The sequence below is a fragment of the Camelus ferus genome, chromosome 16 (genome assembly GCF_009834535.1).
Source record: "Camelus ferus isolate YT-003-E chromosome 16, BCGSAC_Cfer_1.0, whole genome shotgun sequence".
NCBI classification, from domain to species: domain Eukaryota; kingdom Metazoa; phylum Chordata; class Mammalia; order Artiodactyla; family Camelidae; genus Camelus; species Camelus ferus.
The window spans coordinates 20,263,381-20,508,098 of NC_045711.1; the positions used below are offsets into that span (position 1 = coordinate 20,263,381).

A 244,718-nucleotide genomic window follows, 5' to 3' on the forward strand; every position below is an offset into this window, starting at 1 on the left:
GCAGGAGGGAGCCAGGCGAGGGGATCTGTCGGCCCCGGACTGCTGCAGGAAGTGGGGCGCAAGGAGAGAATGGGGCTGGCCGGTCTGGCCGTGGGTCGGGAGGGCTCCGGAGTGCGCTGGCCCCAGCCCCGCCCCTCGAACGCGCTCGACCCACCCAGCCCTGTCGCCCGAGGTTGTGGCCCCGCCCCTACGGCAGTGTGGCCCCGCCCCCGCCCCGAGAGAGCTCTCGCCCCGTGGCCGGCTGGTCCCCCGAAGCCCGGCCCCGCCCCCCGGTCAGCACGGTCACGCCCCTCCAGGTTGCTAAGGGAAGTGACGTCACAGCGCGATGGCGGCGGCTCCTTCAGGCAGCTGAAGGGGGTTTTAGGCCCGGGAGATCCGAGTCCATCCGCGGCAGGGAGAGGGCGAGCGGGGTTGGCGGGGGCCGGAGCAGGGGCAGCGGCGCTCGGACTGTCCCATCCGCCCCGTATTGAGGCGCTGGGAGCGGTGGGGCGGAGGGAAAGCGATGGTGAAAGCGGGGCCGTGAGGGGGGCGGAGCCGGGAGCCGGACCCGCAGTAGCGGCAGCAGCGGCGCCGCCTCCCCGAGCTCAGACCCAGGAAGCGGCCAGGAGGGCAGGAGCGATCCGGTCCCGCCGCCGCCATGGAGCTCAGAGTCGGGAACAGGTACCGGCTGGGCCGGAAGATCGGCAGCGGCTCCTTCGGAGACATCTATCTTGGTGAGGAGCCCCTCCCTTGGGGCTCGGGCTGGCGTCTGCCTGGCCCCGGGTCCGCTCCGGCGACCCCGCCCCCGGCGGCCAGACCCCGCCCCGGGACCCCCTGCGGACCCCGGACCCCGCCCCGGGGACCCGCTCCCGGCGGCGCTTGTGAGCCGGACCCCCTCTCCACCGGGCTCCCCAGGCAGGAACTTGCGGCCTTTTCTTGGGTCCGACCCTCGCCTCCGAGGGGTCCTGCCCCACCGTGCGCCCAGGACCTCCGGGGAGGGGCCGGGACCGGGCGCGCCCAGTGTCCCCGCAGGCAGACAAAGGCTGTCGGCGGGCTTGCGGCCCCCGCGTCCTGCGCGCGCGGTGGGCACGGGGGAGGCCCGGCGCCGGCCGAGGCTCCTGGTGCCCCCGCGGTAGTGCGGCGCCGGCCGAGCGGCCCCTCCGGCCCGGGCGGGGCGGCCGGTCGAAGGCCGGTTGAGTACATGTTGCGCATCCAAGTTCCGTACGCTGCGCCCGGCGTACAGCAGAGTGACATTCAGGTGACTCCGGGCAAAGTCAGCGTTAAGGTGTCGTCAAAATCAGAGGCCAGTCAAGTGGCAAAGCTCTACTCGTGAGCTCGTCCTTTTGCTGGGAAAATTGTCAAGGTAGAGTGGACGATACGGGGTTAGAATGTTCTGGATTGTGTCAGTTCGCCGTGAAAGAATGCGCAGAGATACATAGGTGGTAAGAGGTTGGCTTGAACCTTCACGTTGGAAGTTGAAAAATAATTTATCGGCGTTTTTCAGAGGAGTTGTGTTTAAGTTGCTCCTTCCCACGCCGTTGGGGATGTCCAGCCTGGCACACGCTGTGTGTGCAGAGGGACTGTCCTTGCGCAGGTTTGGGGGTAAACATGCTCTGTGGCTGCGCAGCCCGCTCCGCAGTGTTCCTCTCTGGCTGGTGTGCTTGTCAGGGAGGGTCGGGCATAGCTTTGTGTGTCGGTAACGCTTCTGTTATGCCTTTCAGAGGGTCCCCAGTGCGTGTGCTCACCGCCCCATCCGTGCCTCTTGTCGCCTGGAGAGGACGCATGACCTCTGGGCTGACGGTCTGCGAGGAGCCCACGCTAGGGCAGTTCAGGACGGCTTTTGGTGCCCTACCCCGGGGTGCCCGTGTCACGCTGCTCTGTGCTTCACCGTCCTGCTGAGTAAAGTGTGCTTGAGAGACTCTTGGGTTTTGCTACTTAAATATTTATGTCCAGTAATCGGGGGCTGCCTTCTCAGCAGTGTTTTGGGAGGTGAATGCAAACTGTTTGCCTTATTTATAGAACAATGGATTTTGGCAAAAGTTTTAATCCAGGATCTAGCGGCTGTACTGGAAGACCAGTCCATTTAGCCACCCTTACACGGGCATCAAAAAGTCAGTGTTTTGCAACTTTTTGTTCTCTGGTCTGAGGCCTTGCCAGCAGCCCTCTGCTTTCTAAAGCTGGTTTCAGTCACGTTGGGGAGCGTTGTCACCAAGTCGCTCATAGAAGTGTTGGGAGCTTTGTGGGAGACCCTGAGGGCTTACTCACAGCTGTGCCTCTGGGTGCACCAGGAGCGCTTGATACAGATCAGGCTGACCGGTCCCAGAGGGGTCTGTCCTCGGTCTCCTGCATGCTTATTCTAGGAGAGGTGGACTGTGGCTCTCCCGCCCTTGTTTTGAGCACGCACACGGCCCGCTCATTGGAGCATACTGGGAGTTGCTTGTGTGGGGTTGGGCACAACTGATTTTTTTTTTTCCATCAGCATTGGCCCTTGGCAGTCCCTTCAGGTTCTGTGCTACCCTACTGAGGAAATGTGAAGTGATCTTCTTTAGATTAAGGTGTGACTGGAATGGTGGGGCAGAGGAAACTCACCCTACACTGTAGTTAAAGGCCAAGGAGGGCAGATCCAAAGACTGGATGGACTGAGTCCTCTGTACCACAGTTTTTTTCTGTTTGTTAGCCAACTAATTAATCATTAGTGGGTCCTAGTCTTAAAAATTGGCATGTCCTCTGTATTCTGGTGCGACAATTAAAATCGTTCCTACTACTGTCACTTTGCTGAAGGTCACAATGCTCTTGACTCTTCCAGGTAGGTTCACCTAGTTTTAAGCCTGGGGTTTGGGGTCTTGGATTTCCTCCTGGGACTTTTTCATGCTTTCAGCTGTTTGAAGCTGGGAGGAGGAAGAAGCTGTCCTTCAGGTTGCTGAGTGCTTTGTGGACCAAGAAGACCCAGTGCCGGCCCCCCTTTCCGGCTGCTTGCTGTGCTGACATGGGCAGGCAGCACTGTGCCCTGCTGGGTATTCCAGTCCTTACCAGACAGTGTGAGCCCCTGTTCCCCTGGAGCTCTGTTCTTGTCCTTATTTGTCTCCTGGGGACGGTGGCAGGGTCCTCGGACCCCCTTCCTTTGTCATAGACGGAGTGGAGGTTTTCTCCTGCCAGCTGTTGGCATTTCTACTCGATCCTGTCACTTCATTGGTTTGTCAGAGGATGGCCTCGCCTGTCCACCTGTTACCCCGGTGGACTGTGGGGTCTGACTTCATAATGTACACAAATGCCTTTTGGGAGCGAAAGCTTAGTAACCTCTTCATGTTTGATTTTCATGTTTCTCCCACTACTGACTTTCATTTCTCTTTGGTGCACCTAGCTGAGTGTCTGGCACACAGTAGGGGCTCCAAAATGGGGGCTGGCCAGCCAGGAGAGGAGGGCAGTTTTCCCAGTTGTCTGCCTGTGTGTGTTAGGGTGGGGGCCCAAGCGTTTCCAGTGAGAAGTTGTGGTACCGTGTCTGCTGCCTTGTCAGTGGTTGCCCTGCGAGAGTGACCTTTGCCCTGCCACAGAGGCCTTGCCCCATCTCTTCGATAAGTTGGTCATCAGTTACCTTTCTGTCCCAGGACAGGGTCAAGCGTGGGGTTAAGTTCACTTAGTTTATCATCTGCCTTTGCTCAACCTGAGGGACATGATGTTGTTTTCCAAGGACCACAGACTCACCTCTTCCCCTGGTGAGGGGACTCCTGGCTGGCTGGCTCTGCAGCTGCACGGCAGAGCTGAGGTGTTTGGGAGACAGAACACCTCACTGTAAGCAGGCGCTGAGTAAACGTGCCGTGCCGCTGATTTTGACTTTCCCTGAACCTGGAACCCAGAGCTCAGTGGCATATTTTAGATTCTAGTTCCCCATGTGGAAGTACTTCTTGTAGTCGCCTGTGTGCCTGACCAGGTTTGTCATTTCCAATCTGTTGCAGACCAGCACCTCTGTAAAATAAGACTGAAGGTTGCAGCAAAGTTACGTTGCTGTCCGAGCTCCTCGGAGCTTCCGCGCTGTCCTGCATCTGTCCCCTTGTGGGCTGGGGGCAGTTTAGACTGGACTTGGAGCAGCACTGCCAATGGAGCGCAGTCAGCCGAGGGAGGTGGGATGGGACTGCAGGGCTTGACTGGGGGACCACAGCTTTGCTCAGTGGTCGCTGTTTGCCTCCCATGGACTGCACACGACTTGAAGGTGTGCCGCTTCTCCTAGTGGGTGACGACCTCTCAGGGGAGGTGGCCCGGAGTATGTGCTGTGCACAGGTCTGTTTGGCAGAGAACCCCTGTCCAGCCTCTCCTCTTCGAGTCAGCAGACTCGGCGACCTTCCCATCTGTGGTCCTGTAGAGGGCTGGCTCTATTGTTGGTGGCTCCTGGGGGAGGATGGAATTCATTCTGTGTTCCAGAGTTGCCTGTGGTCATTTGTCCCCAAGCCCCAGGATTGCAGGGTGACTGTCAGACATCAGCTTTACGAGGCACAGTGCACTTGAGCTGGAAGTGTTCTCAGCCTTCTTGTTCAGTGGGAGCTAGCTGGGTGGGCAGCTTGTGCAGGCCCCGGCTCTCTTGTCATTGAGGACGTGCCTCCTGGCGAGGGTGACAGTGCTCCCCACAGTCTTCGCTGCTCCTGCTTTGGGGTGCGGGGAGTTGCTGACGTAACTAGTGAGATGAGTCATCAGTTCCTCCTGGGCTGGTGAGTTCAGTTCAGAGTTCCAGGTCCTGCAGGAACTCTGAGTTCAGTTTTCATTTGCACAATACATTTTACGATGAAGTCATTTTTGTTGTAATTAGATAGATTGTCTCAACTTCAGGCCAGAAGGAGGAAGGAAGTGTATGCATTACCTGTCTTTCTTCTGAGTGCCCAGGAGTCTTTTGTGGAATGGAAAATGAAATTTTTAAATCTAGAATGGTCACTGGGAGTGATCAAATGGCGGTAATACCCATGGAACCCCCAGCACTGATGACCGGTTTCGGATCCAGGCTCGCTGGAAGCGGCTGCCTCTCAGGCTAGTCTGAGCGACCAGAGGAGGACGTTTCTCTCTTGTTCCTGAGCATTGCCTGAACGTGTGAACCCCAGCGGGCAGCTCTCCTGCAGGCCGCTGCTGTTCTGATGCTTGCCAGCCTTCTTCTGCCTTTCCTCTGGGAATCTCAGAGTGCTTTGTCACCACTGACCCATTCATCCCCACAACTCCCTCATGAAACAAACGGCAGGTCTCCCCACCAAGCTCAGATAGAGGCTGGGTTGCCGAGGACTGGCCGGGTTGCTTTGCCCAGTAGGGTGAGTCTCCCTGGGAAGGCAGTGTCTCAGGTTCCATCTGGGCTGTTGGAGCCATTGTTAACTCCTTCTCAAGTAATCGTGCTACTGGGAAGGATTACTGTGCTTATACTCAGAGGGAGCGAAGGTTTTGTAGTACAGCTGGGGCAGCTTGGCACACGGGAGTGTTCATGTGTGGAGCCTGGAGGGCGGTTGTCACACTTGCAGGTCCTTACTGGAGTAAGAAGAGAATGGCATTTTGAGATAAAAACTAATCTTAATCATGGGCTGGCAATCGGGAGGTATGAGTGCGTGGATTGCTGGTTTTAGCACAAAACTAGCAAAAGGTGAGTGAAAAGTGCACGTTGCATAGGTGTGGGTAAGGCTTTGAAAACAGAGCCTAGCCCTGGTCCAGTGATGTCCTTGTCCTCAGGAAGGGAGAGGTGTGCTGGGCCTCCCTGGGCCTGGCCTGGCCCGTGATGGGTGAGTGATAGCTCCTGCCACGTTGTGGGAAACAAGCCGCCTTGAGAGGCACCTGGCCTGTTCAGAGCTGCACACAGCTCAGTACCGGGGCCGCACGGACGGGGATGGACTGAGGCTAGGTCGGTGTGCATCAGAAACCCAGCCTTCCCGCTAGAGAAAGGCTCACATGCCCAAAGGCCTGTCGAGGCAGCGTGGAGAAATGGGGCGTGCGGAATATGTTGCTCTGGGGCTCTCCAGGGTCTGGCCTTGGATGGGTGAATCCAGGGCTGACCAACAGGCTGGAGAGGTTGGTTCAGACCAGAAAAGGTGAGAGTCCTCCAGAGAGAACCACAGGGCCTGTCTCTGGGTCCCCCGTGGTCAGAGTAGGGACACGCGGAAGTGTGCGGTAGAATGCCGAATAAGACTTTTCTGTACATACAAAATGTTCCTGTTGTAAAAAGTGACACTGACACCATCTTACGGTAGAGAGTAGAGTATGCCCATCCTTTGGTCTTTCTTGGAAGTTTCGGGTAGCCCTGGCTGTTTCTCCAGTGTGTTGCAGCCTTGGGTTGAGGGGAGGCACCAGATGATTAATGTTGGTGATTTTCTTTGTTTCCCAAGGTACGGACATTGCTGCAGGAGAAGAAGTTGCCATCAAGCTTGAGTGTGTCAAAACCAAACACCCTCAGCTCCACATCGAGAGCAAAATCTACAAGATGATGCAGGGAGGAGGTATGGTTTTTACCTGTTAAGAAAGAAAACCAAGGAGATGTGTTTGATGCTGGAGAACGCAGATACTGTGAATCAAAGTCTGGTTTATCTGGGAAGTGGAGGGGAATATTCACACCCGTGACCCCAGCGGGTGGCTTCCTTCAAGTACTATCCTGGAGGCCTACAGAGGGCCTCTGTCGACAAAGAGAAATGTCAGTTTATGCTTTTGCTTAAATGTTCCCTTAGCTTCATGGTACGTAACCATGTCTTTGAACGCAGGCTAGTGTGAGCGCCGACCTGGACACACTGCTGATCTTCCCGGGCCACCTCAGTCACGCCCACTGCTTTGGGATGGTCGCTGCAGACTCTCCTGAGTGAGACAGGGGCTTGAACTCAGCGGCCTCTGTGACCCCTCCCAGCTCAAGTCCTGTCCTGATTCTGGGACGCCTCCCCTTGGGCCTTAGGGTACCTGATACCAGAGAGTACCCATTCCCATGTCAGAGTCTGACTCTTGGAATTCTCCAGACACTGACATTGTTTGGCTAATGGAGCAGGAGGGGGTTTTATTGGGGGCCTCAGAGTCCTGAAGACACAGCAGTGTTCTGAAGGGTGTGCCCATGCCGCTCCCCAGGGAGCTCAGGAGGCCCAGGCCTGGCCCGCAGGGTCTTGAGCTGTCCCTGGGGACAGGGCTTCGTGTGTGAAGCCTGGCTGTGCTGTTTCCTCTCTGGGAGCTGTTTGAATCAGAACCCCCCCGGGGTACTTTCATAGTTTGGAGGGGGGCTCTCAGCACTTTGCGAAAGGAAAGCTTGTCTTCAGAGCCCGTGTTGGCCCTTTCGTCAGGTGGAAAGGGAGGGCTGGTGATGTGAGTCCTTGACATCCTTCCTTCACGAAGCCGTTTGACCTGTCCTGCTACCAGAAACCAACATTCTCAGCTTACACAGCACAAGGTGTCTCTTTAGGAGCAGATGCACCTCAAAGCAACACACACAGTCCTGTGAGACTGTTGCCTAGGGGTTGTCTGGTTCCTCCTGTCTTGGGTATCTCTTGTGTTCTCGAACGGCACACAGGAAGGACGCTCCTTGGCCCCTCGTGTGCCCAGGGCGGGGTGTGTCAGTGTGATGGCCCTCCAACAGCCGTCGACAGGCTTCTCAGGCACTGGGGACGGCCTGCACAGCTTTTAAGATGAGTAGAAACAGGTGACCTGGATGTGGCCTGGATGCTGGGGAGGAGCTTGGTGCCGGGCTGAACAAACATTCTGGCCGAGAAGCCGCATGTGCTCTGAGGGGCAGCACGTGTGAGAACTCAGAAGCTGGGCATCCGAGGAAGGAGAAGAGTCGGCTGATGCCTAGAGGGGCTGGCTGAGCAGACTAAGACTGAACAGAGCAGAGTTTACTAAGTTGGAACAGGGCTTCTCCTCCTTGGAAGCATTGCTGTTGGACATGGAAGCTGTCTTCTGCACGAAGGATGGGGGTGGGGCAGCATCCTCTGGGTCAGCAGCACCCCTCCCCCCAGTTGGGATGATCAGAAATGTCCCCAGACACTGTGAATGCCCCAGGGTACGCCGTCACTTCCTGTTTGGAACCCCTGCTTCAGGACGTAAAGAATCACTTGCTCTCCGGGCCTTCCCACGTGCCTCCTCTAGGATCCTGGAAACCCACTGGGACTCTGGAAATAGATCTTCTCCAGTCTGGCCCTTCCCCACACATACTGGGTTTTACTCCTGTTTCATATGCGCGCGTGGTGGGTACTATCAAGATGTAAAGTTGTCTGTTTTAGAAAACAGATTCTGTCCAGAAAAGCAGAGCGCACCATCCTGGTAGGCAGTGTTCCGTGAACTCGTCCTGTGGCGGCAGAGGGGTGAGGGTCTGCTCTGCCTAGAAACCTCCCTGCTCACTTGGGTGCGTCTCTCTCTGCAGACTTACTCCTTCTGTGCTGAGTTCTGGGCTTCCCTGCAGGTGGTTGTTGCTGATGGCATGTAGGAGAAAGCTCAGAGCCCAGAGCTGCCTCTGGTGGTGGCCCTGCAGTGCTGAGCTAGAGAGGGCTGCTGCGCTCGGTCCCTCAAGCCACCTGGGGAGGGGTCGGCATTAGGAAAAAATCACGCTTTGGTTGGGGGATGAAATGGGTACGGGGGTTCGATTGTACGGTGATATTTGGCAACCAGACTTACTGTGGTGATAACTTTTTGGCGTACACCAAGATTGAATTGTGTTGTACACTTGAAACTAACACGTTATGTATGAGTTTTACCTCAGTAGAAAGAAAGTCACACGCTAGTGTCAGGTATCGTTAAAAGCACGTTTACGCAGGCTGGCGTGTTCTCTGCCACACAGTTGTGTGCAGCAAGCATCATCAGCCTCACGTTACGAGTGAGGAAACTGCAGCTGTGTGACTTCCACAGGACACAGGTTGGAACTTGAGCCTTGTGGCTCCCAAGCCACTCCTGCAGGCAGCTGTCTGCTCCTGGGAAGGAGGGTAGCTGCCCTCCATGGTGGTCAGTGTCCAAGAATATGCCCCACATCTGGCTGGTGTGGTGGGTGAAAACCTGAAATAGCCGAAATCATTGTAAATTAGTATGTTGGTGAAGGACTTGGGTGGACACCGAGTTTTTATCCAAACCGAGTGGACCGTCAGCCCTAGAGGCTGCCTGCTCTTTGCAATCCTGATACCCTCCCAAAAATCTTCAGACCATGTCCTCCTCCAGGAAGCTCCTAGTGGAGACAGTTTAGTTCACAGCTGCTGCCTGTCAAGGCCCACAGTGGATGTGGGAGGGGAGAGGAGGCCTTTGTGTGAGAGAACCCCGGCCAGGGTTGGGGAGGCTCTGGGCCGCCGGTGCAGCGGAAGCAGCCACTCCCCCTGATCTCGCCGTGTCTCAGCCGCCTGGGCAGACAGCCCTCACCTGTGTTACGCAGCAGTGCATGGCTCCAGAGAATGTACGTAGCTCGTGGGTGTCAGGAATCTGGAGTGGACCCCAGAGCCCCCAGCTGCATGAGGGAGGAAGCAGGACGCCCCTGGGCCCCCTGCAGCCCACAGCCTGCCCCTCAGCCCTTGCCTAGTTTGTCTTTAAATTTTTGTTCCTTTATCAGCCTGTAAGAACTTTGTTTTTAAAAATCTGATGATGTTGCCCAGAAACATTTGGCAGTTGTATTTACAGTTGTGTTCAGGTTGAGTTGCCGAACACTTCAGGAAAAATTGTATTGGTGTTAACCCCGAGTCCCCGTATTTGTGCTGAAATGCCCCCCAAGTTAAATGGAAGGCACTTACTGGCACTGTCCCTCATTTCTCACCCCCAAGTGTGTGTTTTGGACCCTATGAGGGAAAAGTATCAAGTGTGCAGAGCTACACGTCACAGTCCAAGTGACACATTTCCCATCCTAAGGGTGCATGGGTGGGGCAGCTGCGTGTCCCTGGCAGGACTGGGTACAGGGCGGCCTCTGCTGGCTGTTTTCCAGCCCTGGCAGCCTCGGTGTCCTGCACCAGCCCTGGGGCAGCACTCTGGCAGCAGGTGCATTTTCACATTCCTGACCTCGCTGCAGCAGGTGTCCAAGGCCACCGAGCAGCAGTCTGTGGACAGGCTGTGGGAACACTCTTAGAGTGGCTTTATAGCTGATTGCTTCCTGGGCCCTCCCCACTTAGTTTGCAGACAGTCTGCTTAGGGTGAAGCGGGCTACGCAGCATCCTCCTCTTCCAGCTGGAGAACTGAGCACGAGCACCTTGTCCACGGATGACGTGTCGGTGGTGCCAGGTGGACCATCAGAGCGGATGGGCAGTGAGGCCCGTGTCTTCTCAGCTCACACACTCTTGAGTACCCGTGATACAGTCTTGCTGGGTGTGTGCTGCGACTGTCCTCTTTGACCCACTGTGCTCCTGAGGTTCTTTCGTGTTGACAGCGGTAGTTCTGTGGCTTTCTTGCTGTTTGTAGACTCTTCTGTCTCCGTGAGCAGCCCTCCTGGTGCTGAGCCGTGGCTGCCTTCCAGTGTTCTGCTCTTAAGAGTGGTGCCTTAACGACTCCCTAGTCCCTGTCTCCTGGTGCACAGTCTGGGAGGGGGGCTGGGTTTCGTGGCCAGGGCAGTGCTTGGCCTGCGGGGTCCGCAGGGACACGTCCTGAGGTGGTTTCGCGCGGTGACGCCCCCACCTGCACGATGTCAGGGCCCCTGTCGGACCCACGTTGTCTTTAGCCTCGTTACTGTTCTCTTCAGTGTGACCCAGGGTGTCCCAGCTAGCACAGAAGAGGGACTTAAAGATAAGAATGGAGAAGGAAGAAATAAAACTGTTACTTGCACACAATCTAACTTTCTGCATAGGTTAGAGCATTGAGCCCTGTAGTTTAAGATCAAAATGTAAAATCAGTTCATTTCATTTCGCCAACAACCAGCAGTTGTAGGTGACAGGGAACAGGGAGGGGGCGGGTCAGCGTGTCAGTGGCGAGCGGAAGTGCTGGCCCAGCTGCCGAGTCTCCGCCCTCCAGGCCTGGGGCTGAGTCTCCTTTGGTCCAGGAGCAAGGGGAGGGGTCCAGGAGAGGGCAGACCCCTCCCTCCTTGTAAAGTCTAGATGCCAAACACAGCTCTAGCGTCGAGCGATGAACATAGAGTTACATTTGTCTGCCTCCTGTTAAACAGTCTTGTGGCCACTTTGACCTAAATTTCTTGTACCTGCACAGACTTTCCTGAGTGACCTGGAGAGACAGTAAGTAACCTTTCTCTTTGGTCTCCTGACCCCACTTCCTGCATGGAAGCCGCCCTGCCTCTCTCTATCCAGGGGTGAGAGGTGAATGTAGGTTTGGCCCGTCCAGATGCAGCCATGTGCTTGTCATCAGTCGGGGTGGTCTTGCCTCCAGAGGTTGGGAGCGGGGCGCAGAGTGTTCCCACTTCTTCGGCACTTTCGCACAAATCACTGAAGGGCTGTGGAGACACCCCACATGCTAAGTGTGCAGGTGTGTGCGCCTTTCGGGGGGGTAGAGGAGGGATTGGGGGAGGAGTCGCATTTTTAGGACAGAGTATCTGGTCTGAAATAGGAGAAGGGAACACAGAAGGAAGGATGGCTCAAGGCCCCCCGTTGACAGGGCCTCCCCCAAGTCTGCGTTTCACATCCTTTGCCTGGTGCAGGACCTTGTGTCTGGCTGTTTTTCTTCAATACAATATGAAGTTTATAAACAACAAAACTCCAGAAGAACATGGGGGAAGACCAATGAGGCTACCTAGTGGCTCATGAAGTCCCCTCCAGCCCCCACAGACTAACGAGAGGGGCAGCAGCTGGGTGGCAGAACCTGGCATCAGACACTCACACCCCCGCCCGCGCTTCCACACGTCCACCCCGTCCCGACACTGACCGCTGCTGCTGCGGGCAGGACGCTGGCGCCAGGCACTGTGGAGAAGCCCTCGCTGAGGTCTCAGGAAGCCTCAAGGGTGGAGGGTTTTGGTCCTTGCTGCATACGGCCACCCAGCAGCTCGGGGTGGGCAGAGGTACCCTTCAAACTGTTTTTTCCCAACACACAGGACCCTGATGAAGGACCGGGGAGGGGCAGCAAGATTGGCAGTTGGGACCCGGGATCCCTCATCACAGACAACCCTGCCCCGGCCTCGGCTTCCTCGCGGCGTCTTCATTCGGCCCCGGCCTTCCTGACCTGTCCATGCTGCCCTCCCTGTCCAGGCCGATTCCCAGTCTTCCAGTCAGAGCAGATCAAGTCACGGGGCCGCATGGTTCAGACCTATCTCCCGTGGAACTCTGAAGATGGAGGGGGTTCGAGAGGACACTGGGGCAGAGAAGCCAGGTCTCATCGGCAAAAGTGAGGTGGTTCATCAGGTTCTGGCCTCCAAAAAATTGTTCTCGGTGGCAAGGCATCAAAAGGTACGCATGCTGTGCAGTCCGGGGCCCCTGCCGCCTCCCCCGAGAGCACTCCTGCCTGAACGTGCACCGGAGACCGAAGTCCTCAGAACGTTGGCATCGAGGGAAGAGTTAACACACAGGACGGGTGATGCACACACAGTTACTGCAGTTGGCATCCTGAGAAAGCGGGACCCCAGGGAGCAGCAAGCAAGTGCTGCTGGCCCAGAGCGGGTGAGCAGGAGCCCCTCCTCTGAACCCCTTGCCCAGCGGCCCCCTGCACCCTGCCCCACCACCCTGCCTTGGCACTGGGTCCGGAGGAGGCCAGTGTGGAAACCCTGCTCAGCACTGAGGGCCCCTCCCGGAGAGCAAGTGGCCTGTGCTCCTATCTCGCACTTAATCTCCTCGCTCCGACACAAGAAGTAATTGTCACTGCATATCCTTTAGAGAGAAGCCATCTCTCAGTGCCGTTTTGAAAAGCTATAAATTTGGGGTGAAGACTCCAGTAAATACACTGGCTCTGGGGGGACGCCCCTGACAGCCTCAGGCACCTGCGCAGAGCCCCTCCCCGCCCCCTGCCAAGGGTGATGCCTGAGACCCAAGGCCAGGCCCTTACCCACCTTTCCCTTGTTTCCCCACTGTGCTCCTCTAACCCTTATAAGCACAGAAGACTGCCCCACTCACTGTGGCTCCATTCTGGACCTCGTAGAGCTGCACTCTCCTCTTCCTGGAAGTAGATTGGCGTTGCCTGTAAGCTGGGGCCACCATGTGGCTGGTGTGCTGTGGCGGGGGCAGCAGCTTGATTCCTTGGCGCACTGGCCTAGACCTCCCCATATCCTCCCCAGCCTGTCTCCCCCCGTCTTCCTCCTGCCCCTCGGTACCTCTCACTCCTGACACACAACACCCACCAGGGCGCTAGACGAGTGAGTCCAGACCCTTGGCAGACTTTGAAAGGTCAGCTCCACTGCCTCGCCCTCCAAACTCTGGAAGCCTTGTGTGTGCAGCTGACTAGGGGGCTCAAAAGACATTGACTTGGAGGTCAAGTGTGACCCCAGCGTGCTCTTCGTGGACAGGAAGCTAAACCCCAAGTGCATGGTGACCCACTTCCAGGTGCTGGCCCTGCACAGCAGCTGTGGCTCCTCTGCCCCTTGGGAGAGGAGCCACAGGAGCTGTGGCTCCTTGCCCCTAACCTGCAAACAGCTGTTAGGACACAGAGCCCATGGTCACTGGCCCCTAGACCTTGGACAGGTGGTTACTGGCCCCAGTGAAGTCCAGAGACCAAAGTATGGTTCTTAAAATACTCTTTACAGTAGTGTAAAACGGAACAGGGATAAATCATAAGCCAGGTGTGACCAGTGTGCAGAAGAATTTCAAAAGGTCATTGGATAAAAGAAAATTTTTTCAATTTAAAAAGGAAAAAAAATTAAACTTTATTGGAGTGGGAAGGGACAGACTGGGATTTCAAAATGCAGAAAAGGTAAACAAGATTGTACTGTGTAGCACAGGGAAATATATACAGGATCTTGTGACTCACAGCGAAAGAGAATGTGACAATGAATGTATCTATGTTCATGTATAACTGAAAAATTGTGCTCTACACTGGAATTTGACACAACATTGTAGAATGACTATAACAATAAAAAAAAGTTAAATAAAAAACTTTGTTGGAGGATGCTGATGAGGACTTGAACTAGTGGAGACGTTCTTTTCATGCAGAGAAAGACTCAGCAAGATGTCATCTCCCAGAGCTGCTCTGAGTCCAGTGAGATTCCAGTTGCAGCCTAGCAGGGCTCTTCTCCCCGGGAGACGGGGTGACCAAGACGGGAACACCACACTCACAGAAAGTGCCTGGAGCCAGTGACAACCCAGCACCCGGATTGGGGCTTCTAGAATCACTCCCTCCCCAGAGGAGCTGAGGTCCCAGGGTGGGGCAGGAAGAGAGGGCGAATCTGGAGCAGGTCGTGGCTGAAAGGAAAGAGGTGCTCAGAAACCGAGGGGCACGAGTCCAGAGGACACGGGAGCGAGCTTGAAGCGGCATCTGTTGGCCAGCCTTGGGACAGTTAGAGCCACAGAATGAGGAACGGATGTTGACACGAGGAGGGAAGGAGGACTCCTGAGTCCAGAGTCTCACACGTGTGCTCATGCACAGTGAAGCTCCGCAGAAGTGCAGACGGAACCGTTGGAAAGTCCCACTTTGCAGCCTCGGTTCTGGTGTTGATGGGCTTAGGCGGAGGTCAGAGATGGATGCAGACACAACTTCAGGTTGAATTCCCAATTGAGAACCATTCTACAAAACTGACCTGAACTCTTCAGAATGTCTGTGGTGAAAGGTGGAAAAACTGTTCTAGACTAAGCATGGGGACTACACGGCAGTGCTTGGTCCTAGATGGGATGCTGGGTAGGGGGCCACTGTGAGGGACGTCATTGGGACACGCAGGTGAGGAGGTGTGAGTGTGGGCTGTGTCAGTGTTCGGAGTGTCACGTGTGGTTGACTACGGTGCTGTGCCCCCCACTTGGGGACATGCAGATGGTGGTGTCACCATCGGTGGGAGGGGTCTTTTGAACACGGTGCCGAGGACACTGGGAGTCCTGCCTCACCTCACCCAAAACCCACTTCCAGCTGCAGCAGGAGATTTCACTGTGAAGAGCAAGACAAGAGCACCTTGATTTTTTAAATCGCCATCATTGAGGTGTAACAGACTTCATCTATTTTGACCGCGTCATTTGAGAAGTTTTGCGGTGTGTGTGCCTTCGGGAAACCACTGCCATAATCAAGATGGTGTGCATACCCTTCACCCTCCAGGTTTTTGGGTCCCTTTGTGGTTCCTCTGCCCCCGCCCTCTGTCCCCAGGTCACGTTTCTCGGCTTCTGTCACCCTAAGTTAGTTTGCATTTCCTAGAGTTCCCTGTACGAGTAGTAATACTGTGTGTATTTTTGAGATTTCACTTGTGCATTGGTGGTTACTCCTTTTCGTTGCTGAGAGGTATTCCCCTGTGTGTCTGTCTCTGTCTTGCACCTGTTCGTGGGCAGCTGGGTTGGCTGCAGCTTTCAGATTTTCTGGACGGGTTGTAGCTCAGCAGTAGCTGAGTACTTGCCTGCAGGTACTCCGGACAAAGCTGCTGCGAGCTCTTGTGCAGGTGTCTGTGTGGCTGCTCGTCCCCTCCTCCTGGGGGAGTGTGTAGGAATGGAGTCCAAAGTGGGCTCCTGTTTTCCCTCTCAGAAGCTGCTACACCGCACTGGGTCCTGCCGCGCTGTAAGCGGCAGGCGAGTCTCTGACCTGTCCGCTTCACCCAGGTTACTGAGGGTATTGGCATGAAGATGTTCATCACGCTTCCTGCTAGCTTTGTAATGTTTCTAGAACCTAGTGAGGTCACCTCTCACTCTTGGTGTTGGTGATTTGTGCCTTCTGTTTTCTCTTGATCAGTCTGTTGAGAGATTGATCAATAATTTTCTCAGAGAACCAGCTTTGGTGTCAGTTACTTTCTCTGTTGTATCTCTGTTCTCTGTTTCGTTGGTTTCTGCTGTGATCTTTTATTTCCTTTCTGTTGGCTTAGGGTTTAATTAGCTATCTTCTTACGGAGGAAGCTGAGATCGTTGGTCTGTCTTTTCCAGGAGAGGTGCTTCGTGGCTGTAAATTTCCCTCCTGGAGCAGCATTCATAAGTCCTGATATGTTTTCATCTCCATGTAGTTCAGATGCTCATCCCTTTTTGACTTGATCCTTCATCCATGGGTTATTTTGAGGTGTATTTTTTAGCTTCCATATCCTCGGGAATTTTCCAGAGAGCTCTTACTCACTTCTTCAGAGAATATGTGTTGCGTAACTTGAACCCTTCTGACGACTTTACTGAGGCTTGTTTTATGTCCAGAGTGAGGTGTGTCTGGATAAATGCCCCGTGTGCACTTGAGAAGGAGGTGGGTTCTGCTACTGCGAGGACCTCGTGAAGTCTGCCGCTAGGTTGTGGCTTGTCTGTCTCCTTGCAATTCTGCTTCGTGAATGTTGAAGCTCTGTTGTCAGCTGCGTAAGTGCTTAGAATTGTTGCGTTCTCTTGATGGATGGACGCCGGCTTCAGTGAGGTGGCGGTGACCTCCCCGGAAGCTCTCCGCGCCAGCCACGGCGCCAGGAGCCCACGCGGCAGCCCTCTGCCCCTCGCCTGCTGCTGGTGTGCGGACTCACTGTGCAGCTGTGACCTGCTGTGTCTGAAGCGCATCACTGCAGGCGGCGCGCAAGCTGGTGCTTGCTCTTCTGTCTCGTCCGCAGAGGTTTTCCTTGTTTGGGTCATTTAGACTGTTCACACGCCACTAGCGTGACTAATGGCAAGATTAGGTTTGCTGTTAGTCTTTGTCTCATTTGGTCTTTGTTTCATTTTCCCTCCTTTTTTGCCTTATTTTGGATTAATCAAGGTTTTTTTACATTTCTTAATCATTTTTCTTCTGATGAGCCCGTGTTGAATTGTTGAACTCGCTCCGTGTTGTTGTTTTGTGGCCGAGGTAGGGTTTACCATGTGCATCGCTGACGGGTCAGTCACGTCCTCCAGTGGCAGGAGGCCACCTCCTGCGGAGCGGAGCCTGAGCTGGCACGCATCCGCCCTTGCGACGCTGCCTCGTGTTATTTTTGTTTAATCTGTCATATCTTGTAAATTTATATAGTTTTTTTAAATACGTGTGCTTAGGTTGTTATTTCCGGTGCTTTTCATTGGTCTTTGTAGCCCTGACTTCACGTGGCAGCGTCCACCTCCTGCCTGAAGGATGTCCATGTGTCACGGTGTAGGTGTGCTGGCAATTGAGTCCTCAGCTTCTTACATCTGAAAATGTCTTCATTATGTCTCTGCGGAGGTGTTTTGGGGCAGATTGCCAGGTCTTTTCTCAGGCGTTAGAGGGGCTCCTCTGCTGTGTGCGAATGTGTCTTCTTTTTCTCTGGCTGCTTCCAGGATGATCTGTCCATCACTAGTTGTGAGCGCTTTGACCGTCAGGTGCATTAGTGTCCTGTTCTTCACGGTCCTCGCGTCTGGGGCTTGTCGAGCTCCCCAGCTCTGCAGGGTTGTTGCTTTCCGCAGCGCTTCCTTTCAGGGGCCTGCCCTCTCCTCCCCTCTCCCAGGGCTGCAGTTACACAGACGGCAGGTGCCTTGACGCTGTCCCACAGACGCTGTCCCACAGCCACTGGGCTCTTGTTGCTTTCCCAGCAGTTCCGTCGTGCGCCGTCACCCAGCACCGTGTCCTCTTAGATGTCGTGGTCTTCATCTCTAGAAGTCAGGTCGGGTCTTCTCTGTCTCTCTCGTGCGTGCCTTTGTTGAACTGTTTCTGACATGGAATTTGTGTTCGTAATTATTTTATTGCCCTTCTGTGCTGATTCTGACATCGGAGTTAGTGTCAACTGTCTGCGGGGTGGGTCCTGTTTCTGCCTCTTTGCTGGCTGGTCGTCTCTAGCTGCCGGCTTCACGTCCTTGTGTGCTGGGTACCTTACCCTCCTCCCAGTCTGCCTCAGCTTAGTTACGAGATGGAGCTGAGTTACTTTCATCACTTTCGTTTTTGTTTTTCTGCTCATGTGCTCGGGTAGGACAGGGGCATGTCCTGCCTGAGGGATCCGTGTCATTCATTGCCTCATGCTGAGTGCCTAGAAGCCTGTGTCTTTTCGTATGTTGTCGCTTGTTCACGCTTCCTGGTTGTTGTGGGCGTGAGGGGGGTGGGGTCCCCCTTGCGCCACCTTGGCTGGAAGTAGAAGTATTTTTAAGAAGTAACATCTCTTCCTGATTCTGAGCTCAGGGTCTCACGTAGGGTGCCAGAAACGTTACTCATAAAGAGAGAGGTTGGTGCGTTTATCTCTGCTAACATTTAGTACCTCTTTTCATCAAAAGACTGCAGCAAAAGAAAGTAAGAAAACAGGCCGTTAACTAAGAAAAGATACTTGCCTCAGGTAAAAACAAAGATACTTAGTGTCCAGAATTTATAAAAGAACTGTTATAAATAGGAAAAAGACACCCTCATAGAAAAAATTGACAAAAGACATGCATAGGCATTTCAGAGAAGAGGAAGCATGCTCTGCCAATGAATAATAAAAAAATTCCAGGTAGTTCGTTGAGACACCATTTTATAGCCACTCACTCGATTGATGAAACTTAAGAACTCTGGAAAGACTCTTACGTGAGTAGGAACTAACTCATTCGTTTCTGGTGGGGTTGTAAAGCGGTTATCCTGCGGTGGCTGGTGCAGTCAGGTAGTTCGTATCCTGTGTTTGTCATACGTGGGACTAGATTCGAATGAGAATTTCACGTGTAAGGATTTTCACTAGTGGACGTGCATAAGAATATGCTTAGCACACTGTTTTATGATAGGAAAAGCAACCCTGAACAGTCAGATGACAGAAGGAAGGTGAAATGTGCTCTGTCCTCCAAGCGAAGTGATAGACGGCGCGCTTGCTGTTAGGAGTGCAGCCGGGGTGCAGTGCTGTGCGGGGCAGGGCGCAGTGTGAGAGGAGGGAGGGGAGGGAGGCGCGCACGGTGCGGGTCACTTGTGGGTGTCCTTGGTCTGTGTGCAGTGGTGGGCTGCGGCCTGATGTTACATCACGCCTTATAAACTAAGGATTTGTTAAATTTGTTCTCCTGTGATAATGTAAAACGTACTCTTAAAATACTTAACTGGAGAAATGAAAGGAGGTTGCCTTATTGATACCAAAACTTATGAAACTAGACTAAAAATATTTAGCATCTTGTAGTGTCAGAAAGTAAGGCAGTGCTCATAACAAACAAAGCCTGCGGCAGTCAGGAGTTCAGGGCCACAGGAGCCACTGAGGAGCACCCAGCAGCCAAGGCGGGGCGCTTTGAGCAGCAGAGTAGGGGGCGGAGCACCAGGGCGCGGGGCGGAGCACACAGACGCTCGCTCACTCGTGGGTCGTACTGGTGGGAAAAGTGCTGAGTAGGTAGGGGAGAGAAATCTGCGTGCAAGACCCCCCACCCCCGAGGGAACGGGATGGGGTGAGAGAAGGGGAGCCCTGCGGTGCAGATGCCTGGCGGCAGCCCCAGCCACAGGCAAAGGCGCCTCCACACCCACAGCCAGGACCCTGAGCGCACGCGCGGGCAGGCGCTTCCCTGCGCAGTGTCCCTGCCCCGAGCCCACAGCCCAGACTGATGATGGGGAGAGCAGCAGACCCCCTGCAGAGGGGCGGTCTGCAGGGCCCTGCCTGGCACCCTGCACAGCCTGGTCAGCTGGGAGGGGCCAGAGGAGACGGGAGGACTGTGTCTCCTGGGGGACCCTGGGGTGGGGGCGGGGAGGGGTCAGTTGGGAGTTTGGGACGTGCAGATACAAATTGCTGTATATAAGACAGATAAAGGACAAGGACCTGCTGTGTTGCACAGGGAGCTGTACTCAGTGTCTCGTAATGACGTGTCATGGAAAAGGATACATGTGCGCATGTGTGACCAAATCACTGTGCCGTACACTAGGAACTGGCACAGCGTTGTGGATTAGCTGTGCTTCAGTGTAATAAAAGAGGGGGAAGAAACGTGAATAGGCTGTGATTAGTGACTGGTCAGTATTGGTTCACACGCTGACACACGCACTGTGACACACGCCTGCGCTGTTGTAGGATGACCGTCGAGGGGGAAGCTGGGTGTTGGGGGGATATCTGCCGCTTCTCCGGAGCCCCTGTCCCCCCCTCTCTGCCTGTGCAGTTGGCACCATGTTCTTTCCCTGTGTCACTTCCGACTGCTCCTGCCTAACCCTGGTCAGTGTCTGTTGTGCAGCGGTCACAGCGTATGGGCAGGTGGGCCAGGTTCCCCCCCACCCCGGGTGGAGAGGCGGGCTGACACGTGGCTCTCTTACAGTGGGCATCCCCACCATCCGGTGGTGCGGGGCGGAGGGGGACTACAACGTCATGGTGATGGAGCTGCTGGGGCCCAGCCTAGAGGACCTCTTCAACTTTTGCTCCAGGAAATTCAGCCTCAAAACTGTCCTGCTTCTTGCTGACCAAATGGTAAGAGCTCACTTCTGTCCAGAGCAGGGCAGCTTGGGCGCTCAGCCTGGTGGGGTGCCAGGGCTGCTCTCTCTGCCTCAGTGCCTCTTGTGCAGCGGGAGAGAACGGAAGCTCCTTAATGGGCCCTGGGTTCCCTGGGGACCTGGCCCCGAAAGGACAGCGTCACATAAGGTTATGGGCTGTTCACTTCCCTGAGAGCCGGTGTGGGGCTGGAGGTGGTCAGCTCAGTCCCCTGTCTGAACCGAGGGTGCGGGAGTGCTGGGCTGCTTCCCCATGGCTGCCGCTGCTCTGGGGTGACCTCTCGCCGTGCTTCCCCTCTAGATTAGTCGTATTGAGTACATTCACTCGAAGAACTTCATCCACCGGGACGTGAAGCCGGACAACTTCCTCATGGGGCTGGGCAAGAAGGGCAACCTGGTGTACATCATCGACTTCGGACTGGCCAAGAAGTACCGGGACGCCCGCACCCACCAGCACATCCCCTACCGCGAGAACAAGAACCTCACCGGGACGGCACGCTACGCCTCCATCAACACGCACCTCGGCATCGGTGAGCTCCCCCAGCGGCCTGGGCGCCTGTTCCCAGCTTGGGGAAAGCCAGCCCCGCTGAGGCCCCAATCTGGAGCCTGTAATCACCCTCTGTGGCAAAGACTGGCTCCCAGGCCCTGAGACCTTGCATTGTGGGCTGCGGGGCTTCCTGGCAGGCGGCTGTGACGCCGTCGCCATCTCAGTGTGAGGCGCCTCCCGGGACGTCATGGGGACTCGTTCGGAAACAAGAGTTGAGGTGTTCTTCCCTGGGGCTTTGAGTTCCTGTCCCCAGGGAGCATCTGTGGGGCCCGCGCTGCCCTGACCACTGCCCTCTCTTCCCAGAGCAATCTCGGAGGGACGACCTGGAGTCGCTGGGCTATGTGCTCATGTACTTCAACCTGGGCTCGCTGCCCTGGCAGGGACTGAAGGCGGCCACCAAGCGGCAGAAGTACGAGAGGATCAGCGAGAAGAAGATGTCCACGCCCATCGAGGTGCTGTGCAAAGGCTACCCCTGTGAGTGTCCAGCGCGGGCGGGGGGCCCTCCGAGGCTCGGAGGGTCCTGTGTGGTGGCGGGGAGCGTGGAGAGCAGGCAGGTGTCTGCTCTGTACCCGGCTGCATCCCTCTGCCCTAGGGCTCCCTGCCTCCCCGGGCCGCAGCTTGGAGTTTTCCTTTTGCTCTCGTGGGCCCACCCGCCGCATAAGGGCCCCGTGGTGTTGGGTTCTCTCACCCCCGTCCTTCCCGCCCCTCCCTGGGGTTTTAGGCTCCGTCCTTTGCGCCTGCCTGTGGTGTTGGGGGGAAGGGGTCCTGCTGGCGACGCCACGCCGGCTCGTAGCCGGCACCGCCAGCTACCTCCAGGTGTCCCGGTGCCCGCAGCTGAGTTTGCCACGTACCTGAACTTCTGCCGCTCCCTGCGCTTCGACGACAAGCCCGACTACTCCTACCTGCGCCAGCTCTTCCGCAACCTCTTCCACCGGCAGGGCTTCTCTTACGACTACGTGTTCGACTGGAACATGCTCAAGTTCGTAAGTGTGCGGCGGGCCCAGCGACTTCTCTGTGGATGGGGCTCCCCGGCCCGTCCGGGGCGCTCCGAGCGGGGCTGAGGCTTGGGGACTGGGGCTCCCAGGGCACGGGCTGAGTCTGCAGTGCAGGTCTGCCTAGAGCCTGGGCTCCTACCCTGACACTGAGGTCACTTGATCCACATCACGACGAGGCGTTGGGGCTGTTCTGGCCTGCGCGTTCCTTGCGCAAGGGTGTGTGTGTGCCGTGAGGTAGGGTATAGACCCGTGCTGGGGCCTGGCCTCCGAGGGGGCAGGCGGCTGGGGAGGCCTGTGTGTTATGCGTGCGTTTGGTCCTGGGATGAGCTTCATGTGATTTCCTTGGTTTCTCAGGTGTGAGCTTGTGAGCACAGATACGCTTGCTTGGGGCTGAGGGTGTGGAGAGGGCAGAGCTTGGACCTTAATCTGTTTCCCTTCTAGAATAGGCCGTCTGTTCCTGGGTCCATTGTATGAATTTAATTAATCTTTGGGCACCACTGCTGGAATTCCAGGGTTTGGGGGAATTTACTTTACCTCTTTGATTAAAAATTTGTTCTACTTAGTTATGAGCTTAAGACGGAAAGTGGCACCTTTCCAGGGTGACAAGTGTGATGGAGGAACAGAACCTCCTCTTCAGAGGATGCAGAGCAGGAGGCCGTACCCGTGGCCTCGCCCGTGCAGGGGTGCTTGTAAAGGGACCCGGTGGCAGGGGTGGCTGCTGCCTCCGGAGCAAGGGCCACCTGCCCTGGACCTGGCCTGTGCCCTCTGGTAGGGTGGCCGACCCCTGGAGAAGGGTGCCACAGGTCGCCTGGAGTCTGAACATCAGAGTGGGCCTTCTGCCGGAGCCACTTGAAGTTCTCTGTTCTGATATCGTCATCCCTCTTAGGGGCTCGGCAGACCTCTCGTGTGAAGGGCCAGACAGTAGATAATTTCAGCTTTCCCATCTGCACGGCATTGCAACCGCCTGACTGGTAACCAGAGCACTGCGGGGCGGTCGGGGATAAGTTGGGGTGGCCATGCCGAGAAAACTTTATTTACAGAAACAGACGGGCTGCCTTTGGCCCACGAGGGCTCAGTTTACACCCTTGCCTTAAAGTGCTGGTAACCTTTACGAGGACAGTTAATCTTCGCGTCACCATTTAAAATCAGGTGCCTCCGAGCTTGTGGTTCGATGTAGAACAAGCTGTTGCAGGAGCAAACCTGGCTGAGGCGGTGCTCGCCACACCGCCTTCCTGGGACAGGCCCGGCTGCCAGCCCCTCGACTCGCGTGTGCGCCGATGTGACTCTCGCGCAGGCCGGGGCTCTGCATTCCGCTGGACCCCTCAGCCCACCGAGTGCTGCCGCCCCCGCCTGCCTCACAGGCTTCCCGACTTGTGCTGTTCGGCCACCTCTGACCTAGATGGGTGCCCATTCCTGTGGTGCTCAGGAAGAGGGCCCACGGGTGCTGTTGGTGTGTGGGTTTTTGCTGTGTTGGGACGAGGGCCGAGACACCTGTTCTGCTCCTTGCAGGGGTGCGGGACCGGCCTGGGGCTGTCCAGCGGAGGAGCGTTGGACTTGTGCGTGGCTCCAGATGGCTTCGTGTCTTGTCCCCAATGCCCTGGTGTTTTCTTGGCTCAATTCGCAGCCAGAGGCCTGGGGTGGTTTTTCAGCAAACCCAGTTCAGTTAAGGTCTTTGCCTCTTTCCTTCTCAGGGAGCCAGCCGGGCAGCTGACGATGCCGAGCGGGAACGCCGGGACCGAGAGGAACGCTTGAGACACTCCCGAAATCCAGCCACCCGCGGCCTCCCCTCCACGGCCTCTGGCCGGCTGAGGGGGACACAGGAAGTGGCTCCTCCCACACCCCTCACCCCTACCTCACACACTGGTGAGTGGTCTTGGGGCTGCTGGATGTGCCGCAGCCTCCCGCTCTGAGGCAACAGCTTCTGTTCTGTGTGTTGGTTGCTCTGGCCCCTCCAGTGTGACCTTGCGGGGAGCCGGCTCTGGGAGTGGGGACTGGGGACCGGGTGGGCCTCGTGGGCCAAGCTGTGTGCATTCCTGTTCTGGCTGATTCTTGTTCCCGAGGTTAGAGGGGCCCGGGAACAGCCTGGGACGGCGCCTTTGGGAACATCTGTTTCCTCGTTGGTCTCCTGAAGGGCTGAGTTCCTTGCAAGCCCTGTTGCTGTTCACGTTCTCCTGGTGACGAAAGGAGAGCCCCCGACGAACCCCTCCCTCCTCACGGGCCTGTCGTGACCCTCCTCGGGCCCGAGGCTGGCGTCGCTAGTGCCGACCCAGTACTGGGCTGCAGCAGCATGTCCTGTGCCCCGTGCCGAGGCTGCAGGCGTCCTTGCTCGACCACAGTTCCCAGTGGAGAGCCCATGCTGGAGTGTGGGGGGGCCTTCCGAGGCCTCACTTCTGCCTCTGTCTTCCTCTCTGCCAGCGAACACCTCTCCTCGGCCCGTGTCCGGCATGGAAAGAGAGCGGAAAGTGAGTATGCGGCTGCACCGCGGCGCCCCGGTCAACATCTCCTCGTCCGACCTCACAGGCCGGCAAGATACCTCCCGCATGTCCACCTCACAGGTGCGCGCCCCGCAGGCCCCATGCTGCGGGCCTCTGACTTCTCCGCGTTGTCTGGTCTCCTGGCTCCAGGCCGGGGTGGGTGAGGGATTCAGAGGCTTTCCTGCTTCCCTTCCTTCCCTTCCTCCCCTTCCTCCCCTTCCTCCCCATCTCTGAGCATTTGAACCGACGGGGGGAAAGGTGCCCCCTCGGTGCTGTTCGGCCCTATTTGAGTATCTCAGTGATTGGCTGTGCGGGGTCAGGGCTCACCCCCCAACTGTGCTGGGACATGTAATGGGGACTTCTCTCTTCTGCTGCCCTCCGTGGGGCCCTGGCCGCAGGCCAGTCTGGGAGGCTCGGCCGTCTTCCCTGCTGGGTGGGGAGCGCCCGCCTGCTCGTGCCGTCAGTCACCGGCACGCCCGCCTGGAGACTCTGTCCTGGTCCTTGCCAGCCGGGCCTGCCCCCAGCACAGCGCCCATCGGGGGTGGGGGCGGCGTGCTGCTGGCAGTCACTGCGTGCTGTGGTCGGCAGGGGCCTTTTAGAGCCTGGCACCTGGCTGCGTGTCGCAGGGCAGGAGCTCCCGTCTCCTCTCTGACGGCGAGCACGCTCCGAGGCCCGCGAGGTGCGGCCCGGGCCCCAGAACCACCTCCGCTCGCCGCGTCTTCTCTTCTGCCGCTGTTACTGGGCTGCACTCACCACACACCTTTCTTGACAGAGCAGTTCTTCCTTTCTGTACTGATACTTCTCCTCCAGCAGCTTTTGGGGTCCCTTCCTGTGGGTGGTGGGGTCGGGTGACCCTGTGGTATCTGCTGGACAGGGCAGGGTCTCAGGAAGGCCCTGGGCTGTGTGCTGGGCGAGCCCTCCTCAGGTTCACTGTGACACTCGGGTTCATGTGGTACCCGGCCCCCCAGCGCTTGTGGGGCACTGGGTGTAGCTTGTGGGTGAATTTGGTGGGTTGAGCGTGCAGGTTAGGAGGGCGGGGGCTGCAAGCACTACCAGGACCGCAGTCCTTTGGCGTCCAGTCTAGCTGGGCTTCAGGCAGAGGAACGAGGCGTGCCCGGGCTGGGGGGGGGGCGTGCTCCCAACCACTTTCCCTTGACCAGGAGCAGTAAGAGTTTTACCACTTTTTTTTTTTAATATATTTTTTATTTAGGGGGGGTGGTAACTGGGTTTTTATTTATTTATCTGTAATGGAGGTACTGAGGATTGAACCCAGGACCTCGTGCATGCTGGGTACCACTGAGCTACATACTCTACCACTGAGCTACACCTTCTCCTCTTGGACACTTCTGATTTCCTGGTGATTCTACTGGAAATGGGTGATTTTTACAGGGTAGCTGTCTCTCACAGAGACTGAAGATACAGGTAGTCTGATCACCTGGGATCTGGCCAGGCAATGCGGTTGGACCTCTCTTGGCCCCTGGCCCCACCCTCCCTCCCTCACCACGGGGCACAGAGAAGGCTTCACATTGCTTCCCACGAGCCCTGGGGTCCCCGAGCCCTGTGTGCTGCTGGCTCTGTGGCCCCAGAATGCCTGGGCCAGCAGAGACTGAGGAAGGTGCAGGCCCTTTTTTAAACATGGGAGAATGTCTTTTGCTTTGAGGACCGTTGAGGGAAAGGAAAGAGAGGGTGCTGAGGGTGCTGGGTTGTCGAGGGTCTGGGTGCAGCCTCAGCCCCCGCCCCAGGCGTCGACCAAACACAGCCCCGAGGTCCCACCTCGCAGACATGTCTGCTCGCTCGTGTGCGCGCTCCCTCCTTCTCCCCTTTCACGTGGGCCTGAGTGGTAGGGATGGGTCTCCGAAGAGATATGATTTGGTGGTGTAGCCCTGCAGAAGCACCTTCGCTTTTTCCCCTGGTCACCCCCGGCAGTTTCTCAGGGTCTTCATGCTGAGGACACAGCCCCTGAGGGTGTGTCCCTGGTGCCCTCCTGATTCTCCCCTTTGGGTTCTCCTGGTCACCCTTGAGTGCTCTTCTGAAAGACTGTGAAAGGCTCCCCGTCCACCAAGGCTCCAGCTTTTACAATTCTCTGGCCTCTCACCACCGCCCCCTAAGAAAGTGGGGGGACAGGGGGAGCACGGACGCACTGGTCGAGCCGCAGCCCTGCACGTGCACATCCTTAGTCACACGGCCGCCCGGTGGGGGCGCTTCCCACCCACTTTCTGTACGGCCCCCGCGCCCCAAGGAGGAGGTGGTGTGTCCTGTGCGGGGCTCCCAGTCCGAGGCCACAGCTCACCCTCAGTAGGACTGTGCATAGCCTCTTGCCACCCCTCAACCCGTGCCCTGTCTCCTGGCTGCTCCTCCTCGCCCCCACGTGCTTCTCACGGGACCACGGTCCCATGTTCCCAGCTCCTGGCTGGGAGTCTGACCTCTCCAGCCAGAAAATTGGGGAGACTAAAGGGCTCCTGGTGGGTGAACCTGTTTGTGACGTTTTTCTCTTTGTGAGAAAGTGCTCATTGGTCCAGCACTGTCGGTGGGACGTAGTACTGGTCCCTGGTGTTCTTTCAGACCGACTGACTTTAATCCGTGACCCCCCAGTGCAGTCTGTGCCGCGTCCTCTCCTTGCGTCTGTGAGGAACTGTGTCCAGTCTGTGTGTCATGGGAGGTGCTGTCCTCTTCACCTGCCCAGCACAGGCCTCTGGGAGCTGCGGCTGGAGGGGCTGCCGCGGGGCATCTGGTTCTCTTACTGCCCAAGGGGTCGGCAGGGTCTGTCCTGGCCCCTCGTCAGCATCACTGACAGACCCACCCTCGAGGAGCGGCCGTGTGTCCGGGGGCCGTTCTCGAGGGGCGAGCCTGAGCTCCTGCGTGGTCCTGGGGTCCCCCTAGCAGCCCGGCCTGTGTTTGCAGACTTGGTTGAGGTGAGGCAAGGAAGCACCTTCAGATGCAGGAGGGTCTCACGTTCTGGTCCAGCCTGGGGAACCCTTACCAACAGCTGTCTTTTCCCCCCACCTCAGAATAGCATTCCTTTCGAGCACCACGGCAAGTAGCTGCACGTCTCCCGTCGGAAGGCAGCGCTGGGTGAGTGTGCGCCTGGCGGGGTTCAGTAGGTGGCAGGCATCGGGCGGGGTGGGAGCCGACGGCCCCTCGCCCTCCGGGGGCTTGCGGGGTTGGGCTTGCATGCCAGGCGCTGCAGGTCAAGCAAGGGCCTCTGCCCAGGTCTTCTCATGCGGATTCTAGTCTGGGGTGGCCCCAGAATCCTGCTCGCTGTCCGCTGGTCTTTGTGCCCCACAGTGGTCTGGAGTTGGGAGCCCAGGCTCGGCCCAGTGGCCCCAGAACGCTCGTGGCCGTGCGGGTGTGTCGTGCCGGGCTCCGCCGTGTGGGCCGCGCTCAGTGGGGCTCCGCTGCGTGGGGCCCTCTGGGTGGTCTCTGCTGTCCTGGCTTTGTCATCTCTCTTCTTTCAGCATCGATCTCTGTCTTCCTTGTTTGCTTTTCTTTTTGAACTCGGTCTCTGCCCAGCATCTCGTCCACGTTCTCTTCTGTATTAACCCATCAGCCACGGCCGCCTGCTCCCTGCCGTCGCTGCGTGGCTGGCTGTCCGAGCCGGGCCCCCTCCTGGCGGCTCCTCCCAGCTGGGGGCTCGCAGCTTCTGTCGGTCGTGACGTGACTGCACTCTTGCAGCTTCTTGATGGGGGCTCGTGTTCACGTCTCGTCCCAGGTGGAGTGCCAGTGCCCACCACGCGGGGCCCGGTCTCTGATTTCAGAACAGCAGGTTACTTGGCAGGAAGGGGGCTGGGGGCAAGCATCTCTTCCCCGCTTGGACTCTGGTCTGACCGATCGTGAGCTGGCAGCCCTGTGGCCTCCAGCCTCCTTGCCTGCATGGCTCTTCTTCCTTCCCTGTCTTCTCTCGCCTTTCCTGCTGCACGTGTCCTGGCCTCAGAGGGACCTTCCGGAGTGGCTAGGGGCGCGCGTGTAGCGAGTGGGGCTAGGTGGCATCTGTGTCCCCTCCCTCCCAGGGCGCTGTCCTTGGTGTTTTGTGTCCGAGCCTGCCTGGCTCCGTTCCCCTGGCCTCACGCTGACCTCCTGTGCTTTGGCTCCGACAGATTCCCGGTCGGGTGGCTTCCAGTGGTCTTCAGTCTGTCGTGCACCGATGAGAACTCTCCTTTTGCGGTGAGGGCAGACGATGCATGGCTGATCTCCTCTGTTACTAGTGACACGCCCCCCCGGTCTAGAACCGGAACGTTACCACCGGGAGCTCCAGGCCACCCACCCGGCAACGCCCATGGGGAACCAAACACACACCCAACCAGACAGAATCCAAGCGCTGCCATCGCTGGGGGCTGTACCAGGCCCCCGGGAACACGGTGATAGCGGGGCTGGGACGAGAAGCTGAGTGAGGCGGCTGCGGAGAGTCAGACTCCCGCCCAGGAGTCTTTCAGTCCCTCCGGTGCAGCCGGGCCCTGCCGAGTCTACTGTACCCACCGACCTTCTACTTGGTTAAGACAGTTTTGTATCATTTTGCTAAAAATTATTGGCTTAAATCTGTGTAAAGAAATCTGTCTTTTTATCGTTTCTTTCATGTCTGTTTTTGCGGTCTTAAAAAAGATGCTGACTTTAAAGAATTGTGAAGCCGACGCTGGCGTGGAGTTCGCGTAGAGGAGTGAGGCAGGGAGTGGAGCACGTGGGCTCCGGGGTCCGCGTCTCGTGGTGTTGTGTTGTGTGGTCCGCCGCGGAGAGGGGTTTTCTCATCAGAAACTGTCACGTGTACACACGTGTGTAAGTGACGTGTGTGTCTGTGCGTGTCGTGTGCTGTTTCGTGACCTCACTCACTTGGTCTTGGCCATCACTCCCCCTTCCCCACTGGGAACTGAGACGCCTGCTCGCCGCGGAAGCGCCGAGATCCTCACGGTTGGTCATGAGAGCGGCCAGACAGCGCGGCTGCCCCGGGTGCAGCGGGTGCTTCCAGACAGCGCTGCCCATGGGCTGATCTTCCCGGACGCAGCGAGGAGCCCTGAAGACTGCGCTGTGTTGCCAACCCTCGGGAGCGGATGCGGACTGAGAGACGCTGGCCCCTCCTCGGGCTATGTGTGGTGGTTTTGGCCGTGGCTGCCTCGATGCCTTTGAACCTGGAAAGTCTTCTGAACAGACAGTGTTGCCGGTGCAGGCTGGCCCTTCATCTGTGCTAACATCTGTGTGCTCAAAACCAGGGGCCGGGGCGTCTGCTGGATGCTGGCTTTGCCCAGAGTGGCTGGCTGGCCCAAGGGAATCCTCTCTGAAGTGCCAAGAAGCAGGTGACCCTGACGACCTGATTGTCCGGGAGGGTGAGGGGGTCACACACTTCTGTGACCTGTGCTGGGACGAGGTGAACCCCATGGAGGTCAAGAAGGGGGCAGGGCTGAGTCTTCCCAGAGGGACCCTCTGAACAGCTCTCCTGAGACGCCCCCTGGTCTTGCAGAGGTGGTGGCAGCCAGTAGACAGGAGATGAGGTGCAGCCTGTGTGTCCTGAGGCTCCTTCCTGCTGCTTCCTGTCACTCTGCTGCAGCGTGTGCTACTTGGCACCAGGGCATTCGTGGGAAGCTAGGGACCTGAAAGGTGCCCCATCTGCGTTTTCCCTTCCTGCCCCCAAAGTCACAGCCCCGGGATGCTGGCGGGCCCTGACTGCTGTGTTGACATGTAGAATGCAGCTGTTCGCTTCTCTCTGAGTCCTGGGCTGGCTGTGCTGTGAGTGATCAGGTGTAGGCGTTTGGCCAGGTGGGGCTGTGTTTCTGGGCATGCAGGCGGAACTTGGGTGAGTCAGAGCAAGCTGGGGGCTTTTACACTGTGGCCCAGTGCCTTCTGCAGAGGGGACCTTCCCTCCTGGGGAGGTGTTAGCATCCAGGTTGCTGCCTGAAATTGCCAGATGGCGTTTGGGATGTGGGCTCCAACCCTGAGCCCTCAGTAGTGCGGTTGTGGACATGTGAACAGCTGGTGCCCACAAGCCCCATGTTTGATTCCCCACCTGACCTGCAGGAAGCGGAGTGAGAACTGTCTGTATCAACCTGTGTGTCCGTGGCCAGTCTCGGGCCTGCGCGTTTGTGCGCCCACTGTACTTGTGTACCTAACCACCGTGTAAATAATAAATTCATGACGGTTTCTGCCTTTCTTCTCCGCCCCTGCCACGTGGTCTTTATTTCGTCAGCTTGAGTTTTGACGGGTGTAGATTAACTGTGAAAACTAATTTTCTGAGTTGGCGTTCGTGTCTGCCCTCTTGAAGCCCCTTGGTGAGGTTGGTCAGCTGTTTGGGAGCAGGTGGGTGAGACGGGGACGTGGTAGAGCTGATGCCACGCAGCCCGCGCACAGGCCCCACCTTCACAAAGGGCCGGCCCCAGGTCCCCGAGGTTTTCCAGGGAGTGAACAGCGCAGCGGCCGGCACATGGTTCCCATGGGGCGGCTCCCGAGTGAGCCCGTGCTGGGACCCAGGGACTCAGGTCTGGCAGGCACCGTCCCTTCCCCACAGGCAGCGTCCGTCCACCTGTTGAGCTCACGGCCGCTACTTTCCGCTGCTTTCCTCTCCCCCGGAGTTGTTGAAGCCCGAGACACCGCCTCCCTGAGAGCCCCGGATGCCCCGAAGGCGGTTGGGCCCGCGTCCTCCTGAGGTGTGGCCCTGGGCTGTGGGTGTGTCCATCCCTCTTGCCGGGGACCTCAGTCACAGATGTGCTTCTGTGTGCTGACCAAGCACTTCTGCTCCACACCCACTCATCCCTGGAGCTGAACACACTGGCCGTGTGCGTGCCAGTGGGTGTGCTCCTGCCCTGGAGACCCGGGGGCAGGCGTACCCCCACCCCCGTGCTGACTTGCTCTTGGTCCCTCCCAGGCCAGTGTAGCCGTGCCAGGTGGTCCCTGAGGTTTGGCCTCGTCACCCCAGCCTGCTGACACCTGGACCCAGCTCAGACGACCTGTCCTGCTCCCTGGCCCCCTCGTCACCTCAGTCTCCTGACACGGAGAGCCCAGCCCTGTGACCCACATTGCGGGCTCTGGGTCCCGGCCTCCCACCCTCCCCCAGGCCCTGTCCCACTGAGAGGGGTGCCTGGAGCTCCTCCTGGAAAACCCTGCATTGGAGGACTGGCCCCAACCTGTCCTGCCCGCCTCCCTCTGCTGGGAGCTCTGGAAGCAGCCCCCCCTCGGCGCCACTGCCTGTAGGGGTGTTTAGGGTTACAGGGGCACGTCACCTGGGAACCTCAAGGTTCTGGATGCTGTCTCCCAGACCGTTGTTGGCAGAGCCCTTGGGCAGCCACGGAGGGCAGGGTCAGCTCTCCTGCCAGGCTCTCCCAGTGCAGGGCCCTTCCATGTGTGTGTGGCAAGTGCCCCAGGCCTGGCCAGGGTGGCGGTAGCAGCCCAGGGTGCCTGGCTCATATGTACCCCCCACCTCTGATTTAAGGTGGTATGTGTGTGCCGTCCAGGGAGGGGCAGGGGCCTAGGGCCCGTGGGAGTGGGCTCGACCCGGGCGTCTGCATCACTGGGGGGAGGGGTCTTCTTTGGCGGAACGTCTAAGGGCAGGGGCGGCCCCGTCCATGGCCCCCGGTCCCCCTTGCCCAGAGCACTGACCACTCTTCCACTCCTCTTGGGGCCCGGGGCCTGCGGCCGCCCGTTTCCTCAGCACAAGGAGTTTTCTTTCTCTGCCTTGGGCGCAGCTGGAAACACCCAGAATCAGGAAACTAGGCAGATAAGACTGTCTGGTCGCCCTCCCAGGCCCCACAGATCAGCTTCCAGCCTGGGGGGGCCCTGGACACTTAAACCAGGGGGACGCATGGGGCAGCTTGGGGTGAGAATGAGGGGCACCCCAGTGTGGGCTCCTCGGGCTCAGTCACCACCTACAGCTGGGGCCAGGGTACCCAGGGAAACCAACGGCCAGCAGCAGCCAGGCCAAGCTCATCACCTCGAGAGAAGGGGACGGGGGTGATGAGTGGAGGGCCGCTGGGGAGGTGGCACAGGCAGGCCGTCCACTTGCCTTCTCCCTGCTCCCCCCAGTTCAGGTAGGGGTCACAGAGACCATAGGTGGGGTTGTCCCTTTGAGACCTGACAAGCGGGGGTGCTCACGGCTCGGCTGTGCTCCGGCTGCCAGGGGCCCAGCCTGGCCCACCTTACATGGGGCGAGGTCAGCAGGTGCGGGGCTGCCACTCGACCCCTGTGACTTCCAGCACCACCCACAGCCCAAGCCCTGGCCTTGGAGACAGAGGGACAGAAAGGGTGTGAAGGGGGCAGCGGGCAGGTGCCTGGTACCCAAGAGCTCACGGGGCAGCAGCCCTGCAGGGCGACCTCTCCGTGGTGGGCTCGAGACGTGAGCTCTCGCTTGCTTTTTGTTGCAGAGGAGCAGGGACGTGGCGTCTCTCCGGCTGCACGCGGCCCGCCAGGGCGCCCGCTGCCGTCCCCAGCGCCCTCGACGCACCACCTACTGAGGGCGCTCCAGCGGCCCCGACCGGTCCCCCAGCCACGCAGGCCGCCAATGGCCAGAGGGCAGGTGGGTGTGGGTACCCTGGGCGCGGCTGAGCGGGGCTGGGTGGGGAGGATGGGGCAGACGGCGGCCCCGGGCGCTGACCACGTGGGCGACCGTCAGCTAACCGAGGGACGGATACGTGGAAGGCAGGAAGATGGTTTTCTTCAGACACACACGCCAGGGAGCAGAAATCACACCTATGTCTCAGCTGAAGTGCACACACCCCTGCAGTGTGGCCTCCCCGCCAGCCGCCGGGGCCCCATGTGACCACTCTGAGCTGACCGGGGACCGCAGGGCCGGGGCCAGGACCAGCCGGGCTTACAAAGCTGCACGGCTGAGAAGGACCAGAACCACTCTGTAAAAATAGCCAGGCTGTTTGTTGAGAAAGTGGGATTTGGGGTGGGTGGCCAGACCGCTCGCTGCCCCTCCAGAACTGCAGCTCCTGGAAGACATTCCTCCCGGGGCAGCTCCTCCCACACGCAGGCTTTTCTGGCTTCCAGACGTGAAGGAGGGAGCTTTGTCCTCTAGGCACTCGGAGTCGGGTGGGCTGGGGCACACAGTGGAGGCCCGGGCAGGAAGGGGCCACAGGAACACAGGGAGGGCCCGTCAGGGGAGCACCCACTCTGCAGCGGCCCCACCCTCTGATTAAAGCCGTGTTGTCTCTGAAGCACGGGTTTCTAGGTCCTTGAGCCCAGTGGTGGGCATCGGGCGCCTCTGGGGTCAGCAGGCGGGGCCCTGGGGCAGATGGCTTGTAACCTCGCGGCTTGGCTTCACCACAGATCCACCTCGGAATGACACGTTCCCACCCCACCACCTCCCCCGAAAAACACTGATCAGGCGATGATCCGCTGCCCGGGCAGCCGGCACCGAGCCGACGGCCCCACCCCAGCTAGTCCTGTTTGTGAAATAAATACGAGCGTTGACGGTCTCTGTCCGATTCCCTGAACCCCTGCCGGCCTCCGGCTCAGACGCTCGTCTCCGGGGTGTGAACCACCTCCCCGTTCTTCTCAGGCTCCGTCTTCAGGAAGTGCTCCACCTCCCGAGAGTCCACCCTCACATCCTCGGGGGGCTTGTGGCGCTCCTCCTCCGTGGCCACCTCGGGCCTCTTCCCAATGCAGAAGAAGTTGCCCAGCACCAGCACGAGGGAGGAGGTCAGCACCTCGGCCCCCGCCAGCACAAACACGTACTGGTAGACGTGCGTCGCGTCCAGGAGCTTGCCTGCAAAGGGGGCGGGGTCAGCCCGGGCTGGAGCCTCCCACCAACCCCCTACCCCTAGTGCGCCACCAGAGCAGGCTGGGCCCTCAGGCGGCTGCCCCCACCGCCAACCCCGTTCCCCAGGCAGCACATACCCAGAGGCTGAACCAGAGTGGCTCTGACCAGGGTTTGGGTGGAGCCTCATGCGAGGCCCTGCTGCCCATCACCATGGCAGCCTCCCCACCAGTGGCCCCCACAGGAGGACCCCAGGACAGTGACGATTCAGGTGTCTCCCCACCCTTGCCCCAGACCCCTCCAGGAGAGAGGAGCCAGAGGTCCAGGGTCAGGTAGAAGGTAGGGGTCTGACAGGGCTGGGTAGAGAGACCCAAACTCAGTGACCAAGCCTGGTGGGGCTGTGGCCATGCTGGTCCCACAGTCCATGCCATCTTAATCCCACACCAGTATTTTATCAGCCATCAAAAAAATAAAAGCCCACCGTAGCAAAAACTGGCCCAGGCCTCAGCTCTGAACATCCCCGGTGTGTGGGGACAGCCAAAAAGGAGGGCCAGGACTCCACCCTGGAGCCATTACCTGTCCCCACGACTCAGGCCTGCACCTGCCTTGGGCCCAGGCACCCCCTCCCACGGTGGACGAAGCAGGTCCTGGGATGTAGGCGAGGCCATGTTCCCTCCTGATACCTGCTGGCGGTGTGCAGAGCTACGAGGTGGCCTGGCCAGACCAGGCAGGGGTCCGGGGGTTCCTCCAGCTGAGGGCCCTCGCATGGCACCTCCCCTCCTCAGGAAGAGAACTGCCCCAAGGGCCCAGCCTGGCCCCGGGAAGGGGAGGCAGCTGGCTCCCCACCCTGCCGCCAGCACTCACCTCCCGACGGGGGCCCGATGAGCACAGCTATGGCCTCCAGCAGCAGCACGAGGCCGATGGCGCTGGAGAACTTCTGGGTGCCCACGATGGCCATGAGCACCTCGAACTGCAGGGCCCCCACCATGCCGTAGGAGATGCCGAAGAAGATGCAGAAGACCACCAGGCCGCCATAGTCTCTCGCCGTGGAGCCCGTGAGGTCGGTGAAGCCGTTGAAGAACATGGCAAAGCTGAAGAGGTAGACAGAGTAGGGCCGCACCTTCTTGAGCCCTGCGATGAAGCCAGCGGTGGGCCGGGCAAAGATGTCGATGAAGCCCAGCACGGTGAGCAGGAAGGCCGCCTGGGTGTCGGGCACGCCCAGGTCCTTGGCGTAGCTCACTACGAACACTGGTGGCACGAAGAGCCCCAGCACCATGATGGAGGCAGCCAGCGCGTAGACGACGAAGCCGCGGTCCCTGAAGACACTCAGGTCCAGCAGCCGCCGGGGGGCCCGCGGGGGTGCGGGCCCCGCAGCCGGCCGGGGCGCCTCCAGCGGCCGCATGAGTGCAGCGCACACACAGCAGTTGAGCAGTAGGCCGCCCAGGATAAGGAAGCCACCCCGCCAGCCGTAGTGGTCCTGTAGCAGCTGCCCCAGCGGGGACAGGGCGCACAGGAACACGGGGCTGCCCGCCGCCGCCAGCCCGTTGGCCATGGGGCGCCGCCGGCTGAAGTAGCGGTTGAGCATGATGAGCGACGGCTGGAAGTTTAGCGCCAGACCCAAGCCTGGGGGGCGGCGGACGGTGGGCAGTGAGCACGTGCCCTTTCCCTCCCGGCCCCCGCTCTTCCCAGCACAGGCCCGGCCTGACCCGCCCCGCCCCGCGGAGAGAGACGGGGACAGAGGACAGGCTGGCGCCGGTGCGGACACCCCACGGCCGCCCCCCCTCCCCCAGCTCCCATCCTTCCGAGCCATCGTCGCCACCTGGCCACCACTGAGCAGCAGAGGCGCCACGGCCCACCCTGCTCCTGCCGGCCCCACTCACCTGTGATGACGCCAGTGGTGAGGTAGAGCTGGATGATGCTTCCGCAGAAGGACGCGGCCACCATGCCCAGGGATGCCAAGAGGCCGCCTGCGAGCATGACAGGCCGGCAGCCAAAGCGATTCACACACACGCTGCACAGTGGGCCTGGGGGAGTGGCAGCGACTGAGGAGCAGACCGAGGCTCTCCCCGGCACCCCCGCCCCCAGCTCAGCAGACACTCCAGGAGCACCGGGCGCCCAGAGTGGGAATCACACTCGCACGTCTCCTGAGCAAAGCACGGTTCATAAGGAGAGCTCCTTGCTAGAGGCGTCTGCTTAGTCTGTGCAGACAGCAAGAACCTGCAGAGCACAGGGCCTGGAGCCCCTGTCCTCTAGGACCGAGTACAGCTGGACACACACAGCCCGTTGGACAGGGCCGCACACAGCCTCGGCATGTGTTCGGTCTGCCCAGTGGGGACCACAGCACTCTCAGTGGCTTCTCTCCAGGCACCCCTGGAGACCTGGGATGTACCGGCCAACCCCCGACCACAGGGCCTCTTTGCCCAAGGGAGGCTCTCTGAACTGAACTTAGGGGACCCCCAGAGGTGACCACCTGGCCGCCGCAGCCCTCACCTGTCCCGTACAACATGGCCAGCAAGATGGAGGAGATCCAGGCCGAGTCGCTGTAGCCGATCCCAAACTCACGCATGAGTTCCTTGAAGAAGACGCTGACCGCCTTGGGGAAGGCGTAGGAGAAGCCCGTGATGACGAAACAGCCCCAGAGGACGGCCCAGCCCCAGCCCCCGTCGGGGGCCTTGATGCCTGTCGGGCCCTCGTCGACCACGGCCCCTCCCATGGCCAGGAGGGCAAGTTCCGCGTCCCTGAGAAAGAGGAAGCCAGGCTGTCAGGACCAGCCAGCCCAGCATTGCAGGGACAGAGGTGCACCTGAAGGCCGGCCACCCCTCCCTTCAGGCCTCCGCCCCCAGCAGGAGCTCAGCCCTGAGCCAGGCCAGCTGCCCCTGCCTCTGGGCCTCACCTGTGCTGGGCACTGGGCACAGGGCAGGAGGGTCTGGGGTGACCAGCAACTGCGGCCCCTCCTCCCTCCTCCCTCCTCTGCTCAGGCCTGGCCTGCTCCCATGCAGCTGGCTGTAAAGGGCAGTGGCTTTTTTGGGCTCAGCCAGGGCTCAGATTACCTCCTGAGGAGCACAGACCCCAGCAGAGAAGCCAGCTTGCTCCCGCCTCCAGCCTGACCTGGTGTCCCACCACGGCCAGCACCTCGCAGCTCCTCAGGCAATGAAGCTGCCCTGGTGGGGACCTGGGGCCGATCTAGGCTGGTGTCCCCAGAGTCCTCTATCTAGATGGTGGCCAGCCTTGCTCCTCCACCCCAGGGAGGACAGGGCTTCCCATCCTGCCCACTCTGATCACACGGCACCACAGTGAGCATCTGAAGAGGCTTACGCAGGCTATGCCTGTGGGGATGGAGTGGGGGCTGCCAGCGGGGAGGAGCAGGTGGGGAGCGGGGATGGAGGCCCCCCGCCCAGCGTGCAGGCCCTGACTGTTCCCACCGTTGTTACCCACCCAGCTCCTTTGGGAGCGGCCCAGCCTCCCCTCCGTGCAGTTCAGGGACCTGCAGGGCCAGCCCAGGTAGAAGGCACCTGCAGGAGTATAACTCCTCTGACAAGAAAGCCAGCCACTGGAGCGAAGCACTCCAGCCCCCAGGCTGCAGAGAGGAAGAGGGAGCTGGCCGCACCCACTGCCAGCCCATGGCCCCCACCCCATCGCCGAGGCCCAGGGCCGACTTCCCTCTTAAACCCCAGGGACTCAGCTCGTTTGAGGCACAGTAACTTGAAATGCTATGGCCATGTTTCCATCTAGAGACCACTCAACCCTCTCTGATCATAGCTCTAGAAATCCCCAATGTCAGAGATCAGCCTGGTGGCCTGGTCCCCCACCTCACCTGACAGAAGCTGTCCGGAGGAGAGACTCCTCGCTGCAGGCGCTAGGAGGGGAGAGCTGCCCCGAGGCCCGCGCCTTCTTGGACCCAGCGGCTCGCGGCCCACTGAAGCTCTGTCTTTTCCCACTGCTGGCAGTGGCCTACAAACGAGCTCTCCGAAACGCGGGTCTGCCGATCCTGTGGTGTGAGTGTCCACCTGCACGGACGCCGGAGAACTCTGAGCTGGGGCGAGTGGCGACGACAGCCCCCTTCCTACCAGCCCGCCCACCCGGGTTTCATAATCGGTCCTGGCTCCACCCCCGCCCCTTTTCCTTGGATCCGTCTTGACCTGGCACAGCCCCCTGGGTGGCCACTTCTGCATCAGAGGCACACACAGAACCTGGGACAGGAGTCTGCAGTGAGGACAAGGGCCTCTGTGCCTGGCTAGTCTGAGCAGAGTTTCAGTGTGGAGGGCAAAAGAATGTGGAGAGTAACACACCACATCACCCCCCCCTCCAGCCTGCCCCCAGCATCCCGGCCACAGGTGCTACGCTCTCTGGGGTCCTGATTCAGTGGCCTCTGGGGATCCGGGCTCTGACTTGGCAGGCGTGTTGGGGAGGGTGTTTTTAAGGGCTTTCTAGGGGGCTCCGAGCAGTGACTGCTGTCCATGACACCATTTGGTGGCCAGGACCCCCAGGAGCCAGCTGGCTATCAGAGTGCTGGCACGGCAGACCCAGCCCCCCGGAGCAGAACCGCAGCCCTGCCCCCACCCCAGGCTGGGCCAGAGGTCCACCTTCAGAGCCTGTACTGGTTCCCAGCTGGACTAGGGCTGCAGGGCCACTCTCGGGAAAACCAAGAGAAGCCGTTGCTTCTCCCGGCACCCAGGCCCCAGTGCTTTCCAAGCACTTTGCCCCGGTGCTCGGACGGTTCCTGGACTTCAGTGAGCAGAATGGAGGGTGCGTCTGGGGCCAAGGGCTGGGCAGCTGTTTGGGAACACGGCTGGAAGGTGCACAGGGATGCCCCAGCCAAGGGAGCCCCGCTGCCTGCAGCTGTGTGTGCGGACACGGGACCTGGCACAGCCCTGGGTGGCCACTTCTGCACCGGAGGTGCACAGAACCTGGAACAGGAGTCTGCAGTGAGGACAGGGTTCCTCTGCACCCGGACAGCCTGAGCCCAGCTTCAGCGTGGCCCACCCCAGGCGCTCCTCCAGGGCCCAGCCTCTTGACTGCGCAGCCACGTGCCCGAGCCTGGGACGGGACACGTGGGCAAGTGTCAGCCGCAGCCAGGCTCACCAGGTGGGGGCACCGAGGCAGGCGCAGCAGGGTGACTTAATAAAAAAGTAAGTATAACTTGGGAACAGGAACACACTGTGACGCAGCAACACCACTTAAGGTGAGTCAAGCGGCCACGCGGACGCCACGGGGGGAGTGTGTGGGCCAGGCAGCTGCAGCCCAACTCCGACACCCCGAGAACAGATGAGGCCTGAGGCCCGCCCAGAGACCTCCCTGGCTGCAGCAGCCGTGCCTGGTGCCCCAGCCTTTGAGGCCCATTCTCTGCCCGCCAGGTCCCCAGGCTCCTCAGGAGAACTAGCATCTGGGAGGGCGCCCAGGCCCAGAGATCAGGAGGGTCCAGCGTGTCCACGGTCCTGTGTGGGCCCAGTAGCTGCCACGTGAGGCTCCTGCAGGGAGGGGGCCACCTTCTGTGCCTGAACCAAGGCCCAGCGGGGTCATCCCTCCCACCAGCTCCTGAAGGCCCCAGAGGATCTTCACACACTGCTGTCTGCCAGCTAATTCCCCAGCCCGGGTGCCAGGCACACTGAAATGCGCCCACCCTGGTTCCTGGCACCAGCCGGTCCTCAGAGTGAGGTTTCTCAGCCAGTAGAGGGAGGGGTTGGGCAAGCAAGGAAGAGAGGATGGAGGGTGGAGTGCAGGGCGGGCGGGCACGGGCCTGGGTTTGGGGCAAAGGGATTCCGCCCAGCAGGGGGAGTTGGGAAGGGACTGGGATTCACCAGAGCAAAGTGGCCTCATCAGCCCAGCCCACCCCGCAGAGGAGGCCGGCTCAGACACAGGCTGCCCAACAGTCAGATGGTTGCAGGAAAACCCAGGGTGGGAGGAGCAGCCGCCCGCGGGCTGGTTGGGGACTCAGTGCGATGCAGAGGGAGGTGGCACCAGCACATCTGTGGGCACATGCCGGCCGGCTGTTCTTTCAGTGACATTTACTCTCCCAGGGAAGCACGCAAACCACGTCCCCAGCCCAGAAATAACCCGCCCTCTGGGCCTCAGAAAGCTGATCTTGAAGGTGGGGTGCGCGTGCCCGCTTCTGGGTCAGGTAAGGCTCCAGGGGCTGCCCCCCCCACCCCAGTCCTGGCAGCCGAAAGCCGAGCAGAGGAAGGCCTGAGGAGGAGCGTGCACCAGGTCCCTCCCAAATCAGGGTCTCCTACCAGCTGCTCCCTCAGGCCCCTTGGGGTGAGCACCCAAGCTGGGGTCAGGCTCCAGCTTCTCCTGCATCACCCGTCTCCCCAGTGCCCCCTTCTCTGCCTGCACTCACGCGGTTTCAAATGCCATCTCGGTGCCCACAGTGTCCGGCCTCACCCCCACCCCCCATCTCCACCCAGAGGGCTAGTGCAAACCTCCTACCATGCTCCCAACCTGACCTCTCCCACCCCCACCTCAGAGCCGTGACCTCTACGTCCTGTTGGCCTCACCACCTCCCAAGAAGTCCCCCCACCAGCCACTCTGATGCAGCCACAGGCCCACTGCTGCCCTGGCGCACCCTGGCATGCACCCTGTTAGGCCTCTGTACTAGCAGTCCCCTCACCCACCCTGGGTCCAGGGTCTGTGGCCTGGCAGTCCCCAGAGCAGGCCATGAATGCGTGGAGTCTAGTGTGGGAGCCCCCAGCCCTAGTCCCTGCGGCCTGTCCCCAGGGCGTAGTCAGTGTGCCTTCTGGGGCGGCTGGCCAGTTACCTCACTGACTTCGAGTCCTCGGAGACCAGCTCCTGGGCGGGTGGGGCAGGAAAGGGGCAGTCACGGTCCTTCCTGACTCTCCTCGCACCAGGAGGCCCGGGAGGCACACCTGAGCACTAGGGAAACAGCCCAGGTGGCTAGCACCTGGCTCCTCAGGGCCTAAGGCCCCTGAAGCCCATGGGGGTGGCTGACGGGCAAGGGGGTGCTGCACCCACAGGAGGGAGGAGGAGGGCTACCCTTCTTCCTTCCCCCACTACCCCGTTGTGCAAGCAGGTAGCCAGCAGATCTCAGAAAGCATCTCTGGTCAGAGTGCCTGTCCCCTTCAAAGGAGGGGACAGGACTCCAGATGCTCACCTCAGCCCTGCCCAGACCTGTGTTTGGAGCTGTGACTGGAGGGAGGTGCCTGGGGCTTTTTCTGGGGAGGTGGGAGGGGTGCAGTGGGTGAGGGTCTGCCCCAAGCCTGATCAGGCCTGCTAAGTCCGGCCTGAGCCCTCCACCCCACCTCCACTGACCACGCAGCTCTCTAGTGCATGCCCAGTGCCCCCGAGAGCTCTCAGGTGGGCTGCGTCTTCCTGCAGGGGCTGGTGGGGTGGAAACAGTGGCCTCATTCACCAAAGTGGACACTGCGCCCCAGGCCTGCCCCTCGCTCTGAATCCTCGCTCTGAGGCATTCGCTCTGCACCACCGTCACCACGTTATGACCAAGAGGAGGCTACTGGAGGATGGCTCTGGGGCGTCTCTGTGCTAACCGAGTCCGAGCTCCTCCTCTAGAAAGTTCAGAGAGCAGTGAGGAGGGGCAGGAGGGGGCCCAAGCCACCTCCTCCAGGCCTGGACGCTGCCCATCCACGTAGCCACCTTGTCCCATTCCTCAACTCCCTGCAGCCCCCACCCCCAAGGCCTGTGACCTAAGACCAAGGCCCAGAGGTGGTCTCTGTGTCAGCAAGCCCCGCCAGCCCCGCCAAATCCGGGCCCCCAGCTCCCGACGCCACCAACGGGGCCTCAAGGGCAAGTGGGCGGAGGTGGCTGGGGAGGCAGGAAGGCCGGGTAGGGAACGTGGAGGGACCTTGGGCTCCACCCTCTACCCCCGCCTCCGCGCTGGAGAGAGTAGGAAGGCCGCTCCTTCCCGCTCCAGCTTCCGGATGGGCAGGTGGGGGTCGGGCCGACCCCGCCCGGCGGAGGGGAAGGGAGGATGCTCCGCGGGCCCCGCCCCGGCCCTGCTCCTCTGCCTGCAGTGCGCGGGACGTGGGGGACGTGACCGCGCCAAGGGAGGAGCCGCCGCCGTATTGCCTGGAGTAGGCGCCCTCTTCGTCGGCTACCGTATTGACCGGAGCGCACATTCCACGCTCGGGGCCGCCGGGGTCAGCAAGACCCGGAGCCGCGCTGGGCATCCCCGCTCGCCGAAGGGGACCCCGCGGCTCCCCCATGACCGGGCCCGCTTCATTTTCCCTCCGTTGGGGCCGGGCCAGGTGGCCGCGCCTCGGGGCTCCAAACACTGACTGAGAACTCTAGGTCTCGGGGACCCGCTTCCCTGCCTGGCCCATTTCATAGGTGGAGACTGAGGTCGGAAGGTCTGCACTGGCCAACGCAAAGCCCTGGGGAGCCCCAGGCCCTGTCTGATCCTGCCCCGCCCTTACCTCCGGGCCCAGTACTGGGCGCATGGAGGCCTGATCAGGAGGCCCCTGCTATGACTTGATGGCTAGACACAGCCCTCTTCTCCACTGGCCACTTCTAGAAGGGCCAGCCAGGGCCCCCAGGGTCACTCTATGAGGCTCCTCACCTCTAAGGAGCAGCACTGGGCCCCTTCAAGCCCACCAGGTCACCGTGAGGACTGCCTTGGAGCAAGTCAGCCTTGTCAGAGGGACATCACCAGCCAGTGTGTGGGACCCCACAGGCCGCCCTCCACACACACTCCCTGGCCAGTGTCCTGGAGAGCATGACTCTCCTCCCACCCTGCCCCGTAGCTGCCTTCCAAACTGAGGTATCCAGCTGGAATGGGTGAGAGCCAGGTTGCCTCCTGGGTAAGGCCCTGCCCAAGGTCACACAGGGTTGTTTCAGAGCCTGCCTTAGGACCAGGCCTCAGTGTCCACCCCAGGCTCTGCCTTCACCACAGACTGCTGGGCAGGAAGGCTCCACACCCTCCTGGGCACTGCCACGCATGCCCTCAGGGCCTCTTAGGGGCAGACTTCCCACCGTGGGAGCAACTCTTCAATTGCTGGGCCCACGGGGGCCCAGTTCACCCTCCAGGACACTCTTGCATCTGCCCCTGTCCTCCTAGCACCTACCTGACCCCCAAAGACCCGTGGGCCTTCAGAATGAGGCAAAGGCCCCTAAACCCACCCGCCACTCACCCCTGCTCTTGGCTTTGGAGAAGCGCCTGTGGCCTGGGTTGCCTGAGGCAGTGGGTCCAGCTGTCATCTGCTGTCCCTCAGACCACTCAGCCTGGCCACAGTCATCGCAGAATCATTCGGGCAGCCCAGGCCCCTCTGGATGTGCAGCTCAGTGCGTCTGGACAGAGAAGCACTCTGTTCATCCCTCACCCAGACTCCAGGCACCCCCCCGCAAGTGGCCAAGACCCCGACTGCCTCCCTTCCACTCCCATGCCTGCCGACCTCAGGCCTGGTGCAGCACCCAGCTAGGTGAGCTGTCAGCCCACTTTTCAGGTGAGTAAACCAAGGCCCCTGAGGCCCCCAACTCGTTTGCCCAGGGCTATGGGCCTGGGATGGAAGTAAGGCGAGCTCGGGGAGTCCAGTCTGATCCCGGGGAGGGGACTCCCCGCCTCCCTGTCTGGACCGGAAGCCGTTGCCCGAGGGCGTGTGTGGATTAATGTTTAGGACAACGGTGAGAACCGGGAGGAGGTGAGGGAGAGGACCGCCGTTGGGCACCACCACCTCGGCGCCGCTGGGCCCGGAGCGCACGTGCTCCTCGCTCCTTCGGTAAGGGGGCTTGGCCCGGGCGTTAGCCCCACCAAATATAGCCGGCGCGCCCCCACCGCTAGCCGCAGGACCAAGCTATTTATACCCGGGACCCGGCTTGGCCTCCGGCGGAGCTACCTGCTGGCCAGAGCCCAGCCCCCGAGGGTCATCCGACGGAGAGGCCCCCGGGCGAGGCGGGGAAGTCGAGGTCGTGCGGCCCGGACCGGCCCGGTCCGGCCCGGATCCGAGGGCATGAAGGGGTGCGGCTAGCTTCCCAGGCCCCTTACCGGGGGCCGCCGGGGGTCGGGGGGGCTCGTCTGTGCCCGGAGCGCCCCCAGCCCAGGATGGGAAGAGGCGAGGAGCAAAAGCGCGGACCCGGGGGCCGTCCCCACGCCGGGAGCACACCCAGCGCCCCGGCGGCTCGCAGGTCCCAGCCCCCGGCCCGCCGAGCATCCGGGCCGCGCCTACCTGCCGCCGCTGCGCCGCCGCCGGCCTCTGCCCTCCTCGCTGCCGGGCGCCGAGCCGGGGGCGACTCAGGGCTCCGGTCGCTCGCGAGTCACGTCCCCCTGTGCACGTCACCGCTGCCTGGCGCCGCCCCTGTCCGCCCCGCCCGGACCCCGCCGGAGTGGCGCCCCAGCGCTCCCCGACGGCGCGGACCCCGGCGGGAGCTGTGCCTTCTCGCCCTGCCAGCCCAGCGCCCCCGCGCCCTCAGACCCGCCCCCGACCTCGCCAGCCCCTGATGCTGCGCTGGGAGCCTGGGCGCGCGGCCCCTCCAGCCCCTCCATCTCCCACTCTTTGCGCGCTCGCCTCCCTCTGCCCCGGATTGATAGGAGCGCAACCGGGTCCCGCGTCCTCCGGGACAGTGACTCCCTCGCCTCCCACGCCCGGGCAGAGCCCTCCGACAGGTGGGGGTGCGCACACAGCCGCACCCCACGCCGTGGAAGTGTCCGCGGACCCTGCGGGGTTTCCGCCTCCCTCCTCAGCTCTGGGGTCAGCAGGCCTCTCTCGCCCCCTAGGATCAGCGCCCCCATCCGAAACCTTGGCTTCCTCCAGGGCGCGGGCGGCGGCGGCTTCTCCCAGGTAGGAGAGCAGCGCCTGCCCCCCACCCCCCGCGCTGCCTGGGTGATCTTGGGCAAGACCGTCATCGTCTCTGACTTCCGTTTCCCTCTGTGGCTCCGCACTCTTTAGAGCCAGATACAGTCGCTGCCCTTCCCCTCACGCTCCCAGAACCTGGCTGGCCCAGCTGCGCCCCAAGGCTGCTCCCCACACCCACAGCCCCAGACCCTCACCTAAGGGAACATTGATCAGGGCTAGTACCAGCCGGGCACAGTGCTTCAAACATTGTGCTTTTTCTCATCTGCAACATGGAAAGAACTGAGGTTTGGGGAGGTGCTGTGGAGTGTGGCCATAGGTGGCCTGGGCCTAGGACACCACTTGGTAGCAGCCATGGAGCTACAGGACCGCTTCCCACGTCACCAACTTTGAAATGACACCCAAGTCTCCTGGGACTACAGGAGGCCAGGCATTGGTGACTCGAGGCTTTATCACAAAGACCCCAGCTCATCCAGGATGGGGTGACAGAGTGAGCGTCCCCGGGGGGTTACTGCCTCCAGGAGTCTGTGGGGCAGCCCACCCCCTTGGCACAGTAAAGAGAGGTGGGCAGGGTGGCAGAGCTGGCCTCCTGGCCCAGAGTTCACCATCTGACCAGCCCTTCTGGGACACCAAGTCCACTGAGGCCTCCTGTTCGTTCTTTCAGATGCTGGGAGACGCCAGCCACCCCCAGGCACTGACAGAGGCTGGGTGGGGTCTGGCCCCTGCCCCTGCCTGGAGCCCAACCATCCTCACCCCAAACTCTAAAAATGTCGCCACACTAGCACACACACGTGAGGAAGTGAGAGATGCAGCCCGAGCCGCCAGCAGCAGCTCAGTGGAGGGCTCCAGGGTGAAGCCCACGGAGTTGCCTGGACCCTGGGTATCGGAAGGGACCCTTGGGAAGGAAGATTCAGCCCAGCTTCAGATGGTACCCCAACTGCCTGCACCAGTGGCACTCACTGGCTTCCCAGAGGTGGGGGTGTGCTAGCACGGGAGGGCATCTGAGGGGGAGCAGGGCGGAGCTGCAGGAGGGCACCCCTCACCTGCGGTGGTGCTCAGGGCCTCTGGGGGCGGCGCCTAGCCTCCCCGGCCTCAGATCATTTACATGTACACCCTGCCCTGAGCAGGTCCTTCCTGCCACCACCTAGCCATCTGCGGGAGGCTTGGGAGCTGGCATCCCTCACCCCAGAGATGCAAGTTTCCCTGTGAGTAGGAGCTGTGCCACCCTGGGCCTCTGACCCACCACTCCTGCCCCAACCCCACCCCAAAATGAAAGGGCTCAGAGCAGCCCACCAGGAGAGGCAGACGTGGGGTGGCTGTCTTCCTGCGCCTCCTGGTGTCCTTCAGACCAGGGCTGGGTCTTCTCTGAGCTTAGCGATCTAAGGGGATGCCTGGGGTCCACCACTGTCCCCCAAGAAGGGGAGGAGTCCTGAAGGAGGGCTGGGGGTTAGCCAGGCACACTGTGGTCCTGCAGGAGCCCAGAGGAGGGAGAGGACAGCCCCTCAGGCATAGCCTTCTGTGGGTGTGGGTCCCACCCGGAACTGAAGTGGGGGCTCCCCGCTCCCAGGGACACAGAGAGCAGACTGATCAGGCATCGTCTTTCCAGCCACCCCCACTCCCAGTAGGCTGTTCCAGTACTTTGCCGGGGTGTGGAGAAAGACCAGAGCAGAGTGGCAGAGTGAAGCCTGCAGTGTAACCGACCTGCTGATAGAGGAAGTCTCCCACCCCAGGGCTCCCCTGGACCAGGGCTCTGCAGGGGAGGGCCAGGATGCCTCCATGCCCTGAGGCCTTCCAGAGGGGCTCTGAGCCCCCAGCCCCCAACTCCCCCAGGAGCTTCAGTCCACTTTCCAGGACCAGGAGCCCAGAGCATAGCGGGAAGGAGTGGGTGCAATTCCTCGGAGCAGGGGAGGGGCGAGGAAGACCAGGGGCACCCACCCTGGATCTGATTCCGATGCCTGGTCCCCCATGGTGGCCCTGGGCCAGTCCCCAACCCGGGCTGCCCTTTTCTGAAAGGGAAGAGGATGGGTGGCCCAGGGAGGTGTAGCCATCCCAGGGGAGGTGGGACCAGACACTCTCCCTTGTGACCCAACCTGCTCCTGGCCCCACCCTCCCCCGAGGCCCACCGCACCCCTGCCAGGTGCCCCCACCTGTCCCGTCCTCCCCTCCATCTCCTGAACTCCTATTCCTCCAGTTGTTCCAAGCCACAGCTGTAGGTCGCACCAGGCCCTGGAACGTGCTCCCCGTCCCCAACCAGCACAGCTCCTGGGGAGGGGCCTGGGCTCCGCCCTTCCCAAGAGGAGAGGATGGGTGTGGAGCCAGGATGTCCACCTGTCCCGCCACCTGTCCACATCCGATCTCCATTTTCCACCCAGATGGAGGATGGGAGCCAGGCTCCTCCTGAAAATGTTCTTGGAAACCTGGAGAGACTTCTGAGGGTCTTGGCAGCAGCCCCCCCAGGGCGGTCGGGGGACAGGTCTTCTGCTCCTACTCAGGACCAGATCTCGGGCGCCAGGGGACCTCCGGGGGCCTGATGGAGCCAGGCAGAGGCCCCACCCATGAGACTTGGACACCGCCCCACTGGAGTCCAGGCCCCAGCCAGGGTATCCATCCTGCCGTAAGCTGCCCGTGCCACCCAGCCAGGGCTGCCACCACCCCAGGCTCAGAATCGGGGTCCGCACAGGCCAGGTCGCTTGAAGAAAGTCAAGTCAGGATGGAGATTCTGGCCCTGCCAGGGCTGCTTGCCCTGGGGTCCTGGCTCCTGCCCCTGCCCTCCTTAGTGACCTGGAGGCGGGACTGTCACAGCCATACCTGGGGCCACACCACAGACTCAGGGTGGGGAGGCTGTCTTTCCGGATGACTGAGGCCAGCGGGACACAGGCCCCTCCCCCAACTAGGCCACTCTCCCTCCCCTCCCCCTCCCCCTCAGCTTTTCCTTTTCCTCGAATCAGCTCAGGCTCCAGAAAAATAAACACAGTAACCACTCGACTGGCCCAGGCTGTGAGCAGAGGCAGAAGCAGGCTGCAGAGCCCAGACCCCTGCCCGGCCCAGCTGGACTCACCGGCCCTCGACCCCCAGGGCTGGTGCTGGGCACGGGGGTGAGGGTGTGGGTGGGGCTGGGGTGTCTGTGTGTGAGGTCGGGGTGTTGGTGGGGGTTGGGGTGACTTGGGGGGAGTGTGAGCTGGGGCCTGGCTTGGGCCCTGGGGGGCGATCTCTCTGATGGCCAGTCGTTTTTCCCCTAGGGACCCTGGCTGGCCGCGGCTCCTCAGGCCAAGGCTGGTCACAAGAGGGCCTGGCCCAGCTGTCCACGCCTCCTGACCCTGCAGCTGCCCTGGAGGGAGGGGCCCACCTGGGAGCTTAGGAGCCCCGGCCCAGCATGGGGGACTGGGGCCGGCAGGGGGCAGCCCCCCTGGGTGCCGAGCAACCTCACCCGTGGCTCTGAGAGACAGAACTGAGCAGGGTCGCTACTGCCGCCGGAACGTTCAGAGCCCGAGGTCAGTGGGGCCGGCTGGGCAGATGTGCAAATGGCCAAGGTGGGTGAAGGAGCCCAGTAGAGAGGGAGATGTGCAGGCTGCCCTGCCCCACCCTGAGATCTCTAGCCTCTGTCTCCTGTCTGTGAAGTGGGCGCTGACGCCCTCCTGACCGCCCTGGGGAGGGTTGGAAAGCTCACCTGTTAGGGGCGTCCCCCTCCCACCCCATCATCCTGCCAGATGGGTCAGGCCCAGGCTGGGGCTCCCATGTGGACGCACCCACCCACCCCTCCTGCACCCATATCCATCTGCCCAGCTTCAGCCCGAAGCCGCCCTTCACCCCACCCACCCCTGTCCTCAGCTGAGCGCTGCTTGGATGGGTAGGGAGGGTGTTGAGGGTGGGGCACCTGCAGGACCAGTGAGGAACATCTTAGGACACAGGCTCTGAGGATAGGCAGCCTCGCCCTGGGGCACTACCCCCCCCCCCCACCGTGATGCCCTCGGGAGCTCTTTGCCTCCCTACCCGCCTCAGGTGAGGAAATGGGCCTGGGGGGGAGGGGAAGGGGGCAGGCAAGACTCAAGCTGAGATGTGGGGAGGCACAGGGCAAGGTGGGCAGAGGCAGGATGTGGGGCGCAGGGAGGAGCCGCTGGCCTGGCCAAGTGTGGACTGCACTGCTGGGGGAGGTGGAGACCTGGGTGCAGGCCCACCAGGCCGAGAGGCTCCTGAGACTCTCCTGTCTGATCTCCTCCAGGCCTCCGTGCCTTTGCACGTGCTGTGCCCTGTTCCCAGGAGAGGCCAGGGAGCCCGTGTGAGGATCCCAGGCGTGGTGCCCAGTGCTTAGCCCTGACTTCCCTCCTGCAGGCCTCTGTCAAAACCCTGGTGTTGGAATATCCTGCCCCTCCCCATCTGTGGGTGTGGAGCCTCGGCTCTGGGAGAGGCCCCAACATAAGATAAGGTGCCTGGTGTTGGGTCCCCCCTCAGCCCCAGGACAAAAGCTGCATGTGTTCTCTATTGCTGCATAAGAAATCACCCCCAAAACCTAGCAGCGTAAAAAACAAGCATTTATTATTTGCTGAGGTCTGAGCATCAGGCGTCTGGGGGTGGCTGAGCTGGGCAGTCGGGGTCCTGGGAGAACCTGCTTCTAGGACGGCTCCCTCCCTTGGCTGTGGGTGGGGGCCTCAGTTCCACTGCTCAGAGGCCTCTCGGTCGGCCTGCTGAGTGCCCTCGCACTCGGCAGCTGGCCTCCCCAGAGTGACGGACCAAGACAGCCAGGGAGCCTTCGCAGACCCGGTCCCAGAAGTCCAGCTTCATCAGGCCGGTGGCTTCCTACTGGTTAAAGGCACTCTGTCCAACCCACACGCAAGAAGTAGGGAATTTGGCTCCACCTTTGGAAGGAAGATGAAAAGATTTGGAGGCCCCTGAGGCTGCAGACCCTAGACCCTGGAAGGAAGGAAGGAAGGGGACGGGGCTGGCCGGCTGGAGGCAGACCAGAATTGATGTCAGGGCCACAACCACCCACCCCCCTGGTGGGCCAGTGGGCCCGCGTGGGCCGGGGTGGGGGCGGCCACTCCTCCCTCCCCACCCCCAGCCCGCAAGTCTCCAGGCGGTGCCCTTTCCAGGTGTGTCTCAGTGGGTGAGTGGACTCGATGCTGTGGCCTGAGGGCTGTGCAGGCACCCCCAGCCCCGCAGGCCAGCTGCTCAGCCCTGGTGTTGAACTGTAGGATGCAGCCACAGGGCTGACCCTTCACCCCTTCTCCTGGCCTGTCCTGCGGTCCCTTCACTGGGCCCTGGGGCTTCAGATGTGACAGTTCTGCTAACTTCGGCCACTGAGATCAGCCGGAAGGATGGAGGATGCTGTGGTCCCCCTCGGTTTACCCAGCCAGTCATGCTTCTGAAGGAGTGGAAAGCACTGCGCAGAGTCGAGTCAAAGTAGCTCACATTTTTGCTTTTAGAAATACACACAGGACTCTGGAGAGACAGAGGCACACACCCCAGGAGGGATCGGGGAGGGCTATATTCACTTTCCCCCTTACGCTTTTCTAGAATTTCCCAGTTTCCTGCAGGGAATATCTATTTGTTGACTCGTTTCTTCCCCTAGTTGAGATGATATTCACGTAACATACAAGAAACACATAAAGTATACAACTCAGTTGCATTCAGCATACTCACAACGTTGTGCAAACACCAGCTCTCCAATTGCGAAAACTTTTCATCACCTACGAAACCAGCCCGTGCTCACTGAGTCATCACTCCCCATTTCCCGTGCCCCTCCCTCCGGGAACCGCTAACCTGTACCACGGCGATGGAGCTGCCCATCCCCGGTACACCCCACAAGGGGAGCCACAGCGGACGTGGCCTTGTGTCTGGCTGCTTTCACTCAGCCAGCGTTTCCGAGGTTCACCCCCCACTGTGGTCCATATCCCGTCACCCTGCTTTATGACCAAGTAACGTCTGACCTGTGGTCGCCTGCTCTTCTGCCTTGGACATTTGGGTCCTCTCACCTCTTGGAGGCTGTGGGTCGTGCTGCTGTCTGGGAACACTTCCTGTGCAGTTTCTGTGGGGACAGACATCTTCATTTCTCTTGGGTTTACACCTGGGAGTGGAATTGCTGGGTCACGTGATAATTCTGTATGTGGAATTTTTTGAGGAACCGCCAAACTTCTGTTTTCCAGTGGCACCATGTTCTCCCTTCCCACCAGCAATGTGTGAGCGGTCCTGTTCCTCCACACCCTTGCCAACACTTGTTGGTTTCCATTTTTCGAAACTCGAAGCCATCCAGTAGGTGCGAGGTGGTATCTTTCTGTGGTTCCGGTTTGTGTGTCCCTTCCTTTTTTAAAATTTTCTGTTATTTATTTATTTATTTATTTTGGAGGGGAGATACTTTTTTATTATTTTTTCTACTTATTTATTTTTAATGGAGGTGCTGGGGTTTGAACCCAAGACCTTGTGCACGTTAGGCAAGCACTCTCCCATGAGCTGTACCCTCCCCGCTGCATTTCCCTTCAGGCTGAGGACAATGAGCATCTTCTCATGAGCTGATTGGCCATTTGTACATCTTCTTCGGGAGAATGTGCATTCAAGTCCCATACCATTTTTTAAATGGGACTGTCTGTTTTGCTTGAGTTTTTAGAACTCTTTATATATTCTGGACCCTTGTCAGATACACGCTCCTCCTGTTGTGTGAGCTATCTTTTCACTCTCTTACACTGTCCTTTAATGCAGGGAAGTTTCCTCTTCGCTTCTTGGTTGCTGTGCTTTTGGTATTGCATCTAATACTCCATTGCCGTGAAGGTCTAGCCCTGTGTCTGCCTCTAAGAACTTCTGGCTTTGGCTCTTTGTGTTGGTGGCTGAGTTTTGAGTCGGTTTCTGTGCACGTGTGAGAGGGAACCAGGCTTCGCTCTTTGCACGTGGGGGTCCTGTTGTCAGAGAGCATCACCTGCTGGGCTGTTACTTCCATAATTACAAAAACGAGTGAAAAATAAGCCTGCTCTGGAGTTTAAACTGGAGTAGACACTGCTGGGAAGGGGCCTCCCTTTGGGTCCAGAGGCTGCCCTGAGGCTCTCTTCTTCCTATTCCTGGGGGGCAGCAGAGCCCCGCCCCAGCCCCTTGTCCCCGGCAGCACACTCGCCTCTGTGGGCAGATCACTGGCCAGGGCCTCATGGTGGGTGTGGAGCGGGGGGCAGGCTTGCCTGGGTGCCGGTGCAGGAGCAGCCTCCCCAGCACAAAGGGCATGGGATGTCTGGAGCCTGGGCTGCAGTGAAGGCCACTGGCTCTGTGGGGCTGGCCCTGCCATCAGAGGGACTCCTCTCTCCCAAGGAGCGGGCTGGTCAGGTGGGCTGGTGGGTGGGAGGCACCACCCTCCCCTCTCAGCTCAGCCTTTTGGCCTGGAGGCCGGATAGGGCTGGTCCCTAGGGTTTGGGCTTTCCCTGCCCCCACCTGCTGCCCCAGGCCCTTTGGCTCCAGTTCCCCCTCATCCTTTCCCTCTCTCTTGCTCCAGTTCACCTGTGCTTGGACGCACAGGCGGCCTCCTCAGACTGGTGCCTGGAACAGAGCTGGCGACTGCACGACCTCTGCTGGCAGTGGCCTGTTCCCCTGGCGGCCTGAGGGTAGCCGAACTGCACCTGCACCTGCACCTGCACCCGCTGTCGGGTGAGGCGCAGCACCCCATCACAGTCGGGGACCACGGAGGAGGCTGGCTGAACCGATGCTGCCCAGGTGCCTGCTCGCTGCCCCATGCTCCTGTCCAGGCCTCTGGCCCCAATGCCCAAATGCAGTGGCCATTTCTCAGCCCCGGGCCTCCAGGACCCCTCTTCTCCTCTCCATCCGTTCTATCTGGGGAGTGGCCTCATCCACTCTCAGGGCCCTTAAGACCATCCTCATGTGGGTGACCCCAAGACACCTTGCAGCTCAGGCTCCCTGAGGATCCCTCAACGCCCTGGGCCCAAGCAGAACTCTCAACTGCGGGCCTCCCTCCGGGTCCTCTCTTTTCCTCGCTCCACATCCAGGCCCCAGCAACTCCTGCAGTTCGTCATGCCCTGGGTGGTGGACCCCCAAGCCTGGGAGAGCCTTTGCCCACCTGGGTGCCTGGAACAGTGCCTGGAACAGAGCAGGCACTACGTGAATGCAAGTGAGGGAGAAATGATGGGGAAAACAGCACCTCCGCGCACTGTCCAGCCTCCTCTCCGCCCCCGTGGCCCGTCCCCAGAGGGGGCCTCCCAAACCAGCCCCGGTACGGGTCTCTGCCAGTCCTCCTCGGCCACTGCACAGGTCTCACCCGCTCGGGCGGGCTGCCTGATGCCCAGGTAACTTAGTCCTACCCACATACTCTGCACCTGACTTTGCTTCAGCTGCCTCTCCTGACCTTACACCCCCGGGTCTCTGCGTACCTGTGAGGGGTGACCCAGGTGGGGCCCACCTTGTTACCTGATTTTGCTCTCCAGGGACCAAGCTCGGCTCACTTGGGCCACCCCCCCGGGAGGCCCCCGTAGTCACAGCTCCCCACCAACCCTCCCCGCAGTCTCAACTTGGAGCATCCCGGCCCAGGGGACAGAGGTCATAACCCAGCCCTGCCTGGCACAGGGTGCCCCGGAAAGCCCTCCTGAGGTGGAGGATGGGTGTCTCTGACCACCTTGCCCGTGGCCTTCGCTAGGCCAGATGGACGGCTGGAGGCTGCAGCCAGGCCTTGGCAAGGGGCCAGTGAAGGGGCCGAGGGAGTGGGGCGGGCTGTGAGCCCAGCTCTGAGCTTCCCTGCAGCCCACAGGGAGGGAGGGCGAGGCTTGCCCAACCTTCCTGCCCCGACCACAGGCCTCCTCCTCCCAGTGACTCAGCACAGTGAGCTCCCCGGTGCTCGGGGGAGCTCAGGGAGGGATGGGGGATACCGCCCATGGCCTGCTGACAGCCTGGAGCCAGTCCCTGGCCCCTGCGGTGACACCAGCTCGCGGGTGGTCTCCAGGGCGGGCGGGCCCTGTCCCTGCTCTGCTTGGCCACTTGAGCATCTGGCTTCCCACGCCTTGGTCTCCTCGCTTTCATCCCAGAGGGTGGACCGTACGACTGTGGGGGTTACAGTGCGAGCTCCCCAGAAGTCCCGCAGCCCCCGGGACCCCTCACAGGGTGCAGTGTGCAGCAAAGTGAGGTGGACGCCAGCCTCCTGCTCAAGTCGGCTGTGAGGGCCAGTTGGCCGGGCGAGGCGCACCGTGTCTTGGTGCCCCTGCCCCCCTGGGTAGCTCAACACCAGCCTCTCAGGGAGCACCCATCTGTGTCCTGCCTGCACCCATCGCCCTGCCTCCGCCCCCAGGCCTTGACTGCTGGGAAATGGCCACAATGGGCCCCTGGTTCTCTTGTCCCCTCCAGGAGCCCTGTCCTTCCCACCAGAGTCCCTTCCTGGTTGCCGCCTGCTGCCTGGTTCACAGGGCACCCCTTGTTCTGGAGTGGCAGGGACCATCCAGCTGGCTGTCCATGGCCTGGAACACACGGTGAGGGATGGAAAGACATCTCCCACTGAAGCCCCTCATCAGGTCCCCGTTTCCTCAGGACCCCCCCCCCCCCAGCGTATGTGCCCATCCCCTTCTGGAGGTCCAGAGGCCCAGGCAGAGGGTGGCAGCCAGCCTCTCCTGCCCCTGGGCCTGTGAGCAAGTGGACAGGTCACTGCAGCCCCACACAGACGTCTTCCTGATCCGGGGGCAGCGACTTGCTCAGGACCACGCAGGTCAGCGCTCAGGCTGGCCCCACCTAGATCCCTGTGCTTTGGGGACCTCATGCGAGGCCTGCATAGTTAAGGGGCCGAGCTCCAAAGCCCGAGTGACGAGACTGCAGACCTTAGGGGGCCGTTGTGGTCCACCAGGAGTGCCGAGGCCCCTCCCAGGATGGTGAGCCCCTGTCTTGGCAGGGCCCACCGCTGGCTTCCATCATTCTGTGGGCTGTGTGAGGTGCAGGAGCAGAAGCCTTAGCTGGGGCTCAGGGGAGGGGATCAGAAATTCCGGGGCTGTTGGGCCACTGGAGTGGAAGAGCTCATCCTGCCACGGGGATCAAGGCTGCGCCACGCCTGAGCCACCGCAGGGTTAATGCCAGGGTCAGGGTCAGGGGTAGGGGTGGGTTAGGGTTAGTGTGGGGTCAGGGTCAAGGCTGAGGGAACTGCAGGGGCAGGGTTAGAGGCCATGGGTGGTGAGGGGCGGGGCTCATACCCCTTGTGAGGAGTTGTCTCCCTTTCAAGGGGCGTATTCTCTTGGCCCTTTTGGCTTACACAGACACCCCAGAGCCCCTTCATGGGTGTGAACCAGCACCCCCGTTGTTCACACGTTGTTTCTGACCCTCAAATCTGCAGGAAATGGTGGGTGCCAGCCCTACTTCATGGAGAAGCAGGGTCCCAGGAAGCTGTATCAAGGCAGGAGCAGAGCTGGGATTTGAACCTGGACTGTCAAGCAGGCCATCCTGGTCTGGAGGCAGTGAGGGTGCCCAAGGCCTGTGGGATGTAGGTTAAAGGTCATGGGGACCCCCGTGGCTTCTCCAGGCAGGCAGGGCTGTTTTCACTGCACTGGTAGGATCACATCTTCCATGAGGCTTGAATTATTGATCTGCCTGGTGTTTAATAACCCCTGGACCTCTTGCCAAGAGCTCCCTCCTAGAGCAGTCTTTCTTACGGTTAACTGAGTTGAGTTTGCACACTACGGGCAGGGCCAGCTAGGGGACAGGCCCTGAGCAGCCAGAATGCCATCAGGGTGGAGAAAACACAGAAGAGAGGAGGGGCGGGACCAAAGACTGTGCCCACCACTGCCTGGAGCCACAGCAGTGCCACCGGCCAGCAGGGTGGGCATGGGTATCTCCACTTGTTGGGATAACTGGGTCCTCTTCAGCCTCAGTGGACCCTCAGATGTTGGGGAAGGGTGTTCCTAAGCCCGGGATGGGGGTCTTGGCATAAAGGTTTGCCTTTGGCCTCTGTGAGGTGGTTTTGCTTCTTTATTTCAGCTTAAAATTGAACACACAAACACCAGAGCACACAGGTTGTGAGCGCACACAAACTGATGAATTTTCACCAAGCAAGCACACCAGGCAACAGTGCCCAGAACGAAAGACCACTCCAGCGTCCTGAGCCCCCAACTCCCCGCAGAGCCTCAGTGCCTGCCTGGCCCTCTGCACCAGTGGAGTCGCCCGGCGCCCCCGTCGTGTCCGCTTCTTCACTGCTGGAGGAGCCACGCGTGACGCAGCATCACTGGCGGCCTCCCGCTTTTGCCCCGCGTCACCTGCGCTCCAGCCCCACGGGCAGCCCGGGCCCCTCCCCTCCTGGGTACAGTCCAGCCCCCGCTCCGTGCAGCCCCCACCCCGTCCGGTCGGAGTCGCCATCACCTTCGGGGCTACGAGACCGGCGGCATCACAGAGCCCGGCTGGGCGAGGGCCCCACCGGCTCCTCCGCACCTGCGCGCGGGCGGAGTGGGAGGGGCCCGGAACCCGGCTCCTCGGGGCTCGTGTTTCCGGCCGACGGGACGCGAGCGCTGCACGGAGCGCGCCCGGACGGCGACCGACGGACTGAGGTCACCATGGCAACGCGGCGGGCCCGGAGGCCGCTCGGGGCGGGCGTTCCGGGTGAGGCGCGGGCGCGGGGGGCGCCGCGGGGCGCGCAGCGCGGGGGGCGCGGCTTGTCACGGGCGTAGTCGCTTTCCTCGGAAAAATCCGAGGCGTCGGAGTCCCGCCAGACGCCGCCGCTCCCGCGGGGACCCGGCCGGGCCGACCCCGCGGGGCTGCGGGGCGCGAGCGGTGTCCGGCCCGCGAGCCCGCCCGAGCCGCGGCTGTTCCCTGCTCGTCTGTTCCCCGCAGCGCCCGCCTCGCCGGCGGGGTGGGGGCCGGAGACGTTCGCGGCGCCGCGCCCTGTCCGAGGGCTCTACGGCCCTCCCAGCGCCGGATGAGGTGGGCGCTGCAGAGCTGCGTTTGCCCAGGCTCCGCGCCGGTGAGGACGGGTTCAAACCCAGGCAGTCCGGTCCAGGGCGATTTTTTTCTTTTAATTAATCGAGACATAAAAAAAGTTGCGAAAGGGGTACGAAGATTTCCTCTGTCCCTTTTGCCGGGATTCCCCCAGATGGTAACCTCTTACGTTACCATGGTTCATTTAGCAAACTGAGGGAATTAACACTCATACAAAACCATGATCTAATACACAGGATTTATTCAGACTCAGCAGTTATCTTACGGATGACTTTACCCTTCTGCAGGGTCCAGTCCAGGACCATCCTTGTTTTCTTATTCTTTAATCTGGAGCAGTTCCTCAGTCGTTCCTTGACTTTTATGAGTCAGTTGTTATGTAGAAGGCTCCTCAGTTTGGGTTTATCTGATGTTCCCTTAGGATTACTTCCAAGTTATGCACTTCTGGTAAGAAAAACCTCACCAGTGAAATTGTGTTTTCTTCTACGCATCTCATTAGGAGACACCTGATGCCAATTTGATGCCGATTTTGGTCGTGTGCTTTAGGTGATGTCTACAAGGTGTCTCCATCACAAATTCCCCATTTTCCTTTCATAAATAATATCTCATGGGGAGATGCTTTGGAACCATGCAAACAACCTTGTTTCTAACCACACTGCCACTAATTTTAGCATCCAGAAGGGAGCATTTTCTGAAACAGTTATGAATGTTGTATTTGCCAAATGAGTTTTTTTTCCATTTCCATTATTTCTTCTGCTTTTATTAGTTGGAATTCTACTGTAAGGAAGAACCTTCCTTTTTTTTCTACTTAATTATTTATGTTGGTACAGACATTTTGATTTTATTTTTATTTCATAGGTTATAATCCATTTCTGTCATCTATTTTGTTGCTCTTTTGCCCAGATTTGGCCATGAGGAGTCCATTTAAGTTGGCTTCTGTGTCCTTTTAGCCTGTCCCCAACATTTTTGGAGCACTTCCTTATTTCCAGATGCATCCTGTGCTTTCCTTGACCTACCCCTGGACTCAGTTATTTCTCTAAGGAGTGTTGGTTCCTTTTAGTTTAGAAGGTTATTTAAGAAATCATAATCTGGGGGAGGTATGTCATTGCTTTTTGTGTTTCTCAGTGGGCAGAGGTAGGGAACATATTTGAATATACCACATAATCCATGCCTATTTCTATACTCATGTATCTGTGTGCATCTTAAAAACTGAGTTTATATTCATACTTCCAGTTCCCATCCATCACCACAGGTTCATTCCACATTACTTTTCCTCTCTCAGTCTGGCTCCTGTTGTCCTCAGTTTGCACAGTCCTCAATTTACTCATCTGCTCAGGCCTAGACTACGTGTAGTGTCAGTATGGCCAGCCCATAGTTCTGTGAAAACCGAATTTATTCACCAGAGCACAATACTTGCCTGCGGTTGTTTTTGTTTCTGCTTTTAGAATATAGAGTCAAAGACTGTTTCACAAAGCTGCTTTAGTGCACTGCGTCTGTTACTCATTTGCAATAAATTTAGTTTCACTTGTTCTGATTATATTTCAGCTTGAGCCCTTGGTTTTGAGTTGTTGTATGTGAAACATTTATGTGGTTCTAAAAGTGAGCAGAGTAACAGCTCTTAACTACAAAATTATTTAACTTCTCTTCCATTTTATCTCTCATTTATTCACTTTATGGGGATCAGGGGGCAGGAGAATTCAGCGGCTGTAAATTCAAAGGAAAAAGAGCACCATGTTCCCCTCATTGTAGTGGTGTCCCTCCCCCCGCAGGTTCCAGGGATGGGATCAGGGTCTGTCTGCTGCTCACCTCTTGTTTCAGGTTCTCCAAGTGGTCGTGGGTGCTATGTGGCAGTCAGTGTAGGACAGGGAAAGGCTTGGGGTCCCAGGCCCGTAACACTCATCCCCCGGAGCCCCTCAAGATGACCTGTACTGAGCGTCGCTCACACGGTCCGTGCTGGGATTCAGACGGTGCCTGCAGTGGGCCCCCTGTTCTGGGTGTGGAGATGAGCCACCTCTGGGCTTCCCTTCTGGGCCCACAACACTGGTTTGTGAATTACGCATACTAAATACATTCACAGAGCAACAACTAGACAGCAGTCCTGCTGAAGTAGATTTGGATCCTCTGCACGGGATTGGCGGCTGAGCGGGGCGCCCAGCGCACCTGGGGCCGCGGTCCGTCAGAGGAAGGTGCAAAGGAAACCCCTGCTCTGGAGGCCTCTGCGCAGCCAGTGTGCCCAAGCGTCTGGGGACTGACTTTTAGCCTTTACAAACGTCCTTCTGTGTAAATTTTGGAGTTTGTAACAGCTTTTGTTTCTTTTAGGTCATACAGCACTTTTCTAAGCCCTTAGCAAGCATTAGTCTAAAATAGTTGCTCCGCGTTCTTGGTCGGCTGGACACAAGGGTGATTATTTCCACTGTCTCATCTGCAGTAGAGGAGCGGAGCCTTCCTCTCGGACTCTAGCGTGTGGCGCTTCGATGATCAGGTCGTCTCGGCGAGGGGTGAGGCTGGCCCGGACAGAGGCGTCCTCTCAGCCTCTTCCTGAGGCCCCACCGGGACGTGATCTGTGAGTAGGTTCACGCAGGGTCTCTCACTACCCAGGAGTGCGACTTCTGAGCCTCCTTCTCACCACTCCCTTTGATCTGAGAAGGCTGGGCCAGCCCGGGTGGGTTCCCGGAGCGAGTGCCCCGGGTGCCCCACGCTCCACTGTGTCGTGTGCGGGGGCGCGTTCAAACTCACTGATGATGGAGGCTGTCAGTCTGGGGCCTCTGCTGCTGTGTCTGTTTGCAGACAAGGAGTTGTTTCCATCTTCCCAAGACCCAGGGATTTCCAAGTGCCTTTCAGACCTGACACATGAACATCTGCCTTAGATTTAAAAAGGAAAAAAAAAAAAGGTTAGAAAACTCAGATTTTACAGGTGAGAAAGTCAGAGTGTTGGCATGGCGTAGCTCAGTCCTGATCCATCCCCGGCTGACCCCGGAACACTGAACGACATGGGCAAAGCTGGTTGACAGTGCTCTGCCTCCTGGAGATTTCCATGGTTTCCCCAAAAGTTCTGTGTGGTCCCTCCTGAAAACTGGGTGCTTGCTGGGGACTTCTGCTGGATGTCAGATTGGATCCAGATTTTGAATCTGTGACATTTAATAAAGGCCAGTTAGTCTCAGCATTGGGGCTTTTAGGGTTTGTGAGATTTTTATGGAAGCAGGGCAGGCTGTCTGTCTGGAAGGACAGGAGCCTGAGCCCTGGGCACATAGCCTTTGTGTGTCAGGGTACAGTGGGGCGGACGTGGTAGAAGCTGGTTTCTCTCTTCGTGGGGGGAGCTGGAGGTCCAGAGGGAGCTGTGGGGGGCGTGGGGGCTCTGTACACTTCGCCAAACAGGTTGGGGTTTATGTTGAAAGGGGCCACAAGCCCCAGGCACAGCACCCTCGGGGCGGCTGTGGGACCGGTGCATTTAAGGGGCGTGCTGGGGGCAGGGCGCCCGGCGGGGACAGGGTGCTGACGGATGGTCCTCGGAGACAGGGGCCTGCTGGCCCCACAGACACAGACGCGGGCACTCCCTCTGTAAAGACTGCAGTGGTGGTTCACAGGCACCCCATCAGAGATCACAGTAGCATCGGCATCACGGAAGGCTGTGTATCTGCCTGAATCCTGCCTTTGCTGTGAGTGTGCACCACCCCGTGGGGCCTGTGTGGGCGTCGGCTCCTGCCGACAAGATGGTGCAGGACCCCAGAACGCACTCATGCAGCGCCACTGCAGTTGGCCGGGTTTGTGTGTGGCTGGGGCTTGGGGGCCAGCCATCAGACGTCCTGTTATCCTGGGTGAGCCTCCAGCCGTGGAGGCCCAGTCGCCTCGTTATTCCACACCGGCCTTGCCCTGAGCTTGGTGGCAGCCTGACCTGCTGGAACCCTGGTTTCCCAGTGGTCCTGGGCGCCCTGCCGCCAGCGCGGGGCCAAGGGCTGAGCAGGATGTGAGCCTCCAAAGGCCTAGCAGAGCGCATCACAGACCCCTTCCCTGTGGGTGGGGCCTCCCTGACCCGGGCCCCAGCAGCCCTGGGCCCCAGCCGCTCTGGTCACATGGGAGCTGCCTCCTCGGCGCCCTCTGCATCCCAGCAGGGGTGCCGGCCTGTCGGTGCAGGGGAGACAGCACCTGGCGCGCAGTGAAGTGCTGAGTAAACACTTGTTAAGTGAATGAATGAATGGGTTTAAGGAAGTTTGCTGTGCCCGGGGGAATTTACATGGCCCTGTTTTTCTGGCCGCAGTGACGTCACACTAGATGAAGTGGCAGCAGATGTCTGCTGTGTCCTTCACTGTGCTGGGGCGGGGGGGGCAGGACTGAGTGAGGTGACTGCAGGGCATCCCCGGGGAGTCCCCTTAGCTGTCTTTTTGGGGGAAATGCCACGCAACTGACTGAACTTGAAGCCGATAACCCTAATTTTTACTGAATTCAAAACTTGTTAAAGTAAATGTCCTTAGTTTTCCTGTAATTCATCGATACATCCATTCACACACCTGAAGAGCGAGGTGTCATAGATCAAGAGTGACTGAAGCCGAAGGGCTGCCGGCCAGAGCGCGTGGGTATTTTGGAGCCAGAGAAACCACAGTCGGGGCAGCTGAGGTGGCCGGCGCTCTGTCGGGGAGCCTCCCGGGGCTGAGTGGTGGGCTCTGAAGGCGGTGCGTATGGAAGCCAAGGCCGAGGCTTCGGTGGGGGGAGGGGAGGGGAAGGAGGGGCCGGGGTGGCGGGCAGAGAAGCCCGCCTGCCTCGCCTGCTCCTCTGCTGGAGCCCTGGAGCTCACGCTGTGTTGGCCTGTGGTAGTTTCTCCGTTTAGCTGCTTAGTGCTGAGCAGCTCCTGTGTCCTGGAGCTCGAGGACGTGCTGGGAGGAAGGAGACTCAAGCAGTAAGCCACCCCCCGGGAACTGGAGTCCGGTGGTGGCTGCTCGGTTCGGGAAGGAAGGTTAGGGGGAGTTCCTGGAGGGACCCTCGAGGTGGTCTAGTGACAGAAGGGGCCTGCATGCCGGTTGGGAGGAGCATTCCAGGCGGGGGCGGCTGGGTCGCAGACGGACAGCGTGGCGGCCCAGGCCCAGGTGTTGCAGTGGACAGAGGGGCAGGAAGCCCGGGGTGGGGGAAGGGTTTTTTTTTGAAGATCCCTTTGTTGGCCATAGAAGGGCAAGGGCGGAGCAGAGGGGCCAGCTGAGGCCCCCAGATGGCCCCTTCCCATCACCAGTTGCAAGTCCAGGTTGTCGCCTGTCTCTGCCCAAGTGCTGTAAATCAAGGCCCCCCCCCACACACACCAACTCTCCTCCGTTCAGAGCCGCTGGCGCAGCTCCCAGCATTCAGGAGAGCGCTTTCCCTGCTGGATCACTAGGTTATTTCCCGTGGATATGACCCAGAGCCACCAGAGGGAGGAGCAACGCAGGCCCCGTGCTCGCCAGCCCGCAGCCCGGGCCTCTGCAGACCTGGGAGTTCAGGGGTCTCTGGACGCTTCTGAAGCCTTGCAGAATGGTTAGTCAAACCCATCCAGCTGCCTTCACTAATCAGGGTCGTGTGAGACTGGCCTGCCCCCAGGCTGCAGGCCACCTAAACCGTACGGGGTTTGCCTGGCTGGTTCCCAGGGGCTTGGAGGCACCTGCATCTGCTTCCAGCCGAGCCAGTTAACATTGGGTGGGCCATGGACCCTCCCACTGGGCTCCAAGGAGGGGGATTGGCTGCTTGGTGACCTTTTCACATTGGAGGGTCTGAGACACCACCCTCAAAACATGCAGAAGCCTGGACAAGTCTGCGCAGAGCGGTTACCACGCCTTTTCCCAGTTACCTTTCCTCGCGCCCCCGTCTCGGACGCCCTGCTTCTTTAGTCCTGATCCTACAAATACCCGAGCCCCTTGCCTCCAGGGAGGTGGGACTTGAGATCCATTCTCCTTGCTTGGCTGCAGACCTCCGGGGCTCAGCAGTTTGGCTTGCTGTGCGGGAGCAGAACGAACCTGTTAGGTAACACTTGGTGGTAAGTCAGAGAGACCTGCTGCCCGAGGCTCGCTGGCCCCTTGCCGGAGCAGGGGGCCTATGGATGGTCTGAACAGCTGGCTGGTCCGTTTGTTCCAGGGACCGTCCCCCACATTTCCCCAGCCGGGTGCCGCCAACCTTTGGCCCTTAGTTTCATTTTGCAGCAAAGAAATGGGTCTTGGGGTTTGGGAGATATCTTAGGTGAGTGATCTTGTTAAAGAAATGCCCCTCTGCTAGATTGGCAGTCCTGTCCAGATCGTGGGTTGGAGGCCCACCTGGCAGGATCTGGGCAGTCCTGACCAGATCACACAGGCGTGGTTGATTAAACTGTCGGCTATCGGTGATTGATTCAGCCTCCAGCTCCTCCCCTCCCCCTGAAAGGTGGGCAGTGGGGTTGAAGGTTCCAACCCTCTAACCACGTGGTTGGGTCCCCTGGCAATAGCCCCTATCCTGGGTCATCCAGGATCTTTCCAGAACCACCACATTAACAGAAACTCGGGTGTGGTTGGAAGAGGTTTGTTACCAGTACGAGGAGACACCCTTTCACCGGGAGTCATTTCAAAGCCAGAGATAACTACAGAAGCCCCGTAGCTGCTGCCACTGAGGAAGGTTTCAGGAGCTTCGGGCTGGCAGCCGTGGCTGAAGGGCAGTGTGGCATCTCCCACTGTCACAGCACACGGGGCCCTGCGGGCTCCCCCCACCCTCTCAGCCTCGGTGCCCGTGGCCCCTCCTCCGGGACGTTCGCCCCCTCTCCGGTGCAGTCGCCCCAGACGGACTGGGCTGCAAGTGCGTGCCCCCCGCCCGAGCAGGCCTGCGGCCCGGGGACACAGAGAAGAGCTGTGGGCAGGTGCTTGTGCCGGGTGAGCTCGGGGTGGGCCCCTGAGGACTGGGGCTGCAGGGACCAGCCTCGAGACGCAAGAGCCCTGTCACGGGTGCTGACGGCGGCTTCCCCTGCACGGGGCCCTCTGCCCTCCCGCTGCTTTCGCACAAGGACCCTGTGGCCTGCCAGCCCCACGTGCTAACTGGCTGGCCCTGCGCGGAGAGAGCCTGTCAGGCCCTGCCCTGCACAGCTCGTTGCCCTTAAAGCAAAGCTACACGAGGAGTTCATGTGGCTCTAAGTGCAGTGGCTTCGCCCGAGGAGCCGCCTGCCGGTTTCCTTGCGGAGGGTGCATGCCCTGCGGCAGCTCGGTTTCCGGGCGCCCCACGCCCCAGCGGGCCCTCCGCCCTAGGCGCCTCGAAGGCCCAGTCCTGCTGCTGGTCAGGGCCCGCCTTCTCATCGTCCTCTCTGCGTGCTGAGCACTGCTGTGCTGCACTCAGAGGCGACGAGTGTCAAAAGCTTGTTTCGTGTTTCCAGTGCGTACGTAACACACGCCTTCTCCCGGAAAACATACGCTGTTGTTTAGTCCTGACGGAATATTTTGAGATTCTCCGAATTCTAGCCCAGACCTTTCTGACAATTTCTCCTTTACTTGTTGTTGTTGTGGTGGTTGTTACCAAGATCTTAACAGTAATAGTTTTGGTTACACAGATAACCTTCTGGTGGGGTGTGCGCGTGTTTTCCCCTTTCTCCAGGGCTTTGTGTGCTCTGCTGTTGGTGAGCACCTTAGGCAGGGCCTGGTGTTCAAGCTCGTACACTGAGCAAGGACTTGGTTGTCTGTGGACAAGGGTGCTGGTGGCAGCAGCTCCGAGTAGAGGACTGACTTGAGGTCCCACAAAGAGTTCAGTCACCATAAATCTGATGCCATCAAAGCGTTGTGTAAAATGAAGAAATTGTCTGTTTGTTACGTCCACTGGGCTCTAGAAAGCAATGTTTCATTGTAGAGCTGTTGTTGGTATTTGTCGTCAGTGATCTCAGGAGTGAAATGGTCTTCATGTCTCTAAAGAGTAGTGTTCTTCCTGATTTAGAGAGTGTTTGCAGGCTTAAGCATTCCAGAGTTAGTGTTTAAAAGGAAGAAAAGAAAAACCCCTCAGGCTGTCCTGTTCCGTCTGCATTTGTCTGTGGACATTTGCTTTGCATTGACCAAGGGGGACCAGTATGGATGCTGCTAGTGTCCGCTCAGGAGGGGGCTGCGTGGAACCTCTACAATGTGCAGGGCGTCTTCAGAGGCCCTGACATCTTGCTCCTGTTAGAGATCTCGGTCGGCCCGGAGGGCTTCCGTGACTGCTGACCCTGTGAGTTGAGAGGACCTGGTACAGGGTGTGTGTCTCTTCTTGAAAAAGACCTACTTAAAATTAATCAGACATTTTAGATCCTTTGGGGACAAAGATACACAAAAGCCACTGCCAGACGCCGGCCTCAGACCCCACGCGGCCCTCCGGGAACGCGTTCAGAGCAGGTATTGTTCACACGCCACCCTCTGCCTGGAGATGCCAGCCTGAACACCCTCTGGGCTGTTGCGTCGCAGGCGGGGCCTGACCCATGGCCTGGGCCCATCGCAAAGGTCAGGCCTGGGAGAACCCCCCAAGTGGTCTTACGCTTCCAAATCCACTCCTCCTCTGCCAGGTGACAGAATGGGGCCTGTCATGGGGGTGCCCTGCTGGGGAGCAACCATCAGCAGCCCCGCCCCTGGGGACCAGCCTCGGCAGATGCAGGGGAACAGGTCTTGAGACACTTGTTGAGAATTTGATAAAGTTTTATGCTGTTGAATCTAACTTAAATTAGAGTTGTGTGTTATATATCTCTGTGTTTTTAGTTTCGTTTTTCCTAGGACGTTATTGTGTTTTACGAAAGTATCCATCCACGATGGTCAGGAGCAAAGGCGCCTGCTCCTGGGGGTGAGCCTCCCAGGGCAGCTCCGGGGGTGAGCGAGGGGCGGGACAGGGCAGCGGCCTTGGGTGTTATTTGCAAAATGGAGAGATCTTTGGGAAACCATTTGAAAGAGCCTAGCTCTCGTTGTTGAGCAAACACCGTCTCCTGTCTTTCCTTCCTCTCTTCCCTCTGTGATCCTGTACTGACTGCCCTGTTCCCTCTGCCTTTGGGTCTGGGCCTGGTGTGCCCCTGGCCTGCTGGGCCCTCGGGTGCTGCCTGTGACTCTCCAGAACTCAGGCTGTGACCAGACGGCTGGTACCCCGCCCAGAGCACCCTCCTGCTTCCGTGACAGTGGTCACCTAGATGGGGACCTGTAGTGGGCATCGTGGGAAGATAGCCTCCCTCCCGGTGAACCTGATGCCTGTCTTCTCTTTGCTGTAGCTGCCGAAATGCGACCCCCGCCCTCGGAACAGGCCCTGGACGCCCTACTGGCTCACAAGGAGGAGGAGTGGAGGGCGCTGCAGGCCCACCGCTCCCAGATGCAGGAGGCGGCCCTGCAGGACGCGCAGAGCCGGCTGGAGGAGGCGCAGGGGAGGCTGCAGCGCCTGCAGGAGGACTTTGTCTACAACCTGCAGGTGCTGGACGAGCGGGACCGGGAGCTGGAGCGCTACGATGCTGCCTTCGCCCAGGCCCGCGGGCTGGAGGAGGCCAGGCAGGCTGAGGCGAGCCAGCTCAAGATCGAGGTAGCCAAGCTGAGACGGGCACTCGCCAGCGAGGCCCAGCGGCTCAGGGACCTGCAGCAGCAGTACCAGCGGAAGCTGCAGGAGCACCACCTGGAGCTGGAGCGGACCCACAGGTGAGTCGGGCGCCGCTCCCCGGCCTGCGCACCGCCCCAGCTTGTGGCCCGAAGGCCGGCGAGCCCACACCTGGGTGTCTCTCTGGGTCCTGGTGCAACTGAAGTTCGTGGAGATGGATTTAAGTATTTGTATTTTCCCATAAATTTCAGATCTATATCATTTTCACAAAACATGTATGAGTTTATTACTTTAATGATGTGAATATGTATTAAATTTGAAAGTGAGTGAGCTGACTTGAGGCTCTGCTCAGGGTAAGAAAGAAGACAGGCCTCACCTACGGGATCTGCTGCTGCCTTCCCCTGACTTCAGGACGCGTGTTCCTGGTACCATGTTCCCGAGTGGGGCCACCTTTGCTGCAAGCCCCTGACCTGTAACAACGCAGGGTCCCTGCAGTGGACACTCCTGTCCCAGGAGCCATGGTCCTCAGGGAGGCTCGAGATGCTCCTGGCTCCCCTGCAGGCTCCTGGTCCCTGTGGGAAGTGTCATTTATCTAAGTGGTGTGGCTTGGCCCTCCACCAGGCTCCAGGAAAGCGCTCGAGTCCAACCCAGGTCAGCCGGTCCTGAGTGGAGCGGGGCCGGTTCCCAGCTGCTGGGGTCCGGGCCATCCCGCCCACATTGTCCAGGCACGTGGGGCGCATGGGGAGGATCAGAGGCAGGTGTGGTTGATGCTGTGACCTGTACAGCCGCGTCGCCATCCATGGGGACTGCTTTCTCCCTCTTGGCCGTTGGAGCGGTTTCAGTGTTCTTCAGGTGCTTTACATTATTCCGAGAAGTGCCTCCTGGAGTATTTTACTCATTCTATTCCAGCAAATTTGGGGCATTTTCAAGCATTATTTCTTCACATGAGTTTCTATCTCCAGGCTCTGTTTTGTGCTGTTTCGGGGTCCCAGTGACGGCGATGTGAATGCTTGCTCTTTTGTTGCCCCTCAGATCCCTGAGGCGCTGTTCATTTTTTCTCAGCCTGTGTCTTCCTGTGGTTCAAGTCGGGTGACTTCTGCTGCCCTGTCTTCAGGCTCCATGACTCTCCCCTCCGCTGTTTCCTCTGCCGCTGAGCCCGCCCAGCGTGTGCTCTGTTTTGGTTTTGTACTTCTCAGCTCTCACATTTCCATTTGATTCTTTGTTATATTTTCTCTTGGCTCAGAGTCCTGTTTCCCATGTGTCTCATGTGTGTGAAATTGCTTGCTGAAGCGCTTCTCTGGTGGCTGCCCTCAAGCCCTGTGAGGATCCCAGCATCTGTGTCATCGTCACTGGCAGCGGCTGATGGTCTGTTCTCATTCACGTGGAGACTTTCCTGGTCCTTGTCCGCCCGGTGACTTTGATTGTATCCTAGGCACTTTGGGAATCCTGTTGTGAGACTCCGGATCCTGTGTCATGTTCTCGTTTGCAGGAGTCACCCGTCACCTCATGTCTGCAGCGATGGCCTGGCAACTGTGTAGTCTGGAGAATGTTGAGTGTGACTCTTCTTAATGCTGCGTTTTCCACGTAGTGACAAGAATGGTGAGATGGACCAGCAGCGGGAGCTGTACGAAAACCTCAAGTGGAAGCTGGAGCGGAAGCTCCAGGAGCTCGACGGCGAACTTGCTCTGCAGCGGCAGGTAGGGTGCGGGGCCTTGTCCCTTCTCAGGTGCCCGCCCGCTGGCCCTGAAACCAGAGTTGTGCCAGGTGAAGGTGGGCACCTGTGGTGTCCTGGGATCACAGCAGATTTCCGCTTGGTGCTGACCTGTAGGGAAATGCGATGGGGTGTCGGAATCTTCCTCAGTGGTGACCCCCTCCAGGGTTCCTTTCCTCCCTTACTTGTTTTAGAAAGAAGTATTATGAAGCTACAGTTATTTACTGTAGCAAAGAGCTGGGAACTCAAATTGCAATCACTCTATTTCTTTCAACAAAATAATAAATAATCATAAGTTTAAATATAGATCTGTCAACTGATGGTGACACTTAAACCTGTCACCAGAATTTCTCCTTGGTGTCATTGAAACTCAGCCTGCGCCTCCAAGGGACTGCGCCATGCTGGCTTTGGTGAAGGGCGTCCCTCACATCACGGCTGACGTCCACGTCTGGCAGAGCTGTGTGTTTGCAGGGGATGGGCCCCTGGCCCCCCCTCCTGCAGGGCTGCCCGAGCGCTCGCCACAGCAGGGGCCGGTGCGCGTGGACTCTGCCTGCACGGAGCTCCTCGGGCACGTGTGAGTGTATCTGCTCAGCACGACACACTCAGGTTGGATCCACGTCTGACAGGCGGGGCTGAGGTCCAGGGATGTTAAGTGACCTGCCCAAGGTGCCCCGGGAGAAGCCGCAGAACCGTAACTTGACTCCAAGACATCTCTGGCGGGTGAACTCTCGGGCCCCAGGGCAACCGCTCACGTCTTATTTTTAGACTTGTGTCTGTGATGCTGGAGAGGGAGCTGGTCTGGGGCTGGCCCCCACTTCTTCCTGGAGCGATGCTGGGTTGGCCGCCGAACTCGGAGCTTGCCCCCATCTCCCCGTGGGGACCTGCCTGTGCTGGCGTTGCTCCAGGCCCCAGGGTCGGCAGTTCTCGAGGACAGACCTGTGCCAGTGGTTTCGGTGGCCAGGACAGGGCAGCATCCCAAGAGGGTCGGCTCCAGTGGGGGCGGAAAGGCACCTGAGGGCCCCCAGGTCCCTCCAGCCGCGCTCACGCATGCTGATACCTGCCAGCCACGGCCCTGGCCTTCCGGCCCCTCTGGAAGCTCCAGTCCGCTGCCCGAGCCACCTCTGTTGCTCAGAGCGTCCTTCTGTGCTCTTGAAATTCCCTGCAGGGGACTTTCTCTTGGAGTTCTCAGGGACCAAAGAACTTTGTGTGTTAGGGGCTAACTTGGAAACAGCTGGAGGTCACTGGGGCCTGAGCTGGGCAACCAAGAAAGAGCAGCTGGGACCGTCCGAGGCATGAGGAGGCTTCCTCAGGTGACGCTAGAGCCCCTTCCAAAGAAGGGGTGTCAGGAAGGCTGTGGGCAGTGGGGTCCGTCCCAGGCGGCAGGGCGGGCAGGGCCCTTGGAGGCACCGGGCCCCTGGGGCAGTGGGGGGGAGGGTCGCCGGGCTGGGTCTCAGGGTGTCTCCCCAGCCTGTCCACCCATGAGGGCCCCGCAGGCGTGGGCGTTTACCAGCCGTGCGCCTGGAAGGAAGGAGCCTGGACGTCCGTCCCTCCGGCCGTGGGCTCTGTGCAGGGCCGTGCAGCTTGTCTAGTGCGGTTCCGGGACAGCCGGGCCTTGCCGGGCTCGGGGTGCCGCGCGCCGTCCGCTCCGCGGCAGCCCTCACGCCTTCAAAAAAGAAACACAAGACAACAGGAACTGAGTTAGTCTGTGTGGTGTTGATGGTGTCTGCTGGTTGTGGACGGTGGACTTGAGGAAGGGTCTTCACTGTCGGTCAGCAGTCACAGGACCAGAAGCCACTGGAGGAGAAGCAGAATGGTTCACTGACTCACTCACTCATTTGACAAGCAGTTTCTGTCAGGCGCCCTCCTGGGCCGTGGCATTAGGGCTGCCCTGGGAGCGCACTGGCCTTTGGGACTGCATGGACGCCTGAACCACAGTCTGGCTGGAGCTCACCTCCCCTGCGTAACCGTGAGGAGGGGCGCCCTGTGGAGAGGCCTTGTGAGCCCGAGTCTGCGGGTGGCGAGGGTGTGCAGAGGGCGGCAGGTGCCCGCGCATCCAGGGTGTCTCTGGGCCAGGGCTCCGGTTCAAGGGGCTGACGTGGGGTGGTGTAGGCCTCCCAGCCCTTGGGAGGATGGCCTTTGCTCCAAGTGAGGTGAGGATGCCTTGGAGGCTCATGAGGTTTTGAAAGGTCACCTGCTGTTGGACTGGGGACAGACCATGCAGCCAGGGAAGCAGGGGACGGCGAGGGGGCTGCTGCAGCCCCAGTGGGAGGCAGGGGCTTGACCACTGGCCTGGCCAGGCCAGCGGACACACTGGTCTCTCAGGCGGTGTGAGCGGCGGGCTCGAGGACACCCCGGGGGGCCAGCTTGCCATGTGTGGAGCTGGGCCATGGGGGGAGGGTGGGGGGACGCCTGGGGAGCTGCTGGGGAGGTGGCTCCTGGGCTCCCGCGGGTGTGTTGGGAGATCGGGTCACAGGGTGCGTCCCCACAGGGTGAGTGGAGACAGGGGCTATCGAGCTGAGCCCCGCACGCGAGGACAGGAAGGTTTAGGGGCGTTGCACAGGGCGGGGGTTGCTGGGGGGAGGGGAGACCGGAGCTGCGTGTCCCCAGGTAGGGAGGGGCGGAGTGGGCCTGGACGCCGCAGGGCGAAGCGCGGTCGGGCTTTCGTTGCCGAGGGCTCCCTGCCCCCTGGCGGCCACCACCTATAGACCCTGGAGCGGAAACCAAACGCTTGCTTGTTTTGTAAAGTGTGGGGGGAGTGAATCTCCACGATTTTCACTGTCTGACCCCCGTAAGGGTTACTCGTATGGCCCCTCACACTTCACCCTGCTTCTCGGAGGATAAGGAATGTGCAATGTATGTGTTCAGTTGTCCTTGAGCACAGAATCTCTGCAGCCCCTTCGACCCTTGGAGACGGGGAGAGAGCCCGCCGCGTGTGTCCCAGGAGGAGGCGGGCGCGCTCCGCTGGGCCTCGCCTCCCCCAGACCCCGCCTTCTGGTGACTGAGTCTGTCCAGTCCCCTTTGAAGCAGGGGCCCCAGTACTTGGGCAGAAATCTCGAATCCTGCTGATGTGCTGTGCTTTCCGCGCGCTGGGCGGGGCCCTGGGTTGTCTCTGAGCCTGTCCCCACCAGCCCCTCTATGGATGGCTTCCCGCACTGGCCACTGCCTCGCAGGCAGGTGTGGCTGTCACCTGTGCCCTGCTGCAGCCACAAGTGCCAGGTCAAGTCGCTGTTTCATTGAGACTCTGTCTTTCACCGTGAGTCCTGCGTCTCCATCCTTCATGTGTGGACCTGGCTGAGGAACAAGCCTACCCAGACCTCCAGTCCCAGGGCCGCGTCAACCACACACGACTCCTGCTCCGGCACCACTGGGAACAGGAACTGGGAGAACCCACAGCAGTGATGGGAGCGAGAGAAAGGCCTCGGCCTGTGGATGCCTGAGCTTCTGCCTCCCCCGGAAGTGGGCGGGGGCTGTGGGCCTGCAGACCCCGAGAGCTTAGGACTCAGGGCGCCAGGGGCTCCCACGTGCAGGACGTGAGGTGGCAGTCTGTGTTTGGGGCAGTGACCCCCACCCCACCCCGCCCCATGTGCGGATGAAGGACTCAGAAGCCGGGAGCCCCTTCCTCAGACAGGAGCTTGGCAGTTTTCCTTCAAGAAATGGAATTACCTTCCCAGGGCAAAGGAAGGCCGCCATGTGGGCCCTGGTGTCTGCAGCGCAGATCTGACATTAGAGGGTCAGCGCCCTCGGGCAGCTCTGAAGAGCCAGCCTTGCTGAGCTGTGATTTACCTGCAGTCTGCACACCCGTTGTAAGTGTCCGTTCGACAAGTGCTCGCCGTGTGACAACCAGGACAGGACTTCCCTGTTGCCCAGGGTCCCCCGTGCCTCTTCGCAGGCAGGGAGCACCCCCCAGCCCGGCCACCGGCCATCTGCTCTCTGCTGCCTGCGGGGAGGTGGGTCTCTCTGAGCCGCGTGTGTGTGTGTGTGTGTGGTGAGCCTCACGGCAGTGCTCTTTCTGGTCCGGCTGCACTCCTCACATCCCCGAGGCTCTTCCCCGAGGCTATTCGTGTCGTGTGGTCCGGAGCTGGTTCCTTCCCGCCAGTGCTGCCGTTCCCCGGTGCACATCCCAGACTCGCGGGTTGCTTCCAGTTTGGGACCTCCCTCTGGGTTGCGACCAGGGGCGGGGTTTCTGGCTGTAAACCACGTGCCCCTTTCTCCACCGGCCGTCTTGGTTCCAGGAGCTGCTGCAGGAGTTTGCGTCAGAAATGCGGAAGCGGGAGCACGAGTTCCGCCTGCAGGCCGACAGCATGAGCAGCGCGGTGCTGGCGCAGGAGCTCAAGGTAGCGGGCGCCCTCGGGCCGTGGTGGCGTCTGCGTCTGCGGGGAGGCGGCCTGCGAGTTAGGGTTCACGCGAAGGCCTGCTCCTTCCTGCGTGGGCCGGGGTCTTTGCATGTGGAGCCGGGGTGACGTGTGGGGGACACACTTGCCACTCTGCCCGCCAGGAGGGCACTGGTGCCACCCGTCTGCAGCCAGTTAGCCCAACCTTGGGAGGGTGCCTCCCCGGGAAAAACCGCCCCTCTGATCCCAGCTGATGCCTGGGACCCTGCAAAGCCTGTCCGTAGCCTGTGTCCTCCCGTGACGCCCCTAATGGGCCTGTGAGGAGGTGCCACTGGTCCTGGAGGAGTGACATGGGAGGGCCTCCTGGTTTCTCAGTTGGTGCTCGGGCTGTGGTGCCAGCTGCCTCTCCTTGAACACGGCTCTAGAGCCCTGCCTGGGCTCCCGTGAGGAACATGTAGGCCTGACCTTTGGCCCTGAGACAGGGCCCGGCCTCAAGGGGAAGGGGGACCTGTGCAGAAGGATGGGGAGTGGCGGTGACACTTGCTGGGCCCTGCTGGCCCCAGCTGGTTACACCTGGCAGCATCCAGCCAGATGTTTGCAAGCTAGACACTCAGCCCTAGTGGTCAGCAAGGGCCCCTCCGCCAGGCCACCTGAATCCCCCCTAGGGGGGCTGCTCCCCCAACCCCGACCCCAGGGCCAGCAGGACCTTGAGGCTGGGGCTGCCCCACAGTGCCCCCTTGAGGCCACTTCGGGGACTACTGACCACCACAGCCTAGGGCGCCCTTTCAGAGGAGGGAGGAGTGGCCGGGCCCCCCATCCGCTCTGGGTCGGCTTCGGTGCCCTGAGCACTGCCCCTCGAGGGCATCACTGCCGACCCAGGAGGGCTGACTTGGCGCTGCGGCCTGTGTTCCCGGGCGACAGAGGCCCAGAGCAGCGGCTGGGGTGTGAGCTGCGTTCTTCCAGCCTCACCTGTAGGTGTGGGCTGGTGTTTGCGTGAACCTTGGACGCCCAGGGGCTTGCACGCCCTGTTATTCTGCGCGGCCACGGGAGTCCGAGTCCGGTCTCACTGCTTTATTGCTGCTTGTTTTTTTTAACTGGAGCACAGTCGCTTACAACGTGTCGGTTTCTGGTGTGCAGCGCAGTGTCCCAGTCGTGCACATACAGACATACCTTCGTCTTCAGGTCTTACTGCTCCTTGAATCACAGCTCTTATTCTCTCAGTCCTGGTGAGACGGTAAAGCTTACTTCTGACGGCTCCGCTTGGACCACTTACGTCTGGCTGAACTCTTTCCCTCTCAAAGGTTAAACTGTTGAACAAAGAGCTCGCGGCCCTGAGAGAGGCCGGCGCGAAGGCCGCGGAGTCCCTGCTGGGAGCTGAGGCGGCCAACTCGGGGCTGGAGGAGCAGCTGCGGCGCAGAGACTGGGCGCTCAGGGACCTGGCCGCTGTGAAGGACGCCCGGTGCGCAGCCCGCCCGGGCTGGGGGCCGTGTGGTGTGGTCTGGACGCTGGCCCGCTTTGCTCCAGGCCGGCTTAGCCGCTCTCGGCTTTCCCCTAACGCTGGACTCTTTTCAGGATAAAAGAGCTGGAGGGTGAACTTCACTCTGTGCAGCTTACCAGGAGAAGAGAAGAGGAGGCGCTGAGGAGGAAGTGAGTCTCTGTGGCGCCCGCTTCGGCCTGGGGAAAACACCCCCGGTTCGCCTCGGCGGCAGGGCCCAGCCTTTCTGCGGAGCCACTGCTGGATCAGGCCTGCTCCCTGGGAGTGTGCCTCCACCTTCCAGCTCAGATGAGCCTGCTTGTGTGTGTGTAGAGGGGGACGCCACCTCCCTGAGGGTCACAGAAGATGCCTTGTGAGTGAATCAGGGAAGCCCCCTGGGCTAAGAGCGTTCAGTGCCAATGTTCTCCTGTGTTGCAGCAGGGCCTCTAGGGCAGGGGTGCACACAGGCGCCTGTCCCCCGTGCACGGTGTGGTCAGCACAGCCGCTTGCAGCCCGTGCAGCATTGTTCACGGAGCCACGGCGGCCAGGGGCCTGCGCCCCTTGGCACGAGGAGGGCGCTTCCGCCCTGTGGTCTGGCGGTTTGCCTGCTGAAAACAACCAGCCGGCAGTCAGGACCCGCCTGGTTCAGAAATGACTCCCTTACCGCCCTCACCTTCATGACCCAACCTTTCTTGAGATTTGGTGAAAAAAGTATATCCTGCCGGAAACTAGCGGGTACAGCACCTGGCGTGTGTGTCCTTTTTTGCTAACAGACGGTGGAAAATACTGAACAAGACGAGGACTGGTTGTAACTGGGATGTAGGGTACGTGGCGTGGCTGGTTGAGCAACGCTGCTGGGACTGGAGAGAAGTCACGTAGGAGTGTCTTCTTCATGGCTTTTTGCTTCTTAGTAAACCAAACAGAGTAAAAGCATAGAAAGCCACGAGCGTTGTCAGTCAGTTGCCAGCAACACCTAGCAGCTTGGTGTGTCATCCAGGTGACCGTCGGCTCTGGTGACAGAGTTCCAATGGGTTTGGCAGCTCCAGCAAGACAGACATGCACCCAGCGGCCTGCGTGGTGGGACGCTCGGAGGCTGGGGGGAGCGGCTGAGAGGAAGGGCCATCTACCCTGTGTTTTGCCCCTGCTGTTGGGGAGGCTGCTGGTGGCATTCCAGCAGAGCACCTGTTTGGGGGTCCGTCTACCGTGGGATGTGCTCCGGGGGCGGGCAGGGCCTGGTGTTTGCGACTGCGCGGTGTCTGTGGAGAGAACGGGCCCGCAGAGTGCGACCGGTGGAGGGTGCGCCCCTGCAGGGGCCTGGTGGTCGGGAGTCCCTAGCCGGGCCTGCTTGCTGCCCCGGGACCACGTGTGTTTCAGGCACGAGGAGCTGGACCGTCTGGCAAGGGAGAAGGACACGGTGCTGGCGGCGGCCAAGGGTGCCCACGTGGAGCAGCTGCAGGTGCTGGAGGCCAAGGTCCTGGAGCTGCAGTCTCACAGCGACAACCTGGAGGTGCAGCTCCGCAGGGCTGAGTGGAGGCAGGAAGACGTCGCCAAGGAGAAGGACGCCGCCATTGACAAGTGAGCCCTGGTGTTTCTGCCACAGGGAAGTGGCCCCTGGGCAGCTGCTTTCCTTAACCATTCCTGTTTTCTTTTCTTTTTCTGAAACTGCGTAGCTGGTATGTGTGGACGTGTTTATTTGTGGTAAAATACACGGAGTGTAAAAGTGGCCATCTTAACCCTTGTCAGGTTCAGTGACAGTTAAGTACATTCACACTGGTGAGCAACCGTCACCCCATTCACCCCAGAACTCTTTTCTTTGTAAAACTAAAACTGTGCCCACTAAACAGTAACTTCCCGTCCCCTCCCCTGGCCCCTGGCACCCGGCACCCTCCTTTCTGTCTCTGAGTTTGACTCCTGTAAGGGCCTCGTGCAAGTGGAGTCCTACACTCTGTCCTTCTGCGACTGGCTTGTTCCACTTGGGGTGGCGTCTTCAAGGTTCAGCCCTGCTGTAGCCAGTTTTTAAGGCTCGATAATATTCCATTGTTTGTATGTAACTACATTGTGTCTCAGTGGCTCATCTGTTGGTGGATTTGGGTTGTTTCCACCTTTGGCTGCCGTGCACAGTGCTGCTGTGCATGTGGGTGTGAGATATCTGTTTAGGCCTCTCTCTGGTTCTTTTGGACGTACACCCAGACGTGGAGCTGCTGGATCACGTGGTGATCCTGTGCTTGACTTTCTCAGGAGCTGCCGGACTGTTTTCCACAGTGGATGTACCATTTTGCCTTTTTTCAGAAGGGTTCCAGTTTCTCCATAAACTAGTTTCTTTTTAAACCCAGTTTTCTTTAGGCATCTAAGTCAGGCCACGATGTGTAAGCAGCCCTGTCCCGCTGCCTGGTGTCCGGGGGGAGGGGCCGACACGCGGGGGCCTTGTGTCGGGGTGGGGGGAGCGACACACGCGACCTCGTGTCTGGGGGGAGGGGCAGACACCCAGGGGCCTCGTGTCTGGGGGGGAGCAACACGCGGGACCTTGTGTCGGGGGGGAGGGGTCGACATGCGGGGCCGCTGTGGCTGAAGCTCTAGTTGAAGCCCATATCTTGGCTGCCATTAGGGATGTGATCCTTAGAGAAGCTGGTTCGCTGAAGACAATTAGGATAGTTAAGTCATTTGTAGAGTCTACTGTGTTTAGCAGCTGGCTTTTCCCTTTTGTTCAGGAAATATTTCTGTCTCTTCTTTGCAGAGAATTCTCTGCCAAGTTGTATTTCTCGTTAAGGGGAAATAGCTCTTACAACTGTGAAACACCAGGAGATTCAGGCTTACCAGGGGTGGCTTCGCCAGACGGCCTGTCTGTTGTTCGACCTGTGAAACGCAGGCAGCAGCGCTGGAGGAGCAGAGGCGACCGAAGCCTGATGGGCGTGTCTCCCAGCCCTTCCTCCTGCTGGGAAGGCTCTGTCTCTGGGCCCCGCTCCTGAGCAGCGGCTCAGAGGCCAGCGTCGGGGTGCACAGACCGTCCTCATGTGGAGGCCTCCATCCCTCTGCCCTCGCCTCGTGGTGTGTCCATCCTTGGGTTCCTTCCTGCCCCTCCACGCGCCCGGTCAAGGGGCTGTGAAGTGCAGCATCGGGGCCAGTCAGGCCAGGGCGCTGGGGCCCTGGGAGGGAGCGTCGGGGTCTGTACCCCACGGGGACGTCGTCGTCAGCAGGCAGCATCGGAGCAGCCCGTGCTGTGAGCCAGCTGTCTCTTTGGGCCCGTTTGTGATGGTTTCCCTGGGCGTTCATTCCTGAGTGGTGAAGAGAGAAGCATGACCCGAGACAGCACTGTGGCAGCCAGGTCACCTGTCACACGGACTGTGGTGGGGCCACACGGCACTGTGACTTCCTGGGACGCACAGCTGAGACAGAGAAAGAAACAGGGGAAATTAACTTCAGTGACACTTTATTTAACCCAGTATGTCCAGAATGTCACGTTAAGTCATCAATGTGAAACGATTGAGGAAAAAGGGTAACTGAACTTGTATAAAGGAATGAGGATTGGGATATTTTGCATTTCTTGGCGCTAAGTTTTGAAGCCGCAGCTCAGTGCAGGCTGGCCTTTGCCGAGGGCATCTCAGCCGGGGCTCCGGCCTCGCCCTGGAGGCTGCTGCAGCTGGGGTGCCTGAGGGCGTCTCCCCCGTGGTGGACCGCTCGCTCCCTGCTGTCGCCTGCCCGTCCCTGCCCGCGTGTGGGTGAGTTCTCAGAGGCTCTGGCAGCTGCGCTGGGCTCTGTCGGCTGGTGGTCCTTTGCCTTCCCGCGGCCCAGTCACCCCCGTGCGGCACTCTGTGGCCTGCCCGTGGGACATGGCTCTGGAGTGGCTGACACCTGAGCACAGCGTCCACCCTGTGGCACGCCGAGTGCGGCTGAGGAGGGAGATGGCCTGGGTGCAGACACAGTGAGCCCCACGAGCTTTGTGTGGTTGGCATCGTGGCTACTCGAGTCAGCACCTTTAGGGTCTCCTCTAGAGTTTTTCTTTTTGAGAGGTTTACCCAGTTTTTGGTGACTCTCCCAGGGAGTATAAGGGTTCCTGCAGAACCTCGTCTTACTACTCAATTTGAAAATGTGTGTTGAACGTCTCTGTACGGCAGCGCTGTGCCCGGCGTGGCGGGGGTGTCGGGGTGAGTCAGGAGGCGCTGCCTCAGGACTGGAGGCTCCGAGAGGCGCGGCCCGCCCTTCCCCGCGCGCCTGGTGCGGGCCCAGCACAGGCTCAGCGTGCCGCGGCGGCGGGCGCCCGGGCCAGTGCGGTGGGCGGGTGGGTGTTTCTTCTTAGGGGATTTCCTAGTCTGAGCAGGAAGCCTCTGCCCCGAGGCGGGGACTCGAGCGTGGCAGCGACACTGGCTGCGCTGCGCACACGTGTGTTGTGGAGGAGGGAGTGGGGGAGAGCCACAGCCACGTTCACGGGGCGCCCCTTCTTTGCCTAGACTTCGGGAAGATGCAGCAGCTCTCAGATCCGGCTGGGACGCCCAGATCGCTCAGCTGTCCGAGGAGATGACCTCCAAAGACCTTCAGGTCCAGTCGCTCCGGGAAGAGGAGATGAAGCTGAAGGCACAGGTGGCCAGATGCCAGCAGGACATCGGAAGGTATCAGGCGGTGGGGGCGGGAGGCCTCTCCCCTGGAGCAGGGTCCTCCGTCTGCACCGCGGCCGTGAGAGCCAGTGTGCCATTCAGTCCAGGTCAGGAATCACCCCTGAGGCCTTTTGTCTGATTGTTGACGCCTCAGTGTCTTTTCCTGCCCGTTGGAACGAACACTTGAGTGAAGAGAATACTCTGCTGTCTTCCTTGAGGATCACCGAAGTACAGCCAGCGTCCTCGCTGACACTGTGCACTTGATGAATGTTGACAAACGGGCGCGCCAGTCGGCAGTCTAACCGCGGCGCCGTCAGGGCGCAGAACCCTTGCGGCGCCGAAGCCCCTCGCGCCCCCGCCAGCCTGCCCTGTCGCTGGGGCCTCCTGATCTGGGCTTCGGCCCGCCTGGGGCCCGGCGCTCGACACGCTCTCGTGTCTGGCTTCTTTCGATGTTTACTTGAATATTTGTGTCAGGTTTTCTGTGTTCCTTTCTTTTTCCCTGTCACCTTTGGTAATTTGTGTCTTTCGATGAGTTTGTCCATTTTACCTGACTGTTGACTTTCTTGGCATAAAATCGCTTATGGTATTTCTTTGTTCTCTTTCTCCGGTGTGTGCGTCTGTAGCAGTGTCCTCTCTCCCTCTTGATGTTGGTGATTTGTGTGTTCTTTTTTTCTCCGTCAGTCTAACTAGAGACCTGCCAGTTTTACACATCTTTCCGAAGAGCCAGTATTTGGTTCCTCTGATTTTTCCCGGTTGCTTCTCTGCCTTCAGTTTCACTGCCACCTGCTCTCACGCTTGGTGTTGTCTTTCGTCTGTTTCCTTTGGTGCTGATCTGATGTCGTTTCGGCAGCTTCTAATGCTGGAATCTCAGATGATTAATTTTGGACCATTCCTCTTTTCTGAGAAATACAGGTATTTCCTTTCAAGCACTGCTTAGCCACATCCCACAAATGTTGATATTACTCAGTTAAAAATGTTTCCTAATTTCCCTGCGACTTCTCTGGTCTGTGGACTTAGACACGTGGTGCTTAACTTCCCATTGTTTTGAGATGCCCAGATGCCACTCTGTTCCTGCCTGGTCTGATTCTGTTGTGACAGCGAACACGCTCTGTGTAGCTTTGGCATGTGTCCTGTCTCAGTGACTGAGGAGGACCTGAAGGATGCGCTCCTGTCAGTTCCAGGGCTGGAGATGGCACGGGGCCGGGCTGGTGTGTTCTCGCCACCCGTGTCCTCCCATGGGCTCATCTGCCTGCTACTTGGGAGGCTGAAGTCTGCACCTCTGGAGGCTGTTTGTGGCTTTCAGTTCTAATGGATGTGACTTTACATGTCGGGAGGTCTTTTAAAAAGCACTTCTGCATTAAGGGTCTCTGTAGCCTCCTGTTGAATGACTGCTCATTGTGAGCAGCAGCACCCCATGCGTGGGACCACGCCTCGTTCCTTGGGGTCCTGGTCTCCCGTGCGCTCGCCAGGGCTGCGTGGTGAGTTTCCCCCTTTCCCTGCCTGCACTTGCTCTGGGGGCCTTGCTTTGTGAGCTCCTGTGACGTTGCTGCCTGTTCACTGGAGCGTTGAGATAGTCTGACGCTGTTCCTGCTACGTCTGGGTTTAAATGTCCAGTGTGCTGTTTGTTTGCTATTTTCCTCAAAGTTTTTGTGTCTTGCTTTTTCTGCCTTTTAAAAAATCAGCTGAGTATTTTTAGGAGTCCATCTTCTTCCCGCCGTTGTCTTCTATAAACCTCTTTATTTGGTGACTGCCCTGAGTGCAGGGCGCACGGCCTAGCTCTAAGTCATGCTGCCTGTTTCCTCACCACTTCTGGCCTTTCTCCCTGTTCCTGTGCTGCCGTACATCTCACACCTGTGTGGAAACTGCATCTGTAGTCACAGGTTACTGTTATTTCCACTTTGATCAAACAACTGTCCTTTAAAATTTTTTAAATAAACAAGAAGGTTCTGCTGTGTCGCACACAGAACTACATTCAATGTCTTATAATAGCCTATGATGAAGAAGAACAGGGAGAAGAATCCGTGTGTGTGTGTGTGTGTGTGTGTGTGTGTGTAAAACTGCACCGCCATGCTGTGTACCAGTAACACTGCAAATCGGCAATACTTCAATTAAAAATCACCTTAAAAATAGGAATAAGAGCCTTGTATTTTCCCCAACATTTATTTCTGTTGTTCTTCATTAAAAAGTTAAAAGGGAAAATCAAGCCCAGGTCTCCATCGGGCGCCCAGCTCTGCAGCCCCGGACGGTTCCGCGGCTGCGTTTGCAGGCTCTCCTGCCCTGTCGGTCTGAAGCCTGCCCCGCGGGCGGGAGCGCCCAGGCTGCTGCTTCCCCTCCAGCCCTGGAGGTGGGTCTGCGTCCTGGCCCTCTGTTTCCCTTTTGCATTTCCCGTTCCCCCATGTGCTGCGGTCCTCCTTCCTCCAGGCCCGCGGGTTTCTCTGTGTCGCTGGTGTGCGGTCAGCCGGCTGCCCGGCGTCTGGGGCAGGGGCGGACGTGCTCATCTGCCCCCCACCCCGGCTCGCGCACCCCGGGCTGCTGGCAGCCGGCTGGGCTGTCTCCCCGAGTCCCCTCTGCCAGGTGGGCGGGGCTTCCGTCTCCTCCTGTGCGGGGGCCTGTGCTCTCCCAGCACGTCTGTCTGCAGTCACTGCTGTACAGAGTCCCTCCGTCCCAGGTCTGTCCCCGCGGCCAGAGGCCACGTCTCGCAAGCGTCCGGGGGTCCAACACGTGACCGCCGGCCCCAGACCTGGTCCTCCTCCTCTCACAGGCACCTGCTGCCCGGCTGCGATTGGCTAACTGGTCAGCTGTACCTGCTGAGCGGAGGCGTCCTTTGAGGCGTGAAGTCTCTGTTAGGGAGGCTCCAGGGCCTTCTCCTCACCAGGCCAGTTTAGCCCTGTTGCTGCCGCGTCGGCCCGGGGTCCCCCCGGGCGCCCTGGTCATCCCCTGCTGACCCCCAGGACCCGCACGCCCAGCCTGTCTCAGCCCCACAGGCCTACAGCACACGTCCGCTGAGTTTCAGAGGGGCCCCAAGCAGATTCGGGAACTCCCTCCTCTGCCTCGGGAAGTCCCAGAGCTGTTTCATCCTCCCAGCTCTAAACCCAGCCGGGCCGCTACGCAGCACTGGGGCCTGCACGCCCCCCACCCCCGTGTGGGACTCATCCCCGGAGGTCTGTCTCTAGGGGCCCCAGGCCTACCCTGCCCGCTGCCTGGTAACTGGAGCCGTTCGGGGTCCTCGTCTGAGTCCTGGATGTCCCCGTGGGAGGCGGGGCTGGTGGCAGGTGCTACTCCAGAGGCTTTCTCTCACCTCACACCCACGGGGGGGCCGCCGCCTGTGATCCCGGTGGGTCTTTGTCTGCTCTGTTACTCTCTGTTGCGCTCAGGTCTCTCCCCCCTCCTGCCCCAGCTTTGAATGCTGGACTCAATTGGGGCCCCCAGGCCTGCGTCCTTCCCTCTCAGCCTGGGGAGGGCGCAGGGCACCCTGGGCGGCGTGGACAAGGCCAGCACTTGGGGTTGGTGAACCCACCGCACATGAGGGCCTGGACCGGAACTGGGAGGGGGCCCTGGAGCCTGGACCTGCCCGGCCGGTCTCCGGACAAGCCCGTGTGTCTGTGACAGAGGTTTTCTCCCTTGCAAAGCCAGCAGTGACCAACGTGATTTGTCTGGGGGAGTAGCTTCTATTAAGTACTTCCTGCTCGTGGGAGTGAGGCCCTGTTTCGGACACTGGCGCGGAGTCCACGAATGGCGTCCCCTCCCTTGGGGCCCCTGCAGCCTCCGCTCTGAGTGGGCCGGCTGAAGCTCTGGTCCTCAGTGGCCTGGGTTCAGAACTCAGGACCTGGCCCTTCCCCACAGTGTGACACATGCTGCTCTACCGTGTCCTCTGGTAACTGCCTCTCCGGAGGGCTCTGTCTAGCTTTGAGCCTTTGTGTTTTAAAATGTCTTTATTTTTGCCTCACTGTGTGAGTCTCATTTCACTGGGTCAGGACACTAGATTCTAAACCCTTTTCCCTCCGGGTTTTAAATCCCCTGAGAGCTGTGTGACTGTTGCCCTGTGACCGAGGGCCACCAGTGGAGCGGCTGCCCTCAGTGCCCGCCCCCTCCCGGCTCTCCGTGGTCGGCGGGGAGGGTCACGGGGCTGCCTCTCTCCCAGGGCTCGGGCTCCCCTGCGAGGCCCATGGCCAGGGTCGGCGGAAGTCCGGTCCATTCCAGGGCTAGGGGGCGAGGTCTCTGTCGCCTTGCTGACCGTCAGCCGCTCGTCCTGGCCACATGGCCCCCACGGCCCAGCCGGCAGGAGAATCTTGTTTCTCCCGCGGAGCCGTTTTCTGCTTGTCCGGGTTCGTTGTCTTTCTCCTCCCCTCCCCTTGCTAGGTGCCCTTCTCTTTCTCAAGCTTGAGCCCCTCTCCCGGCGCTGGGTTTTCCCTGCTCCCCTCGGGACCTGAGCTGCGCGCAGGTGCTCCTCCCATGGGTGCAGCCCTGCCGTCACGCACATGGGGACCTCGGCACACTTGACGGTCAGCGGCTTCCCACCCTTAGGTACAAACAGCAGCTGTTGCTGGCAGCCGAGAGGGAGCGGAGCCTGGAGCGGGACAAGGTGCAGCTGGAGCTGGACTGGCAGCGCCGCTGCGAGGGGCTGGAGCGGGAGCAGTACCAGAGGTCCGAGGACCTGATCCAGGCGCTGACCGCGGCCCGAGACCAGGTCTGTGCCCCTGCCTGGCCCACTGCCCTGTCCCACCTCCTTCCGCGGGAGGGCAGGCTGGGAGCGTCCGTGGCAGCGAGCAGGGGCTGGCCCGGGCCCTCCCAGGTCACCCTCTACCTCTGAAAACACTCAGCCTCACCGAGCAGCTCCATTTGTAACAAGATTACAGGCCACCGGCCAGGGCAGCAGGGAGGGCACCCTGGGCAGGGGCGGCCCCAACGCCCGCTGTGCTCCGCCGGCTCCGAGGGCCGCGTGTCTCCGGGGTGCCTCGCCTGCATGTCTGCTGTGTGCTTCCCAGGAGGGTGGGGACCCTGGCCGGGACCCTGAAGGCTGGCACCGCTCCCTCGTAACCCTCCCGTGCCCCAGATGGACTGAGTCGACCTTTTTCCCAGGAGGCAGCCAAGCTCCAGGAGACAGAGCTGGTGCTGCGTGAGCAGGAGGCAGCACTGAAGGCTGTGACCCGAGAGAGAGACCAGGCAGTGCAGGCGCTGAGGGCACGCAGGTTCCACCCCAAGGAGGAGGCGCAGGTGAGGGCCCCTCTCCTCCGAGCCCCCCCCCCCCAGGAGGAGGGCTCTCTGAACCCGCTCTGGGTGGCAGCCATGGGAGTCGGCCCAAGGAGAGCCAGCGCTGGAGGCAGGTCTCTGCAGGCCCCTTGGGACCCGGCACAGCGAGGGCGAGTCTGCGCCTCAGCCAGTCGGTGACTCTGTGCTCCGTCTGCTTGATGCCTTGAGCCTCTGAAGCCTCAACCCCGAGTACACGTGCTACTTGGGGCCGGCAGTTAACGTGCGTCATAGCGAGAGCTGTCTCCCAGCGCTGTCCCTGACCCCAGGCTGGTTCTGGGCGGGCGGCATCTGCAGGCCGTGGGTTCACAGTGCTCATCTGGTCCCTGCGCCTCTGCAGCCGGGGGCAGGTCCCCGTCCGCGGCTCCCTCGCGCTCCAGGGCAGGAGTCTGTCCTGCGTCTCTTCCAAGGGCTGCTTGCTTGGGCGGGACCCGCGGCGACAGGGTCGCACGGTTCCAGCACCTTCCAGGGCTCATGGTGAGAAATGGCCAGGCTCTCGGCTTGTCCTCTGCTCGTGACGTAGCACGTGGGAGGTTTTCCTTTGTCCTGGTTTTCCAGCAGCGTGGCTGCGATAGACCCTTTGGGGTGATTTTCTTTGTGTCCATCTTGCTTCAGGTTTGTCGCCTTCTTGGACCTAGGTTTTCATCAGGTTTGACACTTTTTTTGCCGATGAGTTTCTGGTGCTTTTCTGTCCCCTCGGTGCCCGGGTCTCGAGGGCTGTGCTGCCCCAGTCCTCCTGGGCTCCTTCACGCTGCTCTGCGGACCCGCCTCCTCCCGCCTTTTCTCCTGTGTTGTCTGGTCTGCTCTCAGTCCCATCCTGTGCAGGGAATTTTCTCACAGATAATGTGTTTTTCATCCCTGAAGATGCTTTTTGGTTCTTTATTTCTGTTTGGTTTGATTTTTTGGTTTTGTTTCTGGGGAGGCGCAGACAATTAGGTTTCTTTATTTTTAGAGGAGGTGCTGGGGATTGAACCCAGGACCTCGTGCCTGCTGAGCACACATTCTCCCACTTGAGCTAGACCCTCCCCCGATTCTTTTTTTTTTTGTCTTCCATTTCTCTTCTTTTTACGTTCATGTTTCTCTTTAAGTCCTTGAGCATATTTACGGGAGCTGCCTTGAAGCCCTCGCCTGTACCGGACGCGTGGCGTGTGTCATAGCACCCTTCCTCTCCCTGGCTGAAGAACACTCCTTTGTGTCACGGTTTACTGATTGTTTGCATGTTGGCGGGCGCCCAAGCGTTCCCACGTTTTGGCTGCTCTGAACACGTGCACAGGCATCGGCTCTCTGAGGTCTGCCCCTGGTCGAGGACCTGCTGGCGCTCTTGGCTCTGTGGACCGTGTGGGGACCGGGGCCGCCTTCTGCAACAGCCGCACCACGTCTCACTTTACCACCCACACCCCGGGCAGCTGCAACCTTTACTGTCTACGGTGCGCAAGGCCACGTTTCCCCCTCCCCCTCGCCCACACCTGGCCGTGTCTTTTTATGATAGCCCCCCTAGTGGATGAATAATGGCTTCTTGACTGAAAAGGAAGGGCCCCCAAAACCCCAATAGAAGTTGTTTTGAAAAGCAGTGGTCTTGTCTTTACAAAACCTAGAATAAAAAGAGTTTTCTCGTACTTCTGTCAACCTGCCCCACGTCGAGGACAGAAGGCGGGCAGGGGCGGAGGGGCGGGAAGACACAGCCGGCCTCAGACGCACGGGGAACCATTGGTCCTTGGTTGTAACTTTGCGCTTTCTTTCTCTTTCCTTTTCTTTCTTTTTCCTCTTGTATTTGACAGATGTTTCCAAGGCATTGTGAAGAAGACACAAGTGCAAGTCTTCCATCTAGTGAGATCCAGCGACTACAGGAGCAGAACAGAAGCTTGCGGAACGCTATTGCACAGATGAGGAAAGAAATGGAAGCTCTAAGTGATCAGGTTCTTCCTTCTGCCCGGTTAGGAGGGGAGACCACAGGAGCAAACCCGCCTGGCCCACAGGCAGCAGCTGACGCCCCCATTCCCGGTGAGCAGAAGGGGGACAGGGAGGGTGAGGGCCAGGCTCCTCGGGGTCGAAAACAGGCTTCGTGTGGTGTTTTGCCAAGAACATCCCCTGTAATAAATTCCTGCAACGTCTGACGGCTGCCTTTCCTCCCAGGGAAGGGGTCTGAAGTCAGGTGTTAATATGCAAGACTTTTTACCGATAAGTGGAAGGAACAGCGATGGGGGTCGGGGGCACCGGGCGGTCCTCAGGGGGCACCCGTGCTGGTCACAGCGGGCCCCCGAGGAGCAGCGAGGGGGCACAGCACCTGCTAGGACTGGCTGCGCTCGGGACACAGCTGCTGTGTCCCGAGGGACTGGGGGGCAGGAGGCGCCCCCTGCTCGTGCTTGGGCCTCCCTGGGGAGCTCGGCCAGCACGACTCTGGACCCTGCGCTCTGTCTGGGGGCAGCAGGGCGGCCTGAGGGGCGGGCGGGGAGGGCGCAGGTTGAGGGTGAAGGGCGAGGGTGTAAACACATGCGCCCTGTGTTTACTGGTTTTTTTGGAAGGTTACATTCTGGCCCTTGAAGCAGAAATGCAGAATCTAAAGCATAAATTCGAAACACTGGAAGCACAACTGGAGGACGTAATAGACCCTTCGAGGACGTCTGTGCCCTGTGCTGGCCTCCAGCCCAGTGTCCCGGCCCCCACAGACCCCACCGGTGAGAGTTCTTGTCTCGACGTGCTGTGCCGCTGCCCCAGGGCCGGCAGCCAGGGCCCGGTCCCCCTAAGCCCCCCGTCCCGACCCCTCGCCCTGTCCCCACGTAAATGGTGGGACCCGTCGCCAAAGGCCTTACTTTACAACAAGCTTGCCGGTCAGTCACTTGCTCCATGGCCAGGCCAGCATCACAGGGCCCGTTCTGGTCTCCTTTCTCCTCGCTCTTTGTTTCCTCCTCCAACAGCCGAAGCCTGGCTCCCAACTCCTTCCGCTTCCAGTTCCTAGGTGCACGCAGCCCCCCCGTGGAGGCCTTTCTGCCACCCAGGGGCCCCACCTTCTGTGCCAGGCCCCCCGAACGCCAATGGCCACGCCAGGCTGCGTGGCCCCCCAGGGTCCCCGGATGCAGCCCGGGGCCCCTCTGTGGTTTGTGGGCTTGACTGTCCAGGAGGGAGAGGCAGGCGGGCGGGGCGTCCAGCTACCTCGTCGTCTTGTCCTAAGTTCTGGAAGCCCCCTCCGCCCCGACGCTGGTGTCTCCTACTTCTCTCTCTGGTGTTACTTCCCCTGGTGGAATCTCCAGCGAGACACTGATCACAGCTGGCTTGCTTCCCGATGTTGAAACGTTCAACATTTCACTGTTAGATTTAATACTAACTTTTTTAAAATCAGTCAGATTAAGGACATCCCTCTCAGCTCCTGTTGTAACACAGACCTCTGCTCTCTCTCACAACTCTGTTGGGCTCTGCTCTGTGTGTTTGGAAGCTTTGCCGTTAGGCGTGTGCTCATTTAGAGCCGTTGCATTTCCAGGGCGAGCCGACCTTCACGTGCGTTTGTGACGCTCTGCTTCCTCCCAGGTCTTCCTCTTGGGCCCGCCCCCCCCCACCCCGCGCTGTTCTGACAGGCGTTTGCCTGTGTGTCATCATCCCCCACTGACCTTTAACCCACCTCCCTCTCACACTCCAAGGGAGTTACTCGAAGGGAGTTTCTCGTAGGCAGCAACTAGTTCGGCCAGTTTTTAAACCCATCTTGCTGACACCTCTAGTGCCACGTTGTAAGCCTATTCTGCCGTTTCCTCTTTGCTTCCTGCCAGGCGCTTGAGTGTCCACTTTAATTCATCTGCGGTTTTGAGTGTGTCTCCCTGGGTGCTTTGCAAACAGTGTCTGCTCCAGAGACCACAGTATACTTACCACAGTCAGCCGGTGTCAGCATGTTGCAGTTTGAGGGGGAGCGTGGGGGCACCACCAGGCAGGCCGCCACGCCCTCATTGCCGCAACTGCCGCGTCTCCGCACGTGGCGAAGTCAGGCAGGGTTTCCATTTTTGCTTTCGACTGTCTAGCATGATTTTAAACCTCAAGAGGAAAAGTGCGGTCCGTTCTCTTACCCGGATCCTTCTCCTCGACTCTTTCCTGATTCCAGGCTGCCAGATGGCCTTCTGTCCGAAGCTCTGTGGTTAGCAGTTCCTTCCAGCAGGGCTGCCGTGACAGACTCCCTTGGTTTTTCGTTCATCCGAGACTTCTTCACCTTCACCCCTGAAGGGTGCAGTCGCTGGTGTGAAATGATGAGTTGACGGTTCTTTGCTCTCAGCACTTAAACTGCACCGTTTTCTTCGGGCGATGGTTCCTTCTGAGAAGCCCGTGCCGTTGGAGTCCTTGTCCCCACAGGTCCAGCGTCACTTAGCTCTGCTGCTCTCGAGAGTTTGCGGTTTCAGAATCGGCTGATGGCGGTCTGGGCATAGGTTCCTTGGCTCATCCGTTTGGACGTTGACTCTGAAGGTGTTTGTCTTTGGCCAGATTTGAGAAGTTCTCAAGCATCACTTCTTCAGGTATTTTTTCAGCTCCTCTCTTTCCTTTCGGGGCTCGAGCGGCGAGAGCGTTGGACCCCGGTGTCTGTCCCGGTGTTCTCTCCGTTCTCAGGCTGGAGAATGTCTGTATCTTCAGGTTCTCCTACTGAGCCCATCCAGGGAGATTTTTACAACATTTCAGGTTTAAAATTTCCATTTTTTCCCTTTGTATCTTGCATTCCTTTGCTGAAACTTCCGTTTTTACCACTTGCCCTAAGGGTGTGTCAGATTGCCTGTTGGGGCAGCTTTAATTCCACAGTCACCTTGCTGCTGTCTCTTCATTCGAGGGGAGGTTTTCCTTGCTGTTGATCCATTGAGGAGCTTGGATTCTGCCGTGGACGTCTTGAGGATCACGTCGTGGGGCCCCGGCCCTCGCTGAGCCTTTTGCAGCTCTGTTTCTTTCCCACCGGCAGCTGCGGGGCTCCCTTTTCCTGGTCTCAGCTTGGTGGTGTCTTTGGCCTGTGCAGGAAGACGGGCCGGGGGGGGGGGGGGACTCCCTGTGGCCCGGCCCCTGAAGCCCGAGCCCCCAGCCTCCCTGCCTGCTTTCCCTCACCATCCGGAACCTCCTCCCGGAGCAGAGCGTGCGGTGTCCGGGGCTCCCGCTGTCCTAGGGGAGGGCGGGTGGGGCACACGAGAGGCTTCAACTGGTCTGCGGTGTGAAAGCAGCCCTGCGTCTCCGGAGTGAGCTCAGCGGGGCCTCCGCCAGCGCTTCGCTGAGAACGAGCGCGTCCACGCTCCCGCGTGAGGCTGGCCTGCGCCTCCCCTGCCTTGCGGTGTCCACGTCGGGGTTCGGAGTCGGGGTTGTTCTGGCCTCGCAGACATGTTGGGAGAGGCCCCTCTTCCTCTGCTTTCTGGAAAAGCTTGTGTTAGACCTAACGCTAATTTTTCCATAACCAGTGGACAGACTTCAATCGTGAAACCAGCTGGGCAGAGAATTCTCCTTGTGGGAAGATTTTAAACTGAGTTCGGGCTTTTTCACAGGTTTAGGGCTGTCTAGATTTTCCTTTCTGTGTCATTCTTTGATGTTATATTTTGCTAGAAAATTGTCTGTTTCATTTAAACTTCCAAAAACTTGGCGTAAAGTTGCTTATGGGAGTGTGTTCTCCGCAGGGCTTCAGAGCCTCCGGGCTCTAGAGCAACAGCCCTTCCGTTTGCTGCGCTGTCTCCGTCCCTGTTTCTTGGCCGGCCTCTCCCGGGTCCTGACTTTTGCAAAGAACCGCCACCAGTCTTGTCCGCCCTGCCGCACACAGCTTCCCGTTTCCACAGCATTTAGTGTCGGCTTTGTCCTGTCCTTCCTTCCACTCTGGTTGTCTTTTTTTCCCCTCATTTTTGACATGAATGTTCAGCTCATTTATCTTCCTTCTTTTCTAAAATAAGCTTCTACGCCTAAATAAATAATAAATAGTTTTGAAAGGATGCTTTAGATGCATTCCTTAAGTTTTAATAGTCATGCTTTTGCGATAATTCAGGTCGAAATTTCTGACGGCCATTGTGATTCCTTCTTTGAGCTGTGGGCCACACAAGCACTGTGACCCCAGCCAGCCAAGTGACTGGCGGTCGTGCAGACTTGCCCCTGCCGGACACCAGCTGGGCAGGCTGGGGTTTCTCTCTGCAGAGTCCCGCTTTCCCAGCGCAGGGAGTACTCTTCACGGGCAGCACCTCTCAGTCTTTGTTGGGACCCCACCATGCCCGCGAGGTCTGGGGGACAGTGGGCCAAGAGGCCACGCCTGCACCCTGGTGACGGGATGCCCAGCTCCGCGGAGGTTGGTGGGGGAGGCCCTGGGCTCGGGGAGATGTGTCTGACTCATCTGCTGTTCCTGCAGGAGGAGCTGCTTTGGGCCATGGTGCATCCACGGGGCTGGCGCTCAGGCGGCTTCGAGACAGGGCACATCTCTTGAACTTCCTGGTGGCGCGACTCAAACAGAAGGTACGGCCACGCTGATGCTCAAGCTGGGGGTCTCCTGACCAGAGAGGGACCTGGCCATGACCTCTCTGTGCCTCAGGGTCCCTCCCAGGAAGGGGTCACGGTAGGGGCAGCCGCTTCCCCTCCTGTGTGTTCCTGGAGGGCACGCGGTGAGGTTAGGGAGCCTGGGGGACACAGGGGCAGTGCCTGTGGTTGAGCACTCGGAGCCCGGTCTCTGCCTGCCCTGGCGGGTCCCTGGGCCCGAGCCATGCGGGAGCCCACGGCATGAGTGCCGAGCGCAGTCCCCGCTGCCGTCTGGAGCCCTCGGTGGACGCTGGCCCTTCTGCTTCCTGTGCAGACGGGCCAGCGGGACAGGCTCCAGCTGGCACCACAGCCCGCGCCTTGCTGCTGCTAATTCACAGTAGTGCTTATTTTAGTGGGGTTCTTTAACTGTGCTAAAACATACACAACAAAGGTCACCATTTTCCCACATACAGTTCAGTGATGGCGAGTATAGTCACTGCTATGTAAGCGTCACCGCTGTGTTCCCAGAGCTTTTCATCACTTGCACAGAAACCCTGTCCACGCTCAACGCTGACGCCCCGCTCCCCCCACCAGCCCCGGCCCCTCTGCTCGTTCTGTCTCTACACCTGCTCCTCCGGGAGCCTCCACGTGGAGTCACGCAGAATCTATCCGCCTGTGACCGGCTCACTTCACCCAGCGAAAAGGTCCTTGAGGCTCATCCACGTGTAGCCCGTGTCACAACCTCGTTCCTCTGGAGAAAGGAGGACACCCCGTGCTGCCATTCCCCCAAACTGCTGGGCCCTGGGGCGCCATGGACGGGCTGCGCAGGTGTCCAGGTGCACACGTGGGTGGAGCTGCCAGGTTGCAGGGTAGTTCTGTCATTAACTTTCTGAGGACCCGCCAAGGGTTTCTGCAGCGCTCCACCCCCAGCTGCGCGTGGGGAGCTTCCAGCGAGTGGTCCTCACCTGCACCGGCCCCTGGGTCCTCCGGACCGCAGCTGTCCCCGCCGGCCCGAGGTGGACCTTGACGCGGTGTGATTTGCATTTTCCTGGTGGAAAATGACGTTGAGCATCTTCTCACGTGCTTATTGGCCATTCATCTGTCGTCTTTGGAGAAACGTCCGTGAATGTCCTCTGCCCACTTCTGACCGGCTTGTCTGTCTTTTTATTGTTCAGTTGCCAGAGTTCTTGGCATGTCCTGGACACAAGGCCCTTGGCACAAGCGCTTTGCAGAATTCCTCTCCTGGTCCCTGGCTCGTCCTCACAGTCTCGATAGAGCCCTTGGAAGCGCAGTTCTCACTGCTGGTGCTGCGGGGTCACACGTCCTGCTGCCTTTGCACCTGTGTTTCCCGTGAGGCAATTTTCACATGTCCTTTTAAGTCCACGAGTACATGAAACACCATCCCGTAGGCCCTGCGTCTTCCGTGACACAGCTCCTGGCTGGTGAAGACCACACTCTGAGCTCTCCATCCCCTGCAGGGAGCAGGCCGCGCGCGGAAGTCAGACGCCCTGTCGTGGCTGAAGCACGTTTGTGCTGCTGTGACGGAGGCGAGTGCGCCCCCTTTCCTGCTTCTGTCTGTGGGGCTGCAGACCTCCGTCACCCACCACACGCGAGGGGAGGGTGGTCTTCAGGTCTGTGGCCTTTCCCAGTTCTGCCCCACCGTCGCCAAACAGGAAGTCAACGGTTAAACGAGAGCTGTGATTTTCTCTTGGTGCCCATGAAGGTTACCTGAGGAAGACGGTCCGCCTAGAAGTGCCGTTAGTTTCTTACTTGCCAGTGTCTGTGTATCAGATGGTCACCTTTTCCAGTGTGTCTGTGACAAAGAATGAGACACTCACCACGAGTCCTGTGTAGGAGTCCCCGGAGCAGGAAGGTCACATTTCTTTCACTGAGAATCGAACGGGCCAGTCGAGGGTGCGGAGAGGTGTGCCCGTCCCCCTGCCTGTCCTTCCCCCCGTCATCGGGAGAGGCGCTGCAGGCAGGGCTGGCCGGGCTCTGGCCGGGCCCCTGCGTCGGGGTCTCCTGGCCGCCCTGCAGCCCCCAGCTCGTGCCCCCGGCCAGGCTTCTCCTGCCCCTTCAGTCTACCTCGGCCTTTTGTCTGCTTGCCAGTTGTCCTCTCCCTTGGGACAGGCTTAGGACTTCGTCTGTCCATGCCTCCCGGGACTGGAGCCCAGGAAGAGGGTTTTGAGGCCTCTGTCCAGACCCATCCGTGCACAAACCCTCCCCGACCAGCCTTGGGGTCCAGTGTGTGGGCGCTGCTGCAGGTGCCCACATCCCCATGTGCCCACTCTGGGGGCGTGAGTGGAGCTGCCTGGGGGCCTGGCCCAGGGGGGCCAGAAGAACAGCGGCTTTGGTGGTGGGGGTGTGGGTCTGCGGGTGGTGGAATTAAGCCAGAGAGGAGACTGGCAGGCCTGTGTTCTTCTGGTTTTCCTGTCCTCCCCAAAGATCTGCTCCAGAGCCGATGTCCTCCTTCCTAACACTGACTCTAAAACGGTCTTTCAGGTGCTGCGGGGGCCCCTGGACAGGGACACCATCCAGCGAGAGCTTCCCCACGAGCTGGACCAGGTGCACCTAGAGGTTTTGCAGCTGCGGAAGCAGGTGGCCAAGCTTGAGAAGCATCTCGGGTCAGCCTGGAAGGAAGGCGGGGGCGCATCCAGCAGGCAGCAGCCGCCTTCCTCAGACACCATGGCCCTTGGGGGAGAGGTAGGTGCCCTCCCGGCTGTGCCCCGCGTCCCGTCGGCCGGCCGGGGTTCTCCCCTGTGGGCGCCCTGCGTCCCAAGCGGGGCTGGTCTTGAGGACAGGTCGGCCGGCGGTGGGCCTGCCCCGCTCTCCCTCCGTCTTCCCCGCCTGGCTCTGCGTCGGGGTGGCTCCTGCACAGACACGCTGCCCTCCAGTCTCAGAAGTCTCTCCATTTAAAGCCAGGCAGGAAGCCTGCACATGTGAAGGGGGCTCTTCTGTTTCCTCTGACACAAGAGTCCTCGACTGTGCACTTCGAGGGCCTGTGAAGCCCTGAGACGGATGCCAGGCTGTGGCTCTCGCTTCCAGAGGCTCCTCGTGGGTGGGCTCCAAGGTCCTCAAGAGCTTCTGCCCGGAGCAGGGGAGGCCCGGCCCCCTGGCGTGGGTGCCCTGGACTCTCCTGTCCTGGGCCTGCACCTAGTGCCAGGGCAGCCTCGTGGCTGGGGTGAGCCAGGGTCCCAAGCCCTGGAGGGAACACCATGGCCGCGCATATACCCGGGCCACCTTCCCGCCCGGCGTGCACCGGGTGGAAACGCTGTGAAGACCGGCATCCAGACCCGCCCCTTGAGACAGACAGCCGCCTGTGGTCACCCGCGTTGCCTGTGTTACCTGGGCTTGCAGACAGTGACCTGCTAATGACCGAAGGTTTCAGGGCAGTAAAGTGACATCTGGAAGATGCTGGGGGTCCTCAGGCAGAAGCAGCTTGGGTCACGTGTGTCCCAGGGGCTCTCGGCCCACAGGCCGGGCTTTGAGGGCGATACTTAGGGACACAGGAGCGCCAGGGCTCCAGGACCTACTGTCAGGGGCTGGGAGGACTTGGATGGGAGAGGCGGCCTACAGCCCTTTCTGGCTCAAGGAACACGAAGGGGCCAGCCGAGCCGTGGTGGGGTGGACTTGTGATGAGTGCCTGCTGCGGGGGGCAGGCAGGCGCTGGGGAGGGGGCACCAAACCCTCTGTACTGTCTCCCAGGACCCCAGACCTCCCTGTCACTCAGGGTAAGTCCAGGGGCGCCGGGCCCGGCTGGGCAGCAGGTGCCAGCAGCGATGCCGCCGCTGCTCCCGGTGCCGCCGGGGCCCTCCCGTAACTCACCGGTCCCGCGGAGGGCCGAGACCGTGCACGTGAGAGGAAGTTAAACCCCAGCTGTTGAATCCCAGGGCAGCAGGGCTGGGAGCTGAAGCAACATGAGGCCGCATTGCTGTCCCAGGGCGGGTGGGAGAGCGAGCTCTGGGGCCTTAGTTTCTGCACGACTACCAGGGTCCCACGCCCCTTCCAGGTCTCACCATCCTGTGATTTTAGTGGGTCTCTCCCGGGTGAGAAACTGGAGGCACAGAAAACCTTCCACCTGGCCCAGACCCACCCCTGCTCCCAGCCATCACAGCCCAGCGGGTGTGGTGCCCGGAGCAGAGGGTGCGGGCTCCGGGCTTCCAGGACCGGGCGAGGCGGTCAGGAGGGCCAGGATGCCCTGTGGGCTGGGGTTGGAGTCTCCAGAGTGAAAGCTGGGGTTAAGATGGAGGTGTTCACACACCCGGCTCTGCCCACTGGGGCCCGAGGGGCTGTCTGCCGGCGGTGAGCACTCCCTGGGCCCGGAGCAGGATCCTGAACTTCTGGCTCTGCTGAGAGTAACCAGGGTACATGGCTGGTCCCACCATGGAGACATGACAAGGAGGCAGGAACCAGCCTGCAGGGGTAGAGGGCTCCCAATGACCTGTTCCAGGCCCATCAGTCCCAGAGCCAGGGTCACAGTGCAGTAAGACAGGGAATCAGTCACGCCGGTGCAAGTGTGCGGACAAGGAAGGAAAGGAGGACAGAAAGCCCTTCCTCACTGACCAAGTCGGCTGCAGATGGGCAGTGGGAAGGCCTCAGTGGATGCTGGACAAGCTGTTTGAGTGGTGGCACCCGCACATTTGTTTTCATGGAGGTGCTGGGGATGGCACCAAGGACCTCGTGCATGCTCAGCACACGCTCTGCCCCAATCTATGCCCACCTCTACCCCCAAATTCTTAGTCGCAAAAGGGAAACAGTGCCTTTCCAGTAGGGTAGCCTGTGGACCCCCCCCCCCAACCGAGGAATCCGCTCCCACTGCCAGTGCAGGACAGACGGACACAGCCTCACTCCAGAGTCTAAGCACAAAGCTTCAGACAGGCCCAGACCCAGGACACACTGAAGCCCACAGACCGTCCTGCTGGGGGACTGAGGGCACCAGGAAGGATGCTTGCTGGACTGCTGGGCAGGTGCCCGTGGGCTGTGCTTTAAAATCACACCACCACGTCCCTGGGAAGCTTCTGGTTTGGGTCACAGGTTACTGTGAAGACGTGCTTGCTTTTGGGTGGCGCACGTGGACGTGCTCAGGTGTAAAGGCACACGACGCCTCCAGCTTACCCTCCAGTGTCTCGGGGAGGAAGGTACGTGGCGGCTCTGCGGGCCTGAGACCCTGCCCCACGAGGCCCGTCCCCCGCCGAGAAAGTCAGGGACCTGCTGACCCCAGGAGCTCCCCACAGCCACAGGAGACCCTGGGGGGCAGGCGGCTGCAGCCTCCTGTTTCTCGGCCCAGTGTCCCTCGGCCTAGTGCCCACTCAGGCCCCGCCCTCCTGCCGGCCGTGCCTGCCGGGTCCCCGGGCCTCCCCCACCACTGGGGGGCAGTATTGGCTGGCAATCCCTCCCGCTGGCTCTGCCTGGAAGCTCGGGACCTGCTGCCTCTCCCCAGGCCTTGGCCTGGCCTCCCGCCTCTCTTCTCCCTGGAGCCCACTCCCTCCCCACCTCCCTCTGGGAACAGAATCGTCATTAGGACCCTTCAGCTTTTCCTCCGCATTGCAGACATTTCCCTCTGGCTGAGATGCGGGACCAGCGCTCAGCGCAGGCGAGGGAGGGAGGGCGGGTGGGTGGACAGGGTGGGACCCCAGACCCTAAACACAGCGGTTCAGAAGCTCCTGGGTGTCTCAGGCCATCATGAGCATCTTGTCCGTGCCGGGGAGCTTCTGGAGTCATCAGAATAGGCTTCATCTTGCCAGGAACTGAGCTGAAGAGAGGTGGATCCCCTGCCTGCAGCCCCCGCCCCCGTGTGGCCATGGTGATCAGAACCTGAGCTGATCAGAACCTGAGCCGTCGAGACCAGGGCTCAGCCCCCAGCCCAGCGCCGTCCTGGACAGTCCCAGCTCCTTGGCTCTGTCCGGGCTGACTCTGGGGTGGGGGCGGGGGCGCCTGCTTTTGAGATTTTCAAATCTCTGGGTGTTCTGAGGTTTGCAGAGTCTCTGTTTTCAGTATTGCCCTTTCTTGACTTAAAATAACACGAGACCCCAACAGCGTGTCCCTGTAGAGGATCAGCCTTTGAGGGTGTCCTGGCCAGTCCCCCAGAGCCAGGCTACACACCTGGAAGCTGGGAGGCATTCCCGGCGGATCAGCTCAGCCACCGGGGCTTGTGCAGCCCCGTATGTGAACCCACACCTCCGAGACCCTGCCGGCCTGCGGCCCAGCTCACGTCCTGTTCCCTGGAGCCCCTGAGCCGGCCGGCCCGGGGCTGCGGGCGGAGGACATTCTCTGAGCCCCCGCCGTGCGGTGTCACCTCCACTGCCCTTCATGCCGCAGTCAGGCACATGGGAAGCAGCGTCATGCTGTCACCTTGGCTCCCAGGCCACCCGAGGGCACGGGCGCCTGCCAGCCCTGGAAGGGACACCAGGAAGCGGGGCCGGGACAGGGCGTGCTGGTCTGTTCCAGGGGCGCAGGAGCCGGTTCCTCGTTAGGCACCAGCTTGCGGGCCGGGTCTGCGTGGTGTGGCTTTTCACAGGTGTCGGAGTGGCCAAGCCTAAGTAGGCCACCTTCTTCCCTCGGGGCCTTGGGCCTTGGACACCAGGCTCTCCTGGGCCCCCGCCCAGACCAGAGGCTGCCGCACAAGGTCTCCTTTTCCCTCTCTCCCCGACACCCCACCCCGTTCCAAAGGCCCCTCACACCTGAGGGTGTGACCTCGCATCTGCGTAGGAGCCACACGGTTGGACCTCAGGTCCAGACTGGGGTAGTGGGGGCACTAGTGGGACATGGGGCCGCACGGTGCTGCCCAGCGAGGGGACTCAGGCCTCCGTGTTGGCCCAGGGCAGCCCCAGGCCTAGAAGCTAAGGCCCCAGGAGACTGCCGCTCCCTCCCTCAGCCTCCTTTGCTTTATCTCTGCACCTTTGTCAGGGTCAGGGTGGTGGGAACCCTGGGCGGGCCTGCAGTTGGGGACAGTGACGGAGACGTGGAGCCAGGAGTCTGGACACACGGGGCCGAGAGAAGGCAGGGCGCTGAGTGAGCGAGGCCAGAAGTTCCCGGGGCGGGAAGAGGAGAGGGAGGCTGGGGTCCCAGCACAGGCCTCCTGCAGGGTCTCTGTCAGCCCCCTTCCACACCAGGAAGGCAGCACACGGGTGGCCGGTGACCACGGGGCCCCGCAAAGGGGTCCGATCACGTGTGTAGCCCCCACGGTCCAAGGGCACCACTGGAGGCCAGGTACGGGTGCCCATTGGCTCCTCGTCTTCGCTGGAGCAGGGCACACAGAGTGACCGAGGGCGACAGGCCTTGGCCTGGGAGACTCCAGGGCCTTCCTCACCCCCGTGAGAGAGAAGGCCCCAGATGCCTGGCGGGTCTCTGTCTCGCTGCTGGAGCGGGAAACACTCGTCCCTTTTGTCTGTCGTGCTGGAGGGGCGTCCCCCGTGGTGCCAGTTCTGGGACAGCAGTCAGGCGGCAGCCCCACCGTCTGCAGCCTCACCTCCGCCACACTCGTGTCCCCTTTTCCAGATGAGGGCTTGTTCGACACTGACTGACGCGGGGGTTTGTTCACAGGGCGGAGACGCAGGACCCGCGGGGACCGAGGACCAGGGGGCGCAGACCCCGAAGGCCGTTTCCCTGCCTCAACTGCAGAGGAAACTCAAGGAGGCAGCCAGGAAAATCCTGCATCTGCGCCAGGAGAAGGAGCAGCTCCTGGAGATGGGGAACCGGCTCCGCGCAGAGCTTGGCCACCTCGCCAGTGAGTCCCACCCGGAGTGCCGCCTGCCCCGCTGGGTTCCCGCACGGTGGATACAGAGCGCCCAGAGGTGCCCTGGGAAGGGGGTGCCCAGCGGAGGTGGGGGCCTGACCCAGACCACCCGAGAGCCGGAGGGGGAGCAGAAGCCGCCCGCAGGAGTGCGGCCAGGCGGGGCCCCGCTCAGAGCCCTGTGAACCCACTCCCCTGGCAGCGTGTGTGAGCGGAACACGGCAGGTCCCTGTGGCGACTGCAGAGGCGGCCTGTCCCCAGGGCGCTCGGGCCGTGCCCTCTGCCCCTGCTGCCTGTGTCCAACAGCCCTTAGGGCTCCATTTCTTTTCTTAATCCCATCGGTTCCCCAGCCGCGTCTAAACTTTGCTGTTCTTTGCCCTTGGCCTCCAAGCCAAGCCCTGCCTCTGCCAGGGTGACCTCCCGGACCCCCGAGGCCCAGACCTTCCTCCTGCTCCCTCTGGCTTTCCTTCCAATGAACTTGTTCCGTGAACTATGTCTAGCGTGCAAGAAGAGGTCCTGGGTTCAATCCCCAGTACCTCCAGTAAATAGACAAATAAACAGGCCTAATCTCCTGCCCCCCCAAATTTAAAAAACAGCTAGACATGGGAAAGTCAAAGATCCACAGATCTGATGTCATTACATTTTAAAACATCTCTAAGGAAGAGCCGTCGAGAACACAGAGAAAGCCAGTAACAGGCTGGGGGAGTGTCTCCCACACACCTGCTGGGAAAAAGGACCAGCGCCCTGGGCGCCGGCGGGAGGCCCGGCAGCACGTCCAGGAGGAGCCCCCAGGACTGCCAGACACGCGGGGCCGGGCGCCTCTGAGGGGTCAGGAGCCCTCACCGCGCGGGGAGGACCAGCTTGGCCCGCCGACCACACTCCGCGCGTGCCAGGCTGCTCACCGCAGCGTGGTGCGTGTGTGCCCGGGGTCCTGGGGGAGGAGCACGGGGAGAAGACAGTGGAGGAGGGCGGGCTTTGCTCTGGGAACCTCTGCTTCGCCTGCAGTTTGTGTCAATGCCCGGCACAGTCTGTTTCCTTCTGGGTCAGCCACCCCTCCCCATGCACCACGAGGCCATAGGTTTCTTAAGCTCCCCGACGAGTGTTTGGACCTGACAGCAGGGGCGTTTGGCAAGACTAGTCTATGCATTTTTTCACAAAGATGGTTTATCTGGTTCGTAAACTGTGTGGCTGCCGTCATTCATTGGGACAGAATGACCTGCTATGACAGAAGTATCTCATCGTCACCGAGCAATATGAAAACCTTAAGACCGTCCAGCCACACCTGCTCTGGCTACCTCTGGTTCCAGCGCCGCCAGGCAGGACCCGCCCTGAGGCTTGTCCTCACTTGTCTGCTGCTGGGAAGGGACCTCATCCCTCGGGGCCCTGGCGGAGCAGACCCAGACCTGCCGCCGCCTGTCCAGCCTTCAGTCCACATCCCCCTCGGACCAGGTCAGGCCCCTGCGCCAGCCACGGGCCTCCCTCTCGGGTCCAGGCCCCCAGATCCACGTTTCCAGACAGGCAGAGGGGGTGGGGGCAGTGTCCGCAGGTGGCCCAGTCCCTGTTTACGTCGCATCCACCTGGCTCTGAGTGCCCCCCACCTCCCAAGTAGAGGCCAGCACACCACCTGCTGTGGGCGAGGCCCAGACCACAGCGTCTCCAGCACAGCCTGTGGGGGTGGGGGCCCAGAGACAGGCAGCGTGGACGGAGGCTCCGATGCCCTCACACCCCTGCCCCCCGCCCCTCCTCCTGCCCCCGGCTCTGCTTTTCCTTCCCCAGACCCAGCACACAGCCGGGAGTCCTTGAGGTGGTGGTTCACAGGGTCTTAACATCTAACAGGCCTCGAAGACTTTAATCTTGGGGGGGGCAGTTTCAGGTTCACAACACAGTTGAGCAGAAGGCGCAGACTGCCCGCACGCCCGTGCCGCACACACACACAGCCTCCCTGTCACAACGTCCGCACTGGCTGGAGCGTCTGTCACAACCGTGAGCTGCTTTGATGCATCGACACCTGGACCCTTGGTCCTGGCGGGGTGGGTCTGGGCTTGGACAGAAGCGTGAAGACAGGGTCCCACGATAGTGTCATACAGAGTGTTTCCACTGCCTGACGCCCTCTGCAGTGCCAGGTGTCCCTCCCCCACCCCGGACGTCCCCTGACCGTCCCACTGTCTCCGTGGTCCGGCCTTTTCCAGAATGTCATAGAGTTGGGCTCACACTGTGTACGAGGCACAGGGCAGCTAACGTGCTTTAAAAGGCCTTTGGTTTTCCTCTGATTATAAAAGCTGTTTTCTCACTGTAAATACTATTTTTTAATTTAATTTTAGAAACTTTTGAGGGGTAGAGAATTAGGTTCGTTTATTTGATTATGTTTAGAGGAGGGACTGGGGAGTGAACCCAGGACCTCGTGCGTGCTAGGCATGCGCTCCACCACTGAGCTGCGCCCTCCCTCTGTAAAAATTTAAATGAAGGCTGAGAAATTGTTCAGCTATACGGGAACACAGGTTCCTGACTGTGCTCGGTCTGTTGGGACGTGCGTGCTCAGGCTCCCACGTGGCTGAGCCGTGCGCACACGCCTGCCGGAGGATGCCACACACGCTCGTGTCCCGCGGCCCCAGTCTGCTCTGCGGGCCCGGGGCTGCTGCGCTCCGAGCCGTCCCCTCTGGGGAGCACCGGCCATCCGCGCAGGGAAAGCGTGTCACAAAAGCTAGATGTTCATTAGGAAATGGTTTCTGCCGACTCCGTGAGCTGGCGTGGTTCATCGCTGTAATTTGTGTTTAAATTTGCGTCTGTGTGTTCTGGCCGCTGGTATCTCAGTACCGTGTCGTTCTCCTGACTTGGTGAAAAAGAACAGGTCAGGGGTCTCTCTTCATTCTTTCTGAGTGGCTAGGGGCCGATGCGCGCTGTCTCTTAGGCACGGTTACACAGGTGGTAAAACACCCCTTCACGTTTCAGTCATTGACTGTAGTCACACATCCGCATCCAGAACCCCACTGTGAACCCTACTGATTCAGAAGCAGTGATTTCCAGACACATTCATGAACTGGTCAGCTGAGGCTCTTCCCACGTTTGCTCCTTGGCGTCAGCGCCCTGCCACGCTGCGCGTCTTCTGAGGGTCCGGGGAGGGAAGGGCCTTCTGTCCGGGGAATGGGTCTTTCCTTCAAGGAGAGTCTGTGGGCAGCGGACTCTCTGTGTCTTCCTAAAACGATTTTATTTTGCCTACTTTCTGCAACGATGGTGTAGCTGGAAAGAGGCCTCTGTGTTGGCCTTTTCTTACAACTTTCTTAAACACAGCACTCCACTGTCTTCGGAGAAGCGGGCGTCAGTCTGAGCCCCTTCCTCGTGGGGGCGGGAGTGGGGGCCCCCCTCCTCTGGCTGCTCTGAGGTTTTCCTCCTGACCCGGTCCCGCTCCTGTCCCGCCGACCCGTGTGCCGTCCCGCATCCACCCGGGGCTGCCCGCCTCCATCTGAGCTGCTCAGGGATCCGTGTGTGAAGACTTGAGACTTGCTGGTTGCCTTTTCCACTCTTTAAAATTCTCAGCCACTGTTTCTTTAAATGCTGCCTCTTCCCACTTCTTATCTCTTCTGCAGCGTGTTAGACAGTGTTTCTTTCTTTCTTTCTTTTTTTAAGATCCCCCCCCATCCATTAAACCATTGCGCTGGGCTCTTTTTTTTTTTATAACTTTCTTTGAGTTATAGTCATTTTACAGCTAGACAGTGTTTCTCAACGTACGCACGGACGTGTGTGGAATTTCTCTGCTTCTGTCCGGGGGCTTCCTCAGAGGCAGCTGCTTGGAGCCGGGGGCGGATTCCTGTGTCTTTATCAGAAGGTTCCGTTTCATCTTTGTTCATTCCTTTCCTTGGGTTTACCTGACTGTTCTTTCCCTGTTTTCTTAAGCATTTATTTTATTCTCTCTTGTTCACTAGCTGCACTTTTTAAGATGGAATTTCCTATCGGAGTGAGTGGCTGCGCCCGGCGGTGTCGAGGGCTGGCGGTATCGGTGTGCTCAGTCGTTAGACGTGCTGCCGTTACAGGCTCAGGCTTTCTGTCTCCCTCACGTTGACTGGGAGTGTTAACCCAGACAGAAAATGGCCAGTCACTTTCCCAGCAAAATGGCTTCACTGGGGAGCAGCAGAGGATTGCAGTTTGGGACGTGCACCCGCGGTGAGCCACATGCAAGGGAGGGAACCTGGGTTTTCTCGCAGGCCCTGGTGCCAGCCTCAGAGCCGAGTGTCGGGGGCTCTCTGCCTTGACGGCTTCTCTACTTGCAGGGCCCTGGCGGGTTCCGGGCAGGGGTCTTGGGGGGACGTCTGAACGTGGACAGAAGGTGCACTGTGGACTTTGCCAACATCAGTTGGAGATTTTGCAGTTGATTCTGGGGACAAAGTGATCAGTGCTTCCAGAATGAGCTCCAGGACTGTTGGGGACGAGCAAATAAAAGAGGCCAGAGGGCCGTTGAATTCACCTGTTTGGCTGTTTTCATGGCGACTGTCAGATTTTAAAACTATGTCCCTGTTTGGAGAGAAAGAGGTCCCGACACGATACTCTCCCAAGAAGCCTCAGCCTCGTAAACGAATGGGGTGGAGGAGCTAAGGGGAAGGGTGTGTCTCTCAGAGGGCCTCAGCGAAGGGAGCAGTTTCAGACCCAGGGCCCCGCTGAGGTTCCCCAGGGACCCCCCAGTGCCTGGGCCACGTCAGCACGTGAGGCAGGGGCTGCTTTACAGCGGGGCGTGGGGGGGGGCGTCGAGCGCTGAGAGAGGCTCTGCTGTCAGCAAGGACAGACAGGTGGGTTCCCAGTCAGCAGAGGGGCTTCTCTGAGCTGATTCAGAGATGGCTGGAGGGGCCCCTGTCGTTCCTCAGAGCCCCTGCCTGGGAGTTGGGAAGAGGTCGGAAAGGCTGTCCGGACGCCTGAAGGCACCCAGAATGCCTGAACTTGTAACAGGCCTTTTCCAGCGTCCTGGCCCTTTGCAAGACAGCAGAACCTAGAAGGTGTTTGGTTTCGTTCAGGGGCCTTTGCGGGAGCTGAAGGTTAAGAATTTAGTGGTCTGTCTTCTAGACGACTTCTTGGGCTCGAGTGGGCTGGTTTGCCAGGTTAACTAAATCTAGAGTGGATGTCGCTTCCCATTCCACCTTTGTCCTTTCTTTTTTAATTTTATTTTTTATTGAAGTGTAGTTGATTTAGTGTTAGTTTAAAGTGTACAGCAAAGCAGTTCAGTTATACATACATTTTTTTTTTCAAATTCTTTTCCATCATAGCTCATTACAAGAAATTAAATACAGTTCCCTGTGCTCTACAGTAGGTCCTTGTTGTTTATCTGTTTTATGTACAGTAGTGTGTCTGTTAATCCCAAACTCCTATTTTATCCCCCTCCCCCACCTTGTCCTTTTATCTAAAAGAGAAAGATCTGGTTCAGCCCATTTGCTAGTGTGGAGTTAAAGGCTGTCTGAGGGGCTTCACCCTCTGAAGGAAAACCAGAACTTTCTTTAAAAACAATCTGAAGTCGATTATAATAGTCAGGAACAGGTTCATCAGATTTTTGTGTGCAGACCTGGATTTTGTTCCCACCAACAGGCTCAGGAAAGGCCACTGTGATTGTGGTGGAGGTTCTCAGCGAGCGTTCTAGCTGCTTGCCAGAAGCCAGCGTTTGTTTTACTAAATCCCCTCTAGGGTGTTTCCATCTGGCTAGTTTCAACCGATATTTGGCTTGCCTCTCACCAAAAGTGGACTAACTGATGTAAACCTGAGAAACCAGATTGGTAGGTTTGAATAACCACATAAATTCTTCAGCAAACCCATCGGGGTCTCCAGTTCCTTTAGGAAACTTTCAGTAAGTCCGGCAGTTCGGCCTTCATCAGGGGCCATAAGTAATCTGGGTTTGTTTGGAGCCTCAGAAGGTTTCACTTCAAAGAGCATGTTCTGATAGTTCTGAGGGTGAAGATGGCCCTGGTGGCGGAGCCCAAGGCAGAGGCAAGGGGGCGGGGGCCAGAGAGATGACACCAGAGCAGTCAGGGGAGACGGGCGGGAGGCTTTGGAGCTGTTTTTGTCTTTCTTTGATTGTTTGCCTCTGTTAATGTAATTGTTATATTTGCAGAGAGACAGTTTTAGATTCCTGGTAATGTTTGGAAGTCTCAAAATAGGTGTCCAATTTAATTCTGATGATTTCAGAGCCATGGCTGTCTTTTTGTTTGTTTGTTTGTTTTAATGGAGGTGCTGGGCATTGAACGCAGGACCTCGTGCATGCTAAGAACACGCTCTGCCACGGAGCTACACCCACCTCCCCCCTACCATGGCTGTCTAATACAGTTTTAAAAGCTTGAGAAGTCCAGAAGTTCACCATGATGGCCTTTGATGTTCTAAATTACTTTGGGCTAAATCAGTCCATTTTGTTAGAAATGTGCATGAAGAGGGACCATGGTTTTTAAACATAAAATCACCTGGGACCCTTGGATGGGGGGTGCCCTCGAAACATCTGTATGACTGGAATCCCGTTTTTCAGAGTTTTTGTTTCTGTTTTTGTTTTCTCTAAAGCAAAGGGGGTAATTATTAAACAGCTTGCAGACCAAATACCAGCTCAGTTCCAGGAGGACCAGCCTGATCCCAAAGGTATCAGGCCAATGGCTGAATGGCCCAGTTCCAAAAGGAACTGGACCAAAGGCCAGCACAGTTCCAGGAGGAGCAGCCTGACTTCAAGTCAGGCTGAGGTGCCAAGTGAGCGCTCACAGACAAAGCAGGGCCTTAATGGAAAGGATGAAGCCTTTAGGCAGATCCCAGAGATCTCCAAAACGCAAAAAGATGAGCTTGGATTCGGGAGCACTCACCCTCAAACTCCAGGGCTGCCGAGAAAAGCCGCGAAGCTCACTGGACTCTGGGTGCCAGGCCTGCTTGCACGCCAGCTTTGGGGGTCGTCGGGGTCTGCTCTGCATCTCTAGGGGACCTCTGTGTAATGTTACCTAAAACAGCTATTTTACCAGCAAAATGGGTTTATTCAGGAGGCTCAAAGAACTTTAATTCGGACATCCAATCACGGCGAACCGCATGCAAGCTGGGTGAAGCAGGAGAGAGGAAGCTCTTTTACAGAGGAGCCGGGGAAGGCGGGAGGGGCTGTCGGAAACAAAGAGCCCGCTGGAGGGAGCCGGGAGTTGGAAGTGCAGTGGCTTTTCGTTGTCTGAGCTGCTCCCAGGCCAGGACAGTGGCCTTCTCCCTTCCACTGGCGGCTGTGAGGTGCTTCCCGTGGGAGGTGCGAGTTGGCCTCCCCGTTGGGATCTGAGCTGACGTGTGGGACACGTGAGGGCTCCCCGTCTGGCCTCCTGACCCCGTTTTAGTGAGGTTTCCCTCGGTTAATTTTCGAAAGGGAGTTTCAGAACTCCTTCAGTTACCTTTAAGCACGCGCCAAGTTCCGCTCTTGACTCTGTGCCATTGAGCAGCCTTATTAAACGTGATTAATAGCATTCTAAGCTTCTGACACCTGTCGACTTGGAACGCCAAGAGCCGTGATCTCTGTGTTGCAGTTTGCACGGCACCTGTCCCCGTCCATGCCTCCGTCCGCTCTGCACCCCGGCGCCGTATCCATTTTCACGCCGCGCCACTTAGAGCAGGCGTGCTCGTGACGGTCGTAGCTCACCGTGGCGCGTGTCACTCAGCGGCCCTTCTGGTGTTTCATCATGCTTAATGTTATTTTTTTAAACCAAGTGTGAAGGGGTGATTTTCAGAAAAAAGTGGAGCACAGCTCTCCAACAGAAACCAAACCAGTCGAATGTTACAGCCAGTTCCCGGGAAGAGTCAAGAGAGCACCCATTTAAATGGAGTAAAGGGACTGAATTGCGAAAGGAGGCAGAACTGGTTTCTCTAAAGAGGGAGGGAAGCCAAGGAAGACTCCGAGGGAGGGACGAGGGATGGGCGCAGGGTGCGGGGAAGGCAAGACCCTCCCAGCTCCGGGGCTGTGCGGGAGGCAGTGCGTTTCCACTGAGGCAGTTTTTTCCCTTTTGATTAAAAAAAAAAAAAACAAACTCAAAGAAAGGTGTTTTTTATCACAAAACGAGGCTGGCCTGACTGTTTCCTTAGGTGCAGCAAGAGGTTACTTCACCACGTTGGCCTTGAGTTCACTTTGCTGGAAGTTTGCGTCAGGGTTTCAGATCAGACTTTTGAAAGCTTCTTAGTCCCAGAAGCCAAGAGCTCGCCATGTTTCATCGGCCGGGTGATGTTGAGCAAATCCCGTTTCCCTGAGGTTTCCGAAATATCCTGAGGTTCCCGGACCTGCTGGGAGATGGCCTTCCTGTCTGTAGGCCTGGTCCCTGGCCGCTCTCCTGGGAGGGCTTTGTGGGCTGCTGACAAGCGGTGGGCCCTGACGACCCAGTCAGTATCATTCTCACAGCCGGCCGTCCAGGTGGGGCCCCGGCTGCAGAATCTGTGTTTCCAGTCCAGCTCTGGTGAGAACACGGACAGGTCTGAGCCTGCACGAGTGGCTCTGTTGCCAGGAGAGCGAGGACACCGCACAGGACTCTGGGGGACTCAGGCAGGGAGACCAAGATGCCACTTAGAAATGTTTCAGTTTAGCGTACAAAGCCAGAGACCGCTAGGTTTTTATGGACTACACACAGCTTAAGAGGTAAGAGGAATGTTTCCTTGTGTGCCTAGAAGGTAGCGCACTGAAGTCACACCCACAGTGTTCCAAACAACCGCTGCGTCTTCCTCATCAGTGCCTTCCGTCCTGGGCGGTTAGTTCTTGTGCCGTCCAGTCTTGGGGCCAAGTCTCAGCAGCCCATCTGCTGCTGCTGCTTTTTTTTTTTTTTTTTTTTAACTTTTTTTTATTGAGTTAGGGTCATTTTACAATGTTGTGTCAAATTCCAGTGTGGAGCACAATTTTTCAGTTGCACATGAACATACATATATTCGTTGTCACATTCTTTTTGCTGTGAGCCACCACAAGATCCTGTATATATTTCCCTGTGCGATACAGTATAATCTTGTTTATCTACTCTACATTTTGAAATCCTAGTCTGTCCCTTCCCACCCTTCTCCCCCTTGGCAACCACAAGTTTGTATTTCTATGTCTGTGAGTCTGTTTCTGTTTTATATTTATGGGGTTTGTTTTTTTTTTTAGATTCCACATATGAGCAATCTCATATGGTATTTTTCTTTCTCTTTCTGGCTTACCTCACTTAGAATGACAATCTCCAGGGACATCCATGTTGCTGCAAATGGCGTTTGTTGTCGGTTTTTATGGCTGAGTGGTATTCCATTGTATAAATATACCACCTCTTCTTTATCCAGTCATCTGTTGATGGACATTTAGGCTGTTTCCACGTCTTGGCTATTGTAAATAGTGCTGCTGTGAACATTGGGGTGCAGGTGTCTTTTTGAAGTAGGGTTCCTTCTGGATATATGCCCAGGAGTGGGATTCTTGGGTCATACGGTAAGTCTATTCCTAGTCTTTTGAGGAATCTCCATACTGTTTTCCACAGTGGCTGCACCAAACTGCATTCCCACCAGCAGTGTAGGAGGGTTCCCTTTTCTCCACAGCCTCTGCAGCATTTGTCATTTGTGCACTTTTGAATGATGGCCATTCTGACTGGTGTGAGGTGATACCTCATTGTAGTTTTGATTTGCATTTCTCTGATAATTAGTGATATGGAGCATTTTTTCATGTGCCTATTGATCATTTGTATGCCTTCCTTGGAGAATTGCTTGTTTAGGTCTTCTGCCCATTTTTGGATTGGGTTGTTTGTTTTTTTCTTATTAAGTCGTATGAGCTCCTTATATATTCTGGAGATCAAGCCTTTGTCGGTTTCATTTGCAAAAATTTTCTCCCATTCTTTCTGTAGGTTGTCGTTTTGTTTTACTTATGGTTCCCTTTGCTGTGCAGAAGCTTGTAAGTTTCATTAGGTCCCATTTGTTTATTCTCGCTTATATTTCTATTGCTTGGGTAGACTGCCCTAGGAGAACATTTCTGAGATGTATGTCAGATAATGTTTTGCCTATAGTTTCTTCTAGGAGATTTATTTTACCTTGTCTTATGTTTAAGTCTTTGATCCACTTTGAGTTTATTTTTGTCTATAGTGTAAGGAAGTGTTCTAGCTTCATTCCATCTGCTTCTTGACCAGAGTTATGGAAATCCTGACTCTGTCCACTGGATGGTCTCAGAATGGCCTCACCAGTCCGCCAGGAGCCGGCCCCAGTGTGCTTCCCCGAGGGCCTGAGACGGGCCTGGCTGAGGACAAGCACACTGGCCCGGCAGCCCGGCTTGCTCTCTTTTCTCTTTTTTCCCGTCTTTTTTTCTTTTTCTTTTTCTCGTTAAAGTAAAACAGAAACTCTTTGTAGATGTTGACTGAATAAAAACACACAACCTAAAGGCTGAGAATTATGTTTTATTTGAGGACAACACTGAGGGCTACAGCCCGGGAGATAGCCTCTCGGATAGCTCTGCGGGACTGTTCCAAGGAGGTAAAGGAGGAGACAGGGTGTATAGGAGTTTTTGCTGGAAAAAAAAAAAAAAGACCCATATAGTTGGACATCTAAAGATTACTGCAAATCACAAAAAAAGCAGACATCTCCAGGTGATGATCTGAGCGCCCTTCTTGGTACGGGAAGTTGGTGAGACTCTGGGCCCACCAAAACCCTTCCTTTGATCTCCTCTTAGCTCTCTGGGGCCAGCATCCTGTTTTCCTCCATCCTGAGTCCCCTCAGGGCCCACAGCTGGGGGCTGCTTCGTGGTTCGGTGGCAGGCAACATTCTTTGTTTCCCGAAATGGGAGGCAACATTTTTTGTCCACGTGGATGACAGGGCTTTAACACGGCCGTGGCTAACTTCCTCCTGATCATTTTCAAAGGGAAAGGTCTGGCGAGGGTTCATAACCAGAGTAACGCAACTGCAAATGGCATTACTCAAACCTGCTGCATCTGGCTGTTTCCGTGTCCTGCAAGACAAAGTTAGTCCTCGAGAGAAGTTCCAGATAAAGTTAATCTACGACGTCTATGCCTGTTTCCAAAGAAGACCATGAGCAGTGTATCTGACTTATAAAAATGGATGAGCGTAATTTTTACAGAGGAAAAATTCGTAAGATAGAACAGAAAATAATCCTGAAACAATGCACTGTGAATACACCAAGAATATCAAGTGGAGAGTCAGGAATCGTGGAGCAGCTGGTCCTGACGGTCGGCATGGCAATGGAGCAACGCGGAGCCCCAGCTGCGAACGCCTGGCCTGGAAGATGCTGGGTTCCCGTGAGCGAAATCAGGCTGTCACCAGGTTCACACTTAGAGCAGTAACTGAGTTTTCAGCTCTAGGCGCTGCACCCGTGTTTTCTCACGCGGCCAGGCGAGCCCTTCAGGACCCTGATGAGGATGGACATGGAAGCAGCCAGGGCCCCGACAGAGTGCCAGGAAATCCCTCAGATCTGCTCTATGAGTAATATTTTACCGACAGATGTAACATGAAATGGGGTGGCCTGAGCACCTCATCTGATCCAGCAATCCCTCTTGTGAAACTCAGCGACCGTAACACATTTATAGACCCAATTATTTCCCGCACCCCTCTCTTTTTGAAGTACAGCCAGTTACAACGCGTCAGTTCCTCGTGTGCAGCATCGTGTGTGTGTATTTTCATGTTCCTTTCATTAAAGGGTATTATACCCCTCTTTGTATAAGGACAGATCTTTGTGATTTTCCAGGGCCCTCTGGGAAATCTCAAGGATAATTTTAGGGTGAAAAGGGTACCCTGTACGTTTTACCTTCTTTCACAGTCAGGGCTCTGTTTTGAGAAGGGTAGGATCAGAGGCTGTGTGGAGATCTGAGCGCTAAGCTGGGATCACGGGTGCCTGAGAAGCGGTGCTTGTCAGCTCAGGCAAACGTGACAAGAAAACATTCAAAAAGAAGCAGAGGGGACTGTAACTGTAAAGACCTTTAGGGCACAGGTGAGGAAGGGAGAGGCGGGGCCTCGCTGCTGGGCTGGGCACCGGTACGAGCCCCCGTCTGCCTTCCCTGTATTGGTTTTCACGTAACCCACAGGCGGAGAACTCCTGGAGCCCTCACTACCGTGTGTAGCCAAGCGGATCTGTTCTGAGAAATGCTATTTCAACGGTGATTGTTCCTTGTGGGACGTCAGCCTCAAGATAAATTCCAAGATTTTTAGGTTGAGTTAACGAATGTTCGTTTGATGCCTGTATCATTTCTGAGTAAGGCAGGACGCGGAAGCACTGAGCGCCAGACTCACCGTCCAGTTGACAAACTTGTGCTCCTTTTTCCCTCTGCTGCAGGGAGGGTGTGCTCTGGGCCCTTGAATGGACGTGCCCGTCACTCTCAGGGGCTGCTGGGGTGTGTGCGCCGCTGTGGAAGGTTTCTGGGTGTTCGCGAGCTCTGCTGAAGAGCCGCCAGGTCACACGCCCCCAGTTGTCCTCCCCTGCGTCCTCTGTGGTCCTGGAGGGGCACACGCCCTTCTTCTCGAGTGTTTGGGAGAGCCCCAGAAGCGATGTGCACACAGAGGACAGACCCTTTCCCTCATCTCGTTTCTAGGGAAACCGCCTCGTCACCCCCTTCCCACCCCTGAGGCCCAGGGCCCAGGTGAGGCGCCCGACCCACCCCTGGGACAGTTGCAACCCCACCTCACAACTCAGGTAACACTCCTTTAACTAAGAAACGTATTTTTAACAACTTTTATTAATTACTTAAGTATTGCATTTTCAGTAGAGAAACTTCAAAGAATAGTAAACACAGTTTTATTTCTTTCACTATATGTGTTTTTTCTTAGTTGAAGTGTAGTTGATTTGCAGCACTGTGCTAGTTTCTGGTGCGCAGCATGGTGATTCAGCTGTGTACACGTGTGTATACATGTTCTTCCTTACTCTAGCTCGTTACAAGACACCAGACAGTCCCTTGTGCCATACAGCCAGATCCGCTGGCTGTCTGTTTTGTATGAAGTAGTGTGTGTCTGTTAATCCCAAACTCCTAATTTATCCTTCCCCCCACCCCCTTTTCCCCTTTGGTAACCATAAGTTTGTTTTCTGTGTCTGTGAGTCTGTTTCAGCTTTGTAAATAAATTCATTTGTGTCATGTTTTAGATTCCACATATAAGTGATATCATATATTTGTCTTTGTCTGACTGACTTAGTGTGATCATCTCTAGGTCCATCCATGTTGCTGCAAATGGCATTATTTCATTCTTTTTATGGCCGAGTAGTATTCCACTGTAAAAATATACCACAACATCTTTATCCAGTCATCTGTCGATGGACACTTAGGTTGCTTCCATGTCTTGGCTGCTGTAAATATTGCTGCTATGAACACTGGGGTGCAGGTGTCTTTTCAAATTAGAGTTCCCTCTGGATACATGCCCAGGAGCGGGATTCCTGGGTCATATGGTAAGTCTATTCCTAGTCTTTTGAGGAACCTCCGTACTGTTTTCCACAGTGGCTGCACCAACCTGCATTCCCACCAGCAGTGGAGGAGGGTTCTCTTTTCTCCACAGCCTCTCCAGCATCTGTCATTTGTGGACTTTTGAGTGATGGCCATTCTGACTGGTGTGGGGTGTTACCTCAGTGTGGTTTTGGTTTGGGTTTCTCTAATAGTTAGCGATGTTGAGCATCTTTTCATGTGCCTGTTGGCCACCTGTATGTCTAACACAATTTTAAAAGCTTCCAACTTTCAGCACTCCAGCATAGTTACCAGTAACATTTCAGTGCATTTCCTGCTATTTTACTAAATTACAAACTGTATCATATGTATGTTTAATTAGATAGTTTTCCCCACCTAGGTATTTATTTTTGGAATCTTTGCCAATATGCTAGGTTAAAAATGCATCTTTTAAAATTGTCTTCCTGGGCACCAGGGAAAGGATTGTGTGCTGTGCAAAAGCCCGGTCTCCTGGGAGGGTGGGGGTGACTTAGAGGCCATCACGCCCGTCCTGGCTGGTGGACCCCAGGAGGCCTCACCACCCTCTCTGGCTTGTCACAGAGCCTGGTAAGTCCCTAATACCAGAAATCTGGGGAGTAGCGTTTCTTCCTAACACACCCCATCAGTGACCCACGAACACTCAACTTCCTTTATTTAAACGCCCGTGCCAGGACTCTAAGAATGCCAAGAGAGAATGTTTCTCTGAATGCGTGGGAAAGAGCCAAGCTCACTTGGCACAGACAGTCTGCAGAAAGGACACTGGGCCAGGCTGCATGGCGAGGCCCAGGCAGGTATGCAGGACCCACCAGGACCAGGGTCTCTGTGTGGCATCCCTGGGCAGGACTCACCCAGACCCAGAGTTCTCAGGGTCAGAGGGTGGCCGCTGCCCCGAGTGACAGTGCTTCGGTCACCAGGCGCCTCCCTGGGGATGATGGGGCCTCTGCGGGTGGGTCCCAGCGGTGCATTGGTGGAGGGAGCACACAGGCCCCTCGAGGGCCCTTCTGGGTGTGGCTGCTGAGACAGGGCCTCAGGGCGTTGGTCCAGTCCCCCCCCCCATCACCTCGCCCCAGGGGGCTGGGAGCCCTGTTGCCTCCTCAGGCTGGAGAGAGGGTGGCTTTCCGGGGTAATTCTCTTCTCTGACTTTCAGAGGCAGCACCCAGTCCCCACAGTGACTTGCAGATCAACTCCTCAGAAAGAAAACCAGTCCCCAAAGCCACGCCTGGCTCAGGAATTCCAGGAGGAACGTGGCCCCCATACCCAAGGGTCCTCATCAGTTGTCAGCAGTTCCCTCCAAGACACCTGGAAGTTACTCGACCTGGGATCCAGCCCTTCCGGCCTCACCTCCCCGGATGACTCAGCTCCAGGTAGGCGCCGCTGCCCGAGGATGGTGTGGGGTGGCTCTCAGGCTGACCTGCCGCAGAGTGAGCGGGGCTTAGGGGTCTGTAAATCCCGCGCCCTGAGCGTCTCCCAGGGACAGACTGTGTCCCCTAACTCTGCGTCAAGGGGACCACGTGTACTCTGAGTGGGGTCCACGGGCCACAGGGACCATCGCTGCCCAAGGGCTTGGTGTGCCGTGTACAATGAGACCCTAGGACAGGTGGCCAGAGCGTGTCCTTGGCCACTGGGAGCTCGCCCACTCTAATGGTCAACCGTGAGGGTCTTAGGAATATCCATCTGAGGGGCGACCTTTGTGGGGGCCATGTGAGACTAGGTGTGGTGAGAGGGCGGAGGGGGCGCCGTGTGAAGCCCAGAGTCTCTCCCAGATCAGCTCGCGGCAACCGGCCCCCACCGCACCGCTGCCTGGTGCGCGTGCTGCCGCGTCAGCGTGACTTCCCGAGGGCGTTGCTTTGTCGGAGGTTTGGGTCCCATCAGCCACCCCACCAAGGCCGGCACCGCTTCCCCCTGACCCCCACCCCGCCGCGCCATCAGGCCCCCGTCACTGTCATCGGGGCCTCTCCCGTCACGCAGTGGTGGTCTCTCCACGCGTCTGAGAGTTGCTTCTTTTCACTTGTGTATTTGTGGGGGGCAGGCTTGTGTATTTACTTGTTCATCTTTAGAGGAGGTGCTGGGGGTCGAACCCAAGACCTGGCGCCCACCTAGCACGCGCGCTCCTGCTGACCTGCACCCTCCCCCCGGACACACTTCAGTTCATAGGAAGCAGAAGCGCCTTGTGAGGCGGCAGGAACGCAGGCTGCAGGCTGAGTGGAGGGCAGGGCCCAGGAACTTTGCAGCTTAGTGTGGCGTCTGCAGTAACACAGGCCCCACTCCTCTTGGTTTTGAGGTGGGACCCGAGCCGCCCCTGCCGCGCCCCCGCAGGCCTGGCCAAGTCCTGCTGCAGCTCCATCTCAAGGTGGGGCCCCAGCCTGACAGCCCCGGTTAGACGGACCCCGGCCCCAAACCCCAGACCCTGTGGCCACCGCAGCCCCCTCCTCCAACCTCCTGAATCCATGATCCAAGGGATGTGGCCCCTCCAGGCCCAGCCTCCTCTCACCGTCTTCTCATAGGATAGTCCCCTGCCCCCGCCCTACTTCCTGGCAGCAGTGGCTTAGGGACTCCCACCCTGTCCCTCCTCCTTCCCACACGTGCAGCCCAGCTCCCTCCTGCCCCCACCTGCAGACCTCCACCACACGTGGGCACCCTCCACCTTCCTCTCCCCGCACCTGCCTCTCCCCTGAAGCCCTCACCTCCTCCGAGGCTTCACCCCTCACCTGGATCCCCCTCCCCCTCAGCACTGGCCTCCTTTATCTTCATTCTGTTCCATCTGCTGGGAGAACTGGGGGGGGGGGGGCGTCTTCCTTGACCCCTGACCCCTGGCCAGCTCAGGCAGGACATGGAGGGAGATAACCGGGAAGAGTGGGAGCCCAGCCAGTGGAGCTGGGGCTCAGGGAGCACCTGTGATTAGAGAAGATACTCTGCGTTTTCCAAAACGTGTAAGATTTGAAAAAACAGACTCTTCCTGGATAGAAGTGTTAAGTATTAGAGAGATACGTCTTCGTAGACCTGCATCACTGTCAATGCCTCATAGAGTAACTGTGGTTTCCTTTACTCACAGAACTAACTACATGTTAGATCTGTGGAAGGAACTACAAGACAGAGCTGCTAAATAAACTATGAAAAACATAGTAACAGTCAAACTTTTTTATCTTGGGAATTGGCAACGATCAGCACTGGTCTAGGGTGTGTCGAGCTTAGGAGTAAATGATTTGAACTGAATGCATATTTAGAGGGTGCCTGAAATTCAGAGCCAGGCAGACCCGTCTTCCCCGACCCCAAACATGTGATAGTCCCGAAGTCAGCTGCTTGAGAAAATTGGATCCCACAGGTTCCCGGTGAGGAGCCTTTGAACCGTGCTCATGTTCCGCTGGACATCATAGAAGCCCGACGAGAAGAACTGTGGACTGACAGCTGCTGACTGAGCAAACATTACTGGAAGGGCTGTCTTGAAGATGACAACTCAGACGTTGGAGGAACTAAGGGTTGATGGGCTGTGGAAAGAATCAGAACATGTGTGAAATTCTTTTAAAAAATTTATTGCCTTAAATTATGTTACACAACAAAAAAAAAACCCTTTACAAAAAAAATATATTAGAAAGATAGCTGTTTTCTCCAAATTGAAGTAACCAGTGAGTGCAAGTCTAACAAAAGAGGCACAGAGTTTTCCTTGAAGCTAAGAAACTAGATTTTGCGATATCTAGAGCAGTAACATGCTTGGGAAGAGGGTGGAGTGATGCCCAGCCCTCATCCACATCAGCTGCTCTGGCAAACTGTGGGCCTGGGCTGGGCACCACGGCGCAGGGCAGAGGCCCCGCCTGGGCTGAGAGGCATGTCGGAGCCGAGGGCGGGTGTGGGCCTCTCCCCCACTTCCCACCTCTGACCACACGCTCCACCGCGGCCGGGCGCCGTTAAATGCCTTCAAATCAAACCTGAAAATACACAGAATTGGAACTATTTACAAGCGACTAGAAGGTGATAACCTTAAATGTGACCTAAAAATCCTGATTTCTAAGATTCTTCTTTTTTAACCTCATAACTAACCCAACTAGAAAGAGATTTCCAACATGGCAAAAGTCAGTCATCCAGGCTGAGCAGGTGCACCGTGAGGGCGGACACAGCCCGGGCGGCACCAGAAAAGACAGGCATCTGAGCTCGAGGCCAGGCAGCCCTTGGGGGGCAAGGCCGGGCCGCTCGGCCTTCTTGGAGGGCATTTATTGGTGGGTCTGTCCCGGGGGCTGTGGGAGTCATCAGCCTCCCATGTGTCCCCGCTGCGTGTGCAGGTGGCCCCTCTCAGCGCCGTGTGGCGCATCCCCTGGCGCAGAGGGGCTGAAGACCCGTCCAGCCCCACGTGGCTAAGAAACTAAAACAGCGCAGGGGGCTCCAGGTGACAGTCGGCCTCCTCCTCCCGTCCCCGGTCACCTGGCTGTCCGTCCAGCTCCCCGCTCCCCTCGGACGGGCCCGCACGCCACCCTGGCTGTAGAGGGTGTGTTGAAATGTGCGTGTGTGTCCTCTTCCCGCTTCTGAGCCTCTGTCTGCAGCGTCACTCTGCAGCGGTGGACGTGGAGCGGAGAGGCCCTGTGGCAGCTGAGTGGCCCGCCACGTTAGCCTGTCTCGCGTTCAGGGACATTGGGATCCCTTGCAGTCCTCAGCTTCAGCAGCGCTGCAGTGAGCTTGCGGTGCCTGCGGGGCACTCATGGATCTGGTGTGTCTAAACCTGGAATTGCTGGGTCAGAGGTGTGGGTGGTTTGAGCTCTGAGGGTGTTACCAAATCACCCTGTGGGCGTTGGCTCAATTCATGTCCACGGCCATGGGGCAGAGCACCTGTCCTCTCTCCAGCACTGGCAGGTCTTCATCGGGCATTTTCCTGTTTGCCTATCTGATAGGTGAAACATGGTATTTCATCATTGATTTTATTTTGCAGTTTTCAAATTGTGGGTGAGATTGGCCATTTTCTGTGTGGTTTGTGGGTCGTTCAGGTTTGCACCCTTTTCCAAGGTGACCATGAAAGCTTGCAACGGAAGAAGATGCGTGTTCGTGTGGTCATGAAGTTGGGACACAGGAGGGTAGAAAAGTGCTCCGAAAGGGGCGGCAGGCCTGCTCTGGGGAGGGGGCTGGGCTCAGGGGAGGGTGGGGCTGGATACCAATTGTTACCATAATAAATACGGCCATCTGAGCGATTTCTCAAAGAGCGGAGTCCAGCTGGAGGCTCACCAGAGCGAAGGCCCTGCTCCTCACAGTAAACCAAGGCACTCCAGCCACTGGGTCCCCGTCTTCAAGTGAGGACACCAAGGCCCAGGGCACCGAGTCACCACCCAAGGCCAGGTAGTCAGAATTCCCAAGTCCCAGCCGGCATTCCACCCCCGCCTCCTCCTCAGGGCTCTGGGCGGATGTCAGGAGGGGCCAAGGTTGTCCCTGGGGTCACACGGATAGTGGGCAGGAGCTTGGGAGGAATGTGGCCTCCCGCAGAAAGACAGGCACCACTGGGCCTGCCCCAGGGGCCGACCGCCTTCCCCGCTGCATTCTGAGCAGTGCAGCACCCGGCTTCTGCTGTGGGGTCTGGGGAGACCCGCTTTCTCCTGGGTGTCCCCCACCTGCCTCCCCCAGGGATGAGGGAGCGAGAGGGGATAAAGCTTTTCAAGAGTACAGTGTTAGGGTTTTCTTCTTTAAATTTTTGTTCTTTTGAAAATTCCATTTTCTTCCAAAATTAAATTTTTTCCCTTTAACAAGGGTTGCATAAGCTTTATAAGATGAGGCCTGCATGAGCCTGTTAACTGGCTGCTAATCCGCAGTTATTTTTAACCCCCCTGTGTGTAAGAGCTTTTCTCTGCAGATCTCACTGCACAGGTGGTACCTGGACCACACCTGCCGGGCTGCTCTTAATCTGAGGGCCTGGGAAGCCACCTCCTGTTCTCAGCCCCACCCTTGCTCACATGGCGCCACCGTAGCTGTTAGCCCAGGCCTCCGTCCACCACACTGGGTTCCTTGCCCAGGAGCTCCTGGAGGCCAGCCCTCAGCATCAGACCAAGATGCCCAGGCCTGGAGATGCTGGGCAGGTTGCCCAGGGTCACACAGCCCCCAGTTCCTGAGTCACAACCAGAATCCAAGCCGCCTGGCTCCAGCCCCTCAGCCCACCTGGCTGAGGAGAGTCCAGCTGTCAGTGTCCGGGTGCCAGGCAGCAGGTGTCTGCCTCCCGGGCAGTGCTGACACGGGGCTGGGGGCTGGCCGGCTGGCCTGTCCAGCAGAAGCAGTGGGCGATGCCAGCCCACAGCTGCCCCTCCCTGGCAGTGTAGGCCGAACGAGCCAGATCTTTCCGTTTCTTTAAGAAATGCTGGGTATCTTGTGTTTTATATGGAAGGTTTCAGCTTTTGAATATTGGCAACTAGTTAAAAAATCAAAGCACCGTCCAAATTGCAGTTCAGCCTGTGAGCTCCATGCCTGGGGAGCCTGACCCCAGCCACAGGGGACAGCCTCTGGCAGAGTGACCTCCAGCGCTCTGAGGTTCTCGTGCCCTGGGAGGCACACGTGATTGTGCTGCAGAGCACATGCAGCAGGTCCGCCTGGCCGCGTCCTCGTCCAGCAGGACGTGCTGCGGGGTGTCCCCGGCCTCTGCCGAGTGGGCCCCAGGACACACCTCTTCCTGGAGTTGTGTGTGTCTGAGAGGAGGTCGTTCCAGGCCTCCCCTGATGGCTGCTTGGACTCAGAAGCAGGGTTCTGGGCCTTCCTCTGAGGTCGGGCTGTGATTCAGCGTGGCTCTGCTGTCTCGGCTGTGCTCTGAGGACGTAAAAACATCCTCTGAACTTGAGACCAGGCATCTCGCCATCTGGCCTCCCCACAGGTGCTTTTTGTTTGTCCTGAAACCCAGGGGCTGAGAATAGGGGAGCAAGTGGTGCAGACCTGTGATACAAAGGAGAAGGTGACAGTCACACGGGACAGGTGGCCTCGGAGGACAGTTTGTGATTTCAGGGTAAACACACCTGGAGCCTTCCACTCTGTTCTTCCCATCTGTGGTCCTCACACCTACGTGCAAGCCAGGGACTGGCCCTCGCCTCTGAGCTCTGTTCTGGGAGGTGGACCTCAGGCTCCCGGTGTATCGTGGTGAGGGGGCAGACCCAGCGCAGAGATCGCCAGGCCTCACCCATGGGGAAGGGGGCCTGTGTGAACCAGGGAGGTGTGTCCTCCACACTAGGTGTGCGGGGATGGGACACGAGCCGCTGTCAGAAGGGTTCAGCGCTGGCTCACCACCATCACAGTGCCTGCATTGGGGAGGGGAATGTGGCCGGAGGCTCCTTGAGCGCTGTGGCAAAGGTGTCCTGCCCCATTGTCGCCAGTGTCACCTTTGTCTTTGTGGCTCTGCCTGTTACTACTCTCAGTGATGCAGGAAAACAGATGTGGGGCGTGAGGAGGGCCGTGTCCCAGGCTTCAGTTGAGCCCCTGGGAGGTGCCCCGCCAAGCGTGGGTCCTTGGCTTCGCACAGGAAAGAAGTCAAGAGCGAGCCACAGCTGAGTGAAGGTAGATTTATTCAGAGAGACATTGAAAGGCAAGAGAAAGGCCACGAGGTGTGGGGGCTGGGTGCTCAGATTAAAAGTAGGTACACACTCCATAGACAGAGAGCGGGCCGTCTCAGAAGAGAGAGAGAGAGGTGGCGGCGAGGTGCCATGTTGCCAGTATTTATGGGCTTGGTGGCTTCATGTGCTAATACGTGGAGGGCCAGTCTAAGTGGCCTGGGGAAGGGGCTGGGGTTCCCAGGAAGGTGGCCACTTCCCACTCTGACCTTCTGTGGCCAGCCTTGGGACGGCCACGGTGCCTGTGGGCGTGTTATTCACCCTGCTGATACATTACAGTCAGGCCTATAATGAAGCTCAAGATCTGCTAGAAGTGAAATCTCTCATCATTCTGAGCCTCAGGGCCTGCGGGGGGCTGGATCTTCCACCATTTTGATGCGAACTGCTGTATCACCCCTTGAACGGCTGTCCCCTGCCCCCTCCTGTCTCATCAGGGCGGCACTGAATGAGAGCCCAGGACCCCAGGAAACTGTCCTGAGAGGGGTGTGCACATCCCGCAGCACCCTCTTGTGACTGCAGCCAGAGAAACGGAGGAAGCAGCGTTCTGTTCAAAGGAGGGAGCAGTGCAGTGTCTTGAATTAAGGGAGCAACTCCAGCTCCCTGCCTTTACCGATGCCCATAACCTGAGACTTTGGGGGAGGTACTTTTCGAGAAACAGATGGTCAAACAGATCTTTACTAGCTCTTCTCTTGAGGCTGTTATGATGAAACAAGTTCTGCCACTTAGGAAAAAACTTGTGTTGAAATAACTTTGAAAACAAAGTAAATACTTTAAGAAGTAGCCGGATTGGCTCATACTTTGGTGGTGGGTATTCTGGGGCCACAGCATGACTAGCGCCCACTCCTGCTTCTGAGCAGGCTGAGGACTAGACGTCAACACCCCTCCATAAACAGAATATATGAAAACGCTGTTCTCAGATATCGGGAAATAGGCGGCACAGGACTGGGACTCTCGAAGGAAGGAGGACAGCCGGGGCCTTTCAGGTGCCACGGCTCCCGGCCCAGAGGCAGTTTCTGGGTTGCAGGCACAGGGAGGGGATCGCCAAGCAGAGCTCAGTGCCTTCCGGGGCGGAGGAAACAGCAGTCAGGATTCGGGGAGGCAGAAGGGCTGGAAGACACAGGAGAGAGTCCAGAGAGGGGAGTGGTATGCAGAAGAAAGCTCCAGAAATCTGCCTGGGGATTCTCTTGAGTCCTTACTATGTACTAGCCCACAGATGTATGGAATAAAACTCCGCAAATCCAGGCAAAGGAAAGACAGCTTGTAAGCTGAACCATTTCCGGAGCCCTCAGGGGTAGGGAGGATGCTCCAGCCGTCACTCAGCCGAGACCCAGAGAAGGCACACCTTGGTCGTAGCACTGTCCCTGACGGGCAGGCCTGTCTAGACCTAGCTTGGAAGAGTTTAAAACCAGTCTTAGAAATGACCAAACGAGGCACCTGACTGCCTAAAGAGCAAAGCCCAACATGCTAAAAAAAGACAAGAAAATGTGAGCACCGTAGTGAAAATCTCCAACAGCCAGTTAAAAATTACAAGGAATGAAAGCGGGGGCATTGCTGCAGGGCCTGGGGGTATTAAGGAGATGATCATGAAGTAAGAACAACTGCAGGCCAACAGCTTGATAAAACTGGCAAATTCCCTGCAAGACCCACGTTACCAAACCTGCTTCAAGGAGAAGGAGAAATGTGACTAGGCGTCTGTCTCTCCAAGCAGTTGGTGGTAGAACTTAAAGCCTTCCCACACAGACTCCAGGCCAGGTGGCTTCACTGGTGACATAAACATCTAAGAAAGAATATTAATCCCATCCAAGCACGTTTGCAAACAGTAAAGGGTGGCAGAAGACGTGCAGTTCATTTCATGAGGCCAGCACTGCCCTGATACCAAGGCCAGACAGAGACATTCCAGGAAGGAAAGACTATGGGCCAATATCCTTAAAGAACATAGACCAAAAAATTCTTAATGAAATATTAGAATATCAAACCCAATGATTCATGAAGAGGCTAGGATATCCAGACCCAGTGGGTATTACTCTGGCAATGACAAGTTGGTATAACATTAAAACATCAATATGCTATATTAACAGATTAAAAAAAAAAAAAAAAGAAAAACCATACAGTTGTGTAAATACACACAGGAAAAGTATTCAACAAAATTGAACACCAGCTCAAACAAACAAACAAAAAACTCAGCAAATTAGGGGTCAGAGGAAACGTCTTAACCCTGACAGAGGGCATCTGTGAGAAGTCTACAGCTAACGTTGTACTTCATGGTGAAAGGCGGATGCCCGCGCGCAGTCCTTCCCCCCGGCACCGTGCCAGAGGCCCCAGCCGTGTAATAAAGCAAGAAAACAGGGAGCATGGACATCCTCCTGCAAAAGAAGAAGTAAAATCGTCTTTACTCACACACTGTGTTATCTGGTACATAAAAAATTCTAAATAACCTACAAAACAAATCTAGAATGACAAAGTGACTTTAGCAAAGACCGAGGGTACAAGATCAATATACCAAATCAATTGTATCACTCTATCTAGCAATGAAAATTGGAAACTGCAATAAAAAGTACTATTAACAATAGCATCCCTAACCATGAAATACTTGGGGACACACTGAACACAATACCTATATCCTGCAAAAGAAATCGCTGGGGGAATATTAAGACCCAAACAATGGAAATATATACCATATTCATGGATTGGAACAGTCAATGTTAAGATGTCATGTCTTCCAAAATTTACCTATAGATTTAACAGAATCTGAATCAAAATCCCAGCAGGCTTTAAAAATTGAAATTGAAAATTAAAATGTACATGGAAATGCAAAGAATACAGAATATCACAGCAGTCTTGAAGAAGAACAAAGTTGAAGGCACTTAAACTACTTGACCTTAAGACTCGCTGTAAAGCTCTGGTAAACAGCACAGCGTGTTGTTGGCATAAGAAGAGACGAAATAGAGGCACATACGCACATATGTATGTGATCATTGCTTTTTTTTCAGTGGAGATGTTGGGCACTGAAGCCAGGACCTCATGCACACTAAGCAAGCACTCTGCCACTGAGCTAGTGACCTGCTCACTGATTTTTCAATTACTGCAGTTTAAGGAGAATGGATGGTTTATGCAGTAAGTCGTGCTGGAACAACTAGGTATCTATGTGGGGAACAAAGTGAATCTTAACTCTTACATCAGATGCAAAAATCAATTCAAAATCCATCACAGGCCTAAGTTTAAAGCTAAAAAGTACAAAACTTCTAGAAGAAAGCATAGGGGAAAATCTTTGTGACTTTGGGATGGGCGAAAATTTCTTAGGACAAAAACGGTCCCAACCATAAAGAAAAAAAAAACGGATAGCTTGGACTTCATCAAAATGTTCGCGTCCTGCTTCTCCCATGACCCTGCCAAGAAGATGAGCCGTGGGCTGGGGTAAAATATTGGAATCCACACGGACAAAGAACTTGACAACTCAGTAGTAAACAAATAAGTCCAATTTAGAAGTAGCCAAGGGGGGAGGGTATAGCTCCGTGGTGGAGCATGTGCTTAGCATGCATGAGGTCCTGGGTTCAATCCATTAAACAGTAAATAAATAAATAGCCAAAACACTTGAAAAGACACTTTACAAAAGAAGAGATGCTGATGGCCAGCGAGCCCATGAAAGGTGTTCATCAGTAGCCGTCAGGGAAATGGAAGTTCAATCCACAGCAAAGTGCCACTGCGTGTTCACTCAGACGACCGAACACACACAAAAGCATGGCGTCATCAAGGGGCAGCTGGACCTCGCACACACCTGGCGGAGCGCGCTGTGCCCAGCTGCCTTGGGAAAGAGCGGGGCAGTTTCTTGTGAAGTTAGACATGCAGTGTCTGCTGACTGCACCACCCAACCACTCACTTCCATCGTGCACCCGCAGGCCTTAACACACAGGTCGGGCTGGGGACAACTCAGACACCCACCGGCAGATAAGTGGGAAAGCAAGTGACTGTGCAGCCACAGGAAGGACCACTGCCCGCAAGGAGAGAGCCCCCGACACGTGTGACAAGGGGAGTGAGTCTCGGAAACGTCTCTACTGGCCTCTGCAAGAACGAGGCATCAGGCAAGGCCTGGTGTCCTCCTGTCCCGGGAAACTGGAAACCATCCATCTCGGCAGTGATGGTGCTGGTTGCTCAGGGCAGGAGCAGGGACACTGCGAGCGACGGTACATGGATGAGCACGTTTTCTACAGCCCCCTGAAATGGACACGTCCAGCGGGTACACTTTATTGTATGTAAATTACAGCTCAATAGAAATCTTTTTTTTTAAAAAAAACAAGTAAGGATCATCTGCGTTCAGCATCCTCCAGCTGGGGGCGCTGTGGATGAGCGTGGCTCCGATGAGCACGGCTGTCGGGGCCCCTCCTGCCCCGGGGCCCTGCTCCAGCCTCAGTAGCTCGTCTGGGAGAGCAGAGTCCCACACAGGCTGAATGAAGAGGAGCCAAAGTGGGAGAGACCAGGCCTCCTGCCTCCGGATTCTTCTCATTCCTGTGTGTTTACTCACTCGGGCTCTTAATTATTCTCCCCTGCGGCGCTGAGGACTCCTGGGGAGGTCATCAGGGCAGGGTCTTCCCCCAGGGCGTCTGGTCCCTCGGAAGGGCCTCGAGAGAGGCTGGAGGCCTTGTACCCTCATCGCAGCCAGAGCTGCCCTTCACTGGAGGCCTGCACTCGAGATTTTCTTTGATGAAATAGCACCTCAACTTAAAAAAAAAAAAATTGGAAATCAGTGTATAGCGTATCAAACCCCGCTTCTGTCTTCCTGATTCGCACAGGTTATTTGCTCCCTGGAAAACACTGCAAACTCCACACTCCCTCTGTAAAGAGACGATGGTCTGGGTCCCCCTTAGCTGAGTGGAGGCCACCAGGTGCTGGTGGCGGGAGCCGCCATGGAAACCAGCAGCCACCCTCCGGCCACAGACCCTGACGACAGGGCAGTCCGGCTGCGTCCCCGTGAGACCCCATGTCCAGAGCCTCCTTCTATTTGCTGCGTTCTGGGGTGGGGGGGGTGCTTGGGATGCCCGGCAGGCCTGCCCCCCACCCTGCTGAGTCCGTGTCCACACCAGCAAGCAGTTCACACGTCTCTAGGGCTGCTTCCTCTGCGGGAACAGTCATGCTGTCTTCAGACAGCGACTGGTTCTTCCCTTCTCTTCTCACCCTCCTTACTTCTTTTGCTTTCCTTGCAGAGCTGGTTGGGGCCCTGGGAGCGTCACGGGGGACAACTTGTCTTCCTCCCTGACTTGAAGGGATTGAGGCTGGTTTTCCACTCAGTAAAGTGATGGCTGTGTGTTTTACAAAATAGCCTCCGTCAAGTTAATATTTCCCCTTGCATTCTTGATTCACTAAGAGTTTTCATCATAAATACTTGTTAAACCTCATTCGATGTTTTTTCTGCATTGATTGAGATAATCATATATATATATATTTTTTTAATTTGTTTATTGTGGTGAAATATGGTGGTAGACTTTCTGATACTTGAACCAGCCTTGTGTTACTGGGACAAACTTTACTTGATAATGGTATATTTTTAAGAACTTTATTAACAGTTAATTAAATTATTTATTTATTTTTTTAAAAAATTGGAGCACAGTCACTTACAATGTGTCAGTTTCTGGTGCGCAGCACAGTGTCCCAGTCATGCATATACACACATATATTCATTTTCGTATTCATTTTCATATTCTTTTTCATTAAAGTTTACTACAAGATATTGAATATACATCTCTGTATCTAATAACTCAAGCCAGTTAGTTCCACTAACTAAATCTTTGCCATCTCTGTGTGGCTTGTGATCAACAGGGGTGATTGAAACTTTCATCTGCCTGTTTGGGATTATCTGTTTCGCTCTGCAGCTCTATCAGATGTCACTTAATGTGTTGTGAAGTTGTCCCTTCACCAGTGCACAGTTCTTCTTTGCCCCTTGTGACACTTTATGCCTAATTGTATTTTATTTTTTTATTTTCAGTTTTTATTCGTCTTTTGTTTTAAATGGGTCCTTTTACAACATCTTGTTGGATCTTTGCTTTTTTTTCAATAGCTCCAATTTGAGAATTTTTTTCTTCTTTAGTGAGCTGAACTCATTAATATTTATTTAACTCTTACATATTGGACTTCATTCTCCATATTATTTATTTCCAATTTATTTACGTTCTTTCTGTTTCATTTTTCTACATTCCTGCTGCTCACTGGTGACAGCAAGTTTTCTTCTGCTGCTTCGTAAGTTACATGTTCTGGTTTTGCCCTCGGATGGGTTCATCTGCTCACACCCATGTTCGCAGCCCTACTGGTTTCTCAGACTTGTGACCACGTCACAGGCAGGTTCTCCACACACTCCCCTCCTCCCACTCCGGCACACCGCCACCGTCCAAGCAGCAGTCTCTGGAATTCTCACTTGGATTGCTGTGGGTGTCTGTAGCTCTGAGTTCCCTGTTTCTCCAGCAGCTTCTTCTGAATTTGCTTTCTCCTTTGTGAGCTCTTCTTGTGGTGTGTTCTTCATGTGGCTCCTTATACAGAACCTCATCCCTGTGTCCCTGGAGGGACTCAAAGGTGTCTGTTCAGCACAGTTCAGTGCAGAGATGGAGGAGGCTACGTGAAAGCTTGGCCGCACCCACATTCTGTCACCATGAGCAGCCTCTAGGAAGGCCATTCAGTCCTCAAGGAAGCGTCGTTGCAACATCTCTAACACTGGGAAATGAGAGGTTTGTTCTTCCAACTTGGGGGACACTCAAGTGTAGGTGGGGGCAGTGAGCTGAGAGCAGCCTCCCCAGGGCTGTAGGGAGCCTCACGGACCGCCCGCCCGCAGAGCCTCGAATGGCTCTTTTAACTTGGGGAGCACAGTAAAAGGTTCCTGGGCTTTGCATGGTGGCTCTCGCGGCCGGGTTTCCAGTGAGCTGAAGGTTCGACTGCGAGTGCTCTGGGCACCAGCACACGTGCTCCGCCGTTTGTATTTTAGTTTAGAATAGAGAGCTTCGTGTCTGAGCCGGCACTGCCCTGCTCTGGAGAAGCCAGTCACCCTCAGGGCAACTCTGAAGGGAGAGGACAGAAACCAGCTGGTTGCCCACAGCTCAGGGGCCCTGCCCCTAGGCAGGAAGCGGGGGTTCTGCCCAGCCTGTGCTCCCAGCGAACAGGGGAACCGCCTGCCAGGCACTTGGCTCCTGACAGCTGGTCACAGGGAGCTGGGCCTCCCAAGCCAAGGTCTTGAGACCGGGGCTGTCCCTTCTCCGTCCACCCTGCTATCCCCAGGAATTCCTCAGACAGTGCCTCTGGGATGAACTCAGGCTACACCCATGGAACCCCTGAGGGGGGAGAGAGGGACCCCCCAGCACCACAGTGTTCAGGGTCCTGTCCCTGCCCCTCCCCCAGGGCCACTGCATTCCAAAAGGAGACCAAGCAAACATGGGGCCCAGGTGGCAGGATGGAGCGGACCAGAGGTTCCTTTGCAGGTAAACCCACAGGTTAACTTGTAAAGGCATCTGGGCTAGGAGGGTCTGTGTGGAGGAGGAGTTGGTGTGGGGTTGAAGAACCAGAGACACAGGCATATTCTTAATGAAAGGGAAGCAGCCGCGTCACAGGAGGCAGAGGGGAGCGTGAGGACGCCCAGGGACCCACCCTCTAGGTGCCCGGAGGAAGGCAGGGCAGGCCCAGCTTTGGGTCTGAGGGTACAGCAGGGAGGCTACTGGGCGTGACCCTGGGAAGGCCCCAGGGAAGGAGGGGCGGTTCTAGAAGTCTCCAGATGCCAGAGGAGCAGGAGGAACACGAGGATATAGGAGGGCAGGGCCCTGGGTGTGCCTGGCTCATGGCACCCCGGAGTGCGGGACATGTGTGCTTGCAGCCCTGGGTCTTTTCCCCACCTCCCGGCTCCATGCCAGCCCTGTCCCTTTTGCCCTTGGAGGCTGTGCAGCCACCCCGCTGGCCAGTCCTGGTCTTCAGGTCTCGCCCAGGTTGGTCCCATCCAGCGGTCCCCCCTGTGCAGCACATGGCCATGTGCTGGGCAGGCCCTCCAGACTGTCACACCGCCAGGCCCAGGGTGGTGGATTCAGTGACACTGAGCACGCGTCGCACGGGTGAGCCACCCCACCTACCCTGTCTTCACGCCTGGGCAACGTTCTCCTTTGGTGTGGACCCTCCTGGGGCTCCAGACCCCCGCCCTGCCTGTGGGGCCCACTGTTGGGGGAGAGCCGCCCCGAGCTGGCATCTCACAATTGGTTTTTAATAACATCGTCTTGGTATTTTTACAAAAGAAGTACATTCTGAGTTCTAAAAACTAGGGTACTAGAGAGAGAAGCTCAAAGGGCTTTTGAAAAATCACCTACAGTGCCGTGGCACAAAGACAGTCATCGCTGACACTTGCAAGGGCTGCCCATGCCCACGAGGTGTGGTGCAGCCCCCAGGTCCTTGGCCTGCGCCTGGCCACGCATGTCAGGGCTGCTGGGCGGTTGGAGGCGCCTGACAAGCATGGCCAGAAGGCGGGGAGTGGGGGCGTGACAGGCTGGGAAGTGTCATGAGTCAACCATTAACCTCTGCACCCCCGTGGGACCCGTTACGAAATGCGCACAACAGGAGATGCCGTTTTAGGGGCCAAATGTCCTGAGTGCCCAGTAGACGGGCAGGCCCAGGCCCTGCGGAGCATCTGGAGAGCACGTGCCCACCCAGACCCTCTGTGCCAGGACACAGGGCCAGTTCCCTTGGAAGGGCCTCTGGCCAGCATGGGCTCCTGCAGCAAGCTGGGTGGGTGTAGGCTCTTGGTTCCCACGGGCCAGAAGCAAGGCCGCTCACAGTCCGCAAGCCCAGCTTTCTGAGTCCACTGCCCTTTTCTACCCTTCCCTGCCCCATAATGACTTGCTTTCTTTTCTGATTTCTCTTCACCTGCTAGAGCGCCCAGCATCTCCAGCAGCCTACGGCCTCCAGCACCCCGAGGGGAGCCCCACCAGGCCCTGGGTGGCCTTTGCCGTCGAAGGGACGAAGATGGAAGCCCAAGCAAGGGGCAAGCCCACTGGACACCCCGGGGCTCGTCCGGCAAAACCTCAAGGCTGCCAGCAGCCCCCCAAGATTCGTAACTACAACTCCAAGGAATGACCTCCTTGGCCGCCCTGCCTCCACTGCTCTCCCTCCCTCCCCTTCCCCACCCCCACATCCTCTCCCCCACCCTCGCCTCTGCTTCTCCCCCTCCTCCTCCTTGGTGCTGCATCCCCTCTGCAGGGTCAGGGACATATGTGGCACACCAGCACTCAAGTGTAGGTGGGGGCAGTGAGCTGAGAGCAGCCTCTCCAGGGCTGTAAGGAGCCTCACGGACCACCCGCCCGCAGAGCCTCGAATGGCTCTTTTAACTTGGGGAGCACAGTAAAAGGTTCCTGGGCTTTGCACGGTGGCTCTCGCGGCCAAGTTTTCAGTGAGTCGAAGGTTCGACCGCCAGTGCTCTGGGCACCAGCACACCTGCTCCACCGTTTGTATTTTAGTTTAGAATACAGAGCCCATTACAGTCCCGGACCACAGCAGCACGTAGTCTCAAATCTGGTGTTGAACCTCCCGGGAAGCCTGCCACAACCTTGTAGATTTCACGGTTCACTCCATGACCAGGGCTGAGCCTTCCTGGTCCACAAGGGGAGGTATGAGGCAGGTGTGCCCAGAGAGCTTCACCTGGAGACATGCAGAGAGCTTGTGGGGAGCTGCCAGGCACACAGTGCGTGGGTCTGCACGAAGCTCACTCCTGGCCTGAGCTGGCTGCCTGCCCTGTGACCCTCACCTCTCCTCCTGGGGTTGGGGGGACCAAAGGCAGCCCGAGGGGCACTCAGGGTCATGGCCTGGGGCCTGGTCTGGGCTCAGGGGGCCTGAAGAGAGATGTGCAGCTGGTGTGCCCGTGGCAGACAGGCAGCCCTCCTGAGGGGGCACATTTCTGTGGAAGAGGGAGGGTTGCCTCACTCCCGGATGTCCTTCCACCAAGAGGAGGAGAGAGCAGCCCCTCACAGCATGTGGCCTGCACTCTGGCCAGGCATGAAGGTTGGCAGCCCCACCAGGTAAGGATGCTCGGGTGCCTGGCCCAGCTGGCCCTGGAGCAGGGCCCCTTCGGGCCCCTTGGAAAGTGCACCTTTCATGAACTTCATCTCATTTATCTGGTTGTCAGGCTGCGATCTCTGGGGAAAGAAGGCAGATCAGAATCTATACGTCCATCCTGGGCGCACCACACTTGGGGAACTGTAGCGGCAATGGGTCACTTGTGATTTGCCAGGAGGCAGCAGGCTGGGAGCGGTTTTGCTGCTGCTGGTGCCAGTGGCCTCCATGCTCCGCTGTTTCTTGCATGTGCCCCTTAAAGTGAGGGGTGGCCATGTGGCTTCCTTTAGATGAAAAAGTGAGGAGAGAGGCCCTGTCATCTTCCCTAGAAGCACTTCAGAGCCCACGAGAGTCTCCAGCCCCCTGTGGTTCCAGCCTGGCTCTCAATCCCAGCCCCCCAGCCCAGAACTGTCCCCCGTCGCCTGGGCCCCAGGCAGGCTACAGTGAGCAGAGCCCCACCGACCAGCAGGAGGCGAGCCAAGGACAGTCTAAGGCACCAAGAGCTGGGGGTATCTGTGCAGCACAGTCCTGGACATCTCTCAAGTAGGAAGGAGAAGAAAATCCTACAGAAACATTGTTTGGGACAGCACTTCAGCTGTGGGGCCTCGGGGCCTTCTCTCCCCTTTTCCTATCCTGCCCTTCGTCCCCGTGTGTGAATCAGCGGCCCGCAGTGACAAGCCAAGGGGAAGGCTGGAGCTGCCACTGGGACCTACCTGGGAGCCTGGGGGGACACCGTGGGGTGTGTGTGTGCAGTGTGGCCGTGTTCTCTGGGTTCTGGTGCCAGACCGGTTCTGTGCTGTTCCTCAACGCCCCAGGCCAGTGCCCTGCTCCATTGATGATCCCTGAGCTCCTGAGGGCAGGGTGGAAGGGGTTGCCAGAGAGCAGGGCGAGGAGCGCTACAGAGTTTGAGATCATGACAATGAAGCTGCAGGCTGGCCCCAGGGAACTGCCAGGGCTCCTCTGGCCTGGGAAGGGTCTGTCTGCCACCCAGAAGGGAGCCAGGGCGCCGCAGGGCGTGGCCGCCAAGCTAGGAGGGCAGGCTTCTTGGATTCTCACGTGACCCCAAGGCCGGCCGTCTGTTTCTTTTTGGTCTGCAAGTTAAGGGCTTTTTTTTTTTTTTTTTTTTTTTTTTTTGTAAATTCGGCAAATATTTGAGAAGGGAATTACAAGGGAGGGTGCGCGGATGAGCAGAGACGAAGGGCTGAGCCTCTGCTGGTGCGTGTGCGGGCCCGTGAGTGCTAGTGGCCACGTGCGCGAGCGAGTGCCTCTGCCCAGGGAGGCTCCTTTGTTCAAATCACAGCGAGAGGTGTCCGTGCACAGCCCCCTCGCCAAATGGCCGTGCCCTGTCCCCGCGGCCGCCTCGGGGGAGCCGGAGGCGCGCCCGCCCGGCCCCGGGGCCGGCCCGGCCCCAGGACCTTCTCCACTGGTTCCCGAGCCCGCCCCGCGAATTTGGGAGGCGGGGCAGGGAGGACCATCCGCGCTGCGCTGCGGTGACCGGCAGTAACCCCGCGCGGGGCGCCCTCGGCCGGGTCAACAACCGCACTCGCCCGGCGGCGGCCGGCAAAGCGCCCAGGGCGACCCGTCCCATCACCCTATCGCCTAGCAACGCCCACTCGAGCGCTGCCATTGGGTCAGCGCGCACGCCCCCGGCCCCCGATTGGCTACGGTGGCGGAGTGAGCCACGCCCCGGCCCGGCTCCGCGCGGCCGGGACACGGGCCTGTCAGTCCGTCCGCCTAAGGGTCCGTCCGGCCTCCAGTGTGGCCCCAGTATGACCCTCAGAGTGACCCCAAAGTGGCCCAAGCACGACCCGTCCCGCTTCCCCCGCGGGCCATGAACACGTGGCCTACTCGGCCCCGGAGGTGGGGGCGGCCCCGGGAGGCGTGGGGCGCGGAACGGAAATCGGAGGACGGGGGTGACGCCGCGCCCGCCCCGCCCCCCGCCCCGCCCCCCCCCGAGTCCCCGGCCCCCCAGCCCAGCACCCCCCCTGGGCGCGTCCCCGCGCACGGTCCCGGCTCCTGGCGGCAGCGCGCCGCATCACCCCACTGGCGGCGGCGCGCCTGGTCCCGGGGCGCAGCCCCGACGCTCATTGGCCTGGGCGGCGCAGCCAAGCTGTCAGCCCATGTGGCGTGTCCGCGCGGGGACGGCCGCGGTTAAATAGCGCCGGCGCGGGCCTAGAGGGAGCCAGAGAGACGGCAGCGGCCCGGCCTCCTCTCCGCGGCGCACTCCATCCTCGCTCTCCCTTTGCCGCCCGCACCGCCGCCCGCGCCCAGACCAGGTACGAGCGGCCCGGCCGGGGTTGCGGGTTGGGAGCCAGGGACCGGGGTCCTGGGCCCGAAAGCCCAGCCAGGGTCGAGGACCGGGGCGGCGCAGCCGGGATCCGGCGTTGGCGGGGGAAGCGCCGCTGGCTCGCATCCTCAGGCCTTGGGTGCGCGTGGTCTGGTGCGCGTGTGGTGAGGGATCACCCCGCGCAGCCTGCTCTGGTCTCGGGGTCCGAGCCCCCTGTCTGGATATTCAAGCCCCACGGGGCGTCCGAGGCTTGGTGGCGACGGGCCTGCGCGCCGCGCCCCAGGCCCAGCGGGGCAGGTGGGCGGATGGCGAGGGGCGGACGCCGGGAAGCACCGCGAAGCACCGCGAACAGCCATTTTGGTCTTGGGCTGGGCCGGGCAGCCGCGGACCCTTGAGGGCCTGTAGGAACCCTAGCCGCCCGGTGCGCAGCCGGTTCCAGGCGTCTACAAGAGCCTCCTTTCAGGCTGGGCCAACGATCCCCTTCACCCGCGACATCCCCCTAACTCCGGGTGCCGGATAGGCAAGTCTCAGCCAACCCGAGGGCCAGAGAAGAAAGGAGGGAGGGCAGAGGCGGCGCGGGCCGGAGGGGGATGGCTTCCCCACCACGTGGGCACCGTTTGCAGCCCCCGAAGTTGTAGGGGGAGAGCGGCTGGCGCCCGGTGCAGCTCCGCGGTGGTGCAGAGGAGGCCCTGGGCGCTGTAGGGGTCTCCACCCCTCTGCCTTGCCTCGCGGGACTCCAAGTGAATAGCAAATAGGGGAAAACAGCCGGCGCTTTCTGCAGGAAGCAGCCGAGCCCGAGCTGGTGCCTCTGGGCCAGCAAAGGGCTCTTTATTCAGCGCTGGGGGAGGGAGCTCCCTCTCTGCGGGGACAGCAGGCCCACCAGGCCACCCAAGGGCTAGGCGCTGTCTCCACTTGCTTGTACTCTTCCTTGCTCGGAGAGAGCCTGAGAGGGCCGGCGGTTGGTGAGTCCACCCATCTCCATGTCCAGCGCTATGAGGCCTTGGGGCCTTGGCGGAAGTGGCAGGACCAACCCTGGCCTTGCCCTCTCCCTCAGGGGCTGCACAGGAGCCCCAGTCTGGACCCACAGGCTCAGGGTAGCCCAGGCTCCCTCTGGCACCTCGGGGACCTGGGCCAGGGTGGTCAGGCAGGCTGTGTGAAGGTAGGCAAGCAGAATCCTGAGGCCTCACCTGTACAGGTGCACGGGTTTGGCCAGCACTTAACCAGGCACCTGAACAGGAGTGGTTCTGCAGGTTGGAGGGGCCATCCTGGCTGGATCTGCCACTGTGGGGAGGGACAGCTTTCCCCCTAGAGCCCGTCCAAGCCTTGCAGTGCCCAAGCCATGGCCCCAGCATGGAAAGCAGCATTGGGTTCTGAGTGCAGCGCCAGCCGGGCATCGTGGGTGCTCCTCCCACCCCCAACGTTTGCCTTTTCCCCTTTTCTTGGTGGATTCCCTGGGCCAGCTCTTCACTGACCGCCAGCCGGGTGGGCCCATCCTCAGAGGGGTTTGGGCTCTTCTCTTGGTTGGCCCTGCCGGCCTTCCACTGTGAGTCCCCCTTCCGGGAGTGCCTCAGCAGGTGGTCGAAGCAGCCAGCTGGGGGTGGGCCCAGGGCAGCAGGGCTACAGTGGGGTCATCCCAGGCCAGCCAGAGCCAAGGCCCAGAGAACACAACGCTCCCAGTGAGAGGTGCAGGCAGGCTGTACTAGTGGCCCTCCCTCCCCCCGACGGCACACTCCATTCACCCAGGGCATCCATCTGGGCTGGCGCACAGCGCAGGGGCTGGCCGTGTGGCTCTCAGTCTCAGAGCTTTCTGAACTGCTGCCCTCAGACCCTTGGATGGGCTAGGTGGAGGAAGGCAGGTGCCCTGGGAGTCAGGAAGCCAGAGGAGGGGGAGGGGCAGCAGAGCTGCGAGGGTCCAGACCCCAACACCGCCCTCCCTGCAGAGAGAGCAGCCATGGAGGAGGTGGTAATCGCTGGCATGTCCGGGAAGCTGCCCGAGTCAGAGAACTTGGAGGAGTTCTGGGCCAATCTCATTGGCGGCGTGGACATGGTGACGGACGATGATAGGCGGTGGAAGGCAGGTGAGTGGGGCCCGGGGCTCCCCTCCTGCTCAGGACATTCTCCCCTCACTGCTGCTTCCGACACAGCCTCCCAGCCACCAGCGCAGGCCTGCTCAGGCGTTAGCCCCAGTCCCACCTGCAGACCCAACAGTCACCCAAGGAAAGGCCGCGTTGCTGGCTCTTCCTGGAGACGGCACCAGAAGGCCTGGGGTGAGGGAGCTGGGGACTGAGCTACAGGCCGCAGGAGGCTGAGAGTCATCCTTGGCCAGTCTGTCCGTCTCACAGATGAGCTAGGTGAGCTGCGGGGGGCAGAGCCAGGGCTCGGCCAGGTGGGTGAGCACCTCTGGCCCCACTGCCCACCACCTCCTCCCTGCAGAGCCTGGCCAGCCTGGCCAGCCCACACGTCCCAGGCAGTCAGATAAGCTATCAGTCTCTCCCAGGAAGCTGGCTTGACTTCCTCACACCCAGCACATTCTTCCGCAGAGTAGACCTACCTGATCTACGGGATGTGAGTCAGTGTGGCAGAGCCTGGCCTGGCCTCAGCCGCCGGGCCAGCATCAGGCCAGGCAGAGGGTCCCCAGGGGCACTGTCCCCAAGGTGCTCTGCACTGGGGTCTGCTGCCCACCCCTCAGGACTGTGACATCCCATGGTGGCCCCTTCACCTGCGTGTGCCCCACAGGACTGTACGGCCTGCCCCGGCGGTCAGGCAAGCTGAAGGACCTGTCCCGGTTTGACGCCTCCTTCTTCGGAGTCCACCCCAAGCAGGCGCACACAATGGACCCCCAGCTGCGCTTGCTGCTCGAGGTCACCTACGAGGCCATCGTGGATGGAGGTGGGTCATCGGAAGGCTGCTGAGGGCTCTGTCCTCAGGGTACCGGTCTCTGGGAAACATCCCTTTTTTGCTTCTCAAAGTAACACACGTTTGTAGCAGGACGTCCCTGACATCAAGCTGTTGAGGAGGGGCGGAGCACGTGTCTCTGCCCAGCCCTGGTCTGGGCCTGAGGCGCTGGGGAGCTGTGGGCCTCGGGCAGTTCACGCTTCCCAGCTGCACACCAGAGGTGTCCTGGGTTTGCCTTGGCTCCCCAATTTCCTTCCTCTTGGTTGCACAGCGGATCTGGGGGCGAGGGCAGGGTGCCAGGCAGAGTGGGAGGCAGGATCCGGCCCCAGACTCTTGTCCTCCACCCTCCCCTCTGCCAGGTCACTTCTGACCTCAGACAAGTGCCTCGAGCCAGCTGTCCCTTGTCCCAAAGCACAGACCTGTCCCAGGGGCACCAGGGGCTAGAAGGCCTGGCCAGTGGGAGAGGAGAGGCTGGGCATGGGGGTGTGACCCCTCAGCAGGTGGACGGCCGGAGCTCAGCCCTGAGGGGAGCCTGGGGCCTGCCCACTCCCACCCGTGCTTGGCAAGGAGGTCACCTGGCCTTGCAGGTCCTACAGCAGGTGCTGGCTAGCCCCTGGGGTTGCCCTTGAGCGTGACCGGTCATGGACATGCACTGCCTGAGGGATGGGGGGTCAGGGAGGAGAGAGGACCCTGGTGAGTGGGGGTGGAGGCCTTCCCACTGCCCAGGCCCTATCCAGAGACCTTGGATGCCGCTCCCCGGGGGCTGGCCGGTGTTCTTCCCTCGTTCCCCAGCCTGGACACTCGGCCTTTGTCTTCCTCTGTCTTCTTATCTTGGCCCATCCCAGGGCAGGCCTCCCTTGGGGCTCACCAGACCCTGCCAACAATACCAAGGGCCAGGGGAGCAGCCTGGAGACAATGCTGCCCTCTGTCCCCACCTCTGGCTGTCTCCACTGCTGCCTGACCCAGAGCCTAGAGCCCCACCTGGCAGCCCGCCCACCCCAGACCCAGTTCCTTGTGACCTGGTTATCCGTTCTCGCCCCACCTGGGCTGGCCGCCCCGCTGCAGCTCTGTTCTCTCTTCCCTGCCCTACTCCTGGCCCCATCAGAGTCGAACTGGATGGAGCCCCCTCACCCGAGCCAGAGAGGGGAGGCCGCACCCCCCCCCCCCCACAGAGCCAGCTGGCGGGCTGGGTGCAACACAGCTGCTGGGTCTGACCTCTGCCTCCCACAGGCATCAACCCGGCTTCCCTTCGGGGGACGAACACTGGTGTCTGGGTGGGTGTGAGCGGCTCTGAGGCCTCAGAGGCTCTGAGCCGGGACCCGGAGACACTCCTGGGCTACAGCATGGTGGGCTGCCAGCGTGCCATGATGGCCAACCGCCTCTCCTTCTTCTTCAACTTCAGAGGTGGGTGCTCACGCAGCCCTCTGGGCCTCACGCTCCCGGGGGGTGGCCACGGCCCTCCCACACTCTGGCCTCCCCTTGCCCAGCAGGCCTGCAGGGCTAGGGTTCCAGTGTCCTGGGCTCCAGGCTGGAGACGCTTGTTCAAGCATCCAGGGCCCCGAGCTGGGGGTGGGGGTCCCACTGCCTGCGTTGTGCCTTTGCCCGCAGGGCCCAGCGTCTCCCTGGACACAGCCTGCTCCTCCAGCCTACTGGCCCTGCAGAACGCCTACCAGGCCATCCGCAGCGGGGAGTGCCCCGCAGCCATCGTGGGTGGCATCAACATCCTTCTGAAGCCCAACACCTCCTTGCAGTTCCTGAAGCTGGGCTTGCTCAGCCCCGAGGGCACCTGCAAGTCCTTCGACGAGACAGGTGGGGGCAGGGGAGACACAGGACACACCCCTACCCCAGGTTCCCTCGACACTGGCCCCTGAGCTCTGTGGGGCTTGGGGTCGGCCGAGCCCCTAGGCCTGAGGTGCCCTCTGCCCCCAGGGAACGGCTACTGCCGTTCAGAGGCCGTGGTGGCTATGTTGCTGACCAAGAAGTCCCTGGCCCGACGGGTGTATGCCACCATCCTCAACGCTGGCACCAACACGGACGGCTACAAGGAGGAAGGTGGGAGCTCAGCCGGGGTGGGGGGCGGGGGCGGCAGGGCTACAGGCGGTGAGGGTCCGCGGTGTGCTGAAGCCTGGCCCCGCCCACAGGCATCACCTTCCCCTCCGGGGAGGTGCAGGAGCAGCTCATCCGCTCCCTGTACGAGCCGGCTGGGTTGGCCCCCGAGTCGCTGGAGTACATGGAAGCCCACGGCACCGGCACCAAGGTGAGAGGCCTGCCCGGCCCCGCGTACGCCTCCCATGGAGCAGCGCCCAGTGGAGTAGCTCCCGGTGGAGTCCTGACCACCCAGGTCCCCCACAGGTGGGTGACCCCCAGGAGCTGAACAGCATCGTGCGAGCCCTGTGTGCCACCCGCCAGGACCCACTGCTGATTGGGTCCACCAAGTCTAACATGGGGCACCCAGAGCCTGCCTCCGGCCTCGCAGCACTGGCCAAGGTAGGTGGCGGGTCTGGGGCCGACCTGCCCCTGCCTCCTCAGCTTCCAGCTATCCAATAGCAGGAGGGTCTGCACGGGCCTTGCCATGGGGTGCAGGTCACTGAGGCCTAGGGAGCAGGGTGCACGTGTATGGCCAGTCCCTGCCCCGGTTCCTTGGCTCAGATGTCCTGCCCAGCACCTGCTCCACGAGTGACCCAGACAGAGGGGGCGGCAAGCAACGGGGCAGCCCACCCCTCAGGGCCCATCCTTCCCCACGGCCTCCTGAACTGCTGGTGGCCTGTGGGGAGACCAGGTCACCACCGCTCTGGCATCTGGGGGTGGCAGGGGCTTCCTGGTGGTCCAGGCTCCCTGGGCCACCCCAGCTACCCATCTGTAGCTCTTGGATCTGGACCAGGGGTGGGGTTTGGCTGAGGAGCCTTTGTGTCCAGACCCACAGCCAACCAGGCTGGGAGGTGGCAAGGCCGCAGAGGGAGAACGAGGTGGAGAAGGGAAGGGCCCTGCACTGGGGAGGGCAAGGCTCAGGGGAAGGACGGCCACTGCAGCGGGCAGAACCATGTTGTGGCCTCAGAGGGCCCTCAGGAAGGTGGGTGCTTGAATCCCACCCTAGCCAGCAGGGCAGGGAGCCCAGGGTCCTCTGATCGCGAGCTACCCACAGGTGCTGCTCTCCCTGGAGCACGGGCTCTGGGCCCCCAATCTGCACTTCCACAGCCCGAACCCCAAGATCCCAGCACTGCAGGACAGGCGGCTGCAGGTGGTGGACCGGCCCCTGCCCATCCGCGGGGGCAACGTGGGCATCAACTCCTTTGGCTTCGGTGGCTCCAACGTGCATGTCATTCTCCAGCCCAACTCCCAGCCACCCCCACCCCCTGCCCCGCACACTGCCCTGCCCCGACTGCTGCAGGCCAGCGGGCGCACCCTTGAGGCCGTGCAGGCCCTGCTGGAGCAGGGCCTCCGGCACCGCCAGAACCTGGCATTCGTGAGCATGCTCAACGACATCGCAGCTGCCCCCCCAGCTGCCATGCCCTTCCGCGGCTATGCCGTGCTGGGCGGCGAGGGAAGCCCGCAAGATGTGCAGCAGGTGCCGGCTGGCCAGCGCCCACTCTGGTTCATCTGCTCTGGTGAGCCCACCTCCAGGCCATCCCCGAGGGCCACGGGGCCAGGGCTGCGAGGCCACACCTGACCCTTCTCGCTGGGACAGGGATGGGTGCGCAGTGGCGCGGGATGGGGCTGAGCCTCATGCGCCTGGACAGCTTCCGTGATTCCATCCTGCGCTCGGACGAGACCGTGAAGCCATTGGGGCTGCAGGTGTCGGGCCTGCTGCAGAGCCCAGACGAGGCCACCTTCGACGACATCGTCCATGCCTTCGTGAGCCTCACTGCCATCCAGGTACGCTCCGGGGCCCGGGCTGAGGGGGCTGGCAGGGCAGTCGGGCTGGCGTGACGCGTGCCCTGTCGCCCCAGATCGCCCTCATAGATCTGCTGACCTCTATGGGCCTACGGCCAGACGGCATCATTGGGCACTCCCTGGGCGAGGTGGCCTGCGGCTACGCCGACGGCTGCCTGTCTCAGGAGGAGGCTGTCCTCTGCGCCTACTGGAGGGGCCAGTGCATTAAGGAGGCCAACATCCCGCCAGGGGCCATGGCAGCTGTAGGTAGGTGTCGCCCTGTGCTCCCCCGCCCCACTCTGCCCACAGGCCCGAGGGCCTCCCTGGGAGTGGGTATCGGCACTGGGCAGAGGCAGGGACCTGAGGGTGACTCACCGGCCACTGTCATCACTGTGGGGTGAGAGCGACCCTGACGGCCTGCTCAGGTGCGCCCTGGATGGCCTACCCACACCTGGTGGCCTTGGTGCCTGGCACACTCGCCCACAGACATTAGTAGAGGCCAGAGTGGTTTTCACCTGGTCCTGAGCTGAACTTGTGGGATGAGAACCTCCCCCCACACGAGAACCTGTGAGGTTTTGATGAAGTCAGGGTGTTGGGTGACTCAGCCCGCCTTCCTCTCTGTCGGCACCTAACCCTGGGGGAAGGAGTGGGCCTTCCGGCAGGTGGGACTGAGGACAGGAGGGGACTCAGTGAAAGCCACTGCCCTGAGGGGCTGGCAGGAGAGTGAGGCGGGCAGTGGAGCCTTTGCATCAGTACTGGGGCCGAAACTAGCCCCCACCCATGGGACGGCAGTAATGATACCTCCGCCTGAGAGCAGACGTGGCAGGGGCCAAAGTGCCTTGTGAAGGTGCCACTCTGCGGCTGTCATTAGGGCCACCACCGCAGCATCTTCCCTGTGGGGAGGCCTGGGGAGCGGGGGCGCCAGGCCCCACGGCCACTGTCTGAGGCTGTCTCTGCCCCCAGGCTTGTCCTGGGAGGAATGTAAGCAGCGCTGCCCCCCTGGCGTCGTGCCCGCCTGCCACAACTCCGAGGACACAGTGACCATCTCAGGACCTCAGGTGGGTCCTGGGAGGCGAGGCGTGGTCCCCACATCCTCTCCAGTCCTCTCAGGGTGAGCTCTGCACGGGGACCCAGGCGCTGGCCCAAGACTGCTCGTCCAACGGCCCTGCCCCCCACCCCCAGGCCACGATGTCTGAGTTTGTGCAGCAGCTAAAACAGGAGGGCGTGTTTGCCAAGGAGGTGCGGACGGGCGGCCTGGCTTTCCACTCCTACTTCATGGACTCCATTGCGCCCACACTGCTGCAGGCGCTCAAGAAGGTGGGCTGCCTGGCAGAGGCCTCCTGGGCGGGCAGGCTGTGGGCCAAGCTCCCTCCCGCTGACCTGGCTGTGCACTCAGGTGATCCGGGAGCCGCGGCCCCGCTCCGCGCGCTGGCTCAGCACCTCCATCCCTGAGGCCCAGTGGCAGGGCAGCCTGGCCCGCACGTCCTCGGCCGAGTACAACGTCAACAACATGGTGAGCCCTGTGCTGTTCCAGGAGGCACTGAGGCACGTGCCTGAGAACGCCGTGGTGCTGGAGATCGCCCCCCACGCCCTGCTGCAGGTGCGCCCACTGGGGAGGAGGGTTGGTTGGAGGAGAAGCTGAGGGTCTGGGCCTGGGGTGAGACAGGGTGGTCAGGCTCCATGTGGCCTCGGCAGGGTGGAGGCAGGCAGGGGCAGGCAGGCAGCTGTCAGAGGGAAGCCCAGCCGGTCTCTGCCTCACCAGGCCATCCTGAAGCGCGGCCTGAAGTCCAGCTGCACCATCCTCCCACTGATGAAGAAGGACCACAAGGACAACCTGGAGTTCTTCCTCAGCAACATGGGCCGGCTCCACCTGACGGGGTGTGTCCTCCATCCGTGCTGGACCCTTGAGGCCCCTCACTGACCAGGGCACAGGCTGGCCTGGAGATCGTCCCCAGAAGTGGGCCTGTGGGGTGCCCAGTCACCTTCACCCCTTTTCTGTGGCCCCTGCTCGACCCCTGTCTCAGCCATCTCTGGGGGTCTTAGGGGAGAACAGTTGGCAGTGGGTCAGCAGTGGGTTTAACAGGGTGGTCCTGGACCAGGTGTGCCTCTCATGCCTCCCCCATCCTCCAGCATCGACGTCAAACCCAATGGCCTGTTCCCGCCTGTGGAGTTCCCGGCTCCCCGGGGGACTCCTCTTATCTCCCCCCACATCAAGTGGGACCACAGCCAGACCTGGGACGTGCCTGCCTCCAAAGACTTCCCCAGCGGCTCCAGCTGCTCCTCCGCAACTGTCTACAACATAGGTGAGCGCAGGATGGGCGGGCAGGATGCAGGCAGGGAGCGACTTCTCCCCCCGGGCACTGGCACTGAGGCTCAGGCCTCCACAGACACCAGCCCCGAGTCCCCCGACCACTACCTGGTGGATCACTGCATCGACGGCCGTGTCATCTTCCCCGCCACCGGCTACCTGTGCCTGGTCTGGAAGACACTGGCACGAGCCCTGGGCCAAAACATGGAGCAGGTACCTGTGGTGTTCGAGGACGTGACGCTGTACCAGGCCACCATCCTGCCCAAGACAGGTAAGGCGGGCAGCCTGCGGGCCAAGGGGGCGGGAGTGCTGGCCGCTGACCCCTGCTGCTGATTTCTGACCCTGCTACCCACAGGGACTGTGCCCCTGAAGGTGCGGCTTCTGGAGGCTTCCCACGCCTTCGAGGTGTCTAATAACGGCAGCCTGATCGTGAGCGGTGAGCAGGGGGCGTCTGGCCAGGCCACAGGGTCTCTGGCGAGGGGCTCCAGATAGGCCCTGGCTGCTCCGCCCCGGCCCAGCCCACCCCACCCTCAGGTTCTCCTGCCACCCCTGCCCACAGGGAAGGTGCGCCAGTGGGAGGACCCCAACCCGAAGCTCTTTGACAGCCGGGATAGTGTGGACCCCGCGGATCCCGTGCCCATGCTCCGGCTGAGCCTGGGGGACGTGTACAAGGAGCTACGCCTGTGTGGCTACGACTATGGCCCGCACTTCCAGGGCATCCTGGAGGCCGGCCTGGAAGGTGCGGCGCGGGGCCGGGAGGGGGCCCGCCTGGCCCCCGAGAGTGTGCCTCACGAGCGCACCGCTGCCTGGGCCAGGCAGAGGGAGGGCTGAGTGGGCAGGAGGGAGCCACTAGGGGCATCCCCGGTCGGGGCCTGGGGATGGGAGAGACCCCGGCTGGCCGAGCTGACGGCCCCTCCGCCCCAGGCAATGCAGGCCGGCTTCTGTGGAGGGAGAACTGGGTGACCTTCCTGGACACCATGCTACAGATCATTATCCTGGGCCTTGGCTCGCACAGCTTGCGCCTCCCCACTCGCATCACCGCCATCCACATCGACCCCACCACCCACCGGCAGAAGCTGTACACGCTGCAGGGCGAGGCCCAAGGTAGCCCAACCCTGGCCCCCACCCACCAGTGTCCCTGCACCAGGTGCTGCCCGCACTCACCCAGCGTGTCCCCGCAGTGGCCAGTGTGGTGGTGAACAAGTGTGTGAACAGCATAGTAGCCGGGGGCGTCCTCATGTCACGGGTCCACTCCTCCACGGCCCCTCGGCGACAGGAGCAGCTCCCGCCCTGTCCTGGAGAAGTTCTGCTTCACACCTTACGTGGAGGATGGGTGCCTGGCCGGGAACATGGCCCTGCAGGAGGGGCTGCAGCTGTGCAGGGGTGAGGCCCCACTCCCTGGGCCCCCGCCTCAGACAGGGAGCTCGTCGCCCGGTCCCCTCCACCCAGAGCAGACGTCAGCCACCGCCCTGCCTCTCACTGTTAACCATCGCAGTCTTCAAAGGGGACCCAGGGCACGTAGAGGACAGATGTGGCCCTCCTGTCTGTGCCCCCAGCCAGCTGGCTGGGCATGAGACAGCCCCCTGCAGAGGGCTCACACCTGTGCTGAAGGGGGTGCTGGGATGTTAGGGCACCAGATCCGCTCTCTGGGGAACCCACCCTCTGAGGGCCTTGTCCTGGGTGGGAGGCACAGCAGCCCTTGCCTCAGGGCCCCTCACAGCCCTTTGCCCCTTGTCCAGTGGTCCCAGTGGCTGATGCAGTTCCCAGCCCCGGAGGACTGGGCTGCCACTCTGTCCCTCTAATACCAGCGGGCAGGGCTGGGTACTGAGTCTAAGTTACCACCGAGTCCCTGCTCCAAGCAGACACCTGATTCTGGGGGCCTTCGGGAAGCTCAGCTGAGGCTCCTCCCTAGCCCCGTCTCTCCCTGCCCAGGGCTGGCACAGGCACTGCAGAGCAAGGTGGCCCAGCAGGGGCTGAAGATGGTGGTTCCTGGGCTGGACGGGGCCCAGGCCCCCCGGGAGGCCCCACAGCAGGGCCTGCCTCGACTGTTGGCCACCGCCTGCCAGCTGCAACTCAACGGGAACCTACAGCTGGAGCTGGGCCAGGTGCTGGCCCGGGAGAGGCCCCTGCTGTGCGACGATCCCCTTGCTCTGTGGCCTCCTCGACTCCCCGGCGCTCAAGGCGTGTGTGGACACTGCCCTGGAGAACATGGCCAGTCTCACGATGAAGGTGGTAGAGGTGGGTGCTGAGCACAGCAGCCAGGCACAGCACGAGCGGACCCAGACACAGGCGGCCCCGAAACCTAAGGAGGGCCAGGGCCTGTTGGACACGAGGTTGTCCAACCTGAGGTGGTGCCAAGGCTGCCCGGACCCAGGAGGGGAAGGGGCGGGGAAGGGACTGAGGTGGGCCCTGGGGGTGCTGTGGACAGGGCAGCACTGGCGCTGGCCAGCAGCCTCAGAGGCATCAGTGGGTAGCTCTTCTGGGGGCGCCCGGCCGAGGTGGGGCTGTCTGCCCAGTGCAGCTGATCCAGGAAGCTGTTCCACCCCAGGTGCTGGCTGCTGATGGCCAACTGTATTCCCGCATCCCGGCGCTGCTCAGCACTCAGCCCCTGGTGAAGCTGGACTACACGGTCACTGACCGCCACCCCCAGGCCCTGGAGGCTGCCCAGGCCCAGCTACAGCAACACAACATGACCCAGGGCCAGTGGGACCCCATGGACCTGGCCCCCAGCAGCCTGGGCGCGGCCGATCTCTTGGTGTGTAACTGTGCCCTGGCGACCCTTGGCAACCCAGCCACAGCCCTCGGCAACATGGCAGCCACCCTGAAGGAGGGCGGTTTCCTGCTGCTGCACACCCTGCTCAGAGGATACCCCCTCGGGGAGACGGTCGCCTTCCTCACCTGCCCTGAGCCACATCCAGGCCAGCAGGGCCTTCTGAGCCAGGTGCGGGTTCGGGGCCGGAGGCGGAGCGGTGGGGCAGGGCTGGAGGTGGCCTGAGCACTGACCACCCCACACATGCAGGACCAGTGGGAAGGCCTGTTTGCTGGGGCATCCCTGCACCTGGTGGCCCTGAAGAGGTCCTTCTACGGCTCCGTGCTCTTCCTGTGCCGCCGGCTGGCCCCTCAGGCCAGCCCAGTCTTTCTGCCTGTGGAAGACACCAGCTTCCGCTGGGTGGACTCGCTGAAGGTCAGTCCCCTCTCAGGCCTGGCTGACCTAGCTCCATATGCCTGGGGCTTGGGGACCCTCCCAGGAACCAGCCCCCCTCTCATCCTGCAGAACATTCTGGCTGACTCCTCCTCCCAGCGCGTGTGGCTGATGGCCACTGGCTGCACCACTTCGGGTGTCGTGGGCATGGCGAAATGTCTCCGAAAAGAGCCCGGCGGGCACCGGATTCGGTGAGATGCCAGCCGAGCTACGTGCCCTCCGCCCGCCCCGCCCCCTCGCCCCAGCCGCCCCTTACTGGCCTGGCCGCCCGCAGGTGCGTCCTGGTGTCCAGCCTCAGCAGCGCGTCCCCCGCCCCTGAGGTCGGCCCAGGCTCCCCAGAGCTGCAGACGGTGCTGCAGAGAGACCTGGTGATGAACGTCTACCGGGACGGGGCCTGGGGGGCCTTCCAGCACTTCCCGCTGGAGCAGGGTAAGCCCCGTGATGCCCCCACCAGGCTCCTCGCCTCGCAGCTGGCTGGGCTGAGGAGGGGAGGGCTGGGGGACCCTGTGGCAGCCCCACTTCCTGTCACCCTTCAGACAAGCCGGAGGAGCAGACAGAGCACGCCTTCGTCGACGTTCTTACCCGGGGGGACCTCTCCTCCATCCGCTGGGTCTGCTCCCCTCTGCGCCACGCCCAGCCCCCTGGCCCTGGCGTCCAGCTCTGCACCATCTACTACGCTTCCCTCAACTTCCGAGACATCATGCTGGCCACGGGCAAACTCTCCCCTGACGCCATTCCAGGTAGGGGCAGCACGCCACGGGGGGCCGAGCGGCAGGGCCGGGACCTAGGGAGGGCACTGACCCCACAGTGCTCAGGAAGCTAGGAGGTTCCGGGGGAGACCTGGGACTCACCCACCATCTGTCCCAGGAAAACGGGCGGCTCAGGACTGCTTGCTGGGCATGGAGTTCTCTGGTCGCGATGCCAGTGGCAAGCGCGTGATGGGCCTGGTGTCCGCCAAAGGCCTGGCCACCTCCGTCCTGGTGCCCCAATACAGCCTGTGGGACGTACCCTCCAACTGGTGAGTAGATCTGTGCAGTGACCTTGGGGCCCCACACAGATGTGGCCACGGCCAGGCCTGAGCTGACCCCTGCGCTGTGCCCGCAGGACCCTGGAGGAGGCGGCCTCTGTGCCGGTCGTCTACAGCACTGCCTACTATGCGCTGGTGGTGCGCGGGCGGGTGCAGCCCGGGGAGACGGTGCTCATCCACTCGGGCTCGGGCGGCGTGGGGCAGGCCGCCATCGCCATCGCCCTCAGCCTAGGCTGCCGTGTCTTCACCACCGTGGGTAAGCCCACAGCCCTTCCCGGAGCCGCGGCTGCCCCTCCGGCCCCCGAAGCCTGGACTCACCAGTGGCGCCTCTCCCCACCAGGGTCAGCCGCGAAGCAGGCATACCTCCAGGCCAGGTTCCCTCAGCTCAACGAGACCAGTTTTGCCAACTCCCGGGACACGTCCTTCGAGCAGCACGTGCTGTGGCACACGGCCGGGAAGGGTGAGCGGCCCCAGCACTCACTGTCGGCCATCCTTTAGCCTCCCGCCCCACCCACCCCACCCCACCCCACCCCACCCCACCCCACCCCACCCCACCCACCGGCCAGGCTGGGGGAGACACTGGCCCAGGCTGGGACAGAGTCTGGCACTCCAGACTTGTGCCAGGTTGGCAGGGCAGCAGCTTTGATGGTGAGGACCCCCTTGCCCCCCCGCCACCCCAAGGTGCTGACCTGGTCCTGAACTCCCTGGCGGAGGAGAAGCTGCAGGCTAGCGTGCGGTGTCTGGCCCAGCATGGCCGCTTCCTGGAAATCGGCAAATTCGACCTTTCCAACAACAACCCGCTGGGTGAGGCCGGGCAGCGGGCCTGGTGGGTGGCTGTATGGACAGGGGGCTGAGGGACTGGGCATGGGGTCTGCAGGGTGGGCTGTGAGCCGTGAATGGTGAGCCCCCACCCACCACCTGCCCAGGCATGGCCGTCTTCCTGAAGAACGTGACCTTCCACGGGATCCTGCTGGACGCCATCACTGAGGGAAACTCACCTGTCTGGCGGGAGGTGTCGGCCCTGCTGCAGGCAGGCGTCCAGGAGGGCGTAGTGCAGCCCCTCAAGCGCACCGTGTTCCCTAAGACCCAGGTGGAGGACGCCTTCCGCTACATGGCCCAGGGGAAGCACATTGGCAAAGTGGTCATCCAGGTGAGTGGGGGACCCCAGGTGCCCCGGCTCCAGCCCTTCTTGGCAGGGCATGAGCAGGGATGCTGCTTGGGCCGCAGGTACACGAAGAGGAGCCGGAAGCAGTGGTGCGGGGGGTGAGGCCCACCCCAACAGCAGGCCTTGTCCAGGACCTTCTGCCTGGCCCACAAGAGCTACATCATCACTGGGGGCCTGGGTGGCTTTGGCCTGGAGCTGGCCCAGTGGCTCGTGGTGCGAGGGGCCCAGAAGCTGGTGCTGACCTCCCGCTCCGGGATCCGCACAGGTGAGCCGGACATTGGGAAGGGGGTTCCTGTCAGCCAGTCCTTGTGTCCTCATGGGGTGTCTGGGCTCAGGGGCCAGAGCCCTAATCCACCCACCCACTGTCCGTGTCCTACAGGCTACCAGGCCAGGCAGATCCATGCATGGAGACACCAGGGTGTGCAGGTCTTGGTGTCCACCAGCAATGTCAGCTCGCCGGACGGTGCCCAGAGCCTCATCGCTGAGGCTGTGCAGCTCGGGCCTGTGGGGGGTGTCTTCAACCTGGCCATGGTGAGGACAGCTCTGGAGGGGCTAGAGCCAGCTGCCCAGGGACGGGCCCCCCGGGCGGAGCCCTCCGAAGCCCTCGGAGCTGGGCGGGTGCTAAGGTTCCCTCACCGCAGGTCCTGAGAGACGCCATGCTGGAGAACCAGACCCCCGAGTTCTTCCAGGATGTCAGCAAGCCCAAGTACAGCGGCACCCTGAACTTGGACAGGTGGGCCCCATCCCGCCCTCCCCCACACGGCACTCCTAGTGCCATCCAAGGGCCAGGACACGGGCCCCTGCTGGATCTGAGCCAAGGGTCCGGGAAGTGGGGGCGGTTCCGTGGGCAGGCAGGGGTCCCAGGCTCGTCAGCTGGTGGGCTGGGGCGGCTGGCTTGTGGTGACTCGAGAACCCACAGGGTGACCCGGGAGGCGTGCCCCGACCTGGACTACTTCGTGGTCTTCTCCTCCGTGAGCTGCGGGCGTGGCAACGCTGGCCAGAGCAACTACGGCTTCGCCAACTCTGCCATGGAGCGCATTTGTGAGAAGCGCCGGCAAGATGGCCTCCCAGGTGGGCCTGCCCTCCGCCTGCCCGCCTCCTGCACTCCCACCCCCACTCCTGCCCCTGCTCACCAGCCCCGGCCCACCCTCGCCTGCAGGCCTCGCTGTGCAGTGGGGCGCCATTGGTGACGTGGGCATCATCCTGGAGACCTTGGGCACCAACGACACGGTCATCGGCGGGACGCTGCCCCAGCGCATCGCCTCCTGCCTGGAGGTGCTGGATCTCTTCCTGAACCAGCCCCACCCAGTCCTGAGCAGCTTTGTGCTGGCCAAGAAGGCCACAGCCCATGATGACGGCAGCAGCCAGCAGGATCTGGTGAAGGCCGTGGCTCACATTCTGGGTGAGGGAGCTCGCTGCTGACCCCCCCCCCCCACCAGCAGACACTCCAGGCTCCCCCAAGCCGGCCTCCCTGGCTGTAGAGGGGGATGTGCTCGCTTGCTCACGGACAGAGACACGCATGTGGTCTGTGCAGAGCTTGGTGGGGGCCTCGTGCCGTGACTGTGGTGATGGGGGCTTGGGAAGACCCAGCCACCAGGGTGCCAGCACCCACCTGGAGCCCATCCCCAGTTGCCAACGGAGCACCCCTCCCCAGGCATCCGTGACCTCGCCACCATCAACCTGGACAGTTCACTGGCGGACCTGGGCCTGGACTCACTCATGTCTGTGGAGGTGCGCCAGATGCTGGAGCGCGAGCATGAGCTGGTGCTGTCCATGCGGGAAGTCCAGCAGCTCACTCTCCGCAAATTGCAGGAGCTTTCCTCGCAGGCTGGCACAGCTGATGGTACGTGTGTTCCCGAAGCAGCCTGGGGCTCCCCAGGTCAGGGCCTGTCCTGAGAGTGCTCAGTGGGGTCCCAGGGCACCCTACCCACCTCCCGCCTAGCACCAGCAGCCCAAGTCCTTTGTGTGTGTGTGCGCGCACACGCACGTGTCCGTGTGTGGCGGTGGGCCCTTTGCAGCCCCAGCCCACCCTGGCATCTGCCCCTCTTCGCAGAGCTGGCGACCCCCACCCCCAAGGAGGACAGCTCCGCCCGGCAGCAGGCCCAGCTGAACCTGAGCACCCTGCTGGTGAACCCTGAGGGCCCGACCTTGACGCAGCTCAACCTGGTGCAGAGCTCCGAGAGGCCCCTTTTCCTGGTGCACCCCATCGAAGGCTCCATCGCTGTGTTCCACAACCTGGCTGCCAAGCTCAGCATCCCCACCTACGGCCTGCAGTGCACGAGAGGTGCGTCAGGGCCTGTGGCGGGGGTGGCGGACGTGGCTGGCCAGAGCTGAGCCTCACACTGTCCCCGCAGCTGCCCCGCTGGACAGCATCCCGAGCCTGGCCGCCTACTACATCGAGTGCATCAGGCAGGTGCAGCCTGAGGGGCCCTACCGCATTGCCGGCTACTCCTATGGGGCCTGCGTGGCCTTTGAGATGTGCTCACAGCTGCAGGCCCAGCAGAGCGCCGCCCCCGCCAACCACAGCCTCTTCCTGTTCGACGGCTCGCACTCCTACGTGCTGGCCTACACGCAGGTGAAGGCAGCACCCCCCACACCCCTGGGCCAGGGCCGGGGACTGGAGTCTGGCCTTTGAGCCTCGGCTGCAGCAGCCCCTCCTCCATTGCAGAGCTACCGTGCCAAGCTGACCCCCGGCTGCGAGGCGGAGGCCGAGGCCGAGGCCATGTGCTTCTTCGTGCAGCAGTTCACGGACGTGGAGCATGGCAGGGTGAGTCCGCGGGGCGGGGGCTAGGTCCTGCTGTGTGTGACCCACGCGGCTGTGCCTTCCGACCCGCTCCAGCGGCTCACTGGCCTGCCCCGCAGGTGCTGGAGGCGCTGCTGCCCCTCGGGGGCCTGGAGGAGCGCGCAGCGGCCGCCGTGGAGCTGATCATGCAGAGCCACGCAGGCCTGGACCGCCGCGCGCTCAGCTTCGCCGCGTGCTCCTTCTACCACAAGCTGCGCGCCGCAGAGCAGTACATGCCGCGGGCCACCTACCACGGCAATGTGACGCTGCTGCGCGCCAAGACGGGTGGCGCCTATGGCGAGGACCTGGGCGCCGACTACAACCTGTCCCAGGTGTGCGACGGCAAGGTGTCCGTGCACGTCATTGAGGGCGACCACCGCACGCTGCTGGAGGGCAGCGGTCTGGAGTCCATCCTGAGCATCATCCACAGCTCCCTGGCCGAGCCGCGCGTCAGCGTGCGGGAGGGCTAGGCCGCCGTAGGGCTGCGTGCTGGGCGTCCTGCGGGTGGGACCCTCCTCCCGCTCCCCCCAACCCCCCCCCCCCCCCCCCCCCGCTGGCCTGACGTGCCACCTGCCATGCCGCCAGCTTCCGACTCGGAGACCCGCCCGGTCTGTGAAGAGTCGGCAAGCCGCCAGGCCAGCCGAGCATCCTGCTCCGCGTGGGCTCTGCCGCGCAGGTCTCTGTCGCTTCTCCTATTTATTGCGACGCCAGGGGGCGCCAGCCGGTCCCCCTGTGAGGCGGGCGCAGCAGCGGGGCCGGGCCCACGGTGCAGAGTGGGAGCAGAGTAGCCCTGGGCGCCGGGCACCCCTGTGCTCCTCTGTTCGTGTTTCAAGAAACCTGATTCAGATTGCTGCTCAGATTTTGAAATTCTCTGTAATTGTCTGTGTAAAGAAACACGTCTGGACCCTGTTTCATTTTTACACCAACCCGGTGGAAGTGTTCCTGCGGGAGCTTCCCTGTGATTAAACCGTATGTGTGCTCCGGCCTCCAGTCGTCTTCCCTCTCCCATCCTGGGCCAGCGCTGGGGCCTGGGGGCCACCCTCTGCTCCCGGCAGGAGCGGGGGCAGTGCCTGGCAGTGCCGGGCTCCAGAGAGCAGGCTGGACACTCTGGAGGGAGGGGGCCTCTACCAGGGAGCAGGAGGCAGGTGCTGGTGACGGATCTGGTGGCAGCTGTGGGAGTCCCCCCAGGGTCCCCTTATCAGAATTCCTTATTCCTCAGGGAACCCTTGAGTTTTCTCTCCTGGGCCTCACCTGAGGGGAGGGCACCCACCCACGTTATTGAGAGTAATCTTTACTTGAAGTCACCAGATAGGTGGGAATCACATGGACCAAATACCTTCACACTAACACCTAGGCCAGTGGTTCCTTAACTGGCCAAGACCAGCGGGGGAGACACCATCACACAGGGAGACCCCTGGACCTCTGGACCCCTCCAAGCCCAGGGGTGAGGTGGACCCACTGGGCCGGGGGCTTCTGGGCAGACGGCAGAGGTGAGCTGGAGCAGAGAGAGGTGGGCCAGGGGAGCAGGCCTGCTGCTAGGCTTCTAGAAGGGTGTGTTGAACCCAGAGACAGACCAGGGGCCTGTCCATGTTCCTTAGGAAGCTCAACACAGTTACCATGTGAGCCAACAATCCCACCCTAGTTACAACCCAAAGGATTGGAAACGGGCTCAAACGCTCTCGTGCACCTACACCAGTGTGCATGGCAGCGTCTCATGCACAACAGCTCAAAGGTGGGTGCAATACAGGTGTTCACAAACAGGTGAATGTACAGATGTGGTCCATCCACATAATGGATATGATTCAGCCTTACAAATGAATGAAGGTCTGGAAGTGCTCAAGACGAATGAGCCTCAGACAGCAGAGTGAAAAGTTTTCTGGAGTAGGTGTGTTACTGCCAGACACAGTCGATTTCACAGCAGAGGCTATACTCGGGATCAAAAGGGCCACTTCACCATAATAAAAACCAATCCAAAGGGCGTAAGGACCCTAAACATTGCTCCTATGACAGCTCCAAATTACAGTAAGCAGAGGTTACAGATCTCAAAGGAGGGTCAGGCAGTCCACAGTTAAAGTTGGAGGTTTCAAAACCTCTCTCAATAACTGAACAGGTGGAAAATCGGTAAAGCTATGAAAGACTTGAACAGCACAGTCAACTGATCTGATCTTCCCGACACCTAGGGATCACCCCACAAGAGCAGCAGGATCCTTGTCAAATCTGCACGGAACACTTGCCACGACAGTTCACATTCCGAGTCCTAAAAGCAGTCCCAGTTCAAAGCAACTCGACTCCTGTAAGATACTTCCTCTGATCACAACTGAATAAAGTCAGGATCCACGGCCAAAAAATTCTCTAGAACACCCTCAGATATTTAGGAACCAAATAATGTACTTCCAATAACCCAGGAGTTAAAGAAATCAAAAGAGTAATTGGAAAGTATTGTGAACGACAATGAAAGCAGCATAGCAAAGCTCGTGGCATGCAGCCGAAGCAGCACTTGGGGGACACCGAAGGCCTAGGTCACAAGAGAAGACGCTAGTCAAATTCATCATTTCAAATTCTACCTTAAGGAGAAAAAAAAGTGAGGCCCAAACACAGCAGAATAAAGGAAATAACATGTGTTGGAGTGAAAGTCAAATAAGAAACAAAATTAATGAAACCAAAAGCTACTCTGAGAAGACCAGTCATTTACAAACCTTAAAACAGACTGAGCTGGAAGGAAACAGAAGACAGATTTCCAATAATGTTAGGAACGACACGGGTGGCGTCACTAAGATGCTACACATACTGAAGGGCTGATGAAGCAGGTATAAACTACTGTGCGCCCACCGGACAACTCAGAAAAGAACAGGTTCTACACAAGGCGAAGTCAAGAAGCCGCGGACAGCCTGAACACCCTTGCATCTACTGAAGAAAGTGAATTTGTAGTTACAAACCTTTCCACAAAGAAAATTCCAGACCTGAATGGCAAGGTCTAGTCCATACTTAAAAGAAAAACATGACCAGTTCTACTCAAGGTCTTTCAGAATTTTGGTGAGGAAACCACTCTGAACAAGTTCCAACTTATCCAACTTACATAAGAGATTCTGGGGCTGCCTTGGTCTGCTCAGGCGGCCGTGACAAAACACCAGACTGAGCGGCGCAGGCGGGCCGCTCAGACCACGTGTGTACAAGACGCAAAGACAAGTCCGCAGAGAAAGGGTCATCTCTTCAACAAATGACTCCGGAGTAACTGGTTATCTATCTGCAAAAAAAAAAAAAAAAAGAGAAAGAAAGAACAGACTGATCCCTCACAATACACAAAAAAATTAATTCAAAACGGATCATAGACTTACATGTAAATTGTAAAACTACAGAACTCCCAGGAGTAAATACAGGAAAAAGATCTTTGTGAACTTGGGTTAGGCACAGGGTTCTTAGATGTGACGCCCAAAAGCCCAGCCAGACAGGAGATTAAATTATTAGATTTCATCAAAGTTGGATCATTCCTATTCTTTGAAAGACACCGTTAAAAGAATTTATTTAAATTTAAACAAATTTAAACTAGCTATCTTTTTCTTAGTAAGTTTAAAAGAATTTTTCGGCGAGAGGAGGTAATTAGGTTTATTTATTTATTTGGTTTTAAATGGAGGTGCTGGGGGTCGAACCCAGGGCCTTGTGCACGCTGTGTTCTACTGCTGAGCTACACCCTCCTCTTTTTTCTTCTTTAATTGAGGCAAAACTGACCTATAATATTGTGTAAGCTTATGTGATGACGAAACACAGACATATACCACATCTCTCAGCTCATGTGATCACCACGTTTCTGTTGCTGTTACTGTGAGAACTTTCAACTGTACAATAAATGCAGTCTCGTTGCCCAGTCACCATGCAGTACCTTAGGTTCCAGAATGTCTCATCTTTTTTTTTTTAGTTAAAGGTTTTTTTGGTTACCATAAAGTCCGAAACATTTTTTCCCCCACTGTTGACTCTGAAATATTTTGGTCATAACCTTTTTCATTAATTTTTTTTTTCTTTTGGGAGTAGAGGCAATTAGGTATATTTATTTGTTTATTTATTTACTGGCAGTACTGGGGATGGAACCCAGGGCCTCCTGTATACTAAGCTCACGTTCTACCGCTCAGCTACACCCTCTGCCCAGGACATCTCACCTTACAGCTGGAAGTCTGCACGCTCTGACCAACATCTGCCTTTTCCCCAGCCTCCAAGCTCCAGCAAGCGCCTGTCTAGTCTCTGTTTCTGGGCGTCTGGCTTTTTTAGATCACGTACACTAGTGAGGCTGTGCTGTGTCTGTCTCCCTCTCTGTCTTGGCTATGTCGGTTAGCAGAATGCCCTCAAGGTCCATCCACACTGTCACAAACCTCAGGGTTCCCTTTTGATGGCTGAATGACAGTGCACATCACATTTTCTTTTTCACAGGGGGAGGTAATTAGGTGTATTTATTTATTTATCTTAATGGAGGCACTGGGAATTGAACCCAGGACCTTGTGCGTGCTAAGCATGAATTCTACCACTGAGCCATACCCTCCCCACCATATCATATTTTCTTCATCCACTCATCATCTGTCAGTGGACACTGAGGTTGTTTACATTCCTTGGCTATTGTGAATTATCTTTCTTTGTTAAAAAAAAAAACTTTAAAAAATACATATATATTTACAGAAACTTGCCAAACAATGTGCAGGATGTGCTGTAAACCCTCCCCTCAGTTTCCCCGGTGATAGCATCCTGCATCTCGATGGGGCAATATAGACCCCAGGAGACTGGCACTGAGGCAGTCCTCAGAGCTTAGACAGATTTCACCGGTCTCACATGCCTTCCTCTGTGTGTGTGTGTGTGTGTGTGTGTTTGTGTGTGTGTGTGTGTGTGGTTGTGTGAGATGTCACCTCACGTGTAGATGTGTACAACCGCCGCCACAGTCGAGACAGAATTGACCCAAGGCTTCCTTGTGCTCCCCACCACAGCTGCCCTGGCTCCCTCCCCCACCCCCGCCCTGGCGTTCTCTAGCCTGTTCTCCATCTCTACGATTATGTTATTCCAAGAGCACTGTATATGTGGACTCATACATACCTTTCAAGATTGGCTTTTTCAGCTCAGCACAGTTTCCCTGAGGACCAGGCCAGCTGTACGTATCGAAGGTTGCTCCTTTTTAATGCCGTGTGGTACCCATGATGTGAATATAGTGACTCAGTCTCTCCGTTTGTAATAAATCTATTCAGATTTTACATCTGTTCTTGAGTCCGTTTTGGCAGTCTGTGTGTTTTTAGGCATTTATCCATTTCATCAAGCGTCCAATTACCAACATCAGGAAGGAAGGAGGGGAGAGTAGGGGATAGCACTATGTAACTGTCAGCATACAGATCTTGCACGTGTTGTGTTCCACCGCTGCCTAAGTATTTACTTTTCTTTGGAGCAACTGTAAATGGTATTGTGACTAAACTTTCGGTTTTCACATGTTTGTGGTTGGTATATAAAAACGTGATTGAGTTTTCCGTACTGGCCTTGCTGAACTCACTTGTTAGAATTTATTTTTTGTAGATTCCTTAGGGGTTTCCGTTAAGACAACCTGCCCTGTGCCCTGTTCACTGGTCTTACGTGCCGGTGAACATTTCTTTTGTTCCTATCCGTATGCCTTTTATTTCTTTTTCTTGCCTTATCGTGCTGGTTAGAAGTGCCAGTACTATTTTGGGTCAGAGTGGTAAGAGCAGGCAAGCTTGCCTTGTTCCTGATCTTGGGAGAAAAGCATTCAGCCTCTCACCACTGAGTCTGATACAAGCTGTAGAGTTTTCTGTAGATTCTTGCTGTCGAGTTGAGGGAGTTCTCCCTCTGTTCCTAGTTTGTTGAGGGTTGTTTTTTAATCACGAGTAGGTGTTGGATTTTGTCATCTGCGTCTATTGAGATGATCGTGTGGTTATAGTAAGATGGTATACTACACTAACTGGTTATAGTTAAGGTAATCTGGTGGTTGTAGTAAGATGGTATACTACACCAACTGATTTTTGGGTAACAAGCTAACCTTGCATTCCTGGGGTAAATATCACTTGGTCTTTTTATATGTTCCTGGATTAAGTCTGCTAACGTCTGGAGGATTTTTGCAACTGTCCTTTTGAGAGATGTCATTGTGTAGTTTTACACCATTTCTGGTACCATTTTTGTATACTTATACTATTTTTAAATAATTATCTATGTAATGACCTTTAGTACTGTTCCTTGTATCTTCATATGATGTCACTTTCTTTATCCTAAAAGATTCGCTTTGGTATTTCACGTAAAGCAGGTCTGCTACCAACACATTCTCCCTGTCTTTGTTTATCTAGGAATGCCTTTGTTTTGCCTTCATTTTTGAAAGATAGTTTTGCTGGATGTAGAATTATTGGTTGCCTGATTTTCTCTTTCAAAATCTTAAATACTCCTCTGCTCTTTGGTCTCCACTGTTCTTTAGGAGAAGTCATCTTTCATCTTATTGCAGTTTTCTTGTATCTGATAGTCATTTTATCTTCCTACTTTCAAGATTTTGTGTTTGTTTTCTAGCAGTTTGACTATGGTGTGTCCAGGTGTGAATATCTTTGTGTTTATCCTATTAAAAATGTGCAGTAATGTTTTTCATTGAATTTGAAAAGTTTGGGGCCATTATTTCTTCAAAAACTTTTTCCTGCTCCTTTTCCTCATTCCTTTTATCTGGATGTGTATGTGTGATATATGTATGTTAGTGTGCTTGGGGGTATCCCATGGGTCTCTGAGGTACTGTTTGTTCATGTTCTAATTTTTTGTTAGGGGGTAATTAGGCTATTTATTTATTTATTTATTTATTTTAGTGGAGGTACTGGGGATTGAACCCAGGACCTTGTGCATGCTAAGCATGCAGTCTACCACTGAGCTATACCCTCCTACCCTGTTCATTTTCCTTCATGCTTTTTTTCTTTCTGTTTCTCAGATTGGATAATCTCTGCTGATCTACCTTCAAGTTCACTGCTTCTTCCTGTTTCCAGTTCACGTTTGCTGTTGGACCTCTGTAGTGAAATTTTCATTTCAGGTATTGTTTTTCAACTCAATTTCTATTGGCCTTTTTAAATTGTTTCTGTCTTTGTATTGATAATCGCAACCTGGTGAGTCATTGTCATCATATTTTTAAAAAATCTTTAACCATGGTTTTTTGTTGTTGTTGTTGTTGTTCTTTGAACGTATTTACAATAGCTGCTTTGAATTCTTTGTCTGCTAAATCCAAACCTGAGCCCCCCTCAAGGACAGTTTCTACAAACCACTTTTTTCCCCTGTGCATGGCCTACTTACATTATTGTGTTTCTTCGAATGTCTCATAATTTTTTAACGAATGCCGGGCATTTTAGACAACATGCTTTCGAACCTCTGGACTCTGAGCCCTCCCCGCCTCACTGGCGGGCTGTTCCTGGTGCTGCTGTTCGTTTGCCCATACCTGGCTTGGATGAACTCCGCACAGCCTGTCCCCTCTGCAGTGTGTGACCCCTGGTAGCTACTAGATTTTTTTAAACACTTTTTTCCCTGCTGCAGATGATTACTTCCCATGAAGGAAGCACCCTTTGACCCTCACTCTAAAAAAATCCTTTTTTATATGTAAGTCTGGCTTCCTCAGATTTGTCCTTGGATCATTATAGTTCAGTGGCCAGCCAGTTACTGTTCAGAGATTGTTTAACAAACTGAACCAATAAAGCCTCCATCCTCTGCTGATGGCTCCGTGTATAGGCTAGTTCACGCAGTTTGCAATCTGGGCCTGGCTTTTACTTTTTGCTTGCACAAAGCCTCATATTCAGCCAGAGAGGAGTGTATAGCTGGGGCCCTTTCTGGTCTTTCCATACTGTAGGAACAGCCTTGCAGACTACAAAGGGCATCTTACCAATGCCCGCCATGGCTGTCGTAGTCACTGACCTTCCTTGTTAAGTTCTGCCGGGGCTATTGCTCCAACCAGCACCACGGCCCGGGCAGCTGAGGTCTAGGCCTCTACCCAGTTGCTTGCTACTGTGATTGCAACTGTTTTTGACAAACACTCTTTGGAGCTTTCCTCCTTCCCCAGTCCTTCTTCCAGTGTCTGTAGGAACTTCAAGTCCTCAAGGCCTACCTTGCTGTGGTGTAATTACCATGGGGAGGGAGCAAATAAAAGTAGCTGGATACTAAAACTCCAGGGACTCCCCCCGTTCTTACAGATGTTCGATGCTTTCTTTTCTTTTCTTTTTCAGTAAGTGTTTTTCAAACATTGTATGCATTTGGTCAACTTTCAGAGTCCTGGAATGGTTGCTTTTAAAAGTTCTGTCCAGTTTCATCATTGCTTTTTTGGGAGATTTGGTCAGCCCTTCTATCTGCTACTCCAGAAATCTCCCCCACATACAAAAACTTAAATTTTCTAGTAGCTATACAGAAAAAGATAGATGAAATTAGTTTTAATGATGTATTTAACCTAACTTAATATAAAAACATTATTCCAACAGGTAATCAATACTTTAAAAATTACAAATGAACTATTTAACTTTTCTTCCTGCTCAGTCTTTGAAACCTGGGGTGGGGTGCCTTTTTACTGCTACAGCGCATCCTCGTTTGGACCAGCCACGTTCAAGCACCGTCGAGATGTGGCTGCTGGCTGCCACGCTGGCCGGGCAAGGACGGCGGTTTGGCACCGGGAACCTGCTGCTTTCCAGGCGTGTCAGTGACGCGCGGTCGTGTTGAGGAGCCCCGATCCCCTGGGAGCGTTGGACCCTTCAAGGCTGAGATGGTAAAATGAAACTCGGCTCTGCCAGCGGAAAGACTTCCCCGCCTTTCGGGGCTGTGCGCGGGGGCTGCCGTCAGCCTGCGGAGGGACGGCGGCGCCCGCTCCCCGGGCGCGCGGGGGCTCGGCGGTGGCTACGCAGCGGCGGTCCGGGGAGGGGAGAGCCCGCCAGGCCCGGGGCCGCCGGCCGGGGCGCTCGCGGGGGGTGGTTCCCGCCGTAACACAGCGCGTTCGGCCAGGGGAGCCTTGCGGGGTTCCGCGCGCGGCCGAGGCGGGGCTTCAGCGCCGGGCCCCTCGGGAGGAAGGGCGGGGCGCGCGTCGGACGCCGGCCACACCCGGCTCGGGCGAGGGGGCGAGCCCCGGCGGCCCCAGCCGGAGCCCCGCGAGCCCCGCCTCCCGCGGTGGGCGGAGCCGACTTCCGACCTCCTTCCGCCCCATCCCCGAGGCCGGCCCTTCGGCAGCCGGGCGCGGTTTCCCGGGGACGCATTTCCCGCCGCACCGCGGCCGCCCGGACCGCCCTGGCGGAGCACCTTCCGGCGGCCCCGGCGCGGAGCCCTGGGCCCGGCGGCGGCCCGGCGGCGGCCCCGGCTCGGCTGCCTCACGGCGCGGCGCGAGCTCGGGAGCCGCACCCAAGGGACCCCCGCCGCACGCCCCCGGAGCTCCTGGCTCCCCCAGCGGGCCCCGCCCCCACCCCGGCTCCGGAGGGCCCGGCCCCGTCGGGAGGAGCCGCGGCCCGGCTCGGGCGCCCAGGCGGCCCGGCTCGGCCCAGGTAGGTTCCTGCGGGTGCGGGTGGAGCGCGCCGCGCTGGACGCGCTCATGCGCTGGTGTGTCTGGGCAGCGCATGGGCGGCCTGGGTGACTTCTGCCTGTAACTTCACAGTTTCCGGAAATGTCAGACCTGCGGCTGGGCACTTAGTCGACTATTAAACCGGTGACCCTGCTTAGTAATTTCAGAACTAGGTAAGAGAACGCGAAGTCCGTGTTCTCGCAGACCGAGCCTCCCGCACACCCTGTCCCTCCTGGTCTTTCCTGTCCTAATCACGTCTCCGCCGCCGCCCACTGAATCCTCTTAGGGGAGGATGCCTCCAGCGAGGTTGGCCCGCCCAGGTAAAGCCCGAGGGAAGAGTACTCTGAGTCCCTGTGCAGGACCACCTGACACCCGGGGGAGGGCGCAGAGTGTGGCCAGGTGAGCGCCTGCACCCACCTTGGGCAGGGAAGGCAGGCCTCCAGCGCTGTTGCCACAGGGTGATCCTGCGGTGGTGGGGTCCTTGGGCCTTGCAGGTTATAGCTGCTGCTTATGGTGGCCAGTTCTGGGCCAGGTGCCAACAGGACATTGCATTCACGTTTCATTGACTGGTCACAGCGGTCCTGCCAGGCAGACATCTTAATCCCGCTAACAAGTGAGGGGTCAAGGCTCAGAGAGGTTGAGTGACTTGCCCGAGGCCTCCACTGGAGTGGCTTCGAGGACAGTGTGTGCCTGCACCAGCTCTCCGTAGGCCGCACCTCAGCCCCTGGTTTCTCCCTTTAGTGTGGAGACCATGCCAAAGCTGCAGGGCTTCGAGTTCTGGAGCCGCACCCTGGGGGGGGCCCGCCACGTGGTGGCCCCCATGGTGGACCAAAGCGAGCTGGCCTGGAGGCTGCTGAGTCGCCGCCACGGGGCCCAGCTGTGCTACACGCCCATGCTGCACGCCCAGGTCTTCGTCCGCGATGCCAACTACCGCAAAGAGAACCTGTACTGCGAAGTGTGCCCCGAGGACCGGCCCCTCATCGTGCAGGTGGGCAGGGCGAGAGCCCTAGACGGCCAGCAGGGCGCCTTTCCCTCAGCCTCCCTGGGAACAGCCCTTGAGATCCTCGGGGAGACTTTGAGGCCACGGGCTGCCGTTTGTCCGAGACTGACCCCTTTCCAAGAGCAGTCTCTGACTTCTGGCGAACAGACGGCTTGGGTGCTGTGAAAGACTCATGGCCCCCTGACATCACCCACACGTGTCTCTTGTAGCTCCCTGCTTATCAGAACCGTTCGAAAGAACGGCTCTGCTCTTGGCCAAGTCAGCGATGCCGGCTTTCCATGTGAGTCTCTCACTCAGCCTGCTGCTGGCCTGGGGACGCGTCCCAGCTCAGTCACACTGTGACATTTGGGACGGGCTGCCTCATGTGCTCATCCCCGGGACCACACCCCCGCTGGTCACACGTGGACCCCTCGGGGCAGCTTGGGGGCTGGGGCCTGGCTGGGGCTCATGGCGACTTTCGTCTCCTCCAGTTCTGTGCCAATGACCCAGAGGTGTTTGTCCAGGCGGCTCTCCTGGCGCAGGATTACTGTGACGCCATTGACCTGAATCTGGGTTGCCCGCAGATGATAGCCAAGCGCGGTGAGTGCCGGCTTTAGGCAGAGGTGTGGCTCTGAGCGCAGGTGCCCTGGGAGCGAGCGAGGTGAGGGCTTGGCGCAGGCTTGGCCCTGCCTCAGGTGGTGGCAGCTCAGGCGGCAGCCAGTCGTCTCTTTGCTCCTCTCTCTGGATGGCAGCCCACCTCGGGTGCCAGGGTCAGGGGCTGGGGTTCAGCTGGCTGGTAGAGGCCAGTCGCTCCCTTTGTTGCTGGGTTATGTCGTTGGACTCCCTCTGGATAAACTGGTTTTGCTGAAAGGAGTTCCGCCCCAATACTCTTGTGCTGCCTTGGGTGCCAGTGGCTGCTCCCCTGGCATCTTGGCCTTTGTCCCTGGGCCTGAGGATGTGCCAGTTGACCAGAGACCGTGTAGGGTGGGCGTTCCGTTCAGTACTCGTGTGCTCAGGCCACGTGGAGAATAGAACCTGGCCAGGCAGCTCTTGGCCCGTGTGGCTGCAGGAGGGGTGCAGAGGCCATGTCTGTCCTTCGTAGGTCACTACGGCGCCTTTCTGCAGGAGGAGTGGGACCTGCTCCAGAGAATGAGTGAGTTGGCCACATGCTCCCTGCGGGGATTGGGGCCGCGCTGTGGACAGCGGCAAGCCCCAGAGACAGCCTGGCAGGGCTCGGGAAAGGACAGTGGCCAGCAGAATCCTGGCCGTGGCGCTCTCCCTGTGGTAGAAGGCGGCTGTGAAGAGTGGCCCGTCCCATGCCAGCCACCCCCTTAGAACCAGATAGTGGGTGCTGGGGCAGCGTCGTCGCCCATTGCCGGCTCTCCTGGCGCCTGGGGGTGGGAGGCGGGGCTCTCAGCGGCTGCCTGCGGGTGGGCCCCTACAGCCTGCCTCTCGGAACCCACGCTGCCGTCCCCCAGTTCTGCTCGCTCACGAGAAGCTCTCCGTCCCCGTCACGTGCAAGATCCGCGTCTTCCCAGAGATCGACAAGACCGTGCGGTACGCCCAGATGCTGGAGAAGGCTGGCTGCCAGGTGAGGGCCCCGTGCTGTCCCCCGCCTCTAGGAGCACCTTTGAGGGCTTACCCCTGGGGTGGGCCGGATTCACAGGGACTTTTAGGTGGTGGTTGGGGACGCCAGTACTGGGTAGGGGGTGCTGAGCCTCAGCCACCTTCTCCCCACCCCCCCAGCCCTTTCCTTCCTCTTTCGTGCCTTTGGCCTTGGGCAGCGGAGCTACTGCTGCTTCCAAGAGAGCAGGGTCTTTTGAGAAAGGGTCTGGACCTCACTCTGAATCCTGGGTGGCGTTGGGGGTGGGGGGGGCCTCTGATGTGGGAGCCCCAGGTAGCACCCCCACGGTGTCAGTGGCCCTAAGTGCAGCCCAGAGGACCAGGGTGGGGACTGAGTGAGCCAGGCACAGGATGGCCTCTGCTCTGCTCCGCATGGGAAGCTGATGCCCCGCAGCCGAAGGCAGAGGGTTCCCTGCAGTTGGTTTGGGGGCTGCAGCGGAGAGCCTGGCTGAGCTGGCGCTGTTGTGCCCTAGTTGCTGACAGTGCACGGCCGCACCAAAGAGCAAAAGGGGCCCCTGTCCGGCAGCGCGTCCTGGGAGCACATCAAGGCTGTGCGGTGAGTGGGCCCTGGGGGAAACCGGGGGCCGGGGGCATTACAGTCTGGCCCCAGGGCAGGGCACTCAGCCCTTTGAGTGTAGGGTTGGGGTGGGGAGGCTGGGGGCTGGGGGAAGGGAGAGGCCCTGCCTGGATGGAGTCTGACGGGTGGGGACGGGCCAGCATCCTCTTCTGAGTGTCTGCCCGTCCTACTCCCAACAGGAAGGCGGTGGCCATCCCTGTGTTTGCCAACGGGAACATCCAGTGTCTGCGGGATGTGGAGCGCTGCCTCCAGGACACGGGGGTACAGGGGGTCATGAGTGCAGGTGAGGGTGCACCCTTGCCCATGGAGGGACCCATCCGCGTTGTGGGGCCACTGGCCCAGCTGAATGGCCTCAGGCTCATGCTGCCCGCACTGAGGGGCCCCGCCTGCTTGACAGGCCAGAGCTTTCAGGCCAGTGGCTGGCCTTGCCCTGGCAGGGGGTGAGGCAGGGGGCACATCCCTCTGGGGTGTGAGCCCCTGAGCCTCAAGCCCCCTTCCCCTGCAGAGGGAAACCTGCACAACCCTGCCCTGTTTGAGGGCCGCAGCCCCGCCGTCTGGGAGCTGGCCGAGGAGTACCTGGACATTGTGCGCCAGCACCCCTGCCCCCTGTCCTACGTCCGTGCCCACCTCTTCAAGCTGTGGCACCACACGTGAGTTGCCCCCAGGGCAAAAGTTGTCTGGTCTGAGCCCTGCCTGGGCACTGAGGGTTTTAAGATGGACTCAGGTCTAGGGGGCTGCAGTGATGGAGCGGGGCAGGAGGCAGGGGGCCTGAGTCAGAGGAGAGACTGGCCTCTGCCCAGTGCTCGGTGGCTCTGATGGGCCATGTGTCTCAGGCTGCAGGTGCATCAGCAGCTTCGTGAGGAGCTCGCCAAGGTGAAGACCCTGGAGGGCGTTGTGGCGGTGAGCCGGGAGCTGAGGCTGCGGTGTCAGGTGGGTGCCGCAGTGGTGTGGTGCCGGGCGGCGGGAGAGGGGCTGGGGCCTCTGACCCTGGGGCCTCTGGGCTTTTGCAGGAGGATATATCCAGGCAGAAGGAGGGAGAGAAGCCTTCGGGCAGCTTGCCTTTCTCCCACTGGATCTGCCAGCCCTATTTCCGGCCAGGGTGAGCCTCTTGCATGTGGGCTGGGGGGCGAGGGGGGCCAGCTCCATCCCCTCAGGGACCGCGCTTGTTGGGGGCGGCACGGGGCGGGCTCTCCGTTGTCAGCCTGTGCTTAGGTTTTAAATCATTTCTTTTTGTAAGCTGCTTTTCTAAGCTCCTCTGATCCTGGGTGAATTTGTCCTGGCGTCAGGAGGTGACCCTCCTGGGCTTCCTCTGGGTTGTCATCTGTAGCCACAGCCCTGCTCAGTGGCTCAGACCCTGGTGCCCCACCGTGTCCCAGTCTCTGTGCCAGCCACTGGGGCCCAGCCCCGGCTTGGGCAGCCTGAACCGAGCCCCAGAGGAGCTGCACGCGTTTCCTCACCCTGGGGCTGCAGCGGGCCGGCTGCCCCTCGTGGGCCTTCCCCAGCTCTACCCGCTGCCCCTTCTTTCCAGGCCCAGGGAGGGGAGCAAGGAAGGTGGGGCTGCCCGCAGCAAGCGGGCCCTGGAGGACGAGGAGGGCATCACGGACATCTTGTCCAAGAATAAGCAGAAGAAGCAGCTGAGGAACCCCCACAAGACCTTCGACCCCTCACTGAAGCGTAAGCTGCTCCCACTGCTGGAGTCTGGGGAGGAGGCTGCCCACCCCCGTGGGGGGCCCCCAGGACAGGTGCTCTGATGCTTCCTAAGAGCAGGAAGGGCCCTGTGACCTGTCCACAAGCCCCCAAGGAGGCTGGTGGGTTCCAGGAGGCCCCAGCCAGCAGCCCTGCCTGCTATCTTCCCTCAGGGCTGCCATCCCAAGAAGGGCCTTCCAGTGGGAGGCGTCTGTGGTGGGCATGGAGCCCGAAGACCATTGGGTGGGTGGGAGGAGGTTTCCCAGCAGGACCATGCACGCCGCGTCCTCTGCCCTCCCAGAGCCGCCCAGCCAGTGAGCGGGGACAGTCCCTGGGGGCTCTGTGGAGGAGATGGCCATGGTGGGTGGGCCTGCCTCCTTCAACCAGCACCTCTTTTTGTTCTTTTCCCAGCAAAATATGCCAAGTGTGATCAGTGTGGAAACCCAAAGGTGAGGCCTGGCCCAGGGCAGAGCTCAGCCCCCGGAGGGGTGGGCACCTGGGCGAGCGCCCTTTTCCTGGCTGGGAGGGGCTTCTTCCCTGTGAGGCTGGCGCTGCCCAGCCTAGGACAGCCCCTCCTGTGCTCCTGGCCAGCCCTGGCCACTCGCTGAGGCTCCAGGGCGGCCAGGGAAGGGCACCAGCCCCAGGCTCACAGGCTTTCCTCCTTCCAGGGCAGCAGGTGTGTGTTTAACCTCTGCCGTGGCTGCTGCAAGAAGCGAGCTTTCCGAGAAACCGCTGACTGCCCAGGTGAGGGTACCTGCTGCCCTCAGCACCCCCACCCTTGCCGGGCAGTTGGCTCTGCAGCCTCCTAAGCCCCGTTTCCCTCCTCTTACCCCTCTGCCAGGTCATGGGCTGCTCTTTAAAACCAAACTGGAGAAGTCCCTGGCCTGGAAGGGGGCCCGGCCCCAGCTGCAGGAAGCTCAGCAGGCAGGGCCTGGGGAAGCAAGTGGCTTTCCTGAGGTCGTGGGCAGTGCCCTGGCCTGAAGGGCAGCTGCAGCCCCCGTGCCACCCACCAGGCCTCAGGCCCGCTGCCGAAGCCTCGGCACATCCTGCTCAAGGAAACGCCTTTACTCAGGGAACCTCCTGCTATTTCACGTGGAAGCTCAAGCTGGTCCCCCTCAGCCCAGGCTGAGGGCCCGGAGGTGCTGCACCAGGGAGCAGGCTCCCCGGCAGAACTGGCCCGTCCTCACAACTCTCGTGTGTTCACATAGACAATAAATCACTTCAAAGTTGGGCGTGCAGAGAGCTGGCCTGCAGCCTTCCCAGGTCATCCAGACCTGGGTGGAGTCGGGGCCAGCAGGACGGGGGAAGGGTAGCAACGTCCCACCTGAAGGGCCACGCACTGGTGCAGCCCTGCAGAGCCACGCGGGGGAGGCTCAGCTCCCTCCTGCCACCCGCATGGTACCTGAATGTGCAGAGGGGGAGCCCAAGGGACTGGGGCCTGGGCCAGAGGACCCCACGGAGACAGGAAGGAGTGGTGCGGGGTGTTCTCAGGCTGCCCTTTAATGGACTGAGATTCAACAACTGTAGCCCCAGACGACGCACCAACATGGGGGCTGGGCAGTGTGCTGCCGGGTGGGGCCCTGAGTGCCACAGGGGTGAGCCCTGCAGGCTCCCCTTCCAGCAAAGCCCACCTCTGCCCCAGGGCCCCAGGCACAGGGTGCAGCAAGGGGGAGGGAAGGGGCCGAGGGCCACATCATCCAGCAGCCAGGTCCCACAAGAGGCCACAGTCGATGCCTCCAGACGTCTGCGGGAGCAGGTGGGAGGCCTGGAGCAGGTGGGGCGAGGCGTCCTGGAGGCCACCGGGGTCCTCACATGTTGGTGCTCATGCGGGACTGGCTGTTGGCCGGTGTCAGCTCCCCCTGGCTCCCTTCTCGGGGAGGGGACTGTGGTGGAGACAGCCACTCAGCCCTGAGGCGCACACACCGTCCCCATCCCTCTCCCTGGGACCCCTGCCCGCACCTTGACGTGGATCTGGTTGCGCAGCACGGCCGCCCGCAGGATCATGGCCTTGGCGCGGCGCTGGAACTCCTTGCCCATCAGCAGAGACTTCTCAAAGGTGGTGCTGCGCTGGTCCACGTCGCGGGCGTACAGGATCTGGGGAGGCACAGGGCTCAGTAGGGCCCGGGGCCCCCTCATGTCACCCCCGCCGGGGGCGGCCTGGCTACCTTGCTGTGGGAGTCAATGCGGGCGTTGATGAGCCCCTCCAGGATGAGCTGCGTCAGCTCGTCCTCCAGTGCCGCCACTGTGGTGTTGAAGGCCGTGGCCATCTTGCGCATGTCTGCCGACACGTAGGGGCTGAAATACTGTGGAGCAGAGGGGACGTGAGCTGCCCAGTTTCCAGTGCACCCGCGGCGCCCAGCCTTGGCCCCTATCCCCTTGTTCACCTGGATGAGGGCCCGGTTGCGAATCTGAGTGTACAGGGTCCTGACATGGGGGGCCAGGTACATGTCCAGGAGTAGGTTGTCCTGGTGAGGAAAGCTGGTCAGGGACGGCGGCCCCGGGACCTCTGCACCGCCCTCCAGGCCGGGCCGGGCCCCTCACCTTCATCTCGTCAAGCATCTTCAGGCACGAGGCGTACTTGGACTCATAGAATTTGAAGATGATGTCCCGAACCTGTGGCTCCAGCTCCAAGAACAGCTTGAAAGAACTACAGATGGCAGACTCCTCAGAACAGCCCCACTCGCCCCCTGCCCACTGAAGGTGGCTGGGCGCAGGGCCGGAGAAAAGGGCCCAGCAACCACCCCCCCGCCACCCACCTGCTGGAGATGACGTTGCGCTGCAGCTCCTGACGGTCAAAGGTGGCCAAAGCACACAGGCCGCCATAGACGGCCACGTTGCTTGGAGAGAGCAGCTGAGGGGCAAGCAGGGAGGTGGGTGCAGAGACCCCGGGTCACAGGCAGGCAGGACAGAAGTCTGGGTTGGGTCCCCCCACCCTACCCACCCACTGCCCACTTGGAGGACACCTGGGACCCACCCTGTGCAGGAGACACCCCAGCAGAGAGCCCTCACTCTGCTTTCTCAGCCACAGCAAAGGCTCCTCCCTGGAGACCCTCACCTCTGGGAAGTCGCAGTGATCAAAGGAAGCCAGCAGGAAGCACTTGGCAGCCTGTTTGTACTTGCGTGCAGCCAACTCCGCCAGGCCTGGGGATGGGGTGGGGGTAGGATGAAGCCCAGCACCAGGATGAAGGGGCCAGGGCGGCCTACACCAGACGACCCTCAGTGTCAGGGACAGAAACGCAGGCCCGTGAGAAATGAGACCACGGGAGCACCAGCGACACTGGACCAGGTGCCCTGGGAGTCTGGGCAGCTGCTGCTCCCACTGCAGAGGTCTAGTGGGCTGATGTGCCCGGGGGCTGGGGGATGGACATGGGACACGGACGGGACCGCCATGGCAGCAGCTGTCAAAAAACCACACTGCCACTCCCAACCACAGGTCACACACTAGCCTCCCCATGCGGGACCTGAGCTGGACAGTGACATAGGTGTGGGGGCCACGGGCTTCCTCAGCTGGGACAGGGTCTGCTGTGGTGCCCTCACCTGCTGCACACTTGAGCTTGGTGAGGATGGCCTGAGTTTGGGTGTCACGTTCCCCACGCTGCTGCAAAGGAAGGGGGTACACATGAGCAACCCTGGTCCCAGCTTCAGCCTATGAGGAGAGAAGGGCGACTCCAGGAGGATGAGGGCCACTGGGGACAGAGTCTGAGGGGCACAGAGCCAGTGTTACCTCAGCAATTTCCGGGGTGGACTCGGCCTTGCTGACGTAGCTCAGCACGTGAGACCAATTCTGCAAGTAGACACTGACCTGCGGGTGGGATGGACTCAGCCTGGGGCACCCGACCCTGGCCCACCGACAGTGCCGCCCTGCGGCCCCGCTCAGAGCATCCGTCCCAGGGCCCACCTTGATGACGTTGAGGCACATGTTAATGACGTGCTTGGCGCTGGTGCAGTAGTCCCGGGCCCGGGAGTAACACTTGAGGGCGTTGCTGAGGTCCCCACAGTCCAGATAGTGGTCACCCAGGTCATCGTGACCGCGCCTGTGGGTCCGGCCACGAGTGGACGCTGGTGGGGCCTGGGCCTGGCTGCTCCCCCAACGAAGGTGCACCTGGCGCCCTCAGTGGGCCCCTCCGCTACCCCATGCACCTGATGCTCTCCTTGAAGGAACTGCCCCCACCCCTGCCCCTCGCGCGCCTGGGCCTGGCTGCCCCCACCTCCGAAGGTGCACCTGGCGCCCTCGGTGGGCCCCTCCACTACCCCGCGCACCTGATGCTCTCCTTGATAGAGTTGCCCTTGTAGTTCTTCAGGTCAGTGTCCAGTTTCTCCAGCTTCAGCAAGGCCTTCTTCCTGGTGGCCTCCACCCAGGCCGTGTCCAGGGGCGGGGGCTCCACACCACTCTCTGGGATGGCGTCAGGTGCGTTCTGCAGCTCCCTAAGGGAGGACCTGGCCATCAAGGGCCCACGTACAGGAAGGCGGGTGCTTCCAGCAGCCCTCACCCCTACCAGGAGAGCGCCCAGTTGGCACAGGGGCAGTCCCAACCACAGGAGCCTGCAGCCTGGTGGGGAAGCCAAGCGGGAAACGGGCCCTGTGGCCGTGCTGAGAAGGAATCACATTGTCTTCTCCACTGGCTCTGCTCAGTGTCAGAACTGCCACACACATAGGTGTGCAAAAACAGCCCAGGATGACATGGAGAGAACCTGAATTCTCAGCTGGGAGAGTGAGAATCTAGCCCAATGGGCCATTTACCGCTCCTCCTGGCTTTTCAACAAGAAAGCCCTCTCACTGTGTCGTGGGACCAGGCGCTGCAGGAGCAGAGGAAGGGCGCCTGCCCAGACTGGCCCCGATGGAGACACACCACACCCAGCCCCTAGTGCCTGCGCCCCTGCCTGTCTTGCGGAGCCCCAGCCTCACCTGGCAGCCTCTGAGAGCTTGCGGTGGATCTCCTCATACATGTCCACGTTGAAAGTCCTCTGCACGAAGGAGAGGGCCATCTTCAGGGCCTCCACCCGCAGTGGGGGGCAGTGGTCAGCAATGAACTGCAAGCGCTCAATGCGCATCAGGCCGCTGTAGCTGGCCGCGTACTGCTCCAGGTCCTGGGGGTGGGGGGATGGTGCAAGCTGGGACCCCAGACCCCAAGCCCCGGCCAGTGAGTCAGGAGCAAGGGCCTGAATGCTAACCCTTCCCTGGGTTCGAGAGACCCTGCACCCACTATGGGAACAACTAGGCATGTGGGCACCAAATAAACTACTGTCCAGGTGCCGAGAGGCCACTCAGGGTGGGCCAGTGAATGGGCCTCGAGTAGAGCGCCGCCCAGGGGTGAGTGGCCAGAGCCACACAGGCGCCGGCCCATAACTGCCAGTTATGAAGCTGAGCAGCAAGGAGATGGTGCTTCCCAGGCTAGGCCGCGAGGAAGGCCTGCCCTGGTGGTGAAACTCCACCTGCGGGGCGGCCTGGCACACAGGGCTCCTCCGGGGCAGAGAAGCAGGTGCAGACTCTGGAGCTGACTAGGAACCCATTATGAGACCTAACGGTTCTGGATCAGGAAAAGCCATGGTCAGAGTGGGGAGCCTAGCCTGGACCTCCCAGCAGGACACACCCCAACAACCTCCCCCCCCAGCACCTGCCAGGCTCTGTACCAGGGTGGGGTTCTCCACCACGTAGTTGACATCGGGCGCGTTCTGCGGGTCCTCCTGGGGGTCCACGTCAATCTGCATGGGCTCCACTGCCCCCTGCAACACAGGTCAGCACCTTGGCACCTCGAGCAGGGGTCGCCCAGGGAGGACAAGAGACCCTCAGTGTGCCCCAGCTGAGCCCGGCTGCCATCTCCCGGGTGGGCGGGCTCCTGTCCCCCAAGCCCCTCCGCACCCCCACCACATCCAGCGCGGCCACATAGGGGGAGCCTCCTGGCAAGACTGGCGGCTCAGGAGCTGAACCCCAGGCCGGACTGCGACAGCCCATCTCTGGGGCTGGAAGCAGATGCCGGAGGACCGCTACCCAGGGACCCCCGAGGGTCCCTACGCGTTCCCAGCCGCCATCCTGACGCAGCCTCCTCCGAGTAACAGGGACGAAACGGACGCGGCCTCGACCCGGGCGCGTCCGAGCAGCCGGAGAGGCAGCGCCGGGCCGAGTCCCGCCGCGGGACGGGGCCGCGGCCGGGAGGCGGGAGGGGGTCGCCTGGGCGCCCTGGTCCTGGCCCCTGTCCTGGAAGGTACCTCATAAAGCAGCGTACAGGCCGACAGGCTGGCACTCAGGCTGAAGTCCCCGGCCGTGCCCGGCTGGAAGAGCTCTGACCTACCGCTGGGAGCGGCGCAGTGCACATCTGCCACTGACGACGCGGCCGCGCGGGGGGCCGGGCCAGCCCTCATTCTTTCCTGACTCTCTGCACCCCCCGACCCTGACACAGAGCTGGCTGGCTGCTGAAGGAGAGAGAGCGTTAGCGCGCCGGGCCTGCGGGGCCGACGGGCGGGACGCTGCGGCCGGAGGCCGGGAGCGGGGAGGACGCCGCGCGGGGGGCGCGCACGGCCGGCCCCGCTCCGGCCCGGCGACGGGGGCGCGGAGGGGCCGCCGGCCGCGGCTCGTTACCTGCAAGTTAAACACCTGAACCGGCAGCGGCATCTTCGCCCACCCCGCCGCAGCGCGCCGTCCACTTCCGGGGCAGCGCGACCGCCGCTTCCGGGTCGTGGCGCGGGAGGGGGCGGCCCTTAAAGGGACCGCGGCGCGCCTGGCCGGGCGGTGCCCGCGGGTCCCGCGGCCGCATGAGCCGCGCGCGAGGGGCTCTGTGCCGGGCCTGCCTCGCGCTGGCCGCGGCCCTGGCCGCGCTGCTGCTGCTGCCGCTGCCGCCGCCGCTGTCCCGCGCGCCCGTGCCGGCCCCGACCCGGGCCCCGGCCCCGACCCGGGCCCCGACCCCCGACCCCGGCCCGCGCGCGCCCCCTGCCCGGCCCGCCGCCTCCCCGCTCCTGCGGCCCGACGACGTCTTCATCGCGGTCAAGACCACCCGGAAAAACCATGGGCCGCGCCTGGGGCTGCTGCTGCGCACCTGGATCTCCCGCGCCCGACGGCAGGTGGGCCCCGCCCGCCGGGGGACCCCGCCGACCCCGGCCGCCTCTCACGCCCTGGGATCCCTGCCCCCCGGATTCCCGACCTTGGGACCCCCATCCCGGCACTGCCACCACCCCCTCCACGACTCCTGCCCTCTGGACATCCACCATTGGGATCCTCCACCTGGGACCTGTACCCGGCACCTCCGCCTTGGGACCCCCCCCCTTCAACCCCGCCCAGGACCCGCTGCCCACTGCTGTGTCCCCAGCAGGGCAGTCAAGCCCCAGACCATGAGTATGTCCACCCTCTCCCGCCCCTTTCTGGGCTCAGTGTTGGGTGGGTTCTCCGGCTGATACTGGATGAGACCCCAGAAACTTCTCCAGTGAGAGCAGGCCCAGCCCCAGTGGCACCAGGCGTGCTGAGTGTTCTGGCAGGCTATCCCTGGAACACTGCCCCCCCTTTTCGGTGACCCCAACCTGTTTGAGCTCAGCCTGCCCCCCCACCCCGATGCCTCACAGGCTGTCTCTCCGCAGACATTCATCTTCACCGACGGGGACGACCCTGAGCTGCAGCTCCAGGGAGGTGCGTGCCCCCCGAGCCCAGCCCTGCTGGCCTGCCTGAAGGCCTCCTCCAAGGTGTCCCTCAGTCCAGTGCCACACGGCCCCCTGCTGTGTGCAGGCGGGGTGGGGGTGTTGAAGCACCTTCCCAGGGTCACACAACTGGTAGAGAACAGAGTCAGGATGCCCACCTGGCACTGACCCAGCGTCCAGGGCCCACTCTGCCAGCCACGCTCTGCCTCCCTTGCCTCCCTCGGCCACTGGCTGACTTCCCAGGGTCCCTGGCTAGAGCCATGTCCCCTGAAGAGGTGCCAGTAAGGAACCGTCCCTTCCAGGCCTGCTTCAATCAGGATGGTCTCACCTCAAGTCCTGTTTCCGGGCGAGTTTCTCCTTGTAGGCTTCAATGGTTGTCGTCTGTCTGGACCTCAGAGGTCAGCAGCAGGGTCATCCGAGTGGGGCCACGACAGGTCTACCGTTGTACCCCGCCTTGGAGCCTTGAGCAGGACAGCTGCATTTTGCCCTGACTTCAGTGGGGTGGGCTGGCAGTGGGCCTCGCCCTGGCCTCCATGCTTCTGTGTCTCCACCCGGCAGGCAGCCACGTCGTCAACACCAACTGCTCGGCTGTGCACACCCGCCAGGCTCTGTGCTGCAAGATGTCGGTGGAGTATGACAAGTTCATCGAGTCCGGACGCAAGTACGTGGTGGCTGCGCGCCCATGCCCTCCCCCCAGAGTGCCCAGGGCCGAGGCTGGGCCCACACCCCTGGGCCTGGGGTGGAGGCCTCTCCCCCTGGGCCAGGCCTCGCTCCAGAGAGTCCTGCACCTCTCCCAGGTGGTTCTGCCACGTGGACGATGACAACTACGTGAACTCGGAAGGCCTGCTGCAGCTGCTGGCCACCTTCTCACCTAGCCAGGACGTCTACCTGGGGCGGCCCAGCCTGGACCACCCCATCGAGGCTACTGAGCGGGTCCAGGAAGGTGGCACCGTGAGTGCTGGGGCCGGGGAGGGGCAGCTGAGAGCATGGAGACCCCAGCCGGGAAGAGGCAGGTGTCCAATCCACCCAGAGGGGGCTTTTCGGGAGCTGGGCCAGTGAGGAGGGGCCATGGGAGGGGCTGGGGCCACAGGAGACTGCATGGGAGAAGTCTGGGTTCCCCGGCACTCCGAGGGGCCTTCTGTCGCTTGCCTAGGAGCCCTGAAGGGCGGCTTAAGGACAACCCCCGGGGTGTTTAGGTGAAGAGTCAGGGTGGGGAGCCCTGACTGCCAGCTCTCTCCACCCAGGTGACCACCGTCAAGTTTTGGTTCGCTACAGGCGGGGCCGGGTTCTGCCTGAGCCGGGGCCTGGCCCTCAAGATGAGCCCCTGGGCCAGGTGAGTGGGGCGGCAAGAGTGCGGGCTGGGGGTACAGAGATAGGGTGGCGCTGACCTGTCCTCCACTGCCCACCCCCAGCCTGGGCAGCTTCATGAGCACCGCCGAGCGCGTGCGGCTGCCGGACGACTGCACGGTGGGCTACATCGTGGAGGGGCTGCTGGGTGCCCGCCTGCTGCACAGCTCCCTTTTCCACTCCCACCTGGAGAACCTGCAGAGGCTGCCGCCCAACTCCGTGCTCCAGCAGGTAGGCCCGCCCGGCCCCTGCCCTCTGCTGGGTCCCGCGCGCTCATCCCACTCGGCGCCCGAGTGGGCTCCTGGTTGAGCAAGGACTCAGGGGTGGGTCCCAGCACTCCGGCAAATTTGCCAGGCCCCAGGATCCTGGGTGTAGGGGGCTCCCAGACTCAATGTCGGGGCCCGTTTGAAAAGGGTAGCATCTGGGCTTTCCGAGGCAGATGGGCCCAGGGCAGCGGTCCGGGGGTGACGGGAGGGAGGATCAGCTTTGGGCAGAGGGTTGCAAAGCCCTCACCCCCACACGTGCGCCAGCCACCTCTCTAGGTGTCTTGCATGCTGGCCGAGGCCGCCCGCGGCCCTCAGCCCACGTCGCCCTCCAGTGCTGCTCCTGAGTCTGCCCTGAGGGCACCGGGTCGGGGGCTCTGGGGAACTGGGAGGCCGAGCGGCCTCTCCCCTGGAGGGCACAGCAGGAGACGCTGGCCCGAAGAGAGCGACTGTCCCTCCTCCTCTTCCCCAGGTCACCCTGAGCTATGGGGGCCCTGAGAACCCTCAGAACGTGGTGAACGTGGCCGGAGGCTTCAGCCGGGAGCAGGACCCCACAAGGTGAGGGGCGGGCAGGGGAGGCGTGCTGGCACCAGCCCTCCCTCCCTGCAGCCCTGACCCCCACTTCCCTCCCAGGTTTAAGTCCATCCACTGCCTTCTCTACCCGGACACAGACTGGTGTCCTGCGCGGAAGCAGGATGACCTCGCTTCTCGGTGACCTTCGACCCGTGACCCAAACGTGGCTCTGGCTCTGCCCCCAGTGTGGGTGGGCGACGGCTGCCCAAGGGAGCAGGAACTGCCCGCCCTGGGCTCAGTCAGCTGCCCCAGGTGGCTACGGCCACGGCCTCATCCAGGGGGACACTCGGGCTGGCCTGCCAACTCCTACATGGCCCCTGGCAGGCCTGGCGCCGTGTTCCTGCCCTGGGGTCCAGGCTTTGCAGCGTGCAGGATGCTCCTCCTCCAAGCCCAGCCCCCACTGTCACCTGAAGGGCCTCCACCCAAGGGTGAGGGGGCCTGGGACGGGGCTGGCATCCGGCTCCCAGGGCTCCATCCTGCTCCCCTCCTTGCTGGAGAGGGGACTCCAGGCCAGGGTCTTGGGTGAGGTCTCGCAGCCAAGCAGCGGGAACTGCAGCGGCTGCGCCGGCTGTCCTCCCAGGGGGGCTGCCCTCCACACGCCAGGCTCGGAGCCCAGCCAGGGCCGCCCTGCCTCTGAGGGGAGCTGCACGCCGGGACGCAGGCCCCTGGCCGGCTGCACTAGGCACCGATCACTCCTAGCCCAGGCATCTCCGCTCAGGGGCTGACTCACTGCTCAGTGCTTCCCCATCCCCTCCCCCCACCCCACGTCCTTAAAACAGTGGGAGCCTCTTGCCTGGGGTCCCCCTGCAGTGAGACATCCCCGTCCTGCCAGCGGACTCACCTTGACGGTACTTTTCCAGGGAGGAGAAACAGACAGGGGAGGCAGCGCCTGCCCTCTGCTCCTGCTCGGCTGCTGCAGCGAGTGAATAAAGGCTTGATTGTTATTCTCTGGTCCTTGTCTTAGTTAACCGGCTACACATGGAAGCTCAGCTCCGGACGGGGCCACACAGCATTCAGCTCCTCCCTGTGAGGCTCTGCCCCGAGACCAGCTCCACCTGGGCAGAGCTGCCTTCCTCCCGGCCTCCCAGTCAGCCTTGAGCTGCCCGCTGGACTCCCCGGCGTGACTCGGAGCGTACATGGGGGTGGGGATCCTGCAGAAACGAGGGGAACATGACACACCTCGCCCCAGGAGGCAGACTTCCTGGGTGTTTTGCTTGCTTTTTCAGAACGCTGTGGCACGTGTGTGTGTGTCTCACAGGCACAGAAGCGTCCATGAGTGTGTGTGCATACGTTCACGGGTGTTCACGCGTGTGTGTGAACTGCTGTGTAAATGAGCGTATGCTGCTATGTAGGTGGGTACGAACGTGTGCGTGCTGTGCAGAGGGGGGCAGACGTATGTGTCTCTGTGTTAGGGCAGGCCAGCAGTAAAGTACCCAAACAAGCAGCTTGGAGTCAGCAAAGGCTGGTGGTGGGGCACCTGGTCCCTTGGAGAGGTTTCTGGCAGGTCACCGGGGACTGTTTGTGCTCAGCGGCCACTCCCCCTCACGTTCCCAGACATGAGATGTGCAGCAGCTCCTCGGGACCTAGACATGAGCTGAGCCTCCCAGGCCCCAGCCACGGGGGCCTCCGCAGAGCACAGACTCAGGGCAGCATCACATGGGACCAGACTGCCCCTCCCCAGCTGGGGCAGCCTCAGCCTCCCACCGGGACGGCCAGCCTCAGAGGTGCAGGCTCCCTCCTCGCCAGGTCCAGGGGAGCAGTCACCCCCAAGCCCAGCACCCTCCAAGGGGAGACGGGGCTGGCCGGCACCCTGACAGCTGCCAGGTCTGCCCCAGTGGGTGGTCCGTCTACTTCAGAGAAATGTTTGCTTGATTGCCTCTGAAAAATACACAAGAAATTGGTAAAAAATGTTTCTCTGTCCACTTTTTGACATTTTATAAGTAACAAATATGTTTTATAGTAGACATACAGCAGATGCATAATGAGCAAAAGTTAAAATTCTGTTAATAAGGTTCAAAATGAAGTTGCATGCATTCGGCCCTCCCGCTCACACTTTCTGGACAGCCACTTGCGGAGCGTCACTGAGCACCAGGCGCTGAGGGAGCACTAGGAGAGGGGTGAGCCCCAAAGTGGGCCAGCCCTCCGGGGGCGGGGCGGGGTGGGGCGGGGCGGGGCGGGGCTGCCGGTGGGCGGGGCCTTTCCTGGGGGGTTGGAAGCACAGTCTGGCCCTGTTATCTGCAGATTCTGTATTTGCAAGCTCACCCTCAAGATAAAATTTATCTGCAACCCCAAAATCAACAGCTGCTTTTCTGGTCACCCTCAGACATGGGAAGAACGGTGAAAACCTTGGGTCGCCAGATGTGCCCACCCCAGCTGCGGGAGAACCAGGCCAGGCTCTGCCTCAGAGATGCCGGGAGAGGATGCAGACAGCAGGGGGCAGTGCGGAGCAAGCAGGCCGCGCCGGCTCCGGGCCGGCGGGACTGGCTTGAATCCCAGCCGTGTACCTCTGGGTGGGGCAGCCTCCGGCAGGTCGCTTCACACCTCCGAACCTCCCCGTCTCTTTTGTAAAACAGGGGAAACAGAGTCTACAGGGATGAGTTGCTTGTAGGGTTCGAGATGCTAATCTCGGCAAAGTGTGTGTGTGTGTATTTCCCCAAGAGCAAGGGCCCAGCATTACGTCATTCAGTATTCATAGCGACTTCGTACTTCCGCAAATAATGGGAATTAATGATGTTTGTATCTGAATCTGCCTCTCAGGGATACCAGGCTAATCAAAATTGTATCTAGAAAATGAAAAATATACTGGGAATTAACTTCATTCTGGAGTTAGATTATGGTGGTGCTATACAACTCTGTGAATGTAATGAAAACTACTGAGTTAAGAATAAAAACAAAAACAAAAAGGGAAGTTTTAATTAGAAAAACAAAAAATAGGGGACGGTGTAGCTCAAGTGGCAGAGCATGTGCTTAGCATGCACGAGGTCCTGGGTTCAATCCCAGTGCCTCCTCCAAATATAAATGAATTGATAAACGTAATCACCTCCCTCTCATAAAACAAAAAGAAAAAGAAAAAAGTTAATTTTTTAATAAAAGAAAAAAAGGAAAAAATTAAAAACCTACCGAATTATATACCCTTCAAAACTACACTTTTTGATATGCGAATGGCGTCTCAGTAAAGATGCCACTTAAAAAGTGAGCCAATATATACAGTATAGATAAACAAGGATCAGCTGCAGAGCACAGGGAACTAGATTCAATTTCTTGACGTAACATAGTTGAAAAGAATCTGAAAAAACATGTATGTATGTAGATGCATAACTGAATGAATCAGTTTGCTGTACACCTGAAACTAACATTGTAAATCAATGACACCTCAATAAAAAATACAATTAAAAATACTTTTCTTCAAAAAAAAAGTGAACCAAGATGAAATTAAAAATTGAAATATCCCTGTATTACATAACTAGAACTTAATGACAAAAACATTCCCACAGAAATCTCTAGGGTCAGAAGTTTCCACTGGTCAGATCAAAACGACAGTGAGGCATCACCTCACACCAGTCAGAATGGCCACCATTCAAAAGCCCACGAACAATAAATGCTGGAGAGGCTGTGGAGACAAGGGAACCCTCCTCCACTGCTGGTGGGAATGTAGTTTGGTGCAGCCACTGTGGAAAACAGTATGGAGGTTCCTCAAAAGACTAAAAACGGACTTACCATATGATCCAGCAATCCCACTTCTGGGCATATATCTGGAAGGAACTCCAATTCGAAAACATACATGTACCCCAGTGTTCATAGCAGCACTATTTACAACAGCCAAGACATGGAAACAACCTAAATGTTCATCTACAGATGACTGGATAAAGAAGATGTAGTATATTTATACAACGGAATACTACTCAGCCATGAAAAATAATAAAATAATGCCATTTACAGTATCATGGGGGGACCTGGAGAATGTCATTCTAAGTGAAGTAAGCCAGAAAGAGAAAGAAAAATACCATATGCTATCACTCATATGTGGAATCTAAAAAAAAAAAAAGACAAATGAACTTATTTACAAAACAGAAACAGACTCACAGACACAGAAAGCAAGCTTATGGTTAGCAGAGGGGAAAGGCATTGGGAAGGGCTAAATTGGGAATTCGAGATTTGCAGATACTAAGTACCATACATAAAATAAACAACAAGGTCCTACTGTACAGCACAAGGAATTACATTCAATATCTTATAGTAACCTGTAATGAAAAAGAATATGAAAAGGAATATACGCATGTGTATGTATGACTGAAACATGATGCTGTGCACCAGAAATGTACGCAGCACGGTAAACTGACTCTACTTCAATTAAAGGTGCCAGAACTTGGAGGGCATTATGCCAAGTGAAATAAGTCAAACAGAGAAGGCCAAATATTGTAAGATATCACTTACCTGTGGGATCTTAAAAAAACAGCAAACTAGTTATTGCACAACAGAAAAGAAAGAGACTCACAGATGTAGAGAAGGAACTCTCAGTGACCAGTGGGAGAGGGAAAGGGGAGGGGCAAGATGGGGGTGGAGGGTTAAGAGGCACAAACCATCAGATTTGTCCCTGACAAGCTACCAGGATATATCGTACAACACAGGGAACATGGCCAACATTTTGTAATAACTGTAAGTGGAGTGCAGCCTTTAAAACTGTGAATCACTGTATTGTATACCTGTAACATATAATATTGTGCATCAACTATATTTCAATTTAAAAATATGACATTGTAAAATAAATACATAAGTAAAGGTTTTAAAGGTGCCAGAATTAGTTTATTGATTAATTTTTCATACTTAAAAGAAAAGCTAAGCTAGAGACTGAACTTGACAGGGCGGGCTAGGCCAGGCGGCAGAGACCACTAAGTCCTGGGAGCCCACGTGTTCGCATCCCACTGCGATGGGCCCGGTGGCTCCGCTGTAAGTAGTGAGTCCAGAACCCAGACTGCTTCCTTTTTTTTTTTTTTTTTTTGGTGGTGGTGGAGGAGATAATTAGGTTTGTTTATTTTTTTTTTTAAGGAGGAGGGACTGGGGATTGAACCCAGGACCTCATGCATGCTAAGCACGCACTCTACCACAGAGCTAGACCCGCACCCCCTGGGTTGCTTCTACCTTCGGGGCCCAGCGTGTTGTAGTTTAAGTCACCCTCACATCATCTGGCAAAATGGAGGAACAAGAAGAAAGTCGGATGAAGGCGAAAAGGAGACTCACCACCCAAGCCCGGGAGGGACATGAACTCCCCAGGCTTCACTGGCTTGAAGAAGCCCCACAGCCACCATCACAGGCAGGGCAGCTGGACCACGTGAAGAGGCAGGAGCAGGGTGGGCGGGGGGGAAGTTCCTGGGTCTCCGACGGCCCTGGTGGCAGCTGTGGTGTCATCCCTTGCTCGCCATCATGGGAGCAATGAACTCCCATGGTTTCAGCCAGCGTCAGTCACCTCGTCTGCAGCTGGGATCGCACGTCACTGACACGGAGTGTGAAGCAAGGTCTCTGAGCACAGTTCACGGGGAAGAGAAACTAAATAAAGGAAAATGAAAAAGAACAAGGTCCCACTGCGTTGCACAGGGAACTACATTCAACACCTTGGAATCACCTAAAATAATGAAGACTATGAGAAAGAATCTATATACAAATAACTGAATCACTGTGCTGTACACCAGACACTAACACAACATTATAAATCAACTATACTTCAAATTAAAAAAAAAAAAAAAGGAGGAGGAGGAGGGTGGGGAGGGTAGAGCTCAGCACTAGAGCGTGCGCTTGGCATGCATGAGGTCCTGGGTTCAATCTCCAGCACCTCCATTAACGAAAAGGTAAAAATAAAGGAAAAAAAGAAAAAAAGCAGGGACATGGCAGGAAGGTGCCTCGGCTCGAGAGGGCGGCTCTGCTGCAGAGTCCAAGCTTGCATTGCTTGCCCCAGGACACGCCGAGCAGAGACGTGCTGGGGCAAGGGAAGCCGGCAGGCCGAGACGATGGTGAGATGCGCCAGAGACCATCTTCCCAGGGTTAGAATTCAGGCTCCTTTTACGCTAGAAGATGAAAGGGTTAAGGGCTGGTTCCAGCCAGACTCTGGAGGGGACGAGTTCATTTCTTCATCCCAGCCTGGTCAGGAGGTTTCCTGTGAGCTCAACAAAGTTATTTTAGCTGAACGCTTGTTACCCAGGAGGCAGGGTTCCCAGACATGGGCCATTGTGTGTCATTTAAGCTAATGAGCAACACCCTTTTCGTGAGTAACTTCTAATAGGACACAGAGGCTCTTCCCAGTCACAGCTCCCGCACGCCACCTGAGGTTATGGGGGGTCAGCAGTCCTTCGTCTTTTAAGAGGAGCAGCGAGAAGCACCTGCACCCTGAAAAGTTGGCCAGGACAGCAGATCTCTCCGAAACTTGACAGATGGGAATGTGTGGCATCAGGGTGACTCCGCCGTCCATGCAGGATGGGTGCAGACCTCGTCCAGAGCCACAGCTCTGCCCAGCCCTGCCGACGGCATCCTGCCCGCCCAGCTGAGCACACATGCTCTGGCCCCGCCAGCCCTTGAGGCAGCTTTCCTTTCATTCTCAGACCACAGTTGTAACAGCTGCATTCAAGTCTTGCTTGGGGGGGCCCCGACAATTGTTGATTCGGTTTAGAAAAGCTTCATTGTATGTAGGAGCAGGCAGGAGAAGCTGAGGATTGAGCAACCTGACCTGCAACCCCTCCTCACCCCCAAGAAAGTTATCCTGGACCCAAGAGCAAGAGCAAGGTCCTCAGCTCCAGGCTCAGTGCTGGGGGCCCTGGGCCTCCAGGCTGGGGTCAGCTCCCCCCCCAGAAGGCTGTGGGGCCCCCCGGGCCCCGGGGCAGGGCCACAGGGAGCTCGTGCCCCCTCCCTGGCTCTGCCCCCCTGCCGGCCACTCAGGTCTAATTCCAGGAGTGGCTGAGGTGGCTTTCTCCAGCAGCATCACCTTACAGGCACCCAGGGAGCTTTTGTGCCTCAGGAAAAGTCTGCAACTCTCCTCCCCTAGAACTTCCCATGACCAAGAGCCTAATCTCTCGGCAAAAGAGAACAGCCTCCCGTCTCAGAGCCCCACCAGTCACGCTGTAATCCCGTGATATGGGGGTGGGGTGGGCAGGGACCGCAGGCTTTTTCCCATCAGAGAAGCTGTCGGCTCCCCCAGGGGCAGGTGCCGATCCCAGGGAGCCAGGAGCCTCTGGGGAGGGGGACCCCTGCCAACAACCCCAGCCCTCAAGCCTCTCTCTCATTTCTCCAAAAGCCTGGGGTCAAGCCAGGAACAAGTCGGCTTCCCAGAGGGCAGAGCCCTCCAGAGTGGGGCCAGGGCTTCCAGGAGGTGGGAGATGCAGGCGGGGGCGGGATGTCCTGAGGACTGAGACTCAGCAGTGAGTGGTCCTCCCCCAGTCCGGCCACATCAGCTACTGCCGGGCACGGCCCTCCACCCCTGGGCCCACTGTACGCGGAGTCCCCTCCCTGCATGTCGCTGTCCCCTCCGAGACTCTGAGCCCCGACGGCAGGGTTGGGACTCAGCCCTGCTGGTAAAGAAAAGAGCCAACAAGCACAAGCTGACATGAGAGGGACCAGGAAGGGTGGCCCCAGCTCGATGGCGGGGCCACAGGTAGTGGCCCAGGTCCTCAAGGGAGGCGTGCAGAAAGCCCTTCCTCAGGGTGCCGTGAGCTCAGACCCCTCTAAACACACACGCGGTGGGGGGTGCGCATGGCAGGAAGGGCCCCATGCTGAGCCACAGACACTCCTGGAGGCGAGGCCCCCCCCCCCACTGCGCTGGGCTCCTGGGGCAGCCTGAGCCTGGGATCCCCCTCCCTGCGGACAGACCTGGACGGCCACGCCCCCGACAGACAGGGTCAGCTCAGCACAGTGGCCCTGGCTGGCTGCCGGCTACACAGAGACTGTCTTGAGAGCTGGAAGGACCAGCACAGTGTCCGGGAAAGCGGGGGTGGGAGGCCTTAGGTCTCTTCAACTTCCTCATTGCCCAGAAGAAGGCAAAATATGCCATCGAGGTGGCCCTTGGGTTCTCTCCCAGAGGGCGAGCGTTTCCCCAGGCCCACCCACGGGGACCTCCTGTGTCTGTGTGTCTCCCTGTGTGTGTCCCCATGTGTGTCCCCTCTTGTGCGCACACACGAGCGGTGACGGGAATGGTGACCTGTGCCCAGTGACCTGGACAGGTTTCCTCTCCCTCCCAGGGTCCCCTCCTGCTTTTTCTCAGCTGCACCTGCCTCTTGCTTCCTCCAGGAAGTCCCCCTGCAGTGCCTGAGGCCTGATGCTGCCTGGGGAGTTAAACTCCACTCGAGGATTCTGTGTCAAGAAGGCCTCGCTGTTAACAGCGCTTTCTTGGTCACAGCCCTGTGGACAAGAACAAGCCACTTCCACCCATCTGGGACATGGGCCAGATGAGGAGCCAGGGGTGGGGGCCTTGACCGCTGTGAGGGTAACCCGCAGCCCTGCTCCTGTTCCCCGCCCCGCCCGCTCAACTGCAGGCTCCCTGCGCAGACGCGGGTCACAGCCTGTGCTCTGTGCAGCCACAGCGTGTGGCTGTCACCCTCGTTTTAGGGTGTGTCGTTCGTTCATTCACTCTGCAGACACATGCTGGAAGCATCTCTCACATGTGCCAAGGAACAGGGGGTGCAGAGGACGCAGGTGATCGCAAGGCAGAGGGAACATGAGTGACTGAGTGGCCAGAGGGCTGAGAGTCAACACCTGAGGTGCCAGAGCCCAGAGGGGGAGCCCTCACAGGAGCTAACACCCCAGCTGAGCCCAGAAGCCAAGAAGTTGGAGGGGAGCCTGGCAGGGAGCGGAGGTGGCCTGGCCTGGGGGAGGGGGACCTGGGGACATGGTCAGACCAAAGGCTCCCAGTGCGGTAGAGCCAGTGGGCCTGGTGGGCACCGGGCAGGAGGAGTGGAGGATGAGGAAGGGTCTGGAGCAAGAGAGGGCCCTGGGCTCAGCTTGACCTGCAAGAAGGGGCAGCGCCAGGATGGGTCACAGGAGCCCAGTAGGTCCCGCTGCTCCCAGACCCCTGTGCTTGGAGACAGGCTTGGTTTCCAGGCCCAGAGGGTGCGGCCCGTCTCCCAGACACCCAAGTTCCCACAGCTGGCTAGAGTGACCCACCAACCTCAGGAAAGTGTGGTACTTGTGATCAGTACCGTAACAGAAGGATTCAGCACTCAGCTGAAGGAAGAGACGCAGAGGACAGAGTCTGGGAGGGTCCAAACACGAGCCAGACTGCAGCCAGATGTGTGACAACACACACGGAGTACTGCCCCCGGGGAAGCTCGTGGTGTTTGTATTGCTGTGGTACTCACTGGGGCCTTACCTCCTTCTGCCCATGTGGCTGGCTGTCCTTTAGACCCAGCCGTTCCCAGAGGTCAGAAATGACATGCGCTTTCCCGAAGCCCCGAGCACAAGTCGCACTTTGGGCCATCAGGTGGGCAAGACCCCCAGCAACCAAGACGCTCCCATTAGGCAGGACATTGTGGGGCCCAGAGATCCCACCCCAGGAGAGCAGGCCAGGGCCAGACCTCTCTGAGAAAAGCTAACCCATCAAACACACTGGACGCAAGGGAGCTGCGGTTTTGGCACACAAGCTAGTGCACGTGGGCCCAGCCCCAGGGAGGGGCTCGTGGCTTGCCCCGTGCATCGTGGACACGGAGCGTGAGCCAGCGTACGGGGTCGCTCCCTTTGCTTCAGGCAGGAGCACACAGCTTTCCTTTTGGAGACTCAGATGAGCCCGTGTCAGGAGCCGGGGGAGCTGGGGCGAGGCGGTGGGGGTGCCTCTGCACACCCTGGCCTCAGGCAGCCCTGATCCCCTCCAGCTGCTGCCCTGGGGTGCAGGCACCCCCTCCCCTTCCCCCTCGCCTCAGGCCCATAGCCTCTGACCCCAGGGCAGAGAGCAGCCTTTGAGGGACGATTCTGGAGATTGAAGAACCCAGAATCTCAAGAGCAGAAAACCAGTCCGCAGTGCAGTGTGGGGCCAGTGTCGGAGCTGTGCTGGCTGTGGGGTGTGTGCTGGGCGTGCGGGGTGTGAGGCCCTCTGCCCCTCTCCTGGGGCTGGCTGGTACCCACTTGCTGGAGCAGTGGGTTGTGTCCTCCACAAGGTCTCCCAGCCCCGGAGCCCGCCTGGTCATGTGCCCTGGGCTCCCAACTGACACATCACAGGGTAGGGTGGTCGCCTCTAAGAGCCCGGGGGGGAGGGACATTCCCACCCAAGGCCTGCATGAGGGACCTGAGAGCATCTGGCGTAGCCGCAGAGGAGATGCTGCTTTGCTGGGGGATACTTCCAAAACCAGACTCAGCATCTCAGCCTGAATCACAAGCAGAATTCCTAACCCAGCAGGGACCATGTCCTTAAAGCCACAGCATCAGCTGGTAAGGAGTGAGCCTGGGACAATGGGATGGGGGCCCGCTCTGCCGTGCTGAGCCTCCTCTCCCAGTGGAAGCAGCCCTTCCAGCCCCCTCCCTGGAGCCCAGTCTGGGCCACTTTGCCTGAAGAACCTGAGACCGCCACCCTGAGGTCGCTGCCTTGCAGGGAACCGCTGGTCCTTCAGAGCACCCAGCCCTCCGCCTCTCCTGCTACAAACCCTCAACCAGACTCAAGTCTCAGGAGGGCCCAGGGGGTGACAGATGCAGTGAGACCCACAAAGGGCGTGAGGCACACACCAGAGGAACTGCGTGGCCTTGCTGACTTATATCCACAGAAACAGGAGGAAATCGTGTGGAAGGAACAGAAGGTCGCATGAAGCTGGCTGTGGGCACACTGAGCAGAGCCACCCATCCTGTGGGTGACTGCAAGCAGCAGGGTTAGGACTCTCCGGTGCGCTCAGTTCGTCGCCCAACCTAGACCCCAGGGTGCAGTCGGGGTTGGCAGGTGTAGGGGGCCAGCCTTGAGCACAGTGTGCCTTGGCCATCACCCAGGGGCACTGGCCCAAGGCTGCAGGGGCCAGCTCCAGGCCACCTTCCCCCAGCAGCCAGGAAGGGGCATATTACCCACACCAGGGTTTCTTTTTAATTTATTTTCCAAAACCGAGGATGGAGCTTCTGGCTGGCATCTTTGGGTTGTGGGTGAGGAGGGTGGCCCCTTCCAGGGAGGCAAGTTTCTGTGTACAAGGAAGCAGTGCAAGGCGGCCTGGTGCTGCCTGCCTCGGGCCAGCCCACACACCACACCCCACTGCCACCCAGCCCACTCCAGCCCAGGCCTATAAACCCTCCAAGCCTGCCTCTCCTGTTGGACAGAGGCTTGGAGTTGGCATCATGTAGCTGAATTTCAGTGGCCTTCGGGCCCTGGTGACAGGGGCAGGGAAAGGTAGGTGTGAGCCGGGCAAGTGGGGGTGTGGGAGAGGCCAGACCTGAAGCCTCACAGGCCCACGTTGGGGGTCTGCGTGTCCCTTCATGCCTGTCACAGCCTGTCCTGCCAGCACCTGCCCCCCGACTCCACCCACCGAGCCACAGACCGGGGCCTGGGCCGCTCCCCGCCACCCAGCAGGCCCCACTGGGACCAGACATGAGCCCCTCTCTGCTCAATGCAAGGCCCCTCCAGAAAGGGCAGCCTTCAGACTGGGCAGCCCAGGTCTCTTCCCCCAACCTGGCAGGAAGGAGCTGCCCTCTGGGCCTCCCTTGGCCGGATCCCAGGTGCTGGGCCTCTGACCCCCACCACCTCCTGGGCCAGCACCCTCTCACTGCTCTTTCTTGAGCAGCAAAGCTGCAGCCCCCAGCCCCAGACTTGACCCAGACGTGTTGGGCCATCTGCCTGACAGTTGCACCCTTGCAGGGATTGGGCGCGACACTGTGAAGGCCCTGCATGCCTCAGGAGCCAGAGTGGTGGCCATAAGCCGCACCAACGCCGACCTGTTCAGCCTCTCCAAGGAGGTGAGGTGTGCAGCCCACTGCAGCCCAGGCCCGTGACCCTCAGAACCTGCTAGAACCATCCCTTTGGTCACTGGCCAATGCCTCCTCTCAGTGCCTCGGGATAGAGCCTGTGTGCGTGGACCTGGGTGACTGGGAGGCCACAGAGCAGATGCTGGGCGGCGTGGGCCCCGTGGACCTGCTGGTGAAGAACGCTGCCGTGGCGCTGCTGCAGCCCTTCCTGGAGGTCACCAAGGAGGCCTTTGACAGGTGGGGAGTGGGAGAGGAGGTGGACTGGGGAGAGGGCTGCTGAGGAGGCAGAGCGGGCATGGCCACTGTCTGTCTGTCTGCAATGCCCCTAGGTCCTTCGATGTGACCCTGTGCTCTGTGTTCCAGGTGTCCCAGGTGCGCCGGTGGGAGGGTGTGGCTTAGCACTGACGTGGCCCAGGTTGGGGTGCGCTGGGTGGGGTCAGGCTGCCCCCTCTCTTGGTTTCCAGATGGTGGCCCGAGGCATGATCGCCCGCGGAGTGCCTGGCTCCATCATCAATGTCTCCAGCATGGTGGCCCACGTCACCTTCCCCAACCTTGCTGTCTACAGTGAGTCCCCCTACCCAGCCTGGACCACCCCCCCGAACCCCACTCCATGCAGGAGCCGCTGGACTCCCGGGCTGGGCCGCATGCAAAACGGGCTGAATCCCTAAGGGCCCGTGGTGCTGCGCTCCGTCCACGGGCTCCACCAAGGGCGCAATGACCATGCTGACCAAGGCCATGGCCTTGGAGCTGGGGCCATACAAGGTGCGTGTGGCGGCGCTGGGGGCGCCGGGGGCCCGGACCTGGGGGGGAACGGGTGGTGGGTAAGGCTGGGGGCTGGGGGCGAGAACTGGGCAGAGGGTGTCAGAGGTAAGTAGGGGCTGTGGGGCGAGGCTCGTCGGCCACCTGAGGCTGCCCCTCCGGCCTCCCCGCCCCAGATCCGGGTGAACTCCGTGAATCCCACGGTGGTGCTGACGGCCATGGGCCAGCTCTTCTCGGCCGACCCCGATTTTTCCCGGAAGCTGAAGGAGCGCCACCCGCTGAAGAAGTCTGCAGGTCAGCGGGGCTTCGCGGAGCGGCGGGCGCGTCTGGGGCCAGGCTCATCCAGCGGAGCCGAGCCGCGCTGACCCCGCCCTCCGCCCGCCGCAGAGGTGGAAGACGTGGTCAACAGCATCCTTTTCCTGCTCAGCGACCGCAGCGCCTCCACCAGCGGCTCGGGCACCCTCGTGGACGCCGGGCACCTGGCCTCCTAGATGGCGCTGCGCCGGACGGCCTGGCGGATGACGCTAGGCCCCGCTCCCCGCCCCGCCGCGCTTCTACACCGGGCCCCGCCCCACGCCCGGCCACGCCCCCGGCCCACCCCTCTGCGCCCGCCACAGGGCCCGCCGCCCCCACCCCACTGCTCGGCTCCACCGGCCTGGGCTCCCCTTCCCGCCCCACTAGCACGCCCCACTTCCAGACCACATTCCACATTTCAGGCACCCACACCCGCGCTGCCGTGAGACCCCGCCCCTGTCGCCCCCACCCACTGCGTCTTTTGCGGTGCGGGGTGGATTTGCCTAAATAAACGCAGGCCATTCTCCTGCAGCCGGCGAGTTCCCTGGGCTCTGGATGGGCTCGCCGGGACGCTGGGGAGGGGAGGGTCGGGGCTGAGGGGCACATTCACCTTCCAAGAAGTGAGCAGGTGGCCTATTCGAAGCGCACCCCGACACGCCCCCATTCCACCGCTGACCCTGCCTTTGAGCTGACTGGCCGCGATTCCTGGCAAAGGAAGAGATTCCTCATATCCACGTCCCTGACAAAACACCCAACCAGCTCTGGGCAGAGGACGGAGGGCAGCCTGTGGCCACCTTTCCTGCCTGCACCTCTGGCTCCGTCCCTCAGCCCAGAGTCCTCGCTTTGACTGCTGCCGGCAGCAGAGGGGAGAGGGTCTGAGGAGGGTCTGGGGAGATGCCCTGGACCATAGGCCAGCCCTAGGGGAGATGGGACTGAACGCTTAGCCTGGGCGTGAGGAGCGGGGTGCTGGACCAGCACAGTTTATCCAACCCTGAGGAACCCAGCTCCACCTTGGGGCACACCTTCCCCCACAAGACCACCCACGAGAGGGCAGCCCAAGCTGGGGAGGGGTCCACAGCTGCTGCTGTACCTACTGTCCGTGGCCTGAATCCGGGCACAACAGCTCTGCAGCCTGAGCGGCTAGAGGGTCTTGCAGGTAGGGCCTGCTGGGATTCAGTTGTGCTTGCATGGGTCAAGGTCCTGAGTGTCACATGACTTCTGAGTGTGACGAGGCCTGAGCTGACCAGTCAGCTGGACTGGCACAGTGTCCAACCCTGGGCAAGAGGGCAAGGGATGAGGGACTGGGGTGGGGCAAGGGATGAGGGACTGGGGTGGGGCCCTCCAGGCACTGGTACCACTGGGCTGGGAGAGCAAAGGGCACGGAGCAGGGGTGAGGAGTGCTGAGGCCACTCTGGCCAGCTGCAGGGCCTCCTAAATCAAGGTCTGTGCCAAAGTTGGCTTGGGTCAGTCCAGCTGGCTCAGTGAGGAGCACAGACAAGTGAAAGGATCTGGACACCATTCCGGGGGCCAGGAAAAGCCAGTGCAGGGACCTGGGCAGATAGGCCTTTCAGGAAGGACAGGCTGGGGGCTGTCTCCCACCCTCAGCCTGGGGCAGGCAGAGGGCAGGGTCCAAGGTTAGAAGCAGACGGCAGGGTGTGCTGGTTGGCCAGGCGGTGTGGGCTGCACCACAGGGCTAGGTCTGGTAGGGGCTTGTTGGCTGTCCGCCAGGCGTTTCTCAGATCTGACTCTTGCTGGCCCTGGCCATCCTCTTCTCCAGACTGTCCACCTCTCTGGCCCCAGTGACCCGACCGCCCTGCAATCACCAATTCCCTACTCCTGGCCTCAGAAGGTTCTCAGGGCAGTGTTTCTAGACTTTCCCACCATGACCCACAGAACAAAGTAGCTTTTACAGGGGGAGCCAGCAAATACGTGGACACGGGAGCACACATACATCTGTAACTGACCCTAAAGCTGCAGGGCAATGTTTGCCTCTGCTGTTCACTGTGTACCCCAGTGACCCCAAGCCTATCCCCTCCCATCCTATCCATGTTTTTAAAGTGCTTGTGGCCTTCTGTGGGCTGGCCAAGTGAGCTAGAGTTTCAACTCCTTTTGAGGCTAAAGCCCACGGTCGTTGGTCTTGGCCTCTTCTTCAGGCTTATTGGGTTATCTAAACCCTTGCCCTCTGAGCACTACAAGGGAGCCGGCGTGAGCCACTCCCAGGTCTGGGGGAGGAGAGCATGCGATCCTTTTCACCAAACTTTTCTTCTCAGAAACAAAACAGAAAATGTTGGCACTGAGTTCTCCATTTAGCGTGTAGTTACACATTCTTTCTGCTATTAACTACCACACCTGTTTTTTTTCTAATAATCTTGGTAAGGGAAAAATGCTGGCAGGGTCAGCTAAACCAATTTAGCGCCCCGGGTAGAAGAGTCGCCACCCAGCAGCTTGAAAAACCCCGCCCCAGTGTCCGGCGGGGACCCTCCCCGCCTGCCCCGCCCCGGCCACGCCTACCGATTTCGACCAATCGCCTCCGTGGGCAGGCTGCTATTTGAATGTCCCCGCCTCCCGCCAGAATACCGCCCTGCGATTGGCCCGCCTCGCCCCGCCCCGCGCCCTTCTGGACCCCTGGGCTTGCAGTAGGGCGGCCGCAGTGTGCAGGGCTAAGCCGGACCTCATGGATCTGGGGCTCGCAGGGCACCGGGCGCTTGTCACCGGGGCGGGCAAAGGTGGGCTGGGGTCGGCCAGGGGCGGACAATGGTAGGCTGGAGGGGCGGCTGGGGGCGGCTGGGGGCGGCCGGGGAGGGTTGCTCGCCCTGAGCCGCGCTCCCCGCAGGCATCGGGCGCGGCACAGTCCAAGCGCTGCACGCGGTGGGTGCGCAGGTGGTGGCTGTGAGCCGGACCGAGGCCGACTTGGACAGCCTGGTCCGCGAGGTAGGCGCCGCCCTGTCCCAGCCCAGCGGGGGGCGGGCGGGGACACGCGGGCGCCGGGCCCTGGGGCTCAGCAAGGACCCTAACCAGCCTCCCTCCCCGGGCGCGCCGCCTCCGTGGGCAGCTGACTAGTCGGGAGAATGACGACGCCCCCTGGATTTAGAAAGAGGCAGAAATGGCTGTCTTGCTGGCCCGGGGCCAGAGGCTCCCCAGGCGCAGGGAGGAAGTGGGCTGGCCGGAGGCGGGGCCAGGTTCCTGTTACCCAAGCCCAGAGTTGTCCAGAGGCCCAGTTAACTCCCTGTCCCCCGCATTAGCCTGGGATTCTGAGCCCCCAAAAGGTGACTGGCTCCTCTGGGCCCCGTAACCTCTCTGCTTGTGAGACTGAAAGGTCACCCAGATCCAGCCCCCCTCCGACTGGTGGCAGAGGCCCAGCTGTACGCTTTCTTGGAGCCTCTGGTAGATGACCTCCCCACACCTAACTTAGTGCCCAGGGGTAGAGCCTGTCTGCGTGGACCTGGGTGACTGGGAGGCCACAGAGCGAGCACTGGAAGGTGTGGGCCCCGTGGACCTGCTGGTGAACAATGCCGGCGTGGCACTGCTGCAGCCCTTCCTGGAGGTCACCAAGGAGGCGTGTGACATGTGAGCCAGTGAGGGTGGAGGACCCTGGGGGGAAGGGCTGTCCCCTGCAGCAGCAGCCCCTGTCCCTGACCAGGGTCTATCCATACCTACCTCCAGATCTTTCGATGTGAACCTTCGGGCTGTCATCCAAGTGTCCCAGGTGAGCTGCCTTCAGGGCAGGGGTGGGAATTGGTGGGTGACATTCTGCCTCATGCTCCCTCTGCAATTCTAGATCGTGGCCCGAGGCTTGATAGCTCGGGGAGCCCCAGGATCCATCGTGAATGTCTCCAGCCAGGCCTCCCAGCGTGCCCTGACTAACCACAGCGTCTACAGTGAGCCAACCCTGGCTGTGCCCTGCCCCCCGCCCCTCCCCTCAGGCCTGAGCACCCAGCTCAGGCTCTCCACACTCTGTCCCCCCTCACAGGCTCCACCAAGAGTGCCTTAGACATGCTGACCAAGGGGATGGCTCTGGAGCTTGGGCCACACAAGGTGAGCCCCGCTGGGAGGCCTCCCATCCCCCAGCCCACCTGCCCAGAGAGTCCCAGCCCACCTTGCTGACTTCCTGACTGTCCTGGGGCAGATCCGTGTGAACGCAGTGAACCCCACAGTGGTGATGACTCCCATGGGCCAGGCCAACTGGAGCGACCCCCAGAAGGCCAAGACCATGCTGGACCGCATCCCACTTGGCAGGTTTGCTGGTGAGTCGGGCAGGAGCCCAGCTGGGAATTATACCAGTAACCTGCTTGGGTGAGGGGTGGGAGGGCAGCTCCCTTCACCCACACCCTGAGCCCCACCCTGCCCGCAGAGGTGGAGAACGTGGTGGACACCATCCTCTTCCTGCTGAGTGACCGGAGTAGCATGATCACGGGCGCCACTGTGCCGCTGGATGGGGGCTTCCTGGCCACCTGAGCCCCCTCCACCCACACGTACTCCTGTTCCACGCTGAGCCCACCTTAACCCTCCCCTTCTCCATTCTTCCAATAAACCTGACTCTTCTGCCCAGCCTGCATGCTGATTCCTAGGCTGCTGTCGAGTGGCTGGAAGACACAGAGCTCAGGGGCTGAGTGTGGGAGTGAGTCCCAGATAGAGACGCCCATTCAACTCATATCCCAGGCCGGGCGGCAGCCTGGCTCCCCAGCCTGAGGTCTGCAGGCCTGGCTAAGTCCCTGGCAGGGCTGGGAGATGGAACTTTCCAGAAGGCCAGCTCCTAAGGAGGCTAGTGAATTTGACCAAGGATGGCCTTTGGCCTGGTCCAGAGAGGCCTCTGGGGTGGAAGCAGTAGTGTTTTGAACACAAACATTGGCTGGGATTCCTGGAAGTCAGCGCATAAAAGACAGAAGTGAACTGAGGAGGCAGTGTTGGAAAGTCACTACTTTGTTGACTTGAGTGACTTCTTTGCTGAATCAGACGATGGTTTTCAACTACTGAGAACATTTCCTCAACTTTTTGAGTTATTCACCATGTACTGAACACAGGCACAGCACAAGCTCCAGCTGCAGAATTTGCCCACTTCCATGGTGTAGGTACTCCCACCTGTTTGATGTCCTTGAGGCGGCGCTGGGGAGAGACGGGAGCATCTCACCTCTGCCTGGTATCCCCACCACGCAGACACAGTAGCTCTAAATGACCCACCCGAAAGCACAGATAATAATGTACAAAAATAATTAGAAAGTGATGTGCTTTGAGCATTTGTTAAATTGTGTCTTTGATAGAACTAGTTGTAAGTTTATATAATTATTAACAATAGCTGCTTAAAAACTGGCTAGCAAAATTCCTGAGGTTTAGCAGTCGGCTCAGAGACCCACAGTTTGGTAGCAGAGTGTGGCCTTCTCATCATGGGTCTGCCCAGGAGGAGTGGTGCCCTGTGGCCTCGGGGCGAGGTCGGTGCCAGGCCAGGCTCCCTGCCGTCCCTCCTCCCCGTCCACACCACACTTGTCCTACCTCCACAGCTTCATGGGCCCCTCTGCCTGGATGCCCTTCCTTCCCATGGCCTGGCTCCTTGGGACTCCGCTCAGTGTTCCCCAGACTGGGCGGAACAGCCTTGCCCTCGGCTGTTGGGGCCACGCTGCCCCCTGCCACACCTGGGAGCTGCTTAAGCAGCCAGAGCCCACCCGCTCCCCGGGCCGGGCCCCTCCAGAGGCCCCATCCACATGAGGGGGGCTGTCTTCATCCAGAAGGGGCCGAGTGCACTTGCTCCCTCTATGATCCGGGTCCCTCCTTTGGAAACTGACAGCTCAGTAAGCTCTTCCTTCTCCTCTGGCCCAGGGTTGGGGGATCAAGGTCACCTGCTCTGTACCCATGAATTGGGAAGGGGACTGGGGGCAGAGCACCCGAGGGCAGAGGGGCAGGCAGGGTGAGAGGAGCAGGTCAGGCAGCCAGACAGGCAGGAGATGGTGGAGAACGTTTATTGTATAAAATAAGAAAAGGGCTGCCCCATCCTGGGGCACAAGAACAGAACCCACCCCCCAACCTCCCCCAGCAGGGAAGCCCATCCTGGGGCTGCCCTGGGCCCGCCCCTGCAGCCTGAGGGAGTCCCTGCTCCCTTCTGGCCTCCCGTAGGGACCAGGGGAGGCCGGAGCTGTGCCCCTGGAAAGAGGTGGACAGGATCACCCAGCCCCAGCACCGCCACCAGGGGCAGCAGCCTGGTCCCCATGCTTCCTTCCCCTCCCCACCCACACCACTCCCCCACCGCAGACTCGGGGACATCGAACATCTCGACAGGACAGACATGGGTGGGCACGGGCTGTGCCTCCAGAAGTGGGGGTTCTAGAAGACCGTGCACTTCTTCCCCGGCTTTTTCACGGGAGGTGGGCAGAGAACAGCCCGGATGGCCTCATCAAACACGGTCTTCAGGCCCCGCTGGGTCAGGGCCGAGCACTCCAGGTACTTGACAGAGCCTGGGGGCAGCGAGGGATGGGGGACGCTGAGGGAGTGGGGGCGGCACAGGTGCACAGCAGACGGGGATGCCTCTCTTCCCCGCTCCCCATGCTGGCCGGTCTGGCGGTGCCCACTCACCGATCTCCCTGGCCATAGCCAGGCCCTGGGGGTAGGTGATGGGCGCCAGCTTCTTGTCCCGCAGCCGCTCGACGGTGTCCTTGTCATCTCGGAGGTCCAGCTTGGTGCCCACCAGGAGGATGGGCGTGTGGGGGCAGTGGTGCCGCACCTCTGGGTACCACTGTGGGGACGGAGGCTCTGACCCCTGCTCCTTGGGGCCTTCACCCCAGTCTGGCCCAGAGCAGGCCATGGCTCCCAAGGGCCCCTTCCCTGTGGCGCCTAGACCCACCCTGAATCGTTCCTCTTCACGGGGTGACCGCTGGGTTCAGTGGGGAGATGACCAAGGACAGAAATCCCCAGCCAGGAAGTTTCCAGGCCCATCAGGGCCTCGCAGTCAGGGCCCTCCCTCCCCTGAATGCCTTGCGGCTCGCCACTCCAGCCCCACCCCGACCCCTCGTCACCCCTCTGGACCACCTTCAGACCCCACAGCCAGCAGAACGGCATCACCTCTGCCTCCAAAGGACAGTCTGCCTCTGGAAGGTCTTCAGGCAAGAAACCCCTGCCCTGTAAAGGCAAGTTCTCTGGGCAGCCCCCTCCCCTCCGGCAGAGGATGAACACTTCGTCCAGCCCTGCCCTACCTTGGCTCGAACATTCTCAAAGGAGGCTGGGCTCACCAGGGAGAAGCAGATCAGAAAGACGTCCTTGGGAGAAAAGGAGAGAGAGGCCTAGGCGGAAGTGGTCAAGGAGGGCTGCCGGCCCCAGTACCCCCACGTCAGGACCTCTGGGCCTCCACCTAGCCTCCCAGCCCTGTGGGCAGCCCTGTGGTCGCCTACTGTCTGAGGGTAGGAGAGTGGCCGCAGCCGGTCGTAGTCCTCTTGCCCAGCAGTGTCCCACAGCCCCAGGTTGACCGGCTTCCCGTCAACCATCACATTGGCGGAGTAGTTGTCGAAACTGCAGGAGCGGAGTGAGAAAGGTCGGCCCAGGGCTGGGGCTCTCAGGCCCTCACAGACCTGGAGCCCAGCTGGCCCCTCAGCCCCACCTGGGGAGCCCAGACCGGGCCCACGTGGGCCTGGCCCCCAGGCACCCGCGCCCCCCACGCCAGCCCGCCACAACTGCTCACACGGTGGGGATGTACTCTCCCGGGAAGGCGTTGGTAGTGTAGCTGATCAGCAAGCAGGTCTTCCCCACGGCGCTGTGGAGACAGGGTGAGCCCAGGCTGCTCCCAAGCCCGCCCCAGCTCCCTGCCCAGCAAGGGCAATCCCCTCCCACGGAGCCACAAGCCAAGTGAGGCTGCCCAGGGTGGGGACAGGGGTCCCTGCCCAGCAGATCCTCAGCGACCCAGGGATAGAGGAGGAAAACCAGGGTAGGCAGGCCTCTGGGGGGAGCAGAGTGGTGGGTGCGGGCTGGGGCGAGCTGCCCCACAGCTGCAGGCAGGTGCTGGAAGGGTGGCAGGGGAGGGTGGGGCCGGCTGAAGGTTCAGCCCAGGTGAGAGGCCTGGACCCACCCACTGAGAGGCCAGGCGGGGCCGCGGGCCGCCCGCAGCATCAGGTGGGCCTGGGCTGGAGGCCGGCGCCCTGAGACCAGCCGGGGGTGGGGGGTGTCCCGCCCCACCGCGTCCTCCCGCCCCTGCTGGGTCCCCCGGCGCCCACGGTCGGTGGGGGGGTCGGGGGCGCGCTGGGGCCGCCCCGCCGGACCCCGAGGCGGGGTCCTGGGCCCGCGCGCGCCGCCTTCTCCGCGCCCGGGAGCCGAGCGCCCCGCGCGGGAGGGTCCCTGGAGCCGCCCCTGCCCGGCGTGCCCGGCCGAGCGGCCCCCGCGCCGCGCACTCACCCGTCGCCGACCACCACACACTTGATGGCCTGCATGGGCGCGGGCCGGGCGGGCGCGGCCGCGAGCCGAGCTGCGGAGAAATGCCCGGCGCCGCAGCCGCCGCGGACCGGAGCCGAGCGCCGAGCCGAGCGGCCGGAGACAGCCGAGCGCCGCCGAGCGCCGGGCGCGGAGACAGCCGAGCGCGGCCGGTCGGGCGGGCGGGGGGCGCGGACCCGCCCCGAACCCGTACCAACGCGCCTTCCAGAGAAATCTGGTGCGGGGCGGGGATATGACGCATCCCCCCGATCCGGTCCCCGAGCTCCTGTGACCCACACTAAGGCACCGCGCAGGCAGACGGCTCCCACCCACCTGGACAGGTTTGGGTGGTCCATGCGCACAGGGTTTCTTCCAGGGAGAACACTCCCAGGGTCCACCCACCCTTCAACCAGGAGACAGCTGGAGACAACTGGTGTTTGCAGTCACCAGAGGCCTCCAAGGCGGGCAACCCCGGGCCCAGCTGTCACCCTCCCCTCCCGTCCGCTGCGGTAGCCAGACCACCACCTCCATCTGGCAGCAGTTGGGGGGGGTGGTGACCCACCCACACCTAGAGGGTATTTTCTGCAGGGTCCAGCCTTGGGAGTACTGGTTGATGTGGGAGAAAGGCTCTGGGACCAAAATGTATCACAAAGTACAAAAGCCTGTATTTCAGAACTGCCGGAGAGAGGGCGTGCTGGGGCCGCTGAGCTCAGGGTTGCTGTTAGAAGGTGACTGAACAGAGGCGGAGGGGCATGGAGGGCTCAGGGCCGCTCCCCCGTCTTCCATCAGGGTCTGTGCTCTCAGGCACATCCTCCTCCTCCCTGGGACTGGACCCAAGGAGTGGGGAAGGGCCAGGGCCCACTACAACCCCCAACCCCCTTGGCCAGCCCTCTGGACCCCTGCAGCGGGGCTGCTCTCAGATCCACCCCGCCACTGATTTTCCGAGTCACCAGCTGTAGACTCTGCCCAAACAGCCCGGGCCTGCCCGATGGATGGCCTGTCCCTTGAGAGGAAGGGATGGGCAGCAGTATGACCCAGACGTCCGGCAGATGCCACCTTCCTGCTGCTTGGAGTTTTCCTGCCTCCCCTCATTTCTGGGGGCTCAGGGTCCTCAGGGGGGACCCTTGCACATAAGCCAGGACAGCATTTTGCAGAAAGCTGGCCCTCTGGGCCTCCTCATCCCGGATCCGGGCGATCTCCGCTTCCTTGAGTCGAAGCTTCTCGCGGAGGGAGGCGTTCTCGCTCTCCCTGTCCAGCAGTGCCTCCCGGTGGTCACTCGCGATCACTGCAGGGAGGAAGCTTGGTGAGGAAGGGGCGCTGGGCGCTGTCTGGGCGCCTGCCATTCCAGAAGCCCCCTGGGGGCTGGGGGACCAGGCTTGCTCACTTGCCTCTTGTGCCAGGACCTCCGGGAGCTGAGACCTCAGCCAGGCTCGGCAGGCCAGGCCAGCCCCCTGTGGGACGACCCAGTGAGGGAGGTCCTGCAGAGACGCTGTGGGGGGCTCCGGGCCCAGCTCACCTTTCAGGTGGCGCTCCAGGGCTGCCACCTTCTCCTTAAGCGCTTCCTGGGCCGTCAGCTCAGCTTTCAGGCGGCCTTTCTGCTCCTGCAGCTCCACCCGCACCCTGGTCACTTCGGCGACCTTTTCCTGGTCCTTGTTGCTCAGTTCCTGCCAAGCATGTGGGTGGGTGGGGGGTGAGATGGAGGCTGGGGCAGGGGCACCCCCGGTAGCCCTCAAAGTCCCAGCTACCTGCTGCAGCTCCTCCAGGCGCCGCTGCAGGCCCTCCACCTGCAGGCCCAGCTGGCTGGCCCTCGCCTGGGCATCGGCCACCGTCTGCTTCTGCTGCAGGCAGGCGCTCTGAGCCTCGTCCCGCGCCTGCGCCAGCAGCCGCAGCTTCTCCTCCAGGTGAGCCAGGCGCTGCTGCTGCAGGCATGGGGGAGGGGCTGGTGAATTGCTTTCTGGCCCGTGGCCGTGAGCTCACGTGGGCAGTGACCCCCTACTCCCCGCTTCAGGCTGAGAGGAGCTTTTATTTGCTGTGTGGAAACCGCACTGTCGCTAAAGTTGTTACGAATACTGCTCTGAATGGGCTCAGCTTGAACAGGGAGCCTCTGGGGACCACTCTCCCCGGGCTCCTCCTCCGGGCCCCAGGCTGATGCCATCCTGCCCTCTGGTCTCCCACTTCCACCATGCCGTCACGGGCTGCACGTTTGGGCCAAACCCCTTCCCCACGGGCCTGGAAGATGTTGGCTCTTTGTGGGGGGTGGATGTGGTCTGACTCTTCCCCACTCCTGCACCCCTGGAGCTTCCATTCTTGACTCCGTCCCTACAGAGATAGGGGACAGCCCTGATCTGGCCCCATGAAGCCTGCGGTGCCGTACAATCCAGAGAGCCCCTGGCAGCCCCTCAGACCTCTCCCTATGGTGGGCGCTGCCAGCAGTAGGCAGCGGCCTTGGGCTCACCTCCTCCAGACGGACTTGGTTCTTGGCCTTGACAAGCTCCTCCTCGGCTTGGCTCCGCTCACTGAGCGCTGCTGCCTTAGCCCGGCTCAGCTCCTGCACCACAGACAGCAATCCCTGGGTCCTTCCTGCAGCCCAGGGACCCATCCCGGCCACATCCGGCCTCCCCAGGGGAGGGCAGAGCTCCAGCGCCCAGCTCACCTCCTCCAGGGACAGCCGCGCGGCTTCCAGCCTCTGCACCCTCTCCTGCATGGCCCTCTCACTCTCCTCCAGGTGCCGAGTCATGTGTTCCACCTGCGGGGCGCAGGGATGGGGCCGGCAGGCTGGCTCCCCAACCTTCAGCTCATCGGATCCCCACCCCAGGAGGCAAGTGAATCATGGGGACCCTTCCAGGTGGGGGCTCGTGGTGGGGTGGACATGGTGCTGATGGGACGCGTGTCCTCATCTGACCTTTCCAAGCGAGGGCTGCCCCAAGCAGCCTTGCAGGTAGCGAGGATGGAGGGTCCATCCCAGCGCTGTCCACCCCCCACCCCCCGATGGCACGGAGCACGTGGCGGCTTGCACTGGGGTGACAGCATGGTCAGGGTCCCTTCTAGAAACTGGTCAGGAGGTTCTGGGTCTGACACCTGCCAGGACTGGTGGAGAACCGCCACCAGAGCCCCACGGGCTCCTGGGGGAGCGCACTGGGAGTGTGCCTTGACACTGTGTCAGACCGAGGTGTCCACAGGCCCTGGTGGGGACGTGAGGGACAAAGGCCAGAGAACGTGACCAATGAGGAACCTCCGTGAAGCGCAAGTGCTCCGAGTCCTCCAGGCTCTGCCGGGACCTCTTCTTCTCGAGCTCCAGGCGCTCTGGAAGCACGGGGGATCGCGTGGGCAGGGCTCCTCTGGTGGCCCCCTGGCTCCCAGGGTCCCCGTCTCCAGGCCCCAGCAGCTGGCCTGGTGTGCCTACCTTCGGCCTGGACTGCCCGCAGCTTCAGCTCGGCAGCCGTGTTGCTCAGCTCCTGCCGGGCCAGGAACAGCTGCTCCTGCTGAGACTTCGCCTTCCGCTCCAGCTTGTCCACCTGAGCCAGTGTCCAGGGAGGGAAGCTTAGGTCCCTGTCGCGAAGCCCCACCCCGGGCTCTCCAGGCGCCTGGCCCCACGCCCCCAGACCTGGTTTCGCAGAAGCAGGTTCTTTTCGTTGGCAGCAGACAAGTCTCTGAGGAGCTTTGACTCCCGCTCTGCAGCTTCCTGGGGGTGAGACAGGGAAAGGGCGCCACTGGCCACCCGCCGCCATGCCCCACCTGCCTGCCCCACGCCCGCCTGCCGCCCAGCCCTCCCTGCCCACCTGCTGCTCCAGCCTGTGCTCCTTCGCCTGTCTCTGTGCCTGGCTCCGACGTTCCTGTTCTGCAGCGGCCAGGAGCTCCCCCAGGTCCCGGGCCTTCTGCTCCGACAGAGCCAGGGCGGCCTCAGCCATCTGCAGCCTGCAAGGAGGAAGAGCCAGCCTTGCCAGCCGACCGTGAGCTCCGCCCCGGCCCCGCCTCCAGCCTTGCTAAGTCCTTGCTGTTCTCCCTCGTGCCAGGTGTCTACCCAGCTAACACTCGGCTCCTCCAAAAAGCCTTCCCAAGTCGGCACCCCAGCCGCTTCCCACTTCTACTTTGTACACTGGGGTCTTGAGTCCTCGCCTGGACGGTCCTCCTCTGCCCTGTGGGCAGGTCTCTAAAGTGTTCCAAAGCACCCCCGACCCCAGTCCTGTGCTCTGTCCCTCCTTACTTGGCCTTGAGGGCTTTGATGACGGAGTGCCTCTCGTCCAGGGCTTCCTGAAGCTGCCCTACACGCACTGCTGATGCCCTGCGGGCCAAGAGGAAGGTCCACGAAGCCCAAGCCCCAGAGCCTCTCCGGGGTTGGCCCTGTAGCAGCCGCTGGTCGTCATGCTCACACAGTGGGCTGAGAATGTGCTCGGTGCTGCCTCTGACCCTCCAGCCCACTGGCTCAGGGAATACACCCCACGACCACAGGTGAGGTCACTCTGAGGCTAGAGCCGGGATTCGAACCCCGGGCACCTCCACCGCGCCGCCCCTCTGCCCCCAGTTCTGGGGCCATGCTCACCTGCTGCTCCGGGCCATCTCTTCTCTCTGCCTGTCAATCGTCTCCATCAAGTCCAGGAACTGGGGACAGAACCGGACAGAACCCCTTCAGGGTCCAGAGCCTGCCCGCTGCCCATGCGGGCGGGAAGGTGGCCAACATGCACTGAGGCAGCAGGACACCAAGCGGCTCAGCCCCATCCAAACGGAGGATGGGTCCCATGAAGGGGAACCCACCCACCCAGCCAGAGGGCATCAAACAAGAGGCTGCCTCCTGGGCCTGGGTGGGCTGTTTGGAGAGATTCCAGGGCCAAAGGAGTGAGATGGCCCTGGCACTGGGCCAAGGGGGGGCCCTTCATCCACAGGGCAGGGCTGGGGTTGCGGCCGGGCAGGCGTCTGCGGTCAGAGACGGTGCCACCCTCACCTGCTTGGACTTCTCTTCCCGGAGGTGCTGCACCTCCTTGCTGAGCACGTGGGTGCGGGCCTGGTTCTCCCGGAAGGCGGTCTGCCGGTCCTGGTTGTGGTCCATGGCCTGCTCTGTTGGGAAAAGCCAAGTCATCTACCAGGGGTGCTGAGCCTTGGGAGTGGCTGATGGCCGGCCGAACCCCGTGCCCAGAAGGCCCCGTGTAAGGCAGTGTCTCACCCCACAAGTCAGACAGACCCCTCAGGGCACTAGCAGATGAGGGGCTCAGCAGGGGTGGGGGTGACGGTGAGGCCAGGAGCTTGGGAGGCACATGGCAGGGGGATGCACAGGAAGCGGTGGAGGAGGCTGCTCCACTTCCACAAGAGGTGGGCACTTGGGCTCTGCCCCAAATATCAAAGACACACTGCCTGACTTTCAAGAGGTAACTGCTGAGCTCAGCTCCTGGGTTCTAGAGAGATCCAGGACAGGAGCCAGCCAGAAACAGCCATGGGACCAGAAGCAATGACAACAGCTGGAGGCAGGGCCAAGGACCAAGTGGGAGAGGCCACGTGTTGGGCAGACCCAGCAGCAGGGTGACCCCACACTAGATTCCAGCCCAAGCTTGGGCCCTCAGGTGGCCGGCGCCGCTGGCAGGACAAGGAGCCATGGGAGTGAGTTGTCGGCGTCAGGACGGGAGCAGCGCCGGGCAGTCAGCGCTCGCTCTGGTTTTAACGGGCTACAGTCCTGATGCGCTCACGCGCTCTGGCTGAGCCGCCCACCCTGGGTGGCTAGGCCTCTGTCAGAGGGGATCAGCTTCATGCTCATGACCTGCTCCAAGTGCTGGAAGCTGCCAGCAGCCCGCACGCCCATACCCACAGCTCTGAGGACATCCCCCGGGATGCTGTTCCCAGCCAGCTCCAGCCTCCACAGGGTTCTGTTGCTGGGGAGACAGTTCACCAGGGCGCGGCCGCCAAGGAGGCCGATGTGATTCCAGCGCAGGTCTGAAAGGAAACCTGTTGTCACCGGACAGAGAACACCTGGCAGGGGTGGGAGGGCCAGGCCAGCCTAAGCTGCTTCCTTTGTGGGGCTGGGGCTGCCTGTGATCGGCCACAGACCGGGGAGCAGGAGATGCAACCCCCACCCCCACCCCAAGACCCAGACGGCCTGGCTGGGCCTGAGGACCCGGGAGGGCAGTGCCGGGTGGCCTCACCCAGCTGCTGAAGGCTGGCATTGCTCTTCAGGGCCAGGGCCAGCTCCTCGGCGCCCTTGTGGCTGATCTGGTTGTTGCGGAGGTCCAGCTGCCGCAGGGCGCTGTTGGCCGCCAGGGCCCCACAGAAGGTGGCGAAGGCTTCTTCCCAGGTGCCCAGGCTGTTCCACTCCAGGGTGAGGCTGCGGGAAGCAGGGGCATGAGGTCATGGCACTGGAGGGCATCCTGCTCCCACAGGCTCCAAGGGGGTGAGGAGGGGTGCTGGCTTGGGGGTCTCTGGCACTTTCAGGCTGGAGCCGCCTGCTCCCACCTACTCCCCACCCATAAGTGGGAAAGACAGAGACTGGAGTGAAGGAGTGAGCTCTCTCATGTTGCAGAACCACGTTCTCTGGAGCCAACCTAGAACCGTGGTTGAGGGCAGCGAGGGCAGGGACCCCCACGCTACCTCTGAATGGACTTGTTCTGTCGGAGGAGTTTTCCCAGTGCCTCGGCCCCTGTGGCTCGAAGGTTATTGCCCTAGGAAAGGAAGAGGCCAGCCAGTCACTCCCCACCACCCCGGGCTGGGCTCTGACCTCCGTGGTCAGGCAGTGGGCAAGGCCACGAGAGCTCTAGACAGAAAATGTGGCCCCTGTCAGGTTCTGCTTTCCCTGACCACAGGAGGGCTCCTGGTGTGGACGCTCTGGAACTCACATTCCTGCCCTCCAGACACTGGCCCCCAAGCAAGAGACCACAAGAAAACGGTGCAGGGCCTGTGTGCCGAGTGCTTACAGAAGGAGTCTCTGGCTGCCATCTGGACCCCTGGCTGCCAGGACACCTGTATCTCCTCTACCCTCTTCTCAGGTGGCACGCCCCTGAGCACAAATCCACCCACCTTTAGATCCAGAAACCGCACCACGGTGTTGACACACAGCCCCTGCAGCAGCAGTGTGGCCCCTGGAAGACAGCAGGGCAGTCACTCTCCACCCCTTGGTAGCTCCATCTGGGGGCAGCTCCCCCAACGTCAGGGAGGGACGACAGTCCCGGTGGCCCCCATTAGTCAGGGTTCATGCCAAAAATGGGTCACCTTACTCACTGTGTCACATTGCGGAGGGGGTAGGGTACAGCTCAGTGGTAGAATGTGTGCCTAGCATGCACGAGGTCCTGGGTTCAATCCCCAGTACCTCCGTCAAAATAAGTAAAATGAAACTTAAAAAAAAAATCTGCCAAGTGCAGAGTCAGCCTGCTGACCCTTGCTGGAACTCTCCTAAGTGGAGGGACCCTACAGAGAAACAGCCCTCTGCTCACAGGTTTCACGGGCAGATGCTGCTGCTTGCTGTAACTACAGTAAAGGGGAGAAACCTCGGGGAAGGGTTGGGGTGGGAGGACAGAGAATTCCTTGCTGGAGGCTGCCAAGCACCAAGGACGGGGCGTGTGCAGCAAACAAGCAGCGAGGCAGAGCAGGAAAGGCTGCCCTGAAGCACAGAGCTTGACTCCAGCCTCAACTCTGAAGTTGGAAGGGCTGCCCTGGCTCCTGCCAGCCCTGCGGTGCCCACCTTCCTCGCTCAGCATGCAGTCACTCAGGATGAGCTCGGTCAGCAGTGACCCCTTCTGCAACAGCTTGCCCAGGGCCCTGCAGCTGTCCACTGTCAGGCTCTGTGTGGCCAGGTCCAGCCGGCCCCGGGACAGCTCCTGCAATTGCTGCAGGACACTCTCCTGCGGCTCGGCCCCGCTCTCCTTACACAGCCGGCTGTAGGCGCGCCGGAGCTCCTCCATGTCCCTGGAGTGCCAGCAGGGCCTCCCCCGAACGCTCACCAGCTGGGGCCGGGAAGCCGGGGAAGCAGACTGCTGGCCCTTGCTCGGGGCTCCTGCCCCTGTCGGCAGTAGGGCAGGGCCTCTCCCCCGGGGGCCTCCAGAGAGCCTCCGGCAGCGCAGTGCGGAGCACAGGGACCCTAAGTCCTCAGCAGCCGAGGAACGAGGAGCAAACTGAGTTGGTTCTACAGGCGGAGGCCCCAAGAGGACGGGGGCGGGTGATTCCCAGTCGGGGGACCGCTGGAGCCGGGGACCGGGGAGGAGGGCGTCTTCGGGGGCAAAGCCTCCAGCCCCGGGGCTGGTCCCGGCGTCGCACGCGCCCCTGGGCTCCAGGACCTCAGCCTCAGCCCTCGCGCCGTGGACCCCCGCCCCCTCGCCACGGGTCTACGCGGCCGCGGCGCGCCTCGGTATCCAGGAAGAGCAGGGAAAGCCGGGAAGGCCTGGCGGAAACTACGACTCCCAGGAGGCCCTGCGGAGGAGTGGGGCTCACCCAGGCCCAATTAGGGCAAACGAGCGGGCGCGCGCGGCCAGCCCATTGGCTGGAGATGCGAGGGCGGGGCTCCGGAAGGCGCGCTCAGGGCTCATTGGCTGAAGGCGCAGGGGCGGGGCTTCGGAAGGCGCGCGTCTTGGCCGCAGTCATGGAGGAAACCGGCGCGGGCTTCCGGAAAGTGAGAGAGGGCCCGCGGGGCCGTGGGTAGCGGGCGAGGGGAGCGGGCTGGGGGCGCCGGGCAGGGCGGGGGACCGGCGCTGGCGCGGGTCTGGCGAGGACTCCGCAGCCCCGCCGGCTGGGTGACCCACGTGCGGGTTCCGAGCCAGCCCCCGCGCTGCCGGCCGGTGCCTTCTAGGGTGGGCCCATCCCCAGAATCCGGCCACGACCCCCACCCCGCGCGCCCTTCATCCTCCGTGGATGGGGTCTCGCGGCCGGGTAGCAGAACGTTGGTAGGCACCCTGGTCTGCGGCAGGAGGGTGAGGGTCTGCAAGTGCCGGCGGAAGTGCCGGGGGACTCCCTAGGTGCTCTAGCACAGAGCGGCCCAGCTCGCTGGTAGTCACATCCCTGCGTCCTCTAAAGCTTACTTTTGGCCTCTTCCCTGTCACGCCCGCTCTGTGCTTTGCGCTTCACCCGAGTCCGGCCGGCTGTGTCATCTGGGGTGTCTGGCTCCACCAGTGCTTTTCTTAGCTCCACACCTCGCACAGTCAGGCACTGTTCCATGCACTTAACATAGGTTAGCCCACTTAACTGCTCAACCACTACTTCCACTTACCAGTGGGACCATCCGCCTCCGGAGTCTGCCCCTTTGCTCTGCACCTGGCGGGTGCGTCTCTGGGTAGGCGGGTAGCGAGGTCCGCTGGCTCCCATACCCTGCAGGCTGTGAGTGGGCTCTGAGTCTCACTTTGTTGCCCTGCTCTAAGGTCAGTAGGCCCTGAGCCCTTGCCATCAGGCCTTTGTGGACCTGGGGCGGGAGGGAGGGTCACAGCCCGTGAGCACTTCCTTGTGCAGCCAGCCCCCGGTGAGGGTTTTTCCTCTTCTTTATCACCCAGGATCACCACTGCCCTGGCCTGAAAGGGGTTAGTGATGTCAAAGGGAAAATCACTGCGACTGGGTGACTGGCGGGGTTGTAGGAGCCCCCCACCATGACGGCTGCAGAGGGGAGCACTTGCCTGGGCCTCCTTCCCACGGTCCTGGGCAGCCCTGGAGTCCACCCCAAGGGCTTTGGCCCGAGCTGGGGTTGTGGTCATCACCCAGGTTCAGGGCTGTCCTGGACCAGGGTGACAGGGAGGGAGGGGTCGTGGTACCTCCATGCAGTGGGGCAAAGGCTGACTGCACCCCACGTCCCATCCTGCTCTCTGCAAGCTTATGGAACCTCCTCTCCCAGCTGGTGCTGCTTCCTTTAATTGTCACGACAAGCTAATGCACCTGCCCCCAGTGCAGCAGCCCGGCTGAGTTAGCTCTTCCCCAGGGTCTGGGAGCAGGTGGGGCAGTAGAGCCCCCTGGGCCTTTTCTGGTACCTTTCAGGGACACAGCAAGGACCAGCAGGTGGCGCCAAGCTCACAGGTCACTGCTGGGAGGGTGAGGCCAGTGCAGCCACTGCCCCAAGTGACCTGTGGCAAGCTCTTACCGTCCCGAGCCCAAGCCCTGCTCCCTCGCACCCTCCTCCACTCTGCTCCCCAGCTCTACTGAGCTGCACTGGGCCAGGGATGCCACTGCCTGTGACCAAGGCTGGAGGCCTGATGGGTCCCCAGCTCACCATCCCTGCACGACACCCTGTTGCTGGGCTGCTGGGTGCCCACAGCTGGTGTCCTCCTGCCACCCCGGCGTTCTGCTCTACCGGCTCATTTGCAACCTCTTCTAGCCGCTTCCTGTCCTGGGCAACCTCCCTCGCCCACCCACGTGCGGCCACCTCCCAGATCCTCACCCCCCAACTTCGACCTTCTCTCAGTCACAGCCACTCACTGGCCACTCTGCTTGGGCGCCTCATGCAACATGTCCCCAGCTGAGCGCCTGCATTGCTGGGCCCCAGAATCCACTTCTGCTTAGTGGCAGCATCCTTTAGGGCTCAAGCCTCCGCCTTGAGGAGTCTTGGCCCTGACCTGCCCTGGTCCCATCCCCCTTGTCCCGCATCTTGACTGCTCATTGATGGAGGAGCCCGGCCCCTGCCCAGCTCTGTGGCTCCCACGGTGCCCTTCCCTGTTACGCGAAGATTCCCTTACTCCCCACGCAGCAGGCTCCAGGGAGGGACCTGGGATGGAGCTGACCAAGTGCCTGGAGCAGGGTTTGGCAAAGCTAGGCGGTGCTGGTGGCATGGACTGGCCTGTAAAGGGGCCACTGTGGGGAGAGCACCTGGTTCCTGGGGGCAGGAGCACCAGACTGCTCTGGATCCCAGGAGGACTGGAGCCCCGGAAAACAGCGGGCAGGCACCTGGACCACTCCCACCTGTCTGCCACACGCATCTAATTTCTGGTTCTGGAGATTTCTCCCCACCCCGGCAGAGGCCCCACTGTCAGAGCGTTTCCAGCTGGAAATCACAACCCCATCCCAACCAGCACTAAATGCCTAAGGAGTCTGCAGCAGCCGGGGGTGAGGCGGGGCGGGGGGCAGCGGCCCACTGATGCCCACTGTGTTCCCACAGGAACTAGTGAGCAAGCTGCTGCACCTGCACTTTAAAGAGGACAAGACCAAAGGTGTGTGACGGGGGGGCGGGGGCTGGGGGGCTGCCAGGCCCGGGGGCTCCACTGTAGCTCTGCAGGGACCAGGGCCTCAGGGAGGGCTGGGGAGGGGGCTGAAGGGCACCAGCAGGGCCGAGCCAGGTCAGAAGTGGGGCAGGGAGGGGGTGCATGTCCCCTAACACCCCCTTCACCTTGCAGTCAGTGGGGACGCACTGCAGCTCACGGCGGAGCTCCTGAAGATCTTTGTCATAGGTGAGCAGAGGGGCCCTGGCAGCGTCCCCTGGTGTCCCACCCGCTCCTGTGCAGACCATTCATGATCTCTCTGGTTTCTGTGGAGAAACCAAAACACTTTTCACATTTTTCCCACAAGCACCTAAGCTGTGTCCCTGGAAAGCCTCGTGTTTCAGGGGCCTCAGGCTCAGTCTTCTGAGCTGTCAGCTGGCACAGGGGTGGAGGAGCCACCAGGGCTGAGGCCTGGGAGGTTTGGGGTTCCAGCCCCCCAGCCTTACTTCCCCCGTGTTGCGGTAGAAGCAGCCATCCGCAGCGTGCGGCAGGCCCAGGCGGAGGAGCTGGGCTGCGTGGACTTGGACCAGCTGGAGAAGGTGCTGCCTCAGCTGGTAGGTGGGCCTCCGGCAACACGGCCTGGCGGAGGGGGTGTGGGGGGTGAGCTGGCACGCACCCGCAAGGCCCTGAGTGCCCCTCCCTCCACAGCTTCTGGACTTCTAGGGGTGTCCACCCTCACTGGCAGCCTGTCCGAGTCACCAGCAAGTCCCATGTCCACGTGTTCTCCACGGCTTCTGGCTTCAGACGAGGCGGGAGCTGCTGATCCTCCAGGTTCTCCAGCTCCGAGGACTGGCCAGGTCCCAGCAAGCGTACCGCCCTTCCTCATTGTCCTCTCTCCCTGCTGCTGACAGCCTGGACACAGCAGATGGGGGGGTGTCACTGACAGGATGGGGGCCTGAGTGGGGAACCTGGGCAGGTGCCCTCCCCTTGCGCCTCCTGGGGCAGCTGAGAAGCACTTGGTCTTTGGGGAGCAGGTGCCAGGAAGAGCGGGACCGTTGCCCAAGCAGTTAGCCCATATGTACCCCGCAGACAAACGGAAGTGCATGGTTCTGCACTGACATCAAAGTTCGTAAGTCACCTCCAAGCCATTTGATGTTCCTCCCAGAAGATGCTGCCCTGAACTGTAAGTTTGTCCCCACAAAGCAACATCAATAAATCAAAGCCACCTCCCCAGGCACAGCCTCCTGTTGCCATTAATCACCCCAAGTCGAGTTGCTTCACGTGTGAGCCTCCTGCTGTGCACGGGCCTGGCGCTCGCGCGGAGCCCCGCACGTGTGGCTGCTCGCCCGGGATGGTGCCTGTGCCACAGGGCGGCTGTGGGTGTGGGGTGTTACTGCTGGCCGGCAGGCAGGCCCAGGAACAAGCGGGCAGGGCTGCTGGGGGTCACGCCCCTGGGAAGGACCCCTGGCCCAGGGCAACTCCAGGGCCAGGCAGGGTGACCCGGCCACGCTCACCTGGGACCTGCGAGAAGCTGGGTCTGCAAAGCCTGGCTGCCCTCTGGGACCTCCTCCTGCTTGGCCAGGCCACCTGCACCCCACAGCATCCACCTCCCCTGAATTCTGAAAGCTGCTTGGATTCCTTGGAGCCCAGGAGGACCCAGCGACCCCGGAGTCAGCGGACCTGGCGCACTGGGGAGGGACACTGGCTCCCCTGCAGCCACGGGCACCTGAGGAGCCACGTCCCCGCCCAAAGATGGCATGGTTGGCGGGGCAAGCCCTCCCTCCCTCATTTAGCCCTGCTGTCTTCCCCCTGCACCCCTTCCCCGCCTCTGCCCCCCACCTTCCTCTCCCCGCTCCCGGCAGGGAGTCTTGGGGCTTCAAAGCTCTGGGTGCATGTGGAAGTAATTAGACCTGAGGGGAGAGGCTGGCGACCAGTGCCAGAGCCTGTGCCCCACGGACACTTTGAAGTGCACTCAGATGTGGGGCGGGCGGGGCATCGGGAAACCCCAGGCCAGCCCCGCCCTGCTGGGTGGGGGCTGCAGCCTCCCAGCTCCTGCCGCCTGCGGCACAGCCAAGGCAGGCCATGCCTGGAGGTCCTTCTCCTGAGTTCTCAGAGCGTAATTAATGACGTCAGTTAGGTAAAAACTAAGGTTCACGGAGAACACTTGTGCCCATTAAGAGACCAAGGCCCTAGCGAGGAGGCCCAGGGCCCGGCCCGGCCAGGATGTGGCCCATCCAGTCCGAGGGTCGGCTGGAGGCCCGTGGCTGGGAGGTGGGAGCAGGGCGGAGAATGAAAGAGCCCTCTCCAGGGAAGGAAGACAGAAGGGTCTCGAGAGAAGCTCGCAACTTTATTCCCGCTCAGGGTGGGCAGGGGTCCTGTGGCAGGCAGACTGGGCACCTCTGGGCCGGCGGCGCTCACCTCTTGCCGGCTGCAGTGCAAACGCACAGGGTGACCTCGGGCTCCGGGCTCCCGCCCAGCAGCCTCTCCCCGCCCAGCCGCCCCCACGGGACCTGGCAGCTTTAGCCACTTGGGCACCTTGCCCAGACCCCTCCTCGCAGGCTGGGCCATCCGGGGGCCGGGCTCGGGGGGCTCCACAGCCCCTTCCTCAGCAGTCGGCTCTGACTCCGAGGGCACAGGGTCGGAGGCTGGCGGTGGCGGTGGTGGCGGCGGGGTCCCGGCTGTCCTGGACATGCACCTGAGGGCAAAGGTGCTGGCATAAGATGGTGGGGACTGCGGCAGTGGGTTCTCCCGACTCCTCTGGGCACTCACCTGGCCACCAGCGCGTCAGCTGCAGACGGGGAGATGGTGTGTTCCAGCAGCCTGGGTTCCAGGTAGGTGCCTGCAGAAGGCTCAGGCCACTGAGGAGCTGGCCCCACTCACCTCCCTGCGGCTCGGTTCCAGGAGGAGGCATGGCCCGGACAAGTGACTGTCCCACCCTGAAGCCCCCAGGGAGTAGGGTACGGGGCTGTCGGGGCCAGAGGTCTCCCTCCCAGACCCAAAGGCCGCTGCTCTGGGGCATCTGACGAGCTACAACGTGCGGCCCAGGGCTGGCCGGCGGTGGCGGGCAGAGCAAGGGGCCCCACCCACCTGTCGGCTCCTCGGGTCCGAAGTGCACGAGGGCAGCAGGGAAGAGGTCAGCCTGCGGGGGGCACGGAGGGGGCTCAGGGACCAGGCGGGCACAGCGGGCAGGCGGCAGAGAGGGCTGCACCCGCTCCACGGGTGGCCTCATGGGCACTGCACCCGCCAGGCCCTGCCCACCGAACAGCCCGAGGCCCAGCTTCGCCTGTCCCTTCTCGGGCACCAACCACTGTGCGATCCAGGCGGTGGCACTGGACCACAGGGACCTGCCGGGGCCAGCCCCTACTGAACAGGAAGCACTCGTGGTCCGTGTGCTCTGGCATTTTAACTCCCGCTCCTCCTTCCTGCCTGCTTTCAGGGGTGAACAGTTAATACTCTGAACGCGGGAGCTAGGCCTGGAAGCCCCCAGCCTCAGCAGGAAGCCAAGAGGTCAGAGATCAGAGAAGATGCAGGCGCTCACAGAACTCCTCCGCTGCCCCCCCACTCCCTCACCTGCGTTGCCCAAAGAACAGAGAGGGTGGCAGGCAGAGGGGGGCCTCCACAGGGACAGGAGCGCCCTGGGGGGACCCTCAACTGGCCCTGGCATGGGGCAGTGGGGGTTCTTGGAGTCCCAGGCCAAGAGATGCCAGCCTGGTCCACCCCCTAGACCCAAGAGCCCACATGTGGGTTCCCTGACTCGGCACCAGGTCTTGCCTGGTGAGGAAGAGCCAGGGTCAGCCAGCCTGAAGCTCCCCCCTGCGCTGGGTCCCCACACCCCTTCTGGGGGCCTGGGAACAGCGCCCCTCCTGAGATCCCACCCGTGGGAGTGGTGGCACCTGTACAGGTGTGGGACAAGGACACATCACACGACCCCTGACCCCCTAGAGGCCTCCCAGGCCAGGGGCAGGACTGTGGTGCAGACTCAGGACTGCAGGGAGGACCCCAGAGCCCCCAGGGTCGTAACCTCCCTCCGATCCTGCCCCTGCACCCGAGGAAGACCGTGGCTGCAAGCCCCGTCCTCTGCAGAAGGGCTGCCGCTGTCCGCTGACTTCGTCCTCTGTGCCCTCAGCTCCCAGCGCTTGGAGTCAGGCCGGGGCATCAGCAAGAGGAAGCTTCCAAGACCAGTGAATGTTCTGAAGGCCCCACTGTGATGCTCAGGATCCAAGTCTGGGGCAGGGGCTGCCCTCAGGCCCTGGAGGCACTGCAGCAGGGCAGTGGCTGGGGAGCAGGAAGGGACACAGGGAGGACAAAGGCCCAGATTTCCCCGGGTGGCCAGCAAGGCCAGACCCTGGCTCAGCCAACCCACCGGGCAATGGGGCCACCCTCATGGTGCCACATCCCCATCTCACAGGACCTCACCCAGACCCAGCCAGCAGGGCTGTCTCAGGGCCGCAGAGCCTGAAGCCTTGAAGGGCCCCTCTGGGCAGCTCCTCTTGAACCCAGACTCCCTGTTCCCCCTCAGCACCTGCCAGAAGCCCCCTGCCCGCCAGCTTGCGCCTCAGGGTTCCCGGCAGAAAACAAGGGAGTAAACAGCACAGAAGACCACCATGATTACCAGGAGGGAGGGTCTACCCCTCTGCTCAGGCTGACGAGGCCGCCACAGGTTGCGGTGGACCGCCAAGGGTGACGCTGGGGCCCTGGGCCAGGCAGTGGGTGAAGCGAGGCCCTTGAGGCTTGCGGCAGCACCAGCACTAAGGGGGCTCAGGCTTGGGAAGGAGGCTGGACACGGGCGCTGGGGACCTCTGCATCCACAGATGGCGTCCTCCTGTCCTCGGCCTCACCCTCCGCCTCGCCCAGCAAATGGTTACTCTTCCAATCCAGCGGCCAAGAAGGGCAGCTGGGCTGCCGTCCCCCACACCCACCGTGAGCTGTCACTTTCTGGAGTGCAGGACTGGACCCTGGGGCAGCCAGCAGCCAGAGAGCAGCCCTGCCAGGGACATGAAAGCGGGCGGCTTCCGCGCCGCGCCTGCTCACCCGCAGGAGGGAGGAAGGCTTCCTTCCCCGGGCCCTGCCAGCTCTCTGATCACAGGCAGGCAGGGACACCACCCTGCGCGGAGGGCCCCCGGCTCCAGAGCGAGCTGACGGATGAAAGGAGACGGCTGCTGGTAGCAGGGGGCAGAGTGTCACCAGGAATCAGGCCGAGTGGGCGGGACAGGCAGCGCCCCAGGGTTCCTAATCGGAGCGGGGCCCGAACGCTGGTCCCCTCCATCCCAAAGCATCTTCCAAATTCAATGTTTATCAACAGGCTGGCCAGCGAGGGAGAGCGAGGCGGGCGGACGGGGACAGAGGAAAGAGGCCCAGTGCCTCTGGGGCTCCTGGGCACTGCAGAAGGGGGCTGGGAGGGGAACAGGGGTTGGGGGGCACCTTGCCCCCGCCGACCTAGACTCCTTTCCTAGGTGGGCTTCCAGCCTCTCTGCTGGTCTGGCCCCACCCCCCATCACGGTGGCTGCCCTGGGGAAGCAGACCCCCTCGCCCCAACTCAACCTCTGCAGGGCCACCGGTCACTTAACAAAGACCAGCCTCTGTTACTAATTAAAATATCTGAAGAGACTCTGAAGAGGAAACCATTAGGCCAGAGGGCTGGGGAGGCCCCCCCCCGCTGCTCTCCCGGGGTGAAGGGACAGCACATTCCTTCAGCTCTGGACAGCAGCCCAGCAGGGCACCGGATCAACGCTCCGCACCCCGGAGCACTCGGGGCCTCCAGCCAGTGGGGAGGGCCGGCTTGGCATTCCCCACAGAGGCTGCGGGTCCGGGAGGAAAGGCGGGGCAGGGCAGCAGGCCTGGCAGCGTCCCCTCCAGCCTGGAGCCAAACCTGCCCAGCAGCTGGCATACCAGGGCCCTCCTGGGCAGCCGGCCACCTGCAGTGAGGCCTCTGACCCTTGACCCTTCAGGGGCTCCCCTGGCCGCCTCATGTGCCAGTCCCTTCTCACCCAGACCCCAGAGGCAGTCCTGGCTGTGGGCGCCAGCAGCCAGCCAGGCAGGCCCATCCTTGCCAGGACAGGAATAGCAAAGAAGGCTGGAAAGCCCCCAAACCACCCCAAAACCGACTTGAGAGGTGCCCTGCTCCCTGCAGTGCCCCCTCTAAAGGGCCTTCTCCCACTCCTGGGTGGCTGCCCCTCAAGCATCAGCCCCAGCAGCGCCCCAAGCCCAGCAGGCGGCCAGTACCTGAAACAAGGTCAGCATGTGGTCGTCCAGGATGGTTTTCGGAGGAGCAATGACTACGGACAGACAGGTGGACAGTTGTCTGTGTCAGGAAGCCCCCTGCCCCTGCCCCCACCCCCAGGGAAGACAGACCTGAGAGTGAGGAGGCCTGGGACCCATGGCCTCAGGGGAGGGGTTTCTGAAGAGCCCCATCAGCCCACAGCACCCTGCCCAACTGTCTGTGGCAGCAAAAACCCAGCGACAGGCTGGGGAGAGGGCCTGGGGCAGACCCACCTGCGGGGGAACCCTGCCCGCACTGTGCCCCGTGCAGTCCTGTGGTGTGACCCCTCACCACCCAGACACCCACCTGCGGGAGAGTGGGAGAGAGGGTCTAGGTACGACTCAGGGGGCAGAGAGGCCAACCTCCCTCCCCGACCCTGGGTCCCCAGCATGGGACCCGCGTGCCCGGTGACGCTGCTTCTTGGGAAAGGCTGCTTTGAGCCTGGGCTGGGAGGGGTGGGGGCTGCTGAGCAGGAGGGCCCAGAGACACGCTCACACAGGTGGAACGGCAGCTCGGGGTCACCCAGGTGGCTCCTCACGAAGTCCCGCAAGTCCCCCACTGAAGGAGGAAGCACAGAGTGAGTGGGGACCCCAAATTCAGACCAGCTCCAGGGCCAGGCCCCTCTGCACAGACCCCCATCCCCTACAGGCCCAGCAGTCTGACCCTGGAGGCATAGACCCTGATGCCCCCTCAGGCTGAATCCAAGCATGTTCCCGCCCGGCGCCCCCAGCAGCCAGGCCAGCGGGACATCCCTCCCTTTGCCCCTCTCCCTGCCCACCACCAGGGCCTGAGCTCTGCCCCAGGAAGGCCCCCCCAGGGACCTCGAGGGCCTGCCTGCTGCCCCTGCAGTCTTGGGTCCAGGTCACCAGGTACCCCGCTCAGAACGGTGGCATCGCTGCCGCGCCAGGCCAAGAAACCACTGCTGGGTGTGGGGAGCCGTGGGCCCACCCTCTCTGGGCGCCCCCCTCCCACCCACGCCCCGGGCAGGCGGGTTCACGGAGGCACAGGCCCACAGTCGCCGCCCAGCCGGCCTGCGCCTGCTGCCTGCCCCACAGAGACAACAGGGACCTGAAAGCAGCCAGCCCCGGAGCCCGACGGCCGAGCAGCCACAGTCCCACAGCCCAGAGGGAACGAGCCGGGAGGGGCTCACAGGGTCCCCACCTTCCCGGGCGCTCACCGGTCTCGCTGGGGCGGAAGCAGCCCTGCAGGATATGGCGGTCAGGAAACAGGACCCTCAGGACCACCTGGGCCGGGACAGGCGGCTTGTCAGCAGGCCAGCCAGAGCCCGGCTGCACAGGTGGGCCCACCACGAGGGGCCCCCCAACCCACACTGGGCCAGCCACCCCCTCACCTCGGCTGCCCCGGCCACGAGCTGCACAGGAAGACAAGCCAAGAACCCATGTTTTTCAACTTAAGGTGGGGCTGACTGTTCTTCAGGAACCGTGAGTGTGCAGCCCTCAGCTGAGGCAGGGGACCGCGGCCAGCGGCGCTCGGGCAGCGGGAGCCGCAGGAGGCGCTGGAGCCGAGCCACGCGCAGACCCGCCCCCCGCGTACCTTGGGGTAGCGCTGCAGCTTCTCCTTCATCTGAGCCTCCCTGAAGGCCCTGGTCACCAAGGGGGCTTCTTCCAGGCGCTTCCTGAGGGGAGGGGCGGGGTGAAGGCCCAGGCCTGTGCGGGCACAGCGGAGGCCCCACACCAGCTGGACTTTGAGAGCCGTTCCAGCACGCAGGGCCAGGTGGGAGCCCCTGCCCGGGCCCCGCCCCTCCCCAGAGCTGCCAGGGCGTGGGTGTTGGGGACCCAGACTTGGGCAGCAGGGAGCCTCCGGAGGGGCCAAGGCACACCCACCGCTCGCTCTTGAGCTGGGCCAAGCGTCTCCTGACGTCGTCCACGGTCACCTCGAAGAACTCGTCAGGCAGCTCCGAGGGCCAGGCCTGGAGCAGCACTTCCAGGTCGGGGTGGCACACCACGGGGTCTCGGTCCACTGGCTGGGCAGGCGGAGGGCTCGGCTGACACAGGTGCCCAGGACGGGCCCAGGCCCTTACTCCACGGGACTGGGGTGCTGATGCAGACCCAGGCTGAGCCCAGGCCACGGCTGGCCCCATCTATGGGCCCAGGGCCAGGGCCAGGTCTCCAGGGTGGGATGTGGGATAACCGAGCCTGCCCGTCCAGCCACACCAATGCTGAGACCTTCACCCACCAGCAAGGCATGTGGTCCTGGGGTCTCGGCTAGGCTGGGCCAGCAGGTACCTCGTGACACCCTCGTGGCTGGGGTACTGGGCAGTGGGTGGGCGGCAGCTCGGCAGGGCCAGCCTCCCTTGGCAGCACCTCTGCTCACTTCCTGTCTCTGAGGGAAGCCCCCATGAGCCCCCGGGGGCTGCCCGCTATCAGGGTCCCCCAAAGCAGGGGACAAACTTGGGGAGTAGCACCCTGGTCAAGGCCACGTCAGGGGCTCCATGGGAGGGGCGGGGAAGCAACAGCCCCCAAATTAGAGGTTTGGCAGAACCCTGCTAGCCGCTGGCCCCATGGTGAGGCTGACCCACCCCCTCCCTGGGGGAGCAGGCTGGCCCCACCCTCTGACCACCCTGGGGACACAGGAAGGGACAGCGTCCCTCCTAATTGGCAGCAACGGGGATGGAAATTACAAGGCAGGCTTGCCAGGCCTGCAGGGCCTCTGGGGGGCTAATTGCAGCGAGTGTCTCCCGCGCGACCACGGGGAGACCAGGCCTGATCAAGGCGTCCAGCAGGGCTGGCAGTCCTCCCTCCACAAAATGTCCATGAGCTTTCTGGGGTGAGGCCATGGTGCCTTCTGCTCACTGCCCCGTCCCGGCCTCGGCAAGGAAATCCCGCCTCCCGCCTCTCGACACCCAGGGACGGCTCAGCAGGCTTCTCTGACCATCCCTTCCTCAGCCTGGACGCAGCCCCACCTGTTCTAAAGGGCTCCCATGCTGGTCGAGGGCAAAAGCTGCCCAGCAGTCAGGGGCTCACTCCCTCAGTGCACCTGCCAGGTGTCCCTGGGGCCACTCCCCCAGCCACACCGTCCAGGCCACCAGCTGCGCCACACCTCACGATGGAGGGAGGCGGGCTCTCGCCAGGACACCTCTCTGGTCTCAGGGCACTGGGGAAGGGTGGCCTGGAAGGGGTGGCTGAGGCCCGCGCAGCAGGGCCCGAAGGTGGCTGACAGAGGCCCTTGGGGGCTGCCCCCTCAGAGCCACAATCCTCCTGCAGCCCGCAGGCAGTCCACACCAGAGCTTTTTATAACAAGATGCCAGGCGCCAGGCTGCCCCCCACAGCCACGGCGCCTGCATTCCAGAGGGGCTGAGTGCTCGCTTGGGCTCCTCGGGGAGGACGAGGGAGGACGCGGGTGTGCCGAGCAGGGCACTGCCGTGCCCACGAGTGCCAGGCCCCGGGCCCTGGGGCACAAAGCCCACAGGCCAAGGCGCGGGCTCTGGGGCCGCCCTGTCCCCATCCCACCCCGGCAGTCCCGGGCACACGAGCCCCCTGGAGAACCCAGCACTCAGGTGACATGCGCTCCATGGCACGAAGCTGAGCCTGACCATCCAGACACGGCCAGTAAAGCCCGTCCCTGAGAGAAGAAGGCCACTCCGGCCTCCTCGTCGTCCCAGTGCTGCAGTGCACAGCCGGTGGTGACCGGGGGGACTGCAGGCCGCTAGCACTGCCCACAACCCCCAGCCCACGGTCCGCTCCCCGAGGCCCCTTCCAGCACAGGTGACAACAGCCGTTAGCTTCAAGCTGTTCAGGGACCACTGACTTCCCATCAGAAAATAAACTGACAAAAATCTCTCTCTGTGTTGGCTCCAACCTCGATCCCACCCCTCCTCCAGGCCGCTGCTCTGCTCCAGAGGAGCCGGGAGCTGAAGGGGCTGCCTCGAGAAGCAGTCTCACACACTCACCTGCACCGCCCTGCACCCCAGGGGCCTCCCCGCTTCTGGGCAGAGAAGCCGGGGTTCCGAGCAGCCTCTGCTGCCCACCAGGGCCCAGACCACCCAAGTCCTAGAGCTGCCACCATGTCCGGCCCTGGGCAGGCCCTGTCCCACGAGAACAGATGGCCATCTGTGGCTGGGCCGGTAGGACGGTCACCCAGCTGTCAAAGGGAGAAGCCACGGGGCTTCACACGCCTCCACGTGGCCTGCGTAACAGAGACGTTTCCCTGCAGAGAGAAGAGGGGTGGGCCTGCAGCTCCGCGTGGGGGCGAGTGGGGCAGACGCTGTGCCGGGGGAGGCCGAGCCCAGGCCCTGCTCACTTCCGACGCCTGGCCAGCCACCTGGCCCCCATTCGCTATTGCCTCACCCGCTTCCCCTGGTCGCGGGCAGTTATCACGCATGGCTCCCATCCTAAGCGGGTTTACAGAGATGCTTGTCAACGGAGAACAGAGATCTAGGATGACACATCACTAAGAAAGAAACACCCACATGGCGGCAACAGTCATTCACGTCTCTCCTCTCACCAACACCACGCCTCGGTGCCCTCACCATGGGGCGTGGGCTCCTGTGTGCTGGCCGAGGCCAGTCCTGGGGCCCAGGACGGGGCTCCAGGAGGAACGTCCCAGCTGGTGCCCAGGGACGCTTGTGGAGCGGCTGGCCTTCACAGCCCGCATCTCCAGGTCTGCTCTTCCAGAGGTGTCCAGGGAGCCACATGGAGGACGCGCCCCCACCAAGAACTCGACATCACCAGGCCTGGGACATTCCAGCAAACGCCTGGGTTTCCCTCCTCACTGGCTCAAGGCTGGGCTCCTGAGCGCTGTCCATTCCAGAGACACAGCTCCAGCTCTGTCTTCCCGCCCAATCCTTTACCCCAGCAAAGTCAGAGGAGTCGTCCCTCCCCCAGTGGCCCAGATGCTGCTGTCAGCGAGAGAAGGGGCAGAATAGTGAGGATGCAGCCGGAGCCGGGGTCTGAGCCCACGGAGAGGCGTCTAAGTGACCGTGTTCAACGAGGGGGAACAGGCCTGGATGCCATCCTGCAGGGAGGAGGGGCTGGTCTGCAGGCTCCGAGCGGGGGGCCACAAGGGACCGGACCCCTCTGGCGAGAAGCCTGGCAGGGGCTCTATCCCGCAAGCACACGACCCTGGCAAAGATTCCCAGGTGCCAGCTTCCCGCGAGGGTCTTACAAAGAGGACACCCAGAAAACCAGACAGACTGGGATGGGTCAGACTGTCTGCTGGGCTGACACCCGCGAAGGGCCCAGAGGGCTCTTGGGAGGGACAGGGGCACCCTCTGCGGGGGGCGTCCAGAGGCCCAGGGCCGCTGATAGGTGGGGACCTGGTGACTGATGCCTCAGAGGAGCCCCGCCGCACCAGGAAGACCCTTCAAGGGAGACCGCGGGGAGGGAGCTGTGACGCACTGCCCGCCCTCTGCCCTACGGAGGTCAGTGTGGCTCCAGGCATGGCCAGGGCCAGGCCCGGGGGGGGACAGCCAGAGGACGTGCTCCAGCGGGGACCCACTTGGGCACATGGGGTCCCCTCATGTCAGAAGCGGCCTCCCTGCCGCTGCGGTTTCATCTTCTTGACGGTAATTTTCCAGGACATGATGACACACGGAGAAAAAATGTGAAAAATATGCGGAGGTGACCTCAACGCCAGATCTTCCAGCTGCCTCGTGAGGGCGCTTGTCTCCCTCCCGCTGGCCCACAGACCTCCCTCTCAGCCCAGACTCTCCTCTGACAATGGTTTTTGGTAACAGGGAACATAAAGCCTCTTCCCTTGAGGCTTGGAGCTTAAATGAATCACTACTCCAGGGACGCGGGCCAAACCTCTGTCACTCCCAGAGCCAGCCGCCCTCTGGAAGGAGCGCCGAGCCAGCACGAGGCTGACTGACCGGACAGCCCTGCACCCTGAACCCGAGCGCCTGGCCCGCCCGCCCGCCCTGGGCTGGTGTCCACCCCCGGGCCCTCCCCTCCTCGAGCAGAAGAAACGAGGGGAGAGCTTTCCGGACCTGGAAAGGCTGGGCCAGGGTGGCACGCGGGTACCGTCTGAAGCGGGGCTGCTCCCAGGCACCTGGTGTGGCCAGGTGCACATGTCCGGGCACAAGGTCCACAAACCCCCAAAGGACTGAAGAAGCAGGCGCAGGGCACGGTGGGGGAGGCTCTCCTCACCCGCAAGCCTGGCAGCTGCCCCCAGGGAGCCCAGGGAAGCTGGGCACTCAGGTCCGTGAGCCGCAGGGGGTGGATGCACACAGTGGACCAAAGGGCCAGGAGCAATCCCAACAGGGAGCCCTGTGCGCTGATCTGGACCGGGTAATGCAAACCAGGGGGTCCCGGGTGCCCACGCACCCACCGTCCACTATGGCTCGCAGGCTCGACACCCATCTCTCCCCGAGTCATCGTGACTGAGACCCGGCAGGACAGAGACAGCTGGAGGGGAACCTGCCTGTCACCGGGCTTCAAAAACTGCCTCAAGACTTGGCCGGGACCTTCAAAGCCAAGGACCTGTCTGCCAGCAAACCTCGGCGGGCATTCCAGTTGAGGCCAACACTGTTCTTCTCAGGACAGTTGGGCCCTTGGGCCGCCACCGGCGCCTGGGGGGCATCCACCCACAGGGCAGGGCCAGGCCCGCACCATGACCTGGGGCCACACATGGGGGACAGCGGGGGTGCTCTTGAAAGGCACGTCACAGACAGGCACCCCAGGCTCTAGCCAGGCTCCTCCCAGCCCTGTGTTCTAAACCTGCCCGTAAGTAAAGCAGGGAGCAGGAGGCAAGGCTGACACCTGCCTGAGGCGGGGTGCAAAGTGCCGGGCGAGACCCTGGGGCCGCGTCTCCAGCGGACGAGACCACCCCCTGGAAGGTGAGGGGCAGTCGGGGGAGGGTGACCGCTGTCAGCGCCCGCCCTGCCCAGGGGGTCGGGGCCTTTGATCACAGACCCCTGTGCCAGCTGCGTGGGGGGACGCCTGCTGGGATCACACCGGCAGCACAAAGGGCTGCGGGGTGGCCTCCGGGGCCAGCAGGAGGACTTCAAAGGACAGGCCAGGGGCCGCTGGGCAGCCCAGCCTCTCCCCGCACCCGGCTCTGACGGCCAGTAAAACTACCTTCTAATAATTAACGTTCTGAGATCAAAGGCGGTAGCCGCCCGGGTCTGTAAACCATCCCGGGCCTCAGCCGAGGACCTGCCTGCATTTTATCCTGTCTCTTCTGACTCTCTATTCAAATCCAAAACCACACACAGGCAAAACACTAATGGGGAACTTGGAAACTCTTTTTGATTACCAAAGTGTACCTTTGAAGTTCCCCCAAAAGTTCTGTTTTGTTCCCTTCTCCCCTCCCCCAGGACTTAAGGGGACACAAAGCAGACACCATGTGGCTGGCCGGGCCCCCGGGTGTGCGGCTGTCAGTGACAGGAGGCGTGAGGCAGGCGGGCGGGGGACGCTCCACAATCAACCAGCTGCTGGGGCTCCCAGATCAAAGACACGCACTGCTGGCGGCCAGGCGGACTGTCCCCAGGACCCCTCCTTCTTGGAGCCCCTGGGGTCAGTGCTCGGGGAGGCACTGGGACCCTGCCCCTGGACAGTAACCACGTCCCGGGCCAGCACCAGCCCCCCAGACACCAGCAGGTTCCCAAGAGACACAGAGACCTGCAGCCTTCAGGGTGGGAGAAAGTGACAGCCAGCCCTGGCACCAGATTTCTGGCCCCCAAACGCTGGGGCCTCCAGAGAGAGCAGGTCCGGTGGGAGTCAGGCCCCAACCACAAGTGTTCGCTTCTGATGGCTGATCTCAGGGTCCAGGCTGTGAGACAGGGGACTTCATGCTGTTTCTAATGGGGTCCAAACACCAGCGTAGAAGCTACTGGGTCCCCAGAGGGCCAGAGCACTACCACTGCCACCTCCCCAGGATGCACGCCTGTCAGGGGGACTGCCTGGGTCCCCCACCCCTCCCCTGTCCATTCAGCAAGAACACACAAAGGGGGGCTCAGGGAACAGGAGTGGTCCCCGCGCCTGCCCCTTGGCAGGGGTCCAGGCTCTGTCCCACGGCCGAGCCCCCCCCTCAACTAGGCCCTGCAGGCACAGGTGCCCAACCCTCCCCCATCCCCAGGGGTGTGACCTGGAGGCAAGAGTGAGGAGGGGGCCCCAGAGGAGACAGGATGCAGGCGGCGAGCTCCAGAACTAAAACGTTAGTTAACCACAACCAGCAGTGTTGCTAACACCGTCACTGAAACGGGATGGATACCCGGAAGGCAAGGATGGCTTTATGGGGGTAACTGACCCAGGACCTCACCACACAATCAAACTGAAGGAGGAAGAACACATGGGGTCATCTCGATGTGGAAAAAACAGCTCATAAAGCTTTATAGCCCGCTTACGATAAAGAAAAATTCTCAGGACACTAAGAATAGGAACTCCTGACTTGATAAAGGCTTTTCCACAGCACACATCATCCTTCAGGCAAACTACTGCCTCCAACGTCACGGTCAAGGTCAAGCAGGGAAGCCCACTGAACTGGCTGCCAGTCAACAGACACCAGAGGCCCAGCCACTGCGACATGACAAGAAAACACTTGAGAGAAGGAGGAGCATCAAGACAAAAAACAAAACTGACATGATTTGCAGAGACTCCAAGTGAAGCCAAGCACTGCCGGAACCAGTGAAGCAACAAGCCCACAGCCTTCCAGCCCCCAGCGCCTCCTCAGGGGCCGAGCCCAGGAGGTGGGCAGCCCAGAGCTGGGGAATCCACATACCTCTACTGGCAGCAGGGTCTGTGAGCACTGTGCAGTGAGCGGTCACATGGAGGGACCCCAGAAGGCAGTGGAAGCTCAGTCGTATGACTTGTGACAGCCCTACTGAAGAAGGTCCTGCACCAGCATCCAGCTGGAAAACTGACCCCACAGGGGCTCAGGCCTGTCCCCTAGCTTAGATGCTCCGACAGGGCTGCAACTGGTCAGGGCAGCCTGACCCACCAGACCGGCACCATCAGATGGAGGGGTGGAAGACACTGGTGCGATGCCAAGAGCCACCTGCAGAAGTGTCGCCCACCTGGGGGGGGGGCCCTTGCTCGAGGGGCCACTCTCTGACCCGTCACTGCCTGCTCAGTGTGACCCAAATTGCAGGACGCCTTCCACCGCTCATGTCTGTTGGGGTCAGAGCAGTGGACAGGGGTGGGCATCACTGTGGGGGAGGGGGTGGGACAGGGACGGCTGGAGCCCGAGGCACTCAAGGACAGACTCAGCATCGAAGACAACGTGCTGCTGGCAAAACCTGCCCAACACTGCACTGGTGGTGGTGTCTACACAGTAAGTTCCACCTCAACAGAGCTAACCACACAGGGAAGACGTCAAAGCGGCAGCCCAGGGCCCAGGCCAGTTCATCCCAGCTCAGGGAGAGCTGCAGCCCTCCTCCCAGCTGCGGCTCAGGGTGGCCAGGCGCTCCCACGCCCCAGTCCCTGCCGGAGACGCCCAAGGCCCCACCCACAACGCCTGTGAAGGGTGAGCAAACTTGCCCTCTCCCGCCTGTTCAGGGAGCGCCCCACACGCCCACGGGCTGGTGGCACAGACAGCAGGGGAGCTGGGGGGATGCCCGGCTCAGGGGTAAGCGTGTGTGGGACAGTCAAGGCCAAACCTCCTTCACGTCAAAAGCCAGCCAAAACCAGCAGCCAGGCAGAAAGTGGCAGTGCCAGGAGGCGGGTTCTCCGGCTGTGACGTGGCTATGGGGACACACAGGTTTGCCAAAACCTACCCACCTGTATTTCTAAAACGATGACTCAACGAAGCTGATCTCAGACCGAACAAAACCCCAAGAGCACTCCCTGGAGACAATGACAACGCTCCCGGCAACCCTGCTGTACCCCAGGCTGACCGGCCGGAGGTCAGGACACAGAGAAAGGACCCCGGCACCCAGCACGCCCTTACCGGCTCCGGCTCCGGCTCCGGCTCCAGCTGGGGCTCCTGGCCAGGCCTCGACTTCTTCGGCTTGGAGGGGCCCGCAGGGCTGGAGAAGGACTTTGGCAATTTGGCTGAAGATGACGTCAGAGGCCTCGCAGACCCGGAGGGGCCCCCCAGCCGCTGTCCTCCACCCGAGAAAGGAACAAAAGGGGCAGGCGAGGGCTCCTTCAGGATCTGCTCTGTCTGAGCGTCTGCGAGGCCGGCCCCCAGGCTGGCTGTCTCGTCCTGACGGCTCACATCACCCCGGCTGAGCCCCGCTGAGTTCAAAGGAAGCCGAGGGCCGCTGGCGGCCGGCTCGGCCGCCGTGGATGGCGTCAGGCTTCCCGGGCTTTTGCTCCAGGAGGGCCCAGGCTCCTGCTTGCCGGCAGAGTCACATCGCTTCATGGCAAACCTGCAGGGGGAGGCCCGGAGAGCAAGTGAAACTCCACACTCAGCCCCTGCCCCCGGACTCCGGCGTTGTGCCCTCTGGTGACAGCCACACCGAATCCAGTCCCGTGGATGCTCGACTCCCCACGGCCCCATCCCGTCCACCGCTCCTGGGGACAGGAGCACATACGGGGCCCCCACGCAGCCCTGTCCACCCTGCAGCCAGCAGACTCCTGACCGGACACACCGCGCCCCACGGCGCCCAGCCTCCCAGGCTGCTGGCGGGAGAAGCCACTGGGCAGGGCAGCTGGGCGTTCCCATGTTTGCTGTTCCCTGTCCTCAGAGACCCCAGCTCTCTTTACCAAACCAGACTCAGACGCCCCCACCTGATGATGGCACTGCCCCCGGTGATGCCCAGCGACTGCAGTGTTGTGCTCTGCAGGGCAGCCCTGCCAGTCACCTGTTGGGAGGGAAGGACATCCCGCTGACCCCTCCCTAAGCGCCCTCCACCTGCCAAGCCCACCACGCACCACCTGCCTCCACCCGGGCACTGTGTCATGGGTACCGCAGGGTCCCCCAAAGGCATGGGTCCAGCCCCTGCACCCTAATCTACACCCACGTGTTTGTCAGCTGGCCCGCATCGGTCCCCCCACCCCACCCCATGTGAGGGCTTGGCAGGCAGAGCTCGGGCCAGGTGAGCCACATCTGGACCGCGCACCAGCCCTCTGAGCGCTGGGACTGACCACGATGGCCCCAATCCAGGCCCAGATGCCGGAGGCACGGTGGTCTGTCTCCTCCGGCGGAGGGAGGGCTCGTGCCCCAGACGCCTCCCACTCACAGCCCTGAAACCCCTGTCCCTCTCAGCCCCCGGTCAGGAATCTCCAACTGGGATAAAGAAGTGGGCGTGTCTCGTCCACATCGCGGGGCCCTCGGGGATGGCGGCCACCCAGGGCCAGGAGAGGGCGCTTGGCCAGGGTCAAAACAAAAAGCCCCTGTGAGCCAGGGGACCAAGCGCCAGGAGGGTCCCCCGTCACGGGCGGGCAGGCGGGGACAGCAGGGCCTCAGTGCCAGGCCAAGCCTGCACCACGCCGCACTCCGTTTTGAAAAAGATCAAAACACAGAGCAAAGCAAATATTTATTAAAATGAAACCACTTTTGTAACTCCTGGGCTTTAAGAGAAGCTGAGAAAACAAACAGGGCTCTGAGGGAGGTTTGGGAGCAGCCCGGGCGGCCCGCGGTCGGTTCCAGTGGAGCCGGCGTCGTGCCTTTTTTCCATGAAACACATCACGCTTTCAGAGCCCAAGTCTCCCTGTCGCTGCTTTGAAGGCAGGTCTGAGGGAGTGAATTTTCCAACTGGAAAGTGGGGCTGGGCCTGCGTGGAGACAGGGAGTGGGCGGCGGGGCGCGGGCCGGGCGAGCGGGCCGGCAGCTCACCTACCTCACCCCTCATGTACACGCAGACTGGGCTGGCCTCACACGGCTGCTCCAGACGCTCCCTGCAAGGACAGAAGAGAAAGCGCCACAGGTGGCTGCTGCCGGGGGGCACGGGGGCCTCCGGACAGTACCCAGCCAGTCACCGTGGAAAACTGCCCACCCCGACTGCCCCCGTGGCTGGCCATCAGCAAGTGGCCTGGGGGTGTCTCCCACCTGCCTCCAGGCCCAGAGCACAGGAAGGACACGGAGCAGGGGCACAAGCCTCGGGTCACTGTCAGCTGTGCTTGGGGTTGGCAGTGAAAACCTCCCAGGGACCCTGAGAAGCACCAGTAGCACTTGGCACGAACCCACTATGTGGACTCTGAGGAGGGCTTGGGGGTGACACCAAGACAAATGGGGCAGCGGAGGGGTGGACACAGCCACCAACGTCCTCCCCTGTAAACCAGAGCCTAAGATGGGAGGGAAGGGCACCGAGAAGGACAGGTGGACAGGCCTGAGGATGCGGGTGAGCGGGCACACAATGTCACCCACACCCACGGGACAGCCATCCCCACCGCGCACTGACCTGCGCTGGCCCTCGAGGTTACAGGGCACCGCGTGGCCGAGCCCTGACTCAGGATGGTTAAATGCCTGACAGCAGGCCTGTGACAACCAAGTAAAGTTGAGTACTACATCTCCTGACACAGAACTACAGAACTGGCCCCCAGATTGACGCCCCAGGCCCCAGGGCTCACACGGACACACCCCGCCGGGACAGGGAGAAAGTGGCTGGCTGTGAACACACACGGACGCTCCAAACACTGGTGACCGCACTCTCCGTGTGGGCTCAGCTCCTTTCGCCACCTCTCTCATTCACTTTCAGTTTTTGCTTCTGAGTGTTCCCCTGGGCGAGGACACACAGCCCAGAGCCTGCTGCAGGGGCCCCTGGAGGAGCTCGCTCTCCCCAAGACTGTCCTTTACCAAGAAGCTGCTCCCCGGGGAAGGCTTCCGGCCCTCAACCAGGACAACGAGCAACGCAGTGCAGCCATGGTAGGTGTGGCCCTGCACACGCGGCGGGGCCATGTCGTGACCCAAAGGGCCGGGGAACTGGCCCACCAAGCCCCAGCAACCCCCAGCCTCAAGAAAACACGAGACTCCGAGGCGCCAGGGAGACGACCCCAGCCGGGCCCGCGCTCTTCGTCCTGAGGCCAAGACAGAGGCGGAGCGAGGGAGGTGCACTCCAGCAAACAGGATCGCAGGGCCAGGAGGGGGAAGGAGGTGGGGAGGCGTGGGGGTCCCCTTTCTCCCAAGGGCGACAGAGACAAACACCTGGGCTCAGAAAGCGGGCCGACCACCCGTCACGGGACAAGCGGGGTCCCCTCTGCTCTCAGGGTCTCCAGCCAGGAGTCCTCCCCAGAGATCCCTGCCCAGGGCACCCGATGGTGACACGGGGACCACAGATCATAAACAGGGATAGCGCGCGGCAGCGCCCGGGAAGGCCTGCTTGCCTGCCGCCCTCAGAGGCCTTGGACATCAAACAGCCGCGGCTTTGATGTCGGCTCCTCCAGGGGGATCAGGTTCCCGAGTGTGGGATCTGAGGAGAGGCCTGTAAACACGCCGAGGGGAGGAGTGGCCGCGATCGCTTCCAGACCTTCCCGGCCGATTAGCAGCCTCTCCCATCCGCGCGCGAGAACAGGGACCTGGGCGTTCCAGGGAGTGAGGGAGGAGAGCCGCCCCTCCCCCAGCAGGTCTTGCTGAAGGTCCGCGGGTCTCCAAGGGAACTCAGCGGGGCTCCCGGGACCCCTGGACCCTGGACCTGCCCCCACACCCCCGCCTGGGCAGAGCCACGGGGCGCCATTTGGCCTGGAAGACGGTGCCGGGGGGGGGGGGGACTGGTGGGGTCTCGTTCCCCCTAAGGCCAGCAAACCTGTGCCTGTGGCCCGGCCAGGGGCCGGGTGGGGCGGGGGCTGTGGTTGCTGTGTTCTTCACCCCCGCGGAGAGGCCACCTCATGGGCTTGGGCCGTGACCCGTGGGCTTGGCCATGACACCAGGCTGGGAGCAGAGGGCAATGGGCTTCGGGGAGAATCTAGCCTGGCGGTGGCACCTGGAGCCTTCCCTGCAGAGATGCCCAAGAAGCAGAGGTGAGACTGGCCAGCCCACTCGAGGCCAGAGTTATCTACGGCGGGTACTGGCCCACGTGGGCCTGAAGCATGCCCAGAGCCGGCACAGGGGAGGCCAGCTCCAAGTGTGAGAGCTCCTACCAACAACAACATAGAACACCTCCTCCCCCGCTGACCGCGTGTACAGAGGGCGATACCTGGGACATGCCGGGAGGAGTTAACTGTATTCCTGAAATTAACTGCACCTGCTTTCACTTTCCTTTGCTGTGGCTGCCAGAACACTCTGAATCACCTCTGTGTCCTGCACATGTGGCCCACGTGGCCCGAACACTGGACAATTAGTTGCTCCAGACGCTGGGGTCAGAGCCGGGCACCATCCACCCTGATCCCCAGGCAAAGGAGCCGCCGCCTGACCAAGAGTGGACCTGTGCTCACCCACTACGGCTCCCGGCCATGCCCGGCACACCAGCAGCTCTTGGACACTTGCCTCCTCCTGAAAGCTTCCCGTGAGAAAAACCAGCTTCCTGCCCATCCCACTGTGGGGACCCCAAGACTTGGGATTCCCAGAGCTGCCAGTCCCCGGGTGTCAGGGGGCCGCCCCACGTTGGCAGGGCCCCGCAGTGGTGGGCGGCTGACTGCACTCCTGCTCGGCCGCAGCACAGCCTCACCAGCTCATCCGGTATCTGGCCACAACGTGGGGGCCGAAGACGCCACCCACCCTGGCTCACCTGAACCCTACTTCAAACACCAGCTTCCAAGAAAAGGCCTGGATCCGTGCTCCTGGAGATGACGCCCAGGCAAGTCCTGGTCTGTGGTCCAGCAATGCCGCATCTAGAGTGGGGCACAGACCTCCAGCCGCTCACCGAGTGACAGCAGAGAAATGACCAGCTGCCTGGCATCGGTGGGCATGCAGCACACATAACAGGAAACAAGGCCGCGGGAGTGTCCAGGAAGACAAGATGGAGTCACAGCAGAAGAGAGGGTGGAGGACACCCCCCCCACGTGATCACCCCCAGGGCCTACCTCCTCCTGTCGTCACCCTGTTCTTCTGCCACTGCCCCACCACCCCCAACCCGTTCTATTCCTTACATCTTAAGGCCAGCTTACCAAGTCAGCCAGTCCTGAGAGGCTCGTGTGAACCAGTGTTCCCAGCACCTTGGTGCCCTCCCCAGAGGCAGGCCCTCGACCGCCTGGCCGATGGCCTGAGAGCCAGGGGAACTTCGGCCATCATGACAACAGGGTGACCCGGGCTCCCCTGTGCTGGCAGCTGAGGAACCACCGGCCTTGCTGCCCTGGGTCACTCCTCATTTTGGTGGGAACAGCCTGAGCAGAAGGCCCCAGAGGCACCTGTGTCCAATGTCTGCTGCCCCGAGGGGCCCCCTCCGCTCCCCGCGCCCCACGTCTGCTCCTCCCGGGTGGATCCGCCCACCTGCCCTGCGACGGAGCAGTCCCAGCAGCTAACTTGGAGGGTACATGCGGTACACACACGACCTTCCGAGTCCAAAGATGGCTTTGTTCCACCCTCACCCCTCAATAATCTGGCAAAACAGAGAATTCTAGAACAGGTCAATTTCCTGCAGCATGCTGAAGGCACCGCTCGGCCACCTTGCTGGTGGGGCCACAGGGAGCCTGAGGCCTGTGGAATCAGCCCTCAAGCTGAGCTCCAGAGGCGTCCCACTGATCCAGGCGCAGGAGGCCGTCACCCTGGAAACACACACCTTCAGTTCCGGGACTGTTTACCGTCTCCCGTTTCCTCTTGTGTCTCTCTGTTCTCTTTCCAGAGACGCAGCAGCAGGAGCCACGTCCTGGCCTTCCGGCTCCCCTTCCTCCGGCCTCCCTCCAAGTGGTGGGCCGCTTGGCTCTGCAGCTGCTCCCCAGGAGGCACCTCAGCCAAGACGGCAGGGACCCTGCGCCCCGGGTCCAAGTGTCTCATGGCCCCACATGCCCTCACGCGTCTGCCACCGCTGCAGATCAGCCAGGCCGGCTGACCCTTGGGCACACGAGCAGCCCCGCAGCGCCTCGTCACAGGTGGCCGGGGCTGACCACTGCACCTCCCACTGCGGCTCTCCTTTACGTCCCAAGCACCCTTTCTTGTCACTGAGCATTCCCTTTCCACGGCACCCAGCCGCAGTTCCAACAGCTTCTCCCTCCTGGGAGAACAGGACCAAACGCCACCACCCATCCCAACAGTGGCCGTCTCTTCCTGGCTGTCTGTGCTGGCCTCTCACAGCAGTCGTCTTGCTCAGACATCTGGGCACACTTGGCTGTGGCTCTCGTTTACACCTGGGGCCCTGGCCGCAGTGCAGCTGCCTGTCATTTTCTGGGTGGGGACCTGGGGAGCCACCCAGGCCCACCATCGGGAGCTGCCGGTGTGCCGGGAGCCACATGGGGGGGGGGCTCAGGCTCACCTGACCCCCTGTTCTCAGGACAGGGCTCACAGCCCCAGCCATGCAGGCACCCCCAGTCCAGAGAGCCTACCCTGCCCAGGGATCCACCTCTGGCACCAGCAGCATGGAGTGGGAGGGGATCCAGGACTCCATCTCATCGAGCACCTGCCCTGGCTCCCCACCACGTCCTGTGCCATCACTGCCTCAGCTCCGTGCCCACTCTGCCCGTCTTCCAGGCTGTATCTCTGCACAGTCCCCTGAGGTCATTTTAGAAGCTTTCTGGGATGGAGAAGAATCACACGCTGGGTTCCAAGTGTTCCTCCCACTCCTCATTGCTGCCCCCAGGCCTTTGCACTTGCTGCCCCTTGACCCAGGTGGCTCCTTCCCTGAGCCTGGTGCATCTGGCTCCTCCAAGACCTCCCCCCACCTCTCACGGCGTTTTGCCTTCTCTGTGAAATCTGACTGCTCTGTATACCTGCCTGTCACTTCTGGGAGACCAGCCCCTAGCTCCCTGCTTTAGACCCAGCCCGGCCCGTGCTGAATAAGCGAAAGAATGAAGGAGAAACAGAGGCAGAGACCCCACTGTTTCAGCAGCACAACAGCTAAGAAGGCCAGTGCTGGCATCCCAGGCCCTGGGCTCCGAGGAGCCCCATTCTCCTCTGGGTCTCCATTCCCTCTGCTGAAAATAAGGGCACCAGCAGCCCGACCACCCAGCTAACGGCAGGTGCCGAGGACAGCACAGGGACGTGGCGGCCTGTGTACTCATCTCAGTGGCACCAGGTGGGGTCACCTGAGTGGGGGCGGAGAGTTCTCTCAGGAGAGTGGCCGGGTAGGGCAGAGGCTGGCTGCAGGGTCGTAGGAGCAAGGAGGGACCCCTGCGTCTTATCACAGAAAGAACTGGGCAAGAGGGGACACCAGCACATAAGGTGGGCAGAGGAGCCCATCCAGGCGGTGCGGGCCAGGGAGCAGGAATCTGGCTGTGGGCGCCACGATCAGATCAATCAGACCAGAGCAGGCTTTCCTACAGTGAGGCCCCGTCACCGGGGGCCCTACCCAGCGCCCCCTCTTCCGCAGAGACAAACCATGGGCCAGGCCCTGATATCAGCACTTGAGACACATTAAGTCATCTCATCTTCACATCACCCTTCGGAGGCCCAGAGAGGGCAAGCAACTTGCCCACGGCCACACAGCAACCAGTGCACTCTCCCACAGTCCCTTCCACACTGTTGGCAAAGATCTTCAAAAGCAGACATACTTTTGTCCCACAGTGAAAAACCAAAACTTGAAAGACTACCATTTTGACACATTGAGGAGCAAAGTTTAAACCACTAATCACCAGATAGAAGCTGACAAGCTCGTCCAGGAGAACTATGACCAGCTGTCACACAGGAAACCCAGCAAGAAAGACAGGCCACTGGCAACCAGCACCTGCTGGTACAGCTGATGAACAACGGCCCGTCTCCCCACACCAGTTCTCTTACCAGGGCCATAAAGCCCCAGTGGCACAGCCTCCGGCGCAGGCACAGCTCGGGCTTGTGGTCGAGACCAGTCCCGCTGATCGTGGCTGCATCCCTGCCACAGAAGGTGGCAGAGCCTGGAACCTACCCTCTGACACTTACCTGGTCTGTGCAAAATGGCTGAGAAGCTCCCAGAGCGTCTGGCCTGAACAGAAAGTATCTTGCAACCTGGAGCCATCATCCAGCTGCAGAGCTATGCGCACCTGCGGGGGAGACGCGGAACCCAGTTAGGGAGAGCAGCGGGTCCCGCTGGGCTGGGTCTGATCCTCATGGGGCCGGCGGAGGGCATGCCCCACCTCCGGGGCTCTGGGGGTCTCACGGGCACGTGGGAGCCAACACCAGGGTACGTGCCACTCCTCTGCACACGCTCTGCCAAACCTGCAAACGTCTGTTTGCTGTTGTGTCTCAAGGGGCCAAGTTTTGGAGTAATTCGTTACATGACAGACAACTAACATGCTGTGTTCGCTGAATTCTTCTCACAAATGACGACGCTGCTTTATAAGTCCATCTTTAACCATTGTCTCCCTAAATTAAGACACGAGTCTATAACCCAAAAGGGGGTAAGTGCTCTCCTGTCTCTCTGCCAAGTGAGACAGACGCAGAGCAGGAGCTCGGCCTGCCCCACCCCACCGGCCAAGGCCCCGCCTTGACCCCGCCCACCACCCCATCCCACCCATGGCCCCGCCTGCTTGCCCCACCCCACCGGCCACGGCCCCACCCAGCCCACGGCCCCCGCCCACAGGCCATGGTCCCGCCCGCCCCACCCACGGGCCACGGCCTCGCCCATGACCGCGCCCACAGGCCCCCGCCCACCTGCCCCAGCCCAGCCCCTCTGACCCCGGCCCAGCAATTGATTTTCTAGGTTGTAGCTGCTCCTGCCTTTCTGGCCCAGGGACTCTTCTTCAGGGGCACAACTATTTATGTGAAATCCCAGTAATAAACAAAGGAGGAACTGCTCGTGGGAAAGTGCGAGGGGGTTTCCTAATCACACCCCAAGGAATCCCCAAGGGAAGTCAGGGTTCCTTCTACATGAAAGGCTGAGAACCACAGCTGCAATGGAAAAAGAGGGGTACTAGGCTCAGCCCCCGCCGACTCCCAGCGCGCTCTGGAGAGCAGACATTGCCCCTGGGCCCCAGACTCCTTGTCTCTGGACAGGGAGGAAAACCACTTCCCTGCCGTGTTGGGAGAACACATGGCTTTGCGTGTAAAGGACTCACGTAGGCACAAGAGGGCAGCTAACACTGTGATTACGGTCTCCATCCACAGTGACCCAACCGTCACTCACTAAATCTCTGGGACCTAAAAGTTATTGATTTGGTAGAAGGCAGTGGGCTGCAGTTGGAAGACTCGGGCTGCGGTCTAGCCAAAACCTGTCCACAGAGGCCTGTGCCAGCTGTTTCCCCGTCCCACAACTGAGGCTGTGCTGGACAACGCACAGAGCCCTGCGGGATCTAAGATTCTTGATGGTTTTATGACCAGAGACACCAGGTCACATGGTGAATGCTGCCAGCACGGTGAGACAGACACAGCACAATTAATCACCCCACCACTCCAAAAACATTCAGCGTAAGGAATGAAAAATCTCATCTCCAATCATCAGTTTTCAAAGCAGAAAAGTGGCCCCAGCTTGACCGATAGAAGGCAGCCTCCCCCTGAGGATGGGTGCCTGGCTTGCAGGGCCCTCTTCCGGCAGCAGGCATGCCCCTGCCCATCTGCTGGGCCTGCTGAGCACCCTGCAGTCCAGCCTGAACGAGGGAGCCGGGAGAAGCAGTATGGCCGGCCCCCGCCTGAGCGCCACCTACCATGGTCTCGGGCCCCTCGCGGCTCCGGGAGATGGGCACCATCTCCAGCTTGGCGTTATTAGGCAGGTTGGCAAATCTCCACTGGAGAGAGAGGTCAAGCACATTTCTCTGAAACCTGAAAAACAGACCAGAGCCTTGGGCTGCCTGCGGACCCGAACACGCCCCTGTCCAGTCCCCATGCAGCCCAGCCAGGAGCAGGGAACAGGCAGAGTGAGGGCCGGCGCGCAGAAACAGCAGGTCCCCAACCCCAGCACAGGGTCTCTGGAAGGAAAGAGAGTGAGTGCTGACAGCTCAAGCAAGAATGGAAGGAACACGGGCAGGTCACCCCTGGGCAAGCCGAGGGCCTGCTCCCCCACCCTGGGGAGCAGTGACCAGCCCGAAGACAGACCCAGAAAATTCCTAATAGAGCAATGCCCCGTGGTTGAAGCAGTCCAGCCACAGTGGTCACTCTCCCTGTAACCGGTCCCCAAAGACCAGTGACAGATGGCAAAGGTGCCAGAGAACCACACATGAAATGAGCCGGTCTGAAGTCCCTGCGAAGAGCCAGGCCCTCATGGCAGCCGAGACTCGCAAAGCCAGGGGCTCCCAGCCTGGAGCAGCCCATCAGTCTCTGTGTCCCTGTCCCGCAGGTATCAGCTGCTGCGTGGGGACCTGGCAGCTTTGAGCTTCCAGTGAATGAGGAAGAGGCCCACACAGGCCTGCAGCCTCTTCTGATCCTCACGCACAGAGCTCCCGGGTCCACGGCGGGACAGTATCCTGGGAGGAAGTGGGGGGAGCAAAGTGAACTGGTGAGTCAGGAAGGGGAATAACCAAGGCCAGGAGAAGAGGGCGGGTGGAGAATCCAGGGACCTCAAGACACCTGCTGTCTCTATTGGCAGCTTGCCCTCCTGGGAAGTGAGGCCAGGATCATGGTCAGCACGTGTCACAAACAGGAAACTTAGATGAGAAGTGCCGACAGGTGGCCCTGGCCACCCAAAGGCAGCGCTGGGACCATGTGCAGCTCCTAATGTCCAGCTCAGATCACATCTCGTCTGTGGACAGACAAGGAGTCCGACACCTCCTTGGGAAAGAGGAAAGAGAGGAGAGCGTGGGGGCCTCGGAGACCCGGACCCAGACTCACACCCGTGGGCAGGGAGGGTGGCGGCCAGGCAGCTAGAGCCTGCCTGACCCTGGGCCCTTTCCTCACGACCCCCTTAGCTCCCAGGAACCCTACAGGAACGAGAACCACCACTGTTAACCCTCACATCACTTGAGTCTGAGAAAAGCTCGCGCCCACAGCAGAAGACACTACTGCCGTGCGGCCTTGACTTTGGAGGAGACAGACAGTGGCCAGAATGAATCACCAGGAGAGTGAATAAAAGAAATTTTTCACACCTCGCAAAAGTCAGGCTCTGAGCTCTATTTTTACTGAAGTTTAGGGAAAAAACTACAGTGCTGGCGAGAGAATGTGAGATCTGAACACACACAAAGTGGTCACTGGACTGCATGAATGCCAAGGTGCCTGTGCAAACACCGGTTTTCTGAGCAGAACAGTTCGCGAAGCCTGGGGCGTCTGGAAGACCTGGGAAACGAACAACTTTGATACCCATCTTCAACAACTTCAACGCTGAGTGCAAGACAGAACAGCAGACCTAAGGAGACCCTGACGGCAGTGGGCTGGGAAGCTCTAGAGGCGACGGGAAGGGGTCTCGTGCACCAGCGCACACACACATGTGCGAGGGACTGCCTTCCTCAGCAGTGGCCATGGCTTTTTAAACAAATTACACGGTCAGTGGATAAAACGGAGATAGGAGAAAAACTGATATGTGTGTGAAAGAGACTCAACATTCCGACTAGCTCCCGCCAGACACCATGCAGAGGCCTCAGGTAGATTCAGGGAAAGCAGAGAGGGTGTGCGGCTCTGTGACAGGGCCCCAGGGGGACGGCCCAACATGGCCCTGGGATTCTCAGTGGCTAGCCATAAGGCAGGGATCCTGGATGACGTGAGGGCATGTTCACTCAGAACCCCACTCTGGAGAGCCCCACACAAGAGGCAGCACGGGCGGGCCTAACAGAGTAGGCCCTCCTACCTTGGGAGGACAGCCACACCTTGAAGGACATACTGCTAAACTACAACTCCAGGGGCTGTAAGGCCATCAGAACCACCTACAGTTTGCAAGTTTCTTCCCATTTCTGTGACCACGGCCTCTTGCCCTCAGAGCCCCACCAGGAACTTACACAACCTAATGCTCGAAAACCCACTGGCAGTGGGTGGAATAGTGGCCCCCAAAAACATACATCCACATCCTAGCCCCCAGGACTCACGAACGTGACTTCATTTGGAAACAAGGCCTTTGCAAATGTGATAAAGGATCTCGAGGTGAGGTCATCCTGGATTATCTGGTAGGCCTTAAATCCAAAGACAAATGTCCCTACAAAGGACGGAAGAGGAGAAACACAATACACAGGGAGCAGGGAGGCAGAGACAGGAAGGAGGTGACCATAAGCCCAGGGAGGCCTGGGCCCCCAGAAGTTGGAAGGGACAAGACATGGTCCTGCCCCTGAACTCTGGAGGGAGTGTGGCCCTGCCAACACCTTTGTGAGGGGCTTCTGGGCTCCAGATGGTGAGAGAAAAAACTTGTGTTGGTTTAAGCCCCAGCGGGACCCTGGGGGAGGAGCGGATGGACTTGGACCCTGTAGCCACCCAGAGCACACTCACTTCAGGTCATATTCGTTGGGGTTGAAGTCCTGCCGCCGGCACGTGTCCTCCAGGACCTATGGGTGAGATGAGGGCATGAGCCACTGGTCTAGCCTGGTCACCTCCCCCGACCAGTGCGGTGGCGCAGTCAAGTGGCACTGAAGTAGCTGAGGGCACAGAGTCCACCTCCTGGAAAGCTGGTTGGCTCTGCCGGACAAAGCCTAGTACAAGCCACGTGACTGACTATCCACCCAAAAGCTTCACACGCCTCCCCTGCAAATCCTGCTCACGCAGGTCCTCATGGACCTGTCTTGTCATCCCAGCTCGGCGGGACCCTCCACAGCCGGTCCCAAGGCCACAGACTATCTTCCCACACACCCCAGGAGGTCCCCTCCCCATTCTCAGAAACCCAGTCCCAGTGGGCCCTGGAGAGCCCTCCTGGGCAGGACCTCCCCCCTTCCGGGCTCTGCACGCACTGAGCTATTCTACATCGGCTCAGCACCCCCGCCCCACCTAGTGTGCGCACCGTCCCCTACACAGCTGGGCCCAATGAGCATTTTCAATGACGTAGGCCAGCTGCCGGGTGCAGTGCAGCGAGTGACTCAGCACACCCGGCCACAGCGCCCCGGGCGGGAGGGCGCCCCTGGAGGCTGGCTCAGCGGGCCGCGGAATCGGGTGGCGGTGGCAGGGAGCGCGACCCCCGCCAGCCTCTTGGGGCGGCACGCCTGCCCCCTACCCGCAGCGACCCGGAGCCCCGCGCCCGGCGCGGAAGTGGGCGGACCCGCCGAGCCAGGAGGCCGCTCGTTGGCTGCCGCAGGCCCCGCCCCACAGGTCCGCCCGGCCCCGCCCCGCAGGCCCCCGGAGCAACCGCAGGAGCGGCCCGCGCCGCGTCCCCGCCGCCCAGTCCCCGCCCGCCGCCCGCCCGCGGCCGCACCTGCAGCAGCACGGTGCTCGGCGTCACCTTCACGGTGTGCCGCCGCCCGTTCGGAGCCAGCACCGACACCGCGGAGCCCCCGCCGCCTGCCGGGGCCGCCATCTTCCGTTCACGTGACCCACCGGCCCGGCGTCAAACAACTTTATCTGCAACAGCCAGACGCACAGCCACGCGGCCGCGGGGCGGGGACTGGGCGGGGCCAGCGCACGCTTCCGGGCCCTCCCTGCCCGGCCACGCCCCCTGCCCGGCCACGCCCCCGGTGCCTTCGCAGGGCGGGGGAGCCGGAGTCCGACACCCGCCGGGCGCGGTCTCCCCAGCCGGGCATGTGGCCCTGGGTCCCGACCGGCCGTGCGGGACATGAGCGCGCCGAGTCCTGGGCTCCCTGTCCCTGCCGGCCCGTCCTGGCCCCGCTGTCCCCCTTCCTACCCGCTGTGGTCCAGAGGGGTGGAGTGAGGCCCCGCACCTCTGCGGAGTGGTTGGCTGCCAGCCCTGTGGGGTGGTGTGAAGGCCGGGAGGCGGCTGCGGGGAAAGGCGGGCCGGAAACTCCAGACCCGAGAGCAGACTCAGTAAAAGTCTGCGATGAGCATTCTGACTGTTTGTGCCCTCACTACCGGCAGCCAAACCCTGCAGTAGAACTTGGCCCCTGATTCCAGCCTCCCCAATCAGTGGGAGGACGGAGGAGGGGCGTGTGGGATCCCAACACCCCTCCGATGTGGGTGTTGCCAGGCCTTCGTGTAGCTGACACATCCGTCTCAGGAGCATCCTCATACTGACAGATGCCTGCAGGCATGTTGGAAAAAATGGGAAAGCCTCAGGGTAGCTACAGCTCCAGGGCCACCCCTCAGAATCTGCCTCACAGTCCAATGGGCCCATCCAGCACTCTGCAACCTCAGTGCCTCACCAAGCCACACAAATGGCACCACCACCAATGGCCAGTCCCCTCCCCTGAGATGTTGTCTGGCTCAGAGAGGACCCCAGCTAACCTGCCCCGCCCCCTCCTACCTGCTCACGTGGGTCTTACCGTCCAGGTGTAGCTGAGCACACTGGCCTTGGAACAGACACCTTTGGGGCTTTTCTGACCACTGCCTGATCAGGCTCTCCCACCCACCCTGCAGCCCATCAGAGCCCCACGAGCAGTTCTGTGATAGCCACCCCTCCGCATCGCAAGTTGCCTCCAACCTGGCCTCTTCAGCACTTCAGGGTTTCCTCAGAGCCTCATCGGCACTGGGACGGGCCTTTTGTGCCTGCTCACTTGTTTAAGGGCTGTCTCCACGCAGGGCAGCCCTGTCTGCCTGCACTGTGCATGCAGTCTGAGCAGACCCCACACGGGGCATATGCTCTGCCAACATCTGTGGGAGGAATGACTAGTGATGGGGGCAGATGAACACGCGGTCCCCCAGTGTGTGCCTTCCCCTCTGGCTGCTGATTCTTGCCTGGAGGGGGCGGGGTGCCTCAGGCTTAGTGGGGTCTGTGTCTGGGCACTGGCAGTGGGAGGTGGGGAGGCAGAGCAGAGCCACCTCCCTTAGTGGCCTGGCTAGACTGGACCTAGGGAAGACCAAGCAGGACAGACCAGACCCCGTGAGGCGCCCGTGAAGACAAGCTCCAGAGATGCTCCCTGGATGCTGCTCGGAGCCCTGGGGTGCTGGACCACAACTTGACCAGCCTCCAGAGGCTCCCTTGGGACAGGGGATTATTTCAGACCGGAGCCAAAAATTCCGGTGGCTTGACAAACCAGCCACACACCACAGCAGAAAGGACTCTCACCTTCCCCATGGCATAGACCTGAGCCGCCCAGGGTCTAGGATGTGATCACAGCAGAGACCACGGAGCTGACTGTGGGGTCAGAGGTCATGTTTGGGAGGTGTGCGAGGCCCAAAAGAGGAGACTTCCCTTAATGTTCTTGTAGTACATTCAGCCTCTTTTTGCAGCTCATACTTTTCTTTCCCAATTTGCTATCTTAAAAAATGACAGATCTTCGGGACCAGGGTCCCATGGAGAGCCCTTCCTCGTGGAACATGAGGCGTGGGCAGAAAGACGGCCACCCCCTCGGCCATCACGCACTGCTCATTCATGGGGAACCTGGTGTTAAACCGTTGGTAGATGACCTGCTTCTGGGTCAGGGTTTCCCATGCAGCAGAGCAGCTCCCTCACTGCAGTGTACTGAAAGTCAGCCCTTGACAAAGGATTTTAGGGAAAAAAAAAAAAGGCAGATCTGCATGTTAACATTCACAGCAGCTTCATCTAATAGTCAAAGGCTGGAATGAAGCCAGATGTCCTTCATCGGGTGAGCAGTTAAAGGATGTGGCGCATCCACACATGGAACACCACTCGGCAATCAAAGGAACAAACTGCTGACACCGCAGCCTGGGTGAGTCTCCCGGGAAACTGGATGAGTGAAAAGAGCCGGTCCCTAAAGGCTACATGCTGTGTGACTCTCTTTATATAACATGGAAATGACAGCATTTTAGAAATCGAGGACACAGTAAGAGTTGCCAGACGTTAGGGGAGGCGGGGTTATGGGAGAGCAGCGCCAGGGACCTACACTGGATAAGACTGGATACAGCATGATATGCATGTGAAGGAACATGGGTGCAATGTATTCAGGGCACTATCCCGGTTGGGATTTTGTGCTAGTTTTGCGAAATGTTACCATTGCAAGAAAGTACATAAATACAGGAGGGCTTGCTCTCTGCTATTTCTTATAACTGCATGTACCTCTACAGTCATCTCAATAAAACTCTCAAAAAACGTCAAAGCCCCAAAAAGCTAAAAATTTAATATGATAAATCGCTGCTTTAACTCTTTTCTACACCTTCACCTAGGTGCACCAACTGTTCACGTTTTGTCCCAGTAGCCTTTTCTCTCTGCATTTGTACAAGCATGTGTATTTATATTTGAAAGTAAGTTGATGAGATCCAGGCACTTTCCCTCCAAATAGTTCAGCAGCTCCAAAAATCCCAGGACCTGCTCCTACTCAATCGTAACCAGTCACCATGCCCAACAGCCATGCAGTCATGGACACAATAATATTATCTAATACACAGTCCAGTTTAGAATTTCCCCTGTTGTCCCCAAATGGTCCTTTACAGCCGGTTGTCACATTGCGTTGAATCTGTTTTCACTCCCTTAACCTACCACGGCCCCACCATCTTTTGTTTTGTTTTGAATTTTCATGACATTTGCATTATTTAGAGGCCGCAGGCTGGAGCTGCCTGATAGTTTCCTGGAGTTAAACATCTGAGGCAGTGAGGTGGGGTAGATGAAGCCCCTCAGGAAGTCCAGGATATCAGGTTGTGCCCCTAGTGTGGACGCACAGACTGAACACTTGGTGAAGATGAGGTCTGCAGGTTCCTCCACGGTCTAGGTCCCTCGTAGACTAAGTAAGCTGTGTGTGGGGCAATTCTTTGAGAGCATAAGTGTGATGTGTTTCCAATAACCGTTTGCCCAGTGGTTTTGGCATCAACTGATGGTCCTTGCCTACATCCACCGTTATAATTATGTTTGCAAAATCACAACTTTCCAACCTTGTCACTTCCTCTACATTTAATAGGCATGTTTTGGTCAAGATTTTTTAAATTCTGAAGTATTAATACAAATGAATGGATTTTTTAAATTCAGTGATTCTTTCTGATGCTCAGATTGACCCAGATTTGGCCGGTGAGACCCCCTTCAAGCTGACTTTCGTGCTCCTCTTTTTGGGGGGGGGGGAGTGACTTTTTACTTTTATATTATTTCAAACTCAGAAGTTGCAAGAACAGTATAAGGACCTCCTTCGGATCTTCGTTCTTTCTTTTCTTTTCTTTTTGAGGGGGGAGGTCACAAGGTTTATTTACTTTCAGTGGAGGCACTGGGGATTGAACCCAGGACTGCGTGCGTGCTGAGCACGTGCCCTGCCACTGAGCTACACCCTCCCCCGCTTCCGTGTGGCTCCTAGACAGACGCGCCAGTTGTTTACGTGTCGCGCATTTGCTTTACCATCTCTCTCTCTCTTTGTCCACGTACATATAAAAATTTTTCTGTACCACCTGAGAGTAATGGAGAGTGCACCTTTGTGGCTAAACACTTCATGTGTTTCCTAAGAAGGAGGTGTTTTCTAAGAAGCAGGCATTTCCTTACGTCACCACCAAGCCGTGATTTGCCGTTGGGAGAGCTACCTGTGACGCCGTACACTGAGCGACTCTACAACCACCTGTAGCACTGACATCTTTCCTGCATCTTTTTGAGGTGTTTTTGTTATTCTCCCAGCACTTCCTCATTTCTGCCACAAGAAGGCGTCCTAGGCTCTCCCAGCCCTTGAATGCACCGTTTCTCAAGGAAGCCCTGGACCCTTTCGGAGGGGAATGGGATTTAGAAACCAAGATCTGGAGCTGAATGTGCTCATTGCTACTGGGGTGCCTCTGCTTTGTAGGCCCCTCTTGGGGGACAGAGCTAGCATCCTGAATTCGCCCAAATCTCTCTCACTTCAAACCAAACCTCAGTCTTCTTTCTGCTCTCCCCTCCTTCCATATTTACATTTGGTGGAATTGTATGAACTTGCCAAGAGTCAACCATTTTCAGTCTACAAAATATGGGAAACCTACATGGTTCCACTGATACCCTTTCTCCACAGTGAGAACCCTTTTTTCAGCAGTATTACTATATTTATTAACTTGCTCTGTTCCAAAATACCCTCCAAATAGCTTCAGAATTCCTTCCACCAACCAGACCTACTAAGGAAACTGTCAAGGCCTCCTTGTAGGTATTTTTGTCCTCAGAAAATTACTTAAATTCTTTATTTCTGTGTGATTATGTTAATCTGACACCTAAGTTAATCTATTACTAAATTTTAAGGTCTTTTTTTCTTTTTTTTTAATGTAATGTTCTATTTTTGATTATGAAAAATATTTCTTATTTTATTTAAATATTATTGGATTGAAAAGTTAAAAGTATAAGAAGAGACATATCCAGAAAAGGATCACCTCTCCTCATCCATTCTCACTCGCCCCCGGGGGAACTCATCTGCTTCAGGTTCTAGGGTAGCCTTTCTGCCTTTCTTCCCGCAGAGATGAGCATGCTAAGTGGACAGAGGTGCAGGCTCTTTCTCTCCTTCCTTCTTCCACAATAGGTGACACAGAACATACCTTCTTTGTTCTTTTCTCTACAGCCTACGTGTCCCATTCTGGGACTAGGTCTAACTCCGCTCCCCTCTACACACAGTACATCAGAGCACAAAGTCTGTGATATGGGCGGTCACAGCACCCAGGCAGCCCTGGGAGTGGATTGCAGTGAGGTCCAGGCTCCCCTGCCCACAGTGACTGGAGCTTTGACACCTCCTAGCTGCCTGGACCTGTGTTCTTTGTCGGTAAAACTAGACCCAGGGAGGTGGAGGCTCAGGCAAGGGAGCCAGACAGAGCATCCCAGGCAGCAGTTCCCCCAGGTGGCCGTAGGAAGCCCTGAACCCAGTCAGAAGGTGAGGCTGGGGTCCTCACCCAGGCTGCACAGAGTCCCTTCAAGCCTTGCCCAGGCCCCGGCGGAGTGCTGGGGTGGGGGTGGGGGGGTGGGGTTTTTTTCCAGGTATCCCTAGTGGGACCAAGCCTGTGTTCTCCAAAAAACGTTTCCAACTGTCATTCCATTAGGACTTCAGGTCACAGATTAAGGGTAAAAATCCCCTGGCTGGGCTGGCCTGGGAACCGATCTCCTCCCACCTGAACCCTTGGGAAATGCGTGGCTCCCTCTCAGAGCAAGTGGCTTCTCGGCCCCTCTGAGCTGGACCCTGGGAGGCAGGGCCCTGCCCCATGCTCTGCTTACAGTCCAGCCAAATGCATTGGAAATATACATATGCAAATATATACATAATTGTGGTAAAATTGCATTTTAAATTTAATCAGCTTAAAATCTGCTTTCCAAGACAGGTCTTTCAGGAGATTTTCTGTGTTATCAATACGGCGGTGGCTTTCCACAGCCAAGGAGTGAAACGTAAGGTCCTGGTGGCCGCCTGCTGTCCACCCTCACTGCCCTCCACCGCACCGCACGGCCTCGCCAGTCCTTGCTCTCTGTCACTGGGTGCCGGCACGCTCAGCCCGCTCCCCAAGACTTTCCTCAGCTCCCTCACAGCGCTAGGGCTATGCCCACGTGTCACCCACAGGGGGCCTCCCTGACCCCATCCCACCTGCTGCCCTCTGCCAGGTGTCTCCATTTTCTCTCCCCTCCTGACATCACATCATCCCCCCACCTCACCCACATCAGGTAAGCCTGGGACAGGACCCCGGTGAGCAAGTGTGTGATTGTGAGGGCATCAGCGCGTGGGGCTGCCCCACGCTGTTGTCACTTGGTGGCCTCCAGGCAGGGCAGACACCTGGGCAGGTGAGAACCTCGGCTCATCCTCACATGAGCAGGAGAGATCACACTGCTGATTTCCCCAAATGCATGTCTAAGTTGCCCCCCTACCAGATGGCAGAAGAATCAGCACGCTGGATTCAGGGGCTTGCTGTGCCCTTGGTGTCCTGCTCTAGGAAATGGATCCTGGCCCCCAGGTGGACGGCGAAGGTGTCCCTGCAAGGGGTGTAAGCCAGCGCTCAGTGCGGCCCCCACCGCCCTCTAATCAGCCCTGGGACGCCAACACAGTGGGGTCTGTACAGGGCAGGGGAGGCCACCTTCCCACTCCTCCCCGCCAGAGTGCTCCCTCCCAGGCAGTGGCGGCTTGACAGCTGTTCCCAGGATCTGCTTTAAATTAAAAAGTGGCGTGGCCCTTTAAGAGAAGCATCCGCCGCCCCCGCCGCCCTGCTGCCCCCTTTGAAGTTGCTGGCGCTGAAAGGTTCCCAGTGGCAGATCTGAGGGTTTGCTTCTGCCTCCCCAGAGGCCACGTGCGGATCACAGGGAGGGAGTGGGGCGGGCCGAAGGTCACATGGCCAGCCAGGCCTCCCTGGACCAGTGGGCTGCAGGGATGGGAACCAGCCGGAGCTCATTAGGGCTCGGCAGAGCCAGCAGCTAGGAGAGCTAAGGAGGAGGTGTCCCGCCCTCCCCGCGGGGCCTGGGGCAGCCTGACCTCTCCAAAGCCCTCTGACCTGCACAGTGAGGAACACACCTGGCACTTTGGGGATGCTCCGTGACACCCCAAGAAGCTCCATCTCCACAGAGGTGTGGACAGCCCCTCTCATCCCCATCCCCTTCCTCCCCCCAGCTTTGGAATGTGGCCATTCCCAGCAGACCCAGGTGAACCCACGCTCCACAGTTTGCTCAGGTCAGCGGAGGGTCCCTCTGCTGAGACTGCCCACAAGCCAGGCGGGGCTGTGTGGGAAGGGTGAGATGGGGCAGAGGTACTGAGAGGTGGACAGGTCCTTACAAATGACCAGTAGGGTCCAGGGTCCCCAGGAGTTGAGCCTGGGGCCAGGGAACCTCATGCGTCCTCTGTTCACTGGCATGAGGGGCTGCAGAGTGAGCCCCAGGGGCCCTCACCACTCAATGAAGACAGCCGTGACTCCCACATGCTCTCAGTCCTGGGTGAGGGGTGTGTGGGTCCCTTCTGCAAGTGACCCCAAGGCTGCTGACAGCCATCTGATTCTCGGGAGAGGGTGTCTTCTGGTATCAGGCCTGAGAGCTGTCCACGAAGGCCTGTGACCAACCAGGTGTTCCCGGCTTTGCCCTCCCCTGCTTCTGCATGAGACCCCTCCAGGCTAGGGGCTTTTCTCATCAGGGCCCTGGGATGTGAGGTGAGAGGGGCTCCTGCAGACGGATAGGGGGCTTGGGGAGACCCAAAGGGCTCAAGCTCTGCGGCCACACAGCCTGGGCTTGAGGCCCCTGCCCGCTCAGAGCTGGTGACGGACCCTCAGCTGGTAGGCGAGCAGGGCTTCCTCTCAGAGCCAGCCGCCGTGGGAAGCGAAGTGGTCTGCCTCACTTCCTTGCCCTCTTGGGCCTCAGAGGCCAGCAGCTGGGACACAGAGCTGCCCAGGTGGTGTGTGAGGCGGGGCGTCTGAGGCCAGTAGGCAGCAGGGGGCCCCAGACAGGACACAGGCAGCAGCTGTGGCCCAGGGTAGCCCTGGGCTCAGGGCCCTCGGGGATCCCCGGGAGGGGGCGGACCACGTGGCTCAGGGCAGTCCCAAGTCCAGGCAGGGACACTGGGGCTGGGGCTGCTGGACGTCCTGAGGCCCTGAAGGCCCAGTCCCAGGTGGGAGCCCCGGCATCACTGCACCCACTGCCCCCTCCTCCCCAGTGCCCGCTGGCCAGCCTGGACTCCAGGCCTGCCCCAACTTGGGCCCTAGCTCATGTGTCCTGAAATGTTCCGTCTCTGAAACCCCTTTCCCAGCAATTGGGCACGTGTCCACAAGTGGACCCCAACTCCCGTCGGCTAACTCTGCTCCTGTCTCTGTATCTTCCCCCACAGAGGTTCGCCCCCTGCACCTCCATCCTCTGTCTGGGACACCCCTCTGAAAGAGGCAGAGGCTCCCTCTGAGCTCTCACTTTCCTGGGCCTCTTTGCATCCGGGCACACATGCGATCTAAGCTTGGCTGGAAGCACCTGCCACCCACCTGAATGGAAGCCAGGAAGCTGAGAGGCGGGAACCACACAGAACCCACCCTGCACAGGGCAATGGTGGGGGGGGGGGCAGGCAGAGAAGGGCGGGTGCCACGTCCAGCATCTGTGATGTCCACGGGAGCATGGCAACGAGGCAGTGTGGGTTATTGTTCCTGCCTCTCCTCCCCAAGCTCTGGGGTCTGCTCTCCAGACATTCCACGAGCCTGCCATGCCCAGGACCTCAGTCTCCCTTGGTCCCTGAGGGACGGCCAGCACCCAGGAGTAATGACTGTCACTGATCCATGGTTGCTGGCCTCATTTCATGTTCCCAAGAACCCTGGGAGGCAGGCACTGTTCTGGTCCCCACCTTACAAATGACAGACCTGGAGTTCAAGAGACCCAGCGGGGGCAGAGCCAGGCCCTACGTGCAGAGGTCGGGCTCCCGGTCCCCCGATGCGCCCTGCAGTGTGGGAGCCCCACAGACATCCGTCTACGGAGGGAACGGGGAGGCACATACATCCCATGCCCCAGCAGGGGCTCTCCGGGGCGGGGCGAGCCCACTACGTTCCAAGCCCCACACTCCGCTCACCTGATCCCACCTCCCCAGTCACCTGATGCTTCAGACCCGGCCTGCTGCCCTCATTGGTGTTTGGGGGTTTTTTAGGTAAAATTCATAATATACAACCACTTTAACTTGTACAGTTCTATAACAGTACATTCACAATGTTGTCCAACCATCATCACAATCAATTTTAGAATGTTCATCACCTCCAAAAGAAACCCTGTACCCATTAGCCGTCACTCTCTGTTCCTCCCTGTCCCTTGGCAACCAGCAAGCTGCTTCCTCTCGCTGCAGATGTGCCTGCTCTGGGTATTTCATGCACATGCAATCCTACGGTATGTGGCCCTCTGCGTCCGGCGCATTTCACTTAGCTGTGTGTTTTCAGGTTCCCCCACGTGTAGCACGTGTCAGCACTCTGTTCCCTTTTATGGTTGAACGGAGTTCCGCTGTATCAATGGACCACATTTTGTTTATCCATTTTATCTGCTGTGGACGTTTGGGTTGTTTCCACCTTTTGGCTGAAGTGAGTACTGCTGCTGTGAACAGCCATGTGCAAGCTTTCGTTTGAACATCTGTTTTCATCTCTTTGGAGACCATACCCAGGAGTGGAATTGCTGGGTCATGTGCTAATTCTGCATGTAACATACTGTTTCCTACAGCGGCTGCACCGTTTTTCATTCCCACCAGCAGCATGCCGGCCCAGGTCCTCCACGTCCTCACCAGCACTTGTTGCTGCCCATGTTTTTGATCATCTGAGTGAGTGTGAGGTGGCCTCTGACCTGCTGCTTTTCAACCCACTTCTCAGGGTCCTAGTGGCCTCTGGGCTGGTTGCAGGCAGCCTGGAAGCCGAGACCCAGACCTGAGTGGCTCCAAGGATCTTCTGTCTCGGGAACGGCCCCCTCCAGACTTTGGGAGCTGAAAACTCTGAGTGGGGGAGTCTGAGGAGCACAAGGCAGAGCTGGCCCCTGGGGGAATGGAGCCCAAAGGCAGGGCCAGTCTGTGCTAGTCAAGAGGAGGGCAAAATGTGAACAGCCCAGGGTCTTGTGGACTGTCGCCACCAAGGGTAGGGGTCGAGGTCCAAGCTTCATCAGAGGGGGAACGAGGAGGCAAGACACAGCAAGACAGGGGTGTGCTGGAGAAGCCACTTCACTTCTGCCCGCAGCATGGAATCAACCAAGTGGGAACTCATTTTGGTCAACGTGCAGGCTAGAACTCCTTCCAGCAATGCCAGCGAGCACAGCGCTATGCTCCCCGCTTGCCCTGGAATTCCACTGGCCGGCATCACGGCTGACACCGCAGCGCCGAGCGCTTTCACGCATGGGCTCCCGCGATCCCACGGCCGCCCTCTGACGGAGGAACAGTCATTGCCCCGCTTTGAAGAAGAGGAAATGGAGGCACACAGAGAGGTCGCGGGCCTTGCGCAGGATCTCCCTGCCAGGAAATGGCTGGGAGCCAGGTCAGCAGGAAGCACGACCCTAGGCAGGCATGACGTCCCACTGGCAGCAGAGCCTCCCTGCCCGGGACTTGGAATAACTGGCTCCCAGAGGTAGAGGGCTCTTGGGACAGGTTCTCCCGATGCCTAGGTAGCCGGGGGCAAGGGGGACACTGTCATTTGGGGG

At 60.0% G+C, this 244,718-nt stretch overlaps 15 protein-coding genes and 1 long non-coding RNA gene across 60 annotated transcripts; 10 read left to right on the plus strand and 6 right to left on the minus strand.

Annotated features, from left to right (window-relative positions):
* Positions 1-316: 316 nt before the first annotated feature.
* Positions 317-33,847, plus strand: CSNK1D (casein kinase 1 delta). 4 transcript variants are annotated; one of them, XM_032499155.1, is made up of 10 exons: positions 317-713; positions 6,324-6,434; positions 20,052-20,200; positions 20,522-20,750; positions 21,071-21,241; positions 21,602-21,750; positions 23,454-23,625; positions 24,178-24,317; positions 32,573-32,724; positions 33,712-33,847. In XM_032499155.1, exons 1-9 carry the CDS (start codon positions 638-640, stop codon positions 32,660-32,662), a joined length of 1,287 nt encoding a protein of 428 aa, XP_032355046.1. In that variant the 5' UTR covers positions 317-637; the 3' UTR covers positions 32,663-32,724; positions 33,712-33,847. The 4 variants fall into 4 exon arrangements, with proteins under 4 accessions (XP_032355046.1, XP_032355047.1, XP_032312386.1 ...); XM_032499156.1 differs by lacking the exon at positions 33,712-33,847 and adding an exon at positions 33,480-33,628; XM_032456496.1 differs by lacking the exons at positions 32,573-32,724; positions 33,712-33,847 and adding exons at positions 27,245-27,308; positions 28,331-30,372 and having other exon boundaries at positions 319-713.
* SLC16A3 (solute carrier family 16 member 3) lies at positions 32,844-44,683 on the minus strand. 5 transcript variants are annotated; one of them, XM_032499151.1, is made up of 7 exons: positions 44,043-44,178; positions 43,011-43,167; positions 37,724-37,916; positions 36,400-36,647; positions 35,790-35,933; positions 34,774-35,532; positions 33,059-33,918 (listed from the first exon to the last, which is right to left on the minus strand). In XM_032499151.1, the coding sequence occupies exons 4-7, from the start codon at positions 36,620-36,622 to the stop codon at positions 33,665-33,667; spliced, it is 1,380 nt and encodes a 459-aa protein (XP_032355042.1). In that variant the 5' UTR covers positions 36,623-36,647; positions 37,724-37,916; positions 43,011-43,167; positions 44,043-44,178; the 3' UTR covers positions 33,059-33,664. The 5 variants fall into 5 exon arrangements, with proteins under 5 accessions (XP_032355044.1, XP_032355043.1, XP_032355045.1 ...); XM_032499153.1 differs by lacking the exons at positions 43,011-43,167; positions 44,043-44,178 and adding an exon at positions 44,613-44,683 and having other exon boundaries at positions 32,844-33,918; XM_032499150.1 differs by lacking the exon at positions 43,011-43,167 and having other exon boundaries at positions 44,043-44,167.
* LOC116669235 (nascent polypeptide-associated complex subunit alpha, muscle-specific form-like) lies at positions 41,194-55,589 on the plus strand. The gene is made up of 12 exons (XM_032498233.1): positions 41,194-41,220; positions 41,895-42,128; positions 43,658-43,889; positions 44,002-44,654; positions 45,331-45,639; positions 47,039-47,266; positions 47,615-47,761; positions 47,906-48,157; positions 50,807-52,349; positions 52,640-52,936; positions 53,985-54,106; positions 54,955-55,589. Exons 1-6 carry the CDS (start codon positions 41,194-41,196, stop codon positions 47,195-47,197), a joined length of 1,614 nt encoding a protein of 537 aa, XP_032354124.1. The 3' UTR covers positions 47,198-47,266; positions 47,615-47,761; positions 47,906-48,157; positions 50,807-52,349; positions 52,640-52,936; positions 53,985-54,106; positions 54,955-55,589.
* Positions 55,590-55,725: 136 nt separating this feature from the next.
* On the plus strand, positions 55,726-129,922 carry CCDC57 (coiled-coil domain containing 57). 12 transcript variants are annotated; one of them, XM_032499126.1, is made up of 21 exons: positions 55,726-56,210; positions 65,725-66,139; positions 67,627-67,735; positions 71,982-72,083; positions 73,382-73,539; positions 73,653-73,727; positions 74,929-75,129; positions 78,000-78,158; positions 82,668-82,830; positions 83,223-83,357; positions 85,169-85,391; positions 85,913-86,065; positions 89,722-89,825; positions 91,304-91,372; positions 92,328-92,528; positions 97,368-97,551; positions 110,058-110,158; positions 111,605-111,724; positions 112,081-112,297; positions 113,215-113,283; positions 114,256-115,353. In XM_032499126.1, the coding sequence occupies exons 1-21, from the start codon at positions 56,165-56,167 to the stop codon at positions 114,264-114,266; spliced, it is 3,015 nt and encodes a 1,004-aa protein (XP_032355017.1). In that variant the 5' UTR covers positions 55,726-56,164; the 3' UTR covers positions 114,267-115,353. The 12 variants fall into 12 exon arrangements, with proteins under 12 accessions (XP_032355017.1, XP_032355015.1, XP_032355016.1 ...); XM_032499132.1 differs by lacking the exons at positions 113,215-113,283; positions 114,256-115,353 and adding exons at positions 58,972-59,106; positions 127,374-129,921 and having other exon boundaries at positions 56,155-56,210; XM_032499124.1 differs by lacking the exon at positions 114,256-115,353 and having other exon boundaries at positions 113,215-114,055.
* LOC116669236 (MAPK-interacting and spindle-stabilizing protein-like) lies at positions 129,732-130,703 on the plus strand. Its single transcript, XM_032498234.1, has 3 exons — positions 129,732-129,763; positions 129,984-130,222; positions 130,306-130,703. The coding sequence occupies exons 1-3, from the start codon at positions 129,732-129,734 to the stop codon at positions 130,701-130,703; spliced, it is 669 nt and encodes a 222-aa protein (XP_032354125.1).
* A 2,083-nt stretch (positions 130,704-132,786) lies between these two features.
* On the plus strand, positions 132,787-149,069 carry FASN (fatty acid synthase). The gene is given in 44 exon segments (XM_032499121.1): positions 132,787-132,913; positions 133,572-133,724; positions 134,961-135,134; positions 135,339-135,539; positions 135,660-135,782; positions 135,872-135,987; positions 136,083-136,217; positions 136,873-137,335; positions 137,416-137,603; positions 137,678-137,867; positions 138,564-138,658; positions 138,783-138,917; positions 138,997-139,200; positions 139,363-139,478; positions 139,731-139,903; positions 139,988-140,179; positions 140,264-140,344; positions 140,468-140,647; positions 140,833-141,012; positions 141,090-141,189; positions 141,191-141,291; positions 141,841-142,049; positions 142,051-142,146; positions 142,457-142,849; positions 142,928-143,092; positions 143,183-143,301; positions 143,385-143,539; positions 143,647-143,850; positions 143,978-144,128; positions 144,215-144,393; positions 144,478-144,597; positions 144,819-144,941; positions 145,064-145,287; positions 145,365-145,406; positions 145,408-145,567; positions 145,682-145,833; positions 145,944-146,035; positions 146,222-146,373; positions 146,462-146,704; positions 146,957-147,145; positions 147,356-147,586; positions 147,657-147,877; positions 147,971-148,069; positions 148,165-149,069. Coding segments are annotated over 44 exon segments (7,536 nt in total). The 3' UTR covers positions 148,555-149,069.
* A 7,759-nt stretch (positions 149,070-156,828) lies between these two features.
* Positions 156,829-163,709, plus strand: DUS1L (dihydrouridine synthase 1 like). 4 transcript variants are annotated; one of them, XM_032499146.1, is made up of 15 exons: positions 156,829-157,587; positions 158,346-158,592; positions 158,814-158,884; positions 159,075-159,183; positions 159,686-159,736; positions 160,062-160,174; positions 160,680-160,762; positions 160,963-161,066; positions 161,289-161,433; positions 161,617-161,713; positions 161,794-161,882; positions 162,312-162,457; positions 162,881-162,918; positions 163,138-163,213; positions 163,311-163,594. In XM_032499146.1, the coding sequence occupies exons 3-15, from the start codon at positions 158,870-158,872 to the stop codon at positions 163,448-163,450; spliced, it is 1,206 nt and encodes a 401-aa protein (XP_032355037.1). In that variant the 5' UTR covers positions 156,829-157,587; positions 158,346-158,592; positions 158,814-158,869; the 3' UTR covers positions 163,451-163,594. The 4 variants fall into 4 exon arrangements, with proteins under 4 accessions (XP_032355037.1, XP_032355038.1, XP_032355039.1 ...); XM_032499148.1 differs by lacking the exon at positions 158,814-158,884 and adding an exon at positions 157,698-157,777 and having other exon boundaries at positions 157,511-157,587; positions 163,311-163,709; XM_032499147.1 differs by lacking the exon at positions 158,814-158,884 and having other exon boundaries at positions 157,455-157,587; positions 163,311-163,709.
* A 242-nt stretch (positions 163,710-163,951) lies between these two features.
* Positions 163,952-170,624, minus strand: GPS1 (G protein pathway suppressor 1). 12 transcript variants are annotated; one of them, XM_032499140.1, is made up of 15 exons: positions 169,046-169,093; positions 168,676-168,879; positions 168,100-168,192; positions 167,375-167,433; positions 166,730-166,894; positions 166,368-166,503; positions 166,194-166,271; positions 166,007-166,067; positions 165,525-165,610; positions 165,226-165,320; positions 165,011-165,116; positions 164,854-164,934; positions 164,635-164,772; positions 164,429-164,563; positions 163,952-164,352 (listed from the first exon to the last, which is right to left on the minus strand). In XM_032499140.1, exons 1-15 carry the CDS (start codon positions 169,076-169,078, stop codon positions 164,278-164,280), a joined length of 1,545 nt encoding a protein of 514 aa, XP_032355031.1. In that variant the 5' UTR covers positions 169,079-169,093; the 3' UTR covers positions 163,952-164,277. The 12 variants fall into 12 exon arrangements, with proteins under 12 accessions (XP_032355031.1, XP_032355030.1, XP_032355029.1 ...); XM_032499139.1 differs by having other exon boundaries at positions 166,730-166,906; XM_032499138.1 differs by having other exon boundaries at positions 166,007-166,064; positions 167,375-167,556.
* On the plus strand, positions 169,152-174,182 carry RFNG (RFNG O-fucosylpeptide 3-beta-N-acetylglucosaminyltransferase). 4 transcript variants are annotated; one of them, XM_032456500.1, is made up of 8 exons: positions 169,152-169,524; positions 170,020-170,083; positions 170,650-170,752; positions 170,889-171,042; positions 171,336-171,424; positions 171,504-171,669; positions 172,174-172,259; positions 173,239-174,182. In XM_032456500.1, the coding sequence occupies exons 1-8, from the start codon at positions 169,219-169,221 to the stop codon at positions 173,240-173,242; spliced, it is 972 nt and encodes a 323-aa protein (XP_032312391.1). In that variant the 5' UTR covers positions 169,152-169,218; the 3' UTR covers positions 173,243-174,182. The 4 variants fall into 4 exon arrangements, with proteins under 4 accessions (XP_032312391.1, XP_032312389.1, XP_032312388.1 ...); XM_032456498.1 differs by lacking the exon at positions 173,239-174,182 and adding an exon at positions 173,135-173,218; XM_032456497.1 differs by lacking the exon at positions 173,239-174,182 and adding an exon at positions 172,335-173,218 and having other exon boundaries at positions 169,153-169,524.
* Positions 174,183-177,055: 2,873 nt separating this feature from the next.
* Positions 177,056-186,501, minus strand: LOC116656689. The gene is made up of 3 exons (XR_004311571.1): positions 186,322-186,501; positions 185,842-185,936; positions 177,056-177,818 (listed from the first exon to the last, which is right to left on the minus strand). It is a non-coding gene; the product is annotated as an uncharacterized LOC116656689 (long non-coding RNA).
* LOC116656688 (carbonyl reductase [NADPH] 2-like) lies at positions 183,555-185,723 on the plus strand. Its single transcript, XM_032456501.1, is given in 8 exon segments — positions 183,555-183,606; positions 184,072-184,169; positions 184,261-184,415; positions 184,508-184,550; positions 184,643-184,742; positions 184,876-184,940; positions 185,114-185,231; positions 185,325-185,723. Coding segments are annotated over 8 exon segments (735 nt in total). The 3' UTR covers positions 185,429-185,723.
* Positions 186,502-187,798: 1,297 nt separating the features above from the next.
* Positions 187,799-189,779, plus strand: DCXR (dicarbonyl and L-xylulose reductase). Its single transcript, XM_032456502.1, has 8 exons — positions 187,799-187,957; positions 188,065-188,162; positions 188,644-188,798; positions 188,895-188,937; positions 189,010-189,109; positions 189,202-189,266; positions 189,358-189,475; positions 189,583-189,779. The coding sequence occupies exons 1-8, from the start codon at positions 187,906-187,908 to the stop codon at positions 189,684-189,686; spliced, it is 735 nt and encodes a 244-aa protein (XP_032312393.1). The 5' UTR covers positions 187,799-187,905; the 3' UTR covers positions 189,687-189,779.
* A 1,387-nt stretch (positions 189,780-191,166) lies between these two features.
* RAC3 (Rac family small GTPase 3) lies at positions 191,167-194,117 on the minus strand. 7 transcript variants are annotated; one of them, XM_032456509.1, is made up of 7 exons: positions 193,599-194,117; positions 192,892-192,963; positions 192,605-192,722; positions 192,446-192,472; positions 192,279-192,335; positions 191,793-191,952; positions 191,167-191,674 (listed from the first exon to the last, which is right to left on the minus strand). In XM_032456509.1, the coding sequence occupies exons 1-7, from the start codon at positions 193,967-193,969 to the stop codon at positions 191,544-191,546; spliced, it is 936 nt and encodes a 311-aa protein (XP_032312400.1). In that variant the 5' UTR covers positions 193,970-194,117; the 3' UTR covers positions 191,167-191,543. The 7 variants fall into 7 exon arrangements, with proteins under 7 accessions (XP_032312400.1, XP_032312399.1, XP_032312398.1 ...); XM_032456508.1 differs by having other exon boundaries at positions 192,246-192,335; XM_032456507.1 differs by having other exon boundaries at positions 192,410-192,472.
* Positions 194,118-194,256: 139 nt separating this feature from the next.
* On the minus strand, positions 194,257-202,036 carry LRRC45 (leucine rich repeat containing 45). 2 transcript variants are annotated; one of them, XM_032456503.1, is made up of 17 exons: positions 201,271-202,036; positions 200,610-200,671; positions 200,184-200,254; positions 199,742-199,920; positions 199,404-199,532; positions 198,553-198,665; positions 198,154-198,212; positions 197,818-197,895; positions 197,393-197,528; positions 197,218-197,295; positions 197,017-197,128; positions 196,846-196,916; positions 196,267-196,359; positions 196,069-196,161; positions 195,359-195,529; positions 195,130-195,277; positions 194,257-194,898 (listed from the first exon to the last, which is right to left on the minus strand). In XM_032456503.1, the coding sequence occupies exons 1-17, from the start codon at positions 201,488-201,490 to the stop codon at positions 194,702-194,704; spliced, it is 2,010 nt and encodes a 669-aa protein (XP_032312394.1). In that variant the 5' UTR covers positions 201,491-202,036; the 3' UTR covers positions 194,257-194,701. The 2 variants fall into 2 exon arrangements, with proteins under 2 accessions (XP_032312394.1, XP_006172763.1); XM_006172701.3 differs by having other exon boundaries at positions 195,359-195,532.
* A 51-nt stretch (positions 202,037-202,087) lies between these two features.
* On the plus strand, positions 202,088-205,929 carry CENPX (centromere protein X). 2 transcript variants are annotated; one of them, XM_032456514.1, is made up of 5 exons: positions 202,088-202,194; positions 204,655-204,706; positions 204,890-204,943; positions 205,223-205,308; positions 205,403-205,929. In XM_032456514.1, exons 1-5 carry the CDS (start codon positions 202,165-202,167, stop codon positions 205,415-205,417), a joined length of 237 nt encoding a protein of 78 aa, XP_032312405.1. In that variant the 5' UTR covers positions 202,088-202,164; the 3' UTR covers positions 205,418-205,929. The 2 variants fall into 2 exon arrangements, with proteins under 2 accessions (XP_032312405.1, XP_032312404.1); XM_032456513.1 differs by having other exon boundaries at positions 202,089-202,194; positions 205,220-205,308.
* A 1,091-nt stretch (positions 205,930-207,020) lies between these two features.
* ASPSCR1 (ASPSCR1 tether for SLC2A4, UBX domain containing) lies at positions 207,021-234,210 on the minus strand. Of its 2 annotated transcripts, none has more exons than XM_032456504.1 (16): positions 234,048-234,210; positions 233,135-233,190; positions 230,437-230,551; positions 228,737-228,837; positions 222,636-222,693; positions 221,585-221,658; positions 220,800-221,223; positions 212,798-212,937; positions 212,508-212,589; positions 212,131-212,197; positions 211,449-211,511; positions 210,917-210,969; positions 207,782-207,833; positions 207,464-207,533; positions 207,230-207,389; positions 207,021-207,122 (listed from the first exon to the last, which is right to left on the minus strand). In XM_032456504.1, exons 1-16 carry the CDS (start codon positions 234,147-234,149, stop codon positions 207,042-207,044), a joined length of 1,698 nt encoding a protein of 565 aa, XP_032312395.1. In that variant the 5' UTR covers positions 234,150-234,210; the 3' UTR covers positions 207,021-207,041. The 2 variants fall into 2 exon arrangements, with proteins under 2 accessions (XP_032312395.1, XP_032312396.1); XM_032456505.1 differs by having other exon boundaries at positions 207,205-207,389; positions 234,048-234,208.
* Positions 234,211-244,718: the final 10,508 nt, after the last annotated feature.

Excerpts from the sequence above, each read along its gene's own strand:
- CSNK1D (XM_032499155.1), top strand. The coding sequence starts at position 638 with ATGGAGCTCAGAGTCGGGAACAGGTACCGGCTGGGCCGGAAGATCGGC. Across the intron at positions 20,201-20,521 it reads TGCTTCTTGCTGACCAAATG|ATTAGTCGTATTGAGTACAT; the intron begins GTAAGAGCTCAC and ends CTTCCCCTCTAG. Across the intron at positions 21,751-23,453 it reads ACTGGAACATGCTCAAGTTC|GGAGCCAGCCGGGCAGCTGA; the intron begins GTAAGTGTGCGG and ends TTTCCTTCTCAG.
- SLC16A3 (XM_032499153.1), bottom strand. The coding sequence starts at position 36,622 with ATGGGAGGGGCCGTGGTCGACGAGGGCCCGACAGGCATCAAGGCCCCC. Across the intron at positions 35,934-36,399 it reads GGCCATGTTGTACGGGACAG|GCCCACTGTGCAGCGTGTGT; the intron begins GTGAGGGCTGCG and ends CCACTCCCCCAG. Across the intron at positions 35,533-35,789 it reads CACCACTGGCGTCATCACAG|GCTTGGGTCTGGCGCTAAAC; the intron begins GTGAGTGGGGCC and ends GCCGCCCCCCAG.
- LOC116669235 (XM_032498233.1), top strand. The coding sequence starts at position 41,194 with ATGCCCAGTGCCCCCGAGAGCTCTCAG. Across the intron at positions 42,129-43,657 it reads CTCCGTTGGGGCCGGGCCAG|CCGCAGGACCAAGCTATTTA; the intron begins GTGGCCGCGCCT and ends CCCCACCGCTAG. Across the intron at positions 45,640-47,038 it reads CACTCACTGGCTTCCCAGAG|ATGGAGGATGGGAGCCAGGC; the intron begins GTGGGGGTGTGC and ends TTTTCCACCCAG.
- CCDC57 (XM_032499130.1), top strand. The coding sequence starts at position 61,919 with ATGACCCAGAGCCACCAGAGGGAGGAGCAACGCAGGCCCCGTGCTCGC. Across the intron at positions 67,736-71,981 it reads AACTTGCTCTGCAGCGGCAG|GAGCTGCTGCAGGAGTTTGC; the intron begins GTAGGGTGCGGG and ends TCTTGGTTCCAG. Across the intron at positions 97,552-110,057 it reads AGAGCTTGGCCACCTCGCCA|GGAAACCGCCTCGTCACCCC; the intron begins GTGAGTCCCACC and ends TCTCGTTTCTAG.
- LOC116669236 (XM_032498234.1), top strand. The coding sequence starts at position 129,732 with ATGAGCAGAGACGAAGGGCTGAGCCTCTGCTG. Across the intron at positions 129,764-129,983 it reads GAAGGGCTGAGCCTCTGCTG|CCCGCCCCGCGAATTTGGGA; the intron begins GTGCGTGTGCGG and ends CTGGTTCCCGAG. Across the intron at positions 130,223-130,305 it reads CGATTGGCTACGGTGGCGGA|TGTGGCCCCAGTATGACCCT; the intron begins GTGAGCCACGCC and ends TCCGGCCTCCAG.
- DUS1L (XM_032499147.1), top strand. The coding sequence starts at position 158,356 with ATGCCAAAGCTGCAGGGCTTCGAGTTCTGGAGCCGCACCCTGGGGGGG. Across the intron at positions 160,175-160,679 it reads TGGAGAAGGCTGGCTGCCAG|TTGCTGACAGTGCACGGCCG; the intron begins GTGAGGGCCCCG and ends GTTGTGCCCTAG. Across the intron at positions 162,458-162,880 it reads CTTCGACCCCTCACTGAAGC|CAAAATATGCCAAGTGTGAT; the intron begins GTAAGCTGCTCC and ends TTCTTTTCCCAG.
- GPS1 (XM_032499135.1), bottom strand. The coding sequence starts at position 169,078 with ATGCCGCTGCCGGTTCAGGTGTTTAACTTGCAG. Across the intron at positions 166,907-167,374 it reads AAGCTCTCAGAGGCTGCCAG|GTCCTCCCTTAGGGAGCTGC; the intron begins GTGAGGCTGGGG and ends CTTGATGGCCAG. Across the intron at positions 166,068-166,193 it reads CCACCCCGGAAATTGCTGAG|CAGCGTGGGGAACGTGACAC; the intron begins GTAACACTGGCT and ends CTTCCTTTGCAG.
- RFNG (XM_032456497.1), top strand. The coding sequence starts at position 169,219 with ATGAGCCGCGCGCGAGGGGCTCTGTGCCGGGCCTGCCTCGCGCTGGCC. Across the intron at positions 171,043-171,335 it reads GGGTCCAGGAAGGTGGCACC|GTGACCACCGTCAAGTTTTG; the intron begins GTGAGTGCTGGG and ends CTCTCCACCCAG. Across the intron at positions 172,260-172,334 it reads CGGGAGCAGGACCCCACAAG|GTTTAAGTCCATCCACTGCC; the intron begins GTGAGGGGCGGG and ends CTTCCCTCCCAG.
- DCXR (XM_032456502.1), top strand. The coding sequence starts at position 187,906 with ATGGATCTGGGGCTCGCAGGGCACCGGGCGCTTGTCACCGGGGCGGGC. Across the intron at positions 188,799-188,894 it reads ACCAAGGAGGCGTGTGACAT|ATCTTTCGATGTGAACCTTC; the intron begins GTGAGCCAGTGA and ends ACCTACCTCCAG. Across the intron at positions 188,938-189,009 it reads CTGTCATCCAAGTGTCCCAG|ATCGTGGCCCGAGGCTTGAT; the intron begins GTGAGCTGCCTT and ends CTGCAATTCTAG.
- RAC3 (XM_032456506.1), bottom strand. The coding sequence starts at position 193,969 with ATGGACCACCCAAACCTGTCCAGGTGGGTGGGAGCCGTCTGCCTGCGC. Across the intron at positions 192,473-192,604 it reads CACTCTCCTACCCTCAGACA|GACGTCTTTCTGATCTGCTT; the intron begins GTAGGCGACCAC and ends TTTTCTCCCAAG. Across the intron at positions 191,953-192,245 it reads GCTGGCTGTGGGGTCTGAAG|TGGTACCCAGAGGTGCGGCA; the intron begins GTGGTCCAGAGG and ends CCGTCCCCACAG.
- LRRC45 (XM_006172701.3), bottom strand. The coding sequence starts at position 201,490 with ATGGAGGAGCTCCGGCGCGCCTACAGCCGGCTGTGTAAGGAGAGCGGG. Across the intron at positions 197,896-198,153 it reads GAGATGGCCCGGAGCAGCAG|GGCATCAGCAGTGCGTGTAG; the intron begins GTGAGCATGGCC and ends CTTGGCCCGCAG. Across the intron at positions 195,278-195,358 it reads GCCTGGAGGAGCTGCAGCAG|GAACTGAGCAACAAGGACCA; the intron begins GTAGCTGGGACT and ends CATGCTTGGCAG.
- CENPX (XM_032456513.1), top strand. The coding sequence starts at position 202,165 with ATGGAGGAAACCGGCGCGGGCTTCCGGAAA. Across the intron at positions 202,195-204,654 it reads CCGGCGCGGGCTTCCGGAAA|GAACTAGTGAGCAAGCTGCT; the intron begins GTGAGAGAGGGC and ends GTGTTCCCACAG. Across the intron at positions 204,944-205,219 it reads CCTGAAGATCTTTGTCATAG|AAGCAGCCATCCGCAGCGTG; the intron begins GTGAGCAGAGGG and ends GTGTTGCGGTAG.
- ASPSCR1 (XM_032456504.1), bottom strand. The coding sequence starts at position 234,149 with ATGGCGGCCCCGGCAGGCGGCGGGGGCTCCGCGGTGTCGGTGCTGGCT. Across the intron at positions 230,552-233,134 it reads CCCAACGAATATGACCTGAA|GTTTCAGAGAAATGTGCTTG; the intron begins GTGAGTGTGCTC and ends TCTGTTTTTCAG. Across the intron at positions 210,970-211,448 it reads CGAGCTGCCGTTCCACCTGT|TCATTGCTCCTCCGAAAACC; the intron begins GTGAGCGTGTCT and ends GTCTGTCCGTAG.